The 288,358-nt window shown below is 44.2% G+C and overlaps 2 protein-coding genes across 4 annotated transcripts; one reads left to right on the top strand and one right to left on the bottom strand.

Moving 5' to 3' along the window:
• Positions 1-20,479: 20,479 nt before the first annotated feature.
• VDAC2 (voltage dependent anion channel 2) lies at positions 20,480-37,062 on the top strand. Its single transcript, XM_044297953.1, has 9 exons — positions 20,480-20,567; positions 23,159-23,231; positions 25,010-25,059; positions 27,506-27,658; positions 28,097-28,149; positions 29,967-30,194; positions 31,838-31,988; positions 35,016-35,073; positions 36,462-37,062. The coding sequence occupies exons 2-9, from the start codon at positions 23,165-23,167 to the stop codon at positions 36,551-36,553; spliced, it is 852 nt and encodes a 283-aa protein (XP_044153888.1). The 5' UTR covers positions 20,480-20,567; positions 23,159-23,164; the 3' UTR covers positions 36,554-37,062.
• Positions 37,063-107,113: 70,051 nt separating this feature from the next.
• Positions 107,114-227,358, bottom strand: COMTD1 (catechol-O-methyltransferase domain containing 1). Of its 3 annotated transcripts, XM_044297899.1 has the most exons (9): positions 227,213-227,358; positions 171,817-171,944; positions 142,663-142,762; positions 140,644-140,762; positions 132,092-132,146; positions 115,008-115,144; positions 114,878-114,925; positions 108,306-108,348; positions 107,114-107,375 (listed from the first exon to the last, which is right to left on the bottom strand). In XM_044297899.1, the coding sequence occupies exons 1-8, from the start codon at positions 227,352-227,354 to the stop codon at positions 108,340-108,342; spliced, it is 738 nt and encodes a 245-aa protein (XP_044153834.1). In that variant the 5' UTR covers positions 227,355-227,358; the 3' UTR covers positions 107,114-107,375; positions 108,306-108,339. The 3 variants fall into 3 exon arrangements, with proteins under 3 accessions (XP_044153834.1, XP_044153835.1, XP_044153833.1); XM_044297900.1 differs by lacking the exons at positions 107,114-107,375; positions 108,306-108,348 and adding an exon at positions 225,701-225,936 and having other exon boundaries at positions 114,080-114,925; XM_044297898.1 differs by lacking the exons at positions 107,114-107,375; positions 108,306-108,348 and having other exon boundaries at positions 114,080-114,925.
• Between the last annotated feature and the right edge of the window lie 61,000 nt (positions 227,359-288,358).

Genomic DNA, 288,358 nt, shown 5'->3' with positions numbered 1-288,358 from the left:
GTCGGCCCTGTGTGGGTCCCCGGTTTTGGTGACGCCGGACTTCAAAAGGGAGTTTATAGTGCAGACCGATGCCTCTGAGGTAGGTCTCGGTGCTGTACTGTCTCAGGAGGTCAACGAGGTGGAGCATCCCGTTGTCTTCCTCAGCCGGAAGCTTACCCCAGCCGATACCAGGTATAGTATAGTGGCGAGAGAGTAGCTGGCTATCAAGTGGGCACTCGAGTCTCTCCACTATTATTTGTTGGGGAGAAAGTTTCATCTGGTGACTGACCAATCCCCTCTCAAATGGATGAGCCAGGCCAGAAATGCCCGGGTCACCAGGTGGTTTCTGTCTTTGCAAAATGTTTTATTTTCGGTGGAACACAGGGCAGGCCGGTTACTAGGAAACGCGGATGCCCTTTCCCGGGTACACTGTTTAGTGTGTGTCCACCACCTCAGTGTTGAACAAAGGAGGGAGGTATGTAGGAAGGAACAAGGGGACATCATTGATAGTCGGTACGTGTCACCGAGGTTCCTGGCCTTGGTGAGGTAAGAGCTGTTTTTTTTCTTGAAGTGTCATTATTGCTTTGCAGTCTGACACTTACTCTTACTAGAAATAGACAATGTGCTGGGTGGGTGGCTACTCCCCACGTTCCAAGCCGAGTCTTGGAATGCTTATAAAAAGCAGTCAGCTTTATCAGGTGGGGTGGATTATCCTCCATTTGACAGAAAAGCTGTGAAGTACTCTGTGCTCAGGACTGAAAACAGGCGTGCAGGCTGCCTGGAAGCCTGCCAGTGAACTTGTCTGTGGTTGAGAAAATAGCCGGGTGTGAACTGACACCAAGGATTCAGGTGACTATTGTTATGTTTTGCTGTGTGTGAACAAGCATCAAGACTGTGGTGTTTTTGCTGAGTGTGAATAAAACACTGAAGTTGATTTACAACCTGGTTCCTTGCCTCTATACTGCGTCCGCTAACCTGTCTACCAGAGCAAATCCCCACACCGCACAGAGTGACACACGGAACTTGAGCTGTCTAACCTCCAGCAAATTTACCAGAGTGCTTCAGTCTTCCCTTCACCATAATGTGCCAGTAAAAAAACTTCTTAGTGCCCCTAGATGCCCCCATAGTGCACCTCTCGTGCATTGTGCCAAATAAAAAAAATAAACACATATACTTACCACCATGCAGCTGTCAGCCACAATGGAAGCACTAATTTCCCACTGCACTGCTGCCGCTGCGCAACCTAAGGCAATCGCCTCACCTTGCCTAATTGCTGGTGCAGCTGTCACGAGGGTGTCAAGAGCCACGCCTGACTCCGTTATACCCGGGGTCAGGAAGTCGCAGCGGGTGGCTGCGCGCTCTATGTCTAAAGATCACGTTGTTTCTTAGTGATTGTTTTCTGTGTTTGCCTTGCTATCCTTTTTGTCTCACTCAGGGATCCGTAGCTTCTCCTCCTCAGCTGTTTCTTGTCTGCCACTCCCAACCTCCTTATATTCTCCTCTCACACTTCTCTAGTTGCCAGTTATAGAGATTCCTGCCTGGACTTCTATACTGACCCACTGGAGCTGTGAATCCTGGTTGTTGTTCCAGAGTGCTTCCCTCCGGATCCCTGTTGGGCTTTTTTGTTGTCTCCTGTTGTCGCCCACTTGGGATTATATGTTGAGTCTGTATTGTCTGTCCTCCCCTTGGTGTTTTCCTTTAGAGCTAGTAGTGCGGACTAGTGTTCCCACCGCCCTGTTCACTATCTAGGGCTCATCTTAGGAAAGCCAGGGTTTTAGGCACGTGATCGGCGTACGGGTGAGGAACCCGTCTAGGGACGTCAGGGCAGCCAGGTGCCAGCCGCAAGGTGAGTCAGGGGTCACCACCTTCCCTCTCACTTGGGCAGGGCCTTCCTCTTTCCCTCCCTCTGTGTCACGTATGTGATAGTCACGCCGATCGTGATAGCGGCCCTGCCCGTGATACAACTGAAACTTACCTATTGTACATATGGGTGAATAAACGTCATTGTGCACCTATTGTGCTGCGTATTTCTACTAAATGGATTTAGATCGTATCAGGGTCTATGTAAGCTGGCACTGGTGAATATTCAAATATATGCAGTGGGATGCGAAAGTTTGGGCAACCTTGTTAATCGTCATGATTTTCCTGTAAAAATCGTTGGTTGTTACGATAAAAATTGTCAGTTAAATATATCATATAGGAGACACACACAGTGATATTTGAGAAGTGAAATGAAGTTTATTGGATTTACTCAATACTTGGTCGGGAATACTTTTGCAGAAATGACTGCTTCAATGCGGCGTGGCATGGAGGCAATCAGCCTGTGGCACTGCTGAGGTGTTATGGAGGCCCAGGATGCTTCGATAGCGGCCTTAAGCTCATCCAGAGTGTTGGGTCTTGTATCTCTCAACTTTCTCTTCCCAGTATCCCACAGATTATCTATGGGGTTCAGGTTAGGAGAGTTGGCAGGCCAATTGAGCACAGTAATACCATGGTCAGTAAACCATTTACCAGTGGTTTTGGCACTGTGAGCAGGTGCCAGGTCGTGCTGAAAAATGAAATCTTGATCTCCATAAAGCTTTTCAGCAGATGGAAGCATGAAGTGCTCCAAAATCTCCTGATAGCTAGCTGCATTGACCCTGCCCTTGATAAAACACAGTGGACCAACACCAGCAGCTGACCAGACCATCACTGACTGTGGGTACTTGACACTGGACTTCAGGCATTTTGGCATTTCCCTCTCCCCAGTCTTCCTCCAGACTCTGGCACCTTGATTTCCGAATGACATGCAACAGTCCAGTGCTGCTTCTCTGTAGCCCAGGTCAGGCGCTTCTGCCGCTGTTTCTGGTTCAAAAGTGGCTTGACCTGGGGAATGCGGCACCTGTAGCCCATTTCCTGCACACGCCTGTACACAGTGGCTCTGGATGTTTCTACTCCAGACTCAGTCCACTGCTTCCGCAGGTCTCCCAAGGTTTGGAATCGGTCCTTCTCCACAATCTTCCTCAGGGTCCGGTCACCTCTTCTCGTTGTGCAGCATTTTCTGCCACACTTTTTCCTTCCCACAGACTTCCCACTGAGGTGCCTTGATACAGCACTCTGGGAACAGCCTATTCGTTCAGAAATTTCTTTCTGTGTCTTACCCTCTTGCTTGAGGGTGTCAATGATGGCCTTCTGGACAGCAGTCAGGTCGGCAGTCTTACCCATGATTGCGGTTTTGAGTAATGAACCAGGCTGGGAGTTTTTAAAAGCCTCAGGAATCTTTTGCAGGTGTTTAGAGTTAATTAGTTGATTCAGATGATTAGGTTAATAGCTCGTTTAGAGAACCTTTTCATGATATGCTAATTTTTTTAGATAGGAATTTGGGGTTTTCATGAGCTGTATGCCAAAATCATCAATATTAAAACAATAAAAGGCTTGAACTACTTCAGTTGGTGTGTAATTGTCATGGAACCATGAACCAGACGTACAACAAGAGATAAGTGGAAATAAGAAGGCTTTATTGAAAATCAAGCTGTAAGGCAAAAGTCCAAACGGATGGCTAAACCGAAGCAGGGTCTTGCGAAGCCAGAGGTCAGGAACCAGAAGGGTAGTCAGACGAAGCCTGGATCAGGAACCAGCAGGGTAGTCAGACGAGGCCTGGATCAGGAACCAGCAGGGTAGTCAGACGAAGCCAGGATCAGGAACCAGAAGCAGCAGCAGTCTTAGAAGCATGTAAACACAGGAGGACCAAGCAAGGAACTGAAGCCACAGACCTCCTATATATATGAGCTAGGCATCCAGCTCCTCCCAGTGGGAAGGAGAAGCCGCAGGGTGGGAGGCTACAAGAAACCCAGAAACCAAGATGGCCGCCAGCACATGTCAAACGAAGGAGAACAGCAAGAAGGTAAGACCATGACAGTACCTCCCCCTCAAGGGCCCCTCCTCAGCGGAGTAAAGAACGGTTTCTGAGGGAAGCGTGCGTGGAAGGCTCGGAGCAAGGCAGGAGCATGGACATCTGCGGAGGGAACCCAGGAACGCTCCTCTGGACCATAACCACGCCAATGGACCAAAAACTGCACCCGACCGCGGACCAGGCGTGAGTCCAGGATATTGCTCACCTCATACTCCTCACGATTGCCCACTTGGACCGGACGAGGCCGAGGAACCGAGGAAGTGAAACGATTACACTCCAGTGGCTTCAACAGGGAGACATGAAACACGTTGGAGATCCGCATGCCAGGAGGAAGCGCAAGGGCATAGGCTACCGGGTTTACCCTGCGAAGCACTCGGAAGGGACCAACAAAGCGAGGCGCCAGCTTGGGAGTGGGCACTCGAAGGTTGAGGTTGCGGGTGGACAACCATACGCGGTCTCCGACCTGGTAGGAAGGAGCGGGCGCTCGTCTGCGATCAGCCTGGAGTCTCTGGCGCTGCACAGAGACCTCAAGGGACCTCTGGATCTGTACCCAAGAAGCACGTAGGACGGAAAGGTGATCCTCCACAGCCGGAATATCCTGGGCAGAGAATACCTCCGGTAACACGGCAGGTTGGAACCCATAATTGGCCATGAAGGGAGACGTCCCAGAGGAAGAGTTCACCGCCGTGTTCCTGGCAAACTCAGCCCAAGGCAGGAGGTCAACCCAATTGTCTTGGTGATCGGAGACATAGCAACGAAGGAATTGCTCCAAGGCCTGATTGGATCGTTCTGCGGCCCCATTGGACTGAGGGTGGTAGGCCGAGGAGAAAGAGAGATGAATCCCCAACTGGGAGCAAAAGGCGCGCCAGAACCTGGACACAAACTGACTCCCCCGATCCGACACAATCTCCTTGGGCAAACCGTGCAACCGGAAGACCTCCCTGGCAAAAATCGAGGCCAACTCTTGTGCAGAGGGTAACTTCTTGAGAGGAACACAGTGGCACATTTTGGAAAACCGATCCACAATCATGAGAATGACCGTATGGCCTCGGGATGCAGGGAGGTCCACAATGAAATCCATCCCCAGGTGTGACCATGGACGCTCCCCGGTGGCTATGGGTTGCAAAAGGCCCAACGGAAGGTGCCGAGGGGACTTACTCTGGGCACAAACGGAGCATGCCGCTACATATGCGGCGATGTCGGAACGTAGAGAAGGCCACCAGAACAGACGTGAAACAGCCCAGGACAGCTGGTTCTTTCCAGGATGCCCCGCGGCCTTGGAGTTATGGTAGGTTCGCAACAACCGAGTGCGCAACTCCTCAGGCACAAAACATCTGCCGTTGGGTCTCCCAGAGGGAGCACCAGATTGAGCCGCCAAAATCTGCTCACCCAGGGGAGAGGTCAGGCTGGTGCGAATGGCGGCCAGGATCTGATTCGGAGGTATGACCGAAGTCGGAATCGACTCCTCCCCGGACAGCTCGGAGTACTGCCGTGATAAGGCATCCGCTCTGATGTTCTTGGAACCGGGTAGGTAGGAGACCACGTAATTAAAATGTGACAAGAACAGAGCCCATCTGGCCTGACGTGGTGTCAATCTCTTGGCCTCAGAGAGGTAGGTCAGATTCTTGTGGTCCGTCAGGATGAGAACCGGAACCACCGAGCCCTTGAGCAAGTGCCTCCATTCTTTAAGGGCCTGCACGATGGCCAATAACTCCCTGTCACCAATCTGATAGTTGCACTCCGCGGAAGACAGTTTCCGGGAGTAAAACCCACAAGGAAGCAGAGGACCCTCTGGTGTTCTACGTTGAGACAGAAGGGCGCCTACTCCCGTCTCAGACGCGTCCACCTCGAGGACAAAAGGCAACCCAGGGTTGGGATGCGACAGAATCGGAGCCGACACAAAGGCAGACTTTAGAGCCTCAAAAGCTCGGATGGCCTCGAGCGGCCAGACCTGGGGATTACTGCCCTTCCTGGTCAGATCCGTGAGAGGCTTGGCTAGCATGGAAAAGTCCCTGATGAACTTCCGATAATAATTGGCGAAGCCCAAAAAGCGCTGCAGGGCACGAAGACCACTGGGCTGGGGCCACTGTAAGACAGCCGAAACCTTCTCAGGATCCATGGAGAACCCCTCAGCGGAAATGATGTAACCTAAGAAGGTTACCTGGGATCGGTGAAATTCGCATTTCTCAAGCTTACCGAACAGCTTGTTCTCTCGTAACCGTTGCAACACTCGTCTGACATCCAGAATGTGGGCCTCCATGGATTCAGAATATACCAAGATGTCATCCAAATAGACCACCACACACTGCTGCAACAGGTCACGGAAAACATCGTTGATGAATTCCTGGAAGACTGCGGGCGCATTGCACAACCCAAAGGGCATAACCAAGGATTCATAATGACCGGTCCTGGTGTTAAACACGGTCTTCCACTCATCGCCCGCCTTGATCCTTACCAGGTTATATGCCACCCTCAGGTCGAGTTTGGTAAAGACCGTGGCCCCTTTGAGGCGATCGAACAGCTCGGAAATCAAGGGTATCGGGTAAGCGTTCTTGATCGTGATGCGATTGAGACCTCTGTAATCGATGCAAGGCCTCAACTCACCGCTCTTCTTTTTCACAAAGAAAAATCCAGCCCCTGCCGGGGACGAGGATTTGTGAATGTGTCCGCGTGAAAGCGCCTCCCTCACGTACTCCTCCATGGCCTCATTCTCCGCTACCGACAGTGGATAGACTTTGCCACGAGGAGGAACGGCACCAGATTGTAACTCTATGGCACAATCGTATGGGCGGTGCGGAGGTAGGGCAACCGCACGCACCTTATCGAATACATCCCGGTACTCCTCGTATTCAGGAGGCAACAGAGAGTCCGAGGAAGTACACAGCAACTTGACAGGCCCATGGATGCAACTAGCCCCACACTGCGGTGACCACGAGAGGATCTCGGCCGATCTCCAATCGAAAGTCGGATTATGCTTCTGGAGCCAGGGGTACCCCAAGACCACCGAGTAGTGTGGAGACGAAATAACCTGGAGACAGACCGACTCTCTGTGAACGGCACCAATGGCCATCCCCACTGGAAGGGTCTCCTGAGTCACGTGTGGCGGCAGAAGGGGTCTGCCGTCTATCGCCTCAAGAGCCAGTGGGGAACCTCGAGGCTGCAGAGGAATGGAATTGGCGGCAGCGAACACACTATCAATGAACAAACCACCAGCACCAGAGTACACCAACGCCTGGGTCGTCACCGAGCCCCCGACCCAGGAGAGGACAACAGTAATCAGTGGTTTGTCAACACGGGAAACCGGGGACAAGGAGACTCCACCCAAGATCTGCCCCCGACAGGATCTCAGGTGCGAGCGTTTCCCGGACGGTTCGGGCATGCCAACCGAAAATGCCCACCGAGACCACAGTACATGCATCGGCCCTCGCGTCTCCGGAGTACCCTCTCCCCCTCGGACAGGCGAGCAAACCCCAGCTGCATGGGTTCACCCCCAGACAAGTCATCCCCAGGAGGCGTGGGAGGAGAGGGAGGCACGGGTGGGACAGCAAACGTAGGCGCCAATCTGTTAGAAGACCTCCGCAGGCTCTCCTTAAAGGAAGGTCTCTCCCTGAGTCTGGTGTCAATCAAAATGAGGAAAGAAATAAGAGACTCGAGCTCCACTGGTAGGTCCTTAGCTGCAACCTCATCCTTCAAGGCATCCGAGAGACCATGAGAGAAAGCAGCGACCAGAGCCTCATTATTCCAGCCCACCTCTGCTGCCAGGGTACGAAACTCAATGGCGTATTCAGCTACGGATCGTGAACCCTGTCTGATGGACATAAGGAGCTTCGCAGCAGAGGCAGCACGAGCCGGCACATCGAATACCTTCCGAAGAGAAGCAACAAAACCGGAAAACTCGGCAACCACCGGATTGTTGTTCTCCCATAAAGGGCTGGCCCAGGCCAAGGCCTTGTCCGAGAGCAGCGAGATCAAGAAGCCCACCTTTGATCTCTCAGTAGGAAAGGCATGTGGCAGCAACTCGAAATAAATGCCCACCTGGTTAAGGAAACCTCGGCACTGAGTTGGCTCTCCCCCAAAGCGCTGTGGAAGGGGGGCAGAACCGGTCATACCCCGAGACACCGCAGGCGCAGCAACAGGTGTCGGGGTAGACTCTGGCGCAACAACCGGAGCGGCAGTAGGAGCGGGCCCAGGAGCGACAACCGACCCATCGGCAACGGAAGCTAAATGAGCCGTGCGTTCAAGCAGGGTTTGCAACGCCACAGCGAACTGACCCAACAGGTGATCCTGCTGATCAAGTCTGGCAACCAGCGTAGGTAGCGAGGATGGTCCTGTACCGTCAGAATTCATGGCTTGGTCCTAATGTCATGGAACCATGAACCAGACGTACAACAAGAGATAAGTGGAAATAAGAAGGCTTTATTGAAAATCAAGCTGTAAGGCAAAAGTCCAAACGGATGGCTAAACCGAAGCAGGGTCTTGCGAAGCCAGAGGTCAGGAACCAGAAGGGTAGTCAGACGAAGCCTGGATCAGGAACCAGCAGGGTAGTCAGACGAAGCCTGGATCAGGAACCAGCAGGGTAGTCAGACGAAGCCAGGATCAGGAACCAGAAGCAGCAGCAGTCTTAGAAGCATGTGAACACAGGAGGACCAAGCAAGGAACTGAAGCCACAGACCTCCTATATATATGAGCTAGGCATCCAGCTCCTCCCAGTGGGAAGGAGAAGCCGCAGGGTGGGAGGCTACAAGAAACCCAGAAATCAAGATGGCCGCCAGCACATGTCAAACGAAGGAGAACAGCAAGAAGGTAAGACCATGACAGTAATGAATCTAAAATATATGAAAGTCTAATGTTTATCAGTACATTACAGAAAATAATGAACTTTATCACAATATGTTAATTTTTTTAGAAGGACCTGTATATACAGTGTTGGACTGGGGTACCTAGGGCCCACCAGTAAAATTTATTTTGGGGGCCCACCGTACGGATACATTCGAATATAATAAATAATTTAAAACATTTTTTTTTATATAAACATAGGCTGGTTAAGGTGCTGTACATTGAATATATGTATGTAGTGCAGTAAGTCTACTGTAATATGTGCCACTTATGCAGGGGGTGGGGGACTAGGGGTCTACCTTGCTCAGGGGCCCACCGGGGGATTCCCCTGTACCCCTGTGGGCCAGTCCGAGCCTGTATATATATGTAAAATACACATACCTATCTATATCATACAAAGCCCAAACAGGGAAAATATCAGCATACCACCCAACTTTTTAGCCAGTCAAAGAGGAACACTTATGGCTCACTGTGTAAAAGATCCAATCACTGGATGAGGCGGGTCATGGTCATTTCCTGCCATGTCAGACAGTATCAGGAAGTGGGGTGCCTGTTACTGTCATAACTTCAGCACTGGAGAATTGGTAAGATGGTATAACTTCTGCTGTTTTTTTACAGCATGTGGAACCACAGTGCTAAAATACCCCTTTAAATAGCAAATATAATATAATAATATATATATATAGACATAATATAGACATTTTAGGGTCCAGCTAATATATATATATATATATATATATATATACAGTACAGACCAAAAGTTTGGACATACCTTCTCATTCAAAGAGTTTTCTTTATTTTCATGACTATGAAAATTGTAGATTCACACTGAAGACATCAAAACTATGAATTAACACAATATGTCATATTCTAGGTTCTTCAAAGTAGCCACCTTTTGCTTTGATTACTGCTTTGCACACTCTTGGCATTCTCTTTAAATACAAATTCTAACTGTCTATCCAGTAGGACTATCAGCTGTGTATCCATCTGACTTCTCCACAACACAACTGATGGTCCCAACCCCATTTATAAGGCAAGAAATCCCACTTATTAAACCTGACAGGGCAAACCTGTGAAGTGAAAACCATTTCAGATGACTACCTCTTGAAGTTCATCAAGAGAATGCCAAGAGTGTGCAAAGCAGTAATCAAAGCAATAGGTGGCTACTTTGAAGAACCTAGAATATTACATATTTTCAGTTGTTTTATACTTTTTTGATCAGTATGTAATTCCACATGTGTTAATTCATAGTTTTGATGCCTCCAGTGTGAATCTACAATTTTCATAGTCATGAAAATAAAGAAAACTCTTTGAATGAGGTGTGTCCAAACTTTTGGTCTGTACTGTATATATCATACCTCCCAACTGTCACAGATCCAGTGGGACAGTCACGGATTACAGTGGCTGTCCCACGGTCCTGGAGCATAGGAAGCAGAGAGCCATCCGCTGCCTGCTCCATCATTCCTCCCCCCTGTTGGCACGCCACACTTCTGGTCTGTACAAGGGGCAAGGTCGGGGCCAGCTGGGAGTCAGCTGTGCTCCTCCTCTTCCTACACAGATCAGCAGCTCTGTGTATCCTGCTGCTGGGGAGATCATTGGAGGAAACAGGTGAGTATGTACTGTATATATATTTTTTTTACTTCCTGTGAAGGGGCACACAACTGGGCATAATACTGTGAAGGGGCACACAACTGGGCATATTACTGTGAGGGGGAATATATCTAGGCATATTACTGTGACTGGTCTCATAACTCGGCATATTACTGTGAGGGAGCACATATCAGGGACTTATTACTGTGAGTGGTCACATAACTATGAGGTGGCACATAATTGGGCATATAACTGTAATGAGGCATGTAACTTTGCATAATTACTGTGAGGGGGCAGATATCTGGGCATAACTACTGGGAGGATGCACATACAGTGCTGCCCATAATTCTTCATACCCCTGGCAAATTTTGACTTAAAATTACTTTTATTCAACCAGCAAAAAAAAAAAATTGACGGGAAATGACATAGGTGTCTCCCAAAAGATAATAAGACGATGTACAAGAGGAATTATGGTGGAAAAAAAAAAACATTTATCAGCTTTTATTTACATTTGAAGAGAAAAAGTGTCCAGTCCAAAATTATTCATACCCTTCTCAATAATCAATAGAAAAGGCTTTATTGGCTATTACAGCAATCAAACGCTTCCTATAATTGCAGACCAGCTTTTTGCATGTCTCCACAGGTATTTTTGCCCATTCATCTTTAGCAAAGAGCTCCAAATCTTTCAGGTTGGAGGTCTTCTTGCCATCACCCTGATCTTTAGCTCCCTCCACAGATACTCAATTGGATTCAAGTCTGAACTCTGGCTGGGCCACTCAAAAACGTTAATGTTGTCTGCTAACCATTTCTTCACCACTTTTGCTGTGTGTTTTGGGTCATTGTCATGCTGAAATGTCCACTGGTGCCCAAGGCCAAGTTTCTCTGTAGACTGCCTGATGTTGTCATTGAGAATCCTCATGTATTGCTTTTTTCATTGTTGCCATTTACTGTGATTAGGTTCCCTGGTCCATTGGCTGAAAAACACCCCCAAAGCATTAGGTTCCCATCACCATGTTTGACAGTGGGGATCGTGTTCTTTGGGTTGAAGGCTTCTCCTTTTTTACGCCAAATGAAGGAAATATCATTGTGACCCAAAAAATTTATTTTCGTTTCATCTGACCATAACACAGAAGACCAGAAGTCTTCTTCTTTGTCCAGATGAGCTTTTGTAAAGGCCAAGAAAGCTTTTGTGTGCCCTATCTGGAGAAGTGGAATCCAGCAGTGTGCAGTGTCCGTTGGATTGTCTGCCTTGAGACATTGTCACCAGCAGAGCCCAGATTCACCAGGATGGCCTTGGTGGTGATCCTTGGATTTGTTTTCACCTCTCTAACTATCCTCCTGGCCAGCACGAGTGTGATTTTTGGCTTCCGACCACATCCTCTGAGATTTTACACAGTGCGGAACATCTTGTATTTTTTGCTCAAATGTAAATAAAAGCTGAGAAATGATTTTTTTTCCTCACAATAATGCCTCTTGTACATCATCTTATTATCTTTTGGGAGACACCTATGTAATTTCCCATGAAAAAAATACTTGCTGGTTGAATAGAAGTAACTTTAAGTCAAAATTTGCCAGGGGTATGAATAATTATGGGCAGCACTGTATGTGGTCATAACTAGTGTGAGGGGGCACAATGTGGACATAAATACAGGGAGTGCAGAATTATTAGGCAAATTAGTATTTTGACCACATCATCCTCTGTATAAATGTTGTCTTACTCCAAGCTGTATAGGCTCGAAAGCCTACTACCAATTAAGCATATTAGGTGATGTGCATCTCTGTAATGAGAAGGGGTGTGGTCTAATGACATCAACACCCTATATCAGGTGTGCATAATTATTAGGCAACTTCCTTTCCTTTGGCAAAAAGGTTCAAAAGAAGGATTTGACAGGCTCAGAAAAGTAAAAAATAGTGAGATATCTTGCAGAGGGATGCAGCACTCTTAAAATTGCAAAGCTTCTGAAGCGTGATCATCGAACAATCAAGCGTTTCATTCAAAATAGTCAACAGGGTCGCAAGAAGCGTGTGGAAAAACCAAGGAGCAAAATAACTGCCCATGAACTGAGAAAAGTCAAGCGTGCAGCTGCCAAGATGCCACTTGCCACCAGTTTGGCCATATTTCAGAGCTGCAACATCACTGGAGTGCCCAAAAGCACAAGGTGTGCAATACTCAGAGACATGGCCAAGGTAAGAAAGGCTTAAAGACGACCACCACTGAACAAGACACACAAGCTGAAACGTCAAGACTGGGCCAAGAAATATCTGAAGACTGATTTTTCTAAGGTTTTATGGACTGATGAAATGAGAGTGAGTCTTGATGGGCCAGATGGATGGGCCCGTGGCTGGATTGGTAAAGGGCAGAGAGCTCCAGTCCGACTCAGACGCCAGCAAGGTGGAGGTGGAGTACTGGTATGGGCTGGTATCATCAAAGATGAGCTTGTGGGGCCTTTTCGGGTTGAGGATGGAGTCAAGCTCAACTCCCAGTCCTACTGCCAGTTTCTGGAAGACACCTTCTTCAAGCAGTGGTACAAGAAGAAGTCTGCATCCTTCAAGAAAAACATGATTTTCATGCAGGACAATGCTCCATCACACGCGTCCAAGTACTCCACAGCGTGGCTGGCAAGAAAGGGTATAAAAGAAGAAAATCTTATGACATGGCCTCCTTGTTCACCTGATCTGAACCCCATTGAGAACCTGTGGTCCATCATCAAATGTGAGATTTACAAGGAGGGAAAACAGTACACCTCTCTGAACAGTGTCTGGGAGACTGTGGTTGCTGCTGCACGCAATGTTGATGGTGAACAGATCAAAACACTGACAGAATCCATGGATGGCAGGCTTTTGAGTGTCCTTGCAAAGAAAGGTGGCTATATTGGTCACTGATTTGTTTTTGTTTTGTTTTTGAATGTCAGAAATGTATATTTGTGAATGTTGAGATGTTATATTGGTTTCACTGGTAAAAATAAATAATTGAAATGGGTATATATTTGTTTTTTGTTAAGTTGCCTAATAATTATGCACAGTAAAAGTCACCTGCACACACAGATATCCCCCTAAAATAGCTAAAACTAAAAACAAACTAAAAACTACTTCCAAAAATATTCAGCTTTGATTTTAATGAGTTTTTTGGGTTCATTGAGAACATGGTTGTTGTTCAATAATAAAATGAATCCTCAAAAATACAACTTGCCTAATAATTCTGCACTCCCTGTACTTTTTGGTGGCATAAAGGGGGAATAATTACAATGTGGGGATATATATATATATATATATATATATATATACTATATATATATATATATATATATATATATACAGTACAGACCAAAAGTTTGGACACACCTTCTCATTCAAAGAGTTTTCATTATTTTCATGATTCACACTGAAGGCATCAAAACTATGAATTAACACATGTGGAATTATATACATAACAAAAAAGTGTGAAACAACTGAAAATATGTCATATTCTAGGTTCTTCAAAGTAGCCCCCTTTTGCTTTGATTACTGCTTTGCACACTCTTGGCATTCTCTTGATGAGCTTCAAGAGGTAGTCATCTGAAATGGTTTTCACTTCACAGGTGTGCCCTGTCCGGTTTAATAAGTGGGATTACTTCCTTATAAATGGGGTTGGGACCATCAGTTGCTTTGTGGAGAAGTCAGGTGGATACACAGCTAATAGTCCTACTGAATAGACTGTTAGCTGCTTTTTTCTTACCATAATAAAAATTCTAAGTAAAGAAAAACGAGTGGCCATCATTACTTTAAGAAATGAAGGTCAGTCAGTCCGAAAAATTGGAAAAACTTTGAAAGTGTTGTTGTGCCTTTTCATAGGTAAATGCATTGATATCCAATTTATTTTAGTCAAGATGAATGTTCATTACCTTTAAGAGCCATGCTCGACTATAGTTACAATTTTGTATGTCTTAAGTAAGGTCACACAAAAGGTTTCTACTCTTCAATGTTATTCTTCTCATGAATGTACCAGTCTGAGAAGAATACTCCTTGTCTACTTTTAAATTTACGACTGGAGATAAAGATAAGCTCTATGCAGCTGGTGATAATTACCTATACAATTAGGCATTTATTAATGAAGCAAAATATATAATATGTATGTATTCATTTAAGGAGCCTTAGTCCTTAGCATAAGACAATCAGTAGGACATATATATTACTATATATTATATTGTTATATGTTATGAAGACATGTATCCAGTATATTATATATATTTTTCATTAGGAGAATCTTTGTCTCTAAATGAGTATCTGTGAAGATATGTGTTTTTTAATAATTATTCACCTCTTTGATATCCTCTGTGAGAAAACAAGGCCAGTGAAGTTATTTATGATGCCTAAATAAACAGTGTGAGAAACATTCATAGAGACGCCTAGAGGTCTGTCTCTAATTGCTACAAGTGTCAGAATTAATCCCTATAGCTTTGAATTAAAGCTTTTAAGGTCAAAATGTATAGAATACATGTTATTCATACTTCCATAAGTTAACCCTTTATACTATAATGTAAATAGCTTACACGGCAGTGCCACCTAGGTATGAGTAGGTGACATTACAACAGTAGCAAAAGTGCATTCTGGGTAAGGTTATGATGTCATATTTCATATCAATAGTCACACCCATCCGGCAGTGATTGGAAAGTTCCAAACTAGGAAGGTGTGTCTAACTGATAAGTTTGTGATCATAAACCATACACAGGGGGGAGAAAACACACACACAAGAAAGAGAGGAAAGAGAAGTTAAGCTCTTTAGAGGGGTCTATCAAGATGAAAGCCATGGTGAGATACGCTATGATGGACCACCCAGCTTTCCTAGGAGCAGAAGTGAGATTTCTACTAGGACTTGGTAAGAGACACAGAAAATGATATTTCATTTTATTAAGACTAATTTGATAGTGTGGGTGAAATTATACCATCTAGATTGGCGAATAAATACATTAATTAATTGATCATCTCCATATTTGAGATGTAGTCTTAGGATATTGTGAGACTTCATTCTACCTACCGAAGAATCAAAACTCATAATCTAGCAAAGCATTAAATAATTGCTTAGATTCTTCGCCAAGCTAAGTGATAGATTCCCACAGGAAAGACTTATTTCAAGTCATTCCCATTTAAGATATGATCTAGCAATGATCCTAGATCCCTGTTATTTGTCTTAATAGTCTTACCAAAGTTATATGTGTGAAAATAGTCCAGGATAGGGCGGAAGGATACAGTTATTTCTTCATAGTTATATCCTTGGATGGATTTGCCCATGCCTGAAGTCATGTGAGGTGTAGTTGGTTAGAGGGGGGCAGAATGTATTTAGCATTCCATATTGATGTCTAGGATTAGACAGGCCCATCCTGATATAATGAGGCTTCCTCTGAACCGAAGTAAGGTATATAACTTATGTTTATATTTTGATATCCTAACCTAATAATAGCTTGGTTATAATGTGACAAGTTGTTTCCACTCACATGTATTGTTAAGCTTGTAATGCTTTATATTAACGCCATATATATTCATTTGCATGTATCATTGTGTTTATTTACTTATATAGGTTTATAATCTCGTAACCAATAAATCTGCATATTTTTATAATACCTGTGTATTACTGTATAATGCAGAACGACATGTTTTATCATTAACGTCATCTCAAGTCAAAAGAACTTATTTATCTGAGGAAATAGTCGGACTCAGATGTGAATTGTATCAATTAGGTTGTCTACAATTCACCAGGTTATGATTTTAAGAATTTATGACACATTTTATAATTTTTTTTTTTTTATGGTTAATTATTTTTATGACCATAATTAATAATTCTTAATTGAATTATTACCACCTGACAGTGTCCCCAAGTGCAGTCCCAAAAACCATCAAGCGCTACAAAGAAACTGGCTCACATGCGGACCGCCCCAGGAAAGGAAGACCAAGAGTCACCTCTGCTGCGGAGGATAAGTTCATCCGAGTCACCAGCCTCAGAAATCGCAGGTTAACAGCAGCTCAGATTAGAGACCAGGTCAATGCCACACAGAGTTCTAGCAGCAGACACATCTCTAGAACAACTGTTAAGAGGAGACTGTGTGAATCAGGCCTTCATGGTAGAATATCTGCTAGGAAACCACTGCTAAGGACAGGCAACAAGCAGAAGAGACTTGTTTTGGCTAAAGAAAACAAGGAATTGACATTAGACCAGTGGAAATCTGTGCTTTGGTCTGATGAGTCCAAATTTGAGATCTTTGGTTCCAACCACCGTGTCTTTGTGCGACACAGAACAGGTGAACCGATGGACTCTACATGCCTGGTTCCCACAGTGAAGCATGGAGGAGGAGGTGTGATGGTGTGGGGGTGCTTTGCTGGTGACACTGTTGGGGATTTATTCAAAATTGAAGGCATACTGAACCAGCATGGCTACCACAGCATCTTGCAGCAGCATGCTATTCCATCCGGTTTACGTTTAGTTGGACCATCATTTATTTTTCAACAGGACAATGACCCCAAACACACCTCCAGGCTGTGTAAGGGCTATTTGGCCATGAAAGAGAGTGATGGGGTGCTGCGCCAGATGACCTGGCCTCCACAGTCACCGTACCTGAACCCAATTGAGATGGTTTGGGGTGAGCTGGACCGCAGAGTGAAGGCAAAAGGGCCAACAAGTGCTAAGCATCTCTGGGAACTCCTTCAAGACTGTTGGAAGACCATTTCAGGTGACTACCTCTTGAAGCTCATCAAGAGAATGCCAAGAGTGTGCAAAGCAGTAATCAAAGCAAAAGGTGGCTACTTTGAAGAACCTAGAATGTGACATTTTTTCCGTTGTTTCACACTTTTTTGTTATGTATATAATTCCACATGTGTTAATTCATAGTTTTGATGCCTTTAGTGTAAATCTACAATTTTCATAGTCATGAAAATAAAGAAAACTCTTTGAATGACAAGGTGTGTCCAAACTTTTGGTCTGTACTGTATATATAACCGACCATAAGGAGTGAGACAAGTATAGTACAAATAAATCAAGTGATGCTAAAGTAGTCCAAAAGTCACATAATTTATTTGAAAATCACAGAAAGGACACATGATCAGCACTGGTCACAAAAGAACAATAGACACAGGTTACAATACACATTAAAAACCAAGAGGACCGATGGTGAACTCTCGATACATATATATAAATATAAAGTGCGTGTGCATAAATATTACCAATTGGTCATTGATTAAAGGATATATAGTATCCACAAACTATGGCTCATAACTACCAAAAAGATCCCAGTCCCCCATGAAAAAGCTGTACGCGAAACGTGCGTTGGGGAGTGGACCGGTGGTGCTGCTGTACGGTACATTTAAACCAAGTGGTCAGTATTTCTTTTATTATGTGCTGAGTATAACTCCAATCATCCAATCATAACTCCAATCATCCTACTGCTTCAGCTTTGACAAATGTGGTGTGTATTATCACACTTACTTTGTGACAAATTCTGATGTATAATGCATGTAGGTATCTTTTTGGTAGTTATGAGCCATAGTTTGTGGATACTATACATCCTTTAATCGATGACCAATTGGTAATATTTATGCACACGCACTTTATATTTATATATATGTATCGAGAGTTCACCATCGGTCCTCTTGGTTTTTAATGTGTATTGTAACCTGTGTCTATTGTTCTTTTGTGACCAGTGCTGATCATGTGTCCTTTCTGTGATTTTCAAATAAATGATGTGACTTTTGGACTACTTTAGCATCACTTGATTTATTTGTACTATACTTGTCTCACTCCTTATGGTCGGTTATATATATTGTGATTAGGGGTGAGCCCTGAATTTTGTTTGGGCTATATATAGGTTTCTGTACTGTATATAAACTAGCTGAAGGACCTGGCTTTGCACATGTATATTTCATCTATTCATTTAATGTTTGTGTGTCGTTAAAAGATATTGACAGTATCCACTATAACAGAGACATCTACAGTACCCTGCGCAGGCGCGGGATTTACGGACACTGAGGAGAACTCGAAAGTCAATCAACTGGACGTGGGCGTGCCAAAGGGTGCATAGACCGAGTCTTTAGGTGCTGAAGCAACGCCCTAATAGCACCTAGAGGGACATTAGCATATTTTAAAAGTCTTTATTTTAAGAGAACGGTGACAGGCAGGGAGTTATAAAGCCTACTGTTATGTACTGCCGACATTAGCACATCGCTAATGTCAGTCAGCTACATAAAATTATTTCTCATGACAGAAACCCTTTTAACAGTGACCTCACAGTACCACGCTTCCCCTTGAATAGTGGCCTCCACAGTTCCCTCCTCCTTTAACAGTGACCTCCACAGTGTCGGCCCCTTTAACAGTGACCTCCACAGAGGCCTGCTCTAATGGCCTTTGGTGTGAGCCGTGCCGCTTTTGCCACACTTGCTGTTGCCGTTGGCAACGTGTTGCTGTTATGGCATGTTGTCTCTGCTTTTGCTGTGTGCGTCGTGACATGGTTTCCACGCATGCTGCTGCCTGTGGTTATGTGTTGCGTGTTGGCTGGTGTGTGCACTTCCTCTTTAAGTTGTAGCCTCCCTCTGTCTGGTGCTGTAAGGGTTAACTCCCTGACTGGGTGTGGCCACTTGGCTTTTATCTCCTGTGGCTTCCTGGCTGGAGTGAGTTGTAATTCATCTGTTATTGGTGCCGTACGGACCACAGTATGGAACGGGTTAAATGGCTGACATCGCAGCACCGGTGTCAGCCATTTATACCAGAGTGTCAGCAATGTGCTGACACCGCCTGCAACCCCCCCACCCCCCCCTGCACCACCCGCCGGCATAATAATCATTCAGGGGTGCAGGCGGGTTGAAAAATCTATATTTTCGGCATTTTAAAGTTTCTGATCCCCGCGAGCAGGGGATCAGAAACTGCAGAAAGCACAGCAAACCGCAGGTCTGAATTGACCTGCGGTTTGCTGCGATCGCCGACATGGGGGGGGGGGGGGGGTCACAGGACCCCCCGGCGCATCTAGCCAAGGTGCCTGCTCAATGATTTGAGTTGTGCATGGATTGGCTGCCTGTCAGAAGTAGGTGATGACGGCAGTAGGAGGCGTGGCCGGTGGGAGTGGTCGGACGCCCATTGGTTGCCTGTCAGAGGCTTGGCAGTGAGAGGGGAGGATCCATCTCCATTTATTCAGCGCATACTTTGCGCGCGCTACGGCCACTACAGTGCTGGGAGGCTCGTTGTTTGCTGCACGCATGCCATCAGAGGCGGGCAGCATTATAGTCAGCAATTAGATCAAGTGTGCTGGCGTGATTGCTGCGCACACCCACCATCAGGGTCGCAGTGTATAGTGTTGGCCAGACACTTAGATCAATGCTCCTGATGAATTACCGACAGAAGTCAGAAGGGAAACGCGTTGAGCATTAGCACTGCAGTATAGATTTGATACATACAGGCTGACTCTCTCTTTCTCCTTACTGAGCCCCAATAGGGAATACTCCTCCTACAGAGTGGTCCTATACAACAATAGGGTACACACTGTGTATAGGGACTGCAGCCCTGAGGGACTAGTGCAGATATACTCCTAGGACTGCAACAGGAGTGTTCCTTTGCTTTTCATACTCCTACACACATAAGGAGTTCTTGTGATAGGGTCAATTTAGGAACCAGCATATAATCGGTCTGAATCAGTTCCAGTTTACCCTATCAGCCTATATTTGTGGAGATAATTTTTTAATAAAATGAAATAAAGTGTTTTTAACGTACTTTATTTAGGCAGTAAACAGATTGAAAGTATCCTAAGTAACAAAGGACAGAAGAGGGACACTTGAGGCATGTGATCTATTACACCCCATTGCGTGAAACCCAAGCGAGCGGCTAGGTGTGAACGCAGGGACATTGTAGAATATAGGACAGCGCCACCTGCTGTAGAAATGCTATAAGGTCACAAAGAACGTTTCAGACCACGCCTCAGCCACGGTCCCGGCTTCATTCCCGCCCTCATTAGGCCCAATAGCTGCTCAGGTTTTTGCCGCCTGTGGAAATAGTCAGAATGTACTGTAGGTGAGAGCTCTCCTGGTTTTCAGCATTCTTCCTCACCTATCAGGACCAGGCACACCTCGAAACCTTAACAATTAGGAGGTTTATGCGCTCGACGTGCGGACAGTTGTGCAGGCGCCACGGAGGGCAGCCCTAGGCTGGCGGAGGCGGGGCGAGTGGGAGGGGCTACACAGTGACAGGCTAGGTGTCTCCTTCACTTTGCCCTCCACTCGCACGCTCCGGACAGGACAGGCCGCTCAGCAGTAACTCCAGGTATTGGCGGGGCCGGCGCTTCGCTTTAGTTTCCCCTCTGGTCACTGGGAGTACGTGACCGGTCGGAGGAGCGGGCAGCGGTGTGCAGCAATGGATCTCTAGGAGCAGGGACGGGAGGTGCTGGGTGTCCAAGGCCTCAGGCGCGAGCGGGGCTGTGTGCTGCGCCCGTGCATTGCCATTGTGTGTGTATGGAATGGCACTCCTCCCTGCGGACTGTCATCCATGTGCATATGGTCTGTGGCTTGTGTGTCCTCCGGTTGGCATGCTGTATTAATCACCATATGAGATGTGTGCAGAGAATCCTGCTTAGGAAATGGGTTCACTTCCCGTCTGGATGTGTGCATGCTTTCAACATGGCTGCCCACCACTGTGCGCCTGCATACCCTTGTAGCCTGGGCTATATATAGGATATGTATGACCTTAACCATGATATACATGTATGATGTCCCACTATGCCAAGTCCAGCACGTGGGCTTACAGACATGGAGCTGATGCCGTGTCTTACCATGTATGAGGTGACCAGAGGTGTGAGCCTGGCTCTGTAGATGAGCTGGACCCGTGACAGTCCTCATTACATTCATGCTGTGCCCGCATGGGCAGCTGACGTTCCACAGTTTGGTGAAGGCCGTGGCAGATGTGCCAAGCTCTGGCAGATTTACATTATAGGACGGCCCCTCCAGATGACCGCTTTTAAAGGGTTTCTACCACTTGAATATCACATATTTGGTGTTCAGACACTAGCGATTCGCTAGTGTCTGTTCTTGCCTACAAGCTAATTATCACATTAATCCGGGCTGCCGATACCTCAAAAAAAGCACTTATATCTTTATGCAAATGAGCCTCTAGGTGCTATGCAGGCGTTTTTCTAAGCACCTAGAGGCTCCGTCTACCTTGCATTTTGCCGCCCTGCGCCTCGCTCCAGCACGCCCATCTCTCACTGTAATCGATCCTCCCCCTGCTTCAGCCTTCCGAAATCCCGCGCCTGCGCCGTCCGTCGTGGCATTCGGAGGCATTCGGCGCAGGCGCAGTCAATGTCTGACGCTCCCTGCTCAGACATTTCAACTGCGCCTGCGCCGATGACGTCACAGAGCTCCGTGGGACAGACGAAGCCCAGCAGCAAGCGGTCAGACATTGACTGCGCCTGCGCCTGCGCCGAATGCCTCCGAATGCCGCGACGGACGGCGCAGGCGCGGGATTTCGGAAGGCTGAAGCAGGGGGAGGATCGATTACAGTGAGAGATGGGCGTGCTGGAGCGAGGCGCAGGGCGGCAAAATGCAAGGTAGACGGAGCCTCTAGGTGCTTAGAAAAACGCCTGCATAGCACCTAGAGGCTCATTTGCATAAAGATATAAGTGCTTTTTTTGAGGTATCGGCAGCCCGGATTAATGTGATAATTAGCTTGTAGGCAAGAACAGACACTAGCGAATCGCTAGTGTCTGAACACCAAATATGTGATATTCAAGTGGTAGAAACCCTTTAATGGTTACCAGCTTGTTCTCCTCCCAGCATACTACATACTGCTAGCCATCTCCTCCTCAGGCAGGGTGTGTTCTGAGTGATCTGTAAAGTATGCAGGAAATAAGCAGATACTGTAACCAAAGCAATGGCTGCTTTATCTGCTGGATATAGACGCCTGAAAATGGGGAATATGCCCATAGCAAATGGTGTACAGCAGTCAGTTTTCAAAACTGCTTAATTTTGTTAATTGCACCACGACTCCGATCTAGTCGGTGTTCAGTAGACACTGCAGAGGACCCAGCCCCACAGCCTCTTTCAAACAGTTGATTGGCTGCAGTTGAATCTCCACCAATCTAATATTGATGACCTCTCTCGAACACCTTCAATATGTAAAAAATCTTTTGATGGTAGGGTCCTTTAAGAGAACCTGTCACCGGGACTTTTTGTATAGAGCTGAGGACATGGGTTGCTAGATGGCAGGTAGTACATCCGCAATACCCAGTCCGCATACACGTAGCTCTGTGTGCTTGTATTGTGAAAAAACAAAAAAACTATTTGATACATATGCAAAGGGGCAGGACTCGAGTCAGGGGCAGGACTCGAGTCAGGGGCAGGACTCGAGTCAGGGGCAGGACTCGAGTCAGGGGCAGGACTCGAGTCAGGGGCAGGACTCGAGTCAGGGGCAGGACTCGAGTCAGGGGCAGGACTCGAGTCAGGGGCAGGACTCGAGTCAGGGGCAGGACTCGAGTCAGGGGCAGGACTCGAGTCAGGGGCAGGACTCGAGTCAGGTTAATTTGCATATGTATCAAATCGTTTTTTCCACAATTCAAGCACACAGTTATGGGACTGGGTAATGCGGATGTGCTAGCGGCTAGGGTTAATCTTCAGATGACCCCTTTGATCTCTTATAACCTGAGCAATAATTCTTTGCGTCATCTTCTAAGTCAGGCATCCTCAAACTGCGGCCATCCAGCTGTTGCAAAACTACAACTCCCAGCATGCCCAAACAGCCTACAGGTATCAGCCTACAGCAGGGCATTGTGGGAGTCGTAGTTTTACAACAGCTGGAGGGCTGCAGTTTGAGGATGCCTGTTCTAAGTTTAAGTTTGTGTGTTTTATTTTTTCCTCTTTAAGGTAAAAATGGCTGTCCCACCATCTTATGCTGACCTTGGCAAATCTTCTAGAGACGTCTTCAGCAAAGGATATGGTAAGATGTCAGTGGCCCTTAATGTAAAGCATGATTTTTATTTGGTTGTTCTGACTGACCTGACATGGGATGAGATGTTGCATGTGAACATGGGTTAAAAAGGGTGTGTGTGTGTGTATGTATAATAAATATAAATATATATTTATATATATTTTCTTTTTCCATGTTTTTTTTTTTTTTTTTTTTCTGCCTTTTCATACCCCATCTGCACCATACATCTGCATGTGGTACTTGCGGATTTTCATGTGGTTTTGCCCTAAATCTTTCACTCCTTTCATTACAAAGGGTGAAATCAATTGACTTTCTGTGGATTTCAGTATATCTGCACTGCAGGGAAAATGGCCACGCCGTGCACATGAGATTTAGAAAATGTCATTTACTTAGCTGGTACTGTATTAGGCTGGGTTCACTTGGGCAAGATTTCCACGCGGGTGCAATGCGTAAGGTGAACGCATTGCACCCGCACTGAATCCGGACCCATTCACTTCTATGAGGCTGTGCAGATGAGCGGTGATTTTCACGCATCACTTGTGGTGTGTTGCGTGAAAATCGCAGCATGCTCTATATTGTGCATTTTTCACGCAACGCAGGCCCCATAGAAGTGAATAGGGCTGCATGAAAATCGCAAGCAAGTGCTGGTGTGGTGTGATTTTTCACGCATGGTTGCTAAGATGGTCTATTCACTGTAATTATAACATGGTTATAAGGGAAAATAATAGCATTCTTTAATACAGAATGCTTAGTCGAAGGTCAATTGAGGGTTAAAAAATAAAATAAAAATTAACTCGCCTCCTCTTGATCGCATATTTGCCGATCTCTTCTTATTACTTTAATCATGAGCTGCCGGCTAAAGGACCTGTGGTGACCTCACATCACATGGTCCATCACCATGGTGATGGACCATGTGATTGACCCATGTGATGAGCTCAGTGATGTCACCACAGGTCCTGAAGAAAGAACAGGAGACCGGCAGCTACGCGATCAACTGGAGGTGAGTTAATTATTTTAACTTTATTTATTTTTTTAACCCTCAATTGACCTTGTACTAAGCATTCTATATTAAAGAATGCTATTATTTTCCCTTATAACCATGTTATAAGGGAAAATAATGACATCTACACACCACCGAACCCAAACCTGAACTTCAGTGAAGAAGTTTGGGTACCACATTCAGTTTTTTTTTTATCACACATGTGCAAAACGCATTGCACCCGCGCGATAAAAACTGAACAACGGAATGCAATCGCAGTCAAAACTGACTGCAATTGCGTACCTACTCATGCAGGTTTGCAGCAATACACCCGGGACCCATCCTGAACAAATCCGTCACTCCCGTGTGAACCCAGCCTTACTCTTCAGACTTTCCACCTGAAAGTCCATTTGTAATACGCATTGTATGTATATATCTGAAATAATGTTTAATTTCACCTGACTTGTAGTCAAATTTTTGTTTTATTTTTTTAAATTTACCCATGGGAACTTGGTCTGGTAATGCAGACAATTACCCCTTTTTCCGAGATCTCGTGCTTTCTTTTTTTACATGTGTATTTATGCTGAGTTTATTCTAGCTTGGGGATCAGCAACCTTCGGCACACCAGCTGTTGTGAAACTAAATTTCCCAGCATGCTCTATTCACTTCTATGAGAGCTCTTAGAAGAGCAGGGTAAGTGTGCATATTGGGAGTTGTAGTTTCACAACAGCTGGAGTGCCGGAGGTTGCCTAACCCTGTTCTAGATGGATAGTTTTTAATGAAATATCTTCATGTTGCTCTTATTCAGGTTTTGGACTGGTGAAACTTGATGTTAAGACCAAGTCTGCGAGCGGAGTGGTGAGTTTCATGCCTCATTAAAGGGGTTGTCTGGTATCGGAAAAGAAACAAGACAACACATAGGCTCCTTCTGCAAACAAGAACTGAGCATTATTTAGGTACACTGCTGGGGCCGCTGGTTGGCTGTAGCAGTTATTTCTTGTCGACGTGATGTCTTGCAGCTGTGAAGGATCTGTTGGGTAAGTAATGCTCAGTTTTTGTTTGTGGAAGGAGCACATGTGGTGTTTTTTTTTTTTTCCTGAAACAGAACAATCCCTTTAATTATGTAACCAGAGAGAGTAAACTTCTGTAGTCACGTGTTCTTCACATTACTTTGTCACCACCAAAGTCCATCCTAAACTACCCGCAGTACATCACGGCTAAAGCCACCCGGCTTCCAATGATGTCTTTGACTAATTTATCTGAGGGGCAAGATAGCAGGAAAACTGCTGGCTGTATGCAAATGAGAAGCTTGAAGTCAAACTTGCCATGTCCCCTTCATGTGTGATTTCCCCAAGGGGATTTTGTGCATTTGCGCCAAAAACAAGATTGTACAGCATGTGTAAGTGGCTCTGCTGTAGTGTACTTGGCTTCAGAGGGCTCACTGAACCAGCATTAAAAATAAGATTGTACAGTGCAGGAGTCATGGGCGATCGTGGCAATCTTGACTTCAAATGTTATTGCTGCTGCGCCTTGACTTCAAGCTCTTCATTTGCCTACAGCGAGAGGTGGAATAAAAGTTGTTTTCCTGCGATCTGGTCTCTGGCTACTTTTCTGATGGCATCACATCATTAGAAACCAGATGACTTCAGCTGTGAGGTACTGTGCGTGGGTTAGGGGGCATTTAGGTGGTCACAGGTTCCGTTTAAGAGCCACTACAAAAAGTACCTATCCTGGCTTGTCCTAGCATCAACCCATTCGTTGCCAAGCGTGCTGGACGTTTTCTACCTCGGGTAGCCAGGACAATACTCAGTTTTAATTTGTACAAATAAAACACAAAAAAAAAACTCTAACCTCCCATATAGTTTTTGGAAATAGACACCCAACACATTGTCAAACTGACATCGTCATGCAATTTGTGTCAAATGTAATTTTTCGGAAAGTGCATAAGTTGGTAAAAGTGACTGAAGCAGAAAGTAGCCCACAGTCTGATAATAATCATAGGTTTCATCCTGTAGTCCGATGCTGCTTTATTCTCAGTCAGCGCTATATTGCCGTACAGCTTGAAGTCAAGGGGGCACGGCCTCCTTGCTTCGAGTCAAGGTAACCACGCCCCCTAACCGCCCCCTCTTGCCTGAGAGTGACAGCCTGCAGTTCGGCTGCGGTTGCCAAAGTCTTGCACATGCGCGGTGCGCTCTGTACTCGTGCGCGATCCCATCTTCTGCTGGGAGATGAAATTTTGCAACAGCTGGAGGGCTGCAGTTTGGGCATGCCTGGCTTAGATAATTTGTATAGCTACCATGACGCTCGTATAATGCTACAATACAGTGGACATGGCATCTGAGCAGAGGGGGTTGGAGCATCCTGGTTAATGCACTGCCCCAGACGCCTTGTCCGCTCTCTGGTATACCTAATGGCTGTGAACAAGCTTTTTACTCCCTGCCTTTCCAGAACAATAACTTAACTTTTATATTTTTATTTTTTTCATAGCCGTAGAGGGCTTGTTTATTGTGGGACAAGTTGCACTTTCTAATTTAATATTGCATATGATATATAATTCCAATCTTGGAGGAGTTGGGGAGGGGAAGCAATTCCGCCAATGAAACATCCGAAGTCGCTTCACATTACAAAACTGTAGTGTGTTTAGTGCTCCATTCAAGTGAACAGAGCTTAGCCGCGCCCAGGCCAGTTGATACTAGTCGTAGCGTCACTGGGCCTGCTGTAAACAGTGAAAAGGCTGCTACTGGAGCCCCGCCAGTCAGATGCTGATCTATCAAGAGGATAGATCATCAGTTTAAATAAACTGCAGAACCCCTTTAATGAGACCACTAAACTAGTTTTCTATTGGCTTACACGGTACCAGACTTCTTTCTTTTGACAAAACTGGAGTGAGTGGTGTAAAAATGCAAAAAGTCGCAAAAGCCCTATTTCTGTGACTTTTTACGCCAGAATTCTGGAGTGAAGGTGTGATAAATCGGGACCTATGTATACAGTGGTAAAAATGCCAGTCAGTATGTATGATTGTTCATAGATTATGTATACAAGCTCACTCTACTGCTCCATTAATATGGGGTAGTTGTTAGATCATTTGGTTGATGGTTCTCTCTCCCAAAACCTACTGTTTGGCCAAACAGGCATGTTTTCTGACTGAGGAGAGTGGAGTAAGCTGCTGATACACTTCTGAATAATCTCCAAGAACAATAGGATTGGCATGTTCAAATAAAAGTCAGGAGCACCCCATAAACATAAGGGTGCTGGACTTTATTTTCTTCTGTTTTTTCACTAATATTGTCTACTTATTTTTCAGGAATTTACAACATCGGGCTCATCAAACACAGACTCTGGGAAAGTGAATGGTAGCTTAGAGACCAAATACAAGTGGGGAGAGTATGGACTTACTTTTACAGAGAAATGGAACACAGATAATACTCTGGGGACAGAAATTACTATTGAAGACCAGGTAAGAAGTCTTTTGCCTGTTATTTAGATTTTGAGCAACATATAGTATTTTAATATCAGTCTATACATTGAACTTTATAGTGTACCTGTTAATATGAATGCATCCAGAATTGTGTGTAACCTAGTGTGGGTTCTGGAAGTTCTTCTTCTTTTGTGGCTTTTCCTAATGTAGTGCTGCAGAGTCGCTTCCTCACAGCGTGCAGTATCGCCTCTCTTCCTCGCTGTGTACTGTTTTAGTTAATAGGAAGGGTTTTTAACGTGTACGTGCTTTTGCACACAGGGGAAGGAATACTAAAGGCTCCAGGAATGTTAAATTGTTAGTTCATCCCCAGTAATCATGAAAGGCTGATGTGCAAAATACTTTCATTGTAACATTTGAGGGTTTAGGTGAGTCTCTGGTTTTTAAAGTTTAAACTTTATTTTTTATTTATTTTTACAGCTTGCTAAAGGTCTAAAGCTGACGTTTGACACAACATTTTCACCGAACACAGGGTGAGTATTTGTTAAATGTTTTTTTATAATTCAGTGTAGGGCCTGCGGTAAACAGTGAGACTGCCTTCTCAAACAGCTGATCGACGGGGGTCCTGGGTGTCAGACCCCCGCTGGCCAGATGCTGATTATCTATCCAGAGGATAGATCATCAGTTTAAAAAAACTGCAGAATCCCTTTAAAGGAAATATGTCATCAGAAAATGATCTGTTTAAATCACTTTTTTGTTTAACATAATTTTTTCATATTTTTATAATTTTTCATGTCACTTTTTATATTTAAACTAAAATCTTGCAGTTTTTGCACTTGGCACTATGTCTAATAATTGGCGCCACTTCTTGGTTTATAAAGATTAATTAACTTCAGTTAACTCATTCTAATCCTGCCTGTAATGATACCACCTCTGATTGACAGATTGACACTCTCCTATTGTGAATGGTGGATTCTGTCTTATCTATTCTTTCCTTGTACAATTACCTTTGCACAGGTCATAGAGCATGCCTAGAAAACTCTCCCATAAGTCAGTTCCCCTCCTGACCATTGTGTCTATGGCCCCCAGGGCTGCCGTAAAATACTTTTCCTAATGCTTTCTAAATGCAGTTAGGAACATAGCAGGCAAGATGGCCACCCCCATAATCATGTTCCGGAAATAACATTTAAAAAAAAATCTACAATCAGAAAAAAACTGATTAGTTTGACTACTCAAATGCATTACTAATCGGTCTCCCTCTCACTAAACTCTTGCCCTTTCAGTCTGTTCTAAATGCTGCAGCTAGGCTCCTCTATCCATCCAACCGCTACACTGATGCTACTAGTCTGTGCCAGTCACTTCACTGGATGCCCATCCACCATAGAATACAGTTCAAACTTCTCACCCTCACCCACAAAGCTCTCCACAGTGCTGCATCTCCTCCCTCATCTCGATCTATCACCCTACTTGTGCTCTCCGTTCTGTTAGTGACCTAACATTAATAACCTCACCTCACGCCCATCTTCAAGACTTTTCTCGAGCTACACCTACTCTCTCTGGAATACTCTGCCCAGGAATACTAGGTCAATTCACAACTTCTCCACCTTCAAACATGCCTTAAAAACACATCTTTTCAGGCAGGCTCATCAAGCTACCTAAAATGACTTTTCCCAGACTAAACCTTTCCCCCACCAACTCCTCTGGCCTAAACTCTATCCTCTAGTAGTCCCAAACCCGAAGCAGATCGGCACCACTCCTGTCAGTTCAATAATGGCTCAAATCCTACTTCAATAAGTGAATGGCTCAATGGCTCAAATCACAATCAATAAGTGACAGGTCGAACTGGATGGACAAATGTCTTTTTTCGGCCTTATGTACTATGTAATAAGGTGGCGCTATATAAATACATTTTATTATTATAGATTAGAAAAAATGTCTATCTGTTTTTAACTGGCAGATAACATTTTTGGTGGCACATTTCCTTTGAGTTTGGATTCTCGAAGGTCATAGATGCTGGTTTTTATTTTATTTTTCATGTAAAATGGAAGCCTTGAAACGTCTTTTTGCGCATTTTTCGAATATGAATTTGTCGAATATGCTGTCAGTTTTCTGGACTGCTCCATTTTTGCACTTGTTACAATTAATTTATTAACTCCTGATGCTTTCCAGACAAGTGGTCATCTATGAAAAGTATGGTTGCTCTGACTACTCTAGATTGGAACCATTCTGGCTCTTGAATGTCTATGCCAGATTAACAAAATGTCTGTCCCATGCCATTCTTTTGGAAACTCCTCATTTGTTTCCATATATTGCCTTTTTTTAATAAATGTTTTTTTTTTTGTTTAATCAGCAAGAAGAGTGGTAAGGTTAAAGCTGCCTACAAGCAGGAGTATGTGAACCTTGGCTGTGATGTGGACTTCGATTTTGCTGGTCCTGCCATCCATGGCTCAGCTGTGGTCGGCTATGATGGTTGGCTTGCCGGTTATCAGATGACCTTTGATAGTGCCAAATCAAAGTTGACCAAGAATAACTTTGCAGTTGGTTACAAGACAGGAGACTTCCAACTTCACACCAATGTGTAAGTATTTTTCAAGATTGTCTTCTAATCCATGCAATTTATTTATTTTATATATATATTTTTTTTATCCTATAAGACGCACCGGCCCATAAGATGCACCTAGGTTCTAGAGGAGGACAACAAGAGAATTATTTTCGTTAGACATCAGATCCCCTTTTTTAATAAGACCCCACCAAGACCTCAGCTCAGACCCCAATGTGAATGACCCTCCTCAATCGGACCTCATATCGGCCCCTACTGCCTCTCATTTTGGCCCCCATTGCCTCAATGACCAAGCTCAAAGATCAAGCAGTGGTTGGAAAAAACTGTTAAGGGCTTAAAATAGGTTCCCGGCCTTAGGGTCCATTCACACATCCGTGTGTGTTTTGCGGAGCCACGCATTTTGCGGACCGCGTATCGCCGCCACTATAATAGAATATGCCTAATCTTTTCCGGAATTGCAGACAAGAATAGGACATGTTGTATTTTCGAGAACGGAAATGCGGGTTCACATTTCTGGATCTGAACAGCACATCGTGCGGCCCCATAGAAATGAATGGGTCCGCAATTCCGTTCCGCAAAATGCGGAACAGAATTGCGGACGTGTGAATGGACCCTTTAGAGAAGCGCTTTAAACAGTTATTATGAAATCGTAGCTCTCTATTTTCTGGAGACTGCCCCTCATTGTATTTATTTTACATAGAATAGAACTGGAAATTCCACCATGTCGTCTTGTGCGTAGGCAGATGAACTACAGACCTTTACCTGTTGTAAATCAGATCAGCCCCTATTGCCTTTGTTTAATAAAATAAACCACTTTACCTCTCCTGCTCCTGGACGCTGCTGCTCCTCACCGTCCACACTCTTCCTCCCGCTGTCAGCTCTGCTGTTAACAGGTGCGCACAGCGTGAGATCACAGAGCTAATTCAACACCTCCTCGTGGTTGGTCAGGCGCAGGTGGGGAGTATGTTTATAAATTCGGGACATGGTCCAAGGTCTTTCTCTGACAGTAACACATCTGTGGTTTAGGAAACCAAACAACTCAGTCTGGTTATTTTTATGTATTTAATTCAGAAGTCAAATTATATCTTATGTATTTTGATTCAGCAGTCTAAAAAATGATATACCAGCTAAGATATATAACCACTGAGGCCTAAGTATAACAAGGTTCTCATTGGGTTGTAGTGGGAAATTTTAAGAAGCTCATTCTTGTTGTAGCTAAGGCTACTTTCACACTTGCAGCACAGCATTCCGGCAGGCTGTTCCAGCAGAGAATGGCCTGCTATAATGGGTTCCATTGGAGATCCAGCCACATACCGGCAAATATGCAGAGAATCGGTCGGACAGAAACCACTTCACATCGGTTTTTGTCTGGTAGATTCCTGGCATTCTGTGCTGGAACCACCTGACTGAAGGGCTGTACTGGATATGTGAAAGTAGACTAAAAACAAACATGACAGCAACCTCTGTATGGGAGAGAGCCTGGCTTTAGCATAGTTGTGCTCATGTTGAGGATACGTTTAGCAGAGTGCTAAAGATATATTGTAATCTTGTAGTTTTCTGAAGGATAATTGTGTTTTTATTTATTTTATTTTTTTCTGAATGTACTAATGTCTAATTGTACTTGCACATTGAACTATACTGACTCTACCGTCTCTCTTCAGCAATGATGGGTCTGAGTTCGCTGGTTCCATCTATCAGAAAGTTAGTGATAAATTGGAGACGGCAGTAAACCTTGCTTGGACATCTGGGAACAACAGTACCCGCTTTGGAATTGCTGCTAAATACCAGTTGGACTCTCATGCATCAATCTCCGTGAGTAGTGAATTATCACTGCAGTTTAGTTTGTACGACCAGAGGTGGTAGCTGCTTGTGCGTGTTTACCAAATGTGACCACCAAAAACATTGACTCTCAACATTTCCCCGCACTGTACATGTACAGCACTGGAAGGGCTTTCAAACATGGTGCGTGCGCCATGGCCGGCGGGTCTCTGCTGTTTCAAACAGCAGAGGCTTGTGGATCATGTCCGTGACAAGCAATAATGCCGATAGTAGTCATTAAAGCCTAAAGTCAAGTGCAACCACGACATCTAAATAACATGGAAGTGCAAGCTTCAGGATTTTTTGCTAAGACCGACACCTAGTCAGCAATCGCAGATGACGGTCATTAATAATAGTACGCATAGTCTCTCTGAAGAGACAGTGTATTAGAGCTGCAGTTCATATGTTAGCCAGCAGGTGGCTAGCATAGGATATCTGCAAAATCGGCCTATACTGTCATTCTATGAGAATACAGTATATGAGATGTAATAAATCCTGAGTACTGTATCTTAAAGGGTTTCTACCACCTGAAATACTGTTATGTAGCTGACTGACATTAGCGATGCGCTAATGTCGGCACTACATAAGTGTTTTTTTACCTTTCTCCCTGCAGCTGTTTTGGTTAAAAAAAGCACTTTTTTATAATATGCTAATTAGCCTCTAGGTGCTATGTGGGCGTAAAATCGGCACCTAGATGCTCCGTCCACTCACCCTTTATCCCGCCCAGGTCCTCTGTTCTGCCAGCCTCGCTCCTCTTGATTGATGGCGCGGTCCGCGCAATGATGCCGAAATCCTGCACACGCGCCGTTCACTTCTGTTTTCGGCGCAGTGAGTGAAGGCCGCTTTCCTGATGCCAGCTTCCTCGCTGCGCCTGCGCGGTATACAGAAGTGAACGGCGCAGGCGTGGGGTTTCGGCAGCGATGATGGCACGGTCCGCCGCAATCAAGAGGAGCGGGGTGGGCAGAACAGGACCTGGGCGGCATAAAGGGTGAGTGGACGGAGCCTCTAGGTGCTCATTTTTTACGCCCACATAGCACCTAGAGGCTCATTAGCATATTTATATATATATATATATATATATATATATATATATATATATATATATATATATATATATATATATATATATATATATATATATATATATAAAATTTTTTTTACCAAAACGGCTGCAGGGAGAAAGGTAGACATACTGTTATGTAGTGCTGACATTGTAGAAACCCCTTTAAATATACAAATTTGAATCACCCCCCCTTTCCCTTCTCTAAAATAAAAAAAAAAACATCATGGGCATTGCTGCTTCTGAAAATGCCCTTGTTAAAATATAAAAATATTTAGCCCATATGGTGTTTTTATTTTTTTGCTCCTCTTACCCAAAAAATTGATCAAAAAGTCACATACCCACCATGTATGAATAAAAACTACAGATCGTGTGACGTACAGCGGCTCACCCCTGTTGCGTATGGGTAGGTGCTCACCCTCAGGTCCTACCCTCAGGACCCAGAAGAAATAATGGAGAATAAGAAAAATGAGGGGGCACACTCAAGAGGGATCACTGGATAAAGTGTAGATAATTGTGTTTAATAATATTTTAAGAACATACCCTTAAAAGCATTAAAACATACATAAAACAAAAACAAAAAGTGCAAGATTTCACTGGTAGTATTAATCTCAGTGAGAGTTCTTTCCACAGAGGTATAGGATTAAGGCCTGTGACGTTAGAGCGATAGTATCAGCCCTATGGCTCAGTCCTAGTGGAGCGCTGATGATGTTAATGTCTCTTTATCCAGTATGCTGAGTATGCAGCAGTATATATCAAATTGGAGACTGTGCTCCCGTGTTTAACAAGATGTATGGCAGGTTGGAGACTATGCTCCCGTACTTACAGTCTCTTGTCGCTTGCGGTATTTCCGATCACCCCTCCTGACTGAATCCTCACAGCATTGATGTTTCAGGTTGCCGTACACTCACAGCGTCCCGTGCAGTGTGTTCGGTCAAGACGTGGCGTCCCACGTGACCTAGTAGTCTGGGGTGCCGGCTAAACACTGAGCTGACGTCACTGGATTGATATTGCACTGACGTCAGTACTGTGCGACTCGTGCTCCGGTTTGATGCAGGAGAAAGATCTCGTATTATTAAAAACTACAGATCGTCCCGCAAAAAAATGATTCCTCCCCCCCACAGCTCAGTAAAAAGTTACGGTGGTTAGAATATGGCCATTTAAAATACATTTTTCCTAAAGTTTTTCTTTCAGTATTAAAACACAAGAAAACAAACCATATGTGGTATTGTTCGAAGCTTTCTGACCCAGAGAATAAAGGGCACAGTTCAGTTGTTTTGCATAGAGAATGCCGTAAGGACAGAACCCGTAAGACTGGCTTAATTGCTTATTTATTTTTTTCCAATTCTACACAATTTGGATTTTTTTTTTCACTTAATTTTGTGGCATTAGAAAGCACAACTTATCCCGCAAAAAAAAAAATAAGCCCTCATGCGGTTACGTGAACAGAAAAATAAAAATTTTTATGGCTCCGGGAAAACAGGGAAGAAAAACAAAAATGAAAAAACCTCCGATGTTAAAGGGGTTGTCTCACTTGAGCAAATAGCATTTGTTCGGTAGAGGAAGTTTATACAAGCCACTTATTAATGTATTGTTATCCATATTGCTTCCTTTGATGGCTGGATTAATTTTTACATGACATTATATACTGCACATTTATGTGGTTATGACCACCCTGCAATCCAGCAGCAGTGGCCAAGCTTGCATACTAAAAAAAAAAAAAAAAAGCACTGGCCTATGTGCACCTCAAGTCCTGGCCATGGAAACGAGCAGTGCATAATATGAAGGAAAAATTAATCCAGCCAACAAAGGAAGCAATATGAATAATAACAATACATTAGTAAGTGTCTTTTATTAACTTCCCCTACGTAATAAATGCTATTTGCTGTATTTGAGGGGGGAGATGTTTAACATAAAATGTACAAAGGACTATAATCTAACTAAAATGTTATTTCAATTAGGTAAAGGTGAACAATGCCAGCCTTGTTGGAGTAGGGTACACCCAGACTCTCAGGCCAGGTGAGTGCTGGAACTGTTTTGTTCTTTGTAACTACCGTTGTATTCATATTTTGGAGATTTAAATGGCTAATAATCATAAGGCCACTAGGAAGCTGTAGGGAGACTAACACTGTCCCAGTGGCTACACACCAAGTAATTGTTTCATGTAACTTTCCCCTCCAAGCTGGCCATTAGAGAAGACAACAGCTCCGTAGTGGGTGTTCCGATCAAACATTGCATGTTATTTCTCTGTACGACTGTATTCTGCCATAGGCATCTAAAGCATGTCGGTAACTATAATAGGGTCACATTGAAGTCTGTGGCTGCTATTTTACAGCTTCATATGCCTCTGGGGGCTTTGGAGCCATCACATACATGTAAGTCTGTAGTTAGTCTATTTGCACCAGCAATGAAAGTATATCTGGCAATTGGCTATAATGTATTCACCGTTTGTTCATCTTTAGATTTATTTATTTTTGTGTAGTTGCATTTGTCAGGGAAAGTTTTATAATGCTAAGAACTTTTAAAGGTGTTTTTCCTGGAGTTTAATATTGAAAACCTACAGTATCTTTAGGATAAGTCTTCAATATCTGATCAGAGAGGGTTAGGCCCCTGGCACTCCTGCTAATCAGCTGTTTGAAGGGGCCTGGGACATTGTGTCGACTGGTCACATGGCCGTTGAGAGAGAAAGAGAGACTCTTCAGCCTTATGCAATAATTTTTGACTTTTGTGTGTTAAGCTACTTTCACACCAGTGTTTTTGCTGGATCCATCATGGATCAGCAAAGAAACGCTTGTGTCATAATACAACTGTCTTCATCTGTTCTGAACGGATCCGGTTGTATTATCTCTAAAATAGTCAAGACGGATCAGTTTCTCAAACCATTGTAAGTCAAAAGGAGATGGTTTCTCAAACCATTGTAAGTCAAAAGGAGATGGATCTGTTTTCTTTTCTGAGAAAATGGATCCGCCACTATTGACTTACATTGTGTCATGACGGATCCATTTTGCTCCACATTGCGGACAGAAAAAACGGAGGTTGGGGTCTTGCACCCGGGATCCCTGCCGATCAGCTGTTTGAGAAGGCAGTGGCGCAGGCAGTAGTACTGTGGCCTCCTTGCTGTTTACCGCAGGCCCAGTGACTTCAAGACTAGTATCAGTGGCCTGGGTGGGGCTAAGCTCCATTCAAGTGAACAGAGCTTAGCCATGCCCAGGCCATTGATACTAACAGAGGATAGATCATCAGTTTAAAAAAACTGCAGAACCCCTTTAAAGACAAGTTAGCATGTTTTTAGATTATCTTTTTAAACTACCAAATGCCCTTTGTTTTTTGTTTTCTTTCAAGAAATGATTGCAGTGATGTGTTGAACTGATTATTTAAACTTTTTTTTTTTTTGTGTCTTTTCTCAGGTGTGAAACTGTCTCTCTCTGCATTGGTAGATGGAAAGAATATAAATGCTGGTGGCCACAAACTTGGCTTAGGCCTGGAATTGGAGGCTTAAGCTTTTTATCCTCTGCTATTTGCAATCACCAAGGGATATCCAGGAAACAAGGCCTTACCTATATATTTGTTTCATAATCGTAACCAGCAAAGCTTATTTTGCCTCCTTCTGTTCTCTCCTTCCCAGTTCATAGGACAGGAGCTGCACTGAGGTGGAATTTCTATACTTTCTGGATGAGCCTAGGTAAATTTGGCAGTAGCTTCCCTCTTGGGATCCTACAGAGAAGCACTCCCTTAAACGTTATTTATATGTGTATTTAACTATTAGGCAGTGCTTCCCATCATGGTTTATATAGACCTCTGAAGAGAGGAAACACAAAATGTACATGTGTATGCATGTTTGTTTTTATGTTCCTTTTTAACATTTAATAACGCTAAGTCCGACACAAATCTCAAAGCCCTAGATCTGCTCATCCAGAGGGACAACAGTTTTGAGTAAGACACCTTTATTTTGTGAGGGTTTTTGATATCCCAAAACAGGAAAAATATGAATAAAACTAACTTACACGAGCAACTTGTACTAATGTCTTGCTTTTCAATTTCGCCTTTGTACAGACATGATGATAGAGATACTCAAGGCAAATGGTATAACTCACAGTAATCGGTATAATGGACCTATTAGTTTAACATGCCAGTTCAGTGAAATCTTTGAAATTAGTCCAAATACAAGTTCCTAAGGTGCACTACTCTACACTACAGGTCCTTAGCGCCACAGACAAAGTATTGAGAAATCTCCATTTAAAGGAAATGTCACTAAATGTTATCTGTCAGTTAATCCGTTCAGGACCCTGGCATTTTTCACTTTAAGGACCAGGCAGATGTGGTAATAATAATTTTGGCATGCTTTTACTTATCGAAACTATTCTGAGTTTTCTTGTGACATATTGTACTTCATGACAGTGGTAAATGGAGTTGATATATTTCACCTTGTGTATAAAAAAAAAAAATCCCACATTTACAAAAAATTTGTTAAATTTTTGATTTTAGGATGTTAAAAGGCTTAGAATTTTAGAAGCAAATTGTAAAAAAAAATTCTACAATTTCCAAAAACTAACTTAACCGCCTAACGCAGATGTGCGGTCCGGAGGCGGCAGCGCTGCGCAGAGTCACGCATATACGCGTCATCACGCGCTTTGCCGGCCTGCGCATGCGCAGTTCGGGCCTGCATTTCGTCAAGGGGGGGTCGCGTCATCAGCTTGCCAGCCAATGATCGCGGCTGGCAAGCTGATTTTTAAAAAATCCAATGAGAAGCCTAATAACAGATCATATTAGTAAATATGATCTGTTATATGGCTGCCTGCTCCTCTGCTGGTCCTTTTCATTGGTTGGATCCAGCAGAGGAGCAGGCTTCACAGTGAGTAGCACCAACAGTACATACTTAGCCTCAGATCACCCTCTGCACCCCAATTAACCCTTTGATCGCCCCTGTCAATCACTAGTGAAAGGAAAAAAGTGATCAGTGCAAACTGTCACATTTATATTTTTTTTTTTCACTGGTATTGACCGTTAGGTTTTAGGATAGTTTAGGCCCCTTGGTTAGGTAGTTTAGGGATCGGTTAGCGCCCAGCCCACTGCACCGCAGTCACTGATTCGCTGATTAGCGTATCGCTAATCAGCATTTGTACTTTTATAGTATCTGGAAGTGATCAAAACTGATCACGGTCAGATCTATAATTGTATTAGTGTCACTTTAGTTCTCCCTCCACCCAAAACGCAGTGTTTGCCCGATCAGGCCTGATCGGTCGCCCACACGTGCGTACACCCGCCCCACCGCAGTGACAAAAAAATTATTTTTTTGATCACTGCATATTCACTTTACACGCGCTGCGGCGATAAAGAAAAAAAAAATCAGTTTTGATATTTTTTATCAACCGCAGCGGCCTCCGGTACTTCGCTAGCTTCCCCTTTGTAAGACAGGCTTGCTTTTTTTTTTTTCTTGGGTAGTCTCAGGGAATACCCCTAAATTTAGTTGCCCAAATGTCAAACAGGGGGTATTCTTCTGAAGAGGCCTACAGGCTTCTGACCCAGTCGGATGAGTACCCTCATCTGATGAATCTAGCGGGTCAGAATACGAACCTGTAGAAAGTAGTGGCTCTCTGACCCAAAGTTCGGACGAGGAGTTTGAGGTCCCTGATAGCACCAGGCGTAGCCGGCCCCGTGTCGCTAGACCACAGGTTGCGCAGGATCCGCTTCAAGAGCAGCAGAGTGGGGCTGGTGCTGTCGGATTACGTGGTGAGGCATACACCAGCAGCGCAGCCCTCCCTGGACCTAGTACCAGCACTGCCGTACAACCTGGTGAAGTGGCGAGCACCAGAAGGGCAGTTGAAGCTGGTACGGTGGCACGAGCAGTAGTGACCCCGTCGCAGCCACCGCAAAGACGTGCCCGTAGAGCCCCTAGAATCCCTGAGGTGATGGCAAACCCTGATTGGCAGTCCCCAACTTCAGCCGCACCTGTAGTTTTCCCTTTCACTGCCCAGTCTGGAGTTCGGGTTGAGACAGATCGGTTCGGCCCTGGGATTTTTTGAGCTGTTCTTGACTGCGGAGCTCTTAGACATAGTTGTGGCCGAAACAAACAGGTATGCCACACAATTTATAACTGCCAACCCGGGAAGCTCTTATGCCCAGCCTTTCCGGTGGAAACCAGTCCAAGTTTCCGAAATTAAAACTTTTCTGAGCCTTCTCCTCAACATGGGTCTAACTAAAAAGCATGAATTGCGGTCATATTGGTCCACGAACCCAATTCATCACATGCCCATGTTCTCTGCTGCTATGTCCAGGGCACGTTTTGAGGCCATCCTGCGTTTCCTGCACTTTAGTGACAACACCGCCTCCCGTCCCAGAGGCCACCCTGCTTTTGACCGGCTCCACAAAATTCGGCCCCTCATAGACCATTTCAACCTGAAATTTGCAGATTTGTATACCCCAGAGCAAAACATCTGCGTAGACGAGTCCCTGATACATTTTACCGGGCGCCTTGGCTTCAAACAATACATCCCAAGCAAGCGTGCCCGGTATGGGGTCAAATTGTATAAGCTCTGTGAAAGGGCCACAGGCTATACCCACAAATTTCAGATCTATGAGGGAAAAGATCAGACCCTGGAGCCGGTCGGTTGCCCTGACTACCTAGGGAGCAGTGGGAAGACAGTCTGGGACTTGGTGTCACCCTTATTCGGCAAGGGGTACCATCTTTATGTGGACAATTTCTACACAAGTGTGGCCCTCTTTAGGCATTTGTTTCTAGAACGGATTGGCGCCTGTGGCACCGCGCGAACTAGTCGCGCGGGCTTCCCCCAACGGCTCGTTACCACCCGTCTTGCACGGGGGCAGAGGGCCGCATTGTGTAACGAAGAACTGCTCGCGGTGAAATGGAGAGACAAGCGTGACGTTTACATGCTCTCCTCCATTCACGCAGACATGACAACACAAATTGAGCGAGCAACCCGTGTCATTGAAAAGCCCCTCTCAGTCCACGACTATAACCTTCACATGGGAGGGGTGGACTTCAATGAACAGATGTTGTCTCCGTATTTAGTTTCCCGCAGAACCAGACGCTGGTATAAGGTGTCTGTATATTTAATTCAATTGGCTCTGTATAATAGTTTTAGTTCTCTACAGTAAGGCTGGGAGAACTGGATCCTTCCTCAAATTTCAGGAAGAGATCATCGCGAACCTCCTGTACCCAGGAGGTTCCGTGGCCCCATCCACCAGTGTAATTAGCCGTCTACACGAGCGACATTTCCCCAATGCCGTTCCTGGTACCTCAACCCAACCATCACCCCGAAAAAGATGTCGTGTCTGTAGCAGGAGTGGAATAAGGCGTGACACCCGCTATTTCTGTCCTGACCACCCTGCCCTATGCTTTGGAGAGTGTTTCTGGAAGTACCACACACAGGGATCATCTCACCAGGACAGGCACACAGGGCTATTAGGGCCCATTCACTCACAGCTGCTGCAAACCTCTCCTTTCACCTGGGACAAAGTGCATAAGGCACTTCGCCACATCTTTAGGCGATTTGCGCTTTTCACATTGACCCATGGGGAAGGAGAGGTTTGTTCTATAAAGGTAAAAAAAAAAAACACCAGTAAGCAAAAAGGTTAATGTTTAGTTCAAAAAGTTTAAGTTTATATATTCTGTTCCAAAGTTAAATAAAATTATTGCGTTGCGGCCTGTTTTTTTTTTTTTTTTTGGGGCAGAGATTTTTTCATCCACATTGATCGATGTGAATGAAGAAATCTGTGCCGTTAATTTTTTTTTCTTTCAGCCCAGAGGCTGAACGGAAAAAAAATCTCATTACCTGTATGCTCAATATAAGGAGAATAGCAGAAACTCCTAATGCTGGCCATACATGTAATGATTGCGGAGACCCTCAAATGCCAGGGCAGTACAAACACCCCACAACTGACCCCCATTTTGGAAAGAAGACACCCCAAGGTATTTGCTGAGGGGCATATCGAGTCCATGAAAGATTTAAATTTTTGTCCTAAGTTAGCGGAAAGTGAGACTTTGTGAGAAAAAACAAAAAAAAAAATCAATTTCCGCTAACTTATGCCCAAAAAAATTAATTTCTATGAACTTGCCAGGCCCCTCATTAAATACCTTAGGGTGTCTTCTTTCCAAAGTGGGGTTACATGTGGGGTATTTATACTGCCCTGGTTTTTTAGGGGCCCTAAAGCGTGAGAAGTCTGGGATCCAAATGTCTAAAAATGCCCTCCTAAAAGGAATTTGGGCACCTTTGCGCATCTAGGCTGCAAAAAAGTCACACATGTGGTATCGCCGTACTCAGGAGAAGTTGGGGAATGTGTTTTGGGGTGTCATTTTACATATACCCATGCTGGGTGAGAGAAATATCTTGGTCAAATGCCAACTTTGTATAAAAAAATGGGAAAAGTTGTCTTTTGCCAAGATATTTCTCTCACCCAGCATGGGTATATGTAAAATGACACCCCAAAACACATTCCCCAACTTCTGAGTATGGCGATACCAAATGTGACACTTTTTTGCAGCCTAGGTGGGCAAAGGGACCCACATTCCAAAGTGCACCTTTTGGATTTCACCGGTCATTTTTTACAGATTTTGATTGCAAACTACTTCTCACATATATGGGCCCCTAAATTGCCAGGGCAGTATAACTACACCACAAGTGACCCCATTTTGGAAAGACACCCCAAGGTATTCCGTGAGGGGCATGGAGAGTTCCTAGAATTTTTTTATTTTTTGTCGCAAGTTAGTGGAATATGAGACTTTGTAAGGGAAAAAAAAATAAAAAATCATCATTTTCCGCTAACTTGTGACAAAAAATAAAAAGTTCTATGAACTCGCTATGCCCATCAGCGAATACCTTAGGGTGTCTACTTTCTGAAATGGGGTCATTTGTGGGGTTTTTCTACTGTTTGGGCATTGTAGAACCTCAGGAAACATGACAGGTGCTCAGAAAGCAGAGCTGCTTCAAAAAGCGGAAATTCATATTTTTGTACCATAGTTTGTAAACGCTATAACTTTTACCCAAACAATATTTTTTTTTTTTTTGCCCAAACATTGATAAAAAAAAAAGACACTTAGAACAATAAATTTAGCGAAAAATTTATATATAGATGTCGTGTTTTTTTTTTTGCAAAATTTTACAGCTTAAAGTGAAAAATTTAATTTTTTTGCAAAAAAATCGTTACATTTTGATTAATAACAAAAAAGTAAAAATGTCAGCAGCAATGAAATACCACCAAATGAAAGCTCTATTAGTGAGAAGAAAAGGAGGTAAAATTCATTTGGGTGGTAAGTTGCATGACCGAGCGATAAACGGTGAAAGTAGTGTAGTGCAGAAGTGTAAAAAGTGGCCTGGTCATTAAGGGGGTTTCAGCTAGCGGGGTTAAAGTGGTTAAGGACCATTTCAGTTCTGAAGTCATTTTGTAGGATTTACATGACAAATCACCCAAAAGTAACCCCATTTTCGAAACTACACACTTTAGAAGTGTCAAAGTTATTTGAAACAGTTTTTACAAACTGCAAGCCTTTTAGGTGTTTCACAGGAATTGATGCAAAATGGAGGTGAAATAAAAATATTTTTTGCAGATATTTTTCATTTTGGGCTCAATTAATTAATTGCTTTGCTTAAGCAAAACAAATCTCAATTTGATACCCTACTTCTAGTTTCCAAAAACACTCCATATATTGTACTCATGTATGGGTGCATAGCTGGGCTAAGAAGGCAAGGCGTGTTTTTTGGAGGGCAGAGTTTACTGGAATGGTTTTAGGGTCCCATTTTGCATTTGAAAAGACGTTTAGATATTCCTGAAGAGAATGCTCCCCCTTTACCCCAAATGACCCCATTTTGGAAACTAAAGAATTTGTGGGGTCAAAGCACTCAATACACCTCAAGACTTTCACAGAATTTAAACACTTGGCTTTAAGAATAAAACGGTACATCTTTTATCAAGAAAATCGCTTTAGTCCCACATTTTTCACCTTCAAGGGGTACACGGTAGAAAATGCACTGGATTTTGTTACCCATTTTCCCCTTATTACGGCAACACCCCATATGTGGGCAAAAATTGATGTATGGGCACATGGCATTGAGAAGGGAAGGAGTGCCATTTGGTTTTTGGAGGGCAAATTTTGCTGCAGTGCTTTTTGGGAGTTATGTTGCATAAGACACCTTGAGGTATTGTTGTAGTAGAACCGACCCCCCCCCCCCCCCCCCTCCCTCTCCAAATACTGACCCTCAAGGAACCTTTCAAGCTGTGTAATGTGACTGGAAATGTGTTTCATAGACTTTGGAAACACTTGACTGAAATTGAAATTACATTTTAGGCAAGAAAAGGTATATTTAGGCCCGAATTTTTAATTTTCACAAGGGGTTGTCTACCATCCTGTCCAGACCCTCTACATTATGGAACAGGACATAGACGAGGGAGAAATCGCATTAGACTCACTCATCTATTCATCTATACAAAATCTGTATTACCCTTAGAGGATCTGGGTCCTGTTGATTAAAAAAAAAAAAAAAAAATGCGAGTCTGCTTAAAAAAACTTGGGAATCCTCCACCGATGTTTAGAAACCTGGAATCTCTGCAACCTACACAGCTGGGACCCTGTCCTTGTGGTTAGGTCAATTGGAAGAGCACATAGAGTCTGGCACTCCAAGAGAAGACATTCTAGCCTCAATCCCTATGTTAAAACAGGCCGCAAACTTTATGGCAGACGCTTCCGCGGACATAGCAAAATTATCAGCCAGAACAGCCGCCCTGTCCAATGCTTCACGCAGAGCAATTTGGCTGAGAACCTGGTTGGGGGAAACGGCATAAGAAAAACTGTGCCTTGCGGGGGAAAGGAGGCAGACGGACCAGATAGTCATCACAGCAGATGCCGGTCAGCAGGGCTGGGAAGCCCACATGGAGGGGAAGGTGACACAGGGCCAATCGAAAACAAAGCTACAACAAGCTTCATTAAACATGAGGGAACTAAGTGCGGTCTGTGAAGCTATGTGGTGTGTCGTTTCCCCCCCCCCCCCCTTTCCTCCATCCATCTGAAAAATGTAAAAATCCTCTCGGACAATTCAACCACCGTAGCCTACCTTAACAAACGAGGAGGAACAAGAAGCCGCGCCCTGTCCTCAGTCACGGAGAAGATCCTGAATTGGGCCGAGAAAAATCTACGTTCTCTATTAGCAGCTCATGTAGGTGGAAAAGAAAATCAAGTTGCGGACTTCCTGAGCAGGGATCAGCTAAAGCCTGGCACTCCAAAGATAGACCTATTTGCCACAAGGAAAAGCAGGCAAGTCAGACTTCTTCCTGTCCTCTCTAGACAGGCCTCTAAGAGTGGACGCCTTGTCAACACGTGGCCTCAGGAACTATGTGTTCCCCGCCATTTCCAAAATCCTGGAAAAGAAAGCCCAAATTATCCTAATTACTGCATTCTGGCCCAGGAGACATGGTTTCCAATACAAAAAAAACTAGCAGGAGAATAATTCTGGATTATCCCACTCCGACTGGATCTACATCTCCAGGGACCAGTGGTGCCTCCCTGAGTCACCCAGCTTCGCTTGACAGCTTGGAAACTGAAAGGTGCATCCTGAAATAAAAAGGGTTTTCAGAGGTGGTAGTCAACACTCTATTACAGAGTAGGAAACCTTTCACGTCAAAGATCTACTTGGGAGTCCTTTTTACGTTTTGGGGACGGCAGATGGAATCCCTCCAAGAAACCAGAGGTGACCCTAATCCTGGATTTCCTTCAGGCAGGACTTGATAAAGGTCTATCAGTAAGTACCCTAAAAGTCCAAGTAGCAGCTCTAAGCGCATTTTTGAACAACAAGCTTTCAGATTTGAATGTGGTCAAGAGATTCCTTAAGGGGGCAAGTAGAATTTGCCCTAGGCTTAGATCATCAGTCTCTCCTTGGGACTTAAATCTGGTCCTATCCAGAATAATGCATCTGCCTTTTGAACCCATTGAAAAGATCTCCTTGAGAACATTGACACTCAAAACAGTATTTTTTGTTAGCTATCACTACTGCTGGGAGAATAGGAGAAATCCAGGCTTTCTCTATTCTAGCTCCCTATCTTACTGTCTTAGAGGATATGATTATATTAAAACATGCTCCTAAATTCCTTCCTAAGGTGGTGACCAAGTACCACTGTCGGCAGGAAATCGCTCTTCCTTCCTTTTGTTCCCAGGCGACATCAGATAAGGAAAAATTGTTCCACAACCTGGATGTTAGAAGGCGCGTTCTACAGTACTTGGAGGCAACCAAGAATCTGAGAAAATCAAACCAGTTATTCGTAGAATATCTGGGTCTTCACCAAGGCAAAGCAGCCAGCAAGACTTCCATCCCCAGATGGATAAGGGCCTGCGTTAGTTTAGCCTATGAGACTGAGGGAATTTCTCTGCCTCTCTTGTTGCAAGCTAATTTTACCAGAGCATTTGCAACATCCTAGGCTGAAGGTGCCTCGGCCTCACTGGAAGATATGTCGGGCAGCCACATGGTCGAACCCTTGTACCTTCTTTAAACATCACAAGCTGGACGTTTCTACCAATAGAGACTTATCCCTTGGCCGCAGGGTGCTATCTGCGGAGGTCCCACCCTAGTCATGTCTCCTATGTTATTCCTTCAGTTGGTGCTGTTGTGAACGTGTGGGGAAAAGGCAGAAATTACTCTTACCGATAATTGGATTTTCCTTTTAGCCTCCACAACGGCACAGGGATTCCCACCCAAAAAAGTGTGCGTGTGTGTCCGTTTTTGTGGCGCATTGTTGATTCTCAGTTTGAAGAACCTTATATCAGGTAGCATTACCTTTATTTTATGTTTATACCTTAATTAAAATTGTTTTGTTTCATGCCTATTCTGAGTCCTAGGTTAATAACTGGAGAGGTAAGAGGGAGGGGGCCCTTTATTGGCTGATCTCGCTATTGTTTCCTGTCCCTGAGAAGGCGGGCCAACCTCCAGGTGGTGCCGTTATGGAGGCTAAAGGAAAATACAATTACCGGTAAGGGTCATCTCTGTCTTTTGCAAGCCGGAATTGGAAGACATCAATTTTAGGTGCCATGTCGCATGTAAAAAAAACTTTAATAATTCTGAGGTCCCAGAAATGTTAAGACTGTTGCTCTCTCTGGCTTCTATTAGGGAGTAAATGGACAGACTAACTAAATCTAAGTATCTGAAACGTGCCAGAAAATTATAAAAAAAAATAAAATAAGTAGTGCTAGCCTTGGCATCAGTGAGCTCATCAAGAAAGAGCAACCATCTTTCCCGAATGAAGTTAAATCTATGATGCAGGAAGAAATCCGAACTTCCTTTGAGTGCCCCTAGTCCTCCTTTCCCTCCTTCTAAAAAAACACCCCATATTTTCCACACCCTCCTCCTTTGATCCAGAGGACATGGACGAGGAAGCCTCTACCTTCAATGTACGGAGGAGGATCAAATTTCTGAAGGAAGAATAATTGAGAATGAAAATAAGTAATATTTTCCCTCATGTCGCGACAGCACCACCAGAGAGATGCACTCCTCCCCCAGGGACAGGAAACCTTGATCACAAAAGGAAGCGGTTCCGTCCCATAAATCAGTGGTTTCCTGTCCCTAGGAAGCCTGGAGTGATTCTATAGCCTGGTTGGCTGTGTGCAGTATCTGGCTGGGGGACCTGGGAAGCTAGAAAATCCCTGTGGTTTAGGGTAGCTAGGTCCCCCTTATGGCTCCCAGTGTGGAGCCGGTTCTTTCACCCCCAGCTGCAGGTCTTTTGTGCTTGCCGCCCGCCTCCTGCTCGCTCCTCACCACTGCCGTGTCCCGCTCGTAGTGCAGGAGGGGCTGCTGCAGTTTTACAAAAGCTCACCGCTTCAGCAGAGGTTTCAAAATTGCAGTCTGCTGGTGCAATAAAGGAGGGGTCTGCTGCTCCGGCGTGGTTGCGCTGGGAGCTCCGATGGCCGTGTTGGAGGTGGGGCCTAAGTCACATGGGGCTGGGGATGATGCCGGCTCTGTCTCAGCAGCAGATTTGAAAAGAAGTTCCTTTTGGCTGCAGTTCTGCCTCCCTTAGGTGAACTGAACAGCCAGCGTCGGTGATTCAGCTTCCAGGAGGGGGTGCTTACCCAAGAAGATGAGTGGTTCCAGTGAGGATACAGGCTCCAGGAGGGCTCGCTCAGAATCTTCTACCAAGGTCCCATTTTCGGTACCGTGGGGTGAGGTGGTCTCCGTCTCAAGTTCATCAGCCTGCCACCTACCTTTTACAAAAATGTCCGTCGGGTCCCTCAGGTCTGTCTGCTCTCGAGCTGGAAGTTTTATCCCTGATGGAAAAAGGGGTTCTGGTTCCAGTTCCAGCAGAGGAAGTAGGTCAGGGTTTCTATTCGACTCTCTTCCTTGTAAAAAAAAGCCGAACTGAACTTTCAGAGTCATCATAAATCTGAAACCTCTGAATCGGTTTCTCACTAACCATTGGTTCAAGATGGAGACCCTAAAGTCAACAATAAATATGTTAACAAAGGACTGTTATATGTCATCTCTTGACCGAAGAGACTCCTACCTCCATGTGCCCGTTCACAAAGACTTTCAAAAGTACCTAAGGTTGGCAGTTCATGTAAACTCCCATCTGTTGCACCTACAGTTCTGTGCCCTGCCATTCGGAATTGCCGTTGCACCAAGAATCTTCACAAAAATCATAGCTGAGATGGCAGCCCGCATCAGAGAGGGAGATGGCATCTTCATCCGGTACTTGGACAACTTCCTGCTGGTGGCAGAGTCCAAGGAAAAGTTTCTCTCTGTCTCTGCCTCTCTCTTTCCTCAAGGAGAATGGAAATTAAATCAAGTGGTGTTCTGCAAGATCTTGGCCTTATGGGGCAAGCCTCAGGTAGATCTCTTTGCCACGAGAGTAAACAGACAGGTCAGCAGATTCTACTACCTATCTCCGGCGGACAGACCTCCTAGCTGTGGATGCTTTATCTCAAAAGTGGGATTGGGACCTAGCATACGCTTTTCCCCCGCTGGTGCTTGTCCCCAGGGTCATCAAGAAGAAAGGGCAAAAGTCATCCTGGTGGCTCCTTTTTGGCCTTGGAGGGCTTGGTTCTCCTGTCTAAGAGCCATGTCGCTGGGGGATCCCTGGATCCTTCCGGAGCTTCACAATCTACTTATACAGGGCCCAGTATGTCACCAGGAGGTGCTCAATCTCCATTTGACGGCTTCGCTTTTGAGCGGTTAACTTTAAAAACTCAAGTATTGTCTGTTGCTGTCATCTCCACTTTGCAAGCCAGCAGAAAAGAGGTTACGTATAAGATTGATTTATGTCAGGATCTGGAGAAAATTTCTGTCCACGATTAACTATGCTTCCTTTGACCCGGGAAAACCCAGCCTGGCTGACATTTTGGGTTTTCTGCAGAAATGTCTGGAAAAGGATTTAAGAGTGGCCACTCTGAAAGTTCAGGTTTCTGCCTTAGGGGCTTTGTTTGGCCAGAAGATTGCGGATCATCCCTGGATTATCAGATTACTTAAGTCAGGCAAGAGACTACAGCTATCCGTACCGATACGATCACAGTCTTGGGACATTTCAGTAGTTCTTCAGTCATGCGTCGGTCCCTTTTGAACCCTTATCTGATGTTCATCTCAGACTGCTAGTTCAGAAGACCACCCTCTTGGTCGCAATAACATCGGCTCATAGCGTAGGAGAGTTAGCAGCCTTATCTGTCAGAGAGCCCTGTAACGGATCTCCTGGCGCCCCGACCGGGTACCTCCGTCGATAGATGCTCCTAGTCCTTTCCGAGGACTCCAAGCACTCCACTTGACACCGTACGCACTGCAGACCCCACGAACCACCGCAGCTTGGTTGGGGTCTCACCGTCCTCCACCCACGCTGGACCCAAGACCGGGCTTCAGCTTCCAGTGGGTGAACCTCTCCTACATCCAGAGAGCAGGAACCATGAATAAGCTCTTACAAGAGCTTATACTCAGGGGAGTATTGTGATATAGCAATCCCCAAGAGTGTAGTTATCCCATTCCCCAAACATGAGACAAAACTTCATGAAGGTATAAAGCAGCCACTTTACTTTAACACACAAGCATTTTATACACATCTTCCAACAAGGTTACCACCCACAGGGTTTTGTAAAAACAGCCTCAGGCTGTGGTCCCACCGTAATTTCTTCTCTGGTGGTGCTGTCATGACATGGGGAAAGCCATTAATTACTTACTGATAATTCTGTTTCCTCATGGTCATGACGGCACCACCCTTTTATCTTGATTGTGCACAATTGGTGTTCATGGGGTGTGGCAAAAAAAAAGTGTGTAGCTATGTTCTTTTGTTAAGTTGTATGCATTATTTCAGATGTTAACTGGAAGGCTTACTAGATCTCTGTAATTCATGGATATATGGGATGGAAGTGCTTCCTTTTGTGCTCTAGGTTTTCTGTCCCTGGGGAGGAGTTCATCTCTCTGCTAGTCCTGTCGTGACCATGAGGAGTGTGTCTAGGGGCGGGGGGCAAGGTTTACGCCTTAATCCTAAAAAAAACAAACAGAGGGATAAACAATGACATCAGAGAGGGAGGAAGGTTGAAGATTTTTTTTTCCCCCAGTGGAAAATTATAACATCGAACCCTTGGGCTTTGAACATCATAACCCATAGGTACAAAATATAATTTTCTTCAGCCCCGCCAAGAAAGTTTCAGGTCACCTCTCGCAGTCCAAGTATTCAGTCAAAAATATGGCAAGGAGTATTAGATTTAACCAGGTCAGGTGTAATAGTTAATGTCCCAGAAAAGTGTTTTTTATTCAAAACTTTAGTTTTTCCAAAAACCCGATTTTGTTGCTCTAGCACTATAATAAATCAATTTCTGTAAAAAAAAATCAAAATGGAGTCTATGTCCTCCTATAGTACTTGATTTAAAAGACAGGCATACATGATGTCAATAGATTTAAAAATACTTTAATAAATACGGAGAATGTCGCACTAGATTGAGAGGTGGATCCAATAGAGGTGCACCCACTAGCAGACAACACCCAGTCTGGTAAGATAAATATATAAAAAGAATGGAAGTTCTTTTTATAGATTTAAAAATACGCTTATTACCACATACCAATACAACAAAGCTCACAAAAATGTAAGGTTCCGCATTAAAAGACTCAAAAGTTCAGGGGGTGGAGCCTGGCCATTGTATGTGATGCATGGGTGAGTCTGCAGCTCCCTCACGAGTGCACCTCAGACCCACTTTTATAGTACTCCGAAAGCCTTTCAGAATAGTGAACACGAACTGGTAACCACTGAACACCCCAAAGCCGACTGCTGCCCAGACAGACCTACAAAAATGCTGGAAAAAGCAGAACTTCCAACCCGCCCGAGACTTATCTAAGATTGCTGCTGCGAGCGCGGGAGACCCTGCTGCAGACTCCGACAGGGACAGTGTAGCTCAAAGCGACTGGGGTGAGTCTGCTTCTGCCTCCATCACAAAAGCCTTTCTCAGAAAAACTATCAAGGCCATGAGACCAGTGATGGAGGAGCTGGCGGATATAAAGGCAGACATGCGACAGATAGATAAATGAAAGGGGGAAAAAAATGAGGTTAGACAAATACTCTGGGGGAAGGTGGGGTCCCTTAAAGAATATGTGAAACCTTTTGGGAGCCAGCAGTGATGGAAGAAGTAAGAAGAGGAATAAGGCTACTGGATTCCAATTGGGAAGGCAGCTGGAAATTATGTTAGTGACTACTAAACGCTTGATAGTAGACATGTACTGAAAACAAAAGGAACTGGCGATAGTGGAAGGTGGAATCATTCACCAGGTTATTACGATCACTGCTAAATTCCGAAAATAGGAATAAGCAAGTTTTGAGAGGTAGCGCCACTCCCCAAAAAAACAATGGAAGTATAGAACGGTCTCGTGTAGGTAAACGGGATAGAGTATACGGTGTCAAAAGAAAAAACTTTTTTTCCGTAAATTAAAGTAATATATATAAAAACAAGTCAATAATGAACATAGATAACAGAAGATATAAGAAAGATCTCCGCTCACTTTGCTGCCAACAAAATAAGCTCAAGACGCCTGTGAAATTAAACCCCCCCTGGCCAGGATCGCATGTAATGTTGGAGATTGAAGTCATCGCACTCTTCACACGGCTTAAAGTCAATCTCTTTATTCTGGTAATATGTGGCTCAACGCGTTTTGGGGATTTTTTTGAACCATACCCCCTTCCTCAGGAGCAGATAAATAAAATTGGCAATAACAGTACACAGAAAACACATATTTGGTTTGTCACATCTGGATGTAAAAACTTCCTGCAGTGAAACCGGAAGTAGCACCTCCAGGGGTCGTGGCTTCTGGTCCCTGTGAAATATAAATATAAATAGTTGTAATCTGCTCTCCAATATCTTTGTGTAAGGAAAGCTAAAAATCTCAACCGCAGTCAGCCAAAGGTGTTCTCATGTTAAGTTCTGCTGAGCATCTGTCCCGCCCTGTTCAGTCTGTTTATTTTAATTTACTCACAAAAGTTGTAAAAGGGGCTGGACCAAAACAAGGGAACAGGAAGTGATGACATAGGAAAACAAGACACCATCATTTAGAATAACCTAGCCAACAAACACATGTATATAATAATCTACCATTACCACTGGAGCAAACTTTATCCATCCTTGCTCAGTGATCAATGCCAGATAAAGTGACTATGATCCTCATGCATGTTTATTCACAGGACAACGTCATTATCTCCAGTGGCTGATCAGGCGCACTAGAGACAACAAACGCACGTTCCTTTCGTTATATTGTTCTCTTAACAAATGCATCCACGCCAAGCCAATAAATCTGCGTCTTGCGCGGGGGCCCTAGCCGGCGTCCATACATCAGCCAACAAAACACTGCTCTGCTGAACACATCAGCCTCCCCCGGCCCACAGCTCAGTGTTTAGCACATGGACCATTCGCCGATGGAGACCCCTGCGCCCAGCAGCTGTGACAGGACATACACGGGAAGATATCCACTCCAATGGTTTACCCTGACACTGAGAGACATGATGACAATACACAATATATTAAATACACATCCTAATAAAATTTCCACAACAGTCCCTCCTCTTTGTCATATGCTCCCCAGTGTCCCTTGACGAATCTCGATCTTCTTTGAAAAAAAAAGTCTTGTCTACGAAAAGTCCTGAATCCATAAAACCAACAAGCTATTTCCTTTCGCCCAGATTCAATGGAAAACCAGTGAGCCCCAAGACCTCCCAAAGCTTTAAAAAGGATTCCAACCCTCGCTAGTCATAGCTCTGCCTCTGCCCTGCTCCTGTCAGTATGGGCCTGACCCTTGTCAATGGTGTCTGCTAGCAAGGCATAACCGTATATCTTCCTCACAACTGGAGGATCCCACATCTACGGGTCGCCTAGCTGCCCGGACACCCATGCAGGCTTAACAAGCGAGGAGCAGGAGCCAGAGCTAATATTAATATTACCCTCTAGGAATGTATCGTCTATCAACAAATGCCTCCTTGTAACAAATAAACAAAAGTGATACTCTGCTTTCTTTGACTTGGTTTAGCAGCTTCTTGCAGTGACCGATGTGATCCAGTTGTTTTGTTCCTCGAACTTCAGAGAGGTTGGCGTCATCAGCAGCACCTGGAATGGCCCAAGCTATCTCGGCTCTAGTCCCGTCCTCGGATGTTTCTTTAGCACGACCCAATCACCTGGTTGACTAGAATGAACACTGGTTATTGAATCTGGGTCTGGAAGAAACTCCCGAACCCGGTGGTGGACATCAGGTGATAACCCGTGGGGCTGCCTGGGGGCATACCTGATGGAATAAAAGGGTTACAGCGGAACATTCAGGCCATGGATCGGCCGTGATTTTTACCTTCTTTGCAAAAATCTGACCCAAGTACCAGCAAAGAAAAGGCAGTTGTGATGGTTTAGAAATTGATTGACCGTTGAGAGGTTAGAAAGTTTGAAGATCGTTGCTTTTTTGCACCACTTTCCCCCCTTCTCATCGTCCTTAAAACCAGGATGAAGAGAAGCTGGATCAAACATGGTGCATCGTCTCAAGGTTAGATATAGGGATGAGAGAGAGAGATGGAGAAAGAGAAAAGCGACTCTGTCAGTAGTGGAGGTGGAAGTGACAGTTAGGGACTCACTTGCCTCGGGTACTGGTTGTTTCAGTAGGCCCGGGTTTAGTGGATCCGGCCTGTTTCAGCATCCTGCATCGGATCCCTAAACTCAGTTTACCCCTCAGGCCAGGCATACATCACTCAGTTCTTCCAGATTAAAACTGGGTTCTGTACGCTTTGCTTAATTACCATGATTGTCTTTTGCAGCCACAATTGTGCTACCTAACTTCCAGAGGGATACTCCAATTAGTTCCCTTGGACAACCTACTCCATTCTTTAACCCGTTAAGGACACAGGGCGTACAGGTACGCCCTTGTGCCCTGGTACTTAAGGACACAGGGCGTACATGTACGCCCTGTGTATTTTCGATCACTGCCGTGCGGCTGGCAGTGATCGGAACCCGTTGCCTGCTCAAATCATTGAGCAGGCACCTAGGCTAAATGCGCGGGGGGGTAAAGGCATGCTAAAGGCATAGATCTGTTCAGACAAAGTGTAAGTAAAATACAGTACAGTACCCTATATGGTGTACTGTACTGTATTATACAGACATCAGATCACCTGGATCTTCAAGAACCAAGTGGGTCTGGGTCAAAATAGCCAATAAATGAGACCCTCTTTTCTCCAGCTCAATGTGGCTCCTCCAGTCAATCTCCTGCTGATAAAGTAAAAATAAATATGGGGTTAACCTCTGGTTGTTAAAGAGAGAAGAGTCCTGGAGTGTAGAATTGTCACTTGGAAAAGAGTAATAGAAGGAAAAGAAGTATGCTAAGATTGAATATAGAACTACATAAAAATATAAATTAATCAAAGAAATACCCAAACAAAAATAGACAAAAATAACTCAAAATAAAACCGAAAAAGATGCCAAAATCTGAAAAAGGAAAAACTTGATTACAACAATAAAACCTAAAAATAAAAATGGATTAGTAGAAGACCTGTAAAAAGGAGAGAAATACAAACAACATAGAAAACTTCAGTTACAGACAGTCTTGTTATATACAGGTCCTTCTAAAAAAATTAGCATATTGTGATAAAGTTCATTATTTTCTGTAATATACTGATAAACATTAGACTTTCATATATTTTAGATTCATTACACACCAACTGAAGTAGTTCAAGCCTTCTATTGTTTTAATATTGATGATTTTGGCATACAGCTCATGAAAACCCAAATTTCCTATCTCAGAAAATTAGCATATTTCATCCGACCAATAAAAGAAAAGTGTTTTTAATACAAAAAAAAGTCAACCTTCAAATAATTATGTTCAGTTATGCACTCAATACTTGGTCGGGAATCCTTTTGCAGAAATCACTGCTTCAATGCGGCGTGGCATGGAGGCAAGCAGCCTGTGGCAATGCTGAGGTGTTATGGAGGCCCAGGATGCTTCGATAGCGGCCTTAAGCTCATCCAGAGTGTTGGGTCTTGCGTCTCTCAACTTTCTATTCCCAATATGCCACAGATTCTCTATGGGGTTCAGGTCAGGACAGTTGGCAGGCCAATTGAGCACAGTAATACCATGGTCAGTAAACCATTTACCAGTGGTTTTGGCACTGTGAGCAGGTGCCAGGTCATGCTGAAAAATGAAATCTTCATCTCCATAAAGCTTTTCAGCAGATTGAAGCATGAAGTGCTCCAAAATCTCCTGATAGCCAGCTGCATTGACCCTGCCCTTGATAAAACACAGTGGACCAACACCAGCAGCTGACATAGCACCCCAGACCATCACTGACTGTGGGTACTTGACACTGGACTTCAGGCATTTTGGCATTTCCCCAGTCTTCCTCCAGATTCTGGCACCTTGATCTCCGAATGACATGCAACAGTCCAGTGCTGCTTCTCTGTAGCCAAGTTCAGGCTCTTCTGCCGCTGTTTCTGGTTCAAAAGTGGCTTGACCTGGGGAATGCGGCACCTGTAGCCCATTTCCTGCACACGCCTGTACACGGTGGCTCTGGATGTTTCTACTCCAGACTCAGTCCACTGCTTCCGCAGGTCCCCCAAGGTCTGGAATCGGTCCTTCTCCACAATCTTCCTCAGGGTCTGGTCACCTCTTCTCGTTGTGCAGCGTTTTCTGCCACACGTTTTCCTTCCCACAGACTTCCCACTGAGGTGCCTTGATACAGCACTCTGGGAACAGCCTATTCGTTCAGAAATTTATTTCTGTGTCTTACCCTCTTGCTTGAGGGTGTCAATGATGGCCTTCTGGACAGCAGTCAGGTCGGCAGTCTTACCCATGATTGCGGTTTTGAGTAATGAACCAGGCTGGGAGTTTTTAAAAGCCTCAGGAATCTTTTGCAGGTGTTTAGAGTTATTAGTTGATTCAGATGATTAGGTTAATAGCTCGTTTAGAGAACCCTTTCATGATATGCTAATTTTTTGAGATAGGAATTTTGGGTTTTCATGAGCTGTATGCCAAAATCATCAATATTAAAACAATAAAAGGCTTGAACTACTTCAGTTGGTGTATAATGAATCTAAAATATATGAAAGTCTAATGTTTATCAGTACATTACAGAAAATAATGAACTTTATCACAATATGCTAATTTTTTGAGAAGGACCTGTACATTGAGATTCAGTAAAAAGTTAATTTTAACTTAAAACCCAACACTCAAATACAAAACCTAAATCCTTAGGAACACATACAATTGTATAGGACTGAATTAACAAATCAATGTCTTGGAGGGTTCCGCTGAAACCGTACAGGAGAGTTTCTACCCACCCAGTCATTGAAATGTTAATTTGCCCAGCCCCAAACAGCTTCACATTCATTTTACCAGAGAAGCAGGATTTAACATTACAAGGTCCCAAAATCGTTTTTTCCTAGGGGGAGGGATTCTATTCAAATTAGGTTTTAAGAGTTAAAATGGTTGACAAAGACCTTAATGTACCCTTCTTTGGCACACAAAAATTTCAAAGTCTACTGAATTCCAAGAAACGATCTCTTTCCTCTCTGAGCTTCACATTTTAACCGTTCATATTGTGATTTAAAATCCGCTTCATTGATAAATGACCTTGGCTGTCCCTGGGTTCTCTGCCTTTGCAAAGAAGAATGTCTGGGACCATTACCCCACCTTGCTGAATAAACCACTTCACTTCTAGATGTGGTTCTGGGTACTTAACAAACCTGTGTCTGTTGCCATTAGCAACGTTACAATATCGTGCAATGTGCCCGTATTCCCTGCATGCAAAACAAAGGATAGCTCGCCTCCTTGCACAATACATGGTCTGGGCACATGGCGATTTTGACTTGGCGCAAAATATTAACCATCCTAGCATGACTAGATCCCACACTACTATCTGTATTGAGTCCACTTACCACGGACTCATCTGAGGAATCTTCTGGCCTTGTGTTAATACATCCAACTCCAGGGTCAGACACGTTGTCCATCTCCATTCCTGAGTTAGTTCCACTATCTGAACCACAGTCATCAGACTTATCCATGCTTACAGCCCATACATTGCCTCTAATCCCAGACACATTACTCTCCAACGGTTGTTTCATAACTCTGGCAATTCCCTTACAGCGCCCTGTGCATGCGTCAGATAAACATTCATTTTCCTTGCGCAGCTCACAGTACATTCATAATTAGCGCTAGCTTCAGCTGCCTGCTGGACAAGAGTTATCAATTTAGCAATTTCCACTTTTAAATCTTCCACTTCTCCTTCCAAACTCAGCTTCAGCCTACAAGACTTCTGATACGTATCCGCTATCCACCCAGCAGCAAAAATCTGAGCATACTCGCCTTTCCTTTTGCGCCATTTTTTGGTACCGATCAGGTTTGCTAAACGATTCTGAGCCTGCAGCTATGGATCAGTAGATCCCTGCATAGCTTGAAGAATGGCCGCTGTGTCCTTCAACTTTGCTACTTCTTTAACCATTTCATGACTTAAGGGTCATTGATGCCCCAGTGTCCAGGTCAAAATTTACAAATCTGACATGCGTCACTTTATGTGGTAATAGCTTTGGAACACTTTTACTTATCCACGCCATTCTGAGATTGTTTTCTCGTGACACATTGTACTTCATGATAGTCATATATTTGAGTCAATATATTTCACCTTTAATTATGAAAAAATCCCAAATTTACCAAAAATTTGGAAAAATTCACAATTTTCCAAATTTCAATTTCTCTGCTTCTAAAACAGAAAGTCATACCAAATAAAATATTTATTACTTAACATTCCCCATATGTCTACTTTATGTTGGCATCATTTTGGAAATGTCATTCTATTTTTTTAGGACGTTAGAAGGCTTAGAAGTTTAGAAGCAATTCTTACAATTTTTAAGAAAATTTCCAAAACCCACTTTTTAAGGACCAGTTCAGGTCTGAAGTCACTTTGTGGGGCTTACATAGTGGAAACCCCCATAAATGACCCCATTGTAGAAACTACACCCCTCAAGTTACTCAAAACTGATTTTACAAACTTTGCTAACCCTTTAGGCGTTCCACAAGAGTTAAAGGAAAATGGAGATAAAATTTCTAAATTTCACTTTTTTGGCAGATTTTCCATTTTATAATTTTTTTTCTTTAACACATTGAGGGTTAACAGCCAAACAAAACTCAATATTTATTACCCTGATTCCGCGGTTTACATAAACACCCCACATGTGGTCGTAAATTGCTGTACGGGCACACGGCAGATTGTGCTGGATTGGTTTTCTGAACGCCATATGTTTTTTATTTTTCTGCCGATCGTCTTGTGCAGGGGCTCTCTTTTTGCAGAAAGTGTTGAGGTTTTTATTGGTACCATTTTTGGGTACATAGGATGTTTTGATCATTCATTATTACACTTTATGGGGCAAGGTCACCCAAAAATTGGCTGTTTTGGAACAGTTTTCATTTTTACAGCGTTCATCTGAGGAGTTAGGTCATGTGATAGTTTTATAGAGAAGATCGTTACGGACGTGGCAATACCTAATATGTATACTTTTTCTTATTTAAGTTTTACACAATAATAGCATTTCTGAAACCAAAAAAATGATGCTTTAGTGTCTCTATAGTCTGAGAGCCACAGCTTTTTTTTTATTTTTTGGGCGATTGTCTTAAATAGGGTATCATTTTTTGCGGGACAAGGTGACGGTTTGATTGATATATTTATAGAGATGGTCGTTACGGACGCGGTGACACCTAATATGTGTATTTTATTTTTTCATTTTTTATAGGAAAAGGCAATTTCTTTTTTTAATTTACATTTTTATATCTTTTTTATTTTTTCATTTTTACTATTTTCACTTTCCTTTTTTATCAAGTCCCTCTTGGATCATGAAGATCCAGTGGGGCTGATGGCTGTAATATACTTTGCAATGCTCTTGCATTGCAAAGTATAATACTATTAGATGCCCTGTAATGACCTGTAGGTGGCAACAGCGGACGCTTTTGCAAAGCGTCCGGTTGCCATGGCAACCATCGGGTGCTGCAATCACAACGCTGCGGCCCCGATGGTTGAGAGAGGGAGCTCCCTCCCTCTATTAACCCCATGGATGCCGCAACCACGGCATCTATGGGGTTACAGGAGAGTGTCAGCATAGAGCTGACACTCTCTGCTGATGGTGGCGGGTCAGTAATGGAGCTGCCGCCATCACACACAGCAGGGGGATCGGGGGCAGCGCTGGAAGGGGGGGAGGGATCGGGGGGTACGGCCGCCAATATTGAGGGAGGCTGGGGCAGGAGGGGCGGGTGAGAATGAATGCATGGGGCGGGGAGGGGGCCGACCGCATCAGAGCAGCTGCCTCTAGAAGATGAGCTGCAGGCGGACACAAGGGGGGGCTTGGAGGGGCACAGATGGGGGGCACAGCCACAGATCGGGGGAGTATTACGAGGACCCAACCTGATTTCATGCTTTGATCTGCATAGCGCAGATCAGAGCATGAAACCGCCTTTTTTTTTTTCACTGCCGCGATCCGATTGGTTAGTCTGCACAGACTAACCAATCGGATCGATTGTTGGCAAGGGGTCACTCTGATTGGTCCCTTGCCGGCATTACTGCACTGTATGCTGTCCGTGACAGCATACAGGGCAGGGGCAGAAGGTTTAATCCAAGCGCTTTGCAGCGCTTGGATTAAAGAGCTGCCAGAGCGTTTATATACGTGGTAGCTGCACGGGGTATGTGCAGCTATCACGTATATATACGGATTGCGGTCAGGAAGGGGTTAAAAATACTTTCCATTGCACAAAAACAAACACCACAATGGTTGCTACAAAAAAAAATACAACACACTAGTACCAATTTCTAGGAGTTGTCCCAATACTTTTGGCACAGAACCTTTCTACACTGTTGTACCCTTATTAATTATGCCAAGCAAGTTTACAATTCAGTGTAACAGCCACAGATATACAAACATTAAGCAGAATCATCAACTATAGGACGATTTCACTGCTAAACTGACACTAATGCTCACACAATGTTTCCTGTATCAGACTGGTCACTGCGCTATACCATAACCGAACACTCAACTGATATACAGCACAAAACTTATCAAAACAAAATCAAACTGTAAGATAACTATTCTGGACAAAACTAAAATTTCAGGCAAAAACAATCAAATCGCTTTCCATAGCAACTTAAAGATGGTCGACATAGCACATGGTTCCAAAGATGGCCGACAAGCACATGGTCATAAAGATGGCCGACAAGCAAATGGTCATCACACAAAGGAAATCAAGACAGTGTCTACAATATCCTGCAATAAAAAACTGTTTCTATATTTCCTGTTCCCTATCCCCAAAACCAGAGCAAAACCTCCACTCTGTGGGTGATTTACAGGTTAACAATCTAAAAATACTCTCTAAATGCTGTTTCTAATGTATAAACACTAAAACCAATTGCTGCCTCTATAAAATCGCCTTTTACAAAATCACAGTAACATAAAAGTTAAGAAGTTACAAAAAAAACACAATACCCTGTACTACTCAGCACACTATCTCATCATACAACCTCCATACAATCAACACAGATCCATCAAAAACTACACAACGTAAAACCTCCTACCTTATCCTTGTTTACTATCCCCTCCCTTTTACCTGCTGTGCAGAGAAAAAATCTGTTGAATCCTCCTACCTGGCTCGCCATCTGAAATATAAATATAAATAGTTGTAATCTGCTCTCCAATATCTTTGTGTAAGGCTAAAAATCTCAACCGCCGTCAGCCAAAGGTGTTCTCATGTTAAGTTCTGCTGAGCATCTGTCCCGCCCTGCTCAGTCTGTTTACTTTTATTTACTCACAAAAGGTGTAAAAGGGGCTGGCCCAAAACAAGGGAACAGGAAGTGATGACATAGGAAGACAAGACACCATCATTTAGAATAACCTAGCCAAAAAACACATGTATACAATAATCTACCATTACCACTGGAGCGAACTTTATCCATCCTTGCTAAGTGATCAATGCCAGATAAAGTTACTATGATCCTGATGCATGTTAATTTTCAGGACAATATCATTATCTCCAGCGGCTGATCAGGCGCACTAGAGACAACAAACGCGCGTTCCTTTCGTTATATTGTTCTCTTAACAAATGCATCCACGCCAAGCCAATAAATCCGCGTCTTGCGCGGGGGCCCTAGCCGGCGTCCATACATCAGCCAACAAAACACTGCTCTGCTGAACACATTAGCCTCCCCCCGACCCACTGTCCAGTGCTTAGCACATGGACCATTCGCCGATGGAGACCCCTGCACCCAGCAGCTGTGACAGGACATACACGGGAAGATATCCACTCCAATGGTTTACCCTGACACTGAGAGACATGATGACAATACACAATATATTAAATACACATCCTAATACAATTTCCACAACAAATGCACCATGTAGAGGTCTTTGCGCTTGGAGCGCAAGAGCCACGGCTTCTGGTGACGTCACCGGAAGTGACGCGTCGTGGTGTCTGGGTTGAAGAAGAGGCGGTAGCATTCCAACCTGGAACACAATGATGGTTAGTGTAGGAAGCGGTTGCGTTCCACACTGGAACGCATCACTTGTGTATGGAGGAGATAGGCATATGGACATTTTCTATTGGATATGATCTATAGTCCATAAGGGATTATATATATGGGAATAGAAGGTGTACCAGGTTATTTCCATTACATGAATTATAGTCATCTATATTGACTCTACTCTAATACACCGGGCTCCGCAACTGTTAAATACATTCAATCTGATCTATATCTAAATGTATACCAGCTCCCTCGGTCATGCGCCGCCTGCCGCAGCTCCCTCGGTCCTGCGCCGCCTGCCCCTTTTATTCATAAAGTGAGATAAGCAGGCGGCGCAGGACCGAGGGAGCTGCTGGTCTGCGCCGTCTTAATGCTATACTTACAGTACTACAGTAAGTACCTTACAGTGCGGTATAAATTTAGATATAGATCGGATTGAATGTATTTAACAGTTGCGGGGCCAGGTGTATTAGAGTAGAGTCACTGCACCGGGCCCCGCCATGAGTGTCTCCGCCTCCTCCCTCCACACTGATGCATCTGATGGGGGATCTGTATATGACACTTATGGGGATCTGTGGATCCCCATCAGTGTCATCCACAGATCCCCCATCAGTGTCATCCACAGATCCCCCATCAGTGTCATCCACAGATCCCCCCATAACAGTGCGTCATCCACAGATCCCCCCCATAACAGTGCGTCATCCACAGATCCCCCATAACAGTGCGTCATCCACAGATCCGCCCCCCATAACATTGCGTCATCCACAGATCCCCCCCCATAACAGTGCGGCATCCACAGACCCCCCCCATTATAGGTGCAGCATCCACAGATCCCCCCATAACAGTGCGGCATCCACAGACCCCCCATAACAGTGCGGCATCCACAGATCCCCCCCATAACAGTGCGGCATCCACAGATCCCCCCCATAACAGTCCGGCATCCACAGATCCCCCCCCCCCCCATAACAGTGCGGCATCCACAGACCACCATTAGTTCAAAACCTACCAAAAGCACGCCTTTTGGTTCAAAATATTTTTTCTTATTTTCCTCCTCAAAAACCTAGGTGCGTCTTATAAAGCAAAAAATACGGTAATTCATATCTGTCAAGGTTGCCCACATAGTTTTACCTATCTGGATAGATTATAACAATGGGTGCATACCGTGGGTACATGATTTTTTTTTATTCCCTAATGGATGTCTATCTGTGACGAGGGGACATCCTCTGCGTCTGGAGGAAAGAAGGTTTGTACACAAACATAGAAGAGGATTCTTTACGGTAAGAGCAGTGAGACTATGGAACTCTCTGCCTGAGGAGGTGGTGATAGTTAGTACAATAAAGGAATTCAACAGGGGCCTGGATGTATTTCTGGAGTGTAATAATATTACAGGCTATAGCTACTAGAGAGGGGTCGTTGATCCAGGGAGTTATTCTGATTGCCTGATTGGAGTCGGGAAGGAATTCTACCTCAGTTTTCTTTTTTTTTTGCCTTCCTCTGGATCAACTTGCAGGATGACAAGCCGAACTGGATGGACAAATGTATTTTTTCGGCCTTATGTACTATGTTACTATCCCCAGTAGTTATTTCTAAAATCAATGTAAAATATGTATACAAATATGTATTGCATAAAAATGACTACACCCATGCTAAATAAATTTAACATGGGATTAGGAGTTATCGAATGTTATATAGAATTCAGAATGTAGAAATATGTATAAAATGGGTATAAAAATAGGCCGCATACATATTCTATAGAATGACTACACCCATAGTGGATTAATCAAAATAACAGGATGAATGAAAAATACAATAGTAAATGATTGAATAATGAATAAAAAATGATTAGATAATTGGTCGATTCCGTATGTAGGAGATTATAGTAAGTATCAGTCTCTACTATCTCTGTAAATATCGATTGATCTTTGTGGATAAGTAGTTTAGTTCTCTGGTCTATGGGATAGATCTATAAGTCGTCAACTAGGCTATAAAAAATTATGTTCAAAAGACTCATTTAAGATAAATGATACATTTTAGTAGTTTACATGTTCTAATGACTCGTTGAGACCAAATAGTGCTAGAGTGTCCAATTGGTAGATCCAGAACATTTTTTTTCTGGATAGAGTTTGGTAGGATTGTGGGACCCATTCAAGGGGGTTTCTCTCAATAATGTGGGTTTGCCTTTATGATGTGTTGCAAAGTGTCAAGATACACTGAGTGACGACTTTGTTTAATGTTGGATCTATGCTCCTTCATCTGTTCCCGTAAGGTTTGGGTTGTGCGGCCTACATAAAGTAAATTGCAGAGCATTGAAGTAGGTAAATCACATCAGAGGTGCCACAGTTCATATTATGCTGTAGTGGGATGGGTTCTCTTGGCGAAGGTAGTGTCACTGATTTTCCACACTGTATAATGTTACAGCATTTTCACCTCTTTGACCCACATTTGGAGGAGCTTGGCCTGGTTTGGTTTTCCTTCTCTTGGGGTCCTCAGTTGTTGTGGTCAATCATTAATTTTGGACATGAAGGTGCTAAAATATTCTTAAGCATCCGGGCTTTCCGGAAAGTTAGAGTGGGAATTTTTGGGATGTTCTTCCCTAGGATGGGGTCTTTTAATTGGACTTTCCAATCTCTGTATGTTTTGTATTATAACATGTGATCAGACTGAAATTAGTATGTTGTAGTTTGGTCTTTTCTCTATTTTTACTTCTCAGAGTCTCTCCCTGGCTTTCTTTTAAGATTCTTTTTTTCGGATTCATGTATTAGTTTCATGGGATAACCCTTATCCATATATACATAACAAAAAAGTGTGAAACAACTGAAAATATGTTATATTCTAGGTTCTTCAAAGTAGCCACATTTTGCTTTGATTACTGCTTTGCACACTCTTGGCATTCTCTTGATGAGCTGGTTTTCACTTCACAGGTATGCCCTGTCAGGTTTAATAAGTGGGATTTCTTTCCTTATAAATGGGGTTGGGACCATCAGTTGCGTTGTGGAGAAGTCAGGTGGATACACAGCTGATAGTCCTACTGAATAGACTGTTAGCTGCTTTTTTCTTGCCATAAAACAAATTCTAAGTAAAGAAAAACGAGTGGCCATCATTACTTTAAGAAATAAAGGTCAGTCAGTCCGAAAAATTGGGAAAACTTTGAAAGTGTCCCCAAGTGCAGTCACAAAAACCATCAAGCGCTACAAAGAAACTGGCTCACATGCGGACCACCCCAGGAAAGGAAGACCAAGAGTCACCTCTGCTGCGGAGGATAAGTTCATCCGAGTCACCAGTCTCAGAAATCGCAGGTTAACAGCAGCTCAGATTAGAGACCAGGTCAATGCCACACAGAGTTCTAGCAGCAGCCACAACTGTTAAGAGGAGACTTCATGGTAGAATATCTGCTAGGAAACCACTGCTAAGGACAGGCAACAAGCAGAAGAGACTTGTTTGGGCTAAAGAACCCAAGGAATGGACATTAGACCAGTGGAAATCTGTGCTTTGGTCTGATGAGTCCAAATTTGAGATCTTTGGTTCCAACCACCGTGTCTTTGTGCGACGCAGAAAAGGTGAACGGATGGACTCTACATGCCTGGTTCCCACCGTGAAGCATGGAGGAGGTGTGATGGTGCTTTGCTGGTGACACTGTTGGGGATTTATTCAAAGTTTAAGGAATACTGAACCAGCATGTCTACCACAGCATCTTGCAGCGGCATGCTATTCCATCCGGTTTGCGTTTAGTTGGACCATCATTTATTTTTCAACAGGACAATGACCCCAAACACACCTCCAGGCTGTGTAAGGGCTATTTGACCATGAAGGAGAGTGATGGGGTGCTGTGCCAGATGACCTGGCCTCCATAGTCACCGGACCTGAACCCAATCGAGATGGTTTGGGGTGAGCTGGACCGCAGAGTGAAGGCAAAAGGGCCAACAAGTGCTAAGCATCTCTGGGAACTCCTTCAAGACTGTTGGAAGACCATTTCAGTTCATCAATAGAATACCAAGAGTGTGCAAAGCAGTAATCAAAGCAAAAGGTGGCTACTTTGAAGAACCTAGAATATGACATATTTTCAGTTGTCTCACACTTTTTTGTTATGTATATAATTCCACATGTGTTAATTCATAGTTTTGATGCCTTCAGTGTGAATCTACAATTTTCATAGTCATGAAAATGAAGAAAACTCTTTGAATGAGAAGGTGTGTCCAAACTTTTGGTTTGTACTGTATATACATGAAAAATTAGATAAATATAGGGATGTATAGACTGGAAGGGGGGGGGGGAGGAAAACAGCTAGGCAAATTGTTAATTAATATTTCGTATACTCAAGACTCTCATTTAGGCCAAAGGGTGTTAACGTGTTCATACGGTAAATCCAAAACATCTCCTTCCTGGCCAAGTTCTGAAATGAGGATGGGACCCATTCGAGTTGGGTAACATACAAAAATTGTGGGTTACCATCATGTATCTCCGAGAAGAGTCTGGAGACACTGTGGGTTAATACTTTTCTTTTAATGTTCGACCGATGGTCATTCATGTGCTCTCTAACCGTTTGGGTGCCAATTGAAATATATAGGTCAAACCACCCAAACGGTTAGAGAGCGCATGAATGACCATCGGTTGAACATTAAAAGAAAAGTATTAACCCACAGTGTCTCCAGACACTTCTCGGAGATACATGATGGTAACCCACAATTTTTGTATGTTACCCCACTCGAATGGGCCCCCTGTTTCGATTTGAATCTGCTATTTATAGATGTTTGTTTGCTTTAACTCCTTGTATAAGCCTACTACTTGCTCTGCTCCTGAGGAAGGGGTTTGTATATCCCTGAAACGCATTGAGCCCACCTGACCTATTTACATATTAAAGGACCAGAAGACCCCTGTTGTGGACTGACGTATTTTCCGACCACTCTACAAACGAACCAGATGAGGGAGGTGGTTGTTTTGGGTGTCTTGAGCTTTATCCATTTACACCCCTCCCTGGTGAAGTGAGTTTCGGTGTTTTTTCACCTTTTATATGCTTCATTGAATATACACCAGCTGTTCTGCGGCTCTATCATATTAGCACTTAGCATTGCTGTGTCCCGCCCCCCTATTTTAGTAAGGGGTTCATATTTACTATGTACTAGTTTTTATCTATTTTTTATATTGTCCTATTTTTTATTGATCCCTCCCAGTTTTACATATATATCTATATATCTATCTATCTATCTATCTATCTATATATATATATATATATATATGTGTATTTATTTATAACCTCTATTTTTGGTGTACATCTTAAGGATCTACAACATATTAGCAGTCAGGCGCCACTTGGTGATTTTTTCCCTTTTATTCTCTCCTGTTTTACTATATCGCTTTTTTGCATATAGTTCATCACCTAGGCTGCCCTGCTTTTTCGTTCTATCACCTCGCTGTTCAGTACAATCTGAACTCTATTACACTTTTTCCTCCACTTTGGTCTTTATCTCTGGTGCCCTGTGTGTTTATCCCATATCTCCTATTCTAGGAGTACAGGATTAACCCTCTTTTTTTTCTCCCCTTACCTCTACATGGAGGTACAAGGGCTATCAGCCCAAAGGTTTTACGGAGCTCACTGCTGTGGACTCTAGTTCTTTGTTAACTTCCTTATTATTTTACCTTTTTACTACCAGCTATAACTGTGGTTCCGTTATGACACCAAATGTCCAACAGTTGAGCTACCTTGTACTACCCCCATTCAGCAGTGCCAGACTACCCGGCTGAGAACTGGGTATATAGAGATACAAATCGGTGGGCTATGCCTCCCTGATATGTCCCGAGTCGCTCTCTCCTTGTTTTTATACTTGCAGCTGTCAACTCTTGCAGTGTTTATCATTCAGCTATTAAATTAGTTTAATGTGGTTATCCTTTTTATTTTTTACTTAGTTATTTGTCCTTTTTTTTTTTTTTAACAACCTTTCACAGCCTTTTCAGGTGTTGCTGGAGTGCACAAGTCTAGGTGTACTCGAAACTCCCCTCCCCTTCTTTTTGGAGTCGGGAGGTGGAGTTAGTGCGTTTTTTAGTTTGGTGTGTCAAGGCAGGCACGACACACAGTTTACAGCCTCAAGACTTATCCCATCATTTTGACGTCTTTTGCACGTTGTAGTTATTGTGCTTCTGTTGGATTTTATTTTGGGACAGCCTCTTGTCTGTTTTTTTTGTCCAATGTCTCACCCCAGGTCTGTCTTCCATCTCCCTCCTGTTTATTACTTGAATCGGTAAGCCCTCTATCATTTTTTCCTAGATTAACTAGTCCTTGGCACCAGTTTGACAGTGTGCTATGGCAAAAAATAGTTGCCATCACTCTTAACATATAGGATTTAAATTCACCTGAAAAGAAGCACCATACCATTCTTCTGTTATGCAAGTTCAAAACCAGTATTGCCTTCTGACAAGAAACCCACTTCAGAAAAGACGAAGTTTCGGAATTTTATAACCATTACTTCAATCCCAGGAGACAGTGTGACAATTGCGTTCCATAAATCCATACCATTCCAGGTCACACAACAATACTCTGATGCTGAAGGTAGGTTTTCACAAAGGCTCTATTGCTTTCAGTAAATACACATTAGCAGATGTTTATGCCCCAAAATATGAAACGGGTACCTTGGTTACTACAAGTTTTAGATAACCTAAAGCTCTTCGCCGAAGGTTAAATAATCTTGGGAGGGGACCTAAACCTAGTACTAAATACACTGTTAGACTCATCTTCACAATGCTCCTATATAATGCAAAGAGTGCTTGGAAAGCTTCATGCTAAATTGCTAGAACTAGGGTTAGTAGACGTCTAGAGACAGCTATATCCCCAGACAAGGGATTATACCTTTAGGTCAGCTACACATGGTTCTTTCCAGAGATTGGACCACATATTTGCATCCAGATCGGTCCTGCTACAAGCATGTCCAGCCTCAATTGGGAACATTACCATCTCTGACCATACTCCTTGTCACCTCATTGTCCATGACACCATTGCCTAAGGGAGAATGGTCGTGGAGATTAAATGAGTCCCTCCTTAGTAATGATAACATCCGCCAGAAAGTGAGCACCTACAAGATTATTTTGCACTAAACGCAGTAGGAGATTTAGAAGCACCAATTGTCTGGGAGGCACATAAATCCTATGAGGCACATAAATCCTATATTAAAGGAATCTTTATAGCACTTGGCTCCAAATTAAAAAGTGCCAAGCAAAAAGAGGTGGATAGCATCCTTCAGCAGATTGCAGCTGTCAAGAGAATTCGGAAGAAATCCAAAGCTATCCATCTTCTAGAGGATCTAGCGGTCTTGAGGGCTAAATTCAAAACCTATCTCTCGACTCAATCGACAAAAAATACCTATATTTTAAACACCTATTTGCACATGGGAACAAAGGTGGCCGACTAATGTCCACTCTCCTCAAGAAAGCTAGCGCTAAGTCCTTTATACATGCTATTAAAACAGAATCCGGCAAACTAGTCTCCTTGACGGATGAAATCTCTAAGGTTTTCCACCTGTTCTACTCTAAACTCCATAACCTTAAGGGGCAAGATGATAGAGAATCTGAGCGGACCTCTACGGAAGCAGCTTTGAAGTTTTTGCATTCCTTACAACTTCCCACTATAACCCCCTCAATGACTTCGGGTCTTGTCCATCCAATCTCCGAAGGGGATCTTAAAGCTGTTCTCAATAGTTTTTCTCCCAAAAAGAGTCCAGGACCAGATAGTTTTCCCCTCCATTGCTTCAAGACTTTCTAGGATATCATCCCCATCTGACATGGGTCTGTAATGCCCTTCTTACTGGCAGCTCCCTTCCCAGGCAAGCCCAAGTGGCCTTTATTACCTTAATTTCCAAAGAAGGAAAAGACCCCTCAGAATGTGGTAGTTACAGGCCAAGCTCTCTGTTAAATCAAGATTTAAAATATAGGCCAAACTGCTGGCAAACAGACTCAGACCTATTATCCCCTCTTTAGTAGGTCCGGAACAAGTTTGATTTGTCCAGGGCAGGGAGGGAAAGACAAACCTGAATATTCTACGCCATCCACACGGCTCAGCATTCTAAACTGTCCCTAGTTCTTGGCATTGATGCCGAGAAGGCTTTTCGAGGAGGTCAAATGAGTTTACATGGAGGCTGTCCTCCACTTTGCTCTCCCACAACCACCGAAACACGCAATTTTTTAGCTATACCAGTCTGCCCCCCCATCTTAACATCAACTGCACGTTGTTGCCTACCTTTGAAATAACAAATGAAACAAGACATGAGATACCCATTATCCCCTACCCTATTTGTACTAGTAAGGGAAACCTTCAAGCAGTTGGAGAATAGGAGCATATTCAAATGTTGAAACTGGGAGAAGGGCAACGGAAGCTCCTAGCTTTTGTAGATGACTTAATCTTCCTAAGAACAAACCCGATGGTCAGTCTCCGTTGTCTCTCCCAGTTATTGCTGGACTTCGTGTCATGTCAAACTTCAAGGTCAATTCTACCAAGTCAGAAATACTGAACATATAAGTTTGTCAGGAGGAGAAAACCAGAACTGGATCGCACATCCACAATGCTATGCTCTAATTAAACTCGCTTCTCGGCTCTATATTAAAGTGTACAGCCCCCCCATACTACATGCTGTACAAGAGGCATTTGTGTACATCAAAAGGCATAAGCCACGTCAAGGTCTCCTCTTTGAGTGGGACCTACTTTGACAAAAAGGCGCAGCACAATGCGGTGACAAAGCGGCACTGCCCTAGTAGGCGACGGGTCCCAGGAGTCAAACAGCAACCCTGCTGTCTGACAATGCCAGCCATGAAACTGGGTCCCACCAGCACAGCTCCACAAAAACAAAGGCCACTACGCAGTACAGCACCATGTGAACAGTTGTCTGGCATTGTCAGACAGCAGGGTAGCTATTTGACTCCTGGGTCCCGCCGCCTACTAGGGCAGTGCCGCTTTGTCACTGCATTGTGCTGCGCCTTTTTGTCAGAGTAGGTCCCACTCAGAGGCGACCTTGGCGTGGTGAGTGGGCTTATGCCTTTTGATAAAAATGTACACTAATGCCTTTTGTACAGCATGTAGTATGGGGGGCTGTACACTTCAATATGGCACTGAGAAGAGAGTTTAATTAGATCAAAGCATAGCATTGTGGATGTGCGATCCAGTTCTGGTTTTCTCCCCCTGATAACGGAACATATCAGTGCCCCAGCCTCTGCTACCTAGACTGAAGTCCACTACTAATATTTTGCCTGGGCTTCCTTTTCTTTTACCTATCAGAGCTCTATCGCCAGAATTATTCTCCGCTGCTCGTGAAGCTTTCTAAAATGTTGAAATCGTATAAACCCTTGTGGATATTCTGGCTTGGTAGAAGAAACTTATTGAAAACATACATCATTCTGAAAGTACTGTATATTCTTGAGATGATTCCAATTCACCTGTGTCCCGCATTTTTCACCTCTCTTTGGAGACTTTTTTCCCCTCACCCATGACTGCACCCATGCGACCAGGACCTCCCATCCAGGAAAGGAAACCTGACGAGATAAAAAGGTTCACACCCCTACCACACCTCAGTTCAGGTTTCCTGTCCTCCGGAGTTCCCTTTAAATCATGGTTCTTGCCCTGATGGCTGGGGAAAGTCTGGGTCTACTTACACCATAAAGAGACCAGGGTTGTTGCAGGTATCGAGATTTCAATACCCAAGCGATACTTTTGTCCCGGTATCTATACGATACCGGGATTTCCATTTTTTTCCGATACTGGGCTGTGCTGCTGCGCAGTCTAGTATCTCTGAACTGTCAGCGCGCTCATGTTCCCTCAGCAGCACAGGGGAGAAGGAAGCAGTCTCTCCCTCCCCCTGTGCTGCCGCTGCCACCAATGAACGAAGAGAGGGATGGAGGAGGGGCGGGCGCACTGCGCTACCAATAGGACTTTTCCTGGGTCCAGACTTTAAGTATTAGGCTGCACAGAGCGGCGCCCATAAATGTCCCTACACTTACTATTATTCTTGGGCGCCGCTCCGTGTCCCATTACTATCTCCTGCTCCATATGCTAATTACTATCGGAGCAATGGGGAGGAGACATCAGCTTCTCTAGTGGGCGTTCCTTCTCACTGGCTGTAGAGCTGTCCAATCGCAGCGCAGCACAGGGAGAAGGAACGCCCAGGAGAGAAGCTGATGTCTCCTCCCCATTGCTCCGATATTAATTAGCATTTGGAGCAAGAGACACTAATGGGGCATGGCGGGCGAATGGAGCAGCGCCCAAGAATAATAGTAAGTGTAGGGACATCTTTGGGCGCCGCTCTGTGCAGTCTAATACTTAAAGTCTGGACCCATCTAAGGTCGTCTTTAACACATAATACAAGAGGCAGGTGCTGGCAGCAGAATCACATAGCCGGCACCCTGCCTCTGACAGGGAGCTGCGATCAACGGCAGTTAACCCCTCTCACCTGATTTGCTGCCAGTACACGCCTCCTGTATTAAGGTGAAATTATCATTGGTGGCGCAGTGCGCCCTCCCCACCACATTAAAATCATTGGTGGCACAGTGCGCCGCCCCTCTCAACTCCCCCATTATTAAAATCATTGGTGGCAGTGGCCACAGGGTCCTCTCCGCCCCACTGGTGGCAGTGGCAGCTTCTGATTGGAGCCCCAGTAGTGTAATCCTGGGGCTCCAATCGGATACCATGGCAGCTAGGACGCTATTGAAGCCCTGGCTGCCATAGTCTGCTCCCTGCTGCCCTGTGCACAAAGCACAGAGCAGCAGGGAGAGTGTGAGGTCCTATTCACCCTGATGGAGATCTATTGGGGTGAATAGGACAAGGGATTAAAAGATCCCAGGTTGTGGCCCCGAAGGGGGGAAATAGTTATTAAATAAGTGTAAAAAAAAAACACACCAAAATATTCAGTATAAATCACCCCCTTTCCCAATTTCACATATAAAATATATAAACAATAAATAAATATATCACATATCGCCACGTCAAAAAATCTATGTGGTAAACGCCGGAACAGAAAAATAAATATAAATTGTGCGATTCGCCATTTTTTAAAATGCAGGAATGCACGTGGATTTTTAGGTTTATTTTTTCGCGTGGTATGGAGTATCGCAATACTTTTTTATGGTATCGAAATCGAATACAAAATTTGGTATCGCAACAACTCTAAAAGGGACCTATCCCTGGCAGCATAAGTCTCCCGTTGGAGCCGTTGCTCTTCATCCTGCCTCCTCCCAAGCCTCTTTGGGGAGCCGCTGTGGCCGTGTTCAGGTCCATGGCAGTGGCTGCACCGTTATCTCATTTCCAAGATGGCGGAATCGGGCTCAAGGACGCTCGGGCGCATGAACAGACTCTGAGAGGCTTCCAGTGCATAGACGTCATTTCCTGTGGCGGGGCTAGAAGTTAAGCTGCCGTGGATTAGGCACCCCTTCCCCCCTTTGTTTTTTTTCTTGGGCCATGGGAAGGAGCCGAGGCGCATTATAAATCTGGCAGCAGGAGAAGGCAGCCCACAGTGCTGTGCAGGATCTGGAGCCGCCATGTATCATGTCGGAGGCCCACAAGCCCCGGTATTGGACCTGAGAAAGGGGAAAGATTGACGCTACACCTGGGAATAGAAGACCTAGAATCAGGCCAGGATTCGTCCTCTGATTATGTCTTCTGATGAAGATACAGCAGTGAAGTCTCGTTTTCCTCCAGAAGATGTAGAGCCCTTATTAAAAGCTGTAAAAACGACTATGCAATTGGAGGACGATAAAGAGACTAAAACTACTGCTGACCAGGCTTTTGAGGGTCTGGGCCCAAAACGCCATAGTTTTTTCTATTCACAAGAACATTGAAGCATTAATTAAAAAGGAATGGAAAAATCTGTACAAATTTTTTTTTTATTCCAAATTCTGCAAGCGTAAATACGCGTTTGAGGAATCAGTATCTAACGTATGGGACAGAACTCTTTCCGCAGATGCTCCGGTAGCCAAGATTGCCAAAAGATCAGACCTTCCCTTCGAAGACCTAGGCTGTTTAGGAGACCCCTTAGACAAAAAGGTGGATGTTTATCTTAGACGATCACAACCTTCCACAAGGTGGCACATTTTTGGGCAGACGCCTCTACGGATGTAGTTAGTTTTTCTGCCAGAGCTGTGGCCATGTCAAATGCAGCTAGGCGGGCTGTATGGCTTAGGTCTTCGAAAGGGGATCAGGGCTCAAAGTCTAGACTTTGCTCTCTCCCATGTGAAGGTTCTAGACGGTTTGGTTTCTCTCTTGATGACATATTAGAGAGAGCTTCAGACAACAAAAAGAGGTTTTCCGTCAGGCTACATTTAAAAGGCAGAGGAGTAAGCAGAGTAAAAGAAGTGAAAGAGAGAGATTCTCTAGGAAGTCTGGGGGTTTTCTGTTCAAAACCCAGGACAACAAACCCAAAGACAAATCTCAATGACGCCAGAAGTCAGGTGGGAGGAAGACTGTGTGGCTTCCTTCCAGCCTGGAAATCTGTGTCCCAAAACAAATGGATTTTAAGCGTAATAGAAAATTGATTCCGACTGGAGTTCCTTTCTTGTCCAGAAGAATTTTAGTCCAGACAAAGGAAAGGGAGGCTTTACAGTCAGATATTCTTTTTCCCTCCCCTCCATGACAGCACCTTACTTGGAGATTATCCTCCTCCTCCAGCCAGGCAGGACAGGAAGATTCAAAAGGGTCCACCTCCTCAGTCATCTTCAGTGTCTTCCTGTCCCTGCCAGGCGGAGGACAGGAGTTATCTCTGCGCTCCGATCGTGAGCTATGCACATGATGGCGGGTGCATTGTGAAGGCTATGGGCTTACCGTGGGCAAGTAAGTCCGTTCTGTGCAGTGCCTGCCACGTTTTTTGTTTGTCAAAACTCGCGCGCGCCAGCGCATAGTGGGAGGCTGCGGCACCCGGACACTCAAGAGAGCACTTCCGGGTTCTAGGCCGTCCGCTGCCCGAGATTCTCTGCTCCGGCAGGTGACGTCATCCAGGGGGCCTAATAGGGGTGGCTTGCGGATGCCGGCCTGGATGACATCGGAGGTCCTGGGGAGACTTCCGGCTATGTGGATTTAAAACTGGCGCCCTGGTCAAGACGAATGTCGCCCTCTGACCAGAGAAGTTGCAAGCATTACTGCAGCCTCGGCCATCCACACACATGGATCCGGAGGAAGCTATGGAACAACCTGTTGCAATAAGTGACATCCAGGTTGTGAGTATGGAATGGTGCTTGCACATGCTGCTAATAGGCCTTTCTCATCTCTTCCTTTTGTATGGAAGAGTGAAAAAGACATTTCTGTTAAACCTAAAATAGCGCAAAAATCTAAAGTTCTTAGATGTCGCATATGTTCTGTTAAACTCCCTGAAAATCATGCTAAAAGACTTTGTGAAAAGTGCATTGAGAACATTGTCAGGGAGGAAGTCCCGTCAATAAGACAGGAACTGAAGGGTCTGATTAAGCAAGAAATAAAGTCTGATTTTTCAGCAGCCGCTAGCATACCATCAACATCAAAACAGGGGTTCAGGAAAAAAAAATCGCCCTTAAAAACCTCTACATTTTCTTCTTCCGATGTTTCTTCAGATAGTGATGAGAGTAGTAGTAATTCTGACTCTGATGGCGATTTTAAAAATTACTTATTTTCATCCGACAATATAAACAATCTATTAAAAGCGGTTAGGGATACCATGGAAATTAAAGAATTAAAAATACATAGATCCGCCCAAGATAGAATGTTTTCAGTATTAGAAACCAAGAAAAAGAGAGTATTTCCGGAACACAAGAATCAGCAGTCTCTTATTTTGAGGGAGTGGAAAAATCCAGACAGAAAAGTTTTTCTAGCCAGAGCAATTAGAAAAAGGACTACCCTTCGACGAAGAAGAATTATCGCCGTTCTTAAAAATTGTCCCAAAATAGATGTATCACTCTCCAAACTTGCTAAGGGTACTTCTTTACCGTTTGAAAATACGGGGTCATTACATGACCCTATGGATAAAAAGGTGGATGCTAACCTTAGGAGAACCTGGGATGCAACCACGGCATTATTTAAACCTAATATCGCGGCCACATCCGTAGCTAGATCCCTAAAAAGTTGGCTGGTACAGCTAGAAGCATTACTAAATCCAATACCCCATACGAAAACTTTGCAGACTCCTTCCCCCTCTTATTAAAAGCTGTAGATTTTTTTGTCAGACACAACAGCGGATTCTGTTAGGCTGACCGCAAGAGCTACGGCCCTAGCTAACAACTCTAGAATAGCACTTTGGTTAAAAGCTTGGTCTGGAGACACAGGCTCCAAAGCAAAATTATGCAACATCCAGTTTTATGGTAATCTTCTCTTTGGTTAGGACTTAGATAAGATTCTAGAGAAAGCCTCTGATTCCAAAAAGCTTACCGGAAGATAAAAAGAAAAGGAAAACTCAATTTTTTTCGTTCCAAAATGAAGGGGGGTTTTCAAAACAAAAGGAGTAAAACAGAAAACTGGAGATCGGGAAAACAGAAAGGGAAGGGTTTTTATGTTCTCTCCCCGTTCTGAGGGGTTTTCCAAAAAATGACGCCAGAACCCCAGTGGGGGGAAGACTGGGGAAATTCCTGGAGCGCTGGGAAAAATACTCATGCAGCCGCTGGTTATTAAATACCCTCCACGAAGGGTATAGTATTACCTTTGTCAAAAGTCCCCCCACTCTATTTGTTCAGACTCCAGTTCAGAGCTAGGAACATCTTCGGCTTTGTCTGGAGCAAGACATCGCACTGCTAGTTCAGATAAACGTTCTTGTTCCGGTACCGACGAATCAAGGTCGGTCTGGGCTGTTATTCCAGGGTTTTTATGGTAAAAAAGCCAAACGGGAAAGTGCGTCTTATCATAAATATGAAAATGCTGAACAAATCCATAAAGTACGAAAAATTCAAGATGGAATCTATAAAAACCACGGTCAAAGTTTTACAAGAAGGGGAGTCAATCCCAGAAGAAATACTCGTCAAATCACCGGGAACTTCTGGCGGTTTGGGAGGCTCTAAGTTACTTCTCAGAGGAGCTAAAAGGTTCCAATGTACAAATAAGATCCGACAACAAGACGGTTGTAGCGTATATAAACCACCAGGGAGGAAAAAAAGCGAGCGACTACAAGCCTTAACCAACAAAATTTTCTTGTGGGCAGAGGAGAATCTCCTCTCCCTATCATCATTTTTTTAAAGGTGACACAAAACATCCAAGAGGATTTCCTCAGCCGCAAGAAATTATATCCGGGAGAGTGGAGTTTAAAAGAGGAAATTTTTCAAGCTTTAACAGAAAAATGGGGTCTTCCTCAGATAGACTTATTTGCAAACAAGATGAATGCAAAATTACCAGCTTATTTTTACCTAGATCCAAGGGATCCGAGGAGTGCACGGACGGATGCACTGGCTCTTCCTTGGAAATTCCAACTGGCATATTGCTTCCCACCTCTGCCTCTGATTCCAAGGGTACTCAGGAAAATAAAAGAAGAGAGGAACAGAGTAATTCTAATCATACCCAATTGGCCGAGGAGAGCTTGGTTTCCTCTTCTGGCAAAAATGTCCATGGAGGAACCATGGATTCTACCCTGGTCAGAAGACCTCCTAAGTCAAGGGCCGTTTCTACACCCAAAGACGCAAAGTCTGCACCTGGATCCTGAAAGGGCAATCTTAAAATCTAAGGGTCTGTCTGACAGGGTAATGAATACCATGCTAGCCAGTAAAAAAGAAATCACAAATAAAATGTGCCGTAAAATCTGGAACAGATATGGTTTCCTGGTGTTCAGAAAATCCTTCTAACTCAGCAGGAAGTTTTTGGTCTATTCTAGACTTTCTCCAAGAAGGCAAATTTCAGCATTAAGCGCCTATTTAGATGAAAAAATAGCATCTAATCCATGGATCATTCGCTTTATGAAGGGAACCGACAGGCTCAGACCCAGAAGTAGACCTCTGGGCGCTTCGTGGGATTTAAACACTGTTCTCTCCGGTCTCACTAAACCCCCTTTTGAACCCTTGGAATCAGCAAATATCAGATATTTGACCCTTAAAACAGTATTCCTAGTTGCCATTACTTCTGCACGTACAGTCGTGGCCAAAAGCTTTGAGAATGACACAAATATTAGTTTTCACAAAGTTTGCTGCTAAACTGCTTTTAGATCTTTGTTTCAGTTGTTTCTGTGATGTAGTGAAATATAATTACACGCACTTCATACATTTCAAAGGCTTTTATCAACAATTAAATGACATTTATGCAAAGAGTCAGTATTTGCAGTGTTGGTCCTTCTTTTTCTGGACCTCTGCAATTCGACTGGACATGCTCTCAATCAACTTCTGGGCCAATTGCTAACTGATAGCAACCCATTCTTTCATAATCACTTCTTGGAGTTTGTCAGAATTAGTGGGTTTTTGTTTGTACACCCGCCTCTTGAGGATTGACCACAAGTTCTCAATGGGATTAAGATCTTTGGAGTTTCCAGGCCATGGGCCCAAAATGTCAACGTTTTGGTCCCCGAGCCACTTAGTTATCACTTTTGCCTTATGGCACGGTGCTTCATCATGCTGGAAAATGCATTGTTCTTCACCAAACTGTTGGATTGTTGGAAGAAGTTGCTGTTGGAGGGTGTTTTGGTACCATTCTTTATTCATGGCTGTGTTTTTGGGCAAAATTGTGAGTGAGCCCACTCCCTTGGATGAGAAGCAACCCCACACATGAATGGTCTCAGGATGCTTTACTGTTGGCATGACACAGGACTGATGGTAGCGCTCACCTTTTCTTCTCCGGACAAGCCTTTTTCCTGATGCCCCAAACAATCGGAAAGAGGCTTCGTCGGAGAATATGACTTTGCCCCAGTCCTCAGCAGTCCATTCACCATATTTTCTGCAGAAGATCAATCTGTCCATGATGTGTTTTTTTAGAGAGCAGTGGCTTCTTTGATGCCCTTCTTGACACCAGGCCATCTTCCAAAAGTCTTTGCCTGGTGCGTGCAGATGCGCTCACACCTGCCTGCTGCCATTCCTGAGCAAGCTCTGCACTGGTGGCACTCCAATCCCGCAGCTGAATCCTCTTTAGGAGACGATCCTGGCGCTTGCTGGACTTTCTTGGACGCCCTGAAGCCTTCTTAACAAGAATTGAACCTCTTTCCTTGAAGTTCTTGATGATCCTAAATATTGTTGATTGAGGTGCAATCTTAGTAGCTACAATATCCTTGCCTGTGAAGCCATTTTTATGCAATGCAATGATGGCTGCACGTGTTTCTTTGCAGGTCACCATGGTTAACAATAGAAGAACAATGATTTCAAGCATCACCCTCCTTTTAACAGGTCAAGTCTGCCATTTTAACCCAATCAGCCTGACATAATGATCTCCAGCCTTCTGCTCGTCAACATTCTCACCTGAGTTAACAAGACGATTACTGAAATGATCTCAGCAGGTCCTTTAATGACAGCAATGAAATGCAGTGGAAAGTTTTTGGGGGGATTAAGTTAATTTTCATGGCAAAGAAGGACTATGCAATTCATCTGATCACTCTTCATAACATTCTGGAGTATATGCAAATTGCTATTATAAAAACTTTCCAGTGTAATTTATGTAATTCTCAAAACTTTTGGCCACGACTGTAGGGTTAATGAGATACAAGCCTTCTCGGTTAAAAAAAACCTTCATGATGGTCAGGGATGATAGAATAGTCCTGAGATTTGACAATTCCTTTCTGCCTAACGTGGTCTTGGAGTTCCATAGGATGGAGGAGGTGGTTCTTCCTTCATTTTGTGAAAATCCCAGATATAAAAAAGAAGTCTTTCACAATTTGGATGTGAGAAGGTGTGTTCTGAGGTATATATCGGAAACTAAAGATTGGAGAAAATCTAATAACCTCTTTATCCAATTCTTAGGAGGTAGGAAAGGATTAAAAGCGTCCAAACCTTCTATTGCACGTTGGCTAAAATCGGCCATCTCAGAAGCCTACATAGCAATGGGAGAATGACCCCCGGTGAATATCAAAGCTCATTCTACAAGGGCAGTATCAACTTCATGGGCAGAAGAAGCATCCGCTTCCTTGGATCAAATCTGTAGGGCAGCAACCCGGTCAAGTTCTCATACCTTGGAAAATCCTATCGTAGGAAAGTTTTACAAGCAGTAGTCCGTCCCTAATTCATTAATCTGTTAGCTCTCCAAGTAAGGTGCCGTCATGGAGGGGAGAGGAAAAGTGTAATTAGTCTTACTAGTAATTCCTTTTTTTCGTGAATCCTCCATGACGGCACCGCTTATATATTCCCCCCCCCACCCCAAAAAAAAAAGAAGGGGAAACAGGTAATCAGGCTTGAGAACTAGGGAAGGAAGAAGGACACCTACTAGTAAAACCCTAGCCAAGATCCTGACTGACTACCAGTATGAACGAGAGGTAGGTGTGTTCATACACAGGAATACCTAGAGTCCTATCTACCCCTATAGGACCCTGGAACTAATGGCCAGGACGAGACTACCTGTTCCTCCAAATGGAAGGAAGAACAGGAGTCTCCTTCAGGCCTAATACAAGAAGGGAAAGGAGAGAATTAACTTCAAAGGAGCTTTGGAAACACCAGAAACTCTGCCGAGATCCACACACCAGCAATCCACAACTGAAACTGAAGCTATAAACCGTACAGCATAGTGGGAGAAGCAACTATAAATAAGGAAGGTTAAATGACCACATTAGCAACACCTGAGGCAAGGGGTGTGGCCATACCAGAAACAACACAGACGCCTATTGATCCACAGGGAAAACCTCTTGCCACCTGTCGCAGGAAACGTCAGTGACAAACACCTTCCCAACCATGAAGCATGGGGGTGGAAACATCATACCTTCTGCAAAGGGGACAGAACGACTGCACTGTATTAAAGGGAGGATGGATGGGGCCATGTATCATGAGATTTTGGCCAACAACCTCCTTTCCTCAGTAAGAGCATTGATGATGGGTTGTGAAGGGTCTTCCAGCATGACAATGACCCAAAACACACAGCCAGGGCAATTAAGGAGTGTCTCCATAAGAAGCATTTCAAGGTCCTGGAGTGGCCTAGCCAGTCTCCAGACCTGAACCCAATCGAAGCTCAAACTCGATGTAGCCCAGCTACAGCCCTGAAATCTGGAGAAGATCTGTATGGAGGAGTGGGCCAAAATCCCTGATTTAAGTGTGTGCAAACTTGGTTAAGAACTACAGGAAACGTCTGACCTCTGTAATTGCAAACAAAGGTTTCTGTACCAAATATTGTTTCTATTGTATCAAATACTTATTTCATGCAATAAAATGCAAATTCATTATTTAAAAACCATACAGTGTGATTTTCTGGATTTTTTTTTGATTGTCTCCCACAGTTGAAGTGTACCTACGAAAAAAAATTACAACTATTTTTTCCCCCACTGTATATGTATATATATATATATATATATATATATATTATATATTACTTCGGTATGTTGTGAATATAAAAAAAAAAAAAGGGAATCCCCTTTAGTAATTTATAAGCCCTGATGGGAAGGAGTGGGTGGGGGCAATTTAAACTCTCTCTGTATATTCCTGCCCCCACAGAGGTCAAGGATCAATCTCATTGTGGCTATCATGGTGGATTCAAGGAAACGGAATTACCGGTAAGTCTAATTACGGTTTTGGCTATAACCTAGTCACCCTTCTTTTGGCAATTATGTTTGCTAGAAGAATTTCAGAGATTCAGGCTTTCTCGGCTTATACCCATCATGCTAGTTTTGTAGGATGAGGTGGTTATTAGGACTCTTCCTTCTTTCTTACTGAAGGTTGTTTCTGATTTTCACAGGAACCAAGATGTTATTTTTTCTTCATTTTGTCCTAGCCCTGGGAATCCTTTGAAGCCACAGTTTGCATCCCCCATTCTCCTGGAAGATGGTCGTTGATGTTCTGCGCAATCAGCTGTGCCTTTGACTTCAGCTCTGCAAAGCTCCGGCAACCCGAAACAATGGTTTATTAATGCTTCTGTTTTCCACACATTGGTGCATAGCGCTTAGTGAATAGAGGAGCGGCTATGTTGCTTCCTCTAATGGACCTGGAGATCATGTGATCGTTGGGTGTCTTGGGGCAGATCAGTGCAGCTGGGTCTCAGCTGAACAAGATCAGCTCAGCTTGTGTGCAATGCCTCCTTTTGTAGCCCTAGTTACAGCAGAAAAAGTTCAAAATACAGGAAAAAGAAAAACACATGATTTTTTTTATGCAGGGCAATGCTCCTTCACATGCATCGAAGTACTCCACTCTATGGCTAGACAGTAAAGGCCTTCAAGATGAAAGAATGACATGGCCCTCTTCCTCACTATCCCTATAGGGTCTGCACTATATCCTTGGTCCTTTTATTACTCCATCAGGACCTTGCACTGCGATGGCAGGGTCTAATTGCTTGCCATGGCACCCACAAGCCTTACAAAGGCTCCCAGGCCTGCTAGCTACAGAGGCCTATGAGTCCCAGCCCCTGGGCTGGTCTTCTAGGCACACTGCCAGAGTAATACTGACAGTTCAATGCATTACGATTCAGCATGTATTATTATGCATTGTAGAGGGAATCAGACCCCTAAAAGTTGAAGTCCCATAGTGCAGTCACAGAAAATAATGCACTATAATGCAAACCGGATTCCCAAAAAGTTGGGACACTAAACTAATTGTGAATAAAAACTGAATGCAATGATGTGGAGATGGCAAATGTCAATATTTTATTTGTAATAGAACGTAGATGACAGATCAAATGTTTAATCCGAGTAAATGTATCATTTTAAAAGAAAAATAAGTTGATTCAAATTTTCACGGTGTCAACAAATCCGAAAAAAGTTGGGACAAGTAGCAATAAGAGGCTGGAAAAAGTAAATTTGAGCATAACGAAGAGCTGGAAGACCATTTAACACTAATTAGGTCAATTGGCAACATGATTGGGTATGAAAAGAGCTTCTCAGAGTGGCAGTGTCTCTCAGAAGCCAAGATGGGTAGAGGATCACCAATTCCCACAATGTTGCGCAGAAAGAAAGTGGAGCAATATCAGAAAGGTGTTACCCAGCGAAAAATTGCAAAGACTTTGCATCTATCATCATCAACTGTGTATAACATCATCCGAAGATTCAGAGAATCTGGAACAATCTCTGTGCGTAAGGGTCAAGGCCGTAAAACCATACTGGATGCCCGTGATCTCCGGGCCCTTAAACGACACGGCACCACAAACAGGAATGCTACTGTAAAGGAAGTCACAGAATGGGCTCAGGAATACTTCCAGAAACCATTGTCAGTGAACACAATCCACCGTGCCATCCGCCGTTGCCAGCTGAAACTCTACAGTGCAAAGAAGAAGCCATTTCTAAGCAAGATCCACAAGCTCAGGCGTTTTTACTGGGCCAGGGATCATTTAAAATGGAGTGTGGCAAAATCGAAGACTGTTCTGTGGTCAGACGAGTCACGATTCGAAGTTCTTTTTGGAAATCTGGGACGCCATGTCCTCCGGACCAAAGAGGACAAGGACAACCCAAGTTGTTATCAACGCTCAGTTCAGAAGCCTGCATCTCTGATGGTATGGGGTTGCATGAGTGCGTGTGGCATGGGCAGCTTGCATGTCTGGAAAGGCACCATCAATGCAGAAAAATATATTCAGGTTCTAGAACAACATATGCTCCCATCCAGACGTCATCTCTTTCAGGGAAGACCCTGCATTTTTCAACAAGATAATGCCAGACCACATTCTGCATCAATCACAACATCATGGCTGCGTAGGAGAAGGATCCGGGTACTGAAATGGCCAGTCTGCAGTCCAGATCTTTCACCTATAGAGAACATTTGGCGCATCATAAAGAGGAAGGTGCAACAAAGAAGGCCCAAGACGATTGAACAGTTAGAGGCCTGTATTAGACAAGAATAGGAGAGCATTCCTATTTCTAAACTTGAGAAACTGGTCTCCTCGGTCCCCAGATGTCTGTTGAGTGTTGTAAGAAGAAGGGGAGATGCCACACAGTGGTGAAAATGGCCTTGTCCCAACTTTTTGGGGATTTGTTGACACCATGAAATTCTGATTCAACATATTTTTCCCTTAAAATGGTACATTTTCTAAGTTTAAACTTTTGTTCCGTGATTTATGTTCTATTCTGAATAAAATATTAGAAGTTGGCACCTCCACAAAGCGACAAATTGGTCTCAGTTCAGGCGGGTTCTACGCTAAACCTGTCTATGCCGTTATGCATTTATGTCCAGGAGCGCAGACCCCACAAATATAGGGTGTTGCTCCTAGCAGCAACAAGTGGGAGGAGGAGCACACACAACTATAAGTACCACCTTAATCAAGGTCACCTATTAGATAGGTTGGGCAAAAGTGCACATGAATACTACTCCCAAGATATGAGCGTATTCACAAATTAAGGTACCACTCCTTCAAGACAAGTTAAACAAATCACGGGAAAACTAACCTGCATAGGCAGGTTTAGCGTAGGACTTACCTGAACTGAGACCACCTTGTCGCTTGGTAGGTGGGCTTAGATGTGTTTTGATCAAAATGTATTGACCAGGTTTTACCAATAGAGTGAGGGCTTAGTCCATGTTATGCTTGCATCTATTATTATAGTGCATTATTTTCTGTGATTGTATAAATGTAGCCATGTACATCCGCAACACTCATTATCATAGTGTGCAGGATGTTTTTATTTATTTTTTCGTGATTTGTTGAAGTCCCATATTGAGTCAAAAATAATGTGTTTTTTTTTTTCGAAATAATTTTCAAGTTAATAAAAAAAAAAAAGGGATGTTTTGTCCCAGGCCCTGAATGACCTGCCTGACGGCAATACAATTGAATCTAATGCGGTGGAAGAGCTTAAGGACCTGTGATGACATCACAGGTCATGTGACCAGTAAAACAGTCACTGGTTGAGAAGGACCTGCGATAATGTCTCCATCATGTGACCAGGAGAGGGCGGCAGTGAAGAGGGGAAGAAGCTGAGGTGATGTCTGCTACATCAGGAGAGGTAAGTGAAGGGAGAGGCAGAGCAATGCTGGGAGTTGTGGTTATTTAACTTGGACTGTATGTTAGGGCTGAAGGGAGGGATGTTATTTGCATGGAACTGTGTGTTGGAGGTGGCTGGGGAGGGGGTCATGTTATTAACATAGGACTGTATGTTGATAGTGGCTGTAGGAGGCAGTGATGCTATTTACATAGGACTGTATGTTGGAGGAGGCTGGGGCAGGGTGATATTTACATGGGACTGCATGTTGAAGGCTGTTGTGGTAGGGGATTATGTTATTTAAATGGGACTGTATGTTGGAGGGGGCTGGGGCAGGGGGATGTTATTTACGTGGGACTGTATGTTGGAGGCGGCTCTGGGAGGGAGTGATGGTATTTACATGGGACTGTATGTCGGAGGGGGCTGGGGGAGGAAGTGATGCTATTTACCTGGGACTGTATGTTTATGGCAGCTGTGGGAGGGAGTGATATTTACATGGGACTGAATGTTACTGGGGTTTGAGGGAGTGATGTTATTAGCATGGGACTGAATGTTCAGGGGCAATGTTATTTACGTGGGACTGTATGTTGAAGGTGGCTGGTGGAGGCGAATAATGTTATTTACATGGGACTGAATGTTGAGGGGTGATGTTTACATGGGAATGCATGTTGGTGGCGTATGGGGAGGGGGTGATATTATTTACTTGGGACTGTATGTTGAAGGTGGCTGGGGGGGAGGTGATGTTATTTACATGGGGCTATATTTTAGAGGGGGCTGTAGAGATTGTGTGATGTTATTTACATGGGGCTGTATCACAGAGGGAGGGAAATAGTGTTATTTACATGGGACTGTATGCTGGAGGGGTGAAGGGAGGGGAGTGATGTTATTTACATAGGACTGTATTTTGGAGGGGGCAGGAGAGATGGTGTTATGTTATTTACATGGGACTGTATGGTGGAGGCAGGAATATAACAACAGGGGACACTGCAAATCCAGGGGACATTATAAGCGTTCTTATTACTACTGAGGGCTCTATAGTAGGATCCGCTTTATTTTTTACTAAGAGTACTATGGGGGCTTTATTACCACTGGGGGAACAATAGAGGGCCTTATTTGTACTGGGGGCTCTGTGAGGGTATTATTAAAGGGTTTCTACCACCAGAAATACTGTTATGTAGCTGACTGACATTAGCGATTAGCACTACATAACAGTAGGTTTCTAACAGTAGTTCCTGCAGCCGTTTTTGTTAAAAGCGTACTTTTATAGGTATGCTAATGAGCCTCTAGGTGCTATGTGGGCGTAGTTGGCGCAGGCGCAGTGAGGAAGCCGGCGCCGGGAGAATACAGAAGCGCACGGCGGGAATTGTTACTCGATACTGAGAAGTTTCACGTCAATCAACAGGAGCGGGGCGGGCTTGAGGGACGCGATGGGCGGCTGAAATGGTTAGTGGACGGAGCCCTCTAGGTGCTAATGACGCCCACATAGCACCTAGAGTTTCATTAGCATATCTATAAAAGTAAGTTTTTAACAAAAACTGCTGCAGGAACTACTGTTAAAAACACATAACGGAATTGGTCCTTTAAAAAGGGGATTTAGGAAATATTCTTGAAAATTTTAAAAATTGAAACCGTCTAATGTTGCTCTAGCTTTCTGACGTTGGGGAGTAAGGAGGAGATTCTGAGGATGCGGGGCGGTGCTGGGCTCCACGCTGGACTCATCTCCCGGACAGGACACATCTCAGGTTAATTTGCATATGTATCAAATCGTTTCTTTTACACAATAAAAGCACACAGAGCCATGGGGACTGGGTATTGCGGATGTGCTAGCGGCCATCTAGCAACCCATGTCCTCAGCTCTATACACAAAATCCCGGTGACAGGTCCCCTTTAAGTGTTTATTTTATGAGGTATTAATTTATGTCTTAAAAGCAGAGAAATTCTAATTTTTCCAAATTTCCTGTAAATTTGGGATTTTCTTTTTTATTCATAAAAGTAAAACAGATCGACACAAATTTACCACTATCCTGAAGTATAATGTGTCATGAGAAAATAATATCAGAATGGCTTGGATAAATAAGTGTTCCAAAGTTATTACCATGTAAAGTGACATGTCAGATATGCAATATACCACCTTGTCATTCAGGTGAAAAATGGCTTGGTCCAAAGGGGGTTAACAGATGAAATTAAACAAGTGCGACAGGAAAATGTTCCTTTTTCATTAGGTACATAATAATTCTGCACACTAAGGGCCCATTCATACGACCATATTTTTCTGTCTTAATCAGTTATAATTTTTCGGGCCGCAAAAGATGCAGCAGACATCACGCCATGTGCTGTCCCGCCTCCGCACCTAAGTTTCGTGGCTCAGCCAAAAAGATGGAACATATCCTATTCCTGTCCATTTTTGAGGACAAGAATAGGCATTTCTATCATGAAGGACATTCCGATCTGCAAAATGCGGAAAGCACAGGGCCGCTATCCCTGTTTTGCGGATCCGAAATTCATGGTCCGCAAAAATGGATATGGTCATGTGAATGGACCCTTATAGTTGTCCAATAATTATGCACACATAGATATTCTCCTAAGGAAGCCAATAAACTCACTTTTACTTTCTCAAATATTCAGGTTTGAGGTTTATTCACATTTTGGATTGACTGACAGAACTGTAGTTGTTCAATAATAAAATGAATCCTCAAAATTACAACTTGCCGAATATTAGTCCACACAGAGTATGCCGCAGATCAGCCAATAAACGGATTGGCTCCGGATGCGTTCGGGGTGCATTCAGTGAAACTCGCAACATTTTTCAAGCAAGTTCAGTCAGTTTTGTCTACAATTGCGTTCAGTTGGTCAGTTTTGCTCCGCGCCGGTGAAATGCATTTTGAGGCGTTTTTTGCGCGCATTATAAAAAAAACTAAAGGTTTACAAACAACATCTCTTACCAACCATCAGTGAAAAATGTATTGCATAAGGACTTGCTTCCGGATGCAATGCGTTTTTCAGTGAAGCCCCATTCATTTCTATGGTGCCGGAGCTGTGTGAAAAATGCAGAATATAGAACATGCTGTGTGCGCAACGCAGAACCGATGCGTGGAAAAAAAAACAAAAAAACTGTCATGTACACAGACCTATTGAAATGAATGGGTCAGGATTGAGTGCAGATGCTATGCGTTCACGTCACAGCATTATATTGATTTATGATGCTATGTAAGCCTTAGGGCTCATTCACACAACATTTTTTGTCGCTGGAGTGCTGACTCATTCACTTTAATAGGGCTGCAAAATATGCGGATAGCACTCTGGTAATAAAGGTTCTACCTGTGTCTGAATGGTGAACAACAAAACTGTTGGAGCTGATTGTGCTCATCTGTGTCTGTCTGGGCTGTCCAGAGCCTGTTCGCGGTGTGTATTCTCTCACATAAGAACGGCTTCTAATACCTCCTAACAGGTAAGTAGGGCCAAGATGGTGGGAATTCATTGAAATGACCATCCTGCTCTCAGTCCAATGATGTACCCCTCTCTCAAAGTCTGTCAACTGTGCAAAATGTTTTCGAATATGTCCTAGAGCAAGGATCAGCAACTTCCAGCACGCTAGCTGTGGTAAAACTTTAGGGTGTTGCCACTATCCAGTCAGTGCTGCCAGTATCAGTGTAACGGTCGCGTACACACACACACACAGGGGGAGGGAAGTGACCACTGCGCTCCACCCTTACCCCTGGCCCTGCCTACTTGCCTCACGAGTCCTAATGACAGGGGACAACTGGACGGCAATCCCTAGCTTGGAATAAGTGCAGGGATGACAGACAAACAACAGAACGTGAACAGACCGAGTCAATACCAGGAAAGCTACAAAGTACAAATGGAGCAAGCAGAGAATAGTCAGGAGAAGCCGGGGTCATAAATACCAGGAGAGTCGTGAAGTACCAAAGGAGTCAGGAGAGGATCGTCAGGAGGAGGCTGGTGTAACGGGGTTCCGAAGGTGCACTCGGTCTCCATTAGCCGCAGACCTGCTGCTTAGCTTCGGGAGCGAGGATCTGTGCTTGACCTCGTTCCCAGGGCGGCTTTGCTAGCTGGGAGGTTCCCTGCTCCCAAGTCTGCCTTGAGCGCCGAGCTGATCACTCGGTGCTCGACTGGTTGGTCTGTCAGTCATGTGACGCTGGCCACGTCACATGACCCTCACTCCCCACTATAAATACAGGCAGCCCAGCCTGCTGGCCACAGGTTGCCTGTTAATTTAGGTTCCACCTGTGATGTTGTATTTCCTGGCGTACTTACCTCCTGCTGTTTCCTGACGATCCTCTTCCTGTTCCTTGTGTACTTTGCTGCTCTCCTGGTATTCTGACCCCGGCCTCCTCCTCACAATCATCTGCTTACTCCTTTAGTATCTCACGACTCTCCTGGTATTTATCACCCCGGCTTCTCCTGACTATTCTCTGCTTGCTCCATTTGTACTTTGTAGCTTTCCTGGTATTGACTCGGTCCGTTCACGATCTGTTGTTTGTCTGTCTGTCATCCCTGCACTTCGTTCAATCTAGGGATTGCCGTCCAGTTGTCCCCTGTCATTAGGACTCGCAAGGCAAGTAGGCAGGGGTAAGGGTGGAGCGCAGTGGTAACTTCCCTCCCCCCTGTGTGTGTGTACGCGACCGTTACAGCCGGGGTCAGAATACCAGGAGAGCAGCAAAGTACACACGGAGTAGGCAGAGGATCGTCAGGAATTTAGCAGGAGGTAAGTACGCCAGGAAAGACACAATCGCAGGTGGAACCTAAATAACAGGCAATCTGTGGCCAACAGATTGCCTGTTTAAATAGGGAGCTAGAGGGGTCATGTGATGTGGCCAGCGTCACATGACTCCACACAGACTACACAGCCGAGCACCGAGTGACCTCAGTAGACCAATTTTCCAGATCCGCCCCTTTTTTAGTGCGGTCGGTCAGTGGTCTAGTGATTACCGAGAAATTCTATATGAGCTTACGGTAGTAGTTAGCAAATCCAATGAAACGTTTTAAGGCCTTTAATCGCTAAAACCTTGCTAGGATCCATCTTTATGGTGTGGGGAGTGAAATAGAAATCTGGAATAATCTGTTGTAGACAAATTAATGGTTGCAATCAGCTTGCATCAAAGTTTGTGTAAGGAAAAAGGTAACTCCATCCTCCATCAGCCGCAGCCAGAGAACCACCCAAATGCTACCATCTTGATTGAATTCCCCTGAGCATCTCCCCTCCTCCTTGCCCAGTCCGTCCTTTATTGACTAAACAAAAGGTGTAAAAGGGGCTGGCCCAAGACAAGGATACAGGAAGTGATGACATAGGAAGACAAGATACAATCATTTAGAATAACATCTAACAAACACATGTATACAATACAGGAAGTGATGACATAGTAAGACAAGCATTTAGATACAATAATCACCTCTTTCCACTGGAGCAAACTTTATCCAGCCTTGCTCAGTGATCAATGCCAGATAAAGTTACTATGATCCACATGCAGGTTTATTTACAGGACAACGTCATTATCTCCAGCAGCTGATCATGTGAACCGAGAGCAAGGCAGGTGGTTTGACGCAACCAGAAAATAGTGCGTACGCAGAAGTCAAGATTAAAACAATTGAATTTACTATAAATTAATAAAAAGCAGGATAACAGTGAAGTTACAGAGGTAAAGACAAGCAAAATATTCAAAACAGTATAAACAATACAAGTCAAATACTGCAACAATTTTCACTGTTGCTGTGTCCGTATTCGCAGTGCGGACACTAAGAAATAACAGTCCCAGGAACTATCCCTAACTGACCCTAACTTTCAAGCGGGTGCGCACCCCCCCTTATCCCAGTGGTCCAAGTGGACCTCTTACAGTTTGTGGAAGTGCACGGTGGGGCCCGATGTCGTCCTTTTCCTTTAACCAGCGCAGGATCCGCAACAAAGAAGTCCTCCTCAGCAGGCCGGAAAACCAGATGAATATAATCCAGAATTTTACAGTTACTGTCCGGTACCTCGACAGCACTGTGAGTCTCTTTACTGCTTGGGGCAATCCACTCAGCCCAATGTCGGCTCCACAGGTTAGTTGCTGCACACAGTCCTTTTAACTTGGCTTCACTAAATGCACGGTTTCTTAATACTCCATCCGTCTCTAGACTGAAGTTCACACAGCTTGGCTGCACAGGAAAGTCCTTTAGTATCTCCACACACGTCTTACACAGCATAGAACTTGTTTTCTATCTTGCCAATATGGCAGCCGTTATAGTTCCAGTCTTTCTTCCTCTTTCTTCCTGCTCACACTGAGGCAGGCTGACATCATAAGGGGCGTGTCACTTCAACACTTAACTGCTGCCTTAAAGAGCCAGTATCACATTAATACACTTTCTCTATGGTAAACTTTAATGCAAATTGGCCCTATGCTGCCATCTACTAACCAAACGAATACTGCAGGCATTTACATTTATCTGTATTACTGAAATAGCATTTTACATTAAATTTTAACACAGTTTACCAGGATAATGAAACTTAGAGACATTACATGACTGTTTCTTACATATTCCCCCCCCACTTTAAGATTGCCAGTATTTTATTATACTCTTAAGAAAGCATACAGTGTAACATAACACCAACAGTGGTGTAAATCGGTACCATCCACATAAGCATGTAAACATCTTATAGCACAGGAAGGGTTAGGAGTAACAGGAGTTGCAATCCATTAATAAAGAGAGAAATCGCACATCAGGATTATACATCAGCCATATGGAAATAGAGCCATATTATACTAGTCAGAAATAGTACTGTCGTTATCAGAGGAGTATGTTGGGTAAGACTCATCAGACACTCATAACCAAAACCCTAGCCTCCATTCTAGTAGGGCGCTCATAGGGGCCGAGGAAGAGGGGAGATTCATTCCCGTTGGAATCCAAAAAGGAGAGCAATGCTCCATATGGTGAGATGGCAATGTCAGAGGAACAAATCTGATTGCTTATCTGAAAGATCTCTGCCCACCACTTGTTTATAGGGGGACAAGTCCACCGAATATGGAGAAAGGTACCTATCTCATTTTGGCATCTCCAGCATTCGACAGAGGTGGGTCTGTTGAAGCGAGATCATTGCAAGATAATTTTGTAGCCATTCTCTTGGGCCCTAACACATCTAGAGGATTTGTGAGGGGTGTCAAAGATTGTAGGTAAAGAGTGGATAGGGAGATCCACACCAGTTTCCAATTCCCATGAGCGTATGAAAGCTGGTTTAACAACTAAAGGCGGAGATCTTAACTTATTATAGACCAGGGAAATAGGTCTTTTAGGGGAGTTGGGGTTGGTTATTATTGCTTCGAACCATGTGAGGGTTCGGAGGAGTTCACCATTCATGTTATTTTTGTGAATAAAGGATTTTATAAGAGGAATGATAGTAAAATCACGTGGTTGTGGATTCAGAAGAGTTTTGATAGTTTCATTCGAAGGTGCCAAACCCTGGGGGTCAAGGAGAAGGGAGAGTGGCAGGGCTGAGGATCTAATTATTTTGGAAGAGGTGTCTCTGGGCCCGCTGGCAGGTGAGCCAAGGATATCGCTGATCGTGATAAGGGGAGAGGGGAATGGGGTAGAGCAGTGGGAAAGATTCCACCATTTCCAGGCTTCAACTGTTGCTTTGATGAATGGGAAGGATTGTATATTGGTTTGAGGGGGGAGTATGATATCCCAGGCAGAAGGCTCGGGTCGGCATTCCAATAATGTCTTGTTCCATGGCTACCCAAGATTTGCTCTCTGTGTTCCTCAACCAGTCTATTACTCTTGACATAAGTATAGCCTTCCCATAAAGTTCAGGATCTGGCAGCCCAATCCCACCTGTCATGCGAGAACGAGACAGGAATGAGTAGGAAAGTCTCGCCTTCCTGCCATTCCATATGAATGTTCTGAATCTCTGTTTTAGGGAAGTATAGTAGGATTTAGGCACGGGAATTGGGAGGACTTGCTGGAGGTATGTAAGACGTGGGATGATTAGAGCCGAGAGGATATTTTTTCTACCAAACCATGATAAGGTGGGGGCTGATTTAGTGAGTTTGTCAAGAGCTGAAAATAGGGCCGTTTTTAAAGGGACATAGTTGAGTTTGAACAGGTCTGGTATGGAAGGGCTAAGTTTCACTCCTAAGTAGGTAATAGTTGGAGAGGACCAGTTAAAAGGGGAATCTTTCATTAAAGAGTGTTTGAGTGGTGATGATAGCCCTGTGCTAATGATGGTAGATTTGTTCTCATTGATCTTGAAGTTGGAGACTGCGCTATAAGTCTTTAAGTGTTCCTGGATTATGGGGAGTGAAATTTTAGGATTGGATGTCATTATCATGACATCATCAGCGAATGCCGCAATTTTATGACTTCTACCCCCAAGGGTTGGTCCCTCAATCTTGGTATCTGCTCTAAGTTTGGAAAGTAGGGGTTCCATTGCCAATATGAAGAGCAGGGGGGATAAAGGACAGCCTTGACGAGTTCCGTTGTGAATACGAAAAGGAGTGGATAAGTCACCATTGACCATAACTCGAGCTGTGGCCTGGTCATACATAGCAAATACAGCATTGATATATGGATCAGGCAGGCCAAAGAACTTAAGAACATAGCTCAGGTAGTTCCAATTTATGCGGTCGAACGCTTTTTCAGCATCAGTGCTGAGGAGAACAAGGGGAGTAGAGGTATGTCTAGCATAAGTGAGAGCATTAACAACTCTAGAGGTGTTATCCCTACCCTCCCTATTACGTACGAAGCCTACCTGATCCATATGCACCAGAAGAGGGAGAAGGACTGCTAGGCGATTGGCCAAAAGCTTCGCAAATATATTTAGGTCAATATTCAAAAGAGAAATGGGCCTGTAATTTGCACACTGCTTAGAGTCCTTTGCCTCTTTAGTAATTAAGGCTATATGAGCCGATGTCATGTCCCTGGACAAAGGGATGCCTTGCAGAGATTGATTGCACACTGCTAATAGATGTGGCAACAGTAGCTTTTTGAAGGTCTTATAGTAAAATGCAGGTAGTCCGTCTGGACCGGGGCTTTTCCCCTGAGGCATTTGGTCTAGGGCTATAGAAATCTCCTCCAAAGTAAATGGAGCTTCGAGGGCATGTTGTTGATCCACTGATAAAGTTGGGCAGGAGGTAGTTTTTAGAAAAGCGTCCACTAGGGAGGAGTGGGCAGATGGAGTCGCGGGGGAAGGAAGATTATATAGTGCTTCGTAAAAATCTCTAAACTGTTTTGCGATCTTAGAGGAAGCAAAGATTGTTTCACCGCTAGAGGTAGACAATTGGTGAATGTAGTTATCAGCTCTTCTGGATTTAATTCTGTTCATGAGGAATTTGGAAGCTTGTGCAAAGAACTTATATTGAGAATTAAGATAATACTTGGCCGAGTTATTATGTAATAATGTTTTTAACTCTGCTCTTGCTTTAGACAATTCTTGGAGTTGGGTATCAGATAGGGATAATTTATGGGCAGACTCCAATTTGTTTATTTTAGAGAGGAGGGTGTTGATGTTGATTTCTCTAACCTTCTTTAAGTGCGATCCAATACTAATGAACTCACCCCTAATATAGGGTTTGTGCGCATCCCAAATGGTCTGTGGTGATAGCTCAGGTAAAGAGTTTATGGTGAAGTATTCTTCCAGCTTAGACGTAATTTTCTTTACAGAATCTGGATTGCCAAGGATAGATTCATTTAGTCTCCAGTTAAAGCTTTTAGTTTTCTGTGTAGGGGAGGATACCTTAAGGAATATAGGGGCGTGATCAGAAATATGTATAGACCCAATCTTGGCCATTTGGCATAATTGGAGGTGCTCTTTTGCTATAAAGAGATAATCTATACGGTGGTAATTATTGTGTACGTGGGAATAAAATGTATAGTCAAGGGCATCAGGGTAATGTGTACGCCAGACGTCTACTGGATGGAGATCCCAAAGGATATTTTTGATGAGCTTTAAGGAACGTTTTGAGTGGGAGGTTGTGCGAGCTGATGAATCCATTTGGGGATTGACGGCCACATTGAGATCACCCCCTAACACTACTATGCCCTCCTTAAAGGAGGTAATCAAGGTAGCCACGGAGGAAAGCCAACTAGCCTGTTTAGAGTTAGGGGCATAAAAGGTTTACAAATGTATAAACCTGAACACCAATGCTCCCCTTGACCATAATGAATCTGCCCTCTGGATCTTGCTTATGAGCAATATATTTAAAGGGAACCTTCCTCTTGAAACCGATACTCACTCCTCCGGACGAGGCGGAGCCTCCCCCACAATGAAACCAGAGAGGGTAATGAGAGAATTCCATGTTGGGGTAATGATTGAACCTAAAGTGTGTCTCCTGGAGGAGCAGCACATCCGATCCCTCCTTACGTAAAATGGAGAAGATATGGCTTCTTTTGGAGGGTAAGTTGAAGCCCTTTACGTTATACGAGGCTATGAGGATATCAGCCATGATCAAGGGTCATTGTGTAAGGAAGAGTGAAAGGTGTGCTGGTCCCCCAGAAGAGGGCACTTACGGTTTTAGGAATAGCCACCTCGTCCAGGAGAGAAGCCCGGCCTCCCAGATCCTGTGCGTCCTTTGAGGGGATAAGGAAGATGTGTGACAGGTACCTTGAACTAAACAAAGGGAGAGGGGAAACAATGAGAACATAGAAAAAGAAAACAAAAAAGTAACTTAGAAAGTGGGTTGGTCCACTGGTGTAAAGCATGGGGGAAATTGGTCAAAGACCTGTGAACAGTCCGTTCTGCACATAGGATTGCAATCAGGAACTAAACTAATTTTAGTTCAAGCAATCTTCAGCTTTTTATGTGAAGGAGGAAATGATCAGGTCATCCTCGGGTAGTCCTAGTGAGGAGAGTAAAGAATCGGCATGGTATTACAGGAGGGAAAAACTTAAACAGGATAAAAAAGAGGAACTAAGAGAAAAGAAAACTGGAGCATGGTGTTGAAGGTTAGAGGAGGGAGAGGAGAGGCAGATGAGAAAAGCATGAGCATCATAGTACAGAGGTAATATCATACTAAGTCGGACTTAAGCCTGGGTCTACTAGCAGTATGATCAGCTAATAAGGCATATGGTAGCCAAGGTCTCTTTATAAGGAAGAAGCAGATTATCTGGATAGATCCAGGGAAGTCCAGGAGAAAGGAGAATACCATCTCTGCATGTGAGGATTAAACCGGACACAGTCCAGGGAGATTAATCTTGAGACAGTCTCTTGGGAGTTAACTGCCGACTCCTCTTCCCCACTTTGTGGGCCTTAGGGGTGTGCTGCACAGTGAAGGCTTCAACCGATGGAACATCTGGTAATGCTCCTATATCCAGGAATAAGTCCCAGTTCTCAATTGGCATAGGAGGGATTTGCAGGTGATCATAAACAGCCTCCAGGTCGGCGTAGGTGGTAATGCTTATGCGGCGGCCTCCATAGGAAAAAGAGATGCCAAAGGGAAAGTTCCATTTGTAAAGGATTCTATTCGCCCGGAGCCATTCTGTCAAGGGTTTAAGAAATTTGCGCTTCCTTAAAGTTGAGGGGGCTAGATCCTGGTAAATTGAAACTTGAGCCCCTTCAAATAAGATGTCTTGTCTATTTCTTGCAGCTTCCTGGACAGCATTCTTGACCTGGAAATTGAGAAATCTGCACACTATGTCTCTCGGGGGTTCTTCTGGTTTAGGTTTGGGTCTCAGCGCTCTCCAGAACGATCTCCAGCGCAAATTCGGGGCCCAGGAGTGAGGAGCAGAGGGAGACGATCGCAGCAGGAATATCGCTGGGGAGCACAGACTCAGGGATCCCCCTTATGCGCAAGTTGTTCCTGCGTCCCCTGTTTTCCTGGTCCTCCAGGGCGTTCTGGAGTTGGTTCAGGTAAGTACCGCATTTCTGGAAGGAGTTGGACGTGGCCCCCTGGTGATCCAGCATCTGGACCTGCTGATTTTCAAGCGTTTCCACCCTGTCCCCTATGTGACGCATGTCTTGTCGCATGGCAGCGAATTCACTCAAAAGGGGTTCAAGGGCTTTGCTCAGGGTGTTCTTCAGGTAGTTTCTAGTGATCGGGAGGGCCCCCCTACCTTGCGGTTCTTCATTATCGCTTTCGTCCTCCGACCTGGCCTTCTGTGGCTGAGCGGGCGCCATTTTAGATTCGCAGGCCACATATGAAGCGGCTGCTTTCTTCAGGAACTTATCCATGTCGCCTCCCGCCACTTGACTTTTGCCGGTACCGGAGCTGTCCCCTGCTCTGGGGTTCCCGATTTTGACCATCTTCTGGCAGATTGCTATTGTTAGCTAGTGCAAAGAACGGAGCTCCGAAACAAGCGGCCATCGCAGACCGGCGCTGGCTCCTCCTTGAGGCTTCTTGACACGTACCAGCACCAGGTCACCTGGCTGCAATGGTGCCCTTTGCACCGGGGTCTTATCAGGATGAGAATTTTCTTGCAGACGCTGTCGCACCAATCGATGAACTGTCTCAAGTCTCTGCCGGTGTGCTCGCACCCAGGAGGCTGGATCTCTTGGAGGGAACCCATCCACATCATTTAACTGTAACTCTCCGACACTTCGCCCAGACCGTCCAAAGAGGAGAGTATAAGGAGAATAACCCGTTGTAGAATGGACCTGATTGTTATAGGCCCACACCATCTCAGACAAGAACTGAGGCCACTGTAACTTCTTGTCCTCCTCCAAAGTCCGCACCATCTGTAGCAGAGTTCTATTGAATCGTTCGCAGGCTCCATTTCCTTGGGGATGGTATGGAGTCGTGTGCGACTTCTTTATCCCTGTCATGGTCTTACCTTCTCACTGTTCTCCTTCGTTTGACATGTGCTGGCGGCCATCTTGGTTTCTGGGTTTCTTGTAGCCTCCCACCCTGCGGCTTCTCCTTCCCACTGGGAGGAGCTGGATGCCTAGCTCATATATATAGGAGGTCTGTGGCTTCAGTTCCTTGCTTGGTCCTCCTGTGTTCACATGCTTCTAAGACTGCTGCTGCTTCTGGTTCCTGATCCTGGCCTCGTCTGACTACCCCGTTGGTTCCTGATCCTGGCTTCGTCTGACTACCCCGTTGGTTCCTGATCCTGGCTTCGTCTGACTACCCTGCTGGTTCCTGATCCAGGCTTCGTCTGACTACCCTTCTGGTTCCTGACCTCTGTCTACGCAAGACCCTGCTTCGGTTTAGCCATCCGTTTGGACTTTTGCTTACGGCTTGATTTTCAATAAAGCCTTCTTATTTTCCACTTATCTCTTGTTGTACGTCTGGTTCATGGTTCCTTGACATTAGGACCAAGCCATGAATTCTGACGGTACAGGGCCATCCTCGCTACCTACGCTGGTTGCCAGACTTGATCAGCAGGATCACCTGTTGGGTCGGTTCGCTGTGGCGTTGCAAACCCTGCTTGAACGCACGGCTCATTTCGCTTCCGTTGCCGATGGGTCGGTTGTCGCTCCTGGGCCCGCTCCTACTGCCGATCCGGTTGTTGCGCCAGAGTCTACCCCGACACCTGTTGCTGCGCCTGCGGTGTCTCGGGGTATGACCGGTTCTGCCCCCCTTCCACAGCGCTTTGGGGGAGAGCCAACTCAGTGCCGAGGTTTCCTTAACCAGGTGGGCATTTATTTCGAGTTGCTGCCACATGCCTTTCCTACTGAGAGATCAAAGGTGGGCTTCTTGATCTCGCTGCTCTCGGACAAGGCCTTGGCCTGGGCCAGCCCTTTATGGGAGAACAACAATCCGGTGGTTGCCGAGTTTTCCGGTTTTGTTGCTTCTCTTCGGAAGGCATTCGATGTGCCGGCTCGTGCTGCCTCTGCTGCGAAGCTCCTTATGTCCATCAGACAGGGTTCACGATCTGTAGCTGAATACGCCATTGAGTTTCGTACCCTGGCAGCAGAGGTGGGCTGGAATAATGAGGCTCTGGTCGCTGCTTTCTCTCATGGTCTCTCGGATGCCTTGAAAGGATGAGGTTGCAGCTAAGGACCTACCAGTGGAGCTCGAGTCTCTTATTTCTTTCCTGATTTTGATTGACACCAGACTCAGGGAGAGACCTTCCTTTAAGGAGAGCCTGCGGAGGTCTTCTAACAGATTGGCGCCTACGTTTGCTGTCCCACCCGTGCCTCCCTCTCCTCCCACGCCTCCTGGGGATGACTTGTCTGGGGGTGAACCCATGCAGCTGGGGTTTGCTCGCCTGTCCGAGGGGGAGAGGGTACTCCGGAGACGCGAGGGCCGATGCATGTACTGTGGTCTCGGTGGGCATTTTCGGTTGGCATGCCCAAACCGTCCGGGAAACGCTCGCACCTGAGATCCTGTCGGGGGCAGATCTTGGGTGGAGTCTCCTCGTCCCCGGTTTCCCGTGTTGACAAACCACTGATCACTGTTGTCCTCTCCTGGGTCGGGGGCTCGGTGACGACCCAGGCGTTGGTGGACTCTGGTGCTGGTGGTTTGTTCATTGATAGTGTGTTCGCTGCCGCCAATTCCATTCCTCTGCAGCCTCGAGGTTCCCCACTGGCTCTTGAGGCGATAGACGGCAGACCCCTTCTGCCGCCACACGTGACTCATGAGACCCTTCCAGTGGGGATAGCCATTGGTGCCGTTCACAGAGAGTCGGTCTGTTTCCAGGTGATTTCGTCTCCACACTACTCGGTGGTCTTGGGGTACCCCTGGCTCCAGAAGCATAATCCGACTTTCGATTGGAGATCGGCCGAGATCCTCTCGTGGTCACCGCAGTGTGGGGCTAGTTGCATCCATGGGCCTGTCAAGTTGCTGTGTACTTCCTCGGACTCTCTGTTGCCTCCTGAATACGAAGAGTACCGGGATGTATTCGATAAGGTGCGCGCGGTTGCCCTACCTCCGCACCGCCCATACGATTGTGCCATAGAGTTACAATCTGGTGCCGTTCCTCCTCGTGGCAAAGTCTATCCACTGTCGGTAGCGGAGAATGAGGCCATGGAGGAGTACGTGAGGGAGGCGCTTTCACGCGGACACATTCGCAAATCCTCGTCCCCGGCAGGGGCTGGATTTTTCTTTGTGAAAAAGAAGGGCGGTGAGTTGAGGCCTTGCATCGATTACAGGGGTCTCAATCGCATCACGATCAAGAACGCTTACCCGATACCCTTGATTTCCGAGCTGTTCGATCGCCTCAAAGGGGCCACGGTCTTTACCAAACTCGACCTGAGGGCGGCATATAACCTGGTAAGGATCAAGGCGGGCGATGAGTGGAAGACCGCGTTTAACACCAGGACCGGTCATTATGAATCCTTGGTTATGCCCTTTGGGTTGTGCAATGCGCCCGCAGTCTTCCAGGAATTCATCAACAATGTTTTCCGTGACCTGTTGCAGCAGTGTGTGGTGGTCTATTTGGATGACATCTTGGTATATTCTGAATCCATGGAGGCCCACATTATGGATGTCAGACGAGTGTTGCAACGGTTACGAGAGAACAGGCTGTTCGGTAAGCTTGAGAAATGCGAATTTCACCGATCCCAGGTAACCTTCTTAGGTTACATCATTTCCGCTGAGGGGTTCTCCATGGATCCTGAGAAGGTTTCGGCTGTCTTACAGTGGCCCCAGCCCAGTGGTCTCCGTGCCCTGCAGCGCTTTTTGGGCTTCGCCAATTATTATCGGAAGTTCATCAGGGACTTTTCTATGCTAGCCAAGCCGCTCACGGATCTGACCAGGAAGGGCAGTAATTTCCAGGTCTGGCCGCTCGAGGCCATCCGAGCGTTTGAGGCTCTAAAGTCCGCCTTTGTGTCGGCTCCGATTCTGTTGCATCCCAACCCTGGGTTGCCCTTTGTCCTCGAGGTGGACGCGTCTGAGACGGGAGTAGGCGCCCTCCTGTCTCAGCGTAGAACACCAGAGGGTCCTCTGCTTCCTTGTGGGTTTTACTCCCGGAAACTGTCTTCCGCGGAGTGCAACTATCAGATTGGTGACAGGGAGTTATTGGCCATCGTGCAGGCCCTTAAAGAATGGAGGCACTTGCTCGAGGGTTCGGTGGTTCCGGTTCTCATCCTGACGGACCACAAGAATCTGACCTACCTTTCCGAGGCCAAGAGATTGACACCACGTCAGGCCAGATGGGCTCTGTTCTTGTCACGTTTTAATTACGTGGTCTCCTACCTACCCGGTTCCAAGAACATCAGAGCGGATGCCTTATCACGGCAGTACTCCGAGCTCTCCGGGGAGGAGTCGATTCCGACTTCGGTCATACCTCCGAATCAGATCCTGGCCGCCATTCGCACCAGCCTGACCTCTCCCCTGGGTGAGCAGATTTTGGCGGCTCAATCTGGTGCTCCCTCTGGGAGACCCAACGGCAGGTGTTTTGTGCCTGAGGAGTTGCGCACTCGGTTGTTGCGAACCTACCATAACTCCAAGGCCGCGGGGCATCCTGGAAAGAATCAGCTGTCCTGGGCTGTTTCACGTCTGTTCTGGTGGCCTTCTCTACGTTCCGACATCGCCGCATATGTAGCGGCATGCTCCGTTTGTGCCCAGAGTAAGTCCCCTCGGCACCTTCCGTTGGGCCTGTTGCAACCCATAGCCACCGGGGAGCGCCCATGGTCACACCTGGGGATGGATTTCATTGTGGACCTCCCTGCATCCCGAGGCCATACGGTCATTCTCATGATTGTGGATCGGTTTTCCAAAATGTGCCACTGTGTTCCTCTCAAGAAGTTACCCTCTGCACAAGAGTTGGCCACGATTTTCGCCAGGGAGGTCTTCCGGTTGCACGGTTTGCCCAAGGAGATTGTGTCGGATCGGGGGAGTCAGTTTGTGTCCAGGTTCTGGCGCGCCTTTTGCTCCCAGTTGGGGATTCATCTCTCTTTCTCCTCGGCCTACCACCCTCAGTCCAATGGGGCCACAGAACGATCCAATCAGGCCTTGGAGCAATTCCTTCGTTGCTATGTCTCCGATCACCAAGACAATTGGGTTGACCTCCTGCCTTGGGCTGAGTTTGCCAGGAACACGGCAGTGAACTCTTCCTCTGGGACGTCTCCCTTCATGGCCAATTATGGGTTCCAACCTGCCATGTTACCGGAGGTATTCTCTCCCCAGGATATTCCGGCTGTGGAGGATCACCTTTCCGTCCTACGTGCTTCTTGGGTACAGATCCAGAGGTCCCTTGAGGTCTCTGCGCAGCGCCAGAGACTCCAGGCTGATCGCAGACGAGCGCCCGCTCCTTCCTACCAGGTCGGAGACCGTGTATGGTTGTCCACCCGCAACCTCAACCTTCGAGTGCCCACTCCCAAGCTGGCGCCTCGCTTTGTTGGTCCCTTCCGAGTGCTTCGCAGGGTAAACCCGGTAGCCTATGCCCTTGCGCTTCCTCCTGGCATGCGGATCTCCAACGTGTTTCATGTCTCCCTGTTGAAGCCATTGGTGTGTAATCGTTTCACTTCCTCGGTTCCTCGGCCCCGTCCGGTCCAAGTGGGCAATCATGAGGAATATGAGGTGAGCAATATCCTGGACTCACGCCTGGTCCGCGGTCGGTTGCAGTTTTTGGTCCATTGGCGTGGTTATGGTCCAGAGGAGCGTTCCTGGGTTCCCTCCGCAGATGTCCATGCTCCTGCTTTGCTCCGAGCCTTCCACGCACGCTTCCCTCAGAAACCGTTCCTTACTCCGCGGAGGAGGGGCCCTTGAGGGGGAGGTACTGTCATGGTCTTACCTTCTCACTGTTCTCCTTCGTTTGACATGTGCTGGCGGCCATCTTGGTTTCTGGGTTTCTTGTAGCCTCCCACCCTGCGGCTTCTCCTTCCCACTGCGAGGAGCTGGATGCCTAGCTCATATATAGGAGGTCTGTGGCTTCAGTTCCTTGCTTGGTCCTCCTGTGTTCACATGCTTCTAAGACTGCTGCTGCTTCTGGTTCCTGATCCTGGCCTCGTCTGACTACCCCGTTGGTTCCTGATCCTGGCTTCGTCTGACTACCCCGTTGGTTCCTGATCCTGGCTTCGTCTGACTACCCTGCTGGTTCCTGATCCAGGCTTCGTCTGACTACCCTTCTGGTTCCTGACCTCTGTCTACGCAAGACCCTGCTTCGGTTTAGCCATCCGTTTGGACTTTTGCTTACGGCTTGATTTTCAATAAAGCCTTCTTATTTTCCACTTATCTCTTGTTGTACGTCTGGTTCATGGTTCCTTGACAATCCCGTAGATACGTTGAACTTCTTTCATTACATGTCCCTCAAAGCAAGCCCCTTGGTCAGAGTGGATGCGTTGTGGACACCCGTACACTCGGATGAAATCTTGGCATAGGGCTCAAGCTGCCGACTCAGCGGTCTGGTCCTTGGTGGCGGTCACCAGCGCAAATTTGGTGAAGTGGTCCACCATTACGAGGCAGTACTGGTGCCCACTGTTGGATGGACCCACCATTACGTAGTCTATCATGACAATCTCCAAAGGTTCCTGGGTCACTATGGTTTGCAGGGGAGCTCTTTGTTCTATTGCCTTATGGATCTCACAAGTTCGACATCTATGACATACTTCTTCGACCATTTGACGGAGAGCTGGACAGTAAATCAGTCGCTGTAGCCAACGAAAGGTCTTCTCATGACCAAAATGTCCATTCTTATTATGAGCCTCAAGAGCCAATGATTGAGCCAGTTCACTATGCACTACGATTTGGTAACAAATTTCGATTTTAGAGGGTAGATATACCTTTCGGCATAGCACTCCATTTTTCATCTCTAACTTTTCCCACTGACTCAGGACTGATAGCATTTCACGTGTCAGTCGTTCTCTTTTCTCTTTACATGGCTTCTTGCCTTTCTCAACACACTTGATCATTTTTGCCAGCCCCTCATGGGCCTGCTGTATTTGCACCCATTCCTGTAGTGAGGGGCCAAAGAAAGGAGCCGTTTCGGTCTCTTCCACTGCACACTGCATAGCAGTGACCAAGGCTTGTGAAAATCTGCTGAAGTCAGGCACTTCCACATGCTCTAACTCATGATCCACGTCTCCGCTGGGGGCCTGGGTAGTTACCCTAGAAAGTCCATCGGCATTTTGGTTCTCTGTCTTGGACCGATACTTAATGCAGTAATTGAACTTAGACATTCGGGCTATCCACCTCTGCTCCAAAGCCCCGAGCTTGGCATTTTCCAGGTGAGCCAATGGGTTGTTGTCAGTCAGTACTAAGACTTCAGCTCCGGTCAAATACTCAGAGAATTGAGTCATGGCCCATACCAGTGCCAACAGTTCTAACTTAAATGAACTATAATTGTCAGGGTTTCTCTCAGAATCTCGCAAGGATCGGCTGGCATACGCTATGACACGCTCTTGGCCATCCTGGAACTGAGAGAGCACCGCTCCGAGACCATACAGGCTTGCATCGGTATATAGCTGGAAGGGCAAGTGGTAATCAGCATACGCCAAGATTGGGGCCGTTGTAAGAGCATCCTTCAATGCCTGGAAGGCGTGTTCCTGTTCAGGGCCCCATTTCACGGACCGGTTCTTCGGACCCCCGGCGGTGCCTCGTAGGAGAGCATTAAGTGGTGCTGCTACTCTAGCAAAGTCCTTAATAAACCGTTGATAGTAGCCGGCTACTCCCAGGAACGCCCTCACCTCTCGCAGGGTAGTCGGTGTCGGCCAGTCTTGAACAGCCGCTATCTTGTCCCTTGACGGCCTCACCCCTTCTCCTGATACACAATGACCCAAGTAATCAATTTCAGATTGGAACAACCACATTTACTGGGTTTCAGTTTAAGCCCATGTTCCCGCAATCGTTGAAATACTTGTCCCAACTGGTGGAGATGGTCCTCAAAGGTTGCAGAGTACACTATAATGTCATCCAAGTAGATGAGAGTGAATTGAAAGTTGAAGTCACCAAGACATTTCTCCATCAATCGTTGAAACGTTCCAGGTGCATTTGTCAACCCAAAGGGCATCCGGTTAAATTTGTATAGTCTCATGGGCAAGATAAAGGCTGTCTTTTCCTTATCTTTCTCGGCCATTGGCACCTGCCAATACCCACTAGCCAGGTCTAGCGAGGAGAAGTACCGGGCTCTTCCTAGTGCCAAAAGGGACTCCTCAACTCGAGGTAAGGGGTAGGAATCTCGTACGGTGCAGGTATTCAACTTTCGATAGTCTACGCAAAACCGAATGGACCCATCTTTCTTCCTTACTAGTACCACTGGAGCTGCCCAGGGACTTTGGCTTTCTTGAATGATCCCACTCTGCAGCATCTGGGTCAACAGTTCTTTCACCTCCTGATACATCTGTGGAGGAATTTGTCGGTAGCAGGAATTCCTGTGGGAATCTCATGGTAGATCCCTGTTGTACATCCAAAATCTTCGGCATGACGTGCAAAGGTTGTGCGGTTTTCCCATAACAGTTCATCTACCTTCCGGATCTGTTCCAGAGAACACGAAGAAGTCTCTATCTTCATCTGTTCTCGAATTGCACCGCCATTCCATTTAGGGGTGGGGTTCTCGCCTTCCCCCATAGACACGGTTACGGCCCATTCACCTCGTTCAGCCGGCCTCAACTGCATCGGGGTCGCTTTCCTCACTTCCTCTGGAGTCACATAGAGGTTAGCCAGCAGCCTTCCTGGGGCTAGGTCTACACTCTAATCCTGAGTGTTCACACATCGGAGGGGTACTCTCCCATTGCGGACTACTGCCAAGGAACGGGCTACTAGCGGATCAACACTTCTTCCGGCTGTCGGCAGTGGTTCTATCAACACAGCTATGCCCTCTAGTTTCCTACAGGTGCCTACAGGCATGGACACTATCATCTCCCGTCTGGGTGGCAACGTAACTTTTGTATGCAGAGGGACCGAAATTCAAGCAAGAGGACACTGTGCATCTGAACTTTTCTGTAAGCCACATGTTCGGACCAGCCGCTGGAAGGCCGTTTGAGTAGGCCGATGGCTAGTGGTTTCTCTCCAATAACCGTGACCTTTCTTTTCAAAGAGAATCTGATCCAATTCTTTTAACATATTCATCCCCAAGATGACAGGGACCTTCACTTCATGTGATTCCTGTACTACCACAATGCCTTTCTTGCCTAGATCTTGGCCACATAATCTGACATTCATCCAGGCCACTCCCACCACCGGTACTGGTAACTGATTAGCTGCGACCACTCGTATGAATGTATGGGGATCATATTTCACATGTCGCTGAAAATACCGTTCGTAACAGTCTCTACTCAGGGTCGTTACTTCGGAACCCGTGTCAATCATCCCGGTAACCAGAATACCTTCCAATTCCATCTGTATGATGGGACTTGCAGCGATCAGATCCTCTTCAGGGCATTCTCCTCTCATAGTCTCCTTCTCAGTTTCCCCTACTGCCCGCCCTACTGCAGCAGGGGATTTCAGTTTAACGGCGGTCTCTCATAAGCTTGTCACTGCTCTGGACATCTTGCAGCAATGTGGCCCAAGCGTCCACAATCCCAGCAGCGTATTTCCGTCGCTCTGGCCATCGGTTTGGGCCCCTTCGGTAAGCCCCATCGTTCTCTCCTGAGAGTTGTACTACATTATTGGGACCCCTTCGGTAGGTCCTATCCTCATCCCTCCAGTAGGGTTGTGGGTGATTCTGACCTTCTTGGTGTGAACGGCCCACCCCTTCATCTCTAGTTTTCTGGAGGCCTGCAATTCTCATAGAATTCTCATTACAATTGGTTTGTAGGTGTTCCATTTGCTCTTGCAATTTCTGCATTACTGTATCTCTTTAACTGTCCCTTTTTCCACTGTTTCTGGGCCAGAGCTAGCCCCCTGCGACAATGTAACTCCAACTGCGGTCTGAGGCTTCTGAACCATACTATTGGCACGTGAGATGGCCTCCACCTGTACGTCATGAAAATCAGTCTCCCGTCGTATAAAGTCCTGCATAGCAACAGTCAAACTGCCATCACGAATCCCCAGAACAAACTGGTCACGGAGTGTCCGATCAGGGTTACAGAAGGCTGGTGAGCCCCCTCTTTCCTTCCCTTGAATATCTCGGAGCAGTTCTTGTAGGGCATTTGCATACTGAGGGAGACTTTCATTCTCCTTTTGTACCCTCTGGAAGAACCGTGCCTGCAGGGACCCCAGCAATGCGGTTTCTCCATAAATAGTTTCTAGAATCTGGACAACTTGCTCAAATGTCTGTCTTTGTTCAAATGGCCGCAATATCACTGTAGTCTTGGCATCTCCTTGTAACGTCAATATGGCTAGCTCTACTAGTACTTCTGGTGCGGTCTGGTACATGCGCTGTACCATTTGTATCTGCTCTGCCCACACACTCACAGACATATTATTGCCATCAAACTTTGCTAACTGACTCATTACAGCCCCTGCTGGCATTCTTCCTCCAGCACCATCCCTCCTAACGGGTGCGTCGCCGTCCATTCTGGTAGGCGGATCCTTCCGACTACGCCAATTTGTGAACCGAGAGCAAGGCAGGCCTTCCGACTACGCCAATTTGTGAACCGAGAGCAAGGCAGGTGGTTTGACTCCGCAACCAGAAAAGAGTGCGTACGCAGATGTCAAGATTAAGACAATTGCATTTACTATAAATTAATAAAAGCAGGTTAACAGTGAAGTTACAGAGGTAAAGACAAGCAAAATATTCAAAACAGTCAAATACTGCAACAATTTTCACCGTTGCTGTGTCCGTATTCGCAGTGCGGACACTAAGAAATAACAGTCCCAGGAACTATCCCTAACTGACCCTAACTTTCAAGCGGGTGCGCGCCCCCCTTATCCCAGTGGTCCAAGTGGACCTCTTACAGTTTGTGGAAGTGCACGGTGGGGCCCGATGTCGTCCTTTTCCTTTAACCAGCGCAGGATCCGCAACAAAGAAGTCCTCCTCAGCAGGCCGGAAAACCAGATGAATATAATCCAGAATTTTACAGTTACTGTCCGGTACCTCGACAGCACTGTGAGTCTCTTTACTGCTTGGGGCAATCCACTCAGCCCAATGTCGGCTCCACAGGTTAGTTGCTGCACACAGTCCTTTTAACTTGGCTTCACTAAATGCACAGTTTCTTTATACTCCATCCGTCTCTAGACTGAAGTTCACACAGCTTGGCTGCACAGGAAAGTCCTTTAGTATCTCCACACACGTCTTACACAGCATAGAACTTGTTTTCTATCTTGCCAATATGGCAGCCGTTATAGTTCCAGTCTTTCTTCCTCTTTCTTCCTGCTCACACTGAGGCAGGCTGACATCATAAGGGGCGTATAGTAATGTAAAAACTCCAGCAAATAGCGTTGCAAAAAGGAATCTTTTAATAGACATATGCGGCTGTGTATAATTCATGACGTTTCGGCCATACATTAGCCTTCATCAGACTACAGCAAAACAAAAGGAAGAAAAGAAAATAATATGAACACATCTTATATATACATATTTATAAAGTGTGCCATGGCAAGTGACATAGAATGTGGCACATAAGTATAAAGCAGTGATTCAGGTAAAAAACAATAATTAAGGTCCAGAGAATTCTGTAATTTTGTCCAACAATCCGTGTTCAGACATATCCTTGGTGCAGGTAATGTATTCCGATCCCATCTTCAATGAGAACATGTTAAGGAATATAATGTTCATGTGAACAGCAGTCCATAGAATGCTTACAAGTCCGTGGGCATCAGCAGCGTTATAGAAATGGAGCACAGATATTGTCATGATAAAAGATAATTTCAACAGTACTAAGATAAGATATCCCTATGCTGCAATTAAGTACCAGTATATAGATCTAACCTGGATAAAGTGAATTGGCAGTGGATCCATGGATAGATGGAAGGGAACGGAGAAGGGGGAGGGAGAGAGTGAGAGCACAAGGCTGGAGATGAGGTAAGGAGAATACATACTATATAAAGCATGGCTACAGGTCATATATGCAGTTTGTCATAAGTAGACTAGTATTGTCCTACCTTCTGCCGCTTAGGGATGGATGTCCAGGATGTGGGCGTAGTGTGAAATGTGCAGTAGCACTATCTGGGATGCGCCTCTGAGATCCAGGACGCGCGCCCTTATTTGAAGGAGTGTGTCCGGTAATGAGGGTCATGGCGCATGCGCACTGGGTTCCGTTGCGTGTCACGTCTCACTCCTGTTTAGGTAGGATCCGGTATGTCTGGTATGGATGCGCCTCAAGCCTCGCTTGAGGTGTTAGTGTTGCGCATGCGCAGATGGTATAGGTGCGTATCAAGCCTCGCTGTGAGTGTCATTATGAGTGTACGGGATATTTGAAGAGTACAGTATCGCAATACCTGATGTAGGGTAAAATAGGATAGAATGAAAACGGACTAATCTATGGGGGAGAATAAGACATAGAAGATAAAAGATAAAAGGACATAAGGGACATAACTGCGGATAGATGATAATGATATATGACGTATGGACATATAGACAAAAGACATTAGACAGTCATAGGAGATATCAGGAAGATAACCTATAATAACATGAAAACATGGATACTATACCATAACGTGAAAAGGATACTATGGATGACCCAACGTAGTGAAGGGTGGTGCGACTAATTCATCTAAAAAGGAACAACAGAATACATAAGAAAGTGGTGGAGACCATGTTGCCACATACTACTGTTGATATAGATAGGCATATATTAAAATATAGAGGTGTCTAGGTTTCAAAGTAACCGGACGTGGGAGGAGGGTTTTTTTAAGAAACGGATTAAAATTGTCAAATGGGAAGTAAGGAGGGACAACTTGGGTATACACTGCTGGGTATCAAGGTCTGGTATCTGTTATTATGTAACGGTTAGTTCAGATGAGGCTATGTATTTCATAGTCCCTATTTAATCCTTTGGGTTCCAGACTGTCAAGTGTATGAATCCAATATGCTTCCCTCTTTTTCAATAATTTGATTCTATCACCTCCCCTCCTACTGGGTGTCACCTGTTCGATTACTTAATATTTGAGTTGTGAGAGATTGTGGCCTGCTGATTCGAAATGTGCTGGTACCGGAAGTAATAGATTTTTTCGTCTGATATTAGATTTGTGTTGGCATATGCGATCGCGTATTTTTTGGGTTGTTTCCCCTACATATATCTTACCACAGGGACACTTTAATAGGTACACTACAAAATTGGTTTCACATGTAAAGAAACCGCGAATTGGAAAGCTTTTGCCTGACTGTGGGTGATGAAATTGGGGTCCTTTTAATACATTCGAGCACTGGGAGCAATGTATACAGGGAAAAGTTCCTGTCTTTTGTTTCTGTATAAAAGTCTGTCTAGGGATGGTCTTAGTCGGGCCTATATCAGCCTTCACAATTAGGTCCCGTAAATTTTTGGGCCGGCGTGTACAAGGTAGTATAGGGTTTTTAAATTCACTAATATCTGGGTAGGCTTTTTGTAACAGGGGCCAGTGGTTCCTAATGCTATTGATTATTTTGTTAACACTTGGGTGGAAGGTGTGGACAAATGGTATCCTATTGGTTATTCCTGATAGTTTTTTTATTTTGGGTTTAATTGTTTCATGGAGAAGGTGTTGTGGATAGCCACGCGTTAGGAATCGCTGTTTCATTTCCGTTAATCTGATTTGTTGAAGTGGGACTGTTTTGACTATGCGGCGTATCCGTTCAAATTGAGAATGTGGGAGTGACTTTTTTGTATTTATAGAGTGGAAACTGGAGAAGTGTAATAGGCTATTACGGTCTGTTGATTTTCTATATAGATCTGTGGTAAGGGAACCATCTGGAAGTTTGGTAACCATGGTGTCAAGGAAGTTGATGGAATCAGAATGGTAGTGTATAGTAAATTGTAATTCCGGGTGAATAGAATTCAGAAATGTGTGAAATTCCACTAGGGAGTCCAATGTGCCATCCCATATGCAAAAAATATCGTCGATATAACGTTTCCATGTAAGTACTTGTGTAAAAGATGAGTGTGGGTAAACATAGGTCTCTTCAAAATCTGACATATATGAGTTTGCATAAGGGGGCGCCACATTGGACCCCATAGCGGTACCCTGTTGCTGTAGGTAGTAGTTGTCCTGAAATAGGAAGAAATTATAGGAAGATGTGTTCATATTATTTTCTTTTCTTCCTTTTGTTTTGCTGTAGTCTGATGAAGGCTAATGTATGGCCGAAACGTCATGAATTATACACAGCCGCATATGTCTATTAAAAGATTCCTTTTTGCAACGCTATTTGCTGGAGTTTTTACATTACTATTGAAACGGGGTGGGAACCCGACTTCCAGCGGCAAACGGACGGCAGAGTGCCACGAAGTTTTGCTTATACATCATAAGGGGCGTGTCACTTCAACACTTAAATGCTGCCTTAAAGAGCCAGTATCACATTAATACACTTTCTCTATGGTAAACTTCAATGCAAATTGGTCCTATGCTGCCATCTACTGACCAAACGAATACTGCAGGCATTTACATTTATCTGTATTACTGAAATAGCATTATACATAAAATTTTAACACAGTTTACCAGGATAATGAAACTTAGAGACATTACATGACTGTTTCTTACAATCAGGCGCACTAGAGACAACAAACGCACGTTCCTTTCGTTTATATTGTTCTCTTAACAAATGCATCCACGCCAAGCCAATAAATCCGCATGTTGCGCGGGGGCCCTTGCCGGCGGCAATACATGAGCCAACAAAACCCTGCTCTGCTGAACACATCAGTCTCCCCGGCCCACAGTCCAGTGCTTAGCACATGGACCATTCGCCGATGGAGACCCCTGCGCCCAGCAGCTGTGACAGGACATACACGGGAAGATATCCACTCCAATGGTTTACCCTGACACTGAGAGACATGATGACAATGCACAATATATCAAATACACATCCTAATAAAATTTCCACAACAGGAGTCAGAACATGTCCGAGAAATATAATCTCCTGCACCCCAAAAACACATTTTTCCTGTTTAGCAGATAATTGGTTCTCTCTCAACACCTCCAACACCTGTCTAACATGAAACACATGACTCTTAAAATCAGGGTAAACTATCAAAATGTTGTAGAGATATACAATTAATTTTTTTTCCCAAGAACTCCCTAAAAATATAGTTCAAGAAATTTTGGAACACAGCCGGGGCATTGCTGAGTCCAAAAGGCATAACGAGATATTCAAAGTGACCATTCTGGGTATTAAATGCTGTTTTCCATTCGTCCCCCTCCTTGATTCGGATTAAATTGTATGCTCCTCTTAAATTAATCTTAGAAAGCCAGGCCGCCCCTAATACCTGGTTAAATAAATCCGGAATCAATGGGAGGGAGTAAGTATTCCGGATAGTGATCTCATTTAATTTCTGGTAATCTATACAGGGTCTAAGACCACCATCCTTCTTCTTAACAAAGAAAAACCCCGCCCCCATAGGAGAAACCGAGGGTCTAATGTGCCCCTTAATGAGACTCTCGTTAACCTTCCTAGCGGTATTCCCGAGCGTGATTCGGGGTTAATTTTCGCTGCCAGGATCGGTAACACCCGAGTCACGCTTGGGGTAACATTGAAAAGTTGTCAGCAGAGTCCCCTTACCTTCTCCGCTGTGATCGCAAGCGAGAGCGCCGGCCGGCATCTGACTTCCTGGTTCCGTTCTCTACGAGCACCTGCGGCGCATGGGAGCGGAACTGGGCGGGAAGTTCAAAATTATAAAGTGACACACACACATAAAAGAGGTAATACATTGCAGTCTGAGAGGATTGCACTGTATCACCTCAGATCTGACAGTTGATCACTGTAAAGTGCCCCTTGCCTGCCATTTGTGCTTATTTATACATTTCATTATTCTTTATTACATTATTGAATAAAATTGAATAAAATTATTGAATAAAATTAATTAGATTATAATTCATGATTTTGTGTTTCAAACTTTAGTAAGTAAGTAATTAGTTTAGTAAGTAATTACTAAGAATTGCTGGCCTACAATACATAACACTAAATTTCCATGCAAAAAATTGTACCACTTTTGGTACAAAATTCCTGACATAATCATACCGCCAGGGAGGTTAATGTAATCTTCCATGGCCTCACGTTCAGGTTTGGGAAGATTGTAAATACGCCCCTTAGGAAACCTTGCCCCCTTCTCCAGGACTATGGCGCAATCATAAGGTCTATGGGGAGGAAGAGCCTCCGTGGACGACAACGAGAACACATCAGCATACTCCTTTATAACTGCGGGTAATACCTCAGACTCCACAGAGAACCCAACCCGCATTCTAGACAAACACGAGCCGCACTCAGATCCCCAACTCACCAGTTCCCCTCTGGTCCAATCAATCATAGGATTGTGTAATTGGAGCCACGGCATCCCCAATACCACCTCGACTGGTAAGTTCTCTAGGACTAAGAGGGAACATTTCTCTAAGTGGCACACTCCCACAGCTAAGGAAATCTCTGAGGTACATGACCTCACAGTACCCCCCACCAGGGAAGTGGAGTTGATGGCCATAAAATGGATCGGTGTGGGTAAAACAAAAATTGGAATACCCTGTCTAGTAGCATACCCCTGGTCAATAAAGCTGGCCGCTCAGCCCGAATCTATAAAGGCCTGACCCGACGACTTATTAGAACCCAGAGAAATGGTTATAGGAACCAAAAGCTTACTCTTAGTAATAACAGGGAGTACCTGGTCCCTTGGTGGTCTTGTTTTGGAAGCCTTATCAGAAAGGATCCTCTTTGGACACTGATCCAATGGTCAGGATCTCCACAGTAGAAACAGATCCCACATCTGCGGCGCTGATCCCCTCTGGTCATCCCAATTTGCATAGATTCTTCAGAGGAGACCTCAACACCACTCCTGGTGCAACCCTCAGACTGGACCAGTACCTGAGAAGAGAACTGTCGTTCCTGTCGTCTTTCTCTCACACGTCGGTCGAGTCGGACTGCTAGGGTCATAGTCTCCTCAAGAGTCTCAGGGAGCTGATAACTTACTAGTAGGTCTTTTAGATTATCAGATAGGCCTGACCTGAATTGACACTTAAGAGCTGGCTTGTTCCACCCTGAGGGAACACACCACCTTCTAAATTGGGTGCAATACTCCTCCGCAGAGAGGTTGCCTTGAACCAATGCTTTTAGGGCAGTTTCGGCTACCAGGGCCCTGTCTGGTTCATCATACAGGGTACCCAGAGCCTGAAAAAAGAAACTCTACCGTGGTTAAACAACTAGCATCAGGGGGTAAAGAAAAGGCCCACTCCTGGGGATCCCCCTGTAAGCGGGAAATAACAATGCCCACCCGTTGGCTTTCCGACCCGGAAGACAAGGGGCGTAAACTAAGATACAATTTACAGCTCTCCTTAAAGGAGTGAAACTTCCTCCGAACTCCAGAGAAGGGCTCTGGAAGCTTGATCGGTGGCTCCACATGAGGGCTCAAGTTCGGACCAGAGGCCTGAGGAGCAGCGGCGTCTTGTCCTATTTCTAGGGAAAGAATCTTCTCCCATAGCTCTTGCAACATCTGCGTCAGGTTTGACACATGCTCAGTCAGGGTCACTAGAGGATTCATGGTACAGTGGTTTCAGTAGGCCTGTTATTCTGTAACGGTCGCGTACACACACACACAGGGGGAGGGAAGTGACCACTGCGCTCCACCCTTACCCTGGATCTGCCTACTTGCCTCGCGAGTCCTAATGACAGGGGACAACTGGACGGCAATCCCTAGCTTGGAATAAGTGCAGGGATGACAGACAAACAACAGAACGTGAACGGACGGAGTCAATACCAGGAAAGCTACAAAGTACAAATGGAGCAAGCAGAGAATAGTCAGGAGAGTCGTGAAGTACCAAAGGAGTCAGCAGAGGATCGTCAGGAGGAGGCCGGGTCAGAATACCAGGAGAGCAGCAAAGTACACACGGAGCAGGCAGAAGATCGTCAGGCCAGGAAAGACACAATCGCAGGTGGAACCTAAATAACAGGCAATCTGTGGCCAGCAGATTGCCTGTTTAAATAGGGAGCTAGAGGGGTCATGTGACGTGTCTTGCGTCACATGACTCCACACAGACTACACAGCCGAGCACCGAGTGATCAGCTCGGTGCTCAGCCCTAAAACCATTAGCATGAATGCAGATAGATGCACACATAGTATTATCAGGAGCGCGGGTGACGCTGGATGCACTGATGATGCGCACGCACTCCGGACGTGCCCGCCTCCTAGACGGCGCCGTGACAATCAGACGGTGCAAATACACCACCCTAACTGGTAATACCTATATGGACCTTTATTGTATACCGCTGACGATTCGTTCATAAACTTTTAATGGCAATAATAGAGGAAAAGACTGGTGTTCCAGTCTTAGTAATTTGGAGTAAGATATTCAGAATTTATTAAGAGACAAGTTTTGATAAATTTTGGTTCATCTTTGGCTGTTTGCCACAAATCAAAATCGCCAGCTATGGGTAAAACAGATTTCAGCTATAATGTACAACAATTTTCTGGGGTAAACGGATTAAAGGGGGTAGATGCTTATCTAACAGCAAACAGCACTGAGGATTATAACTAATGTAACAAATAATGTTGTATAATTGGTCTGAAAAGGGTTGAGCTTAATGGACCTGTGTTTTTTTTCAACCTTATCCACTTTTTTATTTGTGACCAGCAGAAAATTCCAAAAAGTTACAAATGTGCAAAAGTCCACATGTGTTCAGACTTGATATATTCCCTCCTATTTACTGAAAGTTACTATAGTTTTCTCAAATGTACAGTATACTATTGTTTGTGGTTAATGTGTCTTTAAACATTTAGCAAGCAGAGTACAGTAGTGTTTCCCCAAAATGCCCATTGTTTTATGAAATGTTCCTTTAATTGTCAGCATTTTCATGGGAAAAACTTGCATCATGAAATTGCAGGCACGTTTCTATGTAAAAATCTACTGTATTTACACCATGTTTTGCATTTTATGGTTCCATAATATAGCTGTATCCTTGAGCCTTGGGACTGTAGTATTTTCAGAAGCAATGTACTGATTTTCTTCTTGAGGGGATGGTAAGTGATGCTAAAGCTTAAAACAGAGCATCAGTCCATCAGCAAGAGGTAGTATACTTAGGAAAACACGGGCATCCCTTAAAATGGCTTCATTCATCTGCTGTATGCTTTGTACCTTGTCTGTCATGGAGTTCTTTTTTAGGACTGCTCCGTTGCACAGCACCTGTTAAATAACACATTTCTTCATGGATTACTGTATCAGCTACTAGCCGTATGCTCATTATGCAGACTAGACAGGAACTTACCCCATCTATGGCCAGTACTCCTCTGCTCTTCAACAGACGCAGGCACTTCTCATAACATTTTCTGCAGTTTGTTAGACCATACATATTTATAAAGATTATATCAAATGTCCCCACTTCTCCGGCAGAGAGTAAGCCATCTTTATAGGAAAAAAAAAACAGAGGTCAACAATAAGGCATTTAAAATGAGTGGCATAGCTTGTCTGGTATGCTTGTGTTTATTGTACTTCTAGACTTTCAGGCTGCTTTCACATATGCGTTTTTGCTGTCCGGTTTTGAGATCCGGCATAGGATCTCAAAACCACAGCAAAATGCATCTGTTTGTATAATACAACCCGGCTGCATCTGTTCAGAACAGATCCGGTTGTATTATATCGAAAATGAACATGACTGATCCGGCACTAAAACCATTGTAAGTCAATGAGCTCCGTATCTGTTTTTTTCATGTCTGACACCAGCACCATTGACTTACATGGTTTTTGGTGTTGGATCCAGCATGTTCAGTTTCCCATGCTGCACACAAAAACACTGCTTGCAGCGGTTTTGTGTCTGGCATGGAAACGCAACAAACCGGAACAAAATGCATTCTGGTGCACTGCTTTCTGGTTTGTTCAGTTTTTTCCCCATTAACAGTGAATGGGGACAAAACTGAAGCGTTTTCCTCTGGTTTTGAGATTCTCTGCTAGATCTCAAAACCGGAAAGCAAAACGCAGATGTGAAAGTAGCCTTACTGATAGTTTTTGGTTTAAAATTTGCCAAAATATAATGGTCTCTAAAATGGTTACCTTTACAAGGTATACAGCAGCTTGCACAATTATGAAGATGGCCATCACCTCCAGACCCCCCATAGACTGGTATGTGGACTGCGTATTGTAGTGGACTGCGTATTGTAGCAAGTGCAACACCGCCCCAGCCCTATCCCCATCCCACACCTATCCCCCATTCCAACCTCCCCATTCCCCTTCACAGCCGCCCCATTCCACTTCCCATCCCACTTCCCATACCCCATCCCAGTCCCAAACCCCAGAGCTATTTTCTCACCACTTTTGTCCCTCTCCTCCTCATTACTATCCTCCAACCTCTTTCACCACTCCCTCTACTCTAGCTCGGGAAAGTCCATCTCCTGCCCAATCCTCAACCTTAAATACTCCCTCTGTTGTACTTCCCCCAACACGCACTTATGGCAGAAGAACAGGACAGAGGGGTCCCAAACCGCGTACTGCCCTCCACCCCCACCCATCTACTTCCCCCAGGCCTGTATACAGGCAACTTTAAAAAAGTTTTTAAAAATGTTGTTTTTTTAATATAATTTTTTCAAAATGTTATTTATTCTTAATAAATGTTATTTGTATTGCAAATGTATTTGTTTTTAAACAAGTCGATTCAAAATGGGTTATTTTGGAACCGTTAAAATCTCCCAGTGCTGGCGGAGCAACACAAGCATTTGTCGCTCCTCCAGCATGGGGAGATTATGTTCACAAGGAACATTGTGTAGAAGAGAGGCCTGACATAATCTCCCAGTGCTGATGGAGCAACACAAGTATTTGTCTCTCCTCCAGCGTGGGGAGATTAAGTTGACAAGGAGTAGTGCAGAAGAGGCCTGACATTATATTCCAGCGCTGGCAGAGCAACACACGTATTTGTTGCTACTCCAGTGTGGGGAGATCAATATATGCAACAAGACTCAATGTATGGTTTTAAAACAAGTTTATGAAACAAAATAATTTTACAAAACAGGTGTTGAAAATCAATACACACTACTGTATCCACCCACATAAGTATGCAACAAAACTGCAACAAGAATAAATTCAAATTAGATTAATTTTTCCCCTCACTCATGACAGCACCTATGCGACCAGGACCTCCCATCCAGGATAGGAAACCTGACGAGATAAAAAGGTTCACACCCCACCACACCTCAGTTCAGGTTTCCTGTCCTCATGATAGGAGGTACCTGAGTTCCCTTTAAATCATGGTTCTCACCTCGATGGCTGGGGAAGGTCCGGGTCTACTACATCAGTGATGGGCAAACTGCGGCTCTCCAGTTGTTGTAAAACTACAAATCCCATCATGCCCTGCTGTAGGCTGATAGCTGTAGGCAGACTGGGTATACTGGGAGTTGTAGTTTTACAACAGCTGGAGAGCCGCAGTTTGCCCATCCCTGTACTACACCGTAAAGGGACCTATCCCTGGCAGCATAAGTCTCCTGTTGGAGCCGTCGCCTAAGTCTGCCCTTCATCCTGCCTCCTCCCAAGCATCTTTGAGGAGCCGCTGTTTCCGTGTACAGGCGGCTCCCGGTCCATGGCAGTGGCTGCGCTGTCGGCCCATTTCCAACATAGCGGAATCGGACTCCAAGACGCTCGGCGCATGCACAGACTCGGAGTGGCTTCCGGCGCATAGACGTCATTTCCTTTGGCGGGTCGGAAGCCGGAAGTTCAGCTGCCGTGGATTAGGCACGCCCCCTTTATTTCTTGGGTCATGGGAAGGAGCCGAGGCGCGTTATAGATCCGGTAGCAGGAGAAGGCAGGCAGACGTGGACGCACACAGTGCTGTGCAGGGTCTGCAGCTGCCGCGTATCATGGAGCCAGGTGACACCAGACGAGCCGACCTCGTGGAACCCTTGAGGCCCAGAAGCCCGGTATTAGGCTACTTTCACACTAGCGTTCGGGCGGATCCGTTCTGAACGGATCCGCTCATAATAATGCAGACGGAGGCTCCGTTCAGAACGGATCCGTCTGCATTATTTTTAGCATAGAACAGCTAAGTGTGAAAATAGCCTAGTACGGATCCGTCCAGACTTTCAATGTAAAGTCAATGGGGGACGGATCCGCTTGAAGATTGAGCCACATTGTGGCATCTTCAAACGGATCCGTCCCCATTGACTTACATTGAAAGTCTGGACGGATCCGCACGGATCCGCACGCCTCCGCACGGCCAGGCGGACACCCGAACGCTGCAAGCAGCGTTCAGCTGTCCGCCTGTCCGTGCGGAGGCGAGCGGAGCGGAGGCTGAACGCCGCCAGACTGATGCAGTCTGAGCGGATCCGCCTCCATTCAGACTGCATCAGGGCTGGACGGCTGCGTTCGGGTCCGCTCGTGAGCTCCTTCAAACGGAGCTCACGAGCGGAAACCCGAACGCTAGTGTGAAAGTAGCCTTAGACCTGAGGAGGGGGAAAGATTGACGCTACACCTGGGTGAGACTGACCATCTACTAACCCTCCATTTATTTCTGGGTGTTGGATGCTTTTTTCGTAGGTTGCTAAAGTACCTAAGAAAGCTCCCAGCAAATCCAAACATGGAGAATGTGGAGGATGTAAAGTGCCTCTGTATTCTACATATGTTAAACCACTATGTCAATCGTGTATTGATAAGCTAGTGATGGAAGAATCCCATAGTTTATCAAAATCCATTAGCCCCTTAGTTCGTTCGGAAGTTAAATCTTCCATAAAATCCTTCAAGCGTGGCCGGCAAAAATCACCAGAGAGAAAGGCCTATAACTGGGATTCTGACTCTGAGCCTTCCGGTTCCGGAATAGATGAAGACCTAGAATCAGGCCAAGATTTGTCCTCTGATTATATGTCTTCTGATGAAGATACAGCAGGAAAGTCTCGTTTTTCCTCCAGAAAATGTAGAGCCTTTATTAAAAGCCGGAAAAACTACTATGCAATTTGAGGACATTAAAAGAGACTTAAACTATTGCTGACTAGGCTTTGGGGCGGGGCCCAAAACGCTATAGAGTTTTTTCCATTCACAAGAACATTGAAGCATTAATTAAAAAGGAATGGAAAAATCTGGACAGAATTTTTTTTATTCCAAATTCTGTCAAGCGTAAATACCCGTTTGAGGAATCGGTATCTAACGTATGGGACAGAGTTCCTTCCGTAGATGCTCCGGTAGCCAAGATCGCCAAAAGATCAGACCTTCCCTTTGAAAACCTAGGCTGTTTAGGAGACCCCTTAGACAAAAAGGTGGATGTTTATCTCAGACGATCATGGGAATTTGCCTCGACAAGTCTCAGACCGGCCATTGCGGCCTCGTGGGTATCTAGGTCTTTAAGGTTATGGCTGGGGCAGAATCTCATGTCAGAAACAAAACACCAAAAGAAGATTTACTTTCCTCTCTACCAACCTTCCAGAAGGCGGCAGATTTTTTGGCAGACGCCTCTACAGATGTAGTTTGTTTTTCTGCCAGAGATGCGGCTATGGCAACTGCAGTTGGCGGGCTGTATGGCTTAGGCCTTGGAAAGGGGATCAGGGCTCAAAGTCTAGAATTTGCTCCCATGTGAAGATTCTAGACTGTTCTTGATGACATATTAGAGAGAGCTTCAGACAACAAAAAGAGGTTTCTGGTCCCCCAAAAGAATCCCTTTCTTTAAAGGCAGAGGAGTAAGCAGAGTAATAGAAGTGAAAGAGAAAGATTCTCTAGAAAGTCTGGGGGTTTTCTGTTCAAAACCCAGGACAACAAACCCAAAGACAAATCTCAATTCTCTCTTACACAAGGGATTAGTTTGTCCAGTTCCCATAGCAGAAAGAGGTAAGGTAAAAAAGCCGAATGGTACATTCTAAATCTAAAAAAACTGAACAGATCCCTAGAGTACAAAAAATTCAGAATGGAGACAATAAAATCTCTGGTGAATCTTCTCTTCCAGGGTTGCTGGATGGCAAGTCTGGACCTAGAGGAGGCATACTATTATGTTCCAAGTCATCCTTCCTCCCAAAAGATTTTAAGAATAGCAGTATGGGTTCCGGGGGAGTTATTACGTCTTCAGTACAAAGCTCTTCCCTTCGGTGTGTCACAGGCACCGAGGGTCTTCACCAAGGTTATAGCAGAGGTGGCAGCTTTTCTAAGACAGTCAGGCATTTCTCTAATCCCCTATCTGGACGATTTTCTGTTTCTCAGTCAAGAGAAGGGCTAAAAAAGATATCAAGTTGCTCTGCTCCACTTTAGAAGACATGGGGTGGTTAATCAATTGGAAAAAGTCAAATATGATTCCTTCTCAGATTTGTGTTTTTGGGGATTCAGTTAGATTCTAGTCTACAAAGGAGTTTCCTTCCATCACAAAGAAAGGAGACAATTATAGAATTGATATGGTCAATCTTCCTGTCTTACCGGTGTACTTTCAGAGAAGCGATGGCGGTACTGGAACAAATGACGTTTGCAATCCCGGCATTTTCCACCCCAATCCAGAAGTCCTTCACTTGTCAGCATGGAGGTTGAAAGGGAAATCTGGTTAGGAAGGGGTTTGTCAGTTAAAGTAGTCTCCACAATGCTAAAAAGTAGAAAGGAGGTAACCTCTAAGAAATACATAAAAATTTGGAATGTGTTTTCTACCTTCTTAGGTTGTAGCCCAGATCCTCTTAAGTCTCCAGAAATTCCAAAAATGCTAGAATTTTTACAAGCAGGGCTTGACAGACATCTTAAAGCCTCAACTTTGAAGGTTCAAGCAGCTGCCCTAAGTTACTTTTTTTTATTAGAAGTTAACAGAGCATCCTTAGATCAGATTTTTATCTGCTGCTTCTAGGTCTCAGCCTTCCCTTAGATCCTTGTCCCCTGCCTGGGATCTTAATACAGTTCTTATGGCTCTATCCCAGAAACCGTTTGAACCATTAAGTTACATTTCGATTAAGATTCTCTCTTGTAAATTGGCCTTCCTTCTTGCTATAACCTTGGCCAGAAGGGTATCTGCAATACAAGCTTTTTCTGCATTCCCTCCCTATACTACCATCCTAGAATACAAGGTTATCATCAGGCCTATCCCTTCTTTTCAGCCAAAAGTGGTTTCAGATTTCCACATAAATCAGGATGTGATTCTTCCGTACTTTTTTGCCCTAACCCAGCCGCATTGGCTTCTGACATCCAAGCAATGAAATCTCTCCTCTATTCTACTTCTCCTTGGACGAGAGATGAAAACCTCCCAATTAAGTTCCAGGGAAAGTGTAGGGGCCATAAAGTCTCCTCTAGTGTGATAGCTAGATAGGTTAAGAATGCTATTTCGATGGCCTATTCTTCTCTTGACCTTCCCCCTCCAACGGGGTTTGGGGCTCATTCTAACAGGGCAGTAGCTACCTCCTGGGCAGAAAGGGCTACGGCTTCGTTGGCCTATATCTGTAGAGCGGCTACACTTTTTTCAAACATAGGATACATTACAACTCAGATGTGACCTTTGGAGAAAAGTACTTCAGGCCGTAGTCCCCCTCTAGTTTTTGACTTATATTTTATTCTAAAATGGGTGCCATCATGGGTGAGGGGAAAACAATAATTGCTCTTACCGGTAATTGTTTTTCTTGAAACCCATGATGGCACCCCTATTTTCCCCTCCCTTTTTCGACAAAATAAAACATTTTTTTTAAAAGAATATGATATATATATATATATATATATATATATATATATATATATATCTTAGGTGCAGTGCCTTACGGAAGTTGGGGAGTTGCTAAATTAGTTTTCTCTTTTTGTGCTTTCTTCTTTTCTTGTTGTCGTCACGCCTCCGGAGTTCGGTTTATTATAATCACGAGGTGTGGTGGGGGTGTGAACCCTTTTATCTCGTCAGGTTTCCTGTCCTGGATGGGATGTCCTGGTCGCATGGGTTTCAAGAAAAACAATTACCGGTAATAGCAATTATTGTTTTCCAAAAAAAAAACAAATAACAGAAATAATTTAAATCATTTGGTCCTGCCAGTCCACTCTTCCTGCATCAGAGCAGAAATATTCAGCAAAAGAGTCTCTCATCCTTGAAACTGCTACAATGAAAATTCGCCATTTGGCCACTAGAATGCCGAATGTGCATTCAACCATTCTTCGAGTCCTGGTCAAGCGGTAGTTTAATATGCATTTGCTCCAGTTTAATCTGCGGCTGGAATATGGTTTATTTGAGTTGGTGGTAAATCCAATTGTCTATTGTATAGCCTTCTCCCCATGGAAGAATTTTTAAAGACCATGGAATCATTGGTTTGGCCGTAAGCCCCAACATCGATTGCCACAAAACTGTATATTTTTTGTAGTTAAAATAGTCTGAACCAGTGCCTTGGGGCTTGATTTTAATTTTTTTAATAGTGTTTATTTATAGAAAGCATTTTAACTTTACAAAACTTGTCCAAATCCCAACGGGGTACAGAAACGAAGACAGCCAGACAACAAGTCTGAAGACCCGTACCGTACTCATACAAGAAGTACCTCAGAATAAGTCAATGACAAAATGTTGCTAAACAAATAAGCAGTCCAGTAATACATCATGGCATATTTATGAGTACAGGACCTAATAACCATTCACACACACACTCCTACAACCTGGAGTCCCAGAACCTGGCACCTAAGCTCAAATAGTACCCTGCGTACATAAGTCCCCAAATCTGATCAAATCTGTCAGGATTCCCCCTTGCTGCAAAAGTGAGTTTGTACATCTGCAGGTCAGCATTTATCAGTTGGATCCAAGAACCAAGGGTAGGGGTCTTTGGTGGTTTCCAATGAAAAAGGATTGTTTTCTTCCCATAAAACATAAGTAAACGGAGCAACTTTCTTCCATGTTTAGTAGGATCTATTTCTGACACTAACCCTAATAGGCACACTATAGGAGAGAGTATCCCCGGGAGTCCCAGCTTTGAGGAGATAAAATCACAAATATCACCCCAGAACCTCCGCACAACAGGACAAGTCCATACCATATGATATAAGGATCCTCTCTGCTCTCCACACCTTGTACAAGAAGGGTCTGGGAGCCTACGCATATGATGCAGACGCACTGGAGTGAGATAAACCCTGTGTACCCACTTAAGTTAATACCCGAGCGCTTATTACCGTGTTCTTTCAGACAGAGCTCAGTTCCTCCAGATGAGACGCCTCCAGATCCGGGATATCAACCCTCCAACGCTCGAAGGAGCGACAGAGCGGTGAATCCTGCAATTTCATAATTTCAACATAGAATGATGAAATAGGTTTATAAGGTTGTTTCACCCGGGCCACAGATTCAATGGGGCCACATTTCAAAGACAAAGATAAGGTTTAAATTGGGCCTCACAGGCGTGCCTCAGCTGGAGGTACAGATAGAAACACGTACAGGGCAAATTGTATTCACTATGAAGGCTGTCAAATGAACAGAATACCCCATCCACATACAATTGAGTGAGGTATTTCACACCCCTCTGAGGCCAAAATTCATAATCAGATAAGTGAAGCAGTTCTTGCAGCTGCTTATTGCACCACAATGGTATGTATGGGGACAAAGTATCACATCCCTCACTCTCAGTGTGCGTCACCACAAACTGCTTCCAAGCCATCACCACTGTAGCCATTGCTTTAGTGTAATGCAGGACTGAAGTTTCTCCCTCCCGATATACTAAGTTGGCCAATGCCTCATAGGAGCCCACCAGAGCCGCCTCTAATACCACTGCCGGGTTATTGGCATCTGCCCTGATCCACCAGGAGGCATACACTAATTGGGCAGCGATGTAGTACAAATACATGTCTGGTAGTCTCAACTTCCCCCTGATTATATAAGGCTTTCAAAGACTTCCTAGCAATGCGAGGGGACTGGTGCTTCCACAAAAAAGGGGAAAAAATCTTATCTAAGGAGCTAAAGTGGATATGGGGGATCTTTATAGGAGCTGCTCTGTAAAGATATAGAAGCTTCGGTAACACCGCCATTTTTATCATATTTGCTCTACCTATAAATGTCAGCGGTAAATTTCCCCAAGCTTCGAGTTTACGAGTAATATACTCCATAGTGGGGACTACATTGACCCTATAGAACTGCCTGGGATCCCTGTGTACCTTAGTCCCCAAGTAAACAAAACAATCCACTACCTTCAAACGTGAGGGGGCGTTATATCTGCAGGATCCGTCTCATCTACCAAGCAAAGGCTAGATTTACTCCAATTAACCCTAAGGCCCGAATATTTCCCAAAGCCATCTATGGTATCCAGAAGAGCTTCCAAGGAGGAACCAGTATCTGCCAGATACACCAGAAGATCATCAGTGTAGAGTGAAATCTTTTCCTGTATTCCCGCTATAGACCATACCTCAATCAGTCCCGATCCATTAACTAGTTGAGTAAGGGGCTCCATAACCATGGCAAATAACATAGGTGATAGGGAAAAGCCCTGCCTAGTACCTCTATGGAAACCAAAGGGGCGTGACAAATACCCATTAACACTAACCCTTGCCATAGGGGCCTTGTATAGTAATTGTACCCACCTTATGAAAGACTGAGGGAAGTCCAGACAGCGCAACGTCTCCTATATAAAGTTCCACTCAATCGAGTCGAAAGCCTTCTCATTATCGAGATAAGCAATCGCTCGGGTTCCCGCGTTATCATGTGAGACCTGTAAATTAGTAAATAATCTTCTAAGATTAATATCAGTGGTCTTACCCGGCATAAAACCAAACTGATCGGGATCAATCACGGACAAAATTACATCCCTGAGACGTCTAGCGAGAAGTTTAGCTAGGATTTTCGCATCCACATTCAAAAGGGAGATTGGTCTATAGGAGCTGCATTGATCCGGAGGTTTCCCAGTCTTGTGGATTATCACAATAGTCACCTCCATAAATGACGGGGGAAAACTGTTACACTCAAAAGCGTAGTTGAAGAGTTTCAGACTTCCCCACCATCATGCTTTCTATCTTGGGGCTTGATAATACGGATATGTTTCTCTGCCCCAAGACAGCTGGGAAATTGGCACACCTCCCAAAATTCAAGCGCTGCTGTATCAAGTAAAGAACATTTTCGTAACATGGGGTAGGGAAATATGTCAGATTTGAGCTTTGAACCAGGAAAAGCAACGTTAAAAAATTATACAAAACTAAAATAGAAAATATATACAAATACAATAAAAATTACCTTATGGTAAGCATTAGGCGTTCTGCAGGTGAAAAACTTCGACGGAAAGTGGTGTCCTGTCTTTCAATGCTATGTGACACCCTTTGCATATGAAATTGTGATCTGATCCTTGAAAATTTAAATACCGGATGACAACGGATTACATATTTCCGTCAGGTATTTTTGGCAATGGACTAATAGAGATGGGGGAGGGGGGAATATCCGTTTGTATGCAGTTTGATGGATCCGGCAGGCATTTCTGGCAATGGAACTGCCTGCCGGAATCCAACAACACTAATGTGAAAGTACCCTTGATACTTAACACAGTTTAGTATCATCTGCAAAAAATGATATTTTTCTATGCAACTCCTCTACAAGATCATTAATAACTATATTGAAGAGAATAGGACCCAAAACTGACCCCTGTGGTACCCTACTAGTAGTGACAGTGACCCAATCAAAGTTTGTACTGTTAATCGGCACCCTCTGTTTTCTATCACTGGGTCAGTTACGTACCCACTTGCACACATTTTCTTCCAGTGGCATAATATCAAATAATTTGGAGGAGTCAAGATATATCACATCACAACAACTCACCCTGGTCCAGTTTAGAACTTACCACCTCATAGAAACTGATTAGATTAGTTTTACAGCATTAATCTAGCACTAAACCAGTGCAAGTATGTCGTTATATGCTTATTTTCATTGAGATACTCCAGGATAGCATCTCTTAGAAAGCCTTCAAACAGGTAACCAACACAGAAGTTAGACTTCCGGGCTCTGTTTTTGACCCCTTTTTGAATATTGGCACCACATTTGCTAAACACCAAGCCTGTGGAACAGACCCTGTCATTAGAGAGTACTTAAATGCTATGTACACCTTCAGAGGCAATTTTTGTTTATGATTGGATTTTAGTCATTTTTGGCTAAAAATCATATTTTCAATTAGCCTTTATTAAAGATATTGAGCCGTTCTGTCACAAAGGGTAACTCTTTTTTTGTGTGACTGGTACTTTCACTTTGTGCCGGTCATCTAATAAACTTTATCTCTAAACTAGAGGTCATAAACACTTTATTTAAGCCACATTCTTATCAGTAAGATACAGTATCTCACAAAAGTAAGTACACCCCTAATTTTTTAAAACATTTATTATATATTTTAATGGGACAACACTAAAGATATGACACTTTGATAGAATGTAAAGTAGTCAGTGTACAGCTTGTATAACAGTGTAAATTTGGTCTGCCCTCAAAATAACTCAACAAAAGTGAGTACACCCCTAAGTGAAAATGGCCAAATTGTGCCTAGTGTCAATATTTTGTGTGGCCACCATTATTTTCCAGCACTGCCTTAACTTTCTTAGGCATGGAGTTCACAGGTTGCTACTGGAATCCTCTTTTACTCCTCCATGATGACATCATGGAGCTAGTGGATATCCTCCACCTTCCATTTGGCAGCTGTTTTGGGGTGTTGCCCCTCATCAGTGTGGAGTAGGATTCTGGGTAATCGGGAGCAATGCCTTGGAGACTATTCAAACACAACAATAGCTGATCTTAGGGAGACCAGCTACAGAAAACACTATGGAGCCTCATTTAAGAGTCTCAGCACAGAAATCCAAAGTGCAAAGCTCCCTGGGAAACAGTAATATGGTGGATTTGGTGATCTCTGTAATGGGGACACCCCTTTGCTTGTTTTTTCTTCCTTTGAGGGATATCTGGCTTTCACTGTGTTGAAGACCCATAACTGGGGCTCCATAGTTATTTTGCATATTACTGTTTCCCAGGGAGCTTTGCACTTTGGATTGCTGTGTTGAGACTCTTAAATGAGGCTCCACAGTGTTTTCTGTAGCTGGTCTCCCTAAGATCAGCTATTGTCTTGTTTGAATAGTCTCCAAGGCATTGCTCCCAGTTAGCCAGAATCCTACTCCACACTGATGAGGGGCAATATCCTGAAACAACTGTCTGTGGATGGATAACTGGCTTAGGACTTCCCCGTCGCACCCTTAAAGCTTGTAAAAGAGTGGGATCTTGACATAGGGGCCACATAATATGGTCGATTTGGTGATCTCTGAAATGGGGACACCCCTTTGCTTGGTTTTCCTTCCTTTGAGGGATAACTGGCTTTCACTGTGTTGAAGACCCATAACTGGGGCATCACAGTTATTTTGCATATTACTGTTTCCCAGGGAGCTTTGCACTTTGGATTGCTGTGTTGAGACTCCTAAATGAGGCTCCACAGTGTTTTCTGTAGCTGGTCTCCCTAAGATCAGCTATTGTTTTGTTTGAACCTTCCATTTGAGGATGCCCCCACAGATGCTCAATAGGGTTTAGGTCTGGAGACACGCTTGGCAAGTCCAGCACCCTTACCCTCAGTTTCTTTAGCAGGGTAGTGGTCGTCTTGGAGGTGTGTTTGGGGTGGTTATGTTGGAATACTGCCCTGAGGCCCTGTTTCCGAAGGGAGGGGATCATGCTCTGCTTCAGTATGTCACAGCACATGTTGCCATTCATGGTTCCTTCAATGAACTGTAGCCCCCTACAGCCGGCAGTATTCAAGCAGCCACAAAACATGACACTCCCACCACCATACTTGATTGTAGGCAAGACACACTTGTCTTTGTACTACTCACCTGGTTGGTGCCACACATGCTTGACATCAACTGAACCAAATCAGTTTTATCTTGGTCTCATTCGACCACAGAACATGTTTCCAGTAATCCATGTCCTTAGTCTGCTTGTCTTCTGCAAACTGATTGTGGCTTTCTCGTGCATCATCCTTAAAAGAGGCTTCCTTCTGGGATAACAGCCATACAGACCAATTTAATGCACTGAGCGTTGACAAGCAGACCCCCTCAACCCATTAACCTCTGTAGCAACACTGGTAGCACTCACACTTCTATTTTGAAAAAATAGCCTCTAGATATGACGCTGAGGACGTGCAACTTCTTTGGTCATCCATAGCGAGGCCTGTTCTGAGTGGAACCTGTCTTGTTAAACGGCTGTATAGTTTTAGTCACAGTGCTGCAGCTCAGTTTCAGGGTGTTTACAATCTTATTAGGCCATCTTTATGTAGAGCAACCATTAATTTTTTTCATATCCTCAGAGAATTCTTTGCCATGAGCTGCCATGTTGAACTTCCAGTGACCAGTATGAGAGAGTGTCAGAGTGATGACACCAAATTTAACACACCTGCTCCCCAGTCACACCTGAGACCTTGCAACAATAATGAGTCACATGACACCGGGGAGGAAAAATGGCCAATTCGGCACAATTTGGCAATTTTTACATATGGGTGTACTCACTTTTGTTGCCAGCAGTTTAGACATTAATGGCTGTGTGTTGTTATTTTGAGGGCTGACCAGTTATACAAGCTGTACACTGACTACTTTACATTGTACAAAAGTGTCATATCTTCAGTTTTGTCCCATGAAAATATATAATAGAATATTAACAAAAATGTGAGGGGTGTACTTACTTCTGTAAGAATTGAGCTATAATGAGTGTTTATAATGTCAGAAAGCAGAGATAAGGAGCCCCTCAGTTCCCCAAATGACACAAAACAGAGAAAATTCAAGGACTTTACACACAAAGGCTATGTCTTAATTAGACAAAATGTCCAGTCCGGCCGGGAGCTCCTCCTACTAGTAAGTGACAGATCATTAAGCAATGCGCCGCACAGACCTGTACCAGTAGGAGGAGCTCCTGGCCGGTCACAGACAGCGCAGCAGCCAGCAGGTAAGTATGATGCTTCTACTATTGCTAAGTAACCATGGCAACCAGGACTGCAGTAGTGTCCTGGTTGCCATGGTTACTGATCGGAGCCCCAGCGATTAAACTGGGACTCCGATCGGAACTCCACTGCCACCAATGATCAGGGGGGGGGGGGGGGGAGAGGCCGCACACTGGCCACCAATGCTATTAATACAATAGAGGGAGGGAGGGGGGCGCACACTGTGCCACCAATGTTATTAATACTATAGAGGGAGGGGGGGCTGGGCGCACACTGTGACACCAACGTATTAATACAATAGAGGGAGGAAGGGGGGGCGCACACTGTGCCACAATGTTATATTAATACAATAGAGGGAGGGAAGGGGGGCCGGGGGGGGGGGGGGGGCGCACACTGGCCACCAATGTTATTAATACAATAGAACCCAGTGCGGCACCTGAGGGGTTAATTGTGCTGATCATGGCCCCCTGTAAGAGATCAGGGGCTGCCAGGCAGCAGGGGGCAGTCATGTACACAGTTTGTAGTATATTCTAACTAGAAGCGTCCCCATCACCATGGGAACGCCTGTGTTAGAATATACTGTCGGATATGAGTTTTCACAATGTAACTCAAATCCGATGGTATATTCTAACATAGAGGCGTTCCCACGGTGATGGGGACGCTTCAAGTTAAAATATACCATCGGATTGGAGAAAACTCTGATCCGATGGTATAAAAGGGACTCCTGACTTTACATTGAAAGTCAATGGGGACGGATCCGTTTGCAATTGCACCATATTGTGTCAACGTCAAACGGATCCGTCCCCATTGACTTGCATTGTAATTCAGGACTGATCCGTTTGGCTCCGCATGGCCAGGCGGACACCAAAACGACTTTTTTTTCATGTCCGTGGATCCTCCAAAAATCAAGGAAGACCCACGGACGAAAAAACGGTCACGGATCACGAACCAACGGAACCCCGTTTTGCGGAAAGTGAAAAAATACTGTCGTGTGCATGAGGCCTTATGCAGGGGAGTCCTCTCCTGCATAAGGGAAACGTGACTAATCCGTTTTGCAGCCCATAGACTTCTATTATGACGGAATGAAAAACGGAATGCATCTAAAGCCATTCCGTTCTGCATTCCATTATAGAATTGCGTTGTGGTCAGTGGTAATGGAATCCACAACGCAATTCACCTTTTACCAGTAAACGAAGCGTGAGTGAATTTTATAACCTGAAATTCGCTCATCTCTAATATTGATGTTTGGAGATAATCAGATCCTTTGTCCAATTTAGGCTAGGGCTACACCTGTCGCGTCCAGGATCACTGAGCAGCGGTGATCCCATAGAAATGAATCGGATCGCCGCTGCAGTTGCACAATATCATGTGTGTCATGTCGCCATCTAGCCAAGCCTTGAAAGAATGAAATTCAAATGTGTCATGAGTCTTGTGAAGGGGTACTTTACAGTTTCAGCAAGATTTTTCTTTCTATAATAAAAAGTTAGGCCTTATGCACAAGACTGTGTGCCGGCTTTGCCCGTGCTGAGGACGGCAGTTTGCACGAGCACCGACCATGTGGCCGCAGTCTTAAGATCCATTTACTTGAATGGAGTCTGCGATCCACATCCGATGGTCTACACTACAAAAAAGTAGTGCAAACACAACTTTTTTGTGGTGCGGAGGCATGGACAGAAAACCCAGGGAAGCACTACTGATCTGTGCCTCCATTCTGCAACGTATCTCCTGAATTGCAGACCCATTCAAGTAAATCCATTATATGGTGTAGCGCTTCCACTATACGGTGTGCACACGGCCGGTGCCCATGTATTGCGGACCTTATACAGTTTTCCATTACATGTTCTGTATGGATTTATGCAAGCATCCTTCAGATGAATGAGAGATTTCTGCCACAAATCTGCTGCATATGAATACACCCAAACAAGCTGAGCACCTGTGTGTCCATCAGATAACAGGACAGATTTCTTGCCTTGACACGCGGCAGATTTTGTGGCAGAAAATTCTAGTTCCATTCAGCAATGGGGCTAGCAGAAATCCTTGTGCTCGCTGCCCCATTCAAATGAATGGAATTGATTTTCAGTTGCAGAATTTTCTGCCACAAAATCTGCCGTGTGTGAAGGCATCCTTATATTCCATGGAGGTAAGAAATGATGGTTCCTATTATATGATTGTAAGCCGAAATTTTGAACAACATAAGGAATTTATGCACAAAGTATATTTGAAAATTGTGTAACATTTCAGGAGAAGGAAAATGGATTACCATTTTAATGTGGTAGTCTGAGTTATATACAACTTGAGCTGAGTTATATACAACTTGAGTAAAATAACAAATGAATGGATACGCTCCCATATTATCCCTTGCATATTCCTGCACTGAGCTCCAGTCCTCATGTGCATGGAAAATCACTGCTGCAGCCAGGAAGATATCAGACAACAGCTGTGGAAGGACCAGAGCTCAGCACTGAAGAAACAGGTGAGAAACCGCGTGAATGTCCATTCATTTGTTATTTTAGGCCAGAGTTTTCTTTTTTTTTATATAGTTTGGACAACCTTTGAGGCCTCATGTACATGACCATATGTATTTTGCGGTCCGCAGAAAACAGATCCACAAAAAATACGGATGAAATGAACAGCTGGCCCCTAATAGAACAGTACTATCCTTGTCTGTAATGAGGACAATAATAGGACATGTTCTATTTTTTTGTGGAACGGAAATATGGAAACGGAATGCACACAGAGTAAGGCCTCATGCACACGGCCGTGCCTTTATTGGGGTCCGCGAACCGCGAATCCGCAAAAAACGGAAGCCGCCCGTGTTGCCCTTCGCAAATTGCAGAACGGAACAGGCGCCGGCAACATAAATGCCTATTCTCGTCCGCAAAGCGCGGACAAGAGTAGGACATGTTATATTTTTTGATGGCCCGCGGAACAGAGCCACGAAATGAATGGATCCGCATCTGAGCCGCCAAAACAATGAGGCCCAACTTCGTTTTTTTTTGCGGACCCATTGAAATGAATAGTTCCGTATACGGTCCGCAAAAAAAAACAAAAAACTAACGGACACGGAAAGAAAATACGTTCGTGTGCATGAGGTTTAAGGTTGTGGCTGTGAAAACTGCAGGGGCATCATATTAACTGATTAGAACTGATTTGTTCAGTGTGCATTGTTAATGGCTGTGCGAATGCAGGTTACTACATCACCATTAAAGGGGTTTTCCGAGTGTTTAATACTAATGACCTGGGTAGCGGAATCCATAACGGAATTCTTAGACATCCCGAACCTTGTACGCCGAACTTGAAAACAGAAGTTCGCTCAGCACTAGACCTGACCTGAGGATAGGTCATCAGTATCTGATCAGTGGAGTCCACCACTTCTCGTAGCTCTTACTTACGATTTACGACTGAAAACAGATGTAAAAGAGGAGTAAAAACGACTCCAGTCAGGGGATGGGGTCGTTTTTACTCCTGGCGCATGGATTGCCAAAGATGCGCCTAATTTAATACAGTAAAGAAGGAGCAAGTCACCTGTGACTGATTTAATTACCCAGTGTTTGTTCTTCAGACTTTACTTCCACCTGAATCTTATTGTCTACGGCAGCCTGCAAACAAAGGTAAGATAAAAAGAAAGATACATCGTTATTTGTCGCTAAGGGTTTAGGCACACATCATGCAAATGCTTCTAATTCTCTGCAGTGGAATTTTGTGAAGAAAATCTGCATCGGTGGGGGTAGTTTACTAACAGCGCTTCAGTCTTTCGCATAAAAACACTTTTTTTCACCCACGGACTGCTAGAGCTGAACCTAATTTGTGACGAGGCCTGCACTTTGTCATAAATTAGGAGCTTCCACTGGAAGCGCAGGGGCTAACAATGATCGGCGCAAAAAGCCGGTCTTTGAAAATGACCCCTACTATGTGTGGCCACACTCTAAGGAGACGTTCACACAACGGCTTTTACAGTGGAATTTTGGTGTGGACAGCAGCGCTGAAATTCCGCCAAAAACCTGCCGGTGGCTGCATCCTTTCTGCTTAGCATACATCTCTATAAAAGCCTATGCATGTTTTTTTCATGGAGAAAAAAATTCTGCGTGATACAGTACCAGCAAAGTGTATGAGATTAGACAAATCTCATGTACACTTCGCTTATTTTTCTGTACAGAAATTGACCTACTTTGTGGATTTTCAAATCTGCAGCAAGTCAATTGTTTTATGCGTTTTTTTTGTGGCGTTTACCCTTTGCAATGTGGCTTTTGGTGCAGAAATGCACAGAAAACCGCATGGAAATCTGTGCAGGTTTTCTGTTAGTAAACGTACACCCGTGTGCATGTAGCCGTAGGGGAACTACACATGATTCGCATTTGTATGCAATAAATCTACATTAAATCTGCAACAAAAATGCACATAAATTTGCACTATTTTTCTGCCTGTGTTAACAATTCCATTGTAGACTATACAGGGAGTGCAGAATTATTAGGCAAATGAGTAGTTTGACCACATCATCCTATTTATGCATGTTGTCTTACTCCAAGCTGTATAGGCTCGAAAGCCTACTACCAATTAAGCATATTAGGTGATGTGCATCTCTGTAAAGAGAAGGGGTGTGGTCTAATGACATCAACACCCTATATCAGGTGTGCATAATTATTAGGCAACTTCCTTTCCTTTGGCAAAATGGGTCAAAAGAAGGACTTGACAGGCTCAGAAAAGTCAAAAATAGTGAGATATCCTGCAGAGGGATGCAGCACTCTTAAAATTGCAAAGCTTCTGAAGCGTGATCATCGAACAATTAAGAGTTTCATTCAAAATAGTCAACAGGGTCGCAAGAAGCGTGTGGAAAAACCAAGGCGCAAAATAACTGCCCATGAACTGAGAAAAGTCAAGCGTGCAGCTGCCAAGATGCCACTTGCCACCAGTTTGGCCATATTTCAGAGCTGCAACATCACTGGAGTGCCCAAAAGCACAAGGTGTGCAATACTCAGAGACATGGCCAAGGTAAGAAAGGCTGAAAGACGACCACCACTGAACAAGACACACAAGCTGAAACGTCAAGACTGGGCCAAGAAATATCTGAAGACTGATTTTTCTAAGGTTTTATGGACTGATGAAATGAGAGAGTCTTGATGGGCCAGATGGATGGGCCCGTGGCTGGATTGGTAAAGGGCAGAGAGCTCCAGTCCGACTCAGACGCCAGCAAGGTGGAGGTGGAGTACTGGTTTGGGCTGGTATCAAAGATGAGCTTGTGGGGCCTTTTCGGGTTGAGGATGGAGTCAAGCTCAACTCCCAGTCCTACTGCCAGTTTCTGGAAGACACCTTCTTCAAGCAGTGGTACAGGAAGAAGTCTGCATCCTTCAAGAAAAACATGATTTTCATGCAGGATAATGCTCCATCACACGCGTCCAAGTACTCCACAGCGTGGCTGGCAAGAAAGGGTATAAAAGAAGAAAAACTAATGACATGGCCTCCTTGTTCACCTGATCTGAACCCCATTGAGAACCTGTGGTCCATCATCAAATGTGAGATTTACAAGGAGGGAAAACAGTACACCTCTCTGAACAGTGTCTGGGAGGCTATGGTTGCTGCTGCACGCAATGTTGATGGTGAACAGATCAAAACACTGACAGAATCTATGGATGGCAGGCTTTTGAGTGTCCTTGCAAAGAAAGGTGGCTATATTGGTCACTGATTTGTTTTTGTTTTGTTTTTGAATGTCAGAAATGTATATTTGTGAATGTTGAAATGTTATATTGGTTTCACTGGTAAAAATAAATAATTGAAATGGGTATATATTTGTTTTTTTGTTAAGTTGCCTAATAATTATGCACAGTAAAAGTCACCTGCACACACAGATATCCCCCTAAAATAGCTAAAACTAAAAAACTAAAAACTACTTCCAAAAATATACAGCTTTGATATTAATGAGTTTTTTGGGTTCATTGAGAACATGGTTGTTGTTCAATAATAAAATTAATCCTCAAAAATACAACTTGCCTAATAATTCTGCACTCCCTGTATAAGGTGCAGAATCGCACAAACAATTGAAATGCTGCAGATTTTAAAATCCAAACAGCAGGTTAATTACCGTGTGTTAAAAATACGTAGTATGTACATGAGATTTGGCAAATCTCACTCACTTTGATGGTACTGTATTACACTGTGGTTTTTCTGCACAAAAAAAACTGCACGGGGAAAAACACATGTAAACCATATTGTGTGCAGTTATGCTAATGGTGCTGTTAGGGTACAGCTAAAGGGTGATTTTGGGCACAACATGTGTCACGCACCCATGTCATGCCCAAGTATCGCAGTGCGGCAGGGATGCCACTGGAATGAGTGGGGTCACAGCGCGACTTGCATGTTTGCAGCAGGCATGACACGTGAAATGACATAAAGCCTAGAAGTGCTGGATTTCTTGCAACTTAAATGTAACGGTCGCTGCAAACGTGAGTTGCGCTGTGACCCTATTCATCCCTATGGCAGTCCCGCTACACTGCGATCTTTAGTTACGCAACAGATGTTGTGGCCAAAATGGCTATGTATCCAAAGCCTTAGGTCACCTACAAATGAGTGCGGGTGAACGCACATAAGATCCGTGCAGATTTATGTGCGTTTCTGCAGCATATCCACACCAAAATCCGCAATTTCTGATTTTGGTGCAGAATAGATGTGGTATTGCCACAGATCTCACCCTTCTATTGAAAGGTAATTATTTCACAGCCAGCGAGAAAAAAGCCCCCCTGAGAAAAGCTGGTGTCTCCTCCTGCCTGTACCGATGCTATCCATTATCATACAGGGCACAAAACCAAAATGGGGGGCACAGAGGGACAACACAGCATCCGATCTGAAAAAAATTCCAGCAAATAACTACTAATAATGCCCTACAGTGCCAGGTACTTATACTGTATTTGTAATGTCAGGACCAGGTAAAGGTCCTCTTTAAAACACAATTTTTCTCAGCAATGCGGACACATATGAACATGGGACCAATACAGATGCCTTCAGCAGCTAAGCGCACATGTAGCAGGTCAGCCAGTTTTATATGTATACATTTGCTGACAGATGCCCTTTAAATGTAATATGTAGGTAAGGCTGAGTTCACATCACCGCTTAGCTTTCCGTTCTTCTGATCCGTCAGAAGAACAGGGGAAAAAAATAAAATAAAATACGGAGCTGTTATTTGGAGCATTAGTTATGATCCGTTTCCATCAGTTCATGTCAGTTCCATCAGAGATCAGTTATTTTTACATGGAGAAAGAGTTCTGCATGTAGTACTTTTTCTCCCGTCAAAAATAACTGATGCAAACGGATCATAACTGATGCTCAAAAACAGACAGATTAGCGACAGGGGAGTGCGGCAGGCTGTTCCGGCGGGTAAACAGCCTGTCTGATCTGTCCTGCCTCTAGTTCACGTGTGCTTCCGGACTGCCGCTCTATCCCCATTGACTATCATGGGGGCGGGGGCGGAGTTCCGGCGGCAGCACACGGCGAGAGGCAGGTCCCCATGCCTGTTTCACCCTGGGTCCACACCTGAGCGTTGCGCAAACGCGCGTTTTACGCGCGTTTTTGTCGCGCGTTCTTATGCGCGTTTTTTGTAATAGTAAACGCGCGTTTGACGCGCGTTTGTGTCATTGACTGCAGTGTCCTATGGCCACAAACGCGCGTCAAAACGCCCCAAAGAAGCTCAAGTACTTGTTTGAGCGTCGGGCGTTTTACAGCGCGTTCGTACGCGCTGTAAAACGCCCAGGTGTGAACCATTCCCATAGGGAAGCATTGGATTTCATGTCTTGAGCGTTTTACAGCGCGTTTGAACGCGCTGTAAAACGCTCAGGTGTGAACCCAGGGTCAGGCTACTTTGACACCGGCGTTTTTGCTGGATCCGACAGGGCTCAGCAAAAAACGCTTCCGTTACTAATAATATAACCATCTGCATCCGCTATGAACGGATCCTGTTGCATTAATTTTAACATAGCCAAGACGGATCCATCATGAACTGTCAGAGAAAACTGATCCGTCCCCAATGACTTGCATTATGGGTCTTGATGGCTCAGTAGGGCGTTTTACATTGCGATCGTACGCGCTGTAAAACGCGAAAATGTGAACCAGTCCCATAGGGAAGCATTGGTTTGCATCGGTTATGCGTTTTACAGCGCGTTCGAACGCGCTGTAAAACACACAAGTGTGAACTTAGGGTCAAGGTGTGCAGTGAGCACTTAAACCTCAAAGATGTTTCCTAGAATTAGGAAACACTTGGCAGTGAAAATGAAAAATTGCAATTTTCTTTCAAGAAAAACATTTTTCACTTTCCCAAAGGGTAACAGAACAAAATGCGCCCACATTTTGTTCCCCATTTACCCCCGAATATGGCAACACCTCATATGTGCTCAAAAAAATGATGTAACGGTGCACAGCAGGCTTCAGTGTGGAAGGAGCATCATATAGCTTTTGGAGAGCGGATTTAGCTGGAATGGTAATTGGGAGCTACGTCGCATATGAAGACCCTGTGGCCCTATAGTGGAAACCCCCAAACAGTGACCCTATTTTGGAAAGTGCACCCCACATTTTCTCCCCATTCAGGAAACACCCCATATGTGCTTGCAGCCTGCTGTATGGGTACACAGCAGGCAAACAGCAAAATATGGATTTTGCTGGCCTGAATTGGCAGACATGGATTTTAGGTGCCGTGTCGCTTTAAAAAAATTCCTGAGGTCCCCAGAAAAAAAATTAAAAAAAATATAATAATACAAGAAGTGACCCCATTTTGGAAAGTGACCCCCCGTACGAACATTTTAAGGGGTGGAAAGGGCACTTTTGACCTAACAGGTGTTTCACAGAAATGAATATGTAGTAGTTGGTGAAAAGTGGATATGTAAGCTATGTGGATTAAATCAGAGATATAAGGTGGTAAAACTACAGGGTACATAGAGGATTAAATTCGCCATGGATGTGTGGTAGATTTTAAAACAATCCTACATGCACAGGCCAGGTTTCGCAGTGGTAAATGGTGTCTTTCCTTTTCCCCCTTTTGGAACACACCTTGCATCTTTTTTGGGTCCTTCCCTTCCTTGCTGTCTGGGGGACTTGACCTGGAAAATTTTGCCCTGGTATAGTAAAGACACCATGACTTCCTGAAGTACTGGGACCTACCCTGGCCTGGCTTTGAAAATTAGGGCCTTGATAACCACCTCTTAGAACTGAAGGGAAGTTCCTGTGTGGCCTGCAGATTGAAATAGCACATACACATTGTACATTGCCATCTGTACAATGTGTACGACCAGCTTTTTGTACCACACTTTTGTTTTTTGTGTGGCAATGTAGGGCTTCAGAACTTTATCTGAAAGATCAACCCCACCCATGTGCCTATTGTAGCCCAGGATACAAACTGGTTTGGGGGTAGTGGTTGTGGTACCTCATACAGGAGCAGGGAAGCTGGTATTGGTGTAAATGGTAGTCAGTAAAACGACCCCCCTCTTGTTCTTGTACTTAACCGCCAGCATGTTCTAATGGAGGAGAGCCCTGCTTTCACCCATTCCCAGTGGTTGGCCTACCAGGGATCTAGGGAGGCCTCTCTTTTTGCGCACTGTGCCGCAAGCCGCAGTACCTCTGGTAGTTAGGGACATGAATAGGGGTATGCTAGTATAATAGTTATCTACACAGAGGTGGTAACCCTCATCCAGCAGTGGGTGCAGTAAGTCCTACACTATCTGCCCACTAACTCCTAGGACGGGGAAGGGGGCGCATTCTGGGGGTTCTATCCAGGAATCTTTCCCTTTGTAAATGAGGAACATGTGGGTGTACCCGCAACTACTCTCACAAAGTTTGTAAATCTTTGCATCACTGAGGAAGGAACATACGTGTTCCAAAACACGTCTAGTGGCGGTTTCATGCGGGCAGTGTGGATGGTGATTTATCGCTGATACGCAAGGAGAATTATCAGCTGAAATCGGTGTTCCGGAGATGTCAGAGCGCATGCGCCGGTAGAAGCATAGCGGAGGACAGCACAGCTGAGAACTACACCGAGAGTCTGGAAGGAAGATCAGCCTGAAAACCATATAAGGTCGTGAGTAACATAGACCATAGTTACATTTGAGTGTGGATCAGAATAAGTGTACTTCAAACACAACTTATATATTTGGATCATTTTGCGATATGCAAGCATGGGTTTGATGAACATTATATCAGCACGCACATGCGTATTAATTGCAACCTAGTGCATTGATCCAAATAGACACGCGAATATAGTGTCATAAATTATACGGACATATCTCAACCTATTCATATCAAGTAATAGAATCAAGGGAAACAAAATCACATACCACCTAACCACATGCCTAAAACTAAGTAACAGTATATGAAAACCGCATTTATTCCATTTTTTAAAACGATATATGCATAAGCTCCGCATTCAATTGGGACCAAGTTTATCAACCTAATATCAGGACTTTTATTACATAGAATTGTATTTGGGGATTGTTATTTTAATGTTTTTTATATATATGTATGCAGCATCAATGAAGTAAAAGCACCTGCAAATTACTGTGAGCCAGCCATATTTATTATTTATTTATTACAACTGGGGGTGGTCAGTGGGCCGGGCTCCAGAAGAGTTTGTGAGCATTCTCGAATTTGGTATTGTTTTAAATCTTTATGCCATACCTTGCCCGTTTGCAAGGCAGGTACTGGCGGAATCTAACCCTCCCTTTGAAAAGTAATAGGGACTCATTTACACAGACATTTTTATCATGTGTCTGGAATGAAAAGTCTACCAGCCCCTGACTAGAGTAGTTTTCACTCCTCTTTTAAGCTTGTTTCCAGGCATTAATAGTTGGAAATTTGCCGGGTCACAAGTGGTGAGGACGGTATATAAAACGTCTGTGCAAAGAACTTTAAAAAGTTGGAAAAAAATGGATTTTGCCACTTTTTTTAATGCCCAAACTGCCTTAGCAAAGTTAATAAATGACTCCCATTGCTTTTTTGTTTTTGCCATTTTTCACGCCTTTTAATATCATAAGTATAACCTGTACGGTGCCTTCACATGTGGCAGATTTTGTTGCAGAAATCTCTGACTGAAAATCAGTTCCATTCACTAAAATGTGATTCTTTTGGTGGCAGGCACATGGATTTCTGCTAGTTTCACTCAAATGAATGGTATTTCTTTTCAGTCACAGAAATGTCTGCAACACAATCTACTGCATGTAAAGGCACCTGTAAAATGATAACTACAACCTGATATACAGTATGATATAGATTCATTACACACAGAGTGATCTATATCACATCTTTATTTCTTTTAATGTTGATGATTATCACTACAGCTAATGAAAACCAAGAAGTTAGTTTCCCAGAAAATTTGATTATATAATGCCAATTAAATGTATAGATTTTTTTATACAGAAATGTTCGCCTACTGAAAAGTATATATAGTATATGCACTCAATACCAGTGAATGGAGGCGATCACATGTGTCACTGCTTAGGTGTTATGGAATACCAGGTAGCTTTGATAGCAGCCTTCAATTCGTCTGCTTTGTTGGCTGGTGTCTCTCATCCTCCCCTTAACGGAACTGAACCGACCCTAGGCTAAATGTGTGATATTTGCACAATTTTATTTACAATTAGTCATTGACTATAGTTACCACAGCCTGCATTTGCCTATTCATAGTGCTGAAAACATCACTTTTATGCCACCATTTATGATTTCAAACAATGTAGCAGAGGACACACTGTTTAGCTACAATGTTGCAATTTACACTGTGCAGACAGTATCTGCTTGTTCAGGAGGCAGCAGTGTGCACCTCTGCAGCACCCCTCCCATTATACAGGTACAGTAACTTCAAACGCTATATCTCATTCGTCACTACAGTGTGCCTCTGCTATATTAAAACAATCAAGCTCTGGCCCCTGGCATGTTTTGCCAGCACTCTGGCGTCTTTAGGGGATTGGGCAGAATGCCCATAATGATCAACATTAAAATAAATAATCGCTAGAAATAGATCACTCTGTGTGTAATGAATCTATATTACTTTCACTTTCTAAATTGCTTAAATAAATGAACTTTTCAATGAGATTCTAATTTATTGAGATGTACCTGTAATTAATGCCATACCTCTCTCCAAAATTCCCTTGCATGACTTATATCTTCTGTCTCTCGCACATGTGCAATTAGCTTTCCATCAGATGGCAACACCAAGGCAAGGACCAAGGGGTTATAGCCATAGCTGCACCCTGTAGTAAACAAGAAGCATCATTTTCTAGCGGATAGGCAATGCAATATATTGTAATCATATGTACTTCAAAATCCTGAGGCTAAAGTGAACTATAAAACACAGTTATGGGGCACCATTATACAAAATGGCACGGTGTTCGTGGAATAGAATATAGTGCACATGGTGTCTGGCCAGCAATCTTTGTAAGTTCTTCTTTGGGTAAGATCACACACAGAAAACTACACCATGATGTGGTTTTAATGCAAATATGTATGATTTTCAGATGCTTATGTTCTACTATTTACATGCTTTTTTTGTGCTGCCATAGACATGTATTTTAAAACTGCACCTATGTGTGAAAAAAAAAAAATCACATGGCAGTGTAATGTTCCACCACATCACTGCTGCACTTCCACAAAAAATGCTGGTTATTAGTAATCTTACCCTACACTACCTTCACATGTGGGACTCAAAACTACCCCAGTTAGATAAATGGAATTGCTTTTCATTTGCGGAAATTTCTGGAACAAAGTCTGCCCCTTTTGAGGCACCCTTGTGGGTGACTCTGATCATTTTGGTTTGTGGCTTGATGCAGACTATTTTATCTATTTATTTATTTCCCTCCCCGCTTTCCAAGAGACTTTTTTTTTTACTTTTCTGTTCCCATACGTGGATAAGGGCTTGTTTTTTCACTATTATTCTGCAGGTCAGTACGATTACAGTGATGCCAAACTTACTGACTGCAGGCAGGGCTTAACAGGCAGTTTGCTATTGTAGGCCTGGGAGCCAGCTGCTTGATCTGCTCACTCTGACCTGAGCACTCAAACTCCTGCTCAATACAGTTACACTAGTCATTTAATTGCGAGCCTCTACTGTCGGAAATGCCGCAACCACCAAGATCCTCCAAAACCAGATAGGATTTTGTTGGGGTTTTCCTGTGGAACTCCTGATCCTGTACAATAGCATGGAACACATCTGCCGTACTCCTTAATCAGACTCTAAGAAGCTACTTGCCTGGGACATCCTGTCTGATGTACATTGGTGTCCTAAGGGGGCTACTAACAAACATGATAAGATATATTGTCTGATAGCAAACCTGAATTGGCTTATCAGTTGGTAGCTCACAGAGTTCTTTAAGGTAATACTCTGTATGTTGCCTGTTTTTACCCCCTTCATAATATTGCAACCACATGGACAGGACTATGGACTGGACAGCTCAGTTTTTCTATGGCTACGTGCCTTTGTTTTCTCTTCTATTTCTAGGTTTTTCCCTTTATTTCTGGCAAATGGTCACAATGTGTGCTATATCTCTGAAACTGGTGTATGTTCGCCCTTCTACTGGGGAGAGGACCAGAATGATGTACAATTTTGCATTACGGGACTGAAAAAACACTTTCTGAATGTAAGGGGTTAAACTCTCAATTTTGATTTGTCTCTGTTTTATTATCTGTAAAACAAAATTCTTTAATAAAAAAAACTAATAAAAAATAAATAAAACTGTATTGGCATTCAGGTTTGCTGAGGTTATTTTGGTGCAGATACAGTTTTTACTGGTGAAACATTTGCACAATCTGAATACACCTTTGCATGATTTATGAATAATGCTCTAGTGATACATTTACCTCTGGTGCATCTTCAGTATGGAAATGCAGTTGATGTGAGAGAAGCAAACCACATCCACAAAATACCCAAATGCAAAACACACGTAATGGCGTATTTCAGTTTTAACAGATATAGTTGGCCACAGACAGTTTCTCATCCTCTGAGAGTAAGCAATGCAGGTTCTTATTGAATTACAGTAAGGAAAGATCTTGAAAGCTGGTAGGAATTGATGAAGAAAGCGTTTTTAGTAAATAGTATAACTAAACTGAAATACTCCTTTAAGTGAATGTGCTGAAGTATTTCACAAGAATTCTCACCCATTTCCAAAATGTTCTTAGAATTAATAAGCTTAGCCAGATTTGCCAACAGTTGGACAGCATCACTGCTAACATCCTGAGAAGTGGTCCGTAAAAGATACTGGAAACAAACATAATTACATATTATGTATGATCAATATACTTTTGTACAAAAGTGCTTAGTTAAAAAGGTTGATAATGAGAAAACAGTATACAATACCATGTCATAATTGTTTGCAATAATAACAAGTTTATTCATGTTTTTTTTCACCCATTGGGTGACAACTAAACTATCACTATTATTATTTATTTTAAGAGAATCTGTCAGCGCTAGTTTGGGAGGTGTTTTAGATCTGACAGATTCCCTTTAAAGCACCATTAATTCCAGGGAACTTTACATATGAAAAGGGTTTAATAAAAAAAAAAAACTGTACAATAAGCATGAACTAACTAGGCTACTTTCACACTAGCGTTCCGTTTGAACGGATCCGTACAGCCCTAATGCATTCTGAGTGGATGCGGATCCGCTCAGAATGCCTCAGTCTGGCACAGTTTGTCCTCCGCTCAGCAGGTGGACACCCGAACGATGCGTTCGGGTGTTCGCCTGGCCGTGCGGAGGCAAACGGATCCATCCAGACTTACAATGTAAGTCAACGGGGACGGATCCATTTGAAGTTGACACAATATGGCTCAATTTCAAACGGATCCGTCCCCCATTGACTTTCAATGTAAAGTCTGGACGGATCCGTCTGAGCAACTTTCACACTAGAATTTTTTCTAAACTATAATGCAGACGGATCCGTTCTGAACGGATCCCATCGTCTGCATTATAGGAGCGGATCCGTCTGTGCAGACACCAGACGGATCCACTCTGAACGCAAGTGTGAAAGTAGCCTAAGTGACAGACTGATAGAAGGGGAAAGAGGACCCTGTCCACAATGACTTACAATCAACAGGGGAAACTTTTGACTGCAATTTTACAGCAATTTGCACACCATTTTCTGTAGCCATGGTTTCAAGCTGGACCTATCTAATGTGTATTAGGCCCCTTGCAGACGAGCATGTCCGGATTAGGTCAGTATGCGTCCCGGGTACATTGCGGCAAACCTGCACGAGTAGGTACGCAATTGCAGTTAGTTTTGACTGCGATTGCGTTCCGTTGTTCAGTTTTTATCGCGCGGGTGCAATGCGTTTTGCACGCGCGTGATAAAAAACTGAATGTGGTACCCAGACCTAAACTTCTTCACTGAAGTTCAGGTTTGGGTTCTTCGTTGTGTAGATGTAATTATTTTCCCTTATAACATGGTTATAAGGGAAAAAAATAGCATTCTAACCGCCTCTGGACCACCTAACGCAGGATCGCGTTCCGGAGGCGGCAGCTCTGCGCACAGTCACGCATATATGCGTCATCTCGTGAGACGCTAGATGACGCGCTTAGCCGGCCCGCGCATGCGCATGGCGGGTCGGCAAAAGTTAGAGGGGTGTCACGTCACCAGCCTGCCAGCCAATGATCGTTGCTGGCAGGCTGGTGATTTTTAAAATCTCCATTCAGAATGCCAGTTAACACATCGTATTTGTAAATATGATGTGTTAAATGACTTCCCTGCTCCTCTGCTGGTCCTTTTCGTCGGTTGGTCTCAGCAGAGGAGCAGGCATCACAGTGAGTAGCACCAAACACTACACTTAGCCCCAGATCACCCCCTATCACCCCAATTAACCCCTTGATCACCCCTTCTTGCCCCTGTCAATCAATAGTGAAAGTGAAAAAAGTGATCAGTGTAAACTGTCACTTTTTTTTTCCACTGGTATTGAATTTGACTGTTAGTTATTTTTTTACGGATAGTTTAAGCCCCTTGGTTATGTAGTTTAGCGATCGTTTAGCGCCCAGCCCACCACACCGCAGTCACTTATTCGCTGATTAGCGTATCGCTAATCAGTTTTTGTACATTTATAGTATCTGTAAGTGATCAAAACTGATCACAGTCAGATCTAAAATAGTATTAGTGTCACCTTAGTTCGCCCTCCACCCAAAATGCAGTGTTTGCCCGATCAGGCCTGATCGGTCGCCCACACGTGCGTTCACCCACGTCCTCCCCGCTGCATTGACCCAAAAAACTTTACAAGCGCTGCGGCGATAAAAAAAATCAGTTTTGATATTTATTATCAACCGCAGCGGCCTCCGGTACTTCGCTAGCCTCCCATTTGTAAGACAGGCTTGCTTTTTTTCTTGGGAAGTCTCAGGGAATACCCCTAAATTTAGTAGCTCAAATGTCAAACAGGGGGTATTCTTCTGAAGAGGCCTACAGGCTTCTGACCCAGTCGGATGAGGAATGGGAACCCTCATCTGACGAATCTAGCGGGTTAGAATATGAACCTGTAGAAAGCAGTGGCAGTCTGACACAAAGTTCGGACGAGGAGGTTGAGGTCCCTAATACCACCAGGCGTACCCGGCCCCATGTTGCTAGACCACAGGTTGCGCAGGATCCGCTTCAAGGGCAGCAGAGTGGGGCTGGCGCTGTCGGATTACGTGGTGAGGCATACACCAGCAGTGCAGCCCTCCCTGGACCTAGTACCAGCACTGCCGTACAACACTGCCGTGAAGTGGCGAGCACCAGAAGGGCAGTTGAAGCTGGTACAGTGGCACGTGCATTAGTTACCCCGTCGCAGCCACCGCACAGACAGGCCCGTAGACCCCCTAGAATCCCTGAGGTGCTGGCAAATCCTGATTGGCAGTCCCCAACTTCAGCCGCACCATTAGTTCGCCCTTTCACCTCCCAGTCTGGAGTTCGGGTTGAGACAGCTCAGATCGGTTCGGCCCTGGGATTTTTTGAGCTGTTCTTGACTGCGGAGCTCTTGGACTTAGTTGTGGCAGAAACAAACTGGTATGCCACTCAATTTATATCCGCCAACCCGGGAAGCTTTTAAGTCCCAGCCTTTCCGGTGGAAACCAGTCCAATTTTCCAAATTAAAAAAATTTCTGGGCCTTCTCCTCAACATGGGTCTAACCAAAAAGCATGAATTGCGGTCATATTGGTCCACGAACCCAATTCATAACATGCCCATGTTCTCTGCTGCCATGTCCAGGGCACGATTTGAGGCCATCCTGCGTTTCCTGCACTTTAGCGACAACACCACCTCCCGTCCCAGAGGCCACCCAGCTTTTGACCGCCTCCACAAAATTCGGCCCCTCATAGACCACTTCAACCAGAAATTTGCAGATTTGTATACCCCTGAGCAAAACATCTGCTTAGACGAGTCCCTAATACATTTTACCGGGCGCCTTGGCTTCAAACAATACATCCCAAGCAAGCGCGCCCGGTATGGGGTCAAATTGTATAGGCTCTGTGAAAGGGCCACAGGCTATACCCACAAATTTAGGATCTATGAGGGAAAAGATCAGACCCTGAAGCCGGTCGGTTGCCCTGACTACTTGGGGAGCAGTGGGAAGACAGTCTGGGACTTGGTGTCACCCTTATTTGGCAAGGGGTACCATCTTTATGTGGACAATTTCTACACAAGTGTGGCCCTCTTCAGGTATTTGCTTCTAGAACAGATTTGCTGCTGTGGCAGTTCGTGCGGGCTTCCCCCAACGGCTCGTTACCACCCGTCTTGCAAGGGGGGGAGAGGGCTGCCTGTGTAACGAAGAACTGCTCGCGGTGAAATGGAGAGACAAGCGTGACGTTTACATGCTCTCCTCCATTCACGCAGACACGACAATCCAAATTAGTTATTTAACCAATCATTAGTAACAGGAGTCGTCCCGGAAGATTGGAAATTGGCAAATGTCGTGCCCATTCACAAGAAAGGTAGTAAGGAGGAATCGAGCAACTATAGACCAGTGAGTCTGACATCAATAGTAGGTAAATTAATGGAAACCCTATTAAAGGATAGGATTGTGGAACATCTAAAATCCCATGGATTGCAAGATGAAAAACAGCATGGGTTTACTTCAGGGAGATCATGTCAAACTAATCTTATAGATTTTTTTGACTGGGTGACTAAAATAATAGACGGTGGAGGTGCAGTAGACATCGCATATCTAGATTTTAGTAAGGCTTTTGACACTGTCCCACATAGAAAACTTATCAATAAACTGCAGTCATTGAGCATGGACTCCCATATTGTTGAGTGGATTAGGCAGTGGCTGAGTGACAGACAACAGAGGGTTGTAGTCAATGGAGAACATTCAAAACAAGGTCATGTTACCAGTGGGATTCCACAGGGATCTGTACTGGGACCAATTTTGTTTAATATCTTCATAAGTGATATTGCAAAAGGCCTCGATGGTAAGGTTTGTCTTTTTGCTGATGACACAAAGATATGTAACAGGGTTGATGTTCCAGGAGGGAAACGCCAAATGGAAAAGGATTTAGGAAAACTAGAAGAATGGTCAGAACTCTGGCAACTGAAATTTAATGTGGATAAGTGCAAGATAATGCACCTGGGGCGTAAAAACCCAAGGGCAGAATATAGAATATTTGACACAGTCCTGACCTCAGTATCTGAGGAAAGGGATTTAGGAGTAATTATTTCAGAAGACTTAAAGGTGGGAAGACAATGTAATAAAGCAGCACGAAATGCCAGCAGAATGCTTGGATGTATAGGGAGAGGTATAAGCAGTAGAAAGAGTGAAGTGCTTATGCCGCTGTACAGAACACTGGTGAGACCTCACTTGGAGTATTGTGCGCAGTACTGGAGGCCATATCTCCAGAAGGATATAGATACTCTAGAGAGAGTTCAGAGAAGAGCTACTAAACTGGTCCATGGATTGCAGGATAAAACTTACCAGGAAAGGTTAAAAGACCTTAATATGTATAGCTTGGAAGAAAGAAGAGACCGAGGGGATATGATAGAAACTTTTAAATACATAAAGGGAATCAACTCGGTAAAGGAGGAGAGCATATTTAAAAGAAGAAAAACTACCACAAGAGGACACAGTTTTAAATTAGAGGGGCAAAGGTTTAAAAGTAATATAAGGAAGTATTACTTTACTGAGAGAGTAGTGGATGCATGGAATAGCCTTCCTGCAGAAGTGGTAGCGGCAAATACAGTGAAGGAGTTTAAGCATGCATGGGATAGGCATAAGGCTATCCTTCATATAAGATAGGGCCAGGGACTATTCATAGGATTCAGATATATTGGGCAGACTAGATGGGCCAAATGGTTCTTATCTGCCGACACATTCTATGTTTCTATGTTTCTATGTTTCAAATTGAGCGAGCAACCAGTGTCATTGAAAAGCCCCTCTGTGTCCACGACTATAATTTGCTCATGGGAGGGGTGGACTTCAATGACCAGATGTTGTCTCGTATTTAGTTTCCCGATGCACCAGACGCTGGTATAAGAAGGTGTGTGTATATTTAATTCAATTGGCTGCATATAATAGTTTTGTTCTCTACAGTAAGGCTGGGAGAACAGGATCCTTCCTCAAATTTCAGGAAGAGATAATCGAGAACCTCCTGTTATCCAGGAGGTTCTGTGGCCCCATCCACCAGTGTAGTTAGCCATCTACACGAGCAACATTTCCCCAGTGTCGTTCCTGGTACCTCAAGCCCAACCGTCAGCCAGAAAAAGATGTTGTGTCTGTAGCAGGAATAAGGCGTGACACCCGCTATTTCTGTCCTGACTGCCCTGACCACCCTGCCCTATGCTTTGGAGAGTGTTTCCGGAAGTACCACACACAGGTACACTTAGCATAGGGATTGCATCTCAGAGGACAGGCACACAGGGCTATTAGGGCCCATTCACACACAGCTGCTGCAAACCTCTCCTTTCACCTGGGACAAAGTGCATAACGCACTTCGCCACATCTTTGGGCGATTTGCGCTTTGCACATTGTCCCATGGGGAAGGAGAGGTTTGTCCTATAAAGGAAAAAAAAAAAAAAAAACGCCAGTAAGCAAAAAAGTTAACGTTCAGTTTCAAAAGTTAAATAAAGTTTATATGTTCTGTTCTAAAGTTATTATAAAGTTAATAAAATGTATTGCGTTGCGGCCTGGTTTTTTATTTTTTGTTTAGTTTTTTTTACCTTCCAGGTGGACCAACCGATCGACTAGCTGCAGCACTGATGTGCATTCTGACAGAAGCATTGCGCTGCTGTCAGATTACACACAAGTCGGTGTATGCGGCGCTGCAAGACGAGATTTCTCCTCTGCAGTAAAAGATACGTTTGCCGAGGCATATGAGCTGAGGAGGAGGCGGTGTTCATATGCTTTGGCAAACACTTTGTATATATATAAAAAAAATAAAAAATCCCGGCAATGATTTATTCATCCACATCGATTGATGTGAATGGAGAAATCGTGTTTGCTAGGGCATACGAGCTAAGTGGGTATGGATGTTGGGTGGAGCTCTTATGTCCTGGCAGATGCCTTTCCCCTCCTTTTTTGGGGGGGCAGAGATTTGTTCATCCACATTGATCGATGCGAATGAAGAAATCTGTGCCGTTCATTTTTTCTTTCAGCCCAGAGGCTGAATGGAAAAAAAATATCTCATTACCCGTATGCTCAATATAAGGAGAATAGCAGAAACTCCTAATGCTGGCTATACATGTAATGATTGCGGAGACCCTCAAATGCCAGGGCAGTACAAACACCCCACAAATAACACCATTTTGGAAAGAAGACACCCTAAGGTATTCGCTGAGGGGCATATTGAGTCCATGAAAGATTGAAATTTTGGTCTCAAGTTAGCGGAAAGGGAGATTTTGTGAGAAAAAAAAAATAAAAATTAATTTCCGCTAACTTGTGCCAATTTTTTTTTTTCTATGAACTCGACATGCCCCTCATTGAATACCTTGGGGTGTCTTCTTTCCAAAATGGGGGTCACATGTAGGGTATATATACTGCCCTGGCTTTTTAGGGGCCCTAAAGCGTGAGAAGAAGTCTGGGATCCAAATGTCTAAAAATGCCCTCCTAAAAGGAATTTTGGCCCCTTTGCGCCCCTAGGCTGCAAAAAAGTGTCACACATGTGGTATCGCCGTACTCAGGAGAAGTTGGGGAATGTGTTTTGGGGTGTCATTTTACATATACCCATGCTAGGGGAGAGAAATATCTTGGTCAAATGCCAACTTTGTATAAAAAAAAAATGGGAAAAGTTGACTTTTGCTGAGATATTTATCTCACCCAGCATGGGTATATGTAAAATGACACCCCAAAACAGTCCCCAACTTCTCCTGAGTATGGCGATACCACATGTGTGACACTTTTTTGCAGCCTAGGGGCGCAAAGGGGCCCACATTCCAAAGAGCACCTTTCGGATTTCACAGGCCATTTTTTTTACAGATTTTGATTTCAAACTACTTTGCATGCATTTGGGCCCCTAAAATGCCAGGGCAGTATAACTACCCCACAAGTGACCCCATTTTGGAAAGAAGACTCCCCAAGGTATTTCATGATGGGCATAGTGAGTTCATGGAAGTTTTTATTTTTTGTCACAAGTTAGTAGAATATGAGAGTTTGTAAGGAAAAAAAAAAAAAATCATAATTTTCCGCTAACTTGTGACAAAAAAATAAAAAGTTCTATGAACTCACTATGCCCATCAGCGAATACCTTAGGGTGTCTACTTTCCGAAATGGGGTCATTTGTGGGGTTTTACTACTGTCTGGGCATTGTAGAACCTCAGGAAACATGACAGGTGCTCAGAAAGTCAGAGCTGCTTCAAAAAGTGGAAATTCACATTTTTGTACCATACTTTGTAAATGCTATAACTTTTACCCAAACCAATTTTTTTTTTTACCCAAAGATTTTTTTTTTATCAAAGACATGTAGAACAATAAATTTATCAAAAAATGTATATATGGATGTCGTTTTTTTTGCTAAATTTTACAACTGAAAGTGAAAAATTTCATTTTTTTGCAAAAAAATCTTTGAATTTCGATTAATAACAAAAAATGTAAAAATGTCAGCAGCAATGAAATACCACCAAATGAAAGCTCTATTAGTGAGAAGAATATTGCTCGGTGGTAAGTTGCATGACCGAGCAATAAACGGTGAAAGTAGTGTAGTGCAGAAGTGTAAAAAGTGGCCTGGTCATTAAGGGGGTTTCAGCTGGGAGGCTGAGGTGGTTAATACAGAATGCTTAGTACAAGGTCAAAGGACCTGTGGTGACGTGACGTCACTGAGCTCATCACATGGTCCATCACCGCGGTGATGGATCATGTGATGTGACGTCACCATAGGTCCTTAAGGCCTCTTTCACACTTGCGTTGTCCGGATCCGGCGTGTACTCCACTTGTGGGAATTACACGCCGGATCTGGAAAAACGCAAGTGAACTGAAAGCATTTGAAGACGGATGCGTCTTCAAAATGCTTTCAGTGTTACTATGGCAGCCAGGACGCTATTAAAGTCCTGGTTGCCATAGTAGTAGTGGGGAGCGGGGGAGTTAACTCACCTTATCCTCTTGATCGCGTAGTTCCCAGTCCCTTCTTTATTAGCTGTGGGCTAAAGGACCTGTGGTGATGTCAGATCACATGCTCCATCACCATGGTGATGGACCATGTGATTGGAGCATGTGATCTGACGTCACCACAGGTCATCAATCCCAAGCCCGAACTTCTGTGAAGTTCGGGTTTGGGTACCAAACATGCGCGATTTTTCTCACGCGAGTGCAAAACGCATTACAATGTTTTGCACTTGCGCGGAAAAATCGCGCATTTTCCCGCAACGCACCCGCCTCTTATCCGGGCAAAAATACTGACGCCCGTGTGAAAGAGGCCTAAGTGTCACCTTAGTTCACCCTCCACCCAAAACGCAGTGTTTGCCCGATCAGGCCTGATCGGTCGCCCACACGTACGTTCACCCACGCCCGCCCCGCCGCAGTGACAACATTTTTTATTTTTTTTTATCACTGCACAATCACTTTACAAGCACTGCGGCGATAAAAAAAAAAATCCGTTTTGATATTTTTATCAATCGCAGCGGCTTCCGGTACTTCGCTAGCCTCCCATTTGTAAGACAGGCTTGCTTTTTTTCTTGGGTAGTCTCAGGGAATACCCCCTAAATTTAGTTGACCAAATGGCAAGTAAGGGGTATTCTTCTGAAGAGGCCTACAGGCTTCTGACCCAGTCAGATGAGGAATGGGAACCCTCATCTGACGAATCCAGCGGGTCAGAATACGAACCTGTAGAAAGCAGTGGCAGTCTGACCCAAAGTTCGGATGAGGAGGTTGAGGTCCCTGATACCACCAGGCGTACCTGGCCCCGTGTTGCTAGACCACAGGTTGCGCAGGATCCGCTTCAAGGGCAGCAGAGTGGGTCTGGCGCTGTCGGATTACGTGGTGATGCATACACCAGCAGTGCAATCCATCTTGGACCTAGTACCAGCACTGCCGTACAACATGGTGAAGTGGCGAGCACCAGAAGGGCAGTTGAAGCTGGTACGGTGGCACGTGCATTAGTTCCCCCGTCGCAGCCACCGCACAGACAGGCCCGTAGAGCCCCTGAGGTGCTGGCAAACCCTGATTGGCAGCCCCCAACTTCAGTCGCACCAGTAGTTCCGCCTTTCACTGCCCAGTCTGGAGTTCGGGTTGAGACAGCTCAGATCGGATCGGCACAGTTTTTTTTTTAGCTGTTCTTGACTGCGGAGCTGTTGGACTTAGTCATGGCAGAAACAAATCGAAATGCCACTCAATTTATAGCCGCCAACCCGGGAAGCTATTATGCCCAGTCTTTCCGGTGGAAACTCGTCCAAGTTTCCGAAATTAAAACTTTTCTGGGCCTTCTCCTCAACATGGGCCTAACAAAAAAGCATGAGTTGGTCCACAAACAATTCATCACATGCACATGTTCTCTGCTGCCATGTCCAGGACACGATTTGAGACCATCCTGCGTTTCCTGCACTTCAGTGACAACAGCACCTCTCGTCCCAGAGGCCACCCAGCTTTTGACCGGCTCCACAAAATTCGGCCCCTCATAGACCACTGTGACACCAAATTTGCAGATTTGTATACCTCTGAGCAAAACATCTGCATAGACGAGTCCCTTATACATTTTACCGGACGCCTTGGCTTCAAACAATACATCCCAAGCAAGCGCGCCCGGTATGGGGTCAAATTGTATAAGCTCTGTGAAAGGGCCACAGGCTATACCCACAAATTTCGAGTCTATGAGGGTAAAGATCAGACCCTGGAGCCGGTCAGTTGCGCTGACTACCTGGGGAGCAGTGGGAAGACAGTATGGGACTTGGGGTCACCCTTATTTGGCAAGGGGTACCATCTTTATGTGGACAATTTTTACACAAGTGTGCCCCTCTTCAGGCATTTGTTTTAAGAACAGATTGGCTGCTGTGGCACCGCGCGACCTAGTCGCCAGGGCTTCCCCCAACGGCTCGTTACCACCCGTCTTGCAAGGGGGGAGAGGGCTGCCTTGTGTAATGAAGAACTGCTCGCGGTGAAATGGAGAGACAAGCGTGACGTTTACATGCTCTCCTCCATTCACGCAGACACAACAATCCAAAGTGAACGAGCAACCTGGAGTCATTGAAAAGCCCCTCTTGGTCCACGACTATAATTTGCTCATGGGAGGGGTGGACTTCAATGACCAGATGTTGGCTCCCTATTTACTTTACCGCAGAACCAGACGCTGGTATAAGAAGGTGTCTGTATATTTGATTCAATTGGCTCTGTATAATAGTTTTGTTCTCTACAGTAAGGCTGGGAGAACAAGATCCTTCCTCAAATTTCAGAAAGAGATCGAGAACCTGCACACAGGTACACTTAGCATAGGGATTGCATCTAACAGGACAGGCACACAGGGCTCTTAGGGCCATTTCACTCACAGCTGCTGCAAACCTTTCCTTTCACCTGGGACAAAGTGCATAATGTACTTCGCCACATCTCTGGGCGATTTGCGCTTTGCACATTGTCCCATGGGGAAGGAGAGGTTTGTCCTAAAAAGGTAAAAAAAGAAGCAAAACAAAAAAAATAAAAAAATCGCCGGTAAGCAAAAAAGTTAATGTTCTGATCCAAAAGTTCATAAAAGTTAGTGTTCTGTTCAAATGTTATTATAAAGTTCATGTTAATAAATTTTTTGCTTTGCGGCCTGGTTTTTTCTTTTTTGTTTTGTTTTTTTTACCTTCCAGGTGGACCAACCGATGAACCAGCTGCAGCACTGATGTGCATTCCGACAGTAGCATTGCGCTGCTGTCAGATTACACAAAAGTCGGTGTATGCGGCGCTGCAAGACGAGATTTCTCCTCTGCAGTAAAAAAGATATGTTTGCCAAGGCTTATGAGCTGAGGAGCAATGTTCATATGCTTTGGCAAACACTTTGTATATAAAAAAAAAATGATTTATTCATCCACATCGATTCATGTGAATGGAGAAATCGGGTTTGCCAGGGCATACAAACTGAGTGGGAATGGATGTTGAGCGGAGCTTCTATGTCCTGGCAGACGCCTTTCCCCTCTCCCCTCCTTTTTTTTTTTGGCAGAGATTTTTTCATCGACATTGATCGATGCGAATGAAGAAATCTGTGCCCAGAGGCTGAACGGAAAAAAAATATCTCATTACCCGTATGCTCAATATAAGGAGAATAGCAGAAACTCCTAATGCTGGTCATACATGTGATGATTGCAGAGACCCTCAAATGCCAGGGCAGTACAAACACCCCACAAATGACCCAATTTTGGAAAGAAGACACCCTAAGGTATTCACTGACGGGCATAGTGAGTTCATAGAAGTTTTTGTCTTTTGTCACAAGTTAGCGGAAATTTTTTTATTTTATTTTTTCTTACAAAGTCTCAAATTCCACTAACTTGTGACAAAAAATAAAAAATTCCATGAACTCACTATGCCCATCACGAAATACCTTGGGGTGTCTTCTTTCCAAAATGGGGTCACTTGTGGGGTAGTTATATTGCCTTGGCATTTTAGGGACCCTAATACGCGAGAAGTAGTTTGAAATCCAAATGTGTAAAAAATGCCCTGTGAAATCCTAAAGGTGCTCTTTAGAATTTGTGCCCCTTTGCCCACCTAGGCTGCAAAAAAGTGTCACACGTGGTATCGCCGTACTCAGAAGAAGTAGGGCAACGTGTTTTGGGGTGTATTTTTACATATACCCATGCTGGGTGAGAGAAATATATATAAAAATTGGGGGGGCAAAGGGGCACAAATTCCTTTTAGAAGGGCATTTTTAGACATTTGGATTCCAGACTTCTTCTCACGCTTTAGGGCCCCTAAAATGCAAGGGCAGTATAAATACCCCACATGTGACCCCATTTTGGAAAGAAGACACCCCAAGGTATTTCGTGATGGGCATAGTGAGTTCATGGAATTTTTTATTTTTTGTCACAAGTTAGTGGAATATGAGACTTTGTACGAAAAAAAAATAAAAAAAATCATCATGTTCCGCTAACTTGTGACAACAAATAAAAACTTCTATGAACTCACTATTCCCATCAGCGATCATCTTAGGGTGTCTTCTTTCCAAAATGGGGTCACTTGTGGGGTATTTCTACTGTCTGTGCATTGTAGAACCTCAGGAAACATGACAGGTGCTCAGAAAGTCAGAGCTGCTTCAAAATGCGGAAATTCACATTTTTGTAGCATAGTTTGTAAACGCTAAAACTTTTGCGCAAACCAATAAATACACACTTATTGCATTTTTTATCAAAGACATGTAGAACAATAAATTTAGAGAAAAATTTATATAGAAATGTAGTTTTATTTGAAAAAGTTTACAACTGAAAGTGAAAAATGTCATTTTTTTGTAAAAAAATCTGTAGATTTCGATTAATAACAAAAAAAAGTAAAAATTTCAGCAGCAATGAAATACCACCAAATGAAAGCTCTATTTGTGAGAAGAAAAGGAGGCAAAATTCATTTGGGTGGTGAGTTGTATGACCGAGCAATAAACCGTGAAAGTAGTGTAGTGCAGAATTGTAAAAAGTGCGCTGGTCATTAAGGGGGTTTAAGCTAGAGGAGCTGAGGTGGTTAAGGGCAAGGAACTTTTATTTTAAAAAAAGTTTCAAATTTAAAAAACACAATTTTACACTTTTAGTGATAGTTTGTGAAGAGTTGAGCACAATTAATTTAACAGGGTATGTGAAAATGTGATCTTGTGAAGCATGCAAGTTCTTTTCTTCTTGCCAATGTCGTGGGGGACAAATCAGAAAAAAAGAGCATACTTATTTAAACATTTAATTGTGTTCTTATGATCAGTGAGAACAGTAATACAGTGTCTAGCCCCTTCAAAAAAATGCCTCCACTCCTTAAATGCCCATTTAATGGCCAGTAACTCGCGGTTTCCAATATCGTAATTTCTCTCCGAAGAAGAGAACTTGCGAGAAAAGAAGGTGCATGGCCTTAAATTAGTGAGGTTAGAGGACCCCTCTGAGGCATCAAACTCCACCACAAAAGGTTCCTTGGTATCGGGCTGAACTAAGACTGGAGCCATTTGAAAACAATTTTTTAGGGTATCAAAGGCTCGACAGGCCCCCAACGACCAGTTAACCAGGTTAAGGGGTTTGGCAATAACCAGGTTAAGGGGTTTGGAAATAACAGAAACATTATTTATGAATTTACGGTAAAAATTGTCGAGACAAATTTAACAGACAAATGGTTCTCCCTGAGGATTTTAAGAACCAGTCTGATGTGAGACACATGAGAATACCAGTCAGGTGAAAAGACAAGAATATCATCGAGATAAACAATCATACCTTTGCCAATAAGTTCTCTAAAAATATAATTAATGAAATTCTGAAACACAGCTGGGGCATTGCAAAGACTGAATGGCATAACAGATACTCAAAGTGTCCCTCTGGAGTATTAAAAGCAGTTTTCTACTCATCTCCCTCCTTAATACGAACTAGGTTATAAGCTCCTCTCAAATGAAATTTAGAAAACCAAGAAGCACCCAAAATCTGGTTAAACAAATCAGGAATCAACGGGATGGAATACTGATTCCTAATAGTAATTTTATTCAAATTTCTGTAGTCCATGCTGGGACTGAGACCACCGTCTTTGTTTTTAACGGGAGAGGTGGAGGGCCTAATATGTCCCTTCTTGAGACTCTCCTGGATGTAGTCTTTCATGAACTTGCGCTCAGGACTGGACAGATTATAAATCTGTCCTTTAGGAAATTTGGACTCGGGTATCAAATCAATAACACAGTCATAAGACCTATGGGAGGGAGAATATCTGTCTCCGATAAAAAAACATCTGAATAATCAGCAATAAAATTAGGAATATCTGATGAGACCCTAGCTTGAACTACGGTTAAGCAAGAGTTACAGTTAGGCCCCCATCTCTCTAACTCGCCCAAACTCCAGTTAATGACCGGATTGTGTTGCCGAAGCCAGGGTATACCAAGGACTACCTGAACTGGAAGATTCTCTAAAACAAAGAAGAAACATTTCTCATAGTGGCACATGCCTACAGATAGTGTAACCTCCGGAGTACAGAGTTTTACTGTGCCCCCTAGCAGGGGGGTAGAATCGATGGCGACAACCTGGATCGGGGTGGGTAATTGTAGTATAGGAATTCCCATCTGATCAACGAATTTGTAATCAATAAAACTAAAAGCTGACCCTGAATCCACAAAGGCATTTCCCGAACCCTTTAAGACCCCAAAGGTAATATAAAACCGACAGCAATAGTTTACTTTTTACCACCTCTGGGTGTACCTTGTCCTTGAATCCCCTCAGACTTGGATGATTTTCCAGAAGGCGGAGCTTTAGGACACTGACGGATCCAGTGTTCGGGATCCCCACAATAAAAACAAGAGCCACGACGACGACGTAGTTCTCTTCGCGTCATCCCGAGTTGCATGGGCTCGTCCGAGTGGGCTTCCATCCTGGGTTCAAGGGGGGGGGGGGGGGGGGGGGAGTCTCAGGTTGAAGAAGGGTATGAGGAGAAAACAAATGTTCCCGCTGTCTCTCTCTGATCCATGTATCTAATCTGATGGCTAGCGTCATGGTCTCCTCTAAAGAGTCAGGACAGGGATAACAAACTAAAATATCCTTTAACTTTTTAGTCAAACCTGCCCTAAATTGACATTTGAGCGCTGGTTCGTTCCAGCCCGAAGGAACGCACCACTTGCGAAACTGCTTTCAATAATCCTCCACGGGACGATTTCCCTGAGTGACGGCCTTAAGATTGGATTCTGCCACAGAGGCTCGGTCAGGTTCATCATAAAGAACCCCTAACGCCTGGAAAAAGAGGTCCACAGAGCTAAGACAAGGGGAATCTGGTGGTAAAGAAAAGGTCCATTCCTGGGGGTCCCCTTGAAGCAAGGAAATGATAATACCAACCCTCTGTGGGTCAGGGACGGAGGAGTGGGGTCGTAGTCGAAAATAAAGTTTACAGCTTTCCTTGAAAGCTAAAAAACTTCAGCGGTCATCCGAAAACCGATTGGGCAATTTAATGTGAGGTTCCACCTGAACAGTGGGAGGAGCAAGAATAGGGGGGAGTTCGGACCGTCTCCTGAACTTGTAGTCTCTCCCCAAGTTCCTGTACTATTTGAGCAAGACCCTGCACATGTTCGGTGAGGCTCTGTATAGGATCCATGCTGAATTTGGGCCTGTGATTCTGTCCCGGGTAGTCACTGGAATCAAGATAGAGCGGGGGTGCACCCCCTGACCTGCCACCCGGTCCCCTGTCCCTGCCTAATTGCACCACACGCCCTAGGTGACGGAGAGCAACTAGGCGACAGTCCCTTACCTACTAAGTGCAAGCAGAGGGAAAGAGACAGCAGGGAAGAGGACAGCCACTGCGAAGTTACAATAAGCGCACAAGAGGTAGAACAAAAACGGAAGGCGAGGCGGGTCAACTAGCCGAGGTCAGTCCAGGAGGTCACGTCAGAACAAGGGAAGAGGCAACGACAAATCCTTAAACAAGCCGAGGTAAAAATCCGAGAGGTAGCGTCAAGGAACAGGGAGCAGGCAAAAGAGGTGTCAAGAGGCGGATCGAGGTTCAATTCCAGAGGTAGCTTAATAACAATAAAGTACACAGCCTATGGGACAAAAATCACAGGCAACCTGTAGACAGCAGGCCGCCTGTATTTATAGTAGGGAGTGAGGGTCATGTGACGTGGCCAGTGTCACATGACTGACAGACAGACAAGTCCAGCACCGAGTGATCAAGGCAGACCTAGGAGCAGGGAGCCTCCCAGCTAGCAAAGCCGCCCTGGGAACGAGGCCAAACACAGATCCTCGCTCCCGAAGCTAAGCAGCAGGTCTGCGGCTGATGGGAGACAGAGTGCACCTTCGGCGCCCCGTTACAGGCACCTTTTCTTCTGCGCCTGGTCATGTCTTCTGGCTGTATGGGAGGTTTAAGAGGAAAGTTAGACTGCAAATTGCAATGCTTACTGCTATTGCTGTGAGCGGCTTGTGACCACTGCACGGAGCTCCTGCTTTATGCATCCGCTCCTTTCAGCAACTGGCCATGGTGCCACCCCACTCTCTCTTGTTTTTCATGTTTTTCTCTGATGGAGAACCAAAACATCCTCCAGGAGGCTCCCTTGCTTGCTATGTACCACAGAGTGTGTGCAGATTATCAGCCTCTCAGGTGGCTTTGATCATGCAAGTCCATTCTCTCCTGCTAAGGATATGTTCACATAGAGTTGTTGCGATACCAAATTTTTTATTTGATTTCGATACCATAAAAAAGTATTGCAATACCCGATACCACACGAAAAAATAAACAAAAGAAGCCACGTACATTCCGCATTGAAAAAAATGGGGAATTGCACAGTTTTATTAATTTCTTTCTGTTTCGGCGTTCACCGCATAGATTTTTTTATATTTTAATAGTTTGGATTTTTCTGACGTGGCGATATGTGATATGTTTGTTTATTTATTGTTTATATATTTAATATGTGAAATTGGGAAAGGGGGTGATTTATACTTAATATATTAATTTTTACACTTTTTATTTAATAACTATAGATCTTTTAATCCTTTGTCCTATTCACCCTGATAGAGCTCAAATAGGGTGAATAGGACTTCACACTGTCCCTGCTGCCCTGTGCATCAGACTATGGCAGCCAGGGCTTCAGTAGCGTCCTGGCTGCCATGGTAACCTATCGGAGCCCCAGGATTACACTGCTGGGGCTCCGATCAGAAGCTGCCACTGCCACCAATGAAGAGGAGGGGACCCTGTGGCCACTGCCACCAATGAGGGGGAGGGGACCCTGTGGCCACTGCCACCAATGATTTTAATACTGGGGGGGGTTGAGAGGGGCGGGCGCACTGTGCCAACAATTATTTTAATGGGGTGGGGGTGGGTTGTGGGAGGGCGCACTGCGCCACCAATGATAATTAACCCTTAATACAGGAGGCGGGTACTGGCAGCAGATCAGCGGCAGATAACCCCTCAGGTGCTGCACCTGATGAGCCTTTATAGTGGTGTAGAACACTGTGCCTTGCAGTAACACGCATAGGGAGTCTGTTATGGTAGTGAAATAATACTGTCAGTATGACATGCAGATGACAGGCGTTGCTCTTAGAATCACTGCACACTTCACTTATTTGGGCAGTCACGGGGCCAAAACTGACCAAATAATTTAAGTATAAACTCGGCCTTACAGGTCGATGTTAGCGCCAAGAAGAAGCGCACTCCTTTTACACCGTCGTCAGCTGATTCCACATAGATGTCTACAGAACCTGTTCTATTAAACGGTTATAGAAGTAGAGCCCCTGACAGAGTGGAGAGGCTGTCATCAGTAACTTTGTCTTGACGTCACTGATTATTATTTTGCCCTTCCTCTGATCCGTCAGAACAATAACCCCCCAAAAATGTGGGGTGGCAGGATACTGTCCAAATATGCCACCACCTGCTGTTTCAGGTCCTGCTCCAAGTCTAGCTGCTGCTGCTGGTGAGTAGTTTCTTCACTAGGCTGGTGAAGAAAGCTGCTCATCAGCGACTCTAGACTTAAGTTGCTAATGATGGAGCTGGCACCCTGCCACAGCAGCCATGGCAGAGGAACGTGAGCGCAGAGGACTTCCCGGTCAGACCTGCGAGAAGATGGATGATGGCGCAGATAGGAAGCTGCAAACTGACTGCATAGGATGCCTCTATAGTAGTTCAGTTTGTCCGCCCTCTAAGTGGGTGTAAAAAAGGCCACCATTTTGGACCAGTAGCAAGGGTCCAACAAGGTGGAGAGCCATAAGTCATCCCTCTCCCGAATGGTGACAATTCAGATGTCACTACGCAAGCAAGTGAGCATGCTTTGGGCCATTTGTGCAAGTGACTCGGAGGGACTCCCTGCCTCCATCTCCGCTGCATACTGCCATAGTGTGTCTAGGTCCTCTGCTTCCTCTTCCTCATTATCCTGTAGCTCAGGGGTGCACAACCTTTTCTGGTCGGGGGCCACATTATCAGACTGAAGGAATCCCAAGGGCCGAAATTAAAAGTAAAAGGGGTATTACCAACTGAAATACTGTATTTATGGCGTATTGTACATACAGTATATACTATAAATATCTGGTTACACCTACAGGATTCCCATTTAATGGGAAAATACAAGAAAAATGCATGTGAGCAGCCACAAGACATAGACATACATGTCTGTCACCAGATGGTTGGGGGCCGCATAGAATGATATCAAGGGCCGCATGTGGCCCCCGGGCCGCAGGTTGTGCACCCCTGCTGTAGCTCCTCTGGCTGCTCCTCCTCTCCTGTCACCTGTGTGTAAAAACCACCCATTTTGCTACACATTGCTTGTGCTCCAATGTCTTCCTCCTCCTCCAGTTCAGCCCCCACAGGGCTCATGTGGCAGTCAGATCTAGGCGCCACGTTTCCAGTCCCCTGTCCAGCCAGATTTACCAGCATCTGTTTCAGGACATGGAGCACTGGAATGACGTTGTTCATCCCATAGTCCTGGTGACTGACAAATAACGTGGCATCCTCAAAGGGCCTGAGCAAACGGCAGGTGTCACACATGAGCTGCCACTGGCTGACATCGAAGTTACACAGAGGAGTACTTCTGTCCACTTGGATCATCAAGAAATCGTGTATGTCCTTTCTCTGTTTGTATAGTCGGTCCAACATATGGAGGGTGGAATTCCAACAGGTGGAAACGTCGCATATGAGCCTATGTTGGGAGATGCCGTACGGCCGCTGCAGCTCAAGGAAGGTGTGCTTTGCAGTGTACGAGTGGCTGAAGTGCATGCAAAGACTTCAGGAACAGCTTGACAACCAGATTAAACTCATGTACTATACAGGGCGCATGGCGGAGCCCTCCTTGACACAGCGCAGACACCATGTTTTTACCATGGTTCAGATTTTGAGTTGTCGCAGAGAAAGCCAGGATTCGATTATGAAGGACACAGAGCAGTTCCTCCCCTGCGTGACTCCGTTCGCCCAGGCGTGACACCGCCGTGCCCTGCACATGTGATATGCTGGAGGGGCACTGTGAATTGTCCCTGCAGTGCAGGCTGAGGACACGGTGGAGGATGAGGAGGCAGAGGAGGACATTGTCGCAGGACCAACGGCGTGACAACGCGGGCCGTAAAGGACATGTACTGTCCCTGACCATAGTTACAGCTCCACACGTCGGCGCTGCCGTGCACTTTGGCAGACACTGACAGGCTCGAGGACCTGCCCACCTTCTGTTCTAAATATGTGTGCAGGGCTGGTACTGCCTTTTTGGCAAAGAAATGAGGGCTTGGGACTCTCCACCTCAGCTCGGCACAAGCCATCAGTTCTCTGAAAGGTGCAGAGTCAACCACTTGGAAAGGGAGGGACTGAAGAACCAGTAACTTGGACAGGAGCACATTCAGCTTCTGCACCATTGGATGAGTGCACACATACTTTTCTCTCTTGGCAATCGCTTCAGTGATCGATTGCTGACGAAATGACTGACGAGGAGTAGGAGCATCAGGACCAGCAGATGATGGGAAGGACAGACAGCTTCCTTCGGCTGAGGTGGTGGAGCCATGACTGCCTGAAACATGGTGCGTGCCACTGGGTGATGCAGTGGTTGCTGCGGCAGGCTGGACTACCACATCGGAGCTACAGTTCTCCCAGGCAACTTTATGGTGATGCAGCATATGTTGATGCAGGGCCCTAGTGCCAACATTGGCACCCTGGCCACGCTTTACCATCTGCCCACAGATTCTACATATGTCACCGCCAGTTCTGTGAGAAGGTCTGACAGACGTTCTTCTCTACCTCTTGTATGACGTTCTTTGTTTTGGTTTCACTTTGTCATCTCCTTTCCTTCTGCCAGGTGTCACTTATTTTGCCAGGTGTCACTTATTTAGACAAATTTTCTTCCTTTATATTCCCTCCCATACTGCCTCACTTTGCGGTTTATACTACTTCCTGGATGAAGTGTTCACTGCTGGAGGCTGCTGCTGCTGTTTGCTCAGATAAATTTTCCTTTATTGTGTTTACTTGCTGGCTTGATTCTAGGTGACCCTGACTCCGTCCATATTAAGTTCAGGGAGCCGGTGCTCAAGCCCCCTCACTATTATAGAGTTTTCAGGTGTCACACAGTAGGTACGTAGGCATGCAGTCGTCTACCATTGAGACCCTTGCATGTGCTTAGCAATCAGGGAGAGCTCTTAGGGTTTTAAAGGGCTCACCTATATGCTCCTTAGTTTGGGATCAAGCCAGCTATCTTCAACTTCACCCGTGACAACATATAGCCATGTTCCCCTCCTCCGGCGGCTTAACAAAAAACTGCCACATCGCTGAGTAGGTGATTTTACCCCAACACTAAGCACTGACTGACTGCTACCGCCACTGCTTCCGTGAAATCATGCACCACTAAATTCCTGGCAAGTAGGCTCCTGTGAAGCAGGTGGTCTACCGTGGGCACGTTTGGCTACCGATCTCCCACTGTCCCCCTGCTGACACTTGGCCACGCTAGTGACTTGATGGCTCCGCTGCAGCCTCATGGGCATCCGATGATCATGAAGCCTCTAAGTCACCTGACTCCCAATAATAGTTGTTGTGATAACAAATTTTTTATTCTATTTCGATACCATAAAAAATTATAGTGATACTCGATACCATTCGATACCATGTAAAAAAAAAAAAAAAAAATTAAAAAGGCACGTGCATTTAAAAAAATGGCGAAGCGTGCCGTTTTTAGTTTTTTTTTTCTGTTCCGGCGTTCAACGCATCAATTTTTTTCATATTTTAATAATTTGGACTTTTCGGACGTGGCGATATGTTTATTTATTTATTGTTTATATCATTTATGTGTAAAATTGGGAAAGGGGGTGATTTTATACAGATTTAATTATTTTTTTTTTTTACTTTTTATTTAACCCCTTAGGAACGCATGACGTACCGGTATGGCATGTTTCCCGAGTCCTTAAGGACCCATGTCGTACCGGTACGTCATGGGTGTAAACCGCGATTGTGGCGCGGGTTAATCGGAACAGGATGCCCGCTGAAATCATTCAGCGGGCATCCTGTCTCGTCATCGGGGGGGGGGGGGGGGGGGTTATGTATCGCCGCAAACCGGAGGTCAATTCAGACCTGCGGCTTTACCTGCGGTTGCGGTGGCTGTGCCATCGGGTCCCCATGCGGCTGTGGGGGGGACCCGATGGCATGGAAGGCTGCATGATGTCTAAGGAAGGCATTGTGCTGCTTTCCGGTGAAAAGCCTGGATCTCACAGGCCCCGGAAGCTGTATGAGTAATACACACAGTATTACTCATACAGCCAATGCATTTCAATACAGAAGTATTGGAATGCATTGTAAAGGAATATACCCCCCAAAGTTTAAGTACCAAAGTGGGGCAAAAATAAAGTGAAAAAAAGTTGAAAAAATAAAGTTTTCCCACAAAAAATTTAAAGTTTCAAGTAAAAATAAACAAAAACTTCATTTTCCTCAAATAACGTTAAAAGAAATTGGTAAAAAATAGTGGTGGTGGTGGGGGGGAAGTATACATATTAGGTATCGCCGCGTCCGTATCGGCTCTATAAACATATCACATGACCTAACCCCTCAGATCAACACCGTAAAAAATAAAAACTATGCTAAATAAACCATTTTTTTGTCACCTTACATCACAAAAAGTACAACAGCAAGCGATCAAAAAGGCGTACTCCCACCAAAATAGTACCAATCTAACCATCACCTCATCCCACAAAAAATGAGCCCCTACCTGAGACAATCGCCCAAAAAATACAAAAACTGTGGCTCAGAATATGGAGACACTAAAACATAATTTTTTGAACTGTTTGAAAAAAGCAGTTATTGTGTAAAACTTATATAAATAAAAAAATAAGTATACATATTTGGTATCGCCGCGTTCATATCGACCAGCTCTATAAAAATATCACATGACCTAACCTCTCAGATGAACACCGTAAAAAATAAAAACTGTGGAAAATAAACCATTTTTTGTCAACTTACATCACAAAAAGTTAAATAGCAAGCGATCAAAAAGTGATATGCACCCCAAAATAGTGCCAATCAAACCATCATCTCATCCCGCAAAAAATGAGACCCTACCTAAGATAAACGCCCAAAAACTGAAAAAAGATATGTCTCTCAGAATATGGAGACACTAAAACATGATTTTTTTTTGTTTAAAAAATTATATTATTGTGTAAAACTTACATAAATAAAAAAAAAGTATACATATTAGGTATTGCCGCGTCTGTATCGACCGGCTCTATAAAAATATCACATCATCTAACCCCTCAGATGAACACCGTAAAAAAATTTAAATACAAACTGTGCTAAATAAACAATTTTTTGTCACCTTACATCACAAAAAGTGTAATAGCAAGCGATCAAAAAGTCACACGCACACCAAAATAGTGCCAATAAAACCATCATCTCATCCCGCAAAAATCATACCCTACCCAAGGTAATCTCCCAATAACTAAAAAAAATTATGCCTCTCAGACTATGGAAACACTAAAACATTTTTATTTATTTTTTTGCTTAAAAAATGAAATCATTGTGTAAAACTTACATAAATAAAAAAAAAGTATACATATTAGGTATCGCCGCATCTGTGACAACCTGTTCTATAAAAATATCACATGATCTAACCTGTCAGATGAATGTTGTAAATAACAAAAAATTTTAAACGGTGCTAAAACAGCTATTTCTTGTTATCTTGCTTCACAAAAAGTGTAATATAGAGCAACCAAAAATCATATGTACCCTAAACTAGTACCAACAATACTGCCACCCTATCCTGTAGTTTTCTAAATGGGGCCACTTTTTTGGAGTTTCTACTCTAGGGGTGCATCAGGGGGGCTTCAAATGGTACATTTAAAAAAAGAAAACAGTCCAGCAAAATCTGCCTTCCAAAAACCGTATGGCATTACTTTCCTTCTGCGCCCTGCCGTGTGCCCGTACAGCTGTTTACGACCACATATGGGGTGTTTCTGTAAACTACAGAATCAGAGCCATAAATATTGAGTTTTGTTTGGCTGTTAACCCTTGCTTTGTTACTGGGAAAAATGGATTAAAATGGAAAATTTGCCCAAAAATGAAATTCTGAAATTTCATCTCCATTTGCCAATAACTCTTCAAAATCTGTTTTGAATACCTTGAGGGGTATAGTTTCTTAGATGGGGTCACTTTTATTGAGTTTCTACTCTAGGGTTGCATCATGGGGGCTTCAAATGGGACATGGTGTCAAAAAAAACAGTTCAGTAAAAGCTGCCTTCCAAAAAACGTATGGCATTCCTTTCCTTCTGCACCCTGCTATGTGCCCGTACAGCGGTTTACGACCACATATGGGGTGTTTCTGTAAACTACAGAATCAGGGCCATAAATATTCCGTTTGTTTTGAACCGGAATTTTTTTTATTAAAATGGAAAATCTGCCCAAAATTTTGAAATTGTATCTCTATTTTACATTAATTTTTGTGGAACACCTAAAGGGTTAACAAAGTTTGTAAAATCAGTTTTGAATACCTAGAGGGGTGTAGTTTATAGAATGGGGTCATTTTGGGTGGTTTCTATTATGTAAGCCTCGCAAAGTGACTTCAGATCTGAACTGGTCCCTAAAAATTGGGTTTTTGAAAATTTCTGAAAAACTTCAAGATTTGCTTCTAAACTTCTAAGCCTTGTAACATCCCCAAAAAATAAAATATCATTCCCAAAATGATCCTAACATGAAGTAGACATTTGGGGAATGCAAAGTAATAACTATTTTTGGAGGTATTTCTATGTATTATAGAAGTAGAGAAATTGAAACTTGGAAATTTGCAATTTCTTAAAAAATTCTGGTAAATTGGGTATTTTTTTATAAATAAAAATATTTTTTTTTTAACTTCATTTTACCAGTGTCATGAAGTACAATATGTGACGAAACCTGGGATCTTTAAATCCCTTGTCCAATTCACCCTGATAGAGCTCTATTAGGGTGAATAGGATGTTACACTCTCCCTGCTACCCTGTGCATAGTGCACACAGTAGCAGGGAGCTGACTATGGCAGCCAGGGCTTCAGTAGCGTCCTGGCTGCCATGGTAACCGATCGGAGCCCCAGGATTACACTGCTGGGGCTCTGCTCAGAAGTTGCCATTGCCACCAAGGAGGAGGAGGGAAGGGGACCCTGTGGCCACTGCCACCAATGTGAAGGGGGGGACCCTGTGGCAACTGCCACCAATGATTTTAATACTAGGGGGGTTGAGGGGGAGGGAGCACTGCGCCACCAATGATAATTAACCTTTAATACAGGAAGCGGTTAATAGCAGCAGATCAGCGGCAGTTAACCCCTCATGTGCCGCAGCTCCCTGTCAGAGTAATGGGGGTACAGCGGGCGAACGGAGTGGGGCCTAGGAATAATAGTAAGCGCAGGGACATTCCTGGGCACCTCTCTATGTAGCCTGGTAATTTAAAGTCCGGGCCCATTTAAAATCCTCCTCCTATCATTAGTGGCGCAGTGCACCTGCCCCCTCTCCTCATTGGTGGCAGAGGCACAGGGGGGGAGGGAGACTCTGCTTCCTGCTCCCCTGTGCTGCTGAGGGAACATGAGCGTGCTCACAGCAGCGCGCTCATGTTCTGTGATACTAGACTGCGCAGCAGCGCAGCCCAGTATTGGAAAAATGGAAATCCCAGTATTGTATCGTATCGTATACAAAAGTAGAGTTGTTGCGATACCAAATTTTTTATTTGGTTTCGATACCATGAAAAAGTATTGCGATACTCGATACCATTTGATACCACGCAAAAAAAATAAACCAAAAAAGCCACGTGCATTCCGCATTTTTAAAAATGGCGAATCGCAAAGTTTTTATTTACTTTTTCTGCGTTCACCGCATCGATTTTTTTTATTTTTTATATTTTAATAGTTTGGACTTTTCTGATGTGGCGATATGTAATATGTTTATTATTTATACATTTTATATGTGAAATTGGGAAAAGGGGGTGATTTATACTTCATATTTTGGTGGTGGTGGTGGTGGGGGGGTTTGTACTTTTTTTTTTTTACACTTTTTATTTAATAACTATTTCCCCCCTTAGGGGCTAGAACCTGGGATTTTTTTCATCCCTTGTCCTATTCACCCTGATAGAGATCTATCAGGGTGAATAAGACCTCACACTGTCCCTGCTGCTCTGTGCTCTGTGCACACAGCATCACGGAGTTCAGTAGAGTCCCGGCTGCCATGGTAACCGATCGGAGCCCCAGGCTTACACTGCTGGGGCTCCGATCAGAAGCTGCCACTGCACCACCAACGAGGGGGAGGGGACCCTGTGGCCACTGCCACCAATGATTTTAATACTTGGGGGGTTGAGAGGGGCCGGCGCACTGTGCCACCAAAATTTTTAATGGGATGGGGGGTTGGGGGGGGGCACACTGCACCACCAATGATAATTTCCCCTTAATACAGGAGGCGGGTGCTGGCAGATCAGCGGCAGTTAACCGCTCAGGTGCCGCACCTGAGGGGTTAACTGCTGCTGATCGCAGCTCCCTGTCAGGGGCAGGGTGCCGGCAATGCGATTCTGCTATCGGCTCCCGCCACCTGTATCATGTGTTAAAGACTGGCTGACTATTTTTCCTGGGTCCAGACTAAGTATTAGGCTAACGGCGCCCAGCGATGTCCCAGCACTTACTATTTGTCCTGGGCGTCGCTCTGTTCGCCAGCTGTGCCCAATTACTGTCTCCTCTCCTGCTCCATATGCTAATTACTATTGGAGCGATGGGGAGGAGACATCAGCTTCACTAGTGGGCGTTCCTTCTCCCTGGCTGTAGCGCTGTCCAATCGCAGCGCAGGGAGAAGGAACGCCCCCTAGTGAAGCTGATGTCTCCTCCCATCGCTCCGATAGTAATCAGCATGTGGAGCAGGAGAGGAGACAGTAATGGGGCACTATGGGCGAACGGAGCGGAATAATGGTGAGTGCTGGGACATCGCTGGGTGCCGCTCTGTGTGGGAACAGTCCGATCATTGGTGGCGCAGTGCGCCCGCCCCTCCTCCGCCCCTCTCTCCTCATTGGTGGCAGCAGCAGCACAGGGGGAGGGAGAGACTGCTTCCTTCTCTCCTGTGCTGCTGAGAGAACATGAGCGCGCTGAGAGCAGCGCGCTCATGTTCAGAGATACTAGACTGCGCAGCCCAGTATCGAAAAAACGGAAATCCCGGTATCATATCGATACCGGGACAAAAGTATCGATTGGGTATTGAAATTTCGATACCCGCAACAACCCTATACAAAAGTATTTAAATTTCTATACCTGCAACAACCCTACTCAAAATTGCGATCAGCTACATCATCGAGTACTGTCTGTACGTCACTGATGTCCTCCTCAACAGTCTCTGGGTCCGAAGCATCACCGCTCGCAACACCAGCTCCCACACCACTCTCCTCATCACTACTTGCCCGTCTAGCGGAGGAAGCAGCGGATGTCTCCTACACATCTTGGCTGGCCAGTAGTTTCTGACTGTCCTCTAGTAGCTTGTCCTCGCTGTATAGTGGGGTTGAGCCCACAGCATATAATACTTCTCTGGCTGAGGGAACAGAAAAGGACAGAGGCAGGTTGAGGACAGGTGAGGGCACAGGGCCCGCTCCCGGGCCATGCCAACTAAAGGTTGTGTCTGACGAATCCACCGACTCTTGGCTGAGGGTGTCTGCTGTCACTTGGGATGAAGTGGATGACAACCATTCAAGAACGGCTGGGTTGCTGGTCAAGACACAACCGCTAGATGACACTGGGAGCTCAGGCCTCTCATTGCGACTTCTCCTGCCATGCCTCCTGATTCTGCTGTGACCTGTGCCTGCGCCAGAAACATTTAGGCCTCTCCCACTCCCCTGTGCAGGGCCTGGCACTTCTCTGTCTAAAATACTGTTAGATCAAATAAATAAATAAAAAGGAAATTAAAACACCCCCAAAAAGTCTTTAATTTTCTCACTTCACCACACAACGGCCAATACTTTTTTTTCTGCCACTAATGCACACAGAAAAGGGCTTTAGAACATATAACTGCACCACTGAACGGCAAATATATTTATCTTTTTTCCACTTATGCACTCCAAAAAAGGGCTTTAAAAAATAAATCTGCACCGCTGAACAGCAAATAGGCCCTTATTTTTTTCCACTTATACACGACACAAAAGGCTTTAGAATATATAACTGGGGCGCTGAACGGCAAATAGCCCCTTATTTTTTCCACTTATACATGACACAAAAGGCTTTAGAACATATAACTGCACCGCTGAACTGCAAATAATTTTTTTTTCGTCCACTTATACACTTTACAAAAGGCTTTAGAACATATAACTGCACCACTGAATGGCAAATATATTTTTCTTTTGCCACTAATACACAACAAAACTCTTCGCACTTCACCACACAACGGCTAAGAAGACCCTTTTCCCCCACTAATACAAGCCAAAATGCTTTAGAACATATAATTGCACTGCACAAGGGCAAATAAGACACATAAATATTTCCTTGTAATAAACCCTGTTAATGGCTGTATCAAACAGCACTTGCACCCCAATAACAAGAACGGTTTTCTGGAATTACAGAGCTGTATAATGGCAATTTGGATCCCCAGTCAGTGCAGCAAGGTGTAATAGGATTGTTCCTATAACCAAGGCTGTAACCTCCCCTACTGAACCTTGTTCTGCACAAATGCTGTGGAATGATTGCCCCCTATCCTTGAATAATCTTTGCCTGAACTTGTAAATCGTTTTTTTAGCACAATGAAGTCTTTCCTAGCACTGTCCCTAGTGCCTGCTGACGTCTCTCCCTGCACTAAGTACACTGGAAAATGGCAAAATCCTAGATGGCTGAAGCTATTTATAGGGCTGTGACATCACAGGGCTGGCTGGCTGCTGATTGGCTGCATGCATGGCAATATGGGTGATCCTGCATTCCCAGAGTGCCTTGCTCCATGTCCTCACACATGCAGCAGCACATATGCGATTCGTTACCACGAAGCGTGAGGAAATTCGGATTCGGTGTGAATCGAATTTTTCCTGAAATTCGGATCAAATTCCACTTAGTCAGCTTCGATTCACTCATCTCTAGTTTTAATTTATAAAGTCTTAGCACATCTACACAATATGCCGTATTTGTGGCTTTATAAGATGCACTTTTTCCCCCCAAAAGTGGGGAAAAATGTCAGTAGGTATTATAAAGCGAATACTAGTGAGCACTTACATTATGGAAGCGCTCACTAGTATGCAGTAGGTGCGGGAAGCAGAGAGTGAGGCGCTGCGAGTGCTGCCTGTACTCACCCTCCCTGGTCTTAATCCCTGGGGCCGCGCTACACCGTCATGATTGCATACAGCGTCAGGATGTAGTGCGTGCACTATGAACTGATGCTGCAAGTGCGGGCTCAGAAAAGATCAGGGAGCAAAAAATGCAGGTGAGACTGCTGGACCTACAGAGGAGTGGCAGAGCAGGAGAGGTAAGTGAATTTATTTATTTATTTTAAGGTTCTGATCTGTTACAGGGGTCTGACATGGAGGTCTGATGGGGGTATGATTCCAGGGTCTGGCATAGAGGAGTGCTCTTAATCTGAGGTCTGATACAGGGGTCTGAAATGGGGGTCTGACATGAAGGTCTGATCTGATGTCCTGATATGGGGGTATGATATGGGTGTCTGATCTGAGGTCTGATATGTGAGGTGCTGATATGGGGGACTGATCTGAGATCCTGATGTGAGCATCTGTTATGGGGGTTTAATCTGAGTATCTGATATGGGAGTCTGATTTAAGGTCTGATAAAAAATATTTTTTTCTTATTTTCCCTTTCTAAAACCTGGGGTACTTTGTTTTGACGGTGGACTTTTCTGTTTATTTCATACCTGACATAATTTTTTCGCAGATGGATGCTCTCTGAGAGATAATCGCAATAGATATGTTCTCCGTGGGTCATCTGCACCCTCAAACATTTTCTGGGACTTTTTTCTTCGATACATGAAGTATCTTTTTCCTAGAAGAGGTAATGCTGCAATTACTATAACAGAAAAGTGCTGCAAACATTATGCTGTATCTTATATTATGCAAGGTTAAAGGGCATCTGTCAGCAGATTTGTACCTATAAAACTGGCTGACTTGTTGCACTTAGCAGCTGAAGGCATTTGTGTTGGTCTTATGTTCGTATGTGAAAATGTCTGTCTGTATTACAAAAGCTTGTATCACACTGGCAGATTTTCTGTTAGTCTAAGGATACATGCACACAAATGTATTTTGTTTCCGTGTCCGTTCCGTTTTTTTTGCGGATAGGATGTGGACCTATTCATTTCAATCGGTCCGCAAAAACTGCAGACAGCAGACCGTGTGCTGTCAGCATCAGTATGTCTGTTCCATAGCCCCACAAAAAAAAATTGAACATGTCCTATTCTTGTCCGTTTTAGGCATTGTTACAATGGATATGCAAAAATAAAACGGATGGCACACATTTTTTTGTGGACCGCAAAACACATATGGTCGTGTGCATGTAGCCTAATACTGCGGCCAATTACCCAATGAATGAGCACATGCTCGTTCATTGGGCAATCTTAATCTTTCAGCATGCTGAAAGATTACGATTTGGCGGCGGCAGGTCATGCTGTCTAACCACGATCTGGTGCAGGCGAATAACTAGACAGTGTGGGGAACAGAGATGGCATAAAGATCGTTCCTCCCCATGCTGTGGAGGAGATCACTGCATGTAATAGCAGCAGTCTCTTCCGCTCATGAGCAGGTGATTTATGGGAAGAAACACTTCCTTCATGACAATCGCCTGTAGAATCGGCTGGTGTAATACAGCCTTAACACAGATTCCTTCAGCTGCCAAGTGCACATGAAACAGGTCAACTAGTTTCATAGGTAAAAATCTGCTGAGAGAAGCTCTATAAAGTGGATTTCCCATATCATCAAGTGGTAGCATATCATTAGGATTCTTGAAAGGGCTGCACTGCTTGTTTAGTTTTTCCCAGCACAACATTCCTGGCCATGCATCATACAGAGTATCACTGCAGATCTTCATTCAAGCAAATAGGCCTGTACTGTAGTCCCTTGCTCAAAAGGTGGCAGGAAAATCCTTGAGCGGGATGCATGCTTAAATTACAGCCTCAGCCCTTCGCTGTTCCAGAGCCCTTTGATTGCAGTGGTACCCTTTGACCTCCTTTGTGATCAAAGGAATCCCCCCTACGTTCACTGTGTTTCCGAGTGACCCAATCAAATAATGAGGAAGCAATCTGCTGTCAGCCCTGAAGATCTGTGAAGAAAAATGAAAAATACAGGCATCCACACAAACATATTAACCTGCAGAATTTATTTGTCAGTTATTTAGTATGAAACAAGAGAGGCATGAAAAAATTGCTTTTCTTTATATTTTATATTATATTCTATATTTCCAAAGCAAAAAAATTATTACACCATTTATATATGATTATAAAGAAACCAGTAATATGTATTAGCTTTCTAAGTATGGAAATAACTCAATTGCCAATATGATAAGGCTGTATTAGCCTGGTGGTAAGTGGTTAGCCTGGCATGCAAAGATTCCAAGTTTGAATCCTGTGAGAGACTTCTTTTTCCTTCAGATATTTTTTCTCCCTAATTTAACTCATGATAAAAGGCTATAGCCTTATCATATTGAGAATAGTGTTTTTATGCTTAGAAAAATAATACATATTACTGGTTTCTTTATACACTGCCAGTCCCAAAAAAAAGTCACCACCAAAAAAAGCCTTTTTTTGATTACGGCACGCATTGCTAGACTCTGTGGTGGCCAATCTATGTGTGAAAATGATGTATCATGCTCCCTTAACCACTCTTTCACAATTTGAGCCCGATGAATCCTGGCATTGTCATCTTGCAATATGCCTGCGCCATCAGGGAAGAAAAAATAAATTGATGGAATAACCTGGTCATTCAGTATGTTCAGGTAGTCAGCTGACCTCATTCTTGGAGCACATACTGTTGCTGAACCTAGACCTGACCAACTACAGCAACTCCAGATCATAGCACTGCCCCCACAGGCTTGTACAGTAGGCACTAGGCATGATGGGTGCATCATTTCATCTGTCTCTCTTCTTACTCTGATGCGCTCATCACTCTGGAACAGGGTAAATATGGACTCATCAGACCACATGACCTTCTTCCATTGCTCCAGAGTCCAATCTTTATGTTCCCTAGCAAATTGAATCCTTTTTTCTGGTTTGCCTCACTGATTGATTAGTGGTTTTCTTATGGATACACAGCTGTTCAGTCCCAATCCCTTGAGTTCCCTTCGCAATGTGCATGTGGAAATGCTCTTACTTTCACTATTAAACATAGCCATGAGTTCTACTGTTTTCCTTCGATTGATTCACCAAACGTTTAAGTAATTGCCGATCATGATCATTCAGGATTTTTTTTCCCACCACATTTCTTCCTCGAATACGATGGGTCCCCACTATCCTTCCAGTTTTTAACAATGCATTGGACAGTTCTTAACCCAATTTTAGTAGTTTATTCAATCTCCTTAGATGTTTTCTCTGCTTAATGCATGCCAAAGTGTTGACCCTTCTCAAACAGACTAACATCTTTTCCACGACCACGAGATGTGTCTTTCGACATGGTTGTTTGAGAAATGAGAAGCAACTTATTGCACCAGTTGGGGTTAAATAACTTATTGCCAGCTGAAAGATAATCGCCCATGCAGTAATTATCCAATAGGAGGCTCATAACTATTTGCTTAGTGAAATCCATATTTTTGGGGGGGACAGGCAGTGTATATTTACTAAATGGGGCCGTGGGCAAAATTAAAAGTGGAGCCCCAATTTTATAACTGATGACCTATCCTCTGATCCCGGGACCCCCGCCGATCAGCAGTTTGAGAAGGCACCAGCACTCCTGTGAGTGCCGCAGCCTTCGCACAGCTTAGGCCTGTTTCACACTTGCGTTGTTGTTTTCCGGTATTGAGATCCAGCAGAGGATTTCAAAACAGGAAAAAAATTATTCCGTTTAGTCTTAATGCATTCTGAATGGAAAGGGATCAGGATGCATTCCGTTCCATCAGTGTGGCGAAACCAACCTCGCCACTGGGTTTTGGAGGGGCCTGTTTGCTAGCCTCTTGCCCCAGGATTATGGGCCCTCTCATCAGCCAGGCTTCCTTTGTTCACAAAGGACTTGTACTAACTTGAACCCCTGGTGCCATTTTGGGATGTTAAATGTCTATGTGTATTGCAAAGGGTTGTCTCTCTGTGTGTATTGCAGATGTCCCTTTGTCCTGAGAGATAATTGAATTACGTCTAAGTTGTCTCCAGGACAGAAGACATTGTGTATTCTCCTCCCTGTGATGATTACGTCAACCCAGTGTGAGGTAATTGTATCACAGGCAGAGGGGAGGATTTTGTGTGGGAGTGTCTGAGTGTATTGTACGTGGTTATTGGCTGTCTTTACAAAACCCTGTGGGTGGTAACCTTGTTGGAAGATGTGTATAAATCAATGCTGTGTGTTCAAATAAAGAGTTGCTGTTTTACATTCAACATAGAGCCTCGTCTCATGTGTGTGGGGATTACTATATGTGTATACTCCCCTGGCTATTATTCCTAGCTCTTGTAAGAGCTGTTCCTGTTCCTGGTTCCTGTGGTGGTATCGGTGTCGAGCGGAGTGCTTGGAGTCCTCGGGAGGCACTGGGCGCATCCATCAACGGAGGTACGCAGTGAGGGTGTTAGGAGACCCTTTACAATCAGCATTCTGTTTTGTGACTGGAAACAAAACCTCTGCAAGTTGCGGTTTTGTGTCCGGTCCTTGAAATGGATCAAACTGGAACTATCACTAAAAACAATGTAAGTCAATGGTGACTGACCATATTTTTTTAAGATCCTAAAAAAAAATTATCAGTCACCCATTGACTTTCAGTCAATGGGTGACTGATCAGTATGCACCTGTTCCAACACTGACACTGAATGTCAGTGTTGGAACGGATGCATACTGATGTGCAAAATTAAAACGGATCCATTTAATTTCAGTTTTGAGATACTCTGCCGGATCTAAAAAACAGAATTAACAATGCAAGTGTGAAAAAGGCCTTACCGAGCACAGTGTGGTACATTGTATGTGGCTGTGCTTGGGATCACGTTCAGCCCCATTCAGCTGAGCTGCACCTAGGCCACGTGACCGATGAGCTGCCTACTGACCATCACTCAATCTTCTCCTCTCCAGGTATGTCTACACTAAACATTAAAACTCCACCCACCTTTTCCCAAGTCTGATTGTCTACACAATTTATCTTTTCTTCTTATCCCCTGGTATTTATGCACTAAACATTTAACTCCTTCTTGAAATATGATGTACTACTATGTCTTGGCAGGAAGTGACTTCCCACAAACTGACGTAGAAGTACATCATGATGAGCAGGCGGACACAGGAGCTGTGTGCTCCCGCTCTCCGCAAAAAAATTAAAATAAAGATGGTGCCAAAAATCGAATGTGCCCAAAGACGGTACCAATACTAACATCAACTCTTCCCGCAAAAAAAAAAAATATCAAGCCCCTACACAAGGCAATTGACAGAAAAAAATATGACTTTCAGAAAATGGAGACACAAAAACATGATCTTTCTTTCAAAAATGCTTTTTATTGTCTAAAATAAAAAAATAAAAAAACATATTCGGTATTGCTGAATCCGTAACGACCAGCTCTATAAAATATCACGTGATACAACCCTCAGGTGTACGTTGTAAAAAAGTAAAATAAAAACTGCCAAAACAACAATTTTGGGAAAAAAGCTAAGTATAATATTAAACAATCCAAAAATCATGTGTACCCAAAAGTAGTAAAAATAATAACGTCAGCTTGCCCCCTACACAAGACGATCACCAGAAGAATAAAAAAAATATGGCTTTCAGAAAATGGAGACACAAAAATGTTTTAATTCAAAAATGCTTTATTATATAAAACTGAAGCAACAAAACCTGCTCTTTAAAAATAACACCTGATCCATCCTGTTAGGTGAACGCTGTAAAAAACAAAAAATAACAATGTTTCGGAACAGCAATTTTTGGGTTACCTTGCCTCACAAAAATCACAAAATCATATGTACACCAAAATAGCACCAATAAAATTTCTGAAATGGGGTCACTTTTTTAAAGTTTCTAATGTAGGTGTCAGGGGGTTTTCAAATGGGACATGAAAACTTAAAATTATGCCAGTGAAATGTATATCCATATGTTGCTCCTTCCCTTCAGCACCCTGCCGTGTGCCAATACAGCTGTTTATCACCAGATGGAGGGTGACCAGTTTCTGTAAAACTGCAGATTCAAGGTAATAAATATTGAGTTTTGTTTTGCTGTTAACCCTTGCTGCCTTACAAGAAAAAATGCATTAAAATGGAAAAAGGAGTGAAATTTTGAAATTCCTTTAATTCTTGTGGAACAAAGTTTTTAAAATCATATGTAACCTCTTAAGGACTCAGCCCTATTTTACCTTAAAGAGGACCTTTCACCAGGAAAAAGTATGTAAACTGACTATACCGACGTGTAGAGCGGCGCCCAGGGATCCCCCTGCACTTACTGTTATCCCCGGGCGCCGCTCCGTTCTCCAGTTATAGCCTCCGGTATGTTCCTAGTTAGGCTCCACCCAGGGGAACTTAGGCTCCACTCAGGGGAACCTGCCGGCGTCTCTTTCTCTTATGCTGTAGCGCTGGCCAATCGCAGCGCTCAGCTCATAGCCTGGCTATGAGCTGAGCGCTGCGATTGGCCACCGCTACAGCATAGGAGAAAGAGACCGCGGCAGGTTCCCCTGGGTGGAGCCTAAGTTCCCCTGGGTGGAGCCTAACTAGGAACATACCGGAGGCCATAACCGGAAAACGGAGCGGCGCCCGGGAATAACAGTAAGTGCAGGGGGATCCCTGGGTGCCGCTCTACACGTCGGTATAGTCAGTTTACATACTTTTTTCTGATGAAAGGTCCTCTTTAAAGGATAACTGTCACATTTAGACCCTACTTTCAATTTTCATATATGTAGTTACTAATAACATGATATTCCAGAATCAGTTACAATTAGACTGACTTAACCCATATTTAATAAGATTCAGCCCTTAGCAACCAGTCTGCATAAAACTGCAATTTCACTATTCAGGTAAGATGGCCGCCAGTGCCCTCACCCTGAGGCTAATCCCACCTGCCCTCACTAGTCAGTAAGCCAGTAACAATAGCCCTCCAAAAATGTCAGTAACCCCTAAAGGGTTAATCTCCTGCAGCACAAAGGGGTCTTCTTACCACATGTTGCTTTCACTTATACACTGAGCAGATGGCAGATCTCCCTTCCCTTTTGTGCGCAGCTTCCACTCTGCATTGTCCAGCTCTGCTGAGTGAGGGAGCTTCTGCCAAGCGCAGGGACAGGGAGAAGTGCACACAGCCCAAGCACTGTTATCAGCTGCTGCGGAGGACCTGGCTTTAATCATTTACTTACAGTCCCTGGCTGTCAGTAATGTAACCTTGCACGCAGCCTGCTTCTGCTCCTTCCACAGATAGACAGACCATGCCTAGCAACCCTATTTTAAGCACAGGTAAAAGTAGGCAGTACAGGGAAAAAAAATGTGGAACTAAGAGGCAATTGAATACACAGTGAAAAGTTGAAATAGGGCCACCAAGGTGATATTAATCACCACAATCCAATACTCCCCCAAAAAAATAAAAATACGACAGTTATCCTTTAAGGACCAGGCCATTTTTTTGCAAATCTGACTAGTGTCACTTTAAGTGCTGATAACTTTAAAACCCTTTGACTTATCCAGGCCATTCTGAGATTGTTTTTTTTGTCATATATTGTACAGCACTTCATGACACTGGTAAGATGAAGTAAAAAAAAAAAATCTTTATTTATAAAAAAAATACCAAATTTACCAAAAATGTGTAAAAAATTGCAAATTTCCAAGTTTCAATTTCTCTACTTCTATAACACATAGTAATACCTCCAAAATAGTTATTACTTTACATTCCCCATATGTCTACTTCATGTTTGGATCATTTTGGGAATGATATTTTATTTTTTGGGGATGTTACAAGGCTTAGAAGTTTAGAAGCAAATCTTGAAATTTTTCAGAAATTTTCAAAAACCCAATTTTTAGGGACCAATTCAGGTCTGAAGCCACTTTGCGACGCTTACATAATAGAAACCACCCAAAAATGACCCCATCTAAGAAACTACACCTCTCAAGGTATTCAAAACTGATTTTACAAACGTTGTTAACCCTCTAGGTGTTCCACAAGAATTAATGGAAAATAGAGATACAATTTCAAAATTTCACTTTTTTTGGCAGATTTTCAATTTTCATGCTTTTTTTTCCAGTTACAAAGCACGGGTTAACAGCCAAACTAAACTCAATATTTATGGCCCTGATTCTGTAGTTTACAGAAACACCCCATATGTGGTCGTAAATTGCTGTACGGGCACACGGCAGGGCGCAGAAGGAAAGGAATGCCATACGGTTTTTGGAAGACAGGTTTTGCTGGACTGTTTTTTTTTGACACCATGTCCCATTTGAAGCCCCCCTCATGCACCCCTAGAATAGAAACTCCCAAAAAGTGACCCCATTTTAGAAACTACGGGATAGGGTGGCAGTATTGTTGGTACTAGTTTAGGGTACATATGATTTTTGGTTGCTCTATATTACAAACTAAAAAGAATGGCGTGGTATTAAACAAGCAGGAAGTGCTCAAACCCACATGCAGTTGTGCATATATATAGGGGAGCAAATCCTCCACTTGTGGCCCGTTGCTAATGACGATCCCCAGCAAAAATGCATACAGTTGAGGATGCCCGCAGCGAACCATAAGTACCACAATAGACATCCTACACGGTAGGACATGTTGGCTAATCTCTCAATTTTAAAATCAGTTTGAGGGTTTAGTAAGACCGCAGAGTGCACCTGTCTTTGCTATTATTTTGTTATGTTGCTCTATATTACACTTTTTGTGAGGCAAGGTAACAAGAAATAGCTGTTTTGGCACCGTTTTTATTTTTTGTTATTTACAATATTCATCTGACAGGTTAGATCAGCGTTTCCCAGCCAGTGTGCCTCCAGCTGTTGCAAAACTACAACTCCCAGCATGCCTGGACAGCCTTTGGTTGTGCGGGCATGCTGGGAGTTGTAGTTTTGAAACAGCTGGAGGCACACTGGTTGGGGAACACTGGGTTAGATCATGTCAAATTTATATGGACCAGGTTGTCACGGATGCGGCAATACCTAATATGTATACTTTTTTTTTATTTATGTAAGTTTTACACAATGATTTCTTTTTTGAAACAAAAAAAATAATGTTTTAGTGTTTCCATAGTTTCAGAGCCCAATTTTTTTCACTTTTTGGGTGATTACCTTGGGTAGGGTATGATTTTTGCGGAATGAGATGACGGTTTTATTGGTACTATTTTGGGGTGCGTGTGACTTTTTGATCGCTTGCTATTACACTTTTTGTGATGTAAGGTGACAAAAAATTTTTTATTTAGCACATGTCTGTGAAGGTTCTCATTTATCCAGGTCATGGTATATATATGTAAAGAATAAATCAAGGCAACTGGAGGTACTGTAGATTTCTTGAAAACGTTTCACTCGTTCTTCCAACGAGCTTTCTCAATTCTGAGTGATTGTACAAAAATTCTGGGAATAAATATGTAACTGAATCCACATCTGGTAATTAGACCCAGCATTGGGTCAAAGGTGTTGATTCCATTATCCCAATTGGAGTCAGTAGGTGATAAAGACTTCCCAGAAAAAGGTGTCAAGACAGCATTGTATGTGGCAGACAATAGAAGGAGAAGAAAGACCACCAAGACTACCAGTGAGGGTGAGAAGCATGACAGATGCAAGAATATGGTTATCCCATATGTAGCTGGGGTGTCTGAGAAACTCAAAAGGATTTTTAATAAACATCACATTCCTGTTTGCTTTAAACCCAGCAACATACTGAGGAAACAAATGGTTCACCCCAAAGACCCAACGCCTAAACACAAGATGGACAACATTGTGTACGCAGTCCAGAGCAATGAGGATTGCTCAGAACTGTATACTGGCGAAACAAAACAACAACTACATCAGCGTATGGCTCAGCATAGAAGAGCCAAAACCTCTGGTCAAGATTTAGCCGTGTACTTACATCTAAAAGGAACAAGTCACACCTTTGAAGACAGTCAAGTAAGTGTTTTGGATAAGGAGGCCGATTGGTACAAACGAGGCGTGAAGGAGGCCATCTACGTAAAAATGGAGAAGCCAAGCTTGAATAGAGGTGGGGGGGTTAGACATCTATTGTCTGCCACATACAATGCTGTCTTGACACCTTTTTCTGGGAAGTCTTTATCACCTACTGACTCCAATTAGGATAATGGGATCAACACCTTTGACCCAATGCTGGGTATCATTACCAGATGTGGATTCAGTTACATATTTATTCCCAGAATTTTTGTACAATCACTCAGAATTGAGAAAGCTCGTTGGAAGAACGTTTTCAAGAAATCTACAGTACGTCCAGTTGCCTTGATTTATTCTTTACAGATATTTATTTAGCACAGTTTCTATTTTTTATTTTTTTACAGTGTTCATCTGAGGGGTTAGGTGATGTGATATTTTTATAGAGCCGGTCGATACGGACGCGGCGATACCTAATATGTATACTTTTTTTTATTTAAGTAAGTTTTACACAATAACATCTTTTTTTAAAACTAAAAAAATTATGTTTTAGGGTCTCCATATTCTGAGCCATAGTTTTTTTAATTTTTTTAGAGACTGTCTCAGGTAGGGGCTCATTTTTTTGCGGGATGAGGTGACGGTTAGATTGGTACTATTTTGGTGGGCAAACGCCTTTTTGATCGCTTGCTGTAAAGTGACAAAAAAATTGTTTATTTAGCACAGTTTTTATTGTTTACAGTGTTCATTTGAGGGGTTAGGTCATGTGATATTTTTATAGAGCCGGTTGATACGGACACGGCGATACCTAATATGTACACTTTTTTTTTTCCTATTTTATTTTTTTACTTTATTTGGGGAAAATTAAGTTTTTGCTTATTTTTACTTGAAACTTTAAATTTTTTGGGGTGAAAACGTTATTTTTTCAACTTTTTTTTCCACTAGATTTTTTGTCCCACTTTGGGACTTGAACTTTTGGGAGTCTAATCCTTTACAATGCATTCCAATACTTCTGTATTGGAATGCATTGGCTGTATGAGTAATACTGTGTGTATTACTCATACAGCTTCCTTAGGCATCACGCTGCCTTCCATGCCATCGCATGGGGACCCGATGGCATCGCCACCACAAACCGCAAGTCTGAATTGACATGGGGAGATCACGGGACCCCCCCCCGGCGTTGTGACAGGATGCCCGCTGAATGATTTCAGCGGAAATCCTGTTCCTACTAACCACCGCCGCAATTTAGTTTTAAAGTTATGATGTACCGGCACGTCACGGGTCCTTAAGGACTCGGGAAACATGCCGTATTAGTACGTCTTAAGTCCTTAAGGGGTTGAATAACTTAAGGGGTGTAGTTTCTAAAGTGTGGTATTTTTTGGGCGGTTTCTATAAAGTAAGCCCCAAAAAGTGACCTTGGTCCTTTAAATAGCTGGTTTTGGAATTTTCTAAAATTGTCAAAAAAATATTAAATGACGTTTACAAAATGATGCAAACATAAAGTAGACATATGGGGAATGTTAACTAATAACTATTTTATGAGGTATCACAATTTTTATAAAAATAAAGGTGAAATATATTGACTCAAATTTACCACTGTCAAGTACAATGTGTCATGAGAAAACACTCTCAGAATGGCTTGGATAAGAAAAAGCATTCAAAAATTATTACCACATAAAGTGACATGTCAGATTTAAAAAAAAAAATGGCCTGGTCAGGAAGGTGAAAAGTGGCCTGGGGTAAAAGGGGTTAATGTCTCTATTTACCTGCTGGGTTAATTGAGTATTTGTTTACATTGACTATTTCAGTCCTGTATCTGGTCCATCTTTGATAGGTCAAATGGAGCCCCCTCCCCTATCTTTCACACCTGATTGAACTCTAAGAGGTCTAAATTTAAAGGGATTGTCCGGGTTCAGAGCTGAAACCGGACATACCCTTATTTTCACCCAGGCAGCCCGGCAGTGTGTTCGGTGATGTCACTGGCTCTGATGGGCGGGCTTTAGCGCTGCCCTAGCCATTTTACTGGCTAGGGCAGCGCGAAATCCCGCCCATCAGTGCCAGTGACGTCACCGGGCTTCCTGGCAGCCCCATGGAGAGCCCCGGTACGTCACCGGATCTACGAAAAATGCCTTTGCCCTACCCGATTTAGCGCAGGGCAAAGGAGAGCATCAGAGCATGAACTGTACATATCGAATTATACCAGAATTGAACCAGAAGGGAACCAAAGGTAACTAAAGATATAGTCACTGTATGAAAATAATGTTTCTGCTTCTCACAATCTTCACCTGTATTGTCCGACACTTCCTAAAAATATCCCCAAACTTCTGCACCCAGCAAAGAACTATTTATCTCTCCCTCAATCTTACCTACCCATCTGACCTCCTCATATCTGTTCCTTAACATAAAAGCTCCTCTCATCAAACACACACGGCCACATGCTCTCTCCTACTCCCACCTACTAACACTTTCTTTGCTTGTCCTTATTGCAGGCCATATATCTCTGAATCTAGGCCCTCCTCAGCAGATTCCCAGTGTCATATCTACCTCCCACTATCAATCTCCTTCTACAACTTTTTGCAACCCCTCAAAACTTAAAATCATATCCCTGGCCCCTGCTCGCCCTGTCTCTCTTGCAGGAGCACTATGGAATGCTAGCTCTGTCTGTAACAAACTCTTATAGTAACATAGTAGTAACATAGTACATAAGGCCGAAAAAAGACATTTGTCCATCCAGTTCGGCCTGTTATCCCGCAAGTTGATCCAGAGGAAGACCCCTCTCTAGTAGCTATAGCCTGTAATATTATTAAGCTCCAGAAATACGTCCATGGCCCTCTTGAATTCCTTTATTGTACTCACCATCACCACCTCCTCAGGCAGAGAGTTCCATATTCTCACTGCTCTTACCGTAAAGAATCCTTTTCTATGTTTGTGTACAAACCTTCTTTCCTCCAGACGCAGAGGATGTCCCCTTGTCACAGTCACAGTCCTGGGGATAAATAGCTAATGGGATAGATCTCTGTACTGACCCTTGATATATTTATACATATTAATTAGATCTCCCCTCAGTCGTCTTTTTTCTAAAGTGAATAACCCTAATTTTGATAATCTTTCAGGGTACTGTAGTTGCCCCATTCCAGTTATTACTTTAGTTGCCCTCCTCTGGACCTTCTCCAGCTCTGCTATGTCTGCCTTGTTTACAGGAGCCCAGAACTGTACACAGTACTCCATGTGTGGTCTGACTAGCGATTTGTAAAGTGGTAGGACTATGTTCTTATCACGGGAATCTATGCCCCTTCTGATGCAACCCATTATCTTGTTGGCCTTGGCAGCAGCTGCCTGACACTGGTTTTTGCAGCTTAGTTTGCTGTTTATTAAAATTCCTAGATCCTTTTCCATGTCAGTGTTACCGAGTGTTTTACCATTTAGTATGTACGGTTGACTTGCATTTTTCCTTCCCATGTGCATAACTTTACATTTATCAGTGTTAAACCCCATCTGCCACTTATCTGCCCAAGCCTCCAGTCTATCCAGATCCCTCTGTAGTAGTATACTGTCCTCATCAGTGTAAATTACTTTACACAGTTTAGTGTCATCTGCGAAAATTGATACTTTACTATGCAAGCCTTCTACAAGATCATTAATAAATATATTGAAGAGAATAGGGCCCAATACTGACCCCTGAGGTACCCCACTAGTGACAGTGACCCAATCTGAGTGTGTACCGTTAATAACCACCCTCTGTTTTCTATCACTGAGCCAGTTACTTACCCACTTACAGACGTTTTCTCCCAGTCCGAGCATTCTCATTTTATATACTAACCTTTTATGTGGTACAGTGTCAAATGCTTTGGAGAAGTCCAGATATACGACATCCATTGATTCGCCGCTGTCAAGTCTAGAACTTACCTCCTCATAGAAACTGATTAAATTAGTCTGACATGACCGATCCCTCACGAAGCCATGCTGATATGGCGTTATTTGCCTATTTCCATTGAGATGCTCTAATATAGAATCTCTCAGAAAACCTTCAAACAGTTTACCCACAACAGATGTTAAACTTACCGGCCTATAGTTTCCAGGGTCTGTTTTTGGCCCCTTTTTGAATATTGGCACCACATATGGCATGCTCAATCCTGTGGGACATTCCCTGTCAGTATAGAGTCTGCAAATATCAGAAATAAGGGTCTGGCTATGACATTACTTAATTCCCTTAGGATACGGGGGTGTATGCCATCCGGTCCTGGCGATTTGTCTATTTTAATCTTTTTAAGTCGCTGATGTACTTCTTCCTGGGTCAGACAGGACACTTTTAATGGGGAATTTATTTTTGCATTCTGCATGTCATCTGACAATTTAGTTTCCTCAGTGAATACATTGGAGAAAAAAATATTTAACAGCTTTGCTTTCTCCTCATCGCTCTCTGCGACTTCCCCCTCATTACTCTTTAAAGGGCCGACACCTTCAGATTTATACGTTTTAACATTTATATAATTGAAGAACATTTTAGGGTTAGTTTTACTCTCTTTGGCAATTAATCTCTCGGTCTCTAGTTTGGCCGCTTTTATTTGTTTTTTACATGTTCTATTTTTTTCCTTATAGTTTTTCAGTGCTTCCGTGCTCCCCTCCTGTTTCAGTGAATGATATGCTTTCTTTTTGTCATTTATTGCTTTCGTTACACTTCTATTTATCCACATTGGTTTCTTTTTATTCCTTAACCTTTTATTACCATACGGTATGTACCTCTCACAATGAGATTTTAGGATGTTTTTAAAGATATCCCATTTTGTGGCTGTATTTTTATTTTTGAGGACTTTGTCCCAGTTAGTTTGGCCTATGGCCTCTCTTAGTTGGCTAAATTTAGCTTTTTTGAAGTTTGGTATTTTTGTTCCTCCCTGTGGAAACGCTCTTTTGAATGATAATTGGAAGGTTATTACTTTGTAGTCACTATTTCCCAGGTGTCCCCCAACCTGCACGTCTGTTGTTCTGTCCGGCCTATTGGTTAATACTAAGTCCAGTATGGCCGTCCCTCTAGTCGGGTCCTGAACCAGTTGGGAGAGGTAATTGTCTTTGGTTATTGCCAAGAACCTGTTTCCTTTATGAGATATACAAGTTTCAGTTTCCCAGTCTATATCTGGGTAGTTGAAGTCCCCCATAATAACCACCTCATTATGATTTGCCGCCTCGTCTATCTCGTTTAGTAATAGATTTTCTGTGGACTCTGGTATATTAGGTGGTTTATAGTAAACTCCTATTAGTAATTTATTGTTGTTTTTAGCTCCATGTATCTCTACCCACAGTGACTCCACATGTTCATGTCCCTCATTTATATCTTCGCGGAGTGTGGGCTTTAGACCGGACTTTACATAGAGGCAGACCCCTCCTCCTCTCCGGTTTTGACGATCCTTTCTAAACAGACTGTAACCTTGTACATTAACCACCCAGTCATAGCTATCATCCAGCCATAACAATAGACAAATTTTCAGACTCCAGCACTCACTTTTTCTTGAAGTTTCAAGTTCTCCGGCTTTATTATCAAACGTGCACAGATAGCCTACACCTATGAGAATCGAACCTTGTATTATCTGTGCACGTTTGATAATAAAGCCGGAGAACTTGAAACTTCAAGAAAAAGTGAGTGCTGGAGTCTGAAAATTTGTCTATTGTTTCTGCTTACCTGTAAAGGAGTTTTTGAAAAAACTAGGACACCGGGCACGCGGATATAAATACTATAAAAAACATATGAGCCTGGTATCTTTACTTACATCATCCAGCCATGTCTCAGTTATTCCCACTATGTCATAGTTCTCTTCACACATCACTAATTCCAGTTCACCAGTTTTATTAGTCAGGCTTCTGGCATTAGTATACATACATTTGAGAGGTTTATGTATATTTTTTACCCTACACCTTTCCTTCTGAACTGTTCTAGTCCCTCCTTCCATTCCTCCCCCAGTCCCATTACTTTGCCCCCGGTCTCTATCTGCACTATCTTCCCATCCTATAACGTAATTACCCTCCCCCCCAGTCCCTAGTTTAAACACTCCTCCAACCTTCTAGCCATCTTTCTCCCCAGCACAGCTGCCCCTTCCCCATTGAGGTGCAGCCCGTCCCTACGATAGAGCCTGTAGCCGATAGAAAAATCGGCCCAGTTCTCCAGGAACCCAAACCCCTCCTTCCTACACCAGTTCTTGAGCCACTTGTTAATCTCCATAATCTCCCGTTGCCTTTCTTGTGTGGCTCGTGGTACAGGCAGTATTTCGGAAAATACTACCTTTGAGGTCCTTGCCCTCAGCTTTTGACCTAAATCCCTGAAATCATTTTTAAGGACTCTCCACCTACCTCTAACTTTGTCATTGGTTCCGATATGGACCATGACCGCTGGATCTTCTCCAGCCCCTCCCAGTAATCTGTCAACCCGATCCGCAATGTGTCGAACTCTAGCGCCAGGAAGACAGCACACTGTTCGGCGATCACGGTCTTTGTGACAGATTTCCCTATCTGTTCCCCTAATAATGGAGTCGCCCACTATCAGCACCTGTCTGGCCTGCCCTGCTCTCCTGGTTCCCTGCTTACTGGAGCTGACATTCCCCTGACTGGCAGAGGAAGTGTCCGGCTGCAGCAGTGCCGTCCCTGGACTGACATCCCCCTCATCTGCCAAACGTGCAAACTTGTTGGGGTGTGTCAGATCAGGGCTAGCCTCCCTGGCACTCTTCCCTCTACCCCGCTTTCTAACTGTTACCCAGCTAGCTACCTCACTTTCCTCAGCCTCCTCTCTGTCACCCTCCCCCTCATCTACCCCAAAGAGTGCTTGCTCGGTGAGAAGCAAACTCTTTTGCAAATTATCAATGCCTCTCAGTGTTGCAACTTGCCCGTTTAGAGACTCGATTTGCGATTCCAAACGGGTTATTTGCTCACATCTAGAACAAAGATATGCACCCTTGAACTCCTGTTCCAGGACTGCATACATCATGCAAGATGTGCACTGGACTGCGTTGTAAATTGTGCAACACATACTAAATGGGGATTACAACAGTAAAAAAGTAAAACAGTATATATGATTCAGACCTAGACCCTGTCTGCTGTAGCCGAAGGGCTACGCAAAACCAAGCCAACAACACACAAGGAAATTATATCCAACCTTAGTTTCCAAACTCCTTTTCTTAAACTCCTTGTTTTTTTAACTCCACTTAATAAGAAGCCCACTTAGTAGAGCAAGCCCCAGGAAGAGCAGTCCATTCGTGACCTTTTTATCTCTCACAAACCTTCTTTTCTGGGTTTAGAGTTAGGATCCTCTCTCTTTCTGTACTAGTTTGTAACTTGTTTTATTCATTGAAATTGTTTGTATTATGTATGTATATCCCATTTCATATGTACAGCACCATGGAATGAATGGCACTTTGTTATTATTATTGATTATTATAGTAATAATAATATGTCATCCCTGGCCTAAGAAAAGCTGAGAGAAGGCTGCTGCACTCTCTTATAGTGGATTTAATTTTACTCACACCCCCCGCCCCGACAACAAACATGGAGAAGTTGGTCTTCTACCAGACAACTGCTCCTACAGCCTAACTCCACTGCCGCCCTAAATTATACTCCCTTGATTTGAAGTAGACCCTGTCCACATCTCCTTCTAATCTCCAAGTATCTGTTATGTACCAGTGCTCCAGACTAAAAAAAATAACACCTAGTAGCCATTGGCTCCTAAACTGAAAAATTTAGGAGCCAAATTAAATTTTTAGTCGCCAAATCGAAACTGAATCAAAATGTTGGTATCGTGACAACGCTACAACGATCAGATCGGTGTAGGGTTGTTACGACACCAAAATTTGGATTCGCTTTCGTCACCATAAAAAAGTATTGAGATACTCAATACCACGCCCCAAAAAAAAAAAAATGCCCAAAAAGCGTGCATTTCGCATTTTATGAAACGTTCGGCCCATAATAGAACAGTCCTTACCTATTTTTTGGGGTGACAAAAAAATGGCGAATCACATGGTTTTTATTTATTTCTGTTACGGCGCTCACCGCATAAGAGATATTTTTTCATAATTTAATAGTTTGGACTTTTTCGGACACAGCGCTATGTAATATGTTTATTTATTTATTGTTTATATATTTTATATGTAAAATTGGGAAAGGGGGGGATTTAAACTTAAGATTTTAGGGTACTTTCACACTAGTGTTTTTCTTTTCCGGCATAGAGTTCCGTCACAGGGGCTCTATACCGGAAAATAACTGAATGGAGAGTAATTCATTCAGGATGCATCAGGATGTCTTCAGTTCAGTCATTTTGACTGATCAGGCAAAAGAGAAAACCGTAGCATGCTTTTTTATCTCATGGTTTTATCTCCGGCGAAGAAAACTGAAGACTTGCCTTAATGCCAGATCCAGATTTTTTCCACATAGGAATGTATTAGTGCCAGATTCGGCATTCAAAATACCGGAATACCGGATCCGTCCTTCCGGCCTGCGCAGACTGGTAAACATGTGTAAAAAGATACAAGACGGATCCGTCTGTTCGCATGATAAGCGGAGAGATAGATTGGTTCTTGCAATGCATTGCGTCTCACAAATGCTTTCAGTCACATCCAGATTGGCGGATCCGGCGGGCAGTTCCGACTATGGAACTGCTTGCCGGATCACACTGCCGCAAATGTAAAAGTAGCCTAAGTGTTTGTGTTTTTTACTTACTATTAGCCCCCCTTAGGGGCTGGAACCCTTGTCCTATTCACCCTTAAGCCCCTTTCACATGGGCAAGATTTCTGTGCAGGTGCAATGCGTGAGGTGAACGCATTGCACCCGCACTGAATCTGGACCCATTCACTTCTATGGGTCTGTGCACATGAGCAGTGATTTTCACGCATCACTTGTGTGTTGCGTGAAAATCGCAGTATGCTCTATGTTGTGCGTTTTTCACGCAACGCAGGCCCCATAGAAGTTAATGAGGCTGTGTGAAAATCGCAAGCATCTGGAAGCAAGTGCGGATGCGGTGCGATTTTCACGCAGCGATTTTCACGCATGGTTGCTTAGATGAAAGTCTATTCACTTAGGGATCGACCGATATAGATTTTTTAGGGCCGATACCGATAATTTGTGAACTTTCAGGCCGATAGCCGATAATTTATACCGATATTCTGGGAATTTTCATTTTTTTTTAAAAATTAAAATTCCCACAAATCTGCTGAAAATTAATGTTTATTGTTAATGTGTATTTTTTATTTTTTTTGTAAATCTTTCTTTTTCATTTATATTTAATATTTTGGTGTTTTTATTTTTATTACTTATTTTTTTTACTAACTTTTAGCCCCCTTAGGGACTAGAACCCTTGTCCTATTCACCCTGATAGAGATCTATCAGGGTGAATAGGAGCTCACACTGTCCCTGCTGTCACAGCAGCATGGAGCTTACCATGACAGCCAGGGCTTCAATAGCGTCCTGGCTGCCATGGTAACCGATCGGAGCCCCAGCATTACACTGCTGGGGCTCCGATCGGAGGAGCAGGGGAGAGGGAATCCTGTGGGGGGCGCACTGCGACTGGGGTGGGGGGGGGGGGCGCAACACTGCTTAATACTGGGGGGGCGCACTGCGCCACCAATGCTTAATACTGGGGGGGCTTGGGGGGGAGGCGCACTGCGCCACCAATGCCTAATATTGGGGGGGGAGGGGGGGCGCACTGCGTCACCAATGTCTGATACTGGGGGGCTTGGGGGGGCGCACTGCGCCACCAATGAAGCTTAATCTCTAATTTATTCACATACAGGAGGCGGGAGTTGGCTGCAGGATCACATAGCCGGCTCCCGACCTCTATGAGCTGTAGCTGCGATCCGCGGCACCTGAGGAGTTAACTACCGCAGATCGCAGCTACAGCTCATAGAGGCCGGGAGCCGGCTATGTGATCCTGCAGCTCCCGCCTCCTGTATATGAATTAATGTGAGATTAAGCTTCATTGGTGGCGCAGTGGCCATAGCTCCTCCCCTCCTCTTGTCCCCTGTCCTCCCATTGGCTGGAGCGGCAGCAGCAGCACAGGGGGAGGAGACACTGCTCCTTCTCCCCTGTGCTGCTGCTGAGGGAACACAGAGAGCGCTGTCAGCAGCGCGATCTGTGTTCCCAGGACGTTATCGGAATATCTGCAAAATAAATGCCGATACCGATAACGTTCAAAATCCTGAATATCGGCCGATAATATCGATAAATCCGATAATCGGTCGATCCCTATTACTGTATTATTTTCCCTTATAACATGGTTATAAGGGAAAATAATTGCATTCTTTAATACAGAATGCTTAGTAGAAGGTCAATTGAGGGTTAAAAAAAAAATAATTAACTCACCTCCTCCAATTGATTGCGTAGCTGCCGGTCTCCTGTTCTTTCTTCAGGACCTGTCAAAGGACCTGTGGTGACATCACTGTGCTCATCACATGGTATATCACATGATCCATCACCATGGTAATGGACCATGTGATTAGCTCAGTGACGTCACCACAGGTCTTTTGACAGGCCCTGAAGAAAGAACAGGAGACCGGCAGCTATGCGATCAATTGGGGTAGGTGAGTTAATTTTTACTTTATTTTTTAACCCTCATTGGCACTGCGCACCAATGTTTATTATACTGAGGGGGGGGGGGGGGCGTACTGCGCCACCAATGTTTATATGTTTATTATACTGGGGATGGGGGGCGCACTGAAGATAACTGACCTGTTAATACAAATACAGGAGGCGGGTGCATGAATAAAATAGCCGTCACCCGACCTCTATGACAGGGAGCTGCAATTAGCCGCAGTTAACCCTTCAGCTGCAGTACCTGAGGGGTTAACTGTCACGGATTGCAGCTCCCTGACATAGAGGTCGGGTGTCGGCTATTTGATTCCGGCACCTGCCTCCTGTATTTGTATTAACAGGTCAGTTATCTTCATTGGTGGCGCAGTGGCCACAGCTCCTCCCCTCCTCCTCCTGTCTCTTTTCTTATTGGTGGCGGCTGCAGAACAGGGGGGAGGGAGAGACTCCTTCTCCTCTGCGCTGCTGAGAAGAACATCGGCGGAGGAGCAGAGAACTATCAGCTCCTGTGCCCTTCGCTGTATTCAACGGCAGAGTTGCGGCGGTGGGTCTAGTTGCAAATGGCAAAAAGACTAAAAAGTCTTGTTGCCATTTGTAAATTCTAAGTCGCATTGGCGACCATTTTGGTCGCCATCTGGAGCCCTGTACCTCCCTCCAGGCAGTGGCGTACATAGAGAAGTAAGTGCCCCATAGCAAGAATCAAACCAGGCCTCCCACACAGTAAAGAAGGGTTTCTGCCTAAACCCTTTTCAATGACCCTTAGACAATTTTTCCGCTGCTTCATTTGGTAAAAGTTCCTTTAGTGGGTAGAGTCCTGATCAAGTTTTCACCTTCAGTAGAAGAGGAGATCATCTCAACTACAACTGGGCCCCCTCTAGCCCTGGGCCCATAGGATTCGCCTGGTCTGCCGCTATGGTAGTTACGCGCCTGCCTCCAGGCCTAGCCACCACCTTTCTTGACCAATATAACACCTGGATCCTACACTTTCTTTCTGCTGACATCCCAACTATCATCAAGGATGACCTCAACATCCCAATTGACACTTGCCACTCAACTGCCTCTAGCACTCACTTGATCCTTTGGTCTCTCATAGTGGTTCTCCACTACCACCACAGAGATGGTCAGACACTGCATCTTATCTTTACATGCCTCTGCTCCCTATCTAACCTTTATAAATTGCCTCTCCCCCTATCCGATCATAATCTACTTACATTCTCTTCACTGGTCTCTGCAGCTGCTCCCCAGTCCACACACTAACACACCCTCAACAGAACTTTAAACATCTTGACTTTTGCTTGCTTTCTGCCACTATCTACCATATGTTCCCCCCAGGATGCAGATGCTGCCACCACTCTGTATAACACCACAATAACTCTAGCTCTCACACATATTTGCCCCCCTCGTTCACAACAAAACCCGAAAAATCAACAGGCAACCATGGCACACCAACCTGAACAAAGAACTGAGTTTCCAGGGCTGCAGAGCGACGATGGAAAAAATTCTCATAATAAGGCTACTTTCCCATGACCGTATGAATGAGTCCACATACGTTCTGCAATTTTGCAGAACAGGTGCGGACCTATTTATTTCAATGGGGCTGCAAAAGATGTGGACAGCACACCGTGTGCTGTCTACTTCTGTAGTTCCGTTCCGCGGCCCCGCAAAAAACAGATAATGTCCTATTCTTGTCCACAATTGCGGACATGTATAGGCATTTTCTATTATAGTGACTAAATTTGTGGTCGGCAAATTGTGGAATGCACACTGGCGGATCCACAAAACACTTCAGTCATTTGAATGTAGCCTAAGGAGCACTTACCACATACAAACAATCCCTCCTTATTTTCAAGTCCTCACTCGCTGCTGCAAAACAGGCCTACTTCACATCTCTCATATCTTACCTTTCCCACAACCCTAAACAACTTTTTTATACTTTTAACGCTCTTCTCTGTTCCCCAGTGTCTCCATCCCCACCATCTCACCACCTGTGCACTTGACCCAATCCCATCCCACCGCATTCCCAACCTCATTACAGTGTTTATCACAGCCCTAACTAATCTCTTCAACCTATCACTAAGCTCTGGTGTCTTCCATTTCACCAAATTCTCAAAAAGCCTTCCTTTGACCAATCTACTTTGTCCAGTTATTGCCCCATATCACTGCTCCCATATGCCTCAAAGCTACAATCCAGCTTCTGACGCCACCACTCGACTGAAACTGCCCTTTCCAAAGTCACCAATGACCTGCTAACTGCCAAAGCCAAGCAACATTATTGCGTCCTCCTCCTCCTTGAACTGTCCTCTGCCTTTGACACCTGCCTAGACTACTGTAACATCCTCCTATGTGGCCTTTCATCTAGCACCCTCACACCCCTCCAATCTATCCTCAACTCTGTTGCCCGACTAATCCACACCTCTCCCCTTTGACTGTAAAACGCTGCAGAATATGTTATATAAATGAAGATTATTATTATTACTCATCTGCCTCTCCCTGTTGCCAATCCCTTCACTGGCTCCCCAGTGCCCAGCAAATTCAGTTTAAAATACTAACAAATACATATAAGGCCGTCCACAACCTGTCCCCTCCATACACTCTGAGCTACTTTCCAGATACATCCCCACACGAAATCTCCGATCCTCACAAGACCTCCTTCTTTCCTCTCCTCCTATCACATCTTCCCACAATCGCCCCCAAGATTTCTCCCATGCATCCTCTGTTCTCTGGAACTTTCTACCCCAAAATATCATACTCTCAATTACAGTGGAAACCTTCAAAAGAAACCTGAAAATCCACTTCAGATAAGCCTACAACCAACAGTGACCCTTCTGCTGCTACACCCCTATGACTAGTTTTATACTTACCTACTGTGTCCTTCTCCCATACCTTGTAGATTGTAAGCCCTTGCAGGCAGGGTCCTCTCTTCTTTTGTACCAGTTTGTAACCCATCTTGTTCAAGCTTATTGCAATTGTTTTGTATTATGTATGTATACCCCTTTTCATATGTACAGCACAATGGAATGAATGGCACTTTAATCATCAATAATAATAATAACAAAAATAATATTTTGTTACTGGCCTAGAAAAAGCTGATGAAGAATGTGGTACTACTGAGAGCCTGCTGCCTTCTCAAACAGCTGATCTGTGGTGGTCCCGGGTGTCGGAACCCCACAGATCAGATACGGATGACCTATCCAGTGGAAAACTAATTTAAAACAAATATAATCACTTATAATATTTTAAATTACATTAAATAAATATTATTTAATATAACCCCCAGCTCCAAACTGTATATAGTATATTATCCCCAGCCCCATAGAGCATATAGTATAACACCCCCAGTCCCTCATAGTATATAGTATAACAGCCCCAGCCCTACAAAGTATACAATATAATACCTCCGGCCAGGGCGGAATTTAGAGTCCATGCTGCCCTAAGCACTCTAGTCCCCCATCCTAGGCGACAAACAAAAGTTCCCTAGGCAGTCAGCTATCCCTCACAACTCCCCCCATACATATGTATGCTTAACTGAAAGCCACACTGGGAAAAATAAATAAAGTTTCCTACGCTAGTGTTCCCATAGGAGTTATGTGCATCTAATTTATTGAGTGGTGTACACCTATTAATAAAGACGCCTCTTTCAGCAGTCCATGCATCTGTCTGTTCACTGATGGCATCTCAGCGACAGTGTGTCATGTCACACAGCGGCTCCTGCTTCCTCCTTGGCGGCACTGGTGTCAGTCACTGAGCCCCCACAAAGCTCCCAGTAGAAACAATGCCTCCCTATTGTGCCCCCAGTGGCAATAAGGTTCCCTATCGTGCCCTCAGTAGAAATAAGGCTGATCTAAAAGGCACACTTATTGGACCCCCAGTAGTAAGGCCCTCTATAATGTCCCCTGTAGTTATAATGCCCCCTCCAACATACAGTCCCATATAAATAACATCATTCCCCTGCCTTCAGCCACCTCCAACATACAGTCCCGTGTACAAAACATTGTTTGCCTCCTTCAGCCTTCTCCAACACACAGTCCCATGTAAATAACCTAACTCCCTCTCCCAGCCGCCTCCATCATACAGTTTCATCTAAGGCTAAATGCACAGGAAAGTAAAAAATAAAATGCCCAATTAAAAAAAAAGTTGGGACAAGTAGCAATAAGAGGCTGGAAAAAGTAAATTTGAGCATAACGAAGAGCTGGAAGACTAATTAACACTAATTAGGTCAATTGGCAACATGATTGGGTATAAAAAGAGCTTCTCAGAGTGGCAGTGTCTCTCAGGAGCTAAGATGGGTAGAGGATCACCAATTCCCACAATGTTGCGCAGAAGTGGAACAATATCAGAAAGGTGTTACCCAGCAAAAAATTGCAAAGACTTTGCATCTATCATCATCAACTGTGCATAACATCATCCGAAGATTCAGAGAATCTGGAACAATCTCTGTGCATAAGGGTCAAGGCCGTAAAACCATACTGGATGCCCGTGATCTCCGGGCCCTTAAACGACATTGCACCACAAACAAGAATGCTACTGTAAAGGAAATCACAGAATGGGCTCAGGAATACTTCCAGAAACCATTGTCAGAGAACACAATCCACCGTGCCATCCTCCGTTGCCAGCTGAAACTCTACAGTGCAAAGAAGAAGCCATTTCTAAGCAAGATCCATAAACTCAGGCGTTTTCACTGGGCCAGGGATCATTTAAAATAGAGTGTGGCAAAATGGAAGACTGTTCTGTGGTCAGACGAGTCACGATTCAAAGTTCTTTTTGGAAATCTGTGACGCCTTGTTATCCGGACCAAAGAGGACAAGGACAACCCAGTGCTCCAGACTAAAAAAATACCTAGTAGCCATTGGCTCCTGAACTGAAAAATTTAGGAGCCAAATCAAATTTTTAGTTGCCAAATCGAAACCGAATCAAAATTTGGGTATTGTGACAACGCTACGCCGATCAGATCGGCATAGGGTTGTTTTGATACCAAAATTTTGATTAGCTTTCGTCACCATAAAAAAGTATTGCGATACTCAATACCGCGAAAAAAAAAAAAAAAAAAAAAAAAAAGCTGTGTGCATTTCGCATTTTATGAAACATTCGGCCCATAATAGAACAGTCCTATCCTATTTTTTGGGGTGACGAGGTGACCAAAAAATGGCGAATGCTCACCGCATAGGAGATTTTTTTAAATAATTTAATAGTTTGGTCAGCGCTATGTAATATGTTTATTTATTTATTGTTTATATATTTTATATGTAAAATTGGGAAAGGGGGGATTTAAACTTAATATTTTAGTATGTAAAATTGGGAAAGGGGGGATTTAAACTTTAATATTTTAGGGTACTTTCACACTAGCGTTTTTCTTTTCCGGCATAGAGTTCTGTCACACAGGGGCTCAATACCAGAAAAGAACTGATCAGGTATATCCCCATGCATTCTGAATGGAGAGTAATCCGTTCAGGATGCATCAGGATGTCTTCAGTTCAGTCATTTTGACTGATCAGGCAAAAGATAAAACCGCAGCATGCTACGGTTTTATCTCTGGCGAAAAAAACTGAAGATTTGCCTGAATGCCGGATCCAGCATTTTTGCCCATAGGAATGTATTAGTGCCGGATCTGGCATTCAAAATACCGGAATGCACCCGCACTAAATCCGGACCCATTCACTTCTATGGGGCTGTGCACATGAGCGGTGATTTTCACACATCACTTGTGTGTTGCGTGAAAATCGCAGCATGCTCTATGTTGTGCGTTTTTCACGCAACGCAGGCCCCATAGAAGCTAATGGGGCTGCGTGAAAATCGCAAGCATCCGCAAGCAAGTGCGGATGTGGTGCGATTTTCACTCATGGTTGCTATGTGACAGTCTATTCACTATTATTTTCCCTTATAACATGGTTATAAGGGAAAATAATATCATTCTTTAATACAGAATGCATAGTAGAAGGTCAATATAATAAACATTGGTGGCGCAGTGCGCCCCCCCCCCCCCAACACCCCAGTATGATAAACATTGGTGGCGCAGTGTGCCCCCCAATATAATAAACATTGGTGATGTAGTGTGCCCCCCAACACCCCAGTATGATAAACATTGGTGGAGCAGTGCGCCCCCCCAATATAAGAAACATTGGTGGCGCAGTGCGCCCCCAACACCTCAGTATAATAAACATTGGTGGCGCAGTGTGCCCCCCTCAATATAATAAACATTGGTGGCGCAATGCGCACCCCCAACACCCCAGTATAATAAACATTGGTGGCGCAGTGTGCCTCCCCTCAATATAATAAACATTGGTGGCGCAGTGCGCACCCCCCCAACACCCCAGTATAATAAACATTGGTGGCACAGTGTGCCCCCCCTCAATATAATAAACATTGGTGGCGCAGTGCGACCCCCCCTCAATATAATGAACATTGGTGGCGCAGTGGGCAGTGCCAATGAGGGTTAAAAAAATAAATTAAAAAAATGTACTCATCTCCAATTGATCGTCTCCTGTTCTTTCTTCAGGACCTGTCAAAGGACCTGTGGTGACATCACTGTGCTCATCACATGATACCATCACATGATTCATCACCATGGTAATGGACCATGTGATGAGCTCAGTGATGTCACCACAGGTCCTGAAGAAAGAACAGGAGACCAGCAGCTACGCGATCAACTGGAGGAGGTGAGTTAATTGTTTTTTTTTTAACCCTCATTGGCATTTCCCACTGAACCACCAATGTTTCTTATACTGGGGTGTTGGGGGGCGCACTATGCCACCAATGTTTCTTATACTGGGGTGTTGGGGGGGCACACTGTGCCACCAATGTTTCTTATACTGGGGTGTTGGGGGGGCACACTGTACAGGGAGTCTAAGAACGAATCAAATGAGTCACTAACTAAGTCGGATCTTTAGATTCTTTTCACCTGTGACTCATTCGATTCTTTCTTAGACTCCCTGTATTTGTGTCAGTGACTAAGACTCAGAGCTGCTAGTGCTTGCATTGCCTCAGCTCTGATTGGTTAGTGGGCGGGAAGGGGAGGGGCTGGCAGAAGCAGCTTCCACTCTATGATCAGATTACACTCCTCCCGAGCCCCTCCCCTCCCTGCTGCCAGCGTCTCTGCTATTGTGTGCTGTGACTCAGACTGAGAAGAACATCGGCGGCGGCGGGGCAGAGAACTATCATCTCCTGTGCCCGTCGCTGTTCAACCACAGAGCTGCCGCGGAGGGTCTAGTCGCAAGTGGCGACAAGACTAAAAAGTCTTGTCGCCATTTGTAAATTCTAAGTCGCATTGGCGACCATTTTGGTCGCCATCTGGAGCCCTGACAAACCAAGTTGTTATCAACGCTCAGTTCAGAAGCCTGCATCTCTGATGGTTTGGGGTTGCATGAGTGCATGTGGCATGGGCAGCTTGCATGTCTGGAAAGGCACCATCAATGCAGAAAAATATATTCAGGTTCTAGAACAACATATGCTCCCATCCAACAAGATAATGCCAGACCACATTCTGCATCAATCACAACATCATGGCTCTGTAGGAGAAGGATCCGGTACTGAAATGGCCAGTCTGCAGTCCAGATCTTTCACCTATACAGAACATTTGGCGCATCATAAAGAGGAAGGCGCAACAAAGAAGGCCCAAGACGATTGAACAGATAGAGGCCTGTATTAGACAAGAATGGGAGAGCATTCCTATTTCTAAACTTGAGAAACTGGTCTCCTCGGTCCCCAGACGTCTGTTGAGTGTTGTAAGAAGGGGAGATGACAGTGGTGAAAATGGCCTTGTCCCAACTTTTTGGGGATTTGTTGACACCATGAAATTCTGATTCAACATACAAACCGGATTCCAAAAAAGTTGGGACACTATACAAATTGTGACTAAATACTGAATGCAATGATGTGGATGTGCCAACTTCTAATATTTTATTCAGAATAGAACATAAATCACGGAACAAAAGTTTAAACTGAGAAAATGTACCATTTTAAGGGAAAAATATGTTGAATCAGAATTTCATGGTGTCAACAAATCCCAAAAAGTTGGGACAAGGCCATTTTCACCACTGTGTGGCATCTCCCCTTCTTCTTACAACACTCAACAGACGTCTGGGGACCGAGGAGACCAGTTTCTCAAGTTTAGAAATAGGAATGCTCTCCCATTCTTGTCTAATACAGACCTCTAACTGTTCAATCGTCTTGGGCCTTCTTTGTTGCACCTTCCTCTTTATGATGCGCCAAATGTTCTCTATCGGTGAAAGATCTGGACTGGCCATTTCAGTACCCGGATCCTTCTCCTACGCAGCCATGATGTTGTGATTGATGCAGAATGTGGTCTGGCATTATCTTGTTGAAAAATGCAGGGTCTTCCCTGAAAGAGATGACGTCTGGTTGGGAGCATATGTTGTTCTAGAACCTGAATATATTTTTCTGCATTGATGGTGCCTTTCCAGAAGCTGCCCATGCCACACGCACTCATGCAACCCCATACCATCAGAGATGCAGGCTTCTGAACTGAGCGTTGATAACAACTTGGGTTGTCCTTGTCCTCTTTGGTCCGGATGACATGGCGTCCCAGATTTCCAAAAAGAACTTTGAATCATGACTCGTCTGACCACAGAACAGTCTTCCATTTTGCCACACTCCATTTTAAATGATCCCTGGCCCAGTGAAAACGCCTGAGCTTGTGGATCTTGCTTAGAAATGGCTTCTTCTTTGCACTGTAGAGTTTCATCTTGCAAAGGTGGATGGCACGGTGGATTGTGTTCACTGACAATGGTTTCTGGAAGTATTCCTGAGCCCATTCTGTGATTTCCTTTACAGTAGCATTCCTGTTTGTGGTGCAGTGTCGTTTAAGGGCCTGGAGATCAAGGGCATCCAGTATGGTTTTATGGCCTTGACCCTTACGCACAGAGATTGTTCCAGATTCTCTGAATCTTCGGATGATGTTATGCACAGTTGATGATGATAGATGCAAAGTCTTTGCAATTTTTCGCTGGGTAACACCTCTCTGATATTGTTCCACTATCTTTCTGCGCAACATTGTGGGAATTGGTGATCCCCTACCCATCTTGGCTTCTGAGAGACACTGCCACACTGAGAAGCTCTTTTTATACCCAATCATGTTGCCAATTGACCTAATTAGTGTTAATTGGTCTTCCAGCTCTTCGTTATTCTCAAATTTACTTTTTCCAGCCTCTTATTGCTACTTGTCCCAACTTTTTGGGGATTTGTTGACACTGTGAAATTTTGAATCAACGTATTTTTCCTTTAAAATGATACATTTACTCGGATTAAACGTTTGATCTGTCATCTACATTCTATTACAAAAAAAATATTGACATTTGCCATCTCCACATCATTGCATTCAGTTTTTATTCACGATTTGTATAGTGTCCCAACTTTTTTGGAATCCGGTTTGTATTTTTCCCTTAAAATGGTACATTTTCTCAGTTTAAACTTTTGTTCCGTGATTTATGTTCTATTCTGAATAAAATATTAGAAGTTGGCACCTCCACATCATTGCATTCAGTATTTATTCACGATTTGTATAGTGTCCCAACTTTTTTTGGAATCCGGTTTGTATTCCTAGCATGTTGCCCTTGTTTCCCATACAACCCGAATATCCTGTGTATAATTACACCTCTTCCAGTCCTTCATATACCACAGGAGCAACACACAACCCTTGCAGATACTTATATATAAAAATAGTTTACTAATAACATAGAGATGACAAAGCAATGGACATTATACACAAAGATACAGATAACACAATACATAGAAGACACCACCACACACAGCCACCTCAGTTCCTGCCCACACTGGATGCTAAGCAAATGTGGCTAATAATGTGTATGTATATACAGTATATCCAGAGTCCACTAATATACAGTCTACTGGATCTACTCTTCTAACCAACTCACATCCAGTACCTGACCATTAGTATATGTACATATAGAGACTCCTGCATAAACAGCATATATAATCTATTGGTAATACAATTGCCGACTACAAATATCTATATGTACACATATAAAGTCTACTGGGAAATTTATACTTATATACATACCCACATAAGCACACATATAACTTAGCTTGCTCTTGAAGTGCTGTTGGTCCAGATGGGTGGCAGGAAGAGAGACCCCCTAGCCTCACTCCCAACTTTCACCTATATCTTGCTGTGTCTCAGCCCCCAGCCATAGACTCCACCCTGTGACCACCCAAATATCTTCCCCCATCTCTTGGTCAAGATGTTGTACAACTGCCTTAGATATGCTAACAAGGGACACAATGGTACTGGCCATACTGAATGGGTGAATACCACTGGGTCCAATTATTAGGCATATTTGTGTGGTCATCGGGATGAGGTTCTGGCTGAAAGACATATTTCCCTTAACAGTAGACACCGACTCCAATTGTTCCTGAACACCCAGAATTTCCCTAACTTTTCCTCAGACCCTCCTCATTAATCCTACTACTGGGAGGGGTTTAAAAGAGTCAGGTTAATCTATCTCCATAATCGAAATAGGCTGGCAGGCCCTAGATGCCCACTTCACCAATTCTACACATCTTCCCACCTCTCTCAGGGACCCCCAGCCTTCAAAGGGGTTTTCTCAAGACGCAGTTTTATACTTACCTGCTCCCGGCGCGCTGTCCACTTCCTGGTTTCGGCATGGGGTGGGCTCCATCTTCATTGATGTCTTCTCCCGGGCCGGGCCGCGCGCTGTACTGAACGCGCATGCAGAGTCCGCGTATGCGTCCTGGTGACTTCTTCCTGGCCAGTATAGTATACTTGCCAGGAAGAAGTCACCAGGGCGCATGCGAAGACTCGGCGTGCGCGTTCAGTACAGAGCGCGGCCGGCCGGGAGAAGAAAAGAAGTCGTCTGCGCACGTGCGGCCACCGCGATTCCTGAGAAGAGCGGTGGCCGTAACCAGGGGAGACGGAAGACAACAGTCAGGTAAGTATAGGTTTATTTTTTTCTAAGGGGTGGGGATTTGTTAATGAAATATATTTAGAAAAATGATCACTGTTAAATCATTAACAGATTTAAACAGTGATCATTAAGATGATAATACCCCTTTAAGGTGTTGCAACTGAGCTGCTAAGAAATATATAAAGTGGTTAGGTAACACCAGTCTTCCCGCTTCTTTACCAGGCTGTAATGTTTCATATCGGATTCTACTATTTTTATTTTTCCATAACAAGAATCTAAATATTCTCTGTAACTTATAATCATAATGCATGGGAATCCATACTGATGAGTTATGCAATCTGTAGAGCAATTGCGGCATCCATATCATCTTAAGAAGATTACCTCTACCTATCATTGACAATGGAAGCTTATGCCAGGTGACCTCTTTCTGTTTAAATCTGTCCATTAGTGGTACTAGGCTATTCGCTACATAAGATCGTGGCTGTACTGAAATAGTGACTCCAAGATATTTAAAGGAGGAGACCACTTTCAGGTTAACATGATCTAAGCAAAGAGATTCCGGAAGAGGGGACAGCGGAAGAATAACTGACATTCCAATTGATTAATAAACAAGAGCGTTGTTTATTAGCGTTATAATGGGATCTATTGATGATGTCAGATCACCCACATATAATAACATATCGTCCGCATATAGCGAGACTCTTTCCTCCAACGTCCCCCTCTCCATACCTCGAATCAGTGGCGTAGAACACAAAATACAAGCCAGGGGCTCTATATCAATGGCAAACAGGAGGGGTGACAAAGGGCATCCTTGCCTGGTGCATCTCTCCAGTGTCATCATTGGGGATAGCTTACCATTTATTCGCAGCCTAGCTCTCGGCTGACTATAGAGCAGTTTTACCCAATTAATGTATCCAGGGCCGAATCCTAATTTTGCCATAACCGCCCATAAGTATTCCCATTCAACACTATCAAAGGCCTTTGCAGAGTCTAAAGAGACCACTGCAGGGCATCCCACATCCCATTCTCTTCCCCTCATCTGAATATTGAGGAACAGATGCCTAAGGTTTAATGACATGGATTTTCCTGGCATAAACCCGCACTGATCTTCATGTATAATGTGGGAGATAACATTCAGGAGCCTATTAGCAAGTACCTTGGCCAACACTTTTATATCTACTGTTAAGAGTGAGATGGGTCGATACGAACCTACCATATTGGGATCCTTATCTGGTTTAGGGATCACCACCACCAATGCTTCTCTCATAGAGCTAGGTAAAATACCTGTCCTATAAGATTCATTAAACACCTGTAGGAGATACGGGAGCAAAACTTCTTGATATTTTTTGTAGAATTCCCCAGGCAGACCATCTCCCCCAGGTGCTTTTCCGTTAGGAAGCGACTGCACCGCCAATATCATCTCTTCCAATTGAATGTCCCTATCAAGTAATAACCTCTGATCATCAGACAGGCTGGGCATCTGGATATTATGCAGGTATTGCTCTCTGTTACTACAGTCAATCCCTAGTCTGGACTTGACTTCTGCATAGTGCTCATGGAATATGTTCATTATGTTATCATCTCCCGATACCTGTACGCCCATTTTATTAGTGATTCCCAATACGCAAGAGAGGCCTGATCGGGTCTTAACCACCTCCGGACCGCCTAACGCAGATGTGCGGTCCGGAGGTGGCGGCCCTGCGCAGAGTCACGCATATATGCGTCATCTCGCGAGGGCCGGGATTTCCTGTGAACGCGCGCACACAGGCGCGCGCGCTCACAGGAACGGAAGGTAAGCGAGTGGATCTCCAGCCTGCCAGCGGCGATCGCTCGCTGGCAGGCTGGAGATCCGAATTTTTTAACCCCTAACAGGTATATTAGACGCTGTTTTCATAACAGCGTCTAATATACCTCCTACCTGGTCCTCTGGTGGTCCCTTTTGTTAGGATCGACCACCAGAGGACTCAGGTAGGTCAGTACAGTCGCACCAAACACCACACTACACTACACCCCCCCGTCACTTATTAACCCCTTATAAACCCCTGATCACCCATGATCACCCCATATAAACTCCCTGATCACCCCCCTGTCATTGATCACCGCCCTGTCATTGATCACCCCCCTGTCAGGCTCCGTTCAGACGTCCGTATGATTTTTATGGATCCACGGATACATGGATCGGATCCACAAAACGCATACGGACGTCTAAATGGAGCCTTACAGGGGGGTGATCAATGACAGGCGGGTGATCACCCATATACACTCCCTGATCACCCCCTGTCATTGATCACCCCCCTGTCATTGATCACCCCCCTGTAAGGCTCCATTCAGACGTCTGCATGATTTTTACGGATCCATGGATACATGGATCGGATCCGCAAAACACATGCGGATGTCTGAATGGAGCCTTACAGGGGGTGATCAATGACAGGCGGGTGATCACCCATATACACTCCCTGATCACCCCCCTGTCATTGATCACCCCCCTGTAAGGCTCCATTCAGACGTCCGCATGTGTTTTGTGGATCCGATGCATGGATCCATGGATCCGTAAAAAATCATGCGGATGTCTGAATGGAGCCTTACAGGGGGGGTGATCAGTGACAGGGGGGTGATCACCCTGATCACCCCCTGTCATTGATAACCCCCCTGTAAGGCTCCATTCAGACGTCCGCATGTGTTTTGTGGATCCGATCCATGGATCCATGGATCCGTAAAAAATCATGCGGATGTCTGAATGGAGCCTTACAGGGGGGGTGATCAGTGACAGGGGGGTGATCACCCTGATCACCCCCTGTCATTGATAACCCCCCTGTAAGGCTCCATTCAGACGTCCGCATGTGTTTTGTGGATCCGATCCATGTATCCGTAAAAAATCATGCGGATGTCTGAATGGAGCCTTACAGGGGGGGTGATCAGTGACAGGGGGGTGATCACCCTGATCACCCCCTGTCATTGATAACCCCCCTGTAAGGCTCCATTCAGACGTCCGCATGTGTTTTGTGGATCTGATCCATGTATCCATGGATCCGTAAGAAATCATGCGGATGTCTGAATGGAGCCTTACAGGGGGGGTGATCAGTGACAGGGGGGTGATCACCCTGATCACCCTGATCACCCCCTGTCATTGATAACCCCCCTGTAAGGCTCCATTCAGACGTCCGCATGTGTTTTGTGGATCCGATCCATGTATCCATGGATCCGTAAAAAATCATGCAGATGTCTGAATAGAGCCTTACAGGGGGGGTGATCAGTGACAGGGGGGTGATCACCCTGATCACCCCCTGTCATTGATAACCCCCCTGTAAGGCTCCATTCAGACGTCCGCATGTGTTTTGTGGATCCGATCCATGGATCCATGGATCCGTAAAAAATCATGCGGATGTCTGAATGGAGCCTTACAGGGGGGGTGATCAGTGACAGGGGGGTGATCACCCTGATCACCCCCTGTCATTGATAACCCCCCTGTAAGGCTCCATTCAGACGTCCGCATGTGTTTTGTGGATCCGATCCATGTATCCGTAAAAAATCATGCGGATGTCTGAATGGAGCCTTACAGGGGGGGTGATCAGTGACAGGGGGGTGATCACCCTGATCACCCCCTGTCATTGATAACCCCCCTGTAAGGCTCCATTCAGACGTCCGCATGTGTTTTGTGGATCTGATCCATGTATCCATGGATCCGTAAGAAATCATGCGGATGTCTGAATGGAGCCTTACAGGGGGGGTGATCAGTGACAGGGGGGTGATCACCCTGATCACCCTGATCACCCCCTGTCATTGATAACCCCCCTGTAAGGCTCCATTCAGACGTCCGCATGTGTTTTGTGGATCCGATCCATGTATCCATGTATCCGTAAAAAATCATGCGGATGTCTGAATGGAGCCTTACAGGGGGGGTGATCAGTGACAGGGGGGTGATCACCCTGATCACCCCCTGTCATTGATAACCCCCCTGTAAGGCTCCATTCAGACGTCCGCATGTGTTTTGTGGATCCGATCCATGTATCCATGTATCCGTAAAAAATCATGCGGATGTCTGAATGGAGCCTTACAGGGGGGGTGATCAGTGACAGGGGGGTGATCACCCTGATCACCCCCTGTCATTGATAACCCCCCTGTAAGGCTCCATTCAGACGTCCGCATGTGTTTTGTGGATCCGATCCATGGATCCGTAAAAAATCATGCGGATGTCTGAATGGAGCCTTACAGGGGGGGTGATCAGTGACAGGGGGGTGATCACCCTGATCACCCCCTGTCATTGATAACCCCCCTGTAAGGCTCCATTCAGACGTCCGCATGTGTTTTGTGGATCCGATCCATGTATCCATGGATCCGTAAAAAATCATGCGGATGTCTGAATGGAGCCTTACAGGGGGGGTGATCAGTGACAGGGGGGTGATCACCCTGATCACCCCCTGTCATTGATAACCCCCCTGTAAGGCTCCATTCAGACGTCCGCATGTGTTTTGCGGATCCGATCCATGGATCCGTAAAAATTATACGGACGTCTGAATGGAGCCTTACCAGGGGGGTGATCAATGACAGGGGGGTGATCCGGGAGTCTATATGGGTGATTACCCCCCTGTCATTGATCACCCCCCTGTCATTGATCACCCCCCTGTCATTGATCACCCCCCCCTGTAAGGCTCCATTCAGACATTTTTTTTGGCACAAGTTAGCGGAAATTTTTTGTTTGTTTTTGTTTTTTCTTACTAAGTCTCATATTCTACTAACTTGTGTCAAAAAATAAAATCTCACATGAACTCACCATACCCCTCACGGAATCCAAATGCGTAAACATTTTTAGACATTTATATTCCAGACTTCTTCTCACGCTTTAGGGCCCCTAAAAAGCCAGGGCAGTATAAATACCCCACATGTGACCCCATTTCGGAAAGAAGACACCCCAAGGTATTCGCTGAGGGGCATATTGAGTCCATGAAAGATTGAAATTTTTGTCCTAAGTTAGCGGAAAGTGAGACTTTGTGAGAAAAAAAACAAAAAAATCAATTTCCGCTAACTTATGCAAAAAATAAAAAAATTCTAGTAACTCGCCAGGCCCCTCATTGAATACCTTGGGGTGTCTTCTTTCCAAAGTGGGGTCACATGTGGGGTATTTATACTGCCCTGGCTTTTTAGGGGTCCGAAAGTGTGAGAAGAAGTCTGGGATCCAAATGTCTAAAAATGCCCTCCTAAAAGGAATTTGGGCCCCTTTGCGCATCTAGGCTGCAAAAAAGTGTCACACATCTGGTATCGCCGTACTCAGGAGAAGTTGGGGAATGTGTTTTGGGGTGTCATTTTACATATACCCATGCTGGGTGAGAAAAATATCTTGGTCAAATGCCAACTTTGTATAAAAAAATGGGAAAAGTTGTCTTTTGCCAAGATATTTCTCTCATCCAGCATGGGTATATGTAAAATGACACCCCAAAACACATTCCCCAACTTCTCCTGAGTACGGCGATACCAGATGTGTCACACTTTTTTGCTGCCAAGGTGGGCAAAGGGGCACATATTCCAAAGTGCACCTTTCGGATTTCACCGGCCATTTTTTACAGATTTTGATTGCAAGGTACTTCTTACACATTTGGGCCCCTAAATTGCCAGGGCAGTATAACTACGCCACAAGTGACCCCATTTTGGAAAGAAGACACCCCAAGGTATTCCGTGAGGGGCATGGCGAGTTCCTAGAATTTTTTATTTTTTGTCACAAGTTAGCGGAAAATGATGATTTTTCTTTTTTTTTCTTTTTTCCTTACAAAGTCTCATATTCCACTAACTTGCGACAAAAAATAAAAAATTCGAGGAACTCGCCGTGCCCCTCACGGAATACCTTGGGGTGTCTTCTTTCCAAAATGGGGTCACTTGTGGCGTAGTTATACTGCCCTGGCAATTTAGGGGCCCAAAGGTGTGAGAAGTACCTTGCAATCAAAATGTGTAAAAAATGGACTGCGAAATCCGAAAGGTGCACTTCTGAATGTGTGCCCCTTTGCCCACCTTGGCTGCAAAAAAGTGGCACACATCTGGTATCGCCGTACTCAGGAGAAGTTGGGGAATGTGTTTTGGGGTGTCATTTTACATATACCCATGCTGGGTGCGAAAAATATCTTGGTCAAATGCCAACTTTGTATAAAAAAATGGGAAAAGTTGTCTTTTGCCAAGATATTTCTCTCACCCAGCATGGGTATATGTAAAATGACACCCCAAAACACATTCCCCAACTTCTCCTGAGTACGGTGATACCAGATGTGTCACACTTTTTTGCTGCCAAGGTGGGCAAAGGGGCACATATTCCAAAGTGCACCTTTCAGATTTTGCAGGCCATTTTTTACACATTTTGATTGCAAGGTACTTCTCACACATTTGGGCCCCTAAATTGCCAGGGCAGTATAACTACGCCACAAGTGACCCCATTTTGGAAAGAAGACACCCCAAGGTATTCCGTGAGGGGCATGGCGAGTTCCTAGAATTTTTTATTTTTTGTCGCAAGTTAGTGGAATATGAGACTTTGTAAGAAAAAAATAAATAAATAAAATCATCATCATTTTCCGCTAACTTGTGACAAAAAATAAAAAGTTCTATGAACTCACTATGCCCATCAGCGAATACCTTAGGGTGTCTACTTTCCGAAATGGGGTCATTTGTGGGGTTTTTCTACTGTCTGGGCATTGTAGAACCTCAGGAATCATGACAGGTGCTCAGAAAGTCAGAGCTGTTTCAAAAAGTGGAAATTCACATTTTTGTACCATAGTTTGTAAATGCTATAACTTTTACCCAAACCATTTTTTTTTTTTGCCCAAACATTTTTTTTTTTATCAAAGACATGTAGAACAATAAATTTGGCGAAAAATTTATATATGGATGTCGTTTTTTTTGCAAAATTTTACAGCTGAAAGTGAAAAATGTCATTTTTTTGCAAAAAAATCGTTACATTTTGATTACTAACAAAAAAAGTAAAAATGTCAGCAGCAATAAAATACCACCAAATGAAAGCTCCATTAGTGAGAAGAAAAGGAGGTAAAATTCATTTGGGTGGTAAGTTGCATGACCGAGCGATAAACGGTGAAAGTAGTGTAGTGCCGAAGTGTAAAAAGTGCTCTGGTCATGAAGGGGGTTTCACCTAGCGGGGCTGAAGTGGTTAAACAGCAAAACAAACCTCAATATTTATTTCCCTGATTTGCAGTTTACGGAAACAACCCCATTTATGTTCGTAAACAGCTATATGGGCACAAGGCTGGGTTCATTAGGAAAGGAGCAACATATGATTTTTGGAGAGCAGATTTTGCTAAAATGGCTTTTGGGTGTCGTGTCATATTTGAAGGCACACTAAGGCACCCCTACAGTAGAAACCCTGCAAAAGTGACTCCATTTTGGAAACTATACTCCTCATATAACTCATTGAGGGGTTTACTGACCACTTTTACCTCAGAGGCGTTTCATAATATTTAGAAACACATGGCTGTGAAAATGAAAAAATATTTTTTTTTTACAAGAAAGTCACCAAAAAGCCAACATTTTTCCCTTTAACAAGCCTTAAATTAAATGTTTTGTTAATCTGAATTGTATGTGATGGATCAGAACACAATAGTCTAAATTGGTGAAGTGAAATGAGAAAAATATATAAATAAAACTATTGTTTAGAGATAGAAAACAGAAAATTGGCATGTGCATATGTATTTACCCCCTTTGTTAGGAAGCCCATAAAAAGCTCTCGTGCAACCAATTACCTTCAGAAGTCACATAATTAGTTAAATGCTGGGGTAATTGTACCTTCCAGCAGGACAATGACAATGACCCCAAACACACTGCTAAAGCAACACTTAAGTGGTTTAAAGGGAAACACGCAAATGTTTTGGAATGGCCTAGTCAAAGCCCAGATATAAATCCAATAGTAAATATGTGGTCAGATTGCTGTTCACAAGCGCAAACCATTAGGGCTCCAGATGGCGGCCAAAATGGTCGCCAATGCGACTTAGAATTTACAAATGGGGACAAGACTTTTTAGTTTTGTCGCCATTTGCGACTAGACCCGCCGCCGCAGCTCTGCAGTTTAACAGCGGCGGGGCATAGAAGCTGATAGTTCTCTGCCCCGCTGCCGATGTTCTTCTCAGCAGCGCAGTGGAGAAGGAGTCTCTCCCCCCCTGTGCTGCTGCCGCCGCCTCCGCCAATAAGAAGGGACGGGAGGAGGGGCTGTGGCCACTGCACCACCAATGAAGATAACTGACCTGCCGGAATCAAATAGCCGTCACCCGACCGTTTTGACAGGGAGCTGCGATCAGCTGCAGTTGAGTTAACCCTTCAGGTGCGGTACCTGAGGGGTTAACTGCCGCTGATCGCAGCTCCCTGTCACAAAGGTCGGGTGCCGGCTATTTGATTCCGGCACCCGCCTCCTGTATTTGTATAAGAAACATTGGTGGCACAGTGCGCCCCCCCCCCCCCCAACACCCCAGTATAAGAAACATTGGTGGCTCAGTGGGAAATGCCAATGAGGGTTAAAAAATAATAAAAAAAATTAACTCACCTCCTCCAGTTGATCGCGTAGCTGCCGGTCTCCTGTTCTTTCTTCAGGACCTGTGGTGACGTCACTGAGCTCATCACATGGTCCATTACCATGGTGATGAATCATGTGATGAGCACAATGATGTCACCACAGGTCCTTTGACAGGTCCTGAAGAAAGAACAGGAGACGATCAATTGGAGGGGGTGAGTTAATTATTTTTTTATTTTTTAACCCTCATTGGCACTGACCATTGCGCCACCAATGTTTATTATATTGGGGGGGCACTGCGCCACCAATTTTTATTATATTGAGGGGGGCGCACTGCGCCACCAATGTTTATTATATTGAGGGGGGGCGCACTGCGCCACCAATGTTTACTATATTGAGGGGGGGTGCACTGCGCCACCAATGTTTATTATATTGGGGGGGCGCACTGCGCCACCAATGTTTATAATATTGGGGGGGCGCACTGCGCCACCAATGTTTATTATATTGGGGGGGCACACTGCGCCACCAATGTTTATTATATTGACCTTCTACTATGCATTCTGCATTAAAGAATGCTATTATTTTCCCTTATAACCATATTATAAGGGAAAATAATACAGTGAATAGACTTTCATCCTTGCAAGCATGCGTGAAAATCGCACCGCATCCGCACTTGCTTGCGATTTTCACACAGCCTCATTAACTTCTATGGGGCCTGCGTTGCGTGAAAAACACACAACATAGAACATGCTGCGATTTTCACGCAATGCCCAAGTGATGTGTGAAAATCACCGCTCATGTGCACAGCCCCATAGAAGTGAATGGGTCCGGATTTAGTGCGGGTGCATTCCGGTATTTTGAATGCCAGATCCGGCACTAATACATTCCTATGGGGAAAAATGTTGGATCCGGCATTCAGGCAAATCTTCAGTTTTTTTCGCCGGAGATAAAACCGTAGCACGCTGCGGTTTTATCTTTTGCCTGATCAGTCAAAATGACTGAACTGAAGACATCCTGATGCATCCTGAACGGATTGCTCTCCATTCAGAATGCATGGGGATATGCCTGATCAGTTATTTTCTGGTATAGAGCCCCTAGGACGGAACTCTATGCCGGAAAAGAAAAACGCTAGTGTGAAAGTACCCTAAAATATTAAGTTTAAATCCCCCCTTTCCCAATTTTACATATAAAATATATAAACAATAAATAAACATATTACATAGCGCTGTCCAAACTAATAAATTATTAAAAAATATCTCCTATGCGGTGAGCATTCGCCATTTTTTTAGTCACCTTGTCACCCCCAAAAATAGGATAGGACTGTTCTATTATGGGCCGAATGTTTCATAAAATGCGAAATGCACGCAACTTTTTTTTCTCTCCATAAAGTTTTTCAGCAGATGGAAGCATGAAGTGCTCCAAAATCTCCTGATAGCTAGCTGCATTGACCCTGCCCTTGATAAAACACAGTGGACCAACACCAGCAGCTGACATGGCACCCAGACCATCACTGACTGTGGGTACTTGACACTGGACTTCAGGCATTTTGGCATTTCCCTCTCCCCAGTCTTCCTCCAGACTCTGGCACCTTGATTTCCGAATGACATGCAACAGTCCAGTGCTGCTTCTCTGTAGCCCAGGTCAGGCGCTTCTGCCACTGTTTCTGGTTCAAAAGTGGCTTGACCTGGGGAATGCGGCACCTGTAGCCCATTTCCTGCACACGCCTGTACACGGTGGCTCTGGATGTTTCTACTCCAGACTCAGTCCACTGCTTCCGCAGGTCCCCCAAGGTCTGGAATCGGTCCTTCTCCACAATCTTCCTCAGGGTCCGGTCACCTCTTCTCGTTGTGCAGCGTTTTCTGCCACACTTTTTCCTTCCCACAGACTTCCCACTGAGGTGCCTTGATACAGCACTCTGGGAACAGCCTATTCGTTCAGAAATTTCTTTCTGTGTCTTACCCTCTTGCTTGAGGGTGTCAATGATGGCCTTCTGGACAGCAGTCAGGTCGGCAGTCTTACCCATGATTGCGGTTTTGAGTAATGAACCAGGCTAGGAGTTTTTAAAAGCCTCAGGAATCTTTTGCAGGTGTTTAGAGTTAATTAGTTGATTCAGATGATTAGGTTAATAGCTCGTTTAGAGAACCTTTTCATGATATGCTAATTTTTTTAGATAGGAAATTTGGGTTTTCATGAGCTGTATGCCAAAATCATCAATATTAAAACAATAAAAGGCTTGAACTACTTCAGTTGGTGTGTAATGAATATAAAATATATGAAAGTCTAATGTTTATCAGTACATTACAGAAAATAATGAACTTTATCACAATATGCTAATTTTTGGAGAAGGACTCTTTTTATTACATTTTTTTTAGCTGGCGAAGCGCAAAAAAACAACATATGGCAGTGTTTTTTTTTTTTATGGGGTTCTCCACTTGGTATATTTGATATGATAATTTTATTCTGTGGGTTGATACGGTTATGGCGACACCAAATTTGTATCTTTTTTTGTCAAATTCTACCACTTTTATATCATAAATCCCTTTTTTTATTTTTGCATCACCAAAATCTAAGACCCATAACATTTTTATTTTTCCATCAACATAGTTGTATGAGGGCTTATTTTTAGCAGAATGGGCTGTAGTTTTTATTGGTATCATTTTTGGCATGCATATGAATTTTTGATCACTTTTAATTAAATATTTTTGGGAGGTGAGGCAAAAAAACAGCAATTTAGCCATTTCTATTTTACAGCGTTCACCACGCGCTATTAGCTATCATTACCATGATAATTTTAAAGATCAGGTCATTACAAACGCGGCAATACTAATTATGTGTAGTTTATTTTATTTTATTTATCACTTATAAATGAGCAGATGTGGGAAAAGGCAATTTATTTTATTTTTAATTTCCTTTTTTTATTTATTTTTTATTTTTATTTTATTTTTCACAATTTTTTTATTTTTTTATCAAGTCCCATTAGTTTTACACTGATAGATGGCAACACTGGACTCCTTTGCAAGGCATCCGGTTGCCATGTCAACCATCGGGCTGATGCCATCGCAGTGCGAGAGAGGGAGCCCCCTCCCTCTATTAACCCGATGGATGCCGCTGACCTGGCATCTAAGGGGTTACAGCAGAGTGTCAGCATACAGCTGACACTTGCTGCTGATGGTGGCGGCTCAGGAATAGAGCCACCGCCATCAGATAGAGGAGGGGTATTGCACAAGCGGGCACAGATGAGGGCTGGGGAGGTGACACAAATGGGCAGGGGACATGAATGGGGGCAGAGGACATGGATGGGAGCATGCGGGCACAGTTGCCGACACAGACAGCAAACGGATGGCAAATTTGGAGGCAGAGCACACAGGGGGGGGGGGGCACAGATTTTGGCAGGGAGCACAGATCGGGGTGCACATACAGAGTGCAGATCTGAGCCTGAAACCAGGACTTTTACACTGCAGCGATCCGATTGGTTAGTCTGCAAAGACTAACCAATCGTAGCGATCGCTGGCAAGGGACCTCTTTAATTGGTCCCTTGCCGGCATAACTGGACTCTGCTCTGTCCCTGACAGTGGCAGAATCTTTAATCCAAGCGCTTTGCAGCGCTTGGCTTAATGGACTGTCATAACGTTTATATACTGTCACAGCAAGTGGGGATAAGAGGAACACCAAGTATACAAACAGCAACAGGTAAACAGACTAGGCCCCAAAGCTAGGGAGGAGGTAATGGTAACCTACTAACAATCCCTGAGCTTCTCGCTGACTGCTGACAGTATGAGCAAGTCCTGATGGTGAACAAACTCATACACTGGAACTTAAGCCCTGCTGACACTGTAACTTAGGGAGAGGGGAATGAGACAGCCGGTACATCCTACTGTGAAGGGACCAGCGTCTCCCTGAGACCTAGTAGCAACACACGCACAAAGGAGAAAACAGGAGGACTTAGCTTGAGACGAGCGGGAAGTAGAGGATCCAGAAGCAACCAGTATAGAACTCCAGAGGGAAAATATCAACCGCAAAGTCAGCAGTAAGAGACGGACTTAAATAGAGCCTCTTAACCCCTTAGGGACACAGCCTTATTTCACCTTAAGGACCAGGCCATTTTTTGCAAATCTGACCAGTGTCACTTTAAGTGCTGATAACTTTAAAACACTTTGACTTATCCAGGCCATTCTGAGATAGTTTTTTAACGTGACATATTGTACTTCATGACACTGGTAAAATGAAGTAAAAAAAATTATTTTTTTTGCATAATAAAATACCTAATTTACCAAAAATGTTGAAAAATTAGCAAATTTCAGATTTCAGTTTCTCTACTTCTGTAATACATAGTAATACACCCAAAAATTGTGATGACTTAATATTCCCCTTATGTCTACTTCATGTTTGAATTATTTTAGGAATGATATTTTATTTTTTGGGGATGTTTCAAGGCTTAGAAGTTTAGAAGCAAATCTTGAAATTTTTCAGAAATTTACAAAAAAAACAATTTTTAGGGACCACTACAGCTCTGAAGTCACTTTGCGAGGCTTACATAATAGAAACCGCCCAAAAATGACCCCATTCTATAAACTACACCCCTCAAGGTATTCAAAATTGATTTTACAAACTTCGTTAACCCTTTAGGTGTTGCACAAGAGTTATTGGCAAATGGGGATGAAATTTGAGAATTTCATTTTTTTGCCTAATTTTCAATTTTAACCCATTTTTTCCACTAACAAAGCAAGGGTTAACAGCCAAACAAGACTGTATCTTTATTGCCCTGACTCTGCCGTTTACAGAAACACCCCATATGTGGCCGTAAACTGTATGGCCACACAGCGGGGCGTAGAGTGAAAGGTGCGCCGTATGGTTTTTGGAAGCCAGATTTTGCTGGACTGTTCTTTTGACACCATGTCCCATTTGAAGCCCCCTGATGCACCCCTAGAATAGAAACTCCATAAAAGTGACCCCATCTAGGAAACTACACCCCTCAAGGTATTCAAAACTGATTTTACAAACTTTGTTAAACTTTGTTAACCCTTTAGGTGTTGCACAAGATTTAATGGAAAATAGTGATACAATTTTAAAATTTCACTTTTTTGGCAGATTTTCCATTTTAATATTTTTTTTTCCAGTTACAAAGCAAGGGTTAACAGCCAAACAAAACTCATTATGTATGGCCCTGATTCTGTAGTTTACAGAAACACCCCATATGTGGTCGTAAACTGCTGTACGGGCACACGGCAGGGTGCAGAAGGAAAGGAATGCCATACGGTTTTTGGAAGGCAGATTGTGCTGGACTGTTTTTTGGACACCATGTCCCATTTGAAGCCCCCCTGATGCACCTCTAGAGTAGAAACTCCAAAAAAGTGACCCCATTTTAGAAAGTACGGAATAGGGTGGCAGTATTGTTGGTACTAGTTAAGGGTACATATGATTTTTGGTTGCTCTATATTACACTTTTTGTGCGGCAAGATAACAAGAAATAGCTTTTTTGGCACGTTGTTTTTTTTGTTATTTACAAAATTCATCTGACAGGTTAGATCATGTGGTAATTTTATAGAGCAGGTTGTCACGGACGCGGCGATACCTAATATGTATCAATTTCTTTTAATTTATGTAAGTTTTATACAATAACTTCATTTTTAAAACCCCAAAAAATTTTTTGTGTCTCCATAGTCTAAGAGCCATTGTTTTTTCAGTTTTTGGGCGATTATCTTGAGTAGGGTCTAATTTTTTGCGGGATGAGATGACGGTTTGATTGGCACTATTTTGGCGTACATGCGACTTTTTTAATCACTTTTATTACCTTTTTTGGGAAGTAAAGTGGGCAAAATTTCAATTTTCTCATAGTTTTTTTTTTTATGGCGTTCACCGTGCGGGGAAAGTAAAATTACCGTTTTATAGATCAGGTCGTTACGGACGCGGCGATACCTAATATGTGTAGTGTATTATTTTTTTAAATAATTTTTTATTCAGTGATAAATGTTTTTTTTTATCTTAACTTTTTTCACATTTTTTTTACATTTTTTTTGACCCAGACCCACTTGGTTCTTGAAGATCCAGTGGGTCTGATGTCTGCATAATACAGTACAGAACCCTATAGGGTTCTGTACTGTATTTTACTTACACTGAACAGATCTATGCTTTTAGCATAGATCTGTTCAGCACCATGGACAGCAGGACGCCTGAGCGTCCTGTTGCCATGGGAACCTTCCCCGTCTGCCCCAACTTCGCAGATGGTGAAGGGTGAGGACGAGGCTTCGGGGGGCTGCCTGGGGGCTCTCTCCCTCTCCATCGGGGGGCTGCAAAGGCACAGCAGCCCCCCGATGGAGAGGGAGGGAGCTCCCTGACCGATGACAGTTAACCTTTTCCATACAGCGGTCCGTATGTGCTGGCACCCTGGTATAACCCACTAGACGCCAACGATTATTCAAGGGGAGGCGGGCGGGGGATCGCGATCCCGCCTGCCGCACCGCCCGCCTCCCGCAACGCCTCCACCGCCTGCGACACCCCCCCTGCACCACCCGCCGGCATAAAATTGTGTAGGGGTGCAGGGGTGGTGAAAATCTCTAATTTAGGCACTCTAAAGTTTCTGATCCCCACGATCAGGGACCGCGGGGATCAGAAACTTCAAAAAGCGCAGCAAACCGCAGGTCTGAATTGACCTGCGGTTTGCTGCGATCGCCGACACGGGGGGGGGTCACATGACCCCCCCTGGCGTTGTGACAGGATGCCGGCTGAATGATTTCAGCCGGCATCCTGTTCAAATTAACCCCTGAGGCGCCGGAATGCCTATTTAAAGTTAGGACATACCGGTACGTCCTGTGTCCTTAAGGGGTTAAACAGCTAACGAGCAGAACCTGTGGAGAGGTGGGATCCTGCCCACAACAACAAACAGAAAGGAAACACAGAAAGACCTGTCAGACAGACTCATGTGCTGCAAGTCTAGCTGATCTCAGGTCTCTCACAGGGCAGGCAGTGACATATACGTGCTATCTGCACGGGGTATTGGCAGTCATGAAGGGGTTAAGGACTCTATACTGACAGGGAGTATTCCATAGGATTGGTGCATAGCAAATGTGGTGCCAATATTCAAAAAGGATCGAGAGCCCGGAAACTATAGGCAGGTAAGTTTAACATCTGTTGTGGGTAAACAGTTTGAAGGTTTTCTGAGAGATGCTATCTTAGAGCATCTCAACGGAAATAAACAAATAACGCCATATCAGCATGGCTTCGTGAGGGATCGGTCATGTCAAACTAATTTAATCAGTTTCTATGAGGAGCTAAGTTTTAGACTTGACAGCGGCGAATCAATGGATGTCGTATATCTGGACTTCTCCAAAGCATTTGACACTGTACTACATAAAAGGTTAGTATATAAAATAAGAATGCTTTGACTGGGAGAAAATGTCTCTATGTGGGTAAGTAACTGATTCAATGATAGAAAACAGAGGGTGGTTATTAATAGTACACACCCAGATTGGGTCACTGTCACTAGCGGAGTACCTCAGGGGTCAATATTGGGCCTTGTAGAAAAAGTGAGGGGCAGTAACGTATTAAAACCTAAAGTTTATTTGGACTGTTTAAGAAAAAGCCCCTACCAGACAAACCAGACAGACAACAAACAACAATATGGGACCCACGTATGTGAGTCGCCAACGGTCAAGTCTGCTAACAATTGTACAGGGAAGCGGAACTGATCGACAAATAAACACTAAATGCAGTCTTTTGGCAGGACGCCACAGACTAATGGTAATGCCATAAGGCAAATAAAAGGGTGGATCTTACCGTTTTGTCCCTATAGGGCCATTTAGGGTTCATTTATTAGGGTCAGGTTCCGGACGAGGCCACCCCTTGCGGGGAAAGGACCCCGTGTTAGGAGGCACCTAGGGATTCACAGGCCAAGTAGGGCATTAACAGGGACAGCTTTTCCCTGCGGCCCCTCGGCACCAGGTGAAATTGAATAGAAGACGTGTTTTTCGGACCCGAGAAGCCCCTCCACCTCCAGGGTTTTGGACTACAAGGTCCTGACTGGCACCACCGGTAAGATCCACTCTTTTATTTGCCTTATGGCATTACCATTAGTCTGTGGCGTCCTGCCAAAAGACTGCATTTAGTGTTTATTTGTCGATCAGTTCCGCTTCCCTGTACAATTGTTAGCAGACTTGACCGTTGGCGACTCACATACGTGGGTCCCATATTGTTGTTTGTTGTCTGTCTGGTTTGTCTGGTAGGGGCTTTTTCTTAAACAGTCCAAATAAACTTTAGGTTTTAATACGTTACTGCCCCTCACTTTTTCTACATATCCCTTGTCACAGAGCAGTATTCCTTGGGAGAGTGCTCACGCATCTCCCTTTAGGGACCACCTTTTTGTTCTCTGTCAATATTGGGCCCTATTCTCTTCAATATATTTATTAATGATCTTGTAGAATATAAAAATATACATTTCTGCAGATTACACTAAATTGTGTAAAGTAATTAACATGGAAGAGGACAGTATACTGCTACAGTTGGATCTGGAAGTGGCAGATGAGGTTTAAGGGCTCATTCACAAGGGACTTTTGCCCCTTCGTTGCCATATTGCGGCCCGTGTGCACTCCGCATCACGGATGAGGACCCATTCACTTGAATGGGTCTGCAAATCCGGATACGGTGCAGAACGGAAGCATGGAATGGAACCCCACGGAAGCAATACGGAGTGCTTCCGTGGGGTTCTGTTCCGTGCCTCTGCACCCTAAAAAGACAGAACTTGCTCTATCTTTTTACGGAACCGACGGATCGAGGACCCCATTCAAATGAATAGGTCCGCGATTCGCATGTGGCTGGCCCACAGTCGGTGCCCATGCATTGCGGACCACAATTTGCGGTCCACAGCATGGGCACAGAGCCCTTTACGTTCGTGTGAACAAGCCCTAACACTGACAAATGGAAGGTTATGCACATCAGAAGGAATAATGCAAGTCACCCGTACATACAACATGGTTAAACACTGGGTAAGGCCTCATGCACACAACAGTATTTTTTTCACTGTCCGCAAAACGGGGTTCCGTTGGTCCGTGATCCGTGACCATTTATTCGCCCGTGAGTCTTCCTTGATTTTTGGAGGATCCACGGACATAAAAAAAAAGTTGTTTTGGTGTCCGCCTAGCCGTGCGGAACCAAACGGATCCGTCTTGAATTACAATGCAAGTCAATGGGGACGGATCCGTTTGACGTTGACACAATATGGTGCAATTGCAAACGGATCCGTCCCCATTGACTTTCAATGTAAAGTCTGGAGTCCCTTTTATACCATCGGATCTGAGTTTTCTCCAATCCGATGGTATATTTTTAACTTGAAGCGTCCCCATCACCATGGGAACGCCTCTATGTTAGAATATACTGTCGGATATGAGTGACATCGTGAAAACTCATATCCGACAGTATATTCTAACACAGAGGCGTTCCCATGGTGATGGGGACACTTCTAGTTAGAATATACTACAAACTGTGTACATGACTGCCCCCTGCTGCCTGGCAGCACCCGATCTTTTACAGGGGGCCGTGATCAGCACAATTAACCCCTCAGGTGCCGCACCTGAAGGGGTTAATTGTGCGTATCATAGCCCCCAGTAAGAGATCAGAGCTGCCAGGCAGCAGGGGGCAATCCCCCCTCCCTCCCCAGTTTGAATATCATTGGTGGCCAGTGTGGCCCCCCTCCCTCCCTCTATTGTATTAATAACATTGGTGGCCAGTGTGCGGCCTCCCTCAGCCCCCCCTCCCTCCCTCTATTGTATTAATACGTTGGTGGCACAGTGTGCGGCCTCCCCCGGCCCCCCCTGCCTCCGTCTATTGTAATAAGAACATTGGTGGCCAGTGTGCGGCCTCCCCCAGCCCCCTCCCTCCCTCTATTATATTAATACGTTGGTGGCACAGTGTGCGGCCTCCCCCGACCCCCCCTCCCTCCCTCTATTGTAATAAGAACATAGGTGGCCAGTGTGCGGCCTCCCCTGGCCCCCCTCCCTCCCTCTATTATATTAATACGTTGGTGGCACAGTGTGCGGCCTCCCCCGGCCCCCCCCCTCCCTCCCTCTATTGTAATAAGAACATAGGTGGCCAGTGTGCGGCCTCCCCTGGCCCCCCTCCCTCCCTCTATTGTAATAAGAACATTGGTGGCCAGTGTGCGGCCTCCCCCTCCCTCCCTCTATTGTAATAAGAACATTGGTGGCCAGTGTGCGGCCTCTCCTCTCCCCCCCCCCCCCCGACGATCATTGGTGGCAGCGGAGTTCCGATCGGAGTCCCAGTTTAATCGCTGGGGCTCCGATCGGTAACCATGGCAACCAGGACGCTACTACAGGTGCCAAGTATGGCCTGAACAGGTATATAGGCATGATGGGAGTTGTAGTTTCACAAAAGAGAATCCTACCACCTATATTCTCAAGAGAAGCACTGTCCCCTTATGGTTAATAAAATAAAAAAGTATTACTCACCTAGTGCCATTCTCATGCTGATTGAAGATCATGCTCTCCCAAGCAGCAGGTGTGACATAGTGAAGTCATAGTGGCTTCTGAAAGCACCCAGGCTGATTCCCCCGATATGGGAAATGATCCTTGGCCTGCATGCGCTCTAGTTTCATGCTCAGTCCGGGAGGTGCAATGGCATTACTATATTACGCCTGCTGCTCTCCCCAGCAGGGATGGCGCCCGGCTCCACCATACCATTCAACTAGGGCTGCAGTTATCGACTATTTTTGTAATCGAGCATTCTATCGATTACCCAATAATTAATCGAGTACTTTAATAACAAAAAACTAATTAAAAGAACGTTTTTCTTTATAAAAACTCATCAGCCCCCTCAGTGCCATCAGCTTCCCCCCCCCCCTCAGTGCCATCAGCTGTCCCCCCAGTGCCATCAGCTGCCCCCTCAGTGCCATCAGCTTCCTCCCCAGTGCCATCAGCTGTCCCCCAGTGCCATCAGATGCCCCCCCAGTGCCATTGGCTGCCCCCTCAGTGCCATTGGCTGCCCCCTCAGTGCCATCAGCTGCCACGCAGTGCCATCAGGCTCCCCCTGTGCCATCAGCTGCCCCCTCAGTGTCACCAGCTTGCCCCCCAGTGCCACCAGCTGCCCCCAGTGCCACCATCTCCCCCACCCAGCTGCCCCCCCAGTGCCACCATCTCCCCCTCATAGCCATGTCCACAGCGCCAGTACTTACCTCTCCTGTAGGGGCACTGCTCTACATCTCCTCATCATCTTCTCTGCGCGCTGCACTGTCGTCCTGACGTCACACAGCGTCGGGTCATAGTGCGCGCTTATGTGCACTATGACCTGACGATGTGTCAGGATACAGAGCACGGGCCGGCGGGTGACCACAGAACGGTGAGTAATAGCAAGTGCTTCACTCCGGTTCCATGGAGTTTAAAAAACGAATTAAAAGAACGTTTTTCTTTATAAAAACTTATCAGCCCCCTAAGTGCCATCAGCTGACATCCCCTTGCCACCAGCTGCCACGCCAGTGCCATCAGCTGCCACCCAGTGCCATCAGGCTCCCCCCAGTGTCATCAGCTGCCCCCCTCAGTGCCGCCAGCTTGCCCCCAGTGCCACCAGCTTGCCCCCCCAGTGCCACTATCTCCCACTCCTAGCCATGTCCCCAGTGCCTGTACTTACCTCTCCTGTAGGGGCACCGCACCACAGCTCCTTCATCTTCTCTGTGCGCTGCATTGTCATCCTGATGACACACAACGTCGGTTCATAGTGCGAGCTTACCTGCACTATGACCTGACGATGTGTCAGGACACAGAGCAGGGGCCGGCAGGTGACCACAGAACGGTGAGTAATAGCAAGTGCTTCAGTCCCGCTCCGTGGTCACATGACACAAACGAGTACCCGATTTAAAAAAATTTGCATTGAGGATTTTTTGTGTCAAATTACTCGATTCAATTGAGTAATTGTTTCAGCCCTACATTCCACTATATCTGCGTCAACAGAACGCAAATACAGCTGAAATCGGAACATAGAGCCAGGACAAGGTATTTTGGTGCCCTAGACAGAGTAAGTAAATGGCACCCCCTTTGTAGAATTAATTAAAAACTGCCTTACTTGCTAATAAAATATATTTTAAAACATTTTACAAGGCGCAGACACGGAATACTAAAGTATTTAATCCAGTCACCCACCACCAATGTTTCTCTGACTGGTGTTCACTTTCTTCTTTACCGTCCACCCCAGACTGCCATGAAAAGTTATCCCAAAGACCGCAGATTCTCTTTGACCAGTGGCATAGCTATAGGAGGTTAAGAGGGGGTTAAGAGGTAGTGGTTGCATCTGGGCCTGATGGTCCAAAGACTCCTCTGCCATATAAGGCTACTTTCACACTCGTGTTTTGGATTTCTGTTTGTGAGATCCGTTCAGGACTCTCACAATTGGTCCAAAACGGATGCATTCTGAATGCAAAAGGATCCGCTCAGAATGCATCAGTTTGCCTCCGTTCCGTCTCCATTCCGCTTTGTAGGCGGACACCAAAACACTTCTTGCAGCGTTTTGGTGTCCGTCTGACGAAACTGAGCCAAACGGATCCGTTTTTCAATCTGGCACAATAGAAAACTGATCTGTCCTCCATTGACTTTCAACGGTGTTACAGATAATACAAACAGATCCGTTCTGAATGGATGCAGACGTTTGCATCTACGCTGCTGCAGAACATTATAATACACATCTCAGCTGCTGCAGAACATCATAATACACATCTCAACTACAGTGGAACATCATAATACACACCTCAGCTACAGCGGAACATCAAAATACACACCTCAGCTACAGCGGAACATCATAATACACACCTCAGCTACAGCGGAACAGCTGTAAAGGAAGGACCGGCACTCGCACTGGTTTCTTTATGCAGAATTTAATTTCAGTCACTTATTCATTCATAGTGACGCGGCGTTTCAGCACTAACATGTGCTTTCATCAGACTTAGCAGCTACAGCGGAACATCATAATACACACCTCAGCTACAGTGGAACATCATAATACACACCTCAGCTACAGCGGAACATCAAAATACACACCTCAGCTACAGCGGAACATCATAATACACACCTCAGCTACAGCGGAACATCATAATACACACCTCATCTGCAGTGGAACATCATAATACACACCTCAGCTACAGCGAAACATCATAATACACACCTCAGCTACAGCGGAACATCATAATACACACCTCAGCTACAGCGGAACATCATAATACACACCTCAGCTACAGCGGAACATCAAAATACACACCTCAGCTACAGCGGAACATCAAAATACACACCTCAGCTACAGCGGAACATCATAATACACACCTCAGCTACAGCGGAACATCATAATACACACCTCAGCTACAGCGGAACATCAAAATACACACCTCAGCTACAGCGGAACATCATAATACACACCTCAGCTACAGCGGAACATCATAATACACACCTCATCTGCAGTGGAACATCATAATACATATTAAAGGAGACCACGGCACTCGTTTTTTCGTATGTAAGAAAATTATTTTTATATTTTCATATTTTCATTTCATGATATATTTTCCATTTCATTTCATGATATTATTTCAAAATTTCATTGTTTTAAAGCATCCAGGAATGCAAAAGACTTGGCCAACGTTTAACGTTTCGGTCCTTGTATGGGACCTTGATCACGGCCTTTGTCCGTGTTGCATGTTGCCTGATGTGGGATGCCGGCATCCCACATCAGGCAACATGCAACACGGACAAAGGCCGTGATCAAGGTCCCATACAAGGACCGAAACGTTAAACGTTGGCCAAGTCTTTTGCATTCCTGGATGCTTTAAAACAATGAAATTTTGAAATAATATCATGAAATGAAATGGAAAATATATCATGAAATGAAAATATGAAAATATAAAAATAATTTTCTTACATACGAAAAAACTAGTGCCGTGGTCTCCTTTAATATTCATTATCTCATATTACCACTGAGCACCGTGCAAAAAGAATTTTTTCAGGAGTGCCGTCCAACTCAAGTGTATCAAGAACATCATAATACACACCTCAGCTACAGCGGAACATCATAATACACACCTCAGCTACAGCGGAACATCATAATACACACCTCAGCTACAGCGGAACATCAAAATACACACCTCAGCTACAGCGGAACATCATAATACACACCTCAGCTACAGTGGAACATCATAATACACACCTCAGCTACAGCGGAACATCAAAATACACACCTCAGCTACAGCGGAACATCATAATACACACCTCAGCTACAGCGGAACATCATAATACACACCTCATCTGCAGTGGAACATCATAATACACACCTCAGCTACAGCGAAACATCATAATACACACCTCAGCTACAGCGGAACATCATAATACACACCTCAGCTACAGCGGAACATCATAATACACACCTCAGCTACAGCAGAACATCAAAATACACACCTCAGCTACAGCGGAACATCATAATACACACCTCAGCTACAGCGGAACATCATAATACACACCTCAGCTACAGCGGAACATCATAATACACACCTTAGCTGCTGCGGAACATCATAATACACATCTACGCTGCTGCAGAACATTATAATACACATCTCAGCTGCTGCAGAACATCATAATACACATCTCAACTACAGTGGAACATCATAATACACACCTCATCTGCAGTGGAACATAATAATACACATCTCAGCTGCTGTAGTACATCTGATTCTACAGAACACATAAGGCTTTTATCACATCTGTGTTAGGGGCCGATCATCAGAAAGGCTGGACAAAATGTTGCAGCCTGCCAGGCTCCATGATGGATCCCCATCGGATAGCAGTGCAGTCAGATGTTGTCGTCTGTGATGTGCCAGATCCAGCACCACCGTGATTTTTGTTGTTGTGCTCCTGTGACAGAGGAGAACATCAGAAGTCACTAGCGCAGATGTGAACAAAGCCTAATAAACACATGAGATGCTGCGGAACATCATAATAGTGATAAGAAAACTACAAGTCTCATCATGACCAGGTTGCTATTATTCGGAATTTAGAGGGCAATACACAGAGGCGTAAAAGAAAGGAGAACTAGAACGCTCAACTTATCCAGGCTGCTTTTATGGGACACCAGTTGACATTATATGTGGAGGGGTAAAATAGGAGAGAACTACAACTCCCAACCTTCTAGGATGTTATTATCTGTTATTAGGGAATGAGTATAAGGAAAGAACTAGCACTCCTAGTATTTGACAACAGAGAGAATGAGAACCTCCTCCACACATGCTCTGCCTCCTTACATTGTGACATCACACTGGTCCTTCATCACTTCTCCTCTGCACTGGTGTGGTGCCATGATGATGACATCACACAAGTCCTTCTCCACCTGGTATCTTATGTGCACAGCTGGTGGATGGAGGTTATGTGTGCCGCTGCAGTCAATGACTATCCACAGAAGTGACGTGTCTCCCAAACAGCACATCACTGGATACCGCGCTTCGTGGGACACGCCTCTGCTGTGGTCAGTCATTGACTTCAGTGGCACACGTGACCCACGTCCACTGGCAGTTGACAAGCAAGGAACTAAAGCGCACTGAACAGACGGAACCAGAACCCAGCAGTGGTGATCAGGGGCTGACTGGGAACTTGAAGTGGCCCTGGAAAAAAAAAAAAGAAAAGTGGCCCCGTTTTGTAGTCGAGTATAAATAGATGGAAGGCAGGGCCAGCAATACCATATTGTGGCACATTATACCACCCCAACAGAGCCAAATAACACAAAATACTTCCAACAGCACAAAATACATCCCCAAAAACTTCCACTTGCCGGCCATGAGGAAGACTCAGGTGGGCCTTCGGGCATCAGCCCACTAGGAAATGGCCATTCCGCCCCTGGTGGTGAGCAAGTATTGCTTCCCTCCAGAGTCTGTCCTGCTAGGGGTGGGTGGCAGCAGTGACTGCTTCTACTATGGGGGACCCTGGCTGCTCCTGCTATGGGGGCTGAGTGCCATTCTGTGAGATAAGGCACTTTGGCGTGGGACAATGGGAATAATTCTCCTGTATCTTTCTGAAGTCCAGACTTGGGGGTATGACTACAGAATAGTTACACTGGTTTTGTTTTGAATTCATTTATGATTTCTAAATGAATGACTCACTGCTGCATGGCAGGATAAAAGCTCTGAGACGCACTCACCAATGTAGACACCCGCAGCGAAGGTGACCCCAAGTACACCTATGCCGACCACTGCATCTCTGGTGACTGCAGAGCGGGACATGGTGGTGTAGCCGGAGCAGGTACAAAGAACACTGCACCGGAGGACACAGCACATCCTCATACTGTTCCTGGTCACGTGACCCTCTATCTAATAGGAAGCCGGCACTTTACAACTCTTATGAGCACATGATAAAGTGTCGCACTGCCACCTAGTGGTACATGTGCAGAATTACGACTAGGCTGTATGAATTATAAAAACAGGTGAAAATATACGAATTCAACCAGTGCTTCTAAATAAATAGGCTGACAGAATTCTGACAGAATGCTGACTAAGACTTCACTGCTCTCACCACTTAATTTTTTAGACTGCATGCCTAAGGCTAAAATACTTTATAAGAAAACTGAATACATTGCTAGAATTGTGCATTATGCTGCTATCTAGTGGTCACTATTTAATAATACCACTAGTGCTCATTTTTAGAATAAGGCTCACATCTTCTCAATTATCTTTTTCATCCTTACAATTCTTTTATACAGGTGAAACTTGAAACATTATAATATCATGCAAAAGTTCATTTATTTCAATAATGCAACTTAAAAGGAGTTGCATTAATACAACTTAAAATTCGAGTTTCTTGAAAAGGTTCAATATTCTAGGCTCAAAGTGTCACACTCTGGTCTGCTAATTAATCCATACCCCCTGAGCAAAGGGTACCTCAAAATTGTGACTTTGAGGTTTCATAAGCGGTAAGCCATAATCATCCAAATGATAACAAATAAAGGCTTGAAATGTCTCGCTTTGCATGTAAAGAGTCTATCTCATATATTAGTGTCACCTTTTAAGTTGCATTACTGAAATAAATGAACTTTGCACAATATTCTAATTTTTCGAGTTTCACCTATATAATGTTCTCTCTTTGAACTGTCTTACTAATATTATCACTAAGGCTACATGCACACGAACGTTGTTTGTTTCCGTGTCTATTCCGTTTTTTTTTGCGGGTAGGATGTGGTCCTTTTCTTGTCCGTTTTAGGCACTGTTACAATGGATCCGCAAAAAAAAAAACGGATGGCATATGGATGTCATCCGTTTTTTTTTTGCTGATCCACAATTTGCGGACTGTGAAACACATACAATCGTGTGCATGTAGCCTAATACTGTTTAAGCAGGATATTTAGTTATACATATTTTTTTACCTCAGCACTAAAATTGGTAATTTTTCTTTGTTAACTCAATGTTTGGAATATATCCGGGGCAGGCGTTATGTGGGGGAGGGGATGGGGGGTTAGCCCTGCTTCAGTGCTGCTGAACGTGGCCCCACTGGCAGCTATTAAACATGAGAAAGTCGGGACTCCGGCATTGTTCAGAGTTCCGGCTTAGGAGTCCCTGCTCTAAGTCCATATATGGAGTCAGTGCTATGAAGATGAGGGGGTATCCCCAAGGCCTCAAGGGCAGTATGCCTTGGACACCCTGTGTATTTAAGTTTCATTTAGCCTCTACTTTTGAAATGTTTCTGTTGGGATTCAAAGTTTTTTTTATAAAATTTTCTTGGGAGATAAAGTGATGAAAAAATAGTGATAATCCATTTTAATTTTTTTCTGTTACGTATGCCATTCAGCATATGGACTAACTTTTTTAATATTGTAATAGCATGGGTGTTTTCTCACATGGCAATGCCCATGATGTAATATTATTTTGTTTATTTATTTTGGGTAAAGGGGGTGATTCAAATTTTTATATATTTTTTCAATTCTGTATAGAAGTCACTATATCACAGTTCATGGCTGCCACCTGCTGGTGGCATACACTAATAATGAGCCTGGAAGCCTAGTACAGACTGCGGCTCCTTATTAGAACAGGGTATCCTCCCTGATTGCCGCCGGGGAAAACCATGCCTGAACTGAAGTGAATGCTTCCGGTTTTTAATACTCTCAGATGCCCTGGTCACATTTAACCATGGCATCTGAGTGGTTAAATGTCCACGGTCAGCATTACTGCAGATCACGGACATTGGGCGCGGGTGCCTGCTGTATGGAACATCTTTAAAGACCCGACATGTGCCATACATTTATGGCGGATGTTGGGAAGGGGTTAAAGAGAACCTTTCACCACTCCTTACATGCCTGCATTCCCCATATAACAACAATTCTGGAACATCTATTCTTATGTCTGCATGTTTTGCCATTCCTTTATTATTTCTACCAGGAGTTATGAATGAATTGCTATTAGCCTTCAGTAAGGGTACAGAGGGGGGTAACCAGTTGGGGGTGTACCTGCACAGTCTGAACATGGCAGCACTGATTGGATACAGTGAGTCTGTGTAGATACATTCCCCAACTGGTTACCCCCCTCTGTATCCTTACTGAAAGCTAATAGCAATTCATTCAGAACTTGTAGTAGAAATTATAAAGGAATGGCACAACATAGAGTCATAAGAATAGAGGATCCAGAATTGTTATTACATGGGGGATGCATGTAGCAATTAAAATAAGCATCTCAGATCAGGTCCTCTCTAATGGTCACATGGCCAAATGTGTCTAGGACAGAGCTTTCTTTATGCACGGACTGCTGGAGTTCGTGGAGATACTTTGGGAGAGAGGGGTTGTTTATGCCTGAAAGCGGCCATGTGAGGGGGGGGGGGGGGGGGTCTAATGGCATGCAGTGCAGTCCTGGGGTACATGCTGTATGACCATCTGCTCCGTTGCTATAGCTTTTTGTGAGGGAGGGGACATTTAGTGTATTCTGGGGCTATGAGGGTGCAGATCTATGTGAGGGGCTTTATGGGGTGTAAATCTGTGAGGTAGGGCCAGAATCGACAGACTGTAACTATGTTGTTAATGCATTAATTACAAGATTTGGGGCCCCACTTTTGATTTTACCCAGGGCTGCATTTTGTCCAAAACCGGTCCCGAATATATCCCTATTCTTCAATATGCAAAAGAAGGAACAGTAAAGCATCAGAGGATTGTGATTTTAAAAAAAGTCAATTTGCTAATATACAGCCATAGATCCAATAAAATCACAGACAACAGGAAAATTAAAGGGGTTCTCTGGGCTTAACCTTTTTTTGCATTTAAAAATCTAACCAGTGGAGGAAAGATTAATGATCACATACTTACCTTCCACAGTGCAGCCGTTCCTGACATTTGCCTCCCAGTCACGTGGTCCCTCCAGATGGCTTTTCTTTGCTTCTGTCCGAAGTCCGTCTTCTTATCTTCCTGTCTTTTCTTCCTTTCTCCAGCAGGAGACGGATTGACGTCACCGCCTCCTGCTGGAGAAAGCGCCGGCCGGCAGTCTTCACGGCACACTAGGCTGAATACTACTGCACATGTGCAGGACTGCCGGCCGCTCTCTGTATGGTACAGGCTTCTATGTGAAGCCTGTACTGACTCCTGCACAGCATGATGTATGCGCCGTGCAGGAGTGACAGCATAGAGATCAGCCACAGAGGCTGATCGCTATGCTGTTCATGTCACAGGGGGCACTGTGGACATCACTGTTATGGGGGCACTGTGGACGTCACTGTTATGGAGGTGCTGTGAACATCACTGTTATGGGCACTGAGTTTAAGTGTTAGGGCTCGTTCACAGAACCGTATCTGTTTTGCAGTCTGCAAGTCGCGGGTCCACTAAATAAGGTTACTGTTCGTGTGTGATTCACATTTTTTTGCAGTCCTATTGAGTTCTATGGGTTTTAAATCTGCATTATGTGGACCAGAATAGGACATGTTCTATCTTTCGCAGAACTGACATACGGATGTGGAAAGCACATGGACGTCATCAGTGTGTTTTTTACATCTGTATGTCAGTTCCAATAAAGACAGAACATGTCCTATTCTGGTCTTTAAAATGAGGACCTCAAATCTATAGAACTAAATGGGAGTGCAAAAAATGCATATCTCAAAATGGATATGGTTGTGTGCATAAGGGTTTAGATACACAGCTCAGCAGGCAGGATCATACAAGATAGGATTAGATACACCGCTCAGCAGGAAGATCACACCGCTCATCACACAAGATTGGATTAGATACACAGTTTTAGCAGGCTGTATCACAGAAGATGGGATTAGATATACATTTGAGCAGGCTGTATCATACAAGATGTGATTAGATACACAGTTTAGCAGGCTGTATCATAAAAAATGTGATTAGATACACAGTTTAGCAGGCAGTATCGCACACAACAGGATGTGTATCAGGCACACATACATGCTAGGATTTGATACAGATGTGTTTGGATGTGCTTGCTAATTCAACCTGTTTTTCACACTCTGGAGATGGTGAGGAAAAAGCCTCAGTCAGTCAGTAATGGGATTTAAACACTGATTGAGAAGCAGATTCATGTCTGGGTCTAGAAAGATAGACACAGGAATAGAGTTAAGCGGACACCTGGATGTTCAGGATGTTCACAAAAAAGTTTGAGTTCGGGACCCGAACTTGACTCCGAACCCCATTGAAGTCAATGGGGACCCGAACTATGGAGCACTAAAATGTCTCTAAAAATGGCAAATGGCAGCAAAATGTGGTTGGGAGCATGGAAAGTGCAAACAAATGTGGATAGGGAAATGACTTCAAATAACATAAAATGCATAAAAATAAAAAAATTATAATCTTGATCTAGGAGGAGGAGGTCCATATGGAGTAGGAGGTTGAGGAGGAGGTGGATGTGGCGTTGTTGGTGGAAGCCGCAGTGGAGGAGGAGGTAGCCAACATTGGTTTGTTTTTTTATTTAATTACATTTTTTGTTCAAATTTGGGTAGACCCCAAAACATTTGGAAATATAAAAAATAACAATGGCAACAATGGCTGGGTAAGGCCGGTATACATGTCTATTCTGCACAAGTTACGGACAAGTCCTGTGGGATCCCTGCCTGGTTCATTTTAATGAACGTGAACTTGTTCACATTGGCTGTGGACAGGCGGCTGCGCTTGTCTGTGATGACGCCCCCTGTCATGCTAAACACATGTTCAGACAAGACACTGGCTGCAGGGCAGGCCAGCACCTCCAAGGCGTAAAGGGCAAGCTCAGGTCATGTGCCCAATTTGGAGACCCAGAAGTTGAAGGCGGCAGACCCATCAGTCAGTACGTGTAGGCGTGTGCACGCATACTGCTCCACCATGTTGTACGTCCTCGTGATGTCCACGATCCAATTAGACCTATCAACTTTCGATGTTCTTTTATGCGCCTACCATGTTGATCACGGGTAACGGGGAATCAGGGTTCTATGCCGGGAGGGAGAGGGAGCATGAGAAAAGGATACCACATCCAAGGGAGGTCAAAGGCTTAAATGTGATCGAGCGGAAATGTGGGACAAGTTATTGAAGCAGAAGCATCCAAGTAAAGGAGGGGGCTCGTACTCGCACCTGAGGAAGGTGTTTTACTTGTGCGTGTAGCTGGCACAGATCGACCACGTCCTCTCCCTTCAACAGGATCTCCACCAACACCAGCAGCACCACGACCGGGGCCATGTCCCTTGTTTGACGCCCTCCTCATTCTTTGGCTTCACCAACCAAACTAACAGATAGTTTATGTCAGGCGACAATGTAACTGCCAATAGTCAACAATTAGGTTCACTGACAGTAAGGCAGTCATAAAGAGGAAACATTTCTTGAGGTCACACAACAGTATGACAGGCAAATTTTATACAATTATTTCACGGTCACAAAAATGGTTAATTTGTCAAACAACAATGTAACAGCAATATTGACTGGTTGCATTGGACTGTCAAAAATGCAGCAAAGGCCCCAAATGTAGTGTCTTGCAGAAAATGGGTGTTTTTTTAAAACCAGAATATAACTGCAGTATTTAACACTTGTATTGGACTGTCAAAAATGCAGCAAAGGCCCCAAATGTAGTGTCTTGCAGAAAATGGGTGTCTTTTTAAAACCAGAATAAAACAGCAGTATTTAACACTTGTATTGGACTGTCACAAATGCAGCAAAGGCCACAAAGGTACTTTATGGAAGAAAAAATAAGATTTTTTTCACTCACAGTTAAACAGATGGATTTACTTATTTTATTTCACTATCACAAATGCAGTGCAGGTACTTTTTTAGCAAAAAACATAATTTTGTCCCCACAGAATCTAACAGATGGATTTAGGGCTCTTTCACACCTGCGTTCTTTTCTTCCGGCATAGAGTTCCGTCGTTGGGGCTCTATGCCGGAAGAATCCTGATCAGTTTTATCCTAATGCATTCTGAATGGAGTGAAATCCGTTCAGGATGCATCAGGATGTCTTCAGTTCCGGAACGGAACGTTTTTTGGCCGGAGAAAATACCGCAGCATGCTGCAAGGCCGGATCTGGAATTAATGCCCATTGAAAGGCATTGATCCGGCCTTAAGCTAAACGTTGTTTCGGCGCATTGCCGGATACGACGTTTAGCTTTTTCTGAATGGTTACCATGGCTGCCGGGACGCTAAAGTCCTGGCAGCCATGGTAAAGTGTAGTGGGGACCGGGGGAGCAGCATACCTACCGTCCGTGCGGCTCCCGGAGCGCTTCAGAGTGACGTCAGGGCGCCCTACGCGCATGGATGACGTGATCGCATGGCACATCATCCATGCGCATGGGGCGCTCTGACGTCACTCTGGAGCTCCCCGGGAGCCGCGCGGACTGTAAGTATACCGCTCCCGTGCTCCCGCTCCTACTATGGCAACCAGGACTTTAATAGCATCCTGGCTGCCATAGTAACACTGAAAGCATTTTGAAGACGGATCCGTCTTCAAATGCTTTCAGTACACTTGCGTTTTTCCAGATCCGGCGTGTAATTCCGGCAAGTGGAGTACACGCTGGATCCGGACAACGCAAGTGTGAAAGAGGCCTTACTTGGATTGTACTTTGCAGAAAAAAAAATTAATATATCACTCTCTGGGTCCCTGAACTCACAGACAAATTCCCTATATTATTTTCCCTTCCCCTGGCACACATGCATTGCAGGTGCACTTAAAAAATGGGTATATGATGCCCACTGAACTAAAAGAACAGTATTAAATTATTGTCCCTGGCACATATGCAGTGCTGGTGCACTTAACTTGCACAAAATGGCCGCCGATGCCCACCTAACTAACAGACGGATAAAACTTATTTTTCTGTGTCACTAGGCTCAGGGCAGGGTACAAAAATGTAGCATTGCACCCACAAAAAAAAAATCGCTGTAGATTGCAGAGTTAACAACAAGTTCTGATATCAGATTCTTTCCTATTCTCTCCCTCACAGCAGCAGCATCGTGACTCCAGGTTATATAGAGGCTGGGTCACATGCTGCACTGGCCAATCACAGACATGCCATTAGTAGGCATGGCTGTGATGGCTTCTGAGGGCACACAAGTTAGGCTATATTTACACTGCCGTTTCTGGGTCCGCCTGTGAGATCCGTTTAAGGGCTCTCACAAGCAGCCCCAAACAGATCAATTTAGCCCCAATGCATTCTGAATGGATAAGGATCCGTTCAGAATGCATCAGTTTGGCTCCGTTCCGCCTCAATTCCGCTCTGGAGGTGGACACCAAAACGCAGCTTGCAGCGTTTTGGTTTCCGCCTGGCGATGCAGAGCCAAACGGATCCGTCCTGACTTACAATGTAAGTCAATGGGGACGGATCAGTTTACCTTGACACAATATTGGTGCAATTGTAAACGGATCCGATGTAAAGTCAGGACGGATCTGTTCGACTTACACTCAGACTTAGGCCTCATGCACACGACCGTTGTGTGCACCCGTGGCCGTTGTTCCGTTTTCCGTGATTTTCTGCTGACCCATTGACTTTCAATGGGTCCGTTGAAAACTCGGAAAATGCACCGTTTGTCATCCGCCTCCGTGATCCGTGTTTCCTGTCCGTCAAAAAAATAGGACCTGTCCTGTTCATTGTGCATATCATAGCCCCCTGTAAGAGATCAGGGGCTGCCAGGCAGCAGGGGGCAGACCCCCTCCCTCCCCAGTTTTAATTTCATTGGTGGCCAGTGCGGAACCCCCCCGGCCCCCCCTCCCTCCCTCTATTGTATTAATATCATTGGTGGCCAGTGCGGCCCCCCCCCCCCGCCCCCCCTCCCTCCCTCTATTGTATTAATAACATTGGTGGCACAGTGTGCGGCCCCCCCCGGCCCCCCTCCCTCCCTCTATTGTATTAATAACATTGGTGGCCAGTGTGCGGCCTCCCCTCTCCCCCCCCCCCCCCCGATCATTGGTGGCAGCGGAGTTCCGATCGGAGTCCCAGTTTAATGGCTGGGGCTCCGATTGGTAACCATGGCAACCAGGACGCTACTGCAGTCCTGGTTGCCGTGGTTACTTAGCAATAGTAGAAGCATCATACTTACCTGCTGGCTGCTGCGATGTCTGTGACCGGCCGGGAGCTCCTCCTACCTCCTACTGATAAGTGACAGATCATTAAGCAATGTGCAGCACAGACCTGTAACTTACCAGTAGGAGGAGCTCCCGGCCGGTCACAGACAGCGCAGAAGCCAGCAGGTAAGTATGATGCTTCTACTATTGCTAAGTAACCATGGCAACCAGGACTGCAGTAGCACCGATAGGAGCCCCAGCGAATAAACTGGGACTCTGATCGGAACTCTCCGCTGCCACCAATGATCGGGAGGGGGGGGGGGGGGCGCACACTGGCCACCAATGTTATTATTACAATAGAGGGAGGGAGGAGGGGCCGGGGGAGGCCGCACATTGTGCCACCAATGTTATTAATACAATAGAGGGAGGGAGGGGAGGCCGCACTGGCCACCAATGATATTTAAACTGGGGAGGGAGGGTGGTCTGCCCCCTGCTGCCTGGCAGCCCTGATCTCTTACAGGGGGCTATGATACGCACAATGAACCCCTTCAGGTGCGGCACCTGAGGGGTTAATTGTGCTGATCACGGCCCCCTGTAAGAGATCAGGGGCTGCCAGGCAGCAGGGGGCAGTCATGTACACAGTTTGTAGTATATTCTAACTAGAAGCGTCCCCATCACCATGGGAACGCCTCTGTGTTAGAATATACTGTCGGATATGAGTTTTCACGATGTAACTCAAATCCGATGGTATATTCTAACATAGAGGCGTTCCCATGGTGATGGGGACGCTTCAAGTTAAAATATACCATCGGATTGGAGAAAACTCAAACTCAAGTCAATGGGGACGGATCCGTTTGCAATTGCACCATATTGTGTCAACGTCAAACGGATCCGTCCCCATTGACTTGCATTGTAATTCAGGACGGACCCGTTTGGCTCCGCACGGCCAGGCGGACACCAAAACAACTTTGTTTTCATGTCCGTGGATCCTCCAAAAATCAAGGAAGACCCACGGACGAAAAAACGGTCACGGATCACGGACCAACGGAACCCCGTTTTGCGGACAGTGAAAAAATACTGTCGTGTGCATGAGGCCTTAGACTTTTTTTTGACTGAGTTATGCAGAGAGATCCGTACTGAACGGATACCAGCGTTTGCATTTATAGATGCGGATCCGTCTGTGCAGATACCAGACGGATCCGCACCTAATGCAGGTGTGAAAGTAGCCTTAAACCCATTAGGACACAGCCTTATTTCACCTTAAGGACCAGGCCATTTTTTGCAAATCTGACCAGTGTCACTTTAAGTGCTGATAACTTTAAAACACTTTGACTTATCCAGGCCATTCTGAGATTATTTTTTCGTCACATATTGTACTTCATGACAGTCCCTGAATTGACCTGCGGTTTGTTGCGATCGCAGACATGGGGGGCTCACGGGACCCTCCCGCGCATTTAGGCGAGGTGCCTGCTCAATGATTTGAGCAGGCACCTTGTTTCGATCGCCGCCGGCCGGACGGCAGTGATCGGAACAAAACATGACGTACCGGTACGTCATGTGTCCTTAAGTACCAGGACAACATGACGTACCGTTACGTCATATGTCCTGAAGAGGTTAAACGCTTGTTGATTGGTTGCCCTGCAGCCTTTCAAAAAGCGCCATTAAATACTAAAAAGTTCGGGTTTGGGTCCAGGGTCCAAAAATCCTAAAGTTCAGTACGAACCCAAACTTTACAGTTCCGGATCGCTCAACCCTACACAGGAGTTATAGATGGAGCAGCTGCTGCAGGCAGAGCAGAGTGGGGGGCGTGGCTAGCCTGTGACTCATCTCTGTGCAGCCAGGCTTGTGCATCAATAAAGTTATGTATTCAACAAAACAAGAAGGGGAGAACGTAAACAGATCTGCCAGGATAGTCTGATGTCTACCAGAGGGGAAGGAAAGCTCAGACATGAAAAAAAGGTATTGGGGCATATGTATGGATGGTGAGGGGTATTTGGAGCACATAAAAAAAAAAAAGATTTTAGCACCGGACAACCTCTTTAAATATAACAGTAAGTAAGGGTACTTTCACACTAGCATTTTTGTTTTCCGGTATTGAGTTCCATCACAGGAGCTCATTACCGGAAAAAAACAGATCAGTTTTATCCTAATGCATTCTGAATGGAGAGCATTCCGTTCAGGATGCATCAGTTCAGTCCCTCTTATGTTTTTTTGGACAGAGAAAATACCACAGCATGATGCAGTTTTCTCTCCAGCCAAAAATACTGAACACTTGCCGAAAAGCCTGATCAGCCATTCATTTACATTTAAGTGTACTAGTGCCGGATCCGGCATTAAGTGTTCCAGCAAAACGGATCCGGCTTTCCGGTCTGCGTATGCACAGACCTTTAAAATGCCATAAAATGAATGCGTCCGGATTGCTGGAATCTTCTGCCGCAAGTGTGAAAGTACCCTAAAGTAAAGTTGGAGTAAGGAAGGACATGGCACTAAACATCCAGAGAAACAAGATAGAAAAAAGTAGAAAAAACAGAACTGACTATGGGCAGCTTACCCCACCAAGGGTGTAGTTATATATGGTAGGGCCCCATAGCAAAACTTAGTATGGGTCCCACAGATAGACTTGTGGTTAATTAATAAAAAAAAAAATTGTGGAGGAATATTTTAATTAAGTAAAGTCCCACTTTTGCCCACTTAACTTCTACATAAGAAATGGTGGAACAGGTGCTTTATAAATATGGCGCTCTTAAGCTTCAGAGACTCCACTAATTCACACCTTACCAATAATTACACTTAAGGCTTTTGCACTCTTCTATGCTGTTCAAACAAAAAGTATGTGCATATAAATTTAAGACTTGTTCAGGCCAGCCCTATAGCTGCAGCAGATTAATGTAAAGGCCTCTGAAAATGCTGAGAGACTGCGTTTCTCTAATCCATAATAGTGTGGGAATGTATTCCTTCTTCGGTCTAAATTTTATAAATATAGTCTCAGAGAATTATCACTTTGAATATACACTCCTCGAAAAAATAAAGGGAACACAAAAATAACACATCCTAGATCTGAATTAATTAAATATTCTTCTGAAATACTTTGTTCTTTACATAGTTGAATGTGCTGACAACAAAATCACACAAAAATTAAAAATTAGAAATTTAATTTTTCAACCCATGGAGGTCTGGATTTGGAGTCACACTCAAAATTAAAGTGGAAAAACACACTACAGGCTGATGTAATGTCCTTAAAACAAGTCAAAATGAGGCTCAGTAGTGTGTGTGGCCTCCACATGCCTATATGACCTCCCTACAATGCCTGTGCATGCTCCTGATGAGGTGGTCTCCTGAGGGATCTCCTCCCAGACCTGGACTAAAGCATCTGCCAACTCCTGGACAGTCTGTGGTGCAACGTGACGTTGGTGGATAGAACGAGACATGATGTCCCAGATGTGCTCAATTGGATTCAGGTCTGGGGAACGGGCGGGCCAGTCCATAGCGTCAATGCCTTCGTCTTGCAGGAACTGCTGACACACTCCAGCCATATGAGGTCTAGCATTGTCTTGCATTAGGAGGAACCCAGGGCCAACCGCACCAGCATATGGTCTCACAAGGGGTCTGAGGATCTCATCTCGGTACCTAATGACAGTCAGGCTACCTCTGGCGAGCACATGGAGGGCTGTGCGGCCCTCCAAAGAAATGCCACCCCACACCATTACTGACCCAATGCCAAACCGGTCATGCTGGAGGATGTTGCAGGCAGCAGAACGCTCTCCACGGCGTCTAGAAGACTCTGTCACGTCTGTCATGTGCTCAGTGTGAACCTGCTTTCATCTGTGAAGAGCACAGGGCGCTAGTGGCGAATTTGCCAATCTTGGTGTTCTCTGGCAAATGCCAAACATCCTGCACGGTGTTGGGCTGTAAGCAGAACCCCCACCTGTGGATGTCGGGCCCTCATATCCCCCTCATGGAGTCTGTTTTTGACTGTTTGAGCAGACACATGCAGATTTGTGGCCTGCTGGAGGTCATTTTGCAGGGCTCTGGCAGTGCTCCTCCTGTTCCTCCTTGCACAGAGGCGGAGGTAGCGGTCCTGATGCTGGGTTGTTGCCCTCCTACGGCCTCCTCCACGTCTCCTGATGTACTGGCCTGTCTCCTGGTAGCGCCTCCATGCTCTGGACACTACGCTGACAGACACAGCAAACCTTCTTGCCACAGCTCGCATTGATGTGCCATCCTGGATAAGCTACACTACCTGAGCCACTTGTGTAGGTTCTAGACTCTGTCTCATGCTACCACTAGAGTGAAAGCACCGCCAGCATTTAAAAGTGACCAAAACATCAGCCAGGAAGCATAGGAACTGAGAAGTGGTCTGTGGTCACCACCTGCAGAACCACTCCTTTATTGGGGGTGTCTTGCTAATTGCCTATAATTTCCACCTGTTGTCTATACCATTTGCATAACAGCATGTGAAATTGATTGTCACTCAGTGTTGCTTCCTAAGTGGACAGTTTGATTTCACAGAAGTGTGATTGACTTGGAGTTACATTGTGTTGTTTAAGTGTTCCCTTTATTTTTTTGAGCAGTGTATTTAATTTTCCATTGCTGTGAGGTACCAAGTTTAAATTCTTTTGCTGTATACATCTATGTTTCTCCACAAGGAATTCAGTTGCTTTAAGCCAGGGGCATATCTAGACTTTGGGCCAGATTTAACATTTGCTCAAGTCAGAATAATAGAGTGAAAAAGTCGCAAATTTTTACGCAGTCGCAAAAAAATGCGCAATTTCACTGCAGGGAGGACTATGCTTATCTTATGAGACTTTTTATTGGAACATGCGACTTATTCGTAAAGACGTGCGACTTTTGTAAAGCTGCTTACTGGTGGATAAACTGCTACCATTAAACCACATTTATTACAGTCTTAAAGGGCTGATCATAAATCTGACTTGGCTAAAACTGACTTTAGCCATATGTGAAAGTGGAGTGAGCTGTCAGAGTAATGATAAATATGGGCGTTTCTGTTCAGGGCAGGTGCTTTATCTTTTAAAAATATAAGGATTAAACCAGGCACTCAAATATGGATTATAGGTCAAAATTTTAATGAAATATAATATATCGATATACTCATAAAATACAATATAAAATGACATAAAATTCACATAAGGATAACCATTAATTAATAGCAGCAATATATGGCCAATAATTATAGCAGCTTAGGTTTGAAAGACCACAATCCGAACAAAGGTCTGTATAAAGTTCCAGGCGGTTTTGAGTTAAAGAACCGCACCCTTGGTTGTAGCCTGAAACAGCCTGGGTAGTTGAAGTTCAAACAGCCGCAATCGTTAGATCAGTCTTTAAAGAAAACCGCAATTCCAATTGTATTAAAAGGTCTTGTGAAACATTCACCGATCCTACTCGGTTATGGTAAAGGTGACTGTGCACTAAGGTGGCGTCCCCCCTATTCAAGCAACTTTATTGCTTTACTTGGTCGATGTTACCTTGTCCTAGAGAGCACATCACTCAGATCCCCCAGCCCAACACCCGTACAATCTTCGGAACAAACAAACCACACAGAATTGGAATCACATAGCAACACCATACAGTCCAGTTCCCAACTACAACTCACATTGGAGACACAACAGGACACCGGACAGATCACTAGATTGGACACAAGACTATCAAAAACAAAGAGAAAGACACAAAGAGAAAGACACAAAGGGCAAAGAGAAAAAAGACACAGACACAGACATTAGATTTAGCACCATCATCACAGAGCTCCATTGTTAATCTGAGTGGAGTCGATCTAACACCATCCCAAGTATCTTTATTAAATAAGGGCCTCAAATTTGCCCCAAGCTCACGGTTGAATAAATTTGACACCTATGTGGGCACAGAAAAATTTGTGAGAAAAATCTGTCTCAAGAAGTATTTTATGAAGAACCTCATTGTACCAAAACCTCAAGAAGCATCTGGCTTTATCCACACAGAATTAAAACCTAGGTCGACTAAATATCCTAGGAATGAAATTAGCCCAGAGATAGAAACATTCAGGAAAAATATAGAAAAAGACATTAGAACCCTAGGTGGTGGAAACAAGAAAAAAATCAAACCTTTCAAATCAGGAAATCGCAGCAATCAAACAGCTGCAGAAGGATGATGGGATTACTATACGCCCCGCCGATAAGGGCGGAGCGATAGTAATTCTAAGTACCGATGACTATAACAAAGAATGTCAGAGACAATTGTCGGATACAGACGTATATATTAAACTGAAGTTGGATCCGATTAATGACTTTTATCCACAGCTGACACAGTTATGTGAAAAGGGCGTGAGGGCAAATATTTTATTAGAGAGTGAGGCAAATTTTATACTAAGTACACAGTGTAGACTTCCGGTATTCTATTATCTGCCGAAGATACACAAATGCCTCACAAATCCCCCAGGCCGTCCTATAATCTCGGGGATTGATTCCCTTACGGCCAACCTTTCTCAATATGTCGACTATCAGCTCCAACCGGTAGTGAAAAATACAAAATTCTATCTGAAAGATACCACACAGATAGTAAAAATACTGGAGGAGCTGATAGTGGAGGAAGAGTGGACATTAGGAACTCTTGATGTCCGGTCTCTTTACACATCCATCAGGCATGATCAGGGACTTGAAGCTTTGAGATCCCAATTAGATAAGAGTGGCTTTTTTAAATCGGCACAAATTGAATATGTTTTAGAAGCTGTGAATTTTATATTAAAGCATAATTATTTTTCTTTTAATGCAGAATTTTATTTACAGAAATCTGGTACCGCGATGGGCACCAGGTTCGCACCCAGCTACGCAAATTTATTTATGGCAAACTGGGAGGATGAATATATTCTTCCAGTGCTGGGTGCGGATCTGGTTCTCTGGAAGCGTTACATAGATGACGTGATTTTTATCTGGAGGGGTGCAGATTCGGCATTGAGTTCTTTTTTATCTAATATTAATCTGAATGACCAAAACCTCCAGTTCACAGCGAATATAAGTAAAACAGAAATTGAATTTTTGGACCTGAAAATTAATATTGATAGGGATAAGGTCAATTGTAGTACGTATTATAAACCCACAGCAAGAAATAATTTTATTTTACATTCAAGTTGCCACCTCCCAAGGTGGCTATTGAATGTACCAACAAGCCAATTCAGACGCCTCAAAAGGAATTGCACGACAAACGAAACATTTGAAAATGAGGCCGAGAATTTGAGGCAGCAATTTGTTGAGAAGAATTATCCCAATGAATGTATTGAAACAGCATTGAATAAAGTGAGGAATTTAGACCGGCAGGATTTTTTTGCAGAGAAACCAGCTGCATCTGGCAGTGATATTACGACAAATGGGGAATTGCAGATGATTCTGCCCTTTAACACCGAATATAAGAAGATTGAAACTATCATTGCCAGGCACTAGTCATTTCTGCAGAAAGACAAAATTATAGGACCACTGATACCGGCAAAACCGAAGATAATTTATACCCGTGCGAATAATCTAGGTTTAAAAGTAGCACCCACAATAAAAACATCTAGGGTTAATTCAAAAAAGAATAATCAATGGCTGTGCTTTGAGGGTTTTTTCAGGTGCAGAACATGTTCAAATTGCAAAATAACCAATTTTCTGAGGAAAACAATGAAGGTATCCTCGACTAGCAATAAATATTCATATGAAATTAAAATGTTTCTGACCTGTAACACAAAGAATGTAATTTACTTGCTAACTTGTCCTTGCAGAAAGCAGTATGTTGGTCGTACCAAGAGATGCCTCAAGACAAGAATCTCGGAACATATAGCGAATATTCGCAAAGGATACGAAAATCATACTGTTTCCAGGCATTTTAGTTTGTGTCACAATAAGGACCCAACAGGCCTTACGTATACAGCCTGAACAACAGTGACACCGGAATGGAGGGGGGGGGGGGGGGATCTGATAAAGAAGATGTCAAGGGTGGAATCCAAATTTATATTTGATTTTGGTTCCCTAGTCCCAAATGGACTAAATGCTGATTGGGAACTGTTTGGCTTCCTGTAACCCTATGACCCCCCCCCCCCCCCTCCATTCTAATGTGAACGTTATGAGATATTTTGGGCAGAATACCATTGTCGAAGTAGGAACAGAAAGATATAGTAATATTATGTTGTTCTATACATTTTTCGCACCTTAAATGTTTATATTACTTTTATTGTTTTTTATAAATATTTTTTATCTTTTTAATTATATCATAATAAAAATAGCATGGGATATGTTTTAATTCATATTTAAGCAGCAATGCACCATAAAACGCAATCTTTAAAAAACCGCATCTTTTAAAAAACCGCATTATAAGAATGGTCTGTGAAAAGTCGCATACAAAGACTATATTGGATTACCTGAAGTTTCCAGGTTTTCGGTGCGACCAGTTCCTTGTCCGGACTTTGTCTTTTTCCATGACTCCAGATAAAAGGATGTGGGAAAGCACTTTGAGGTTACCACTGAGGAAGGGGCTATTCAGAGAACCCCGAAACGCGTATGGTCCAACACCTCATACCGGCATGCTGGGACAGTAGCTCCCCTGGACTTCAAGTTTAAATAGCTGTGATCAAGAGGAACGAGCACTGGAAGAAATAGCCACAAAAACAGTTCTGTGAGCAGATACTCGGCTGACTCGGCATCCACAGCACATCTCCTTTAGGCCCGGACATAGGACAAGGTAACATCGACCAGGTAAAGCAATAAAGTTGCTTGAATAGGTGGGACGCCACCTTAGTGCACAGTCACCTTTACCATAACCCAGTAGGATCGGTGAATGTTTCACAAGACCTTTTAATACAATTGGAATTGCGGTTTTCTTTAAAGACTGATATAACGATTGCGGCTGTTTGAACTTCAACTACCCAGGCTGTTTCAGGCTACAACCAAGGGTGCGGTTCTTTAACTCAAAACCGCCTGGAACTTTATACAGACCTTTGTTCGGATTGTGGTCTTTCAAACCTAAGCTGCTATAATTATTGGCCATATATTGCTGCTATTAATTAATGGTTAATGGTTACTTATCTTTTAAGTCTGATATATATCAGCACCAGGAAGTAAAAAGGCAAGCTCTGTTGCTCCCAAGGTAGAGATGAGTAAATTTCTCAAAATTGGTTTTGTCTTCAGTTTGCCAAATCTACATAGTAACATAGTAACATAGTAACATAGTACATAAGGCCGAAAAAAGACATTTGTCCATCCAGTTCGGCCTGTTATCCCGCAAGTTGATCCAGAGGAAGACCCCTCTCTAGTAGCTATAGCCTGTAATATTATTAAGCTCCAGAAATACGTCCAGGCCCCTCTTGAATTCCTTTATTGTACTCACCATCACCACCTCCTCAGGCAGAGAGTTCCAGAGTCTCACTGCTCTTACCGTAAAGAATCCTCTTCTTTGTTTGTGTACAAACCTTCTTTCCTCCAGACGCAGAGGATGTCCCCTCGTCACAGTCACCGTCCTGGGAATGAATAGATGATGGGATAGATCTCTGTACTGACCCTTGATATATTTATACATATTAATTAGATCTCCCCTCAGTCGTCTTTTTTCTAAAGTGAATAACTCTAATTTTGATAATCTTTCAGGGTACTGTAGTTGCCCCATTCCAGTTATTACTTTAGTTGCCCTCCTCTGGACCTTCTCCAGCTCTGCTATGTCTGCCTTGTTTACAGGAGCCCAGAACTGTACACAGTACTCCATGTGTGGTCTGACTAGCGATTTGTAAAGTGGTAGGACTATGTTCTTATCACGGGAATCTATGCCCCTTCTGATGCAACCCATTATCTTGTTGGCCTTGGCAGCAGCTGCCTGACACTGGTTTTTGCAGCTTAGTTTGCTGTTTATTAAAATTCCTAGATCCTTTTCCATGTCAGTGTTACCGAGTGTTTTACCATTTAGTATGTACGGTTGACTTGCATTTTTCCTTCCCATGTGCATAACTTTACATTTATCAGTGTTAAACCCCATCTGCCACTTATCTGCCCAAGCCTCCAGTCTATCCAGATCCCTCTGTAGTAGTATACTGTCCTCATCAGTGTAAATTACTTTACACAGTTTAGTGTCATCTGCGAAAATTGATACTTTACTATGCAAGCCTTCTACAAGATCATTAATAAATATATTGAAGAGAATAGGGCCCAATACTGACCCCTGAGGTACCCCACTAGTGACAGTGACCCAATCTGAGTGTGTACCGTTAATAACCACCCTCTGTTTTCTATCACTGAGCCAGTTACTTACCCACATACAGATGTTTTCTCCCAGTCCGAGCATTCTCATTTTATATACTAACCTTTTATGTGGTACAGTGTCAAATGCTTTGGAGAAGTCCAGATATACGACATCCATTGATTCGCCGCTGTCAAGTCTAGAACTTACCTCCTCATAGAAACTGATTAAATTAGTCTGACATGACCGATCCCTCACGAAGCCATGCTGATATGGCGTTATTTGCTTATTTCTGTTGAGATGCTCTAATATAGCATCTCTCAGAAAACCTTCAAACAGTTTACCCACAACAGATGTTAAACTTACCGGCCTATAGTTTCCAGGGTCTGTTTTTGGCCCCTTTTTGAATATTGGCACCACATATGCCATGCGCCAATCCTGTGGGACATTCCCTGTCAGTATAGAGTCTGCAAATATCAGAAATAAGGGTCTGGCTATGACATTACTTAATTCCTTTAGGATACGGGGGTGTATGTCATCCGGTCCTGGCGATTTGTCTATTTTAATCTTTTTAAGTCGCTGATGTACTTCTTCCTGGGTCAGACAGGACACTTTTAATGGGGAATTTATTTTTGCATTCTGCATGTCATCTGACAATTTATTTTCCTCAGTGAATACATTGGAGAAAAAAATATTTAACAGCTTTGCTTTCTCCTCATCGCTCTCTGCGACTTCCCCCTCATTACTCTTTAAAGGGCCGACACCTTCAGATTTATACTTTTTAACATTTATATAATTGAAGAATATTTTAGGGTTAGTTTTACTCTCTTTGGCAATTAATCTCTCGGTCTCTAGTTTGGCCGCTTTTATTTGTTTTTTACATGTTCTATTTTTTTCCTTATAGTTTTTCAGTGCTTCCGTGCTCCCCTCCTGTTTCAGTGAATGATATGCTTTCTTTTTGTCATTTATTGCTTTCGTTACAGTTCTATTTATCCACATTGGTTTCTTTTTATTCCTTAACCTTTTATTACCATACGGTATGTACCTCTCACAATGAGATTTTAGGATGTTTTTAAAGATATCCCATTTTGTGGCTGTATTTTTATTTTTGAGGACTTTGTCCCAGTTAGTTTGGCCTATGGCCTCTCTTAGTTGGCTAAATTTAGCTTTTTTGAAGTTTGGTATTTTTGTTCCTCCCTGTAGAAACGCTCTTTTGAATGATAATTGGAAGGTTATTACTTTGTGGTCACTATTTCCCAGGTGTCCCCCAACCTGCACGTCTGTTGTTCTGTCTGGCCTATTGGTTAATACTAAGTCCAGTATGGCCGTCCCTCTAGTCGGGTCCTGAACCAGTTGGGAGAGGTAATTGTCTTTGGTTATTGCCAAGAACCTGTTTCCTTTATGAGATATACAAGTTTCAGTTTCCCAGTCTATATCTGGGTAGTTGAAGTCCCCCATAATAACCACCTCATTATGATTTGCCGCCTCGTCTATCTCGTTTAGTAATAGATTTTCTGTGGACTCTGGTATATTAGGTGGTTTATAGTAAACTCCTATTAGTAATTTATTGTTGTTTTTAGCTCCATGTATCTCGACCCACAGTGACTCCACATGTTCATGTCCCTCATTTATATCTTCGCGGAGTGTGGGCTTTAGACCGGACTTTACATAGAGACAGACCCCTCCTCCTCTCCGGTTTTGACGATCCTTTCTAAACAGACTGTAACCTTGTACATTAACTGCCCAGTCATAGCTATCATCCAGCCATGTCTCAGTTATTCCCACTATGTCATAGTTCTCCTCACACATCACTAATTCCAGTTCACCAGTTTTATTAGTCAGGCTTCTGGCATTAGTATACATACATTTGAGAGGTTTATGTATATTTTTTACCCTACACCTTTCCTTCTGAACTGTTCTAGTCCCTCCTTCCATTCCTCCCCCAGTCCCATTACTTTGCCCCCGGTCTCTATCTGCACTATCTTCCCATCCTATAACGTAATTACCCTCCCCCCCAGTCCCTAGTTTTAAAAAAAAAAATGGATTCTGTTCCAAATTGATTCTACCTGAATCGAAATTGCTCCAATTGGCCTGAAACTTGGTATATGACACTCTGAGGTCAGCTGGGACTCCTCTATTTTTTTCTTTCCTGTCTTTCTTGCAGATTTTTGTAAATGTTTGCCCCCCCCTTAAGGTTTTTAATCCAATAACAACAATAGTAAATAATTATATATATATATATATATATATATATATATATATATATATACAGTACGGACCAAAAGTTTGGACACACCTTCAAAGAGTTTTCATTATTTTCATGACTATGAAAATTGTAGATTCACACTGAAGGCATCAAAACTATGAATTAACACATGTGGAATTATGTACATAACAAAAAAGTGTGAAACAACTGAAAATATGTCATATTCTAGGTTCTTCAAAGTAGCCACCTTTTGCTTTGATTACTGCTTTGCACACTCTTGGCATTCTCTTGATGAGCTTCAAGAGGTAGTCATCTGAAATGGTCTTCCAACAGTCTTGAAGGAGTTCCCAGAGATGCTTAGCACTTGTTGGCCCTTTTGCCATCACTCTGCCTGCTAGCTCACCCCAAACCATCTCGATTGGGTTCAGGTCCGGTGACTGTGGAGGCCATGTCATCTGGCGCAGCACCCTATCACTCTCCTTCATGGTCAAATAGCCCTTACACAACCTGGAGGTGTGTTGGGGTCATTGTCCTGTTGAAAAATAAATGATGGTCCAACTTAACGCAAACCGGATGGAATAGCATGCCGCTGCAAGATGCTGTGGTAGCAATGCTGGTTCAGTATGCCTTCAATTTTGAATAAATCCCCAACAGTGTCACCAGCAAAGCACCCCCACACCATCACACCTCCTCCTCCATGCTTCACGGTGGGAACCAGGCATGTAGAGTCCATCCGTTCACCTTTTCTGCGTCGCACAAAGACACGGTGGTTGGAACCAAAGATCAAAAATTTGGACTCATCAGACCAAAGCACAGATTACCACTGGTCTAATGTCCATTCCTTGTGTTCTTTAGCCCAAACAAGTGTCTTCTGCTTGTTGCCTGTCATTAGCAGTGGTTTCCTAGCAGATATTCTACCATGAAGGCCTGATTCACACAGTCTCCTCTTAACAGTTGTTCTAGAGATGTGTCTGCTGCTAGAACTCTGTGTGGCATTGACCTGGTCTCTAATCTGAGCTGCTGTTAACCTGCGATTTCTGAGGCTGGTGACTCGGATGAACTTATCTTCCGCAGCAGAGGTGACTCTTGGTCTTGCTTTCCTGGGGCGGTCCGCATGTGAGCCAGTTTCTTTGTAGCGCTTGATGGTTTTTGTGACTGGACTTGGGGACACTTTCAAAGTTTTCCCAATTTTCAGACTGACTGACCTTCATTTCTTAAAGTAATGATGGCCACTCGTTTTTCTTTACTTAGCTGCTTTTTTCTTGCCATAATACAAATTCTAACAGTCTATTCAGTAGGACTATCAGCTGTGTATCCACCTGACTTCTCCACAACGCAACTGATGGTCCCAACCCCATTTATAAGGCAAGAAATCCCACTTATTAAATCTGACAGGGCACACCTGTGAAGTGAAAACCATTTCAGGTGACTACCTCTTGAAGCTCATCAAGAGAATGCCAAGAGTGTGCAAAGCAGTAATCAAAGCAAAAGGTGGCTACTTTGAAGAACCTAGAATATGACATATTTTCAGTTGTTTCACACTTTTTTTGTTATGTATATAATTCCACATGTGTTAATTCATAGTTTTGATGCCTTCAGTGTGAATCTACAATTTTCATAGTCATAAAAATAAATAAAACTCTTTGAATGAGAAGGTGTGTCCAAACTGTTGGTCTGTACTGTATATATATATATATATATATATATATATATATATTTAGTGGCAGTGGAGCTGCCAAAGGGCCACATGACGGCCATTGAAAGGGAGTACCTCACCCAGAGGCGCCTGGGTGAGAACAGAAAAGTCTTGGCAAAACATGGAAAGGGGGTGTTGTTTGCACCAGGAGTGTGTCACCAAGGGGCCCGGCCTTGATGGAGTAAGGTGGCCACTAAGCTAGTTGGTGGACAACAATCTACTTAGCTTAGCTGGCTCCAGCTAGTCCAGGGCAGGATTTTACTGGGAACAGGAAATGTGTTGGGTGGGTGCCTGTTCCCCATGCTCCACTCCGGGATTCAAGAATATGCCCATGGCCAGGGATGCTATTTAATCATGTTGTTGGACTTGGGTGGGGCTCTCAGTCTGAGGAAGGAGCAGGCTGTGCTAAAGCCTGTGGGAGCCGGGACCCTCTGACCCTGTGTGAGGTAAGCACTGCAGTGTTTTGGGGAGCTGGGTGGTAGACCCGGATCCTGCTAGAGAGGGACTATACTGTTTAGTCAGTGGCCAGATGGCTGAGGATTTGTTTTGATTTATGTTTTGGTTGCTGTTTGTGCATGAAGATTGCCAAATAAATGCACTGTTTGGACACTAAAGCCTTTGTCTGGAAAAAGTCTGTGAGAATGACCCCCAAATAAAAAGACAATGCCTTACAAAAGATATGAGTAAAGCACGGTTAACCCCTTCCCAACTGCCGTACGGCTATATATGTGCTATCTGCACATACCCAGTGCAGATAGCACGTATATAAACATTATGGCACCTCTTTAATCCAAGAGCTTCAAACCGCTTGGATTAAAGCTTCTGCCCCTGCACTGCCACTGTTGGTGTACAGTCCAGTAATGCCGACAAGGGACAAATTACAGTGGCCCCTTGCCGGCGATCACTTTGATTGTAAAATTGACGGTTTCAGACTTTGATCTGCACTCTGCAGATCAGAGCCTGAAATCAGGTACTATTTGCTCCATGCCGCCAATATGTCAACCCCCTGCCCTGATCTGTGCCCCCTTCTGTTTGCCCTGCCTCCAGCTTTGCCGGCCGTGCACGGTGTATGTGCCGGCAACTGTGCCCGCTTGCCCCCATTCATGTCCCCTGCCCTCATCTGTCCTCTGCCCCAAGCCCTCATCTTTGCCCCCTTGTGTGGTCCCCCTGCTGTATCTGATAGTGGCGGCTCTGTTCCTGAGCCACTACCATCAGAAGATAGTGTCAGCTGTATGCTGACAATCTACTGTAACCCCTTAGATGCCGCTGTCGGTGGCATCCAAGGGATTAACAGAGGGAGGGGGCTCCATCTCTCAACCACTGGGCTGCCGTGCTGCAATGGCAGCTGACCGATGGTTGCCGTGGCAACCAGACACCTTGCAAAGTTGCCCAAATCTGACATCTATCAGTGTAAGGCCTCATGCACACGACCGTTGTTTTGGTCCCCATCTGAGCCGCAGTTTTTGAGGCTTGGATGCAAACCCATTCACTTCAATGGGGCCGCAAAAGATGCGGACAGCACTACGTGTGGCTGTCCGCATCCGTTGCTCCGTTCCATGGGCCGCATAAAAAATATAACCTGTCCTATTCTTGTCCGCAAAACTGACAAGAATAGGCAGTTATATCAATGGCTGTCCGTGCCGTTCCGCAAATTGCGGAACACACATGGACGCCATCCGTGTTTTGCGGATCCGCAATTTGCGGACCGCAAAACACACAACGGTCATGGGCATGTAGCCTAAAACTGATAGCATTATACTTTGAAATGCAAGAGCTTTGCAAAGAATAGTACAGCCATGAGCCCCACTGAATCTTCAAGATCCAAGTGGCACTTGATTAAAAAGTGTAAAAATAAATGTAAAGAAAATGAAAAAATACAACAAATTGACTTTTCCCACTTCCGCTCATTTATAACAGATTAAACAATTTAATAAAGTATACATAATTGGTATTGCCGTGTCCATAATGACTTGATCTATGAAATGATCATAGTACCAATCCCGCGTGGTGAACGCTGTCAAAAATAAAAATAAACAATGGCTGAATTTTTTATTTTTTTGCCTCACCTCCCTAAAATATTTAATAAATAAAAGTAAAAAAGTCATATGCATCTCAAAAATTATACCAATAAAAACTACAGCCCATCCCGCTAAAAATAAGCCCTCATACAACTATGTTGATGGCAAAATAAAAAAAAGTTATGGGTCTTAGATTTTGGTGATGCAAAATTTTTTTTTTAATAAAAAGTGATTTGATGATTTAAAAGTGGTAGAAAATAAAAAAATATACAATTTTGGTGTTTCCATAACCGTAGCAACCAACAGAATAAAATGATCATATCAAATATACCACATGGAAAACTGTTACTGACAGAAATTGAACTTTTTCCCGCTTCACCTCCTAAATTTTTTAAATAAAAAAAAGCCATATAGACCCCCAAATTGTACCAATAAAAATTACAGCCCGTCCTTCAAAAAGCAAGCTCTCACGCAGCTACATTAATGGAAAAATCGAAAAGTTATGGCTCTTCGATTTGCTGATGCAAAAAAAAAAGGTGGAATAAAAAGTGAATTTATGATATAAAAGTGGTAGAACATGAATAAAGCAATATAACTTTGGTATCTCCAGAACCGTATTAACCCACAGAATACAACCATCTTATCAAGCATACCATCGAGAACACCATAAAAGCTAAAACTAAAATTAGACTGGCAGAATTGCAATGTTAGCCACTTCACCTCATAAGAAATAAAATAAAAAGTGATCAAAAAGTCATATGGTACCCAAAATGGTACTATTAAAAAAACTAAATCCCAACCCACAGAAAATGAGCCCCCACACAGCTCAGTCAACCAAAAAATGTAAAAGTTATGGCCCTAAAATCTATTTCAGCAAATTCCATGTTGGAAAATGCAGATGCCGCTCCTTTCCTTTTGAATTCTGCCGTCTACTCATACAGCAGTTTACAACCACATATGGGGTGTTGCCATATTCAAGAGAATATAGATAACAAATTATAGGGTGCATTTTCTCCTGTTATCCCTTGTTAAAGTGAAAAATTGGGCTTTTTGGTGACTTTCTTGTAAAAAATATAATTTTTCATTTTCAAAGCCATGTGTTTCTAAATATTATGAAATGCCTCTGAGTTAAAAGTGGTATAGATTTAGACAGTACTCCAACAATAATGATGATGCTCAGTGAATTTTTATTTCATTTAATTTCAGTCGGGCTAACATAAGCCCTTCATCAGGCTGATAAAAATAGAATGACAAAAACATGTCTATGAGGTGTTCGCTAGTATTGCACACATAAATAAAAAGCAAATATACATAATTTGTGTATAAAGATACTACATGGGCATGATTTTTAGAAACATGAAAATTTACAACACATGATTCATTTGAATAAACATGATTTTTTGTAAAAACAAAACATGATGACATAATTAATAACATCTGGACAGTACATTAGATGTGGGTTAATGGCAGGTAAGTGCCAATATCCAACAGACAGTCCATACATATAGTAGAGGAAGTAGATACCTATAAGCTATATCTGGTCAGATCAGCTACGTGATGGCAGAACAATCATAGAGATATGATCCGAGCTCAATACTAGGCACTAAGTGACAAAAGGCAGGCCGAAATCATGAAAGCCTGAACAGGCAAGTGTCACAACCAGACAGCTGAGAAGCTCTGACAGAAGCCTTTCAGAACCTCCTCCTTGAGTTTTCTTTGTTTTGAATTTCAGTTCCTCATCTCGTTAGCCTCTCTCAGCTGTCATGTAGTTGGACTGATTGCATCCCTTTAAATTCCTCCCCATAATGCATTAGTGTGCGGCTTATACAACTTCCTGGAGTGTGTGTGCATGCTGATCTTATTTTCCAGCCTTCTACAAGATAAGTGCTGTACATTTATTTGTGATTTTCTGTTTGCTGGATCCCAGGTGACCCTGACTCCCTCCGTGTCTAGTGTAGGGAGCCAGTGGTCGTGTCCCCTCACTATTGTAGGGTGTTCAGGTGGTATATAGTCGAGGTACGTGGATATGCGATCATCCACCATTGGGATTTTCGCATAGGCTGAGCAAGCAGGGAGAGTGCCAGGTCTTATGCAGGGGTCTCCCTTTTGTTCCTTAGTTTTGGATCCAGTGAGTCATATATTCATTTTGCATTGTCTTGTTTTCTGTACACCTTCCGTGACAGCAAGAAAGGGAAAACAAAGGACAATAGTGGGGGTGTAAAAACAGGTCCCTGGAAGGGAGTGGACACTGTAAAACCATATCCCAGACTGAAAAAAGCTAGATATAATAGCCGTCGCTAACCTGTGGTGCAGAGCGTCATGATAAATACCAGCAAGGAGTCATGTGTCCAACCATGTGGGCGGAAGAGCCCAAACGTGAGGATTGGAACACAAAAACAGCATTTATCAATGGTGGCCAGACTTGGCATGCACAGAGTTAAACAAGGAAGAAGAGCGCTCTCAGAACGCGAATATAAATCTAACCTGTAACGAGAGGAAGGGCCATATGCCGGCAGCCATCTAGGAAGAGGGCAAAAGTGTGGGTGCCGGTTAATGCCTTATCCAAATAGGTAATCTTAAAGTCATATATCTAGATAACCTGGGCTGCCAGTGATTGTGCAAGTAGAGGGTGAGAATAAGTTGCCATATATTGAAAATGAGCTGGACTGTGCCTTAATAGAAGGGAAACCGCACATCTGTCTTCATAAAAAGGACAGGGGCAACGGCAAACACTAGCACATTATATATATGAATATGTATGAAGTGTAGTAACATAACAAAGTAATAGTAGTCAAGTAATCCCACATGTTGCTATGAAAATAACATAAAATATAGGATACTGGAAATAATGAAAGGATGGACCGTAGAACGTGCGGAATTTACCATTTACCATGATTGAACAAGAGTTCATTCTGTCCCTTTTATCCTTTGTCCTCAAACGGAACTACTTCCTTTTTGAGGATCAATTCTACCTACAGATTGCCGGGACAATGATGGGCTGTAACATACCGCCAACATTTGCTGTTATCTATATGAACTTTTTTGAGGAAAAAGTGGTTTATTTACATGCAATGTTCAATGAATATGCTCGTTGTTGGGTTAGATACATTGACGATGTGTTCTGTGGCAGGGTACTAATGAAGACCTAGTTGCCTTTCACCAAGCTATTCCAGCATCTCCTCCATCTCTCTCTCTCTCTAAACTTCAGTCGGTTGGAAATCTCCTTCCTGGATGTCTGCCTCAAGGTAAGAGACAACACTATCATAACAGACCTATACATGAAACAGACTGACAAAAATAGTTTACTTAGGATCAATAGCTTCCACCCCCCTGGCTATATCCGGTCCCTTCCACGATCCCAGTTGATGAGAATCAAGCGTATTGTTTCAGACCCATTCATCATTGAGATCAGACTCAACGATATGTCACAGAAATTCATCGCTAGGGGTTTCCCCACCCATATTCTTCGACACCATACTCATAAAGTAGCAGACATGTCCAGAACAAACCATGCCGAAACCATCAACCAACAAGTCCCTTCCGAAACGCATCCCGTCTGTCAGTACAGATATTAAAAAAATTGTGTATAGACATTGGCACATTTTGACAAATAATTTCCCTAACATTTTCCCTGAAATGCCATTGATGTCCTATAAGAGGACTAGGAACATTAGGGACATGCTTGTCAAATCGGACCTTGGACACAGCAAGTGTAACAGTATACAGACTACCATTACAGGCTCCCCTAATAGAGGCACGTATCCATACCTCTCATGTGCCTGATGAAGCAATGTCACCAAGGGCCGACTTTTACCCATCCCACTACAGGCAAAACATACAATATACAGGGTCACTTTTCACAATTATGCAATCTATCTGATTAAATTCCCTTGTGGCCTTGTCTACGTGGGCCAGACCATTAAAAAAATCAAGGAGCGTATTTTTCAGCATAAATCGAATTATCGGATAAAAAAGGCAGACGCCCCACTAGTTGAGCATTTTATTTCACACAAACATGCCATCAGCCAACTACGGTTTCAGGTGATAGATTGGATTCCCCCCCCTGAGGAGAGGAGGTGATCGTAAAATGTTGTTATGGGAGAGAGAGATGGTGTGTATTTGACGACTTAGTACTCTGCAACCTATTGGACTCAATAGAGATTACCTCTTGGATGAATAATATTATAAATTTCCCTTATGAGATATCCTAATGTTTGTTTTGCTCTTTTACTTTTTAGGACAGGAGCCGTCCAGTAGCAGATGAAGACATCCGTCAAGCACGTTCTACGGTCCATCCGTTCATTATTTCCAGTATCTTATCATTTACGTTTCTCATAGCAACATGTGGGATTTCTTGACTACTATTACTATGTTATGTTACTACACTTCATACAAATTATTATTCATATACACTCACCTAAAGAATTATTAGGAACACCTGTTCTATTTCTTATTAATGCGATTATCTAGTTAATCAATCACATTGCAGTTGCTTCAATGCATGTAGGGTTGTGGTCCTGGTCAAGACAATCTCCTGAACTCCAAACTGAATGTCAGAATGAGAAAGGAAGGCGATTTAAGCAATTTTGAGCGTGGCATGGTTGTTGGTGGCAGATGGGCCGGTCTGAGTATTTCACAATCTGCTCAGTTACTGGGATTTTCACGCACAACCATTTCTAGGGTTTACAAAGAATGGTGTGAAAAGTGAAAAACATCCAGTATGTGGCAGTCCTGTGGGCGAAAATGCCTTGTTGATGCTAGAGGTCAGAGGAGAATGGGCCGACTGATTCAAGCTGATAGAAGAGCAACGTTGACAGAAATAACCACTCGTTACAACCGAGGTATGCAGCAAAGCATTTGTGAAGCCACAACACGCACAACCTTGAGGCGGATGGGCTACAACAGCAGAAGACCCCACCGGGTACCACTCATCTCCTCTACAAATAGGAAAAGTTGAAACAATTTGCACGAGCTCACCAAAATTGGACTGTTGAAGACTCGAAAAATGTTGCCTGGTCTGATGAGTCTCGATTTCTGTTGCAACATTTAAATAGTAGAGTCCGAATTTGGCGTAAACAGAATGAGAACATGTATCCATCATGCCTTGTTACCACTGTGCAGGCTGGTGGTGGTGGTGTAATGGTGTGGGGGATGTTTTATAGGCACACTTTAGGCCCCTTAGTGCCAATTGGCCATCGTTTAAATGCGGGCTTCCTGAGCATTGTTTCTGACCATGTCCATCCCTTCATAACCACCATGTACCCATCCTCTGATGGCTACTTCCAGCAGGATAATGCACCATGTCACAAAGCTCGAATCATTTCAAATTGGTTTCTTGAACATGACAATGAGTGCACTGTACTAAAATGGCCCCCACAGTCACCAGATCTCAACCCAATAGGGCATCTTTGGGATGTGGTGGAACGGGAGCTTCGTGCCCTGGATGTGCATCCGTCAAATCTCCATCAACTGCAAGATGCTATCCTATCAATATGGGCCAACATTTCTAAAAATGCTATCAGCACCTTGTTGAATCAATGCCACGTAGAATTAAGGCAGTTCTGAAGGAAAAAGGGATATTAGTATGGTGTTCCTAATAATTCTTTAGGTGAGTGTATATGATGTGCTAGTGTTTGCCGTTGCCCCTGTCCTTTTTATGAAGGTGGATGTACGGTTTCCCTTCTATTAAGGCACAGTCCAGCTCATTTTCAATATATGGCAACTTATTCTCACCCTCTACTTGCACAATCACTGGCAGCCCATGTTTTCTAGATATATGGCTTTAAGATTACCTATTTTTATAAGGCATTGACCGGCACACAAACTTTTGCCCTCTTCCTAGATGGCCGCCGGCATATGGCCCTTCCTCTCCGCATGCGCATGCATGTGACGCTCGCGTCACAAGTTAGATTTATATTCGCGTCCTGAGAGCGCTCTTCTTCTTTGTTTCACTCTGTGCATGCCAAGTCTGGCCACTTGAAATGCTGTTTTTGGGCACTCCCGCTCACTTTTGGGCTCTCCCGCCCACATGGTTGGACACGTGACTCCTTGCTGGTATTTATCATGGCGCTCTGCACCACAGGTTAGCGCCGGCTGCATTCTACATGTGGTTATTGGTTAGTTTTGAGCTTTGGGCTCCATTATATCTAGCTTTTTTCAGTCTGGGATATGGTTTTACAGTGTCCACTCCCTTCCAGGGCCCTGTTTTTACACCCCCACTATTGTCCTTTGTTTTCCCTTTCTTGCCTGTTCAGGCTTTCATGATTTTGTCTGCCTTTTGTCACCTAGTGCCTAGTATTGAGCTCAGATCACATCTCTGATGATTGTTATGCCATCACGTATCTGATCTGACCAGATATAGCTCATAGGTATCTACTTCCCCTACTATATGTATGGACTGTCTGTTGGATATTGGCACTAACCTGCCATCAACCCACATCTAATGTACTGTCCAGATGTTATTAATTATGTCATCATGTTTTGTTTTTTACAAAAAATCATGTTTATTCAAACGAATCATGTGTTGTAAATTTTCATGTTTCTAAAAATCATGCCCATGTAGTATCTTTATACACGAATTATGTATATTTGTTTTTTCTTTGTGTATGCAATACATGCTCACACCTCATAGATATGTTTTTGTCATTCTATTTTTATCAGCCTGATGAAGGGCTTATGTCAGCCTGAAATGTTGCGACTTGTGTACCACTGTGCCCGGCTGAAATGAAATGAAAAAAAAAAAATCACTGAGCATCATCATTATTGTTGGAGGGCTGTCTAAATTTATACGATATATACAGTTCTTGAGGTGGAGCTAAAGAATAAAACCCAGATGTGCACCCACATTTGCCAGATTTAGAAAGAGTGCTGTGGTCTAACTGATTTGAAATTTCTGAGTTAAAAGTGGTCAGTAAACCTCTCAATAAGTTATTTGAGGGGTGTAGTTTTCAAAATGGAGTCACTTTTGCGGGGTTTCTACTGTAGGGGTGCCTTATTGTGCCTTAAAATATGACATGACACTCAAAAGCCATTCCAGCAAATCTTTCCAAAAACCATATGTTGCTCCTTTCCTTCTGAACCCTGCCGTGCGCTCCTACAGCTGTTTACGAACATAAATGGGGTGTTTCTGTAAACTGCAGAATCAGGGTAATAAATATTGAGGTTTGTTTTGCTATTAAGCCTTGCTGTGTTATAGAAAACACCCTAAGGTATTCGCTGATGGGCATAGTGAGTTCATAGAATTTTTTATTTTTTGTCACAAGTTAGCGGAATTTGATGATTTTTTTTTATAAATTTTTTTCCTTACAAAGTCTCATATTCCACTAACTTGTGACAAAAAATTAAAACTTCCATGAACTCACTATGCCTATCACGAAATACCTTGGGGTGTCTTCTTTCCAAAATGGGGTCAGTTGTGGGGTAGTTATACTGCCCTGGCATTTTAGGGGCCCTAGTGTGCGAAAAGTAGTTTGAAATCAAAATGTGTAAAAAATGCCCTGTGAAATCCTAAAGGTGCTCTTTGGAATGTGGGCCACATTTGCCCACCTAGGCTGCAAAAAAGTGTCACACATGTGGTATCGCTGTACTCAGGAGAAGTTGGACAATGTGTTTTGGGGTGTCATTTTACATATACCCATGCTGGGTGAGAGAAATATCTCGGTCAAATGCCAACTTTGTATAAAAACATTTCAATCTTTCATGGACTCAATATGCCCCTCAGCAAATACTTTGGGGTGTCTTCTTTCCAAAATGGGGTCCTTTGTGGGGTGTTTGTACTGCCCTGGCATTTGAGGGTCTCCGCAATCATTACATGTATGGCCAGCATTAGGAGATTCTGCTATTCTCCTTATATTGAGCATACAGTTAATGAGATTTTTTTTTTCCGATCAGCCTCTGGGCTGAAAGAAAAAATTAACGGCACAGATTTCTTCATTCACATCGATCAATGTGGATGAAAAAATCTCTGCCAAAAAAGGGGAAAGGCATCTGCCAGGGCATAGGAGCTCCGCCTAACATCCATACCCACTTAGCTCGTATGCCCTGGCAAACCCGATTTCTCCATTCACATCAATCGATGTGGATGAATAAATCATTGCCGGGATTTTTTATTTTTTTTATATACAAAATGTTTGCCAAAGCATATGAACACCGCCGCTCCCTCAGTTCATATGCCTCGGCAAATGTATCTTTTACTGCAGAGGAGAAATCTCATCTCGCATACACCGACTTTTGTGTAATCTGACAGCAGCGCAATGCTTCTGTCAGAATGCACATCAGTGCTGCAGCTAGTCGATCGGTTGGTCCACCTGGAAGGTAAAAAAAACAAAACAAAAAAGAAAAAACCAGGCCGCAATGCAATAAATTTATTAACTTTATAAACACATTTGAACGGAACATATAAACTTTTTTTTTAACTTTTTGAACAGAACGTTAACTTTTTTGTTTTTTGTTATTTTACCTTTATCGGACAAACCTCTCCTTCCCCATAGGACAATGTGCAAAGCGCAAATCGCCCAGAGATGTGGCGAAGTACATTTTGCACTTTGTCCCAGGTGAAAGGAGAGGTTTGCAGCAGCTCTGTGTGAATGGGCCCTAATAGCCCTGTGTGCCTGTCCTGTGAGATGCAATCCCTATGCTACTGTAAGTGTACCTGTGTGTGATACTTCCGGAAACACTCCCCTAAGCATAGGGCAGGGTGGTCAGGGCAGTCAGGACAGAAAAAGCAGGTGTCACGCCTTATTCCACTCCTGCTACAGAGACGACATCTTTTTCGGGGTGACGGTTGGGTTGAGGTACCAGCAACGACATTGGGGAAATGTTGCTCATGTAGACGGCTCACTACACTGGTAGATGGGGCCACGGAACCTCCTGGATACAGGAGGTTCTCGATGATCTCTTCCTGAAATTTGAGGAAGGATCCTGTTCTCCCAGCCTTACTGTAGATAACAAAACTATTATATACAGCCAATTGAATTAAATATACAGACACCTTCTTATACCAGTGTCTGGTGCATCGTGAAACTAAATAAGGAGCCAACATCTGATCATTGAAGTTCACCCCTCCCATGAGCGAATTATAGTCGTGGACACAGAGGGGCTTTTCAATGACACTGGTTGCTCGTTCAATTTGTATTGTCGTGTCTGCGTGAATGGAGGAGAGCATGTAAATGTCATGCTTGTCTCTCCATTTCACCACGAGCAGTTCTTCATTACACAAGGCAGCCCTCTCCCCCCTTGTAAGACGGGTGGTAACGAGCCATTGGGGGAAGCCCCGGTGACTGGGTCGCGCGGTGCCACAGCAGCCAATCTGTTCTAGGAACAAATGCCTGAAGAGGGGCACACTTGTGTAGAAATTGTCCACATAAAGATGGTACCCCTTGCCAAATAAGGGTGACACCAAGTCCCAGACTGTCTTCCCACTGCTCCCCAGGTAGTCAGGGCAACCGACCGGCTCCAGGGTCTGATCTTTACCCTCATAGATCCGAAATTTGTGGGTATAGCCTGTGGCCCTTTCACAGAGCTTATACAATTTGACCCCATACCGGGCGCGCTTGCTTGGGATGTATTGTTTGAAGCCAAGGCGCCCGGTAAAATGTATATGGGACTCGTCTACGCAGATGTTTTGCTCAGGGGTATACAAATCAGCAAATTTGTTGTTGAAGTGGTCTATGAGGGGCCGAATTTTGTGGAGGCGGTCAAAAGCTGGGTGGCCTCTGGGACGGGAGGTGGTGTTGTCGCTAAAGTGCAGGAAACGCAGGATGGCCTCAAATCGTGCCCTGGAAATGGCAGCAGAGAACATGGGCATGTGATGAATTGTGTTCGTGGACCAATATGACCGCAATTCATGCTTTTTGGTTAGACCCATGCTGAGGAGAAGGCCCAGAAATATTTTTAATTCGGAAACTTGGACGGGTTTCCACCAGAAAGGCTGGGCATAATAGCTTCCCGGGTTGGCGGCTATAAATTGAGTGGCATACCGATTTGTTTCTGTCACGACTATGTGCCGAATCGATCTGAACTGTCTCAACCCGAACTTCAGACTGGGCGGTGAAAGGGGGAACTAATGGTGCGGGTGAAGTTGGGGACTGCCAATCAGGGTTTGCCAGCACCTCAGGGACTCTAGGGGCTCTACAGACCTGTCTGTGCGGTGGCTGCGAAGGGTTAACTATTGCACGTGCCACCGTACCAGCTTCAACTGCCCTTCTGGTGCTCGCCACTTCATTATGTTGTACGGCAGTGCTGGTACTAGGTCCAGGGAGGGCTGCGCTGCTGGTGTATGCCTCACCACGTAATCCGCCAGCGCCAGCCCCACTCTGCTGCCCTTGAAGCGGATCCTGCGCAACCTGTGGTGTAGCATCACGGGGCCGGGTACGCCTGGTGGTATCAGGGAATTCAACCTCCTCGTCCGAACTTTGGGTCAGACTGCCACTGCTTTCTACAGGTTCATATTCTGACCCGCTGGATTAGTCAGATGAGGGTTACCATTCCTCATCCGACTGGGTCAGAAGCCTGTAGGCCTTTTCAGAAGAATACCCCTTGTTTGACATTTGGACAAAATTTTACTAAATTTAGGGGGTATTCCCTGAGACTACCCAAGAAAAAAAGCAAGCCTGTCTTACAAATGGGAGGCTAGCATTGTACCGGAGGCCGCTGCGATTGATAAAAAATATCAAAACTGATTTTTTTATCGCCGCAGCGCTTGTAAAGTGATCATGCAGTGATAAAAAAAAGAAAAAATGTTGTCACTGCAGCGGGGCGGGCATGGGTGAACGCACGTGTGGGCGACCGATCAGGCCTGATGGGGCAAACACTGCGTTTTGGGTGGAGGGCAAACTAAGGTGACACTAATACTATTATAGATCTGACTGTGATCAGTTTTGATCACTTACAGATACTATAAAAGTACAAATGCTGATTAGCGATAAGCTAATCAGCGAATCAGTGACTGCGGTGCTGTGGGCTGGGCGCTAAACAATCACTAACTATCTAACCAAGGGGCCTAAACTATCCTAAAACCTAACAGTCAATACCAGTGAAAAAAAAGTGACAGTTTACACTGATCACTTTTTTCCCTTTCACTAGGTGATTGACAGGGGCGATCAAGGGGTTAATTGGGGTAATGGGGGGGTGATCTGGGGCTAAGTGTAGTGTTTTGTGTGTACTCACTGTGATGTCTGCTCCTCTGCTGGAACCAACTAACCAAAAGGACCAGCAGAGGAGCAGAAAAGCCATTTAACACCTTATATTTATAAATATAAGGTGTTATATGGCCAGTGATTAGTTTTTTTGAAAATCAACAGCCTGCCAGCCACGATCATTGGCTGGCAGGCTGATGATGTAATACCTAATACCTATCTAACTTTTGCCGGCCCGCGATGCGCATGCGCAGGCCGGCTTTGAGCATCATCTCGCGTCTCGTGAGATGACACGCCAATGCGTGACTCTTCCTGAGACAGCCGCCTCTGGACCGCGATCCTGCGTTAGGCGGTCCGGAGGCGATTAAATTCTAAGCCTTCTAGCAGCCAATTTTTTTTTTCAAAATGATGCCAACATAAAGTATTCATATATGGAATCTTAAGTAAAAACTATCTACTGAGGTATCACTATCTGACTTTAATCCGTAGAAATTCAAATTTAGAAAATATTTTTTTTCCAAAGTTTCTGTAAATGTTGGATTTTTTATAATATAAAGGTCAAATATATTTACCTCTAACATTAAGTAAGAGATGTCACGAGAAAACAATCTCAGAATGGCTTGGATAAATAAAAGTATTCCAAAGTTATTAGCACATAAAGTGACACATGTCACATTTGCTAAATTAAGCTGGGTCACGAAGGTCAAAAATAGCTTGGTCTTGAAAGAGTTAATTAACAGACTGTTTAAAACACACTGCACAGTTTTGCTATGCTTTAAAATATTAAGAATTAAAGGGCTTCTGTCACCCCCCAAACAGCAATTTTCAGTTTTGGACTTAATATATTTGCTAATGTATGCAGATTCCATATATACCCCTCTTACCTCTGGCTGTGCTGTAATTTCAGTAAAAATCATACTTTTGTGATGTGCAAATTACTTCACTACCAGCAAGTTGGGCGGTTACTTGATGGTAGCCGCCGCATCCTCGGTCGGAAAAAAAGCCCCCTCCTCCACTTGATTGACAGGGCCAGCGAGCGCTCTCATCCTCCAGCTGACCTTGCCTGCAGCTCAAATCCTGCGCCTGCGCTGTACCGGTCCTCATTCGGTGCAGGCGCTCTGACAGAAGGACACCCGCTTGGCTGCTCCTTCCTCGGTGCACCTGCGCCGATGACGTCAGCCCTACACCTGGAAGAGACGACGCCGACATCGCTGGTAAGGAGGCGGAGCGTCAGGGGACGTCACTGGATGCTTGATTTAGGTAAGTATTTGCCTAATAAGCATGCAGTTAGTACAACCACCAACGAAATGGGGTGCCATTATTTAAAAAAAAAAGGATATTTAGAGACACTATACCACCAACGCTTATAAGTAATATACCCATAATTAATAAAATATATATATATATATATACAGTACAGACCAAAAGTTTGGACACACCTTCTCATTTAGATTCACACTAAAGGCATCAAAACTATGAATTAACACATGTGGAATTATATACATAACAAAAAAGTGTGAAACAACTGAAAATATGTCATATTCTAGGTTCTTCAAAGTAGCCACCTTTTGCTTTGATTACTGCTTTGCACATTCTTGGCATTCTCTTGATGAGCTTCAAGAGGTAGTCACCTGAAATGGTTTTCACTTCACAGGTGTGCCCTGTCAGATTTAATAAGTGGGATTTCTTGCCTTATAAATGGGGTTGGGACCATCAGTTGCGTTGTGGAGAAGTCAGGTGGATACACAGCTGATAGTCCTATGGAAAAAAACTGTTAGAATTTGTATTATGGCAAGAGAAAAGCAGCTAAGTAAAGAAAAACGAGTGGCCATCATTACTTTAAGAAATGAAGGTCAGTCAGTCCGAAAAATTGGGAAAACTTTGAAAGTGTCCCCAAGTGCAGTCACAAAAACCATCAAGCGCTATAAGGAAACTGGCTCACATGCGGACCGCTCCAGGAAAGGAAGACCAAGAGTCACCATCTGCTGCGGAGGATAAGTTCATCCGAGTCACCAGCCTCAGAAATCGCAGGTTAACAGCAGCTCAGATTAGAGACCAGGTCAATGCCACACAGAGTTCTAGCAGCAGACACATCTCTAGCACAACTGTTAAGAGGAGACTGTGTGAATCAGGTCTTCATGGTAGAATATCTGCTGGAAACCACTGCTAAGGACAGGCAACAAGCAGAAGAGACTTGTTTGGGCTAAAGAACACAAGGAATGGACATTAGACCAGTGGAAATCTGTGCTTTGGTCTGATGAGTCCAAATTTTAGATCTTTGGTTCCAACCACCGTGTCTTTGTGCGACGCAGAAAAGGTGAACGGATGGACTCTACATGCCTGGTTCCCACCGTGAAGCATGGAGGAGGAGGTGTGATGGTGTGGGGGTGCTTTGCTGGTGACACTGTTGGGGATTTATTCAAAATTGAAGGCATACTGAACCAGCATTGTTACCACAGCATCTTGCAGCGGCATGCTATTCCATCCAGTTTGCATTTAGTTGGACCATCATTTATTTTTCAACAGGACAATGACCCCAAACACACCTCCCGGCTGTGTAAGGGCTATTTGACCATGAAGGAGAGTGATGGGGTGCTGCGCCAGATGACCTGGCCTCCACAGTCACCGGATCTGAACCCAATCGAGATGGTTTGGGGTGAGCTTGACCACAGAGTAAAGGCAAAAGGGCCAACAAGTGCTAAGCATCTCTGGGAACTCCTTCAAGACTGTTGGAAGACCATTTCAGGTGACTACCTCTTGAAGCTCATCAAGAGAAGGCCAAGAGTGTGCAAAGCAGTAATCAAAGCAAAAGGTAGCTTCTTTGAAGAACCTAGAATATGACATATTTTCAGTTGTTTCACACTTTTTTGTTATGTATATAATTCCACATGTGTTAATTCATAGTTTTGATGCCTTCAGTGTGAATCCACAATTTTCATAGTCATAAAAATAAAGAAAACTCTTTGAATGAGAAGGTGTGTTCAAACTTTTGGTCTGTACTGTATATATATATATATATATATATATATATATAGAGAGAGAGAGAGAGAGAGAGAGAGAGAGCACATATAAATGAATATAGATATATGTATATATATATATATATGTATATATATATATATAAATATATATATATATATATTACATATAAATATATTTAAATGTAATATATATATACATATATCTATATTTACTTATATGTGCTCTCTCTCTCCCTCTTTCTCTCTCTATATATACATATATAGATATATAGATATAATGAATAAATAATATATATATGCTCTCTCTCTCTCTCTCTCTCTCTCTATATATATATATATATATATTAATTATGGGTATATTATTTATAAGCGTTGGTGGTATAGTGTCTCTAAATATCCTTTTTTTAAAATAATGGCACCCCATTTCGTTGGTGGTTGTAGTGGCTGCATGCTTAATAGGCAAATACTTACCTAAATCAAGCATCCAGTGACGTCACTGGACTCTCCGTCTCCTTACCTGCGATGCCGGAGTCTTCTCTTCCAGGTGTAGGGCTGATATCATCGGCACAGGCGCACTGAGGTAGGAGCAGCCAAGCGAGCGTCCTTCTCTCAGAGCGCCTGCGCTGAATGAGGACCGGTGCGGCGTAGGAGCGGGATTTGAGCTGCAGGCAGGGCCAGCTGGAGGATGAGAGTGCTCGCTGGCCCTGTCAATCAAGTGGAGGAGGGGGCGTTTTTTCAAACCGAGGATGCGGCGGCGGCAACCAGCAAGTAACCGCCCAACTTGCTGGTAGTGAAGTAATTTGCATATCACAAAAGTACGATTTTTTTTTACTGAAATTACAGCGCAGCCAGAGGTAAGTGGGGTATATATGGAATCTGCGTACATTAGCAAATATATTAAGTCCAAAACTGAAAATGGCTGTTTCGGGGGTGACAGAAGCCCTTTAAAGTTAAAAAATTCTCTTTTTGGGGGGCAGATGGTGTTTAACCCCTTAGTGACCACTCATCTGCTTTTTTACAGTTGTCATTAAGAGGCCTTGGGTTGAGTTAAGCGCTGCATGAGTCTCCTGTGTCTCCCTTGTGGGGTACACCATTTTTCATTGAAAAAAGGCTTTTCAATGGAAAAAATTGCAAAAATAAAATCTTCTCCACATATTTGGTATCTCCACATCTGTAGTGACCCACACTTCACAATTAACGTGTAATTTATCCTGTATCGTGAGTGCCATGAAAAAAAAAACAACAAAAAAATTCCAGAATTGTTGCTTTTTGCTTTGTCGCCACCAAAAAACTATCAAAACGTGTCATGTACTCCATAATTATACCAATGAGAACTACAAGTCATCCTGCAAAAATCACGCCCTCATACAGCTCCATAGAAAGAAACATTAAAAGTTACGGCTGCAATGCAAAAACATTTTCTTATTTTAATTTTAAAAAAATTATTGTGCAAAAGTATTAAAACATAAAAAAACTATATGTATTTGGTATACAGTAGCTATATACTAACCCAGAAAATAAAGTTATTGTGTTATTTATGCCGAAAAATGAACACCGCAAAATTTATAATGTAAAAACGAAGTGACAGTATTGCTGTTTTTTCCCATCTCCCTCCTAGAAAAAGATAATAAAAGTTAAACAGTAAGTTATGTGTACCTCAAAATGGCACCATTAAAAACTACAACCCCACAATCCCACAAAAAACAAGCCACTATATGGCTACATTGACAGAAAAATAAAAATAAAGTTATAGCTCCTGGAAGGTGATGATGAAAATTTTTTAATAAATTCATTAAGGCCCAAAACAGGCTGGTCACTGAGGATGTAAGCGCACACAGTACTATCGAAAACGCATCAATCTCTTGTTTTCAATAAATATTCCCAAAATTATGCTTTAATATCAGCAGATGCTTGCCTGTGTTTATACACATGCAGTAGCGTCAGAAGAAGCAGTTGCTTCTCAACAAGCATCCAAAAAATGATGCCTTAATAGAGATCCCTGCCTCTGTTCCTACACAGCCTGGAAAAATTATTCCTTTTCTGAGAGTACCAATGTCACTTTTGGGTGTGGGAGGGAAACACCACACCGCACATAGGAGGGAAAGGGGTGAGGGAATAAGGCCTGGAAACTAGGGAAAGAAGATGGACACCTCCTAGTAAAACCCTAATCATAGTCCTGACTAACTGCCAATATGAACAGACCCCAGAGGTAGGTGAGTTCATACACAAGAATACTTAATGTCCTAACTCACCCTATAGGATCCTGGTACTAATGTCAGGACTGAGACAACCTGTTCCGCCAAAAGGAAGCACGAGCAAGAGACTCCCTCAAGCCGTAATACAAATGACAGGGAAATGCAATGCACAAAATAACCCAAACAAAATACAAAAGAGAAAGAAAACACTTAACTTTAAGTGACTATGGCAGCACCAGGAACTCAGCAGAGATCCACACACCAGCTATCCACAACTGAAACTGAAGCTATAAACCGCATAGCATAGTGGGAGAAACAACAATAAATAGAGAAGGTTAAGAAGAGAAAGGGAATAGAGAAGGGCAAGCACCAGAAACAACACAGATGTCATTCGATCCAAACAAAAAACATGTCAGATCAAACCACGTGTTGCCAGTCTCACCGATCTCCTGCCACCTGTCGCGGGAACGTTCCTGACAAGCAACAGTACAATGTGGAAGGGGTAAAGTGTATTGGGGTATGTGATGTTTTGTACGCTTGCATAAGACAACTTTATCTGCTTGGGTATGACAATGCCATATGCCACACTGAAAACCTTCTCTGAGACGCCACTGAAGGCTGGACAAGACAGTGCAATGAGATAAAACTCTGCTAGTTCCAACCACAATTCCAAGCTGCCAAGTCCATAGGGTCAGGGAACTGGATATGTGCTGGGGAATAGGCACAGTTCAGGTAGGACTGAACCTAGTTGTTCAGGCGGTGCATGTCCATGTGCTGATGTGCATTGAAAAAAACTGTTCCATTACATAGCAAACTCAACTGGCTACTGAGGCTTCTGCTATTTGTTGTAGCAGAGACAATGGGACATTGTTGATACATTTGGGTGAAGAATTGGAAGTGCATCACATTTGCAGAAGAGTGAGACAATTTTTACAGCCAGCTGAATCTACTGAATATCATGGTGAAGTGTAAAATTTGGGTAAAAGCAAAGAAATGTTCCACATTAGGAGTATAAGTAGACACATTTTATAGGCAATATCCAAATTAAACATTCTTTATACTGTAACAACAAATCCTTTACTAGTAATAGCTCAACATTGCATCAAAAGTAGAATTCCCATAAAAATACTTTATTTAAAGGGATTCTCCGGGCTTTCAATATTGATGACCTATCCTCAGGATAGGTCATCAATATCAGATCGGCGGGGTCCGACACCCAGAACCCCCGCCGATCAGCTTTTTGAAGAGGAGGTGTGCGCCGTGCCAACGCTGCCTCCTTTTCACTCTTTAACTTCTCGCCGTCACCTCTGCAGTGATGAGCAGGTGTAATTACACCCAAGCTGTCCTATTTATTTCAATGGAACGGATCGCTCCTATACAAGTGGCTGACACTCTGCTTGAAACGGGTGACATCTGTGCGGGTGACATCTGTGCTGTGATGTCAGCTTTTTAACCCCTTCAATGCCGCGGTCTGTAGGGACCGCTGTATGGAAGAAGTTAACAGGGGGGAGCTTCCTCCCTCTCCCATCAAGGGCTGCTGAGCATTTTCAGCCCGCAATTCTTTTTTTTTTTTAACAAATCTCTTTTTATTGAAGTTTTGTGTTAATAATAAATGAACTTGCACTTACAGTATACAGATGTAGCCAATTATGATCAAGAGACAAATGACATTGCATTGACATAAAACAATAATCCATTTCCATGCAAGGAATGGGCATATTAAACAATATCTTCAGAGGCTATATGCCTGACAACACAGGAGGCATGGGATACACGACATCTCTATCAATACATAGAGCATACTTGCTGGACATCTGAATATCCGGGCCTTGTAAGAGCAAGAAATAATGATTAGGTTTAGAGGGGGGGGTTAATTGTCGACTAAGAGCTTACTCAAATTTGAGGTAGCAATCCCTAGCCTAGAGGATCATATAAGCCTTTGGATACCCCTTATTCACCCCTTGACTCAACCCTTTGCATCAAGCTCCATTTTCTTTTTCATATGTGTTAACCATGGTTGCCATATTTGGAGGAAATCCTTTCTAGCTTTGTTCTCCCAACCAATCATTTCTTCCATACGACATAAATGCGTCATCTTTTCATACCACATTGATAGAGATGGGGGACTTTCATCTTTCCATCTAAGCGGAATTAATAGTTTAGCTGCAGTGATCATATGAGTGGCCAAATTTGATTTACTTGGTTTAAAACCCGCTTCCGGTAACCAAAGCAGTATTAATTAGGCAGTGAGATTTACCTTCTCAGTGCATATTTCATTAATTATATCTTCAATTCCTGACCAGAACTCTCTCATTTTGGGGCATGACCACCAAATGTGTGAGATGTTGCCAATATCTGATGAGCATCTCCAACATTTGTCTGAGGGGGAAAGGTTTATTCGGCGGAGGAATTCTGGAGTTCTATACCACCTCGATAGTATTTATTTTCTTGAATTCTGATACAGGTAGAGAACCCATGAGAGTTGGCCATAATACACGCTCTGCTACTATCATCTAATTTTATATCTAACTCTCGTTCCCATTTATTTAGGTAGTTGGGGTCTTTGGAACTCCCATTACTTGACACCTGTTTGTATACCATGGATAGGCATTTAGCTGGCAGGGTGGGGAGCATTGTGTAGTTCTCTAGCCATGTAGGGTCTGGCAGTGGTAAGTGACTGGATCTCTTAAATCTAGTACAGGATTTCTCAAAGTCCCAGATTTGCAGGATATCACCTGGTATGTCAATACTGCCTGTGATGTCTTTGTAAAAACCTCTACTAGCATTGGAGAGACTCAGATCCCCTAATCGAAGATAAGCCACAGATGACCAAATTTTTGTGACCTCTAAAAGGCGTTTTGCTAGTATCCTGTTTACTCGGCAATGGTGATTTATACCAAAGCAATAATTCCCTATGTCCCCCCAGTAGGGATTTTTCCATGTCAACATGTATAGGGACTGGGTCAGGTTGCGTCAAGGCTAACCATCTCTCCAAGTGTATGGCCTGTAGATACAATTTAACATCTGGTAGAGAGATGCTACCCTGTTTCTTTTTCCTACCTAGTAAGGAGTGAATAGGGAAGTCTTGCTTTTTTACCATCCCACAGAAACTTACCAAAGACCGGTTTCAATTTGGTTTGAAATGTACCAGGTATTGAGATCGGGAGAGATCAAAATAAATACAATTGGGAAAGGATGAATGTGACCAATGCATTTTTCCTTCCTAGCCAAGAAAGCATTTTCTTAGAACATCCTGCTAAGGTAGTTTGTATTTTATCCAATAAGGGGGCATAGTTGAGTTGGTACAGTAGGTTTACATTGGCAGGTATCATGATCCCTAGGTACTTAATGGCTTTAGTAGGCCATTTAAAGGGAGTCATATCTCTGGTTCTTATCATCTGGGGAGGAGAGATAGAAATCCCTAGAGCTTCTGACTTGTCAAAGTTAATCTTGAAATCAGACGCCTTCCCAAAAGCCTCAAAAATATTCATGACATGTGGCATGGCTTCTTTTGGGTTTGAAATAAATATCAACTGATCATCGGCAAACGCTGCCATTTTGTGTTCAGTTTTGTTTATTCTCAAACCTCTAATATCAGGGGTCTGTCTAAACTTGAGCAGCAGCGTTTTCATGGCTAATACTAAGAGTGAAGGAGAAAGCGGGCAACCCTGTCTGGTACCATTTCCAATGCCAAAGGAGTCCGACAGTGTATTGTTCACCAATATACGGGCTGAGGGAGAGGAGTACATCGTAAATATTGCCTGTACAAATCTATCCGGGAACCCAAAAGCTTCCAGAGTTTTCCGCATAAACTTCCAGTTAACTCTATTGAATGCTTTTTCTGCATCTGTCCCCAGCAGAACTAGGGGCATTTTTTTTAGAATGAGCGTGAGCAACCGCACATAAGACTCTACTAACATTGTGTCTACCCTCTCTGCCCAATACACATCCCACCTGCTCTTCACCAATCAGGCTAGGAAGCAAGGAGGCAATCCTATGGCTTAGTAATTTGGCCTACCACTTCAAATCTGTGTTTAGTAGAGATATGGGTCTGTAGCTACCACACAGCTCCTGATCTTTCCCTTCCTTATGGATGATGGTAATATGTGCTTCTTGTGTTTGGGCAGGGAGGGTGGAGCCTTGCAGTAGGTCATAACAGAGTCTCACAAAGTATGGGGATAAGATATGTTTAAATTTCTTATAGTAGTAAATAGGATACCCATCTGGACCTGGGCTCTTGCCCGTTGGTATAGACCCAACGATTTTATCTACCTCCTCAGTGGTAAAAGGCCTCATCAGTGCAGATCTATTTTCCTCTGATAAAATGGGGATTGTGATGGATTCAAGGAAGGAGTCTATGTATCCACTTAAGAGGCTTTAATCCAACTCTGCTGTCTGTTTCTCTCATTCAAGGTTATATAGTGATGAATAAAAACTACAAAACTCTCTAGCTATGTCAGGAGTTGAAGTAAGTTTTTTCCCTACCTTATTTTTAATAGCTTGGATAAAAGTTTTACTCTTTCGAGCTCTTAAAAGATTAGTCATTACCCTAGATCCCTTATCCCCATGACAGAAATACTTAAATTGTAGAGATTGCAATATTTTGGCTGTTTTAATGTTTAACAGGTCTTTAACATGATGGCGTAACACCTTAAGCATACATTGCACTTTGTCAGACTGTCTTATTTTATGTAAGGTTTCCAGGGTAGAAATCTGTGTCAGCAGGGAGTTTAACTGTTGGGATCTTTGCTTCTTTACTCTGGAGCCTAAGCTAATCAGTTGTCCTCTAATAATTGCCTTATGGGCCTCCCAGATCATGGGCATGGGGGTTTGAGGTCTGCCATTTACATTAAAATAGATTTGGATCTTCTGCTCTATCTGGATCTTGTTAACCTCATCCTCTAGAAGCGTGGTGTTGAGCCGCCACATCCATAATTTTGGGGGTAAGTCTTTCAGTTTCCACTTAACCTTGACCAGAGCATGGTCAGAGACAGTGGAATTTCCAATTTCTGCTTTTGTAACAGAGGCAAGTGAGCTGTTAGACATAAAGATATAGTCCAACCTCTGGTAGGTACCATGTACCTGCGAGAAAAACGTGTAATCCCTCCCCTCCGGATTGAGGACCCTCCAAACATCAGAAATTCGCAAGTTCGAAAGAGCTAACTGGAATCTGCGTACTTGTTTCTTAGAGAGGAGTGGGGTTATTGAGGTGGAGTCTATATTGTGGTCTAAAGCTAGATTAAAGTCACCCCCTAATATCAATACGCCTTCCACAAACTCCCTGAGAGTGTCTAACATCTGCATGAACCACAGGGTCTGTTTAACATTCAGGGCATATACATTTGCTATAGTGATAGTACTGTTAAGGACTTTCCCCTTAACAAGCAAGTACCTTCCTAGAGGGTCCTTCATCTTAGCTGTTTGGGTGAATAGTATATTTTTGCTTATACCAATAGAGACACCTCGAGCAGCTGAGGAATAGGTAGAATGGTACCAGACAGGGAAGCTCTTACTGTTCATATTAGGAACATGTTGATGCCTAAAGTGAGTCTCTTGTAAAAAGAGTATGTCAGCGTTTTCTCTTTTAAGGGTGTGGTACAGTTGGCTTCTCTTCTGGGGCATGTTCATCCCATTAACATTAAGTGTACAAATAGTTATGTCAGCCATACTACTTTTAAACAAGCTATATCTATCACAACCACCTCAGTGATATCATCTTGTAGGTCGACATGGGGGGGGGGGGGTACAGGGGAAAACAGAAAAAGAGGAAGAGCACTGAGGCTCTAACAGTGCACATCTGCGCAATAGTGCAATAACTATCGGATAGTATAGGACCGGGAGGGGGGACATCAGTGGTAGAGCCCGATATGACCAGGGACTCCACACACCTCCGGCCAGTACAAGGGACCTTTCAGGCCTACTCGAATCAGAAAACATAAGAAAACATAGAGAAACATAGGAAAACATATGCATAGACTATTGCAGGGCCCGAGGGAGAGGACCGCCTCCCGTGATGGTAAAAGGAAGCTATTTGGAGGATCCAGCCTAGTTAGGCAGTCTCCCCTTCCCCACCCAACAATCTTTGTCTGCGTTCAGTTCTGCATTCCATATCTGGTTTCACATTGAACCTGTCCAGGTAAGGCCTCATGCACACGGCCGCACTCCATGCAGCCGCTGCTGTACAGTAATACACTAGTATAGTGTATTACTGTACAGCAGCGGCTGCATGAAGCGCACGCCGTCATAGCAACCAATGACGCCATGCGCTCATGCTGTCAGCAGGAATCCCGGCCGGGTTTCCACGGTCCGCTCTCGCCCGCGGAACACGGCCCTGTGCATGAGGCCTAAGGCAAATCCGCTTATAACAATCCTAACAGGAACTCAGCGGTTCACAGACACATGGACCATACGAACAAAAAGGAGATCATAATGCTACAACTGGTAGCTTTTTCTCCCTACAGAACTAAACTTCAGCCCAAGGAGGCCTGATTCTTTTTTGTCGGCTTGGTCTTAGATGAAAGTGCCCAAGGCTCAGATGAGGGCAAATGAGGGAGATCTTCTGCGGTAGATACTGGTAGCCACGATGGTATGTCCATAGGCGATATCTCAAGAGCCTCCCACATCTTCGGCAGGTCATCCGGGTGTCGCACTGTGTACTGTCGGCCCTTGGTTGAGGTGCTCAGGCTGAAGGGGAAGAGCCATCTCGTAGGCAAGTTTTTTGCTCTCAGCTCCACTGTCAAGGGACGCAAGGCCCTTCGTTTAGCAAGTGTGCTCGCCGCCAAGTCCTGGAAGATCTGGATTTTGTGGGTGTCCAGTAAAATGTCCTCTTTATCTATTGCTTTTTTGAGGATCTCCGCTGTGTCTAGGTAATTCAGAAGTGCGCAAACTGTGTCCCATGGCGGGTTTCCCTCTGCCGGCTTGGGCCTTAGGGCTCTGTGGGCTCTTTCCATAATAATTACGTCTGCATGCGCCTGCCCCACCAGTGTTGAAAAGATTCGGCGTACGCATTCTGAGAGTTCCTCAGCAGGGATGGACTCTGGGATCCCCCTCATTCTAACATTCTTTCGTCGTCCCCTATTCTCCTGGTCTTCCAGGCTAAGGTAGGCATTATTCAGCTGTGGGCGTAGCGATTTCATTTAAGTGTGCAGCCCTCTGCTGTGTTCTGTGATGGCTAGATGGGAGCTTTCGAGTGATTCGACTCGGGACCCCATTTGGTGTACCTCCATCTTTATGTCCGCCAGCTCCTTCATCACCGGAGATAAGGTCTGCGACAGAGAGTGTTCCAGGAAGGACCTTGTGATCGGTAGTGTGTTGTTAGCTCCTTGCGTGTCGGAGTAGGTGCATGAACTGCCTCAGTCCGAATCATCCTCCTGTGTCTCAGAGCAGGCAGCGGCTGCCGCCATTTTCTTCACTCTGGCTGGGGAAGGCATCGCCTTATTTAGGAATCTTGTCAAGTCCCCTTGTGATTTCTGGGGTCTCAGTGTACCCTCTGAGTCTTTGCTTCTCTCTTTGGACAAGGCTAATTGGCCGGGAGATGAGGTGAGGAGCTCGAGGTTAAGCGTCCACCACCATGCTCAGCTAGCTCCGCCCCCTCAGCCCGCGATTCTTGACGGGATCACAGAGGGAGGGGAACGCCTCCCTCCCCATCACTCGCTGCTCTGTTGTGGCAGCGAGTGATGGTTACCATGGCAACTGGACACCTTCACAGGCTTCTGGCTGCCCATGGTGCTGATCAGACTTCTGCTAAAGGCAGAAGTCTGATCAGACTAAGTGTAAAGTGAAAATACAGTACAGTACCCTATATAGTGTACTGTACTGTATTATACAGACATCAGACCCACTGGAAAAAAATTGAAATAAATGTGAAAAAAAGTAAAAAACAAAACAAAAAACACATTTATCACTGATTAAAAAAAAATTATAATAATAATGCATTACACATATTAGGTATCGCTGCGTCCATAATAACCTCTCTAAAAATATCACATGACTTAACCCCTCAGGTGAATACTGTAAAAAAAAAAAAAGTGTAAAAAAAGCCATTTTTTGTCACCTTACATCACAAAAAGTGTAATAGCAAGCAATCAAAAAGTCATAGGCACCACAAAATAGTGCCAATCAAATCGTCATCTAATCCCGCAAAAATCATACCCTACCCAAGATAATCGCCCAAAAACTGAAAAAACTATGGATAAATATAAAAAAATTAGGAAGCGAGCACTCACTCTATGGCAAATACTCAGGTTTAATAATAAAATGTCAAAAATATTCAGAAATAATACGATTAAAATGCAATACAATAAAATATTAATACCATATGGTGTATCTAAAATAATGGTCGACCATATATGAACCACTAATTGAGAGGTCGCAATAGAATGGTGCATATATAGTGCTCCAACGGTATCCTGGTGAGTGATATAATTCAATAAATAAAGTGACAATACAATAGTGAACAAATTGTGAACGATATATAAAATGCAAATTAACAGTGAACAGCTGTGATGTTGAAACGACAATGTCTTGAGAGTAACAATGTCCTGGTGAACAATAATGATAGGCAAGTGCGCCGAAAATAAAAATAAATATAAAAAGAGGGACACCAGTTTGGGCCGTGCACTGCACAATCGTGCACCCTAATGCACTTGCAATCCTTCCTGTAGAGATTGAGAATTCAGCAGTAAGTCCGCAATCACCCGCAACAGATATTTCAACAGTTGTCTGTACTCGGCTTGTTGTATAATACACTCAGGAAAACAGTCTATAATGTCTGTCTATATAGAGGTTAATCCTTACTAAGGAGTGAGGAGTCTTACCTCCTTTGATGTCGTGTTGCACGGTCTCTTCCTTGATAGTTTGTGGGAGTTCAGCTGGAGACGCCGTTCCCTCCTCACAGCTAGCAAACTCTGTCAATCTATTCCAATCCCTTCCTCAGTGGTGATATCAGGCACTCCTAACCTCCTCCTTTTAAACACTTGTCAGGTGTTCTGCAAGTCCTGGTTGTGTAATCCAGAATCAGAGTGTCAATTCCAAATTTTCGCCATGATGCGGTTCTATTGCGTTTTTCTTGCGGTTTTATTCTGGTTAGTGCGTTTTTATCTAATTCTTATTCTATTGGTTGCGAAACATCTCTGTATGAACTTTAAAACTCATAAAAGATTATAAAAAAATCTAAAAATGATAAAATGTCACAAATTATAAAAACATGATGCAGCATATTCTAATTAAAATATACTGTCAGGATACAATAAGATCAGTACAAATAACATGATGAGTTGCTTCATGGACATGGAGTAGGTCGAAATAGGCAGGGGTCCCAAACCAGAGGCCGGGTCCCAAGGCCGATAAACAGCCAAACTTGGGACCCGACATCGGGGATGGGACCGAAACCTTATATAAAACCAAAAAGCTCCATGTCAGGGTTCAGTCCAAATGGTAATAAGGATCCGAACTCGTATATTTGTCTAGACTCTGCTCTGGACATTTTTGGAATATAGTCGCCTCCTCTCCAATGTTGATTAATCTTCTCTAATCCCACAAATTTTAGATTACCTGGATTGCTATTATGGATATCCTTATAGTGTTTAGACAATGAATGTTTGTCGTGCCCTTTTTTAATGTTGGAAATGTGTTCCCTAATCCTTGTTTTTAAGGGTCGTTTCGTCCGGCCTATATATTGACGATTGCAGGGGCATTGTATCATATAGATCACCCCTGATGTATTACAAGAAATACAATCATCAATTTCCCATATGTAATTATTTTGAGTTGACCGGACCTCCAGGGTTTTCCGTGGTAATTTGTTGAATTTACACCCTATACACCTTCCACATTTATACAATCCTTTCATCTTCATGAAAGAACTTAGGGTGTTGTCTTTGTGGATTTTGTTTGGTACTGATGGGGCTACCTTGAGGCCCAAGATAGGAGCTTTAGTAAAAGTTATTCTTGGTGCATGTGGTAAGAGGTGACCTATTACTTTATCGCTCAATAAATATGGCCAGTGAGCCTTAATCATTTTCTGAATCCTCTTATAGTTATTATTAAAAGGAAGTACTAATCTTATATTCAAGAATGAATCATCTATCTGCAAGTTTTGTTTTTCTTTGAAGTTCTTCTCAATGATACATTTGAGAGTGAATGGAAAACTCTTCTGTTTTCCCAATCTATTGCCTTAATGAATCTAATTATCAAAAGAAGAACTGAATTATTGGAGGATTTAAACAAATAGATAAAATCAAGGAACAATTGGAGAAAACCCCAAAAAATTACGAATATATCACGTGGCAGGATAGAATCTGCAAGGGATTGGATAAAACAGAGATAGATATTATAAATAAGAAAACTAAAAAGTATACAGAGACTCAGGGGAGTAAACATCGAGAAAATGTCCATAAATCTGACATATTAAAGACACATACATATGTCAAGGAAGACAGAACAATCAATAGACAGGAAGATAATAGGGAGGTCCAACATACGATACCAACCAGCAATAGATATGACCTATTATCAGAAAATCATTTTTTAGATCATACTCCTGCGCACAACAAAACTAGGATGAGACAAAGGGAACAATCACAGAGTTATTACCGCCAACAGTCACCCACTCACAATTACAACTTGAGGCAGAAAAATCCCCCACATCAAATACCGAGGGAGGAGAATTTTTATCATACTCCTCCATCCCGGAAATATTATGGGAGACAGAACAAGGAACAAATGAACAACAAGAGATCCCAACATTACAATCCGTCAGAGGAAGGAAAACTAGGAGGAGCAAAAGGAAGAGAAAGCAGATACAGGAAACAGCATTAGTATCAAATAAAAATGTGATCGTGAATCTCAGCTCCATCATACTTACAGAACCATAAATTTCTATATTAAATAAGGGTTTAAAATATGCTCCCACTACGCAAATAGATAAATTCTCTACATATATAGGAATACAGAAATTTATTAGGAAGATCTGCCTGAAGAAACATTTTATTAAAAATCCCTTAGAAATTAAAAGGAGTCAGTCCACTAATCTGTTTCAATATACAACCTTAAAGAACAAATCAAAAATGTACCCACGTAACGAAATTAGTAAAGAAATGGCCACCTTCCAAAAATGTGTGGAGGGTGATTTAAGAAAGATGAAGAATAGGGTTATTAATAACAATCTGACTACAAGAGAAATTTTTGCTATTAAAGAGCTACAGAAAAATGAAGCCATTAGTATACGTCCGGCAGACAAAGGGGGGGCCACAGTATTATTAGATACTGTAAAATATAACAATGAATGTTGGAGACAGCTGAAGGACACCAATACTTATAAAAAATTGTCAAAGGACCCACTGGTACAATTCAAACAAGAATTGAAAATATTGTGTGAAAAAGGGTTACAAGATCAGGTGCTTCTCCAACAAGAATTGGATTTTATATTGGGCACACAGGGAAGGCTACCTGCCTTCTACTGTCTGCCCAAGATCCACAAGAACCTAGAAAACCCCCCCGGACGTCCCATAGTTTCCGGTATAGGCTCCATCACCTCAAATCTGTCCAAGTACATTGACACTCAACTTCAACCATTGGTGAAGAAATCCAAATCATATGTGAAGGATACCACCCATATTATAAAAGTGTTGGAGGGATTGAGGGTGGAGCCTGACTGGATTATGGGGACTCTAGACATCCAGTCCTTGTATACGGTGATAGATCACCAACAAGGACTGGGTGCCATTCAGAGACAATTGATTGGGGACGCCTCCTTACATAATACTTAGATTAATTTTATTCTGAAGGCGATCAAATACATTTTGCAGCACAACTATTTTTATTTTGAAGGAGACTACTATCTGCAACAACAAGGCACCGCCACCCCTCAAGACCTGGAATTACTAATTGCCCCCTTCTCGGAATTGGAAGTAGATACTGCCATAAAATCATTGAAATTGCATAAAGCCCCAGACCCAGATGGTTTTTCGGGGGACTATTATAAGTCTTTTAAAGTAATCTTACTGCCATACCTTACGCGACTCTTTAATGCATTTCTACTCCCGGGTAGCATACCCAAAGAAATGTTATGCGCTATTATCACGACAATCCCCAAACAAGGGAAACCTCATGATACCCCAGCAAATTTCCGCCCCATCTCTTTATTGAATAATGACCTGAAGTTATTCTCTAAGCTACTGGCCCTGAGGATACAGCCCCTCCTCCCTCAATTGGTGTCCACTGACCAGGTTGGTTTCATCCCTGGCCGTCAATGTAGAGATGGAACCCGTAGAGTGATTGATCTGCTCCAGCTAGCTGATACCTCCGGTGCACCCACGATATTTATATCTCTTGATGCTGAGAAAGCGTTCGATAGGGTGCACTGGGGGTTTCTGACGGAGGTGTTGAATCTGTTTGGGTTCCGGGGACCTATTCTATCGGCTATCTTAAACCTATACTCCCTCCCATCAGCTCGAGTATTGGCATCCGGCTTTTTTCTTTTTTTTCTTTTCTTTTAATCTTATATATCTTTATTTCGATTTCGTACAATAAATACATCCGTAGAAAAAACACGTTGCTCCAACAATACATGAAAAAATAATTATTGCCAGTTGATAATTACTGTTCATTTTTTCTTTCTTTCTCTCCTTTCCCAACCACCTCCCATCTCCCCCCTCCCATTTCCCTCCCACCCCCAAAAGGAGGGGGGGGGGGGGCGTAGAGAAAAAAAAAAACTAAAGTAACCAATTTTTCCAAACCTGGTCGAGATTTGGTGACTTTTTGGTATAATTCTTCATCCCACGTTCTTCTTTAATTAGATTGTCTATTGCTTTCCTCCACTGTCCCACTGTCGGTGGATCTACCTTTATCCATTTCCTAAGTATAAGGAGTCTAGCCTGAAATAATACTTTGTTCAAAACCAATCGTCTTTTTTTATTTAATTTCAAATGTTCAGTTGCCCCTAAAATACAAATTACTGGATCATTTGGCAACCGGACCTTCAGGAGCAAAAACACCATTTCCGTTATTTCTGTCCAATATCTATGAAGCTTGGGACACCTCCAAAAGCAATGTATCAAATCAGCTCTCTCCTCCCAACATTTTGGACATTTATCTGTTGCTCTCACCCCCATTCTTTTTAGCATCCATGGAGATTGATGTAGTCTATGCATTATAAAAAATTGTGAAATCTTATGCGAACCCCTATCCGAAACTGTCGCATAATTTCTAAGAGCATCTCTCCATTTTTCCTCTGTAAAGGAATCTAGATCTTTCTCCCATTTCTCCGCGGCAAGCATTGTAATTGTTTTTCTTTTTCCTCCATCAAAATCCTATATCTCTTTGCAGTTATTCCACCTCCTTCCCCTGCTACAATAAACTTATCCAACATATCTGATCTTTCCCTTCTGTACCTATCCTCCTGTGCCACTATCCGCAATGCGTTCCTAAGCTGGAAATATTTATACATGTCACTATGGGGGATCCCAAATTCCGACACCATTATGTTAAAGTCCTTCAGCTTATCTTCCTCGAAAATCTGATCTAGATATTTCACTCCTTTTTTCCCCCAGTCTATATAATCTCTTATTGTTTCCAATTCCTTTAAATTAAGATTTTTCCATATTGGTGTATACTTCAAAAACCCTTTAATCTCCAATATCTTCTTAATTTCCCCCCATACGTATTCTACAAAATTTAATATCCTATTACCAGTATTTTTTTTCCCCAAAAAACCTGACTCCAACACCTCTAAGTGATTAAATTCCTCTTTCCATCCCCATCTATTTAGTTCTTGCCTACCCATCTGACTATCTAAACTATCCTTTATATTCCCATATTGTGTTATTAAATAGTAAAAGAACAGATTGGGAAGCGCTAGTCCTCCTTCTTGCACTGGGAGCTGAAGGACTTCCTTCTTTATCCGAGGAATCGTATCCTTCCAAATAAAGTCCCCCATTAATCTATCAAATAATTTGAAAATATTCTGTGGTATTCTTACTGGGGCATTTTGCAGTACATAAAGTATCTTTGGGAGAAAGACCATTTTTATTAAATTTACCCTACCCTGCATTGACATTGGTAATCTTTTCCATATGTGTATTTTAGTTCTTAATTCTTTTATTAAGGGGAGGACATTTAATTTTTCATATTCTTCTATGTTTCCGGAGATTTGTATACCAAGATATTTAAAATTTTCGTGTCTTTTAAGAACGTGCACCCGTGTATCTCTCTGTAATTGCCCATCTCCAAATAATAACATGTGTGATTTTCCCCAATTAATGTTTAAACCGGAAAATAACCCAAACTTATCTATTATCTTTACCACTTTGTTAAACTGTTCCCCAGTGTTTTGCAAAAAAAGTAAAATATCATCTGCATACATCAACAGTTTTTCTTCTCCACCCACATATGAAAAACTTTTAATCTCCCTATAATTTCTTATTATATTTGCCAAGGGTTCAATTGCAATTTCAAATAACAATGGGGAGAGAGGGCATCCCTGCCTTGTGCCACGTGATAGGGCAAACGGCAGGGACAAGCTCCCATCCACCACCACTCTAGCCCTAGGGTTACGATATATTAACTGAATCCACCCTATAAATCCCTCCCCTATGCCAAACCTCCTTAATACTGCCCATAGATACTCCCATTCAATGCAATCAAATGCCTTTTGGGCATCTAATGAGAGTATCGCTTTCTCCCCTGCATCTAATTGTGACGCCTTGCGATCAACAGCGATACTAGGAAATCACAAATGCGCCATATTTCTCAATCACAAAGACAAAAGAGCCTTCACTAAGAATCTTCTCTTTCACTAAAGGAGTAACTCACAGATCAGAGGTACAATTAGCACCTTCTTGCCAAAGAATCTTCCTGCCCCATGCCAGGTTGAGTAGCCATCAATCTGGTATTCTCTTGACAGAACCTCATAAAAAACTGTCTCTCTGCAGCCATAGTGTCTCCAATACCAGCAGGGGTCTCACACCTTTAGCCTGGGCAGCGAGCTTCAGAAGAAAAGGACAGATCCTTATCACACAGCTGGCTGGTACAGGAGGGAAGATGACCTGAAAGTCACCTCCAATCCATAAACTTCATATTCTTCCCATATTTTCCTAATATTTCATGGGTTATGGAAATGGGAAAGGAACCATCTTTTCAGAGATGGTTTTGGTTCTCCTAACCCACCTTCTAGGAAACCCGCGGACAAATCAGAGATTCCCGCTCTGAGATATAAAGGTTCTCGGGCACCCTGTATTATCTTCTAGTCGTATTTGTTATCAGATGATGCGTAAAATTGTACTGATTATCAATATCTACTATATTTCTTGATTGGACTTACGGGATATGGAGAAATGGGCAAAGCAAAGATGCTGCCAGGTTTTCTCCCTATGGGGCAAAGGACTGCCCCTGTTCCAATTACCCAAGGCTGGACCTGAACGTGTCATAACCACTCCCCGCTTCAGAGTAGGTAAAAACAGTGACACACTCAGGTCCTGGGTCCTTCATCTACCATCTGACGTCGTCTAACATCTCGACCGCCCGCAGGGACACGGGCACCCCACCATCTTGGATTATTATTTCAAAGACTTTGCCTATTACTGGACACTACCACGGTAATTCTGAACTTACAGACATTCTATTCCCTTCCACCTCTTACCTATTTCTATCCAAACCAATCTGTTCACCTGGCAGGTATATTTATCTGTCAGCTTTAATATATATATTTTTGTGTGTAGTTTTAGAATAAAAACTAACGATTTCATCGTTCCAGTTTTGCCCTTGTTACTTGATGACCTGATCTATGCTAAGAGCTCTGTCCTCAGAAGACATACTACCAAATTGTTTTATTTTTATAAATTGTTAATGTACTAGCTAGGTTGCAAATAACCGTTTCGTCCCTTTAGGATTAGCTAGCCGGGGTCTCTTCGCCCCGATTCAATACGAAGAGTGGTGGCAGCAAATTAATTTGATTTCCAGCGTGAAATCAGTAATTTTATTTTTACCGATTGTACATACAATCGTGATTGCATCCTTTCTGGGCCCACCAACCAATCTTACACGTCTTCTGTGCTCACAGTGGATTCGCCTTCAGGAGTCTCTAGTGGAGACCTGTATGGCAACTGTGGCTTAGTACGACGGGATTGGCGGGTGGTCGTCACATTGTTGGCAGCTAGTGGGATAGCAGAACCCAAAACCAGGCAGAAGTCAGCTTTTGGGAGATCAGAGCACAAAGAACTGACAAGTGCAGCTTTTTGCGCAATCATAACAATAGGACAGTGGTTACTTAGTATCCTGTCCTGCGGAACTTGAGTTCCGGGTGCAAAACGGTACACATTGATAGGAATAGATTGGTTTACATTTTCCACCTTTTCCTTGCTATATCCTATTCTTTTTCTCTTCTTTTCTGAATGTCTGATTCAGTTCCAAATTACCTAAGTTGGTCTGTCGCCGACTTACAAGCCGTGTGTGAGTCGCAAGGCATTGCCATTCTGAACAAAAATCGATCACAGCTGATCAAAGCTTTGACGGAGAGAGACGGCCAAGCGATGGAGGATTCCAATCCCGTGCGGGAGGCTTCGCTGCCCCTTCGTTCAACGTCACCCAGCATCGCCAGCTATGGGAGTGCTGATGTTGCTACTTTAGCTCCGGGTGATGTGGATACCCTGGATTACGCTATGTCCACAGCTCCTGCTAACCCTCAGCAAGGAACAAGCAGCTCTGGACTGAACTTCACTGCCTTGGGCCCTATGAGCCAGCAGTTGATACCAGGCCTGACTGGCGCGGATTTACGTTTTTACCTGGAGATACAGCAACAGCAGCAAAGAGAGGAGCGGCAGTTCCAGCTTCAGAGAGAAGTGCTGCAGCACCAGCGTGCACTAGAACTGGCCCAAGTGAGACAGGCCGAGCGGTCTGCCTCTCCTAACACTCCTGCTGCAGGAGGCATTCCTCTACCCGGGGTCTCCAAAGCAAGGTTTCCAGTTATGGAGAAAAACGGGGACATTGATTTATATTTACGCTCGTTTGAGAGAGCGTGCCGCCAGTTCTGCATCCCTGAGGATCAGTGGGCTCTACACCTGACGCCTCAGCTGACTGGTAAAGCGCTGGATGCTTTTGCGGAACTACCCACAGACCAAGATTGCGATTATCAGACTATCAAGGATGCCATAATTGCTAAGTTCCAGTTAACCCCTGAGGTTTACCGGAGAAAGTTCCGTGCCATCCTGAAAGGATCCACAGACTCTTACGCGGATGTGGCTAGCCGCTTATGCACCACATTCCGCCAATGGACTAGAATTCTTAAAGAAAAGACTTATGCTACCCTTGAGGATTTGATGATCCATGACCAACTCCTTGCGATATGCCCTACAGATGTGAGACAGTTTGTGCTGGAGCGCAAGCCCCAGTCTGTGAAAGAAGCTGCTGAGCTGGCAGACATGTTTGTCGCAACCCGGGTACCGGACCTTCGCAAACCTGTGATGACGGACATCCGCAGGCCGGTGGTATCAGACATCCGCAAACCCCTGGTACCTGACAGCCGCAAAACTCCAGTACCCAACCAGGACAGAGCCATGTCCCAGAACTGGAGAGAAGGCAGGCCCACTGGCCCTGTGAACCGTGAGACAACCAGGCCCTGGTGTGAGCTGTGTCGCAGGCCCGGTCACACCAAGCAGACCTGTTACGCAGGGAAGCCGGCCCAACCTCCTAGCACCGCGACGACGCCAAGCCCTAAGGGGGCCAACGCTTCCTCACCTACCTCGTCTGCTGTATTGCTGGTCGGAGGACCCGAGGTGCACCGCGGATCCCAGAATCACCAGCCTGTCACTGTGAACGGCCAGACTGTCATCGGGTTCCGTGATACCGGTGCAGATGTAACCTTGGTCCGTTCACATCTTGTTACGGAGAAGGATATCCTTCCAGGAAAGTACCTCGCTCTGACCGGAGTTGGGGGCACTCGCACTCATGTGGCCCAAGCCCAAGTCACCATTGATTGGGGAATGGGACGGCAAAAGCGGGTTGTTGGGGTCCTGGATGATATTCCTGTTGCCACAGTGCTTGGCACTGATTTGGGCACCCTTGTTTCCCATTACGAATACCCTGCAAGCGCGCAGGAGGCCCAAGCAGGACTCCCTGACCAAAACCAGGTACTGTACAGCCCTTTGGGGAAACAGGGAGACGGGGACACTTTGCCTGCTATTTCTACTGTCCCTAACGCACCTAGGGAGGTATCAGATTTAAATGTACAAGCAACCGAATGTCATTTGCCTACTTCTGCACCTGTCATTGTTGATCCGAATGCGTGTGTTAGTGTTAGCAATGGTGATATAAATGATGCTGTACCTGTTCTGGCCATTACACGTTCTATGGCCAGCCGCCTGAACTCAGAACCGACCGAAGGGACCCCCTCGGGCGATTCTGACCCTCAGGTGGATAACAATGCGAGAAAGACCTTTTCATGTGATGATGATGATGATTGTGTCACTGCGCTGGTAGACGCTTCCAGTGTCGCCAGTAACCTGGGCTCAGATGGGGCTGCGGGGACAGAACCAGCCGTCCCTCCACCCACCTCTGACCCCAGCATTGAAGGTAACTCTCCACAGCTGACCTCATACGTCACTGGTCAGCTGGAGGAGACCGGTGGCGCTGCATTCGTGCAGGCCTTAAAGGGTGACCCTAGTCTGGAGGCACTTAGGGCCCGAGCTGGCCAGCCTCCAGGTGAGGGCACTCCATATAAAATCTATTGGGAGAACGACCGACTGTACTGTGAAGCTGTACAGCCTACAAAAGGTGGCGCAGGTGAGAACACGAGACAGCTGGTACTCCCTAGGGAATTTCGGGCACAGGTGCTCAAAGCAGCCCACGACATTCCACTTGCAGGACATTTGGGTATCAGAAAGACCCACAAACGTGTTCAGAACCATTTTTACTGGCCCACGATGGGAACGGACATAACGAAGTACTGCCGATCGTGTACCACTTGCCAGAGGGTTAAGAAGGCTGGAGGACCCCGCAAAGCCCCTTTGCAGCCACTGCCCGTGATCACAGAGCCCTTCCAGAGAGTGGCAGTGGATATAATTGGTCCCCTTCCCATTCCTAGCAGTTCTGGCAAGCGCTACATCTTAACGGTCGTGGACTATGCCACCCGTTACCCAGAGGCGGTAGCACTGTCTTCCCTTAGGTCGGCCACGGTGGCAGACGCCTTGATCGGGATTTTCTCGCGTGTAGGTTTCCCCGCCGAGATGATCTCTGATCAGGGCTCCTGCTTCATGTCGGAGCTAATGGAAGCCCTCTGTGAGAGGATGCAAATCAAGCACACCACTTCCAGTGCGTATCACCCGCAAACCAACGGCCTTTGCGAACGTTTCCACGGAACGTTAAAGCAAATGCTGGCCACGTTCGTGGAATCGCAGGGGAAGGACTGGGAGCGGCACCTGCCTCATTTGCTGTTCGCTTACAGAGAAGTGCCACAGGAGTCCACTGGGTTCTCGCCCTTTGAACTCCTATATGGACGAGACGTTCGAGGGCCCTTAAAACTGATTCGGGAGACCTGGGAGGGAAAAGGTGACCCCTCAGAAGTCTCTGTGGTTGAATATGTCCTAAAATTTCGGGACAAGATGGAGTCCCTCATGACCATAGTGACGGGAAACCTTGCAAAGGCACAGGCCAAACAGAAGGCTTGGTATGATCAGCATGCCAGAGAGCGGTCATACGCAGCAGGTCAGAAGGTATACGCCCTACTCCCTGTCAGGCAGAACAAATTGCAGGCTGCCTGGGACGGGCCATACACCATTCTGAAACAGGTGAACCCAGTCACTTACCTAGTGAGTCTCGGGGGTAAGCGACAGAAACTGTTCCACGTGAACATGTTAAAAGCACACGAGGAAAGGGAGCAGTATGTATTAGCAGTGTGTAGCCAGCTAGAACCCGAAGAGCCAGATCCACTGATAGACTTGCTAGCAGAGCTACGAGACGTGGCAGATGATTGGAACATCAACCCCCACCTCTCGTACCCACAGAAGCTTCAGCTCACCACTCTCCTGAGTGCGCACAGCGCCACATTCTCAGGCATCCCTGGCCAAACCAACCTAGCAGCTCACCGAGTTGATACAGGGACCCACAAGCCCTTACGGCAGGGCCCCTATCGCACTATCGCACCTCACCCGAAGTGCAGGCTGAAATCAAACGAGAGATTGATGAGATGCTACAGTTAATGGTCATCCAGAAATCCTCTAGTCCATGGGCCGCCCCGGTTGTTTTAGTCCCCAAAAAGGACAAGACAACCCGGTTCTGTGTCGACTATCGGAGACTGAATGACATCACCATAACCGATGCGTATCCCATGCCTCGAATTGATGAATTGCTGGATCAGCTGGCGTCCGCCAGCTATCTAACAATCATGGACTTGAGCCGTGGATACTGGCAGATTCCGCTTGCGCCAGAGGCGAGAGCGAAATCC

Source organism: Bufo gargarizans, chromosome 6 (genome assembly GCF_014858855.1).
Source record: "Bufo gargarizans isolate SCDJY-AF-19 chromosome 6, ASM1485885v1, whole genome shotgun sequence".
NCBI classification, from domain to species: Eukaryota; Metazoa; Chordata; class Amphibia; order Anura; family Bufonidae; genus Bufo; species Bufo gargarizans.
Note: the sequence above shows the minus strand (reverse complement) of the source record. Positions and strands in the feature narration are given on the sequence as shown.

Excerpts from the sequence above, each read along its gene's own strand:
- VDAC2 (XM_044297953.1), top strand. The coding sequence starts at position 23,165 with ATGGCTGTCCCACCATCTTATGCTGACCTTGGCAAATCTTCTAGAGAC. Across the intron at positions 23,232-25,009 it reads CGTCTTCAGCAAAGGATATG|GTTTTGGACTGGTGAAACTT; the intron begins GTAAGATGTCAG and ends GCTCTTATTCAG. Across the intron at positions 35,074-36,461 it reads CACCCAGACTCTCAGGCCAG|GTGTGAAACTGTCTCTCTCT; the intron begins GTGAGTGCTGGA and ends GTCTTTTCTCAG.
- COMTD1 (XM_044297898.1), bottom strand. The coding sequence starts at position 227,354 with ATGAGGATGTGCTGTGTCCTCCGGTGCAGTGTTCTTTGTACCTGCTCC. Across the intron at positions 140,763-142,662 it reads TAAGAACATTTTGGAAATGG|GGTGCAGCTATGGCTATAAC; the intron begins GTGAGAATTCTT and ends TGTTTACTACAG. Across the intron at positions 114,926-115,007 it reads GAGTACTGGCCATAGATGGG|GTGCTGTGCAACGGAGCAGT; the intron begins GTAAGTTCCTGT and ends GTTATTTAACAG.